Source organism: Girardinichthys multiradiatus, chromosome 14 (genome assembly GCF_021462225.1).
Source record: "Girardinichthys multiradiatus isolate DD_20200921_A chromosome 14, DD_fGirMul_XY1, whole genome shotgun sequence".
Classification (NCBI taxonomy): Eukaryota; Metazoa; Chordata; class Actinopteri; order Cyprinodontiformes; family Goodeidae; genus Girardinichthys; species Girardinichthys multiradiatus.
This window is the reverse complement of record NC_061807.1, coordinates 29,104,127-29,352,221: the sequence shown is the minus strand read 5'-3', so window position 1 is coordinate 29,352,221 and position 248,095 is coordinate 29,104,127. Positions and strand designations below refer to the sequence as shown.

Sequence of the window (248,095 nt, the reverse complement as noted above, 5' to 3'; positions counted from 1 at the left end):
TTTTGCTGACAAGCAGCAAATGGTGGTTTATTATAGCTTTGGATGCTAATGCCAAACTTCAGGCCCTAGGGGCTGTCCCTGTTCACAAAATCACAACCTGCCAGGGCATGTTGCATGACAGACCCAGTTCACACTCAAAAGTGCAAGAAATAACCACATAAATCACAAGACACTGTCTTTCTCGATCCTCCATGTCTCTTGATGTGCGTCTTGACTCCTTTCTAACACTCGCTGTTCCTAATTTTCCTCTCATCAGCTTTTTCTTCTCCCTCTCCTCCCACTCCCATTCTTTACTGTCTCCTGACAAACCCTTGCAGTGGTATTCTCTTGATTTCCTTTAATATCTTCCCATCATTGTTATATTTCTTTAAAAATGAGTACGGATATTACATAAAACTGTTTTTATTTCCAAAAGTGATGCTGCCAGTGAAATGTTCATCATGGTATGCACACCAACAGATGGCTGTCATAATTAAATAGGCTAACAACCCTTGAACATTCACCAAGTTGTGAGTCACAGAAACTAAAGCAAAGAATGTGTTCATGTCTGTCATGTATATTTTAGCCTATGTCATCATGCTTACATCCTTTAGATCTAATCATTTCTTCTCAAGTGGTCAAAAATATATTCAGTCTTGTAAATAATTATTAAAGATGGAATCCCCCCCAGTGACATTCGGAATGCCAAAAAAGACAAAGAAAAGATGAAGAATTTCATGCAGAATGGCAGACTTGTCTCTGTGTTCCCTCAGGCCTATAATGTGGGCACTGACTCTATTTGACATCGAGATTCTGAGTTGAGAGAGACAGAGTAAGGCAGAGACAAAGACACAGGGAGGGAGACATCACACTCTTATGCCTGCAGGGGTTGTGTAAATGTGAGTCATGCCAAGATGGGACGACTTTTTCGGGGTAGCATCATCCTTATAACTTTCATTTCATTTAGGGAGTTCACACAGCTTCCTTGCTCCCAGTCTTCTCTGAGTGGCAAAAAAAAACTGAGAAAAAAATACAGAACTAACAAACTGAGATTATATGTTAAAGGAACAAGGTGATGACTCACTGTTTCTGGCCGTAAATTGCATTTTAGAAAAGGCAGAACTTCTATGAGGAACACGTTCAACTCAGGCTCTCATCAGAATGTGGTTGTGCTATGTTGGTCTACTGTACCAATAAACATAATAAAGTATTTAGATTTCTTGCTTGTTTTGTTCTTTGTTTAATATGCAGGAAGCAAAAAAGTCTAATTTTGAAGGCAGACAATATAACACTTCAAAATACACTCACTTTAGTTCAGTTTTAGTTACTGTTTAGATTGTGTTAGCATCATGAGGGTAAGTAACATTTGCACAGCTAGTGCCTTCACCGTTCTCTTTGCAAATATCAGAGACTAGTTTTGATTTTAAAAAAAAAACTATTGAAGACCAGTTGTACACAACCTATTCAAGTTTAAATAGGAACAATCCAAATTTTAGTTAAACAGCCATTTGTCAGGATCTGTGCCATGTCTGTTTGTTTGGTGCTGTTTACTGTGTTCAGCCTCTAGATGGCGTTGGAACCTGGAGGAGAGGTGACAGGTGTTCTCTATTCTCCCTGATCATCACCACAGGAGCATTTAAGAAGGAGGCTGCCAGCAACTCATTGCCAGAGTGTTGCCCTTAGTGGTATAGCTCAAGCCACATTACCTTTGCCTTGACCTTGCTTTGTTACTTTTGTAATTCTGGATTTGCTACCTTGCAGGTTTACCTGAACCTGACTTCGTCCTCAGCATCAAACTCTGCTTGGATTACCGTCATCTGGAAAGAAGCTATCCTGCTCCATGAATAAAGACTCAAGCCTCCTGTTACTTCGTTGGATTAAATCCGCTGGCAGCCTCCTCGTTCCTTCGTTCCTTGGACCTCCTTCTGCGAACCCTGTCCACCCTCCTTCATCCACTGCACCAACATCAGATACTCTTGGACCTATTAACATCCTGGCACTCCAGTATTCAAAGTCTCCAGTCTCACAGGTAAACAATCCTCTGGTCTCTCAACACCCCCTCTGGCGGATCTCCCCATCTATCCAGTAAGACTGAATTATTATTTAAAAATATAGGTCCTGAGTTTTCCCTTGCTTACCGTTCTGTTTATTTTACAGTTTGTGTCCCAGTTCCAGTTTTCTGCACCTTCCAGTACACTGTAAATAAACTCCTTACCGTTAAACTCAGTCTCCTGAATTGCTTTCTGCATGTGGGTCAAATCTGTTAAAAACAATATGACACCATTATCCTGACATGCTTAACAAACAATGCCAAAAAGCTGTACCAAGAACAACAAACTCAAACAACGACTTTATGAAGCTAATACTGAAAGGTCCTTATCTACAAGTGTTCCTATTGTTGGTAGGTTCTTGGAAATTTAGTTTATAGATTCAGAATAGCTCAAACTAAGGTGTCTCCAGTACTAGCTATTTACAACCAAAGTAGCCAATGTCGGTAAGTTTTCTTAGTGTTGTCAGTTTATTGTTTTATGATATTGTGCAGCACTTCAGTGAATGTGCCATTTTTCTAATTTGCTTTGTAAATCCTGACCTGAACCATGATTCTGTGAATTATATATTCAAAGCATTGCAGTTGGTTTTAACACATTAAAAGACACCCAAGTAACCTAGTTACAGTTCTGTATCAAATGTCAACAAATATAGCCATTATCTGTAAGGCGACATTCACACTGGAGGTCTAAATGCTCAAATCCAATTTTTTCTTTTTCAGAAATTAGATTTTTTTTTGTGTGTGGTCGTTCACATTACTTTGAAGATGATGCAGCTCCAAACTGACCCGCATGCTAATAACTATACATCGTCAAGCGCAGCACAACAGTAAACAGAAAAATAGGTGTTATGCCATTTATTGTGTCAGTGGGTGCTGTGTGGGAAACACGTGAATAAATGGAGAGTGAAACTATTTATTCCATTTTTGGAAAATCTAATTGCCAATTCAGCACAACAAACTGTTTGGATGCGGAGACACAGCCAGCAATGGTGGGACAGGGATGTTAACAACTTTACAGAGTTTGAAAGCTGTTTGAAGGGTTGTATATGAATTTTACAATTTAAAGACTACATCCCACATCCAAACGAGCCTTTCAATTAGGCTTGAATGTAGTTTTATCTCTATTAACAAGCTCTAACGTCTCGCTGTCTCTCCACTGGGCAGCACTATTCTAGCCCCCCGTCTGTTTTACTAACTGCTACCGCTTCCTGCTGGGCGGCACAAAGCTGTGACGAATGCGGTGGAAAGTGACGTCAAAGTCACATCTAATCTGCCTTGGTCGTTCCCACTGGAGTCACATTCCAAAAGATCAGATACGAGTCAGATTCAGGACGGAATATGAATGTGGCTCAAATGTGACTTGTGAAAAAGTCAGATATGGGCTAATTGTACCTAAATCTGACATGCTCTAAAAGTCGGACCTGGTCACTTGACCCCCAAAAAAATCAGATTTGGGTCACATTTGCCTGCCGTATTAACGGGACCTAAGTTACTGCAGACAGCAGTATAAAACAAATCCATAAACGCCATTAATGGTCTTTCATGGAATACAAATGTTTTAAATGCATTACAACACAGCCAAATAAGCAAGAACTACAAACTGTATGTTGACTGCTAAATATTTGAACTATTTGCCCAAAAACTGCTTTTATTTTGTTCAGAGATGCATAAAATACCATAAAATACCATTCCATTCATTACTGCACTTTGTGAGGGCATACAATCTATATTAACTTTCACCCCACTGTGTTAACCATCTACGTAATTATTGAAAAATACACAACAGTTAATTCAGTGCTGATTTACAAGACATTTGGATGTCCTATTTTTTCCATGGCGAACATTTATCAATTGCTGAAAGCTCTGAGTCAATTTGCCCTTTTGCCAATTTGTACTTCCCAACCTACCTTCATTTTCTACCATTCCATAGCCATTATTTATCTTAGTAGTTAACTATTTTGATAGGTTATAAAGATCAATAGTTATGTAAATGTTTTGTGCAATTTAGTATGCTAGCCTAGGGCATTGTTTTTTGAGGTTTTTATAAAGCATTGATTTTGATTGTGATCTCCGGCTTGCTCACAAAATATGACAAATGATGATCCATGATCAAGACAAATTAACTGTGAGCGACCTTTAGCCGGTAGAGTTATTTCATGTGGTCAGACTATCATTAAATTAAAAAACATTACTTCAAACCATTGGTTATTGGTATAAAAGGTGGGTCCCTTTCATTCCCTATAATGTCGTGGGAAAGAACCAAAACTGTATAAAATAAAAGGGTTAAATAGGCAGAATCCATTACTGCTACTAACAAATGAGGGGTAGAACAAAGCAACATGGTGTTAAAATCGAGTATTTCTGATTAGCACCATCACAGCGCAATCATTACATCATTATAATCAAATAGAAAATCAAACTGATAACCAGAATGTGATAAAGGTCATCAAAACTGAATGTGATTTAAAAAAAAAAGAAAACTGACAAAAAATGTAATAATGCCCTTAAGCACACATGTACTATTGACAGTAGCAGGGTACAAATTACCATGTGAAGAAAATATCTACATAATTATATTTATACTGTACTGAAACTAATTAACACTAACAGTTGCCTGGAGGGTATAAAACAGTGTAAAAGAGAGGTGTGCCTTGAAAAATGGACAAACAATGTGTGGTGCGCATAGTAGCCTGTTAGTGAGCTTAACATGCAAAAGCTTGAAGGTTGCCCGTTAATTAGGTTTAGACCACATTTTTTTTCATGTTTGCACTGTTAGTCAAGTTACATTGAAAAGTGAGAACTTTCTAAATGCCTTGTTCTAAAAATGTTTTCACCACACCGAGGCTTAGCTCAGCCTTGACCCCATGTTGCTTTTGACTTCAGTGGTAGAAAGTGATGCCCATGCAAAACTAGCCACATACCACTAGAGATGGGAGTAAAACCTTTGGGTAATGCACTCTTCACAATTGCTCTATTTACCGAGGCACCTGAATGAGAGCTTCATGGTGCAAAACAGCACATTACCGTGTAGGAGGACTGCGTGGGATTTCAAACCAATCATTCGGAATCCTTCATGCAGTCGACAATAAACGTGAAGGGAGTGGATAGTGCCAAGTCTACAATGTGTGTGTGTAGGTGTATTGATGAAAGGAAACTTTTTTTCATGTAGACAAAACATTGTTTGTGTAGAGGTGCATTTGCAGATGTTAAGGTGCAAACTCGTGTGTGATTATGTATTTCTGCATAGCTGCTGCATTGTTTCCGTGTAAATAAAAAACAATTTTTAGTGGGTTTTATACTGGTGCCCCAGTTTCTCCCATACCTCCAAAACCTGCATATGCTGTTAAGTTGCTAGTCCAAAACCTTTCTTTAGGTGCAAGGGTTTATGGCAATGATTACAGAGCTTTGCCAAAGAATTTAGACCCCTTGAACTTTTTCAAATTTTGTCATGCTAAAACCACAAACCATAGAATTAATGTTATGTTTTAACAAATGTAAGGTAAATAATTTGATTCAGCCCTGATCTGTTGGTAGATGTACAGTTGTGCAAAAGTCCATTTTTAGATAATCGACTAAATGCTGCTCTGTGAGATGTCCAAAGCTGAGGATATGGTTTTATAAGCTAACCTTGCATACTCCAAAAATTAGGGTGACTTATAAAGGAAGGTGGTGGCACAGGATTTTATTTTGGGCAACCAAAGTTTAGTGGGGTAAAAATAAATACACGTCACACTTTTCAGATTTTTATTAGCACAATTTTAAAAAACCTACATAATTTTCTATCTTCTCCATAATTATTTTGTACTTTGCATTTATTACTTACATGAAATCATAAAAACATAAAGGGTTGTGATATTATTAGTTTTGCAAGGCACAGTATATATATTTTGTGTGTACCTGTGTTGGCCCTGTAGTTTTCTGTGGCTCACTATATATAATATATAGACTTTATTAATCTCACAATGGAGAAATTGTCCCCTGCATTTAGCCCATCCCTTAGGGAGCAGTGGGCTGCCATTGTGCAGTGCCCGATGAGCATTGAGGGGGCTAAGGGTCTTGCTCAAAGACCCAGAGTACCAGGCTGTGGGTTTCGAACCAGGGTACTTGTGGCCTTTCCAGGACGAAAATGCCCCCCTCTCTAACCACTAGGCCAGACTCCTAAAAATGGATAAAGATATGAGTGGTGAGCCAATTAAGATAGCTTTCAGTTTAAAATAACATGTTTAGAATATTAAAACAAGATTTTGTATTTTGAAAGAAAGTACTTGATTTTCTTATCTACACTCTTTTTAATGTAAATAAAATGTCCATTAAATGAAATTGTGGAATACACTTTAAGTAATCTACTGAACTCGGTTTGCATTTATTTCCCTGCATACATGCAAGCCTTTTTGGTGTATACAGTTTGGCCCCACACAGTAGGAAAAAGAGTGGTGGTGTTACAAATCCCCAGTAAATTCCTCAGTGAAAGAGATAAAGTGCCTACCTTCTGACCATGCATTCCAAAAAACAGCAGGATGCCCTTTTTCATATCTGCCCAAAGAACAAAACAGTGCTCCCTTGCCTATAAGGTGGCATTTTCTATCAAAGGGCCATAATCCAGACTTATACACTAAACCCTGTGTATACTGACATAATACTCCCTAAGCTGTCTAATTCCTTCTAGAGCCCTCAATGTTTTCTCCTCTGTCTCTTATTGCAGTCTGTTTTGCTCTTTTCCTCTCTCTGACTCGCAGTGAACCCCTTCTCCATAGTTCTCTTTCTCTTTTCCCTTTCACATGGCAGTTAGTTCACCCACTTCATAGTATTCTTTGCTTTCTGCCTTCGCTTTGTTTGCAAATGTCTGAGGCCTTCTTTCTGTCTCTTCGGCACATGCTGTGAGCACTCCCCCACAATCTATCTATTTATCCCTTTTTTTGCCTGTCCATACTTCCATCACAATAACAAACAACAGCAACAATAATAATCCGTGCAATGCCCGAACAAGCATCCGAGAGCTGCAGGTTGCTAGGATACCCCACGGTCATAATATCATCTCGTTTTAACTGGGATTTGCCGTTTAATCGAGGCTATGTAATTGGCCTACTCTCTTGTGTTTAGGCAGGCTTAACTCCTCAGACAAACATACATTTAGCAATGCTGCAGAGCTATCATGCATCAGCAAATAAAGCCACCTGATGCAGCACAGCAACACACTCAACTGTCTATTTCATTACCCTCTCTTTCTGCACGCTTTGAGCAAAAGGAGCAGGGATGAAACAACTCGTCCTTTGTTTACCGCCCAGCATAACAGCAGCTGCAGTTAACGCATGTCACGTGAAACGGAAAACAGTTCAGTTCCTCGTGACGTGGTTAAATTGCTCTTGTGTGTCACTTTATGCATGTGGGCAGCATGAGTGGTAACTCATACTGACACCATGTAGACGTGTTGGGTTTTTTTAAGGCAGCACTGTTGTCTCAGCAGTCTCTGACGAAGGATTTATCACACGTACATGAATACGTTGCACACACAAGCTGAATTCTACAGATGCAAACTGGTGATGAGGCTTTAAAAAGTTGGCATGACTAATTTGGAGCAATGACACACAGAGAAAGAAAGGCAGCAGAGATAAAGATACGTGCCATTGCATAGATGATTAGTTCATGGTTGTACACAGTACCTCCACATTTATGGACACTAGAGGTAAAGATGTGCACGACACTTAAAATACCTCTTAAATACCTCTTATATACCTTTTCACATTGAAAATGTCAGAAAAACCAAATTAAAGTAATATGGCACATAGCGGGGGAAAAATCTGACAATACATTTTATTTCGTTTTTTTTTTTATCATTCCTGCTTGTAAATTTGTACAACTATTGTTTGCCAGTTTAGTCTTCTATTATAAAATTTCACAAGGTTGGACCAAGCACAGAGAAAATATTTGACAATTCCTCTCCACACAATCTGTTACAATCAGTGGTTTTCATACTGTATTACAAGTACAACTGGTGGTGCTTAGACTGCATTTAGTGGATCAGAAGATTTTGGTATTAATATTGGAAAATAAATATTGGAAATCGGAACATGGATTTTGAAGTGACTTCAAACCCAACTTAACCATAGTTCCAACTTCAAGAACCTTTCCTAATTTTTTCACAGACTAGAAAAACTGAAAAAGTAATTATAATACATCCTTTAAACAATAAAGCAGGGCCAAAGGATGAGAATTTTTGCAAATTTTCCACAAAAAGCAATAAAAGTATATATTTTGTTGTTCTTCTTTCAAGATGGGGCTACTTTAAAAACATTGTCTTTACTGAGGTTGCTTGTTATTAAACGTGTAATGACAGCAGGTTTAGATCATCCTCTTGTCCTTTTTATGTAACTTGTCGCCTTAGCACACATCACTGATTTTCTTTAGGAATCTTGGCTTAGGAACTGAGATGGCATGAAAGAAAATTGATTTTCTATCTGATGGTCAATTTCAGTGTTGTTTTGGTCATGTTTTGAATTATTGTCCTGATGAATGACCCATTTTTACTTTTCTGGCAGTGGCCATATTTGTTTAAATGTCCTAAGATTCACAGAGTTTGTAATACTATGCTCTCTAATAAGATTCCCATGTCTTTTTTTTTTAATGAGCCAGGCCCACAGCATCACATGTCCTCCACCATACTTCATAACTGGCATTCTTAACCATATATTCATCCATCCTTTGTTTTACACCCAACTTAGTCTCATTTGACAAATCACATGGTTCCAATTCAGGTCCTAGCTACATTTAGTGGTAGTTGGCTTTCTGACATGCAAAACTGAAGAATAAAAAAAAGCTGTTAGGGTACATTATGTTTAATGTTAAATACAATTAAATGAATGTACTTTAATCAAAGGTTATGTTTTTCTAAATTTGTCAGTTTGAGACATTTTCAAGGTATTTGCACATGTGCAAAAATAAATAAATAAATAAATAAAACAACTTTACCAGGTACATAGCATGCATATATAGCAAGTTTCCTTACTGTATAGCCCAGGGTGTATTGATTCCAAATCAATTATTTAGAAACAAGAAGACAGCTATATGAATATATACAGTTGTATGCTGTTTCTTAAACCAAACAAACAGCAACATACCTCCTCACTTTTAACAGTTTGATTTCCTGGCTTCATGTGCTTACTGTTTCAAAAGTCTCTGCTCAGCTGACACCGGACAAGTGACACTTTCATTTGGGCTCCCTAAAGTGTTGGAAATTGAATCCAGGAAGCTCACAGTCAGTCATTCTCACTTCAGTACAAGTTGTCTAGATTATCCTGAGTGGACTAAGTCTTTTTGTTTGCCATTTTTGATTCGTTAAAGCGCCTTAGAGGAGCTTCTATTCACCTCTCTTTTGCTGGGCAGAAGATTACATGTGGATGGGACACATTTTCATCAGCACAGCAAAACACAAATCTGTTTAATTTAGAAAAAATCTGCCCTTTTTTAGTTTAGGTAACACGATAAACATGGCATGGCTTATTTTGCTAAAATATTCACTGATTTTGGCAAAGATTAACTTCTTGTTCTAATAGGGACCTAACTACCATTGTAAGAGCTCTAGTTTTTAAAAAGACATACAGCTTTTGTGTGTATGAGACATTCTGTTTGTGCTTATTTTGTGCTGTGGGCTGTGTCCCACCCAAGTAAGCCTAGCAGACTGTTTAAATGCTAATGGAGTTATGTTCCCCATATGGCATCAGGGTGTTGGATTGTACAGAAATCCATACAAACTCACAAAGAGATGCACAAAATGCTCAAACACACTGGCAGCTACTACATATAAGTCTAATGTGCAAGACGTTTTGAGGAAATTCTTTGACTAAAATATGTTTGCATTCAAAGACAGAAATATTACAAATTAAGTAACATGCTGTATTTAGCACATAATGGGTATAAATATACACGCTAGACAGATTCAGGTTTTCTTGCTGTTGTGCTGTTTTTTTTAACCTATTCTTGATAGATTAGGCTGACTGGGTTGTAACGGTAAGTGTATTTGCACTGATAAATTCAGTTTGACCCTTTCAGGTCAAAACATTAAGGTATGTAGCATGCAAGTGGGGCAAATGGTGAAAGCTGCTCACATATTTTTAAAAGTTAGGCGGCAAGGTCGGATACACCTTTTCAGCTCTGCTAACAAATTTTCTATGGGACTGAGATCAGGACATTGTGATGGCCTCTTTAAAACATTGATATCTTTTTATGTAGTGAATATGAACATTTAGTTTCAACTGTATGTCATATCAGTTCACAACACAGTATGTCCAGGGACATCAGGGCCATAGTAAAGCTCCTTGTTGAAAAAACTCCCCTAAAAAAAAAAAAACATGAAAAGGATATATGATTTAAAGAATTTTCACATTTTTTGGTGAGATAATGACAACTTTGTACACTCTGTGCCAGTGAGTACAAAAGAGGAATGTAAAGCACTATGAAGTAATTTTAACTTGCTTGTTTCGTATTTTTCAGTTTGTACACTATTTTCCAAAAGTATTTGTGTGTCTACGTTTAAATGTATATTCACTTTGGTGACATTGTATTCCTAATCTATAAGGTCCAATTTGTTGATGGGCCCACCGTGGCCAGCAATAGAAACTTTACCTATTCTGTAAACATCTTCCACAAGGTTTAGAAGTGTGTTCATAGTTAGATGAGAAACCCAGAATTTCAACCTCTGATCTAATTCATCCCAAAGGTGTTCAAGACAGTTCACGTCAGGACTCTGTGCAGGCCAGTTAAGCTTCAACACACCAAACATTATGTATCTGCAGCCATGAGTAACACTGGAATTCATGGGCCAATACCTTTGGCAATACAGTGTACAGTACAGACCAAAGGTTTGGACACACCTTCTCATTCAAAGAGTTTTCTTTATTTTTATGACTATGAATATTGTAGCTTCACACTGAAGGCATCAAAACTATGAATTAACACGTGGAATTATATTCTGAACAAAAAAGTGTGAAACAACTGAAAATTTGTCTTATATTCTAGGTTCTTCAAAGTAGCCACCTTTTGCTTTGATTACTGCTCCACACACTCTTGGCATTCTGATGATGAGCTTCAAGAGGTAGTCACCCGAAATGGATTTCCAACAGTCTTGAAGGAGTTCCCAGAGATGCTTAGCACTTGTTGGCCCTTTTGCCTTCACTCTGCGGTCCAGCTCACCCCAAACCATCTCGATTGGGTTCAGGTCTGGTGATTGGAGGCCAGGTCATCTGGCGCAGCAACCCATCACTCTCCTTGGTCAAATAGCCCTTACACAGCCTGGAGGTGTGTTTGGGGTCATTGTCCTGTTAAAAAATAAATGATGGTCCAACTAAACGCAAACCAGATCGAATAGCATGCCGCTACAAGATGCTGTGGTGGCCAAGCTGGTTCAGTATGCCTTCAATTTTGAATAAAACCCCAACAGTTTCACCAGCAAAGTACCCCCACACCATCACACCTCCTCCTCCATGCTTCACGGTGGGAACCAGGCATGTAGAGTCCACCCTTTCACCTCTTCTGCGCCGCACAAAGAGACGGTGGTTGGAACCAAAGATCTCAAACTTGGACTCATCAGACCAAAGCACAGATTTCCACTGGTCTAATGTCCATTCCTTGTGTTCTTTAGCCTAAACAAGTCTCTTCTGCTTGTTGCCTGTCCTCAGCAGTGGTTTCCTAGCAGCTATTTTACCATGAAGGCCTGATTCACACTGTCTCCTCTTAACAGTTGTTCTAGAGATGTGTCTGCTGCTAGAACTCTGTGTGGCATTGACTTGTTCTCTAATCTGAGATGCTGTTAAGCTGCGATTTCTGAGGTTGGTGACTTGGATGAACTTATCGTCCGCAGCAGAGGTGACTCTTGGTCTTCCTTTCCTGGGGCAGTCCTCATGTGAGCCAGTTTCTTTGTAGCGCTTGATGGTTTTTGCGACTGCACTTGGGGACACTTTCAAAGTTTTCCCAATTGTTCGGACTGACTGACCTTAATTTCTTAAAGTAATGATGGTCACTCGTTTTTCTTTACTTAGCTGCTTTTTTCTTGCCATAATACAAATTTTAACAGTCTATTCAGTGGGTCTTTCAGCTGTGTACTGTACCCACTTCTTGCACAACACAACTGATGGTCCCAACCCCATTTATAAGGCTTGAAATCCCACTTATTAAACCTGACAGGGCACACCTGTGAAGTGAAAACCATTTCAGGTGACTACCTCTTGAAGCTCATCAACAGAATGCCAAGAGTGTGTGGAGCAGTAATCAAAGCAAAAGGTGCTACTTTGAAGAACCTAGAATATAAGACATATTTTCAGTTGTTTCACACTTTTTTGTTCAGTATATAATTCCACATGTGTTAATTCATAGTTTTGATGCCTTCAGTGTGAAGCTACAATATTCATAGTCATGAAAATAAAGAAAACTCTTTGAATGAGAAGGTGTGCCCAAACGTTTGGTCTGTACTGTATGTATTTTGCCAAAAAATAGGAGATGTAAAGAAATAGATGCTTTTTTTGAGCATCATGTTTTGCATCTTGGCATCAGTTTTTTTTTTTCTCTTGAGGACACCTAAAAGGGAGTGTTTGTGACCTCAAGAAAAACAAGAGCAGCTGAGTTGTAGAGGGCAACTCACAGGTCCAAAAGAATGAAGTGGCACAAGTGTAAAGCAGGAGCTCACATGCTCAGCAAACCTTCCCAGAATGTGTGAAGGTTAGATTAACCATCACTGCCGTCCATCCAACTCCCCCGCAGCAGTCTCTTTTCAGCATCGCCCAGTCAACTTGCCCCGTTTTCATGTGTCTGACTTGTGTTGTTGTTGTTTTCTCCTGTGGGCTGAGTTTTACACAGTCTGTCAATCTCCTGAGCGTCACACATTAGAAGGACCAGTGGAGTGAGACACCAAGAGTGATCCCTCTGGGGAACAACTCTTCTATACCCACTCCCACCCCCCCTTTTTGTTTGTTTCTCTTTATCTTCCAGCCATATTCTTCCTCACAGGGTCTTGGTCTCTTACTTTTTCCATCCTCATATTTTCCTCCAACTCCATCAACAGCTCCCCAGACTCTTGGCCAAGTTTGAGCATGTCAGATCCCCTCTGTTTGGAGAGGCTAGTCTACATCTGTTGACGCACTCAGTGCTTGAGTGGCTGGCCAAACCAAGCCAACAGCCCCCAGCATGCATCACAGTGAGTGTGCGCCTAATGAACATGACTAAAGGAATGCGCCCACGTCCATCCCCTGCGTTTTTGTTTGATAAGTGTCCCCCCTCACAACAGGAGAACTGTTTATAATGATCCCGACCGGAACACAAAGAGAAAGTATGGAGTCAGATGACCGTGAAACGTCTGTGGAAACCTTTCAAATGAAACATGGATCACAACAACAACTCTCTTATGACTTCTCTGGAAGAAAGTCAGCCAGTCACATGAAGAACCCGAGTGAAAAACTTTCTCAAAAATGCAGGCATTGGCAAAACTTTAAAATGGTGAGAACAGGGTGACCTAGTTAAACACCTGACAGACAGGAATTCAGAGAGGTCAAAAACAAAAACAGCAAGAGTCATATGTTAAAAATCATCTCTTTTTGCTCTTGCAAATTGCTTTGTTCAGGCTATTGTGTCCTGGCATGAGTATGAAGAAGAAAAAATGCATTGAGTCGGCTTTGAGAGTTAAGGAAATATATTAAAAAAGATGCTTTTAACTTAAGCTTCTGTGAGAATAGCCTCGGCATTCTTTAGGATTTAATGAAAGCTCCAAAGTGAGAGAAAGCCTGAAATAGCATTAACCGGCACACAATAGTAGCCCTAACTGTAGGTATTAAACCTTGACAGCCAAGACCTAATTGCCTTGCTATTGAATAGGCCAATGGGTGGCCTGCTCTTAGGCCATAATGCCTGACATGCCTGACCTGCCCTTGTCTCCCCCATTCTTCAGCAAATGGAAAAAAGTCGGACGTTGCTCTTGATTGAACATCCACTTCACCTTCAAGTCTCGCTTCATGCCTTTTGTTTAGAGGACTTTCTTTACTGAAATTTATCATTGAACTTGAAAGGCTTGGCTTCATTTTTTGTTCAATGGGAGATGACTGTATCATTTTTCAGCTGTATGTGCATCTACTGTTAGAGGTTAGATAGTGTAGAATTCTTTCCCACTGAGCTATCTTCATTACAAATGAAACAAGAAGAATAGTTCTGTATATTCCTCAACATTATTATCTATTTAGAATGACCAAATAGTATACAATTCAATTAAAGAGTATAACTAGTAATTACTGGAATTAATTACTTCAATGTATGCAATAGAACAAATCATTAGCAATGTTACCTGGGGTGTCACGGGGTGTTTAGGGTCTTTCAACATCAGACACCATCACCTAGGTGACCCAGCAGAGGCTTCACCTCGTGTTAGCCACTTCTGTTAGGCCCAGTTGACTGAAGACATTGCATAGTGAATGTGCTGCAAAACCTCTTCAACCCACCTCTTAAGGCTTATAGTGAGTCATCCAGCCTCCTTTCCGGCACCCTTCAACCAGCTCCTAGCATTTTCTTTCATTACACAATCTGCTGTTTTGTTGCTTTAGAGATAATGATGACAATATATATATGTAACTATATGTATATTTATAATATTATTACTTTTGAGTAAAATCAGTTTGCGATGACTGTCAAGAAGTCTTTAAATCACTGTGGAAAACATTTGGAGTTCACAGAATTTGTGGGGTTTGATCCCAAAAATAAAATGTCATGCGATGGCCTATGAATTTCAGTGCTGACTTTGGCTAGGCAACTAGTATCTTAAACATTTAAAGAAAGGCCCAATTTAGAGTTCTACTGCCTACTTTAAACTAGGAAGGAAAAATGAGAAAAAAAGAGAGTGAAACCAAGTATTAGTCACTTAGATTCTGACACCAGAAAACAGCGCTTAGTTTCAGTAAAATCAATAGGGATTGCTCTTAAAAAGTTTCTAAGTGCCACTGGACACACATCCAAAGCATGGAGGAAAGACATGCAAACATAGCATAGCGGATAATGCAAAGTTATTGCATTTATTGTAACTGACTCTGACAGGGTGATCAGACCTGTTACTCTGACCGGGTCAGATGAGGTCTCTTGATGGTTCTGGTTCTTTCTGTGTCCCTTATCAGAGGTCGGCTCCCAGGGGAAGGAGAACTAACTAACATTTTTACATTATAGATTTAACACATTAATAATCAGTCTTTAAACTTAACAGGTGCCATGATTCAGTAAAAAGCTTCTGACTTTCTAAATTAGCAAAATAAAATTATTTATAGAAGTTTAACAATATCTTCGCTTTGTCTCGTCTTTGGAGGAACTTTTCACATTTATCTGGCAAAGACATATTGAAGTGACCTGGTAAAAAGCAGCTATTGAAGAGGAACGTTCAGATCCGAGGAAGAGGCTGTGCTCTACAATTGACTCCTTAGCAACCAATTCTTGGTTGCACATTCATCTTATTTTCATCTGACAGGACCAACAAAAAAAAAAACTCAGTCAAACTGAGAAAATACCAGAGTCTAGGATCTATTCCCTGGGAGGGCGGGTGGGTGGTTCATGGTACATCCAATCAGACTCCCAATGAAGTGAAGTACTCCCAGGCCAATCGAGGAACAAGTCACTGCAATGGTGGGGTACAATCATGTAGTTGAGGCTCCTGTTATCCAGCGAAGTGTGCTAATCAAAACCTTGTGTGCTTGATCAATACCACTGGACAACAGATTGCACTCCCGGGGAACTGCTAGATGTTAGAGGGGTGTATCAAAGGCCAGGGAGCAGGGAACAGATAAAAGAGAGTGTGGAGGCCTAGGGATGATGCAGTAACCTCAGTCAAGTTTGAGTGGTTAAAAAGTGAAAAACTGTCATCCCCACAGAGAGAGAGAGAGAGTGATACTACACACAATGATACAAATCCACACACTGTTGTCTTTTTTTTAAAGGGGTTCTGTTTAGATGTTATAAATTGTCAATAATTTAGTGCATTAGATTATACTTTAGAGAACAGAGATCAGCTTTCCTGGTAATGGCTCATTAGAAAAAGGCAGAGACAAAAGCAAATTTGTATCATGTTCTGTTATCAACCCTTTTCAAACCTTTTCTCACAAATAGCATTGTGGTTTGTGCATACTTAGCAGAAGTCTACCTCCTTTAGACTCTTTTCTTCAACCTCAGATTTAGTTGTTAGATTCAGAATACAGTCTGGTAGAAAACTTGTTTAACAATATCTACTATTGATAAACAATACTAGGCAGAGACATAATTAGTGTTTTCTAAATCTGATTGAGGCTGCTCAGTGGAGTAGTTTGTAGCACAGTTGCCTTGCAGCAAGAAGGTGCTGGGTTTGAATCCCAGTCTGAATGTTAGGTTAATTGGTCTCTTGAAGTTGAGTGGTAATTGGTCTCTCTCTAAATATGACTCGGTGTGTTCATGGTTGTGTGTCTCTGTGTTGTCCTGTGATGGACTGGCGAACTGTCCGGGGTGTACCCCGCCTATTGCCCAATCACCACTGGAGAGAGGTAATCCCTGCATCTCTGCAAGGACAATGGATATATGGATAAATCTTATTGATTTTTAATGTATTAAAACTGGATTGATTTGCACTGGGTAAGACTGAACTACTTCTTGGACTGACAAAAAGACAGAATGAACTGGAGTGCATGTTAATGGATATGTACTGGACATGTTTGTTTTCATGCACAGTACTTTGAGACTCCTTTGATGTTGTAAATATATATTAGCAGGAGTTCGTTCTGCGTTATTTTTGATTAATCAGGAGTCAAACTCTCTTTATTAGGGTGTATTCACACTTGCCACGTTTGGTCCGCTTTAAACGGACCAGAGTTCGCATGTGTGAATACACTAAAGCGAACCCTGATCCGGACCAAACAACCAGACCGAGACCCACTTTTTGAGGTGGTCTCAGTCCGCTTCCAAACGGACTCTGGTGCGGTTCGCTTATGGTCTAAATACAAACCAGCCCCGATCTGAACCAACTACAAAAAGCGTACGTCTCTTTGGACATAAAAAGCTACCATGGCCGGTAGAAAAGGTGTGTGTTGTGAGGTTATCATACCTGATAAGCTCTGTGTTGCTTAGCAACGCTACTGGCTTGTTGTGGCACAAGGCACATAGAAAACGTCGGCGTTCAGCATGCATTCTCCGATGGGGTTCCATAATTATAAATCGAACATCTCAAAATCTGTGTTGAATGAGCTGCTCTTCACTCTCACAATAATATTGCAGCTTTAATAACGGCACAGATATGCAGAACAGAGGAGCTGCACGCAGCATGTCTACAGATGTTTTCCTACATTTCCGGGTCTGTGCTCTGTCCCGCCCCGTCATATCTGTCCAATGGGAACAATGATCGTCACCCACGTGGCTTTGTTTACAAGTTAATAGTTCACTTGCAAAAAGTACAATGTGAAAACAAACCGCACCAAATGAAAAAAATAAAGTTTGCTTTTGGTCCGGACCAAACAAGCGGACCAAAGGACTTTCCTGGTGTGAATACAACCTTAGAGTCAACTGAACCAAACAGGCATAAGAATCAAAGTCAATAGAAATAGGGTCTGATATGAAATCGCTAGTGAATAATACACAATTAAGCTACATTATACTCAATATTTTACTTATCAACTAAGAGAAATAAACACATTTAGAGTGGTGAAGTATGGATATGAAAGTTATAGGTAAGGTAAGGTAAGGTAAGGTAAGGTAAGGTAAGTTTATTTATATAGCGCTTTTCAGCAACGAGAGACTCAAAGGGCTGTACATACAATTACAATACAATCACAAAGCAAATAAACGCAGATACAGACACAGAAAAACAAATCAAATGATAAAATCAAACAACAGAGGTAATTTAAAAAAGTACAATAAAGAGAATAGAATGATGGACAAGAACATGAAAGGAAAACTGGACTGAAAACACAGCTTTTGCAGAAATGACTGCTTCAATGCGGCATGGCATGGAGGCAATCAGCCTGTGGCACTGCTGAGGTCTTATGGAGGCCCAGGATGCTTCGATAGCGGCCTTTAGCTCATCCAGAGTGTTGGGTCTTGAGTCTCTCAACGTTCTCTTCACAATATCCCACAGATTCTCTATGGGTTCAGGTCAGGAGAGTTGGCAGGCCAATTGAGCACAGTGATACCATGGTCAGTAAACCATTTACCAGTGGTTTTGGCACTGTGAGCAGGTGCCACGTCGTGCTGAAAAAAGAAATCTTCATCTCCATAAAGCTTTTCAGCAGATGGAAGCATGAAGTGCTCCAAAATCTCCTGATAGCTAGCTGCATTGACCCTGCCCTTGATAAAACACAGTGGACCAACACCAGCAGCTGACATGGCACCCCAGACCATCACTGACTGTGGGTACTTGACACTGGACTTCTGGCATTTTGGCATTTCCTTCTCCCCAGTCTTCCTCCAGACTCTGGCACCTTGATTTCCAAATGACATGCAGAATTTGCTTTCATCCGAAAAAAGTACTTTGGACCACTGAGCAACAGTCCAGTGCTGCTTCTCTGTAGCCCAGGTCAGGCGCTTCTGCCGCTGTTTCTGGTTCAAACATGGCTTGACCTGGGGAATGCGGCACCTGTAGCCCATTTCCTGCACACGCCTGTGCACGGTGGCTCTGGATGTTTCTACTCCAGACTCAGTCCACTGCTTCCGCAGGTCCCCCAAGGTCTGGAATCGGCCCTTCTCCACAATCTTCCTCAGTGTCCGGTCACCTCTTCTCGTTGTGCAGCGTTTTCTGCCACCCTTTTTCCTTCCCACAGACTTCCCACTGAGGTGCCTTGATACAGCACTCTGGGAACAGCCTATTCGTTCAGAAATGTCTTTCTGTGTCTTACCCTCTTGCTTGAGGGTGTCAATAGTGGCCTTCTGGACAGCAGTCAGGTCGGCAGTCTTACCCATGATTGGGGTTTTGAGTGATGAACCAGGCTGGGAGTTTTAAAGGCCCCAGGAATCTTTTGCAGATGTTTAGAGTTAACTCGTTGATTCAGATGATTAGGTTCATAGCTCGTTTAGAGACCCTTTTAATGATATGCTAATTTTGTGAGATAGGAATTTTGGGTTTTCATGAGCTGTATGCCTAAATCATCCGTATTAAGACAATAAAAGACCTGAAATATTTCAGTTAGTGTGCAATGTATCTAAAATATATGAATGTTAAATTTTCATCATGACATTATGGAAAATAATTAACTTTATCACAATATGCTAATATTTTGAGAAGGACCTGTATATAGCACTTTTCAGCAACAAGGCACTCAAGGCGCTGTACATAGGGAAAAGCATTACAATGATACAGAAAATCAAACAACAGAGATAATTAAAAAAAATTAATAAAATTAAAAAAAATAATAATAATAAACAAAAAATAAAAATAAAATAAAGAGAATAGAATAGAATGATGGATAAGAAAATGAAAGGAAAATTGGACTGAAAACGTAACTAATAAAGTAAAAGGCCAACCTAAACAAATACGTTTTTAATCTTGATTTAAAGCAACTTAGGGTTTTGGCACTTTTACAGTTTTCTGGGAGTTTATTCCAGATTAGTGGAGCATAAGAACTAAAAGTTGCTTCTCCATGTTTGGTTCTGGTTCTGGGTGTGCAGAGTAGATTTGAGCCAGAAGACCTGAGAGGTATGGCTGGTTGATACACTGACAACAAGTCTGTAATGTATTTTGGTGCTAAGCCATTCAGTGATTTATAGACTAACAGAAGTATTTTAAAGTCTATTCTCTGAGCTACAGGGAGCCAGTGTAGGGACTTAAAACCGGGGTGATGTGCTCCACTTTCTTAGTTCTAGTGAGGACGCGGGCAGCAGCGTTCTGGATCAACTGCAGCTGTCTGATCAACTTTTTAAGCAGACCTGTGAAGACACCATTGCAATAATCAATTCTATCAAAGATGAACACATAAATTAGTTTTTCAAGGTCCTGCTGAGACATTTGTCCTTTAATACTGGAGATGTTCTTTAGGTGATAGAAGGCCGACCTAGTTTCTACCTTTATGTGCCTCCTAAGGTTCAGGTCTGAGTCCATCACTACACCCAGGTTTCGAGCCTGACTGGTGGTTTCTAGCTGTATTAACTGAAGCTGTGTGCTAACTTTTAAACGCTCTTCCTTTGGTCCAAAGATTATTACTTCAGTTTTGTTTTGATTCAGCTGAAGAAAAGTTTGGCCCATCCATGCATTGATTTATTCTAAGCATTTACCCAGCACTTGAATGGGTTCATGGTCACCTAGTGACATCGTAACATATAGTTGTGTGTCGTCTGCATAGTTATGATAACTTACGTTGTTGTTTATTAAAATCTGAGTTAGGGGGAGCATGTAGATATTGAATAGGAGGGGCCCTAAGATGGACCCTTGGGGAACGCCACATGTGATTTTTGTGGTCTCTGATGTAAATTTACCTACTGACACAAAAACGTCCCTGTCCTTCAAGTAAGATTTAAACCAGTTGAGTGCTGTACCAGAAAGGCCGACCCAGTTTTGCAGGCACTCTCATAAAATGGAGTGATCAACAGTGTCGAATGCTGCAGTAAGGTCCAATAATACCAGCACCGTGGTTCTTTCACAGTCTGCATTTATATGGATGTCATTGAACACCTTGACAAGAGCAGTCTCTGTACTGTGGTGAGCAGGAAGCCTGACTGGAAGACATCGAAGCGGTTGGTCGTTGTTAGGAAGTTGTTTAACTGCTGAAACACAGCTTTTTCAATAATCTTACTGATGAAGGGGAGGTTTGATATAGGCCTGTAGTTCTGTAGTAGCAGCTTGTCCAAGTTGCTCTTTTTCAATAGAGGTTTGATTATTGCTGTTTTTAAGGCCTGGGGGAAAACACATGAAAAAAGGGACGTGTTTATTATTTGTGTTAAATCAGATGTTATTACAGGCAAAGCTTTCTTAAGGAAAGCTGTGGGTAAAAGATCGAGACAGCAGGAAGAAGAGCTTAGTTGCTGTACGATTTATTCTAAGTTTTTGTAGTTTATTTGCTGAAATTGGGAAATTTTGTCAAAATCAGTTCTAGTTGGAGACAACATTGGTACTGGAGTTGATGTGGATGTGATGATTGCCCCTCTGATCTTTTGGGTTTTTTCAGTAAAGAATTCAGCAGATTCATTGCAGGCCCTGGTAGAGTGGAGTTCAGATGCTACAGTTACAGGAGGGTTTGTTAACCTGTCGACCGTGGCAAATATTGCACGAGCATTCTTAATGTTTTTGCTGATGATCTCAGAAAAGAAAGATTCCCTTACATTTTTCAGTTGTAGGTTATATCTGTATAGTCTCTCTTTATAGATAATATAGTGAACCTGGAGTTCAGTCTTTCGCCACCTGCGTTCAGCTTTTCGACACTCTTTTTTTCACTTCTGACTGGTGGAGCACTTCTCCATGGAGACGTTTTCTTCTGTGGAGATATATTATGTGTGTGCATTATTATTATTATGTTCATAACCAGTGTGGGAAATAAAATGTATAACCTGTGTTAGTATAAGACATTGTGGCCTGCAGAATTGTTATTGCACAAACTTGGCCTTGAGTGTGATGAAGCAGAAAAATACTGAGAGCTGAAGGAGTGTGTGAAAAGTAGAGACTGACTTACTCCCTGCTTATATCAGTAGATACGGGGGTGCAGGTGCAAGACAATGACTGTCTAAATATGGTAAGCCGGAAAAAGTGTGTACGTGACTACATGTGAGAAAAAACTGTAAACAGGGCACTGCCCATTTTAATGTGTGTTTTAATAAAAGCAATGTGCCCAGTGAGAAGCTCTGAAGTCGTCTCGGTGTGTGTCCTGATCACATGAGAGCTTCCCTGGTCCAGGTACTTTGAATAACGTACAGCTGTCTCCATGTGATTTATTCTAATGTGTTGTGAATTCCTCCAGGTTATGGTGAATAAACGAACGCACAGAAGGCCTCTTTAAAGGGGTACTTCAACAATTTGGTGACCCCCGACGTGGACAAAAAGAGAGTGTGACAGATGGGATCTTCTGACACCGGGCGCCCAATATCTTCTTAAAGGTAGGCAGAGCCTATTGTATTAAATTCTGCCGATTGAATTTATGTATAGGCTAAATTAACCAGGTGTCAGTTGATTCTGAATGTCATTTTACTCTGCAAAACTATAAAAGAGTGTGTGTTAACTGGACGTGTTAAAATGGAGTCAGATAACATTTGCTGACAGGGTCGGCAAAATAAGGCAGCTTTAAAGTTTATTTAAAGCTGATAAAAGGTTACAGTCCTTCAAGGTTAAAGTCCTTATTTGCTGATAGTGGCGTCTCAACTTATTAATTGACGAATTAATAAGAAAAGCTAGGTTCAAGTCCTATAGCCTGGCAAGCTATAAAGTTTATAAAAACTGAGAGGTTAAACGTCCTCACAGAAAAGAGTTAGAGGCTCTTCCATAGGGTTAGAGTCCCATCTAGTGGTCACACAGAGGAATTACACAAGCGACTGGGAGTGCAGTTGAATTTAAATCTTTGAACACACATTCTGACTTCAAAATGCGGTTGGATTTTTGATTATTTGAGGGAAAATTAAATGCATTTATTGAATATAGGGTGAAGTGGCTTGTAGTGGAATTTTTCTGCATATTTGTGCATATTTCCTGTGTGCGACTGTCTGTCACAGACTGTTGTGTTGTATTGAGAAAATACAAGACTTTGAACCACAGCTATTTGGTGTCAGCGGACACCCCTGTCAACTTATTGGGCATAGACATGTTGATTAAAATGGGTGCCACCATTTTATGTGGACCTGATAGAGTGTCTGTGCATCTGCCCAATGGAACTCAATTAGCCTGTGGCAACAATTCCCACCTCTCTCACGGACAGTATCTCATACAACCCCTGGCTGACCCTATGGCTGACATATATTGGGTCCTCCTGCATCCAGAAACCACAGCGGGCGGAGGCATCCTCTCGTCCTTCCTTCGGTGGAAATCCTGGATCTCGACCCTGGCGCCCTACGTCTCTCCCCCTGACCCGCCACATGTCATCCTCTTCTATGACAGGAATAACTGTGAGTGTTATCAGGAAAGCTTTGCTGAGGAGCTGGAGGGGACTTCCTGGGAGATCGCCACCGCAGACATTTATGTAGCCCCTGAAGGTGTCGTAGCCTCCGTGCAGCTGTCTACAGAACAGGAGAACTGGTTTAAAATGTGGTCTGATGGTGTACCCCATGTTTCACTGGCGCTCCACCCTGCTCACGAAGCCCGCGAGCTGGGAGGAGTGTTAAAACGCTCCCTAGCTCTCACTGACTGGCATTCTTTATCCAAACCCAATCTATCTTATTCCCCCTCATGTAACACCTACCGCATTACTAACATGTCCACAGACTTTGGCACCTTGGAACATGTGCAACTTGAAAGACATCATGGGAGAGAAAAAACAGATCATCCAATGGCTGCAGCTGTAGTTCAGAGCATGCCATCTTCACTTTGGGCAGAGGGTCCCACGGACGTGGGACTCATTCAGTGTTCTCCCATCACTTTCCAGCTTAACACTGACCGACCCATTTGGAAATCCCAGTACCCTCACAAACCAGCAGCCGAAAGTGGAATTTCTAACACCATAGAAGGGCTGTGGAACACTGGGGTGCTGGAACCAGCTGACGGCTCTTCTTGGAACACACCCATCTTACCAGTAGAAAAGAAGGGCACTGGGAAATGGAGAATGGCCCACGACTTGAGAGCTGTAAATGCAGCACTTTTCACTCCTACAGTTCCAGTGCCCAATCCTTATGTTGCTCTTACCAATCTAAACCCCGAACATGCATGGTTCACCTGCATCGATCTGGCCAACGCTTTCTTCTGCCTGCCTCTAGCTGAGGAGTGCAGAGATATTTTTGCATTCACATATAAGTCAAACAGGTACCGCTACACTCGTTTGCCGCAGGGTTTTGCTCTGTCACCAGAAATATTTAATCAGGTCCTTAAGGTATCCCTCCAAGACTGTCCCCTCCCACCGAACACCACATTCAATATGTGGATGACATTCTTTTGGCGACACCAATCTCTCACACCTAGCAAAAGCTGGGTACAAGGTCAGCAAAGCCAAACTACAAATTTGCCGGAAACAGGTGGATTTCTTAGGCAGGGTAATCTCTCAGCCCGGGACAGGAATGTCCTCTTCACATCAATCTGCTGTCCTTTCTCATCCAAAACCGGTGCGTGTGAAGGACATGCTTTCCTTCTTGGGACTCACCGGATACAGCAAGTCATTTATTCCAGGATACACTGACCTGACTGCCCCACTCTGCGACTTAGTGAAGAAACAGGGCATGCGCCATTTGACAGCGCCTCTAGAATGGACAACAGAAGCAGAGGAAGCATGTATTGCTCTTAAAACCAGCCTTTCCCAAGCTGCTCACTTGGCACATCCAGACTACACATTGCCCTTTCACCTGGATGTTTCTGTAACAGCACACACCGCAAACGGAGTGCTGTTCCAGAAAAAAGGGGGAGTAAGAACAGTGCTAATGTATATTAGTGTGATGCTTGACAACATGGAACAAAGACACCATGAATGTACCAGACATGCAGCAGGGTTGGCAAAAATAATTCAAAAAACAGCCCATGTGGTGATGGGACATCCACTACACATTTTAACATCACATGGAGTAGTGGCATTTGTCAATTCCAAAACTTTCACACTCTCACCATTGAGATAACAGAGATTGAGTAAGGTGCTGGAGGCGCCAAATATCATCTACAGCCATGAAGGGATCAACATGGCAGACAGAATGACAGAAGGAGAGCCCCATGTATGCGCCGAAAAAGTTGAGGTAAGTGAGAAAATCAGACCAGACCTACAAGGAGAACCACTGACAGAGGCAAGAAAACTGTACACAGATGGCTGTTGTTTTAGACATGACTTAGAGGGTCTGAAAGCAGCCTATGCGGTGGTGGAAGACACAGGAACGAACTTTGTGACTCTTAAGGCAGAAGGACTGACAGACACTCAATTAACACAGAGAGCAGAGGTGCTAGCAGTAATAGCAGCCCTAGACCTAGGGGAAGGACAAAATGTGAACATCTACACAGACTCAGCTTATGTCACGGGAGCAGCGTACGTGGAACTGAAGCAGTGGATGAGAACAGGGTTTAGAACAGCAAGACAGAAACCCATTAAACATCAGCCAGAAATGAGAAGATTAGCTGAGGCCCTACTACTTCCCCAAGAAGTAGCGGTCATAAAATGCAAAGGACATGATAACAGCTACACTAGGGTGGCTCACACATCTCTGAAGTTGAATGGACACCAGAACTGACTCTGGAGGAGGTGAGTAGACTGCAAAAGGGGGCCTCACTGGAAGAGAAATCAGTCTGGAAGGCAAGAGGGGGGAAGAAAAGACCAGGATGAACTATGGAGAAGTCCAGACGGACGTCCCATCCTACCCCCAGGGTTGACCACAACAGCGCTGGAAGAAGCACATGGACAGTAGGGGGGTGGAGAAATACTATATATTACAGCAGACCATGGAATACCAATATTTTTAACCCTGACCCGACACCTAAACTTGAAGCGCTAAACATATCCCTGATACGCGGTAGTTTACCGAATACCGCCTCAAACGGGAAACAGCCATTTCTTTTAACCCTTAAAGCCTTGACACACAACCCCCTAGGAACACACAACACCCATTTCATGTTTGGTCTTCGACGAGGATGGAACACACAGAAGGCATAATCAAGATAAATTTTGGAAATCACTCCAATCAGGCAGAGTCAGACAAGGGGAGGATAAAGATAGACCACAACACCTTAAAACCCATAGAAATTATCCAGATGGCCACGGGATATACTGAACATAACCTCTGGCTCCAATGGATAGCTCAGACTGCCAAAGAACAAAGTAAATCAGATTGTGTGGCCCGCGCGGCTGCAAGACCACATTTAACTACTGATCCTGCTCCTCTGTATCCAGAGGACCAGTCAGCTGTATGCTACAGCTGACTAGAGTGGCTACTCCCACAAACTGTACCACTTTGGCCAGTCTGTTCCCACCCATTGCCAATTACACCAGAGCAGGCCCTTTCACCCCTCAACGAAGAAATGGCACATACACTTGCTTTACCTTCACTTCCACAACCCCAAAGGCAAATGTAGGACAAATTCCTCGCGATTGGTGTAACATCATGGTGCCAGGCTCAGTGATAGGTCCCTGGGCAAGATCAGGACTCTACTATTATTGTGGAGGACATCGGCTATTAACTAGGATTCAAAATAATACTATTGGAATGTGTGCCATGGTTAGGTTGCAGGTACCTCTCCTTTTGTTAGGTAAAGACTTTAAGTATCTTCCCTCGAAACATGCACAAAGCACGGCTCTCAGTAGGCGACGGCGTAGACATGTCATGAAGCGGAGCACAAACGCATTTGACCTGACCGAAGGCTCGCCCACCTACATTGACGCAATTGGAGTCCCCCGAGGCGTACCCAATGAGTATAAATTGGTGGACCAAGTCTCAGCAGGCTTCGGAAACCTTCCCATTATTGCAGCCTTTTTTCCGGTAACTCCCAAAAAAAATGTGGACCGCATTAATTACATACATTACAATGTTCTTCGAATGGCCAACCTCACTAGAGATGCTGTGGAGGGCCTTGCTGAACAAACTGGCCCCACATCCTGTATGGCAGTACAAAATAGGATGGCCCTGGACATGGTGTTAGCTGAAAAAGGGGGCGTATGCAGAAGGCCTCTTTAAAGAGGTACTTCAACACTTCCCAGAAACGACTTTCACTTTAATTGGAGCAATTGAATCCATTATGTTCAAGATTTTGGAATGAAAGTTTTCTGCCAACTCATCTACAGTGTTACAGGGCAAAGTGGAGGTAGAAGAGAAAATCTGGTTAAAGGTTTCAGCAGCACCGTCCTTTTGGACCACTTGTTTGCTGAATATTGGACCATTTGCATGTTACTGGACGCCACTATGCCTTTCCAACATCATCGGCCATTTTGTACCGCAAGATAGTCTGTCCTACAAAACCCAACGGCTGATATGACGGGGCCGTCCAGGTAATATAGGAAGGCGAACGTTTGAAAGAAGCGATTTCACGTTGAATACCGGACCAACATCTGAAGCATCTCTCTCTGAAGAAGAGGTCCCACGTGGATTCTTCATTTATTCTCCTTCGTTGGCCAACGAAAAATTCATGAAAGAGGTCTCTGGAATAAGAAGCCCAGAAATTTCATTTTGCCGATCGAAGACATGAGTTTAACACGTAACCAAAAAACCACGGAGTTTCAAGGGGACGAAGCTTTCCCTCCTTGTTTTGTACCAGTCGACTAGTGACGGTCCATCATAATCTTTGTACCTTTCTGCCACGGAGGCCACCAACGAAGAAAACGGACTGTTTCACTGAGTATCTGCGGTCGCGTGGAACTGTTCACCCCCCCCACCCTCCCTCTGTTCAGAGGAGACAACAAGTAAAATCCACCTTTTATTTTTATTTCTTTATTATGAATAGCTTGGGCAGGATAGAGGAGGTTTTAGTGCGATGTAGAATCGCCACTTAGAGTCTAATGTGGTCTGAATTATATGTGCATGCCATTGTCTTTTGAAACGTGATTACTGTTGTTGTCTGAGGCCACCGAGACTCGCAAGATTGTGCTTTTACTGTGCGAACACCTGTAAAACACCAGGTGCAGCAGGTGCACCGTGTGTCTGGACTGCTATAATAACCTTATGGTGAAAATAAACCATTTTCTTTGTCTTCAACTTCATGTTTTATGAGTTGCCGCCAAAAGTTTTATAACCCTTTGTGCTCTCGAACATCCCCAGCGGCTGGGGGATGTTTTATGGCTCACCGTAACTAAGCTACACTTTCTGGCGGGCTGCGCTCCCAAAGCCTTGTTCAACCATATTCCCTTTTTATTTTGTCATAACTGCCATAACTGCTGGTTTGATCTCACACTGCTGTTTTGTTTATTTTGTTTAGTTAGATATTTTACCCTTTTGTGTAGAACTTTGCATGTTTGATTAGGTGAAGATTATTGAATCGGATAGCGGATCAGGCTGTTGATTTAATAAATATTCACATAGATAAAGAGAAGTTGTTTGTGTTTATTTTGTGCAAGAGTGATTTGTCAATCAAAATAAGGTTAAAGTTCCACACGTTTCGGCAGTTGATTAAACAGTGACATCTCTGGTAATAGTTATGAATTATTACTGGGTATTTAACGGTTGTAATTATCAAAGGCGTTGAGCCACAATTACAACACCAGAAGACATCTCTGGTTTTGATTCATAAATGAGGATTTTTGGTTAAGAAATACATTTTCTCAAATTATGATTTTTTATTATAATTATTAATAAATATTAATTAATCAAAAATCATAATCCTTACAGTAATTAAAGATGCGTTTTCTTATCATGTCTCTTTGGCAAACACTGTCATTGCAAATGATGCTATCAAAAATAACAGAAAAGTGGTCAGATAGAGCAATATCAGTTACTAACTCCTTGGAAATGTTTAGACCCTTAGCGATGATCAAGTCCAAAATATGTCCTTGTTTGTACATTTGCTGTTTAACATGTTAAGTCAAACCAAAATTTCTAAGAGTGTCACATAGATCTATTGAACTTCTGTCTTCAGGATTGTCCATGTGAATGTTGAAGTCTCCCACAATAATTAAACAGTCATAATCAACACAAATCACAGATAAAAGCTAATAAAAATCACTGAAAAAATTTGTTTTGGACTTAGGAGGCCTGTACATATTCAAGAACTTGGTTCGGACCGGGCTCTTTACCTGGAGAGCCAAATATTCAAAAGAGTCAAATTTTCCCAGAAATACATTTTTACACTCTAATAAATATTTAAACAAATTGGCCACCCCTCCACCTTTTCTTTGCTGTCTGCTCTCACAAAGAAATTGTTGTTCGGAGGCGTCGACTCTATCAGAATGGGAGCTTCATTAAATTCATGTAACCATGTTTCTGTTAAAAACATAACATCAAGATCGTGTTCAGTAATGAAGTCATTGATTAAAAAGGATTTTCCTGACAGAGATCTAATGTTCAATAACAGCAGTTTATATGACTTAGTTGCTGATATTAACTCTGTGTGTGGTTGTAATTGACAGTTTATGGCTTTTAAGTTTGATTGTTTATTACTGTCTCTTATCCTTTTGGCTTTGTTCTTTCTGTCACGTATAAGTACAGAGATTTTACAACTATCTCCTATTAGGGGCCCAAGTTTTTCCTGGACATTCTCATTTCTGATAGTGACTACTGGGGCCCAGACTGTATCACAGAGAAGTGATTTGAAGGTCCTGATTAGGAGGAGATAGATTAGGAGGTGGTGGAGGTCTGCGGCATTTGGAAGATGTTGGTTTAGTAGCAGGGCCTCGGCCACGGGGGGTGTTGAATGGAGAAGATGTCAGAGTCATTTGGGTCCCGATTTTAAGAGCTCCTTTAATGTTATCAGAATCCAGCAAAGCAAAAAGCGGGCTCAGTGGGGAGACGGGAGAGTTCTGTGCGGTCTGGGTTGGGGTCTGGGGTGAGGGGGGTTTATCGGGGGTGTCGGTCTGGGTCGGGGTTTTGGGAGAGGGGGGTATAATGGGGGGGTCCACCTCTCCTGTGAATTTCAATGGGGAGACCTTTTGTGATGACCTCTCTTTCTCAGCCAACTGGCCGATTGTTTCTGCTGGAGCTGTTGGAGGCAGCGTTATCATTGTTGTTGATACTCCATGTTCTCTGCTGAAGGTTGAAGCTGCTGGCGGATTATTTACTGAATAGAAGAGATTAGATGTGAGACGTCTGGCCCCTGGCTTGTTCAAACAGAAACCATCTTGCTTGAAGAGTTGTCTTTTTTCCCAAAAAATATTAAAGTTGTCGATAGAGATCACGGGTGTGGTAGCAGATGTTTTTTCAACCATTTATTAATCATCATAAGTCTCGAAAAAATCTCATCTCCACAGAAAATCGGTGCAAAGGGTCCGCTGAGAAACACCTTGATATTGAGACCTCCAACAATATTCAGAAGACGAGTGAAATCCTTGTTCAGTCCTTCTGATTTTTTCTTAGCCACGTCATCCATGGCTCCACAGTGTATAATAAGGTTTTCTAGAAACGGGCGATTTTCTGTGATTGCAAGAATATTCTCTGAGATATTGGCACCACGTTACTGGTACCAATTATAACTTCTGTGTTTTTCTTGTTGCAGAAGTTTTTAATCCCATTTTTAAGCCTACTATTAGGGTTCTTGGTCTGGTGGGGCGGTTTTTCTATGGCAGCGTAGGAGAAGACTGGTTAGAATGAAGGTTGATCTCAAACCTTTTATTATTCTCAGGAGATGGATCATTTTCCTGGTTTTCATTCTGTAGTGGAGCAAATCTGTTTTGGAGGGGAATTCCATTATTTCCAGCTGTCTCACTCCTATCAGTTGTTGTGACAGCAGCTCGCTGTCGAACTCTCCTTTTCCCAGGGGAAATGGGGGCATTTCTCTGTAATTCTGGCCATTCTAATTTATTTAATTGCTGAGATCTTTCAGTGAGTCGTCCACCTTGATTTTTTTGGCATGCGCCTAAAACCTGCCAGGGGGGTCTGCCGGTAGGTTTATTCTCAGTGTTCTGATTGCCGGCTGAGTTGTGGAGCTGGCTGTCACTGTTTGGGATCACAGGCAGAGTTGAATCATCACTGTACCCCATATTCACCTCCACATTTACTTCTAGTTGATGGATTTTAATCTCCAAAACAGCCAATTTCCGTAAAATTTTGTTCAAGTCCTCTGTGGTGAAGGGAGGCATTTTGTGCTGATTAGCTGGCGTCAATTTGTCCTGCTTTTGAGTTCGATTATAAAAACATCAAAATCCTTTAGAAAAAAATAAAATAAAATAAAAATAATAATAATCCTTGGGAGTCGCTGGTAAGAAGTAGTTTTAGTCCAATATTTTAGTAATTTTGGCTAAGAGATAAAAAGTTAGGAGTAAAAGAATGCAAGCAAGCAGGGAGCTCAGGAGAAAAGTGTCTCAGCAGGCAGAGAGGCGGAAGCATATTAAAATTAAAGAGATTGCAATGACAATATTTTGTGCAAAACATAAAGCAAAGCATAGTGCTGTAAAAAAAATAATTGTCCCCTTACAGATTTCTTCTGTTTTTGCTTTACTGTCACAATTGAATGTTTATGATCATCAAACAAAATTTAATATCAAAGACAACCTGAAGAAATAATAAAAAATTTCAAATAATTGTATGTATTAGGGGAAAAAATCAACACCAGATCTTCAACAGACTATGCCAAAAACATGCTTTTGTTTTCTTTAGACATCCAGAGGTGGTTTGGCGGGTGAGCATATTATTATCCTATTGCAAGACCCACGCGTGCTTGAATTTAGGGTCAGAAACTGATGGCAGGACATTCTCCTTCATGGTTTTCTGGTAAAGAGCAGCATGCATAGTCCTGAAGCGGCAAACCAGCCCTTGACCATCACATTACTGCCACCATGTTTGACTGTAGGTAATTAGTTCTTGTCCTGAAATGCTGTAAACATTTTATGCTAAATTAAATACACACCTTCCAAAACATTCCACTTTTGTTTCAACAAAAAGCTTGTGAGAAGTGCCTTTGTGTTCTTTTTAGTCAACAGTAGTTTCAACCTTGGTACTCCCCCATTTATGCCATTTTTGTGAACACTGACCTTAACTGGGGTAAGTGAGGCCTTAGATGTTGTTCTGGGTTCTTTTGTGACCTGTTTGATAAGTTGTTGATGTGCTCTTGGAGTAATTCTTCTGGGACAGTTCAGCACTGTTACATGGTTTCTTTGTTTATGGATAATAACTCTCACTTTGGTTCTCTGGAGTCCTAAAGTCTCAGTAACCCTTTGTAACTCTTTTCTGACTGATAGGTATCAGTGAATAAGTTTCTTATCTGTTTATGAATTTTTAGAATGGGGCATGATGTTTTGTTTTTTAATATCTTCTAGCCAAATTTATGTTCTCAGACAGTTTTCATTTAAGGGATTTCTTGATTCTAGAGATCCAGCAGTAATCAGGTCTTGTTGTGGTTAGTGTAATTTAACAAAATAATTTGGTTAATCAAAGTTTATTTCTGAATTTTCAAGCGAGGTAATTACTTTGTAGGGGTTCAGGTTGGTTTAGACATGTTTTTTGGGAATAAATGAAAGAATGATTTGAAAACTGCAATTTGCATTTACTCACTTGTTAATGGCTAACAAAAAAAGCAGGAAAAAGTTACCTTCAAGAAGACAAATATTTTTTACATCACTGTATCGTCACATCATTTAATGCAAATTACAGCTGAACGAATGGGTGGCTGAAGAGTTTCTACTTGGTAGCTACTGTGCTGCAGTGCATCTGTGCATCTGTGCAGACAGCAGTCTACCAAAACCTCTGAATTACAAGAAACTGGTAATTGGCCACGACAGGAAATAAATCACCACACATATTAAGCTGGAGGAATTGGATTTTTTAAATATTTTTTAAGCCTTAAGGAAACAAAAAGATAGTTATTTAGTATTGAGATAAAAAGAATTTTGACATGACCACCAAAAACAAGAATACCAATCCTCTCTGGGAGTTACATTTTGAAGCTGATCCAGCCACTTTCTTGTTGACAGCTGAGTCTGCAGAGAATCACGCCTCCATACAAACAGTAATAACTGGCAATGTGAATGATGCAGAAAACATAATCCTTCAATTTTAGCCTCACGAACAAACACAGAGAGAACCTACCTCCTTATTAGTTGTGATGACTGGAGTTGCACTGTCTATTAACTCGCATCTATCTGTTTTGCCACACCTGGAGCAGAGACACAGTGTGCTTTGGGGTCAGGCTACACATTTTTTTTTACTTCAGCTGCAATGTTAGGGCAAGTTGGTATGACGGTTTGGGGTGTTAGTCAGAGAAAATCAATATTTTCCATTTGTAAGGATGCAGAATGAATTTTAATTGAGATGAGCATTGTGGAGAGTTTAAAGGCTTAGTGTGAGGGTTCGCATAGCTGAAGACTTTCACAAGGACATTTGCTTCTTTTATATCTCTGTTAACTGAGTTAACTCGGCAAACATGGATCTCCTTTTTTTCTCACCAGTGTCAGGCCAAACATCACCAGCTGTCTTTTAGGTTGTATCTAACAGCAGCATCAGCAAGATAAGAAACACAGGTCTTTGAGATTTTATTTTATTTTTTTTACAAATGGGCACATCTCACAATCTTTAGATGTCAGTTTGTTTTCCGTGGTAAGCCTTGTTAGCTCAGTGAGGAGAAACTGCCATTTCTAATGAACATGTCCAGAAAGAATGCCAAATGGGTAATTTGCCAATGACCTGAAATTCTTCCTGGGGATGACGGGCTCAGCACAGGCTCACTCTAATTAAAGAGCCACTCACAATAGATACGCACAAATTATGGAGCCGGTTTGAAATGTCAAGATAACCAATTATCTAATAAGAATCGCCAGTAGGCCAGTTCCTTTTGGCCACAGGTGATGGAGCCACCCGAAATAATGGGACAAGCACAAGCAGGATGACTCTGCAGAAGGTATCGCAAGAGAATTATAATACAAGCCTTAAATGTGAGATGCTGTGGGGAGAAAATTTCATCAGATAGATTTAATGTCCATCTTATAAAATGAATGATCATTATTTTCAACTGAAGGATGTGCTGCAATTGAAGGTAAATACTACACGGTTCATATTTGTAGTGCCATTAGACTAACACTACCACCACCAATTTTGCTTGAATGTCTGGCGTATTGATATTGCTGCAAACAAGAATGATAAAGCAAAGCACATTACTCAAAAAATGGCCTTTCATGATATTTTCTATAAACAAAAAAAAAAACATATACTCAGTTCTCCACTTTAATTGGCATGTTTAGTTATTTTCTTGCATTCATTTCCTGAGTATTGAAGGTCAACTCATATCGCCTTTCATGAATGAGCGTGCTCCCTTATTTATCCCATTTTGAAGAGTGGTTAAGAGAAATGGACTTCTGTCATGTTATATGTATAAGAAGAAAACATCATTAATTAAAAGACACTATGATCAACTTAGAAAAGGATGTTATACAAGCAAGAGGTGCATTTGTTTCTTTTGAAAATGTTAGGCTTGTGACTTATTGTAATACTTTTAAAAGCAAATTAAAAACGTGTTGTTTTAGTCTCTCTACATAAACAACATAAATGTTTGTTCAAAGTTGTTCACTTTCAGTCTTGTGGTAAAACTGTATTTTTAGAGATTTACAATTTTGATGTTACATTTGACTATACAAAGATGCTCTATAAATAAAATCTGATTTATTAAATGGCTGGGGATTTTGTAAAAATATATAATTCCTTAATATAGGATGTTCTACCTTACTATATGAATGTGCTTAAATAAAATTTTTTATTTCTCTACAAAATTCACTTTGAGATTAACCTCCTGCAATAAAAGAAAAACTTATTTTAGCACCTAATAAACATGTCTACCAGTGGTCCCCAAGAAATGTGGATAATGCTGTAATAAGTTGCAGGATGATAACCAGTCTGGTCTCAGTGAACAGCAAAACTATAGCCGTTCGGTACTTTGATTTCTTTTTGTTTTTTGTCCTTGTTTTATTTAAGACACAAATAAAACAATCCTCGTATTTACAATTAAATGACTCAATGTAATTGATGTGAATGTCAAGAAAAACTCAGTCTTACAGCCAGTTTCATGATTTGCCTGTGTTTTGTGTTTTGAGTTGAAGTTTCTTTATTTATTCCTGGTACATCTCTGTTTATATTGGCTACGTGTTAGCATTTTAGTTCATTGCTTTGTCCACTTGTTTGTTTACTTTTCCACTTTATATTATATTATTATTATATTATTATTTATATTATATTAATATTTAGATATTTCTGATATAATTCTTAGATTCTCCTCATTTATCTCCCTCAGCTCCCTGCCTTAATTTTCCTCAGCTGTCACTCATTTTCAGCTAATTCACTCTGCCATTCTCTCTCCCTGTGTATATATACTTGTTGGTTTTCATTGTTTATTTGCTGAGATCTCCTTTTATTCTACACCATGCCTCATGATTTATTGGCCTCTGAATATTTTATCTACTAGCTCTACACTCCCAAGTTATTCCTGTAAGTTTTAATTATAATTGTTATTAAACCTTTAACTCACAATGTGGCTCCTGAGTTCCTATCTGCATCTTGGTCCTTCTACTCTACGCACCATGACAGTCAGTTTATGGAATCCATTCTCAGCCCACTTGTAAACAATTGACTTGCTGTGCAGGCTGATGGCCAGTGACTTCAACTGCAATTGGATCATCAACTTAAATTGTGCCACAATCTTGGCCGGATTCACGCAGTGTAAACTATGCTAATTTTTATGACACAAATATAGTGTGGTTGAAGTCCACTCCTGAGTAGGCCATCTTGTGAATCATAGCTTGACTCCACACTGAGATTGTTGACACATGTCATTGTCTACCCAGAGCTAGCACAAACGATACGTGTTCAAAAAAAAAATTTCAGAATTATTCCTTTTATGCATATTATTGTAACACCTATCAAGAAGTAGGACAACATTTATGGTATACTTCGCCACTAATTTTTGTACCTCAACCAAGCTGCACTATCTTTCTTCATTTAGAGGTGACTCTACACATGGGTCTAGCTATATGAGATTTTCATGGTTTGATAACCTCTAGCATAATTATCACTGTATCACAGCATTCACACAAACATTAAAAACAAATATACAAGCAAATCAACAATAATTTCTACTGCTGCTAAAAACAAAACATTTTGCTCCTTGAAGACATAAAACCATTATCTAAACCAAATACATTTTCAAATTTCAATACATAATCTTAAGCAAAACAAAAGAATAAATATTGACTGAGCCCCACTTTTTTTCAAGCAGAAACCATAAGTGACTCCAGCATTTTCTCTAGCATCTCATTGGTAGGATGGAAATATTTTGCAGTTTTGAAACTGTAACTTTTATAACCTCTGAATACTGTGATCCCTCTAACAGGCCATAGCTAGTTGACCGTGGCAAAAATGGAAGCTTAATGTTAGCTCTACAACTTGCACAATTATTTGATGAAATATTTAGCCATATTTAACCAGTGCTTTGCTGACCATTGATTGCAGCTGTAACTATAATGCCCCCTGTTTAATTAACTTAATTGATTAGCTTAATTCCCTTTGTGTTCCTCTGCACAGATCATAATCGATTCTGACAAAGGTACCAACACTGGCATTGTTCGACAGACAGGACCCGAGAGGTAGACATTATGTTTTAGTGAAGAATAGACTTCTGAGTGATTGGCAGATATCTTACTGAGACAAAGAGCTCTGGCAGAGCTCCAGTCAGAGAGTGAGAGGAAGAGAGAGTTTTTCTCACAGTAAAGACAGCATTCGTTGAGAGCCGGTGAGAATGAGATGCCCTTTCAGGGAGCGTTGAGGGATGGATGGAAAGGAAGGGAGGGGAAGCTGAGTAAGAGCGAAGGAGGGGGAGAAAAAACAATGGGGAAGAGAGAGTAGGGAGGAAACTTTTCAGTCTGTGTTTTCCATTCAAAGACAGTTTGACAGGACAGAGCCCACTCTGTGGCAAGGAGAGGAGCCATTTTAAAGTCTCCTACCAGCAGCTTGAGGGAAGCAGGGAGCCAGAATAGATACATCTCAGGGCTGCCGTGGTGTTTTTTTTTTCTTCTTCTCCCTCTCACCACCAGTTTCATTCCTGTTTTTGACAGCCAACTCGAAATCGGCAAGCAGGTGTCTTATCATTTTTCTGCCGAAACAGTGGGACGGTGCACACAGGCACTCAGATGCTGTTCATAAACAGATAAACACACAGGCAGACCAGACAGACAGGAAACAGCCGCACTCTCACTCACACATACATAAAAACTATAGCCAGTGGCACTCAAGAAGTAACCATGCCTTGGAAATGACTGGCCCTCGAGTCATTTTTTCCACACGGCTGCTGAGGCTGAGGGAGGGTGTGAGAGTGTGGTTGTGGAGGACACAATTTGTGACTATCCAGTCTGACACAGAACGAGTGTCACTAAACAAAGCCTCTATTTTCACTTTAATGCATGCAAATAGCAGCCTGCCACTGACACAGAGGCAAGATTCACTGTACCAGAATGGTCAGTGAATTTTTTGGAGCTTATAAGATGTTGTCTCCATTCATCCCCTCATCAACTGACCAACTCTCACTCTCCCTGCTGAAGAATGCATCCCCATAGCATGATGCTACCACCACCACATTTCATTTTAGGGACGTTGTGTTTAGGATGGTATTTTTTGCAGAGTGAGGGGATGATAACTGAGGAGACACAATCTGTGACTATCCAGTATAACAAAAATGATTGTAGGGTTTCCACGAAAGCCTTTTTATTATAAACACTTATAAACATATGCAGGTTTAGGCAGGCGGCTAATGCTCATCCCTGACACTTGCAGAGCTGTGTTTATGAGGCTTTCCGACCACTTTTTTTCGGTGACTAACTTAAGGTGGTTTCTATGCTTAGGATGAATTCAACTTTTGAAACTTTGTAAAACTATAACATGGCTTATTAGGGAGTGTTCAGATGCTATATCTGCCGTATTTGTTGTGATACAGTTGTGCAGATATCTTTTGTCAAGAATTGTAAGAAAATAAAAGAAGATAAAATAAAATAGAATAGAATAGTCCTTATTGTCATTGCACTTGGGGGTACAATGAAATTGATGTCTAAAAATTATAAGTGTTAATAGATTTTTATATTGTAGGTCATTGATTACCCAATGAATCACGACGGCCCTACTTCAATGTATAATAATAACAGGCAGCAGGACATGACAAGATTTACTTTGCAGGATGTTGGATCAAGTCTTTTGCATCATCTGACATTTTTTGTTCTCCACAATTGCCTTGTTTTGAGATCCATGCAACTAACAAACTTTGAGTCTAACTTCTACAGCATAATGCTACCACCACCATATTTCAGTTTAGGAAGGGTGTGTACAGAATGATATGAAGTATCAGTTTTTGCTAAGGGAGGGTGGAAGGGTTGGCGGGGAGACAGTCTGTGACTATCCAGTTTGACACAGAATGAGTGTCACTAAACAGGACCTCTATTTCACTTTAATGCATGCAAATCAAATGCTGCTACTGACACAGGGGCAAGATTTAGTATGCTGAGCAATTTTGGGTCACGGGAAAGGGAGGAGTAATTCATCCCTATTATTTCCTTGCCTCATCGTAATAGTGTGGCTACTGTTACATGCTCTAGCTATTTTTTTCCTTTAGTTATGAAGGGTGAGTTTGAGTGGATGAGAATTAGAAGGGCTATTGTGCTCAAGTTTTCGTCTTAGTGTCAGATTTACAAGGCTTCTTCTCCTTTGACAAGTCAGAGTCCTTTGAAATAAGGAATATAGAGTGCAGACACTGGAATTATGACAATATGAGCCTCAAAACAAATTTGCTTCTAATCAATCCATTCACAGCAGCCACAGGGACCTTCATGTTGTTGAAAGAAGGCCTGTGAATGGCTGCTTTTAGAAAATCCCCTTTTGAAGTTTGAGGGGCTTTGGTACAGCAATGTGTCCCTTGTGTTAATGGTGTCTGTAATTAAGTTGTGACTGGGTGACTGACTGTCTGGGTGGGGGTGAATAATGTCTACACAATGTATCTGCCCCTTGTACTGACTTTAGTGAAGTGGTGCCAGGGCTCATCATAGTTCAGACCTTAGAAGAGCTATGAAACAAAAAGTAACACTTCAGCAAAAATAAAATAATGAACAAGAAGTAACCAAATCACAAATATAGGAAAGTAAAGATAGAAATATTTTTTTTATTTTTCATTTAACTTTTTGTGAATAATGCAACAATTTTCTGGAAACATTTTTTGTTAAGTTGATTTGTGCAGCTTCAGGTCTTTTGCAGCCTCCAACAGCTTTTCTTTCATGATTTTTCATGATTCCATCCATCTTCCCATCCACTATGAAAAGCTTACCTGTCTCTGCTAATGAAAAGCATCCCCGCAGCTTGATGCTGCCACCACCATGTTTCAATACAGGGATAGGGTGTTCAGGGTGATGTGCAGTGTTAAACTGTCACCATACATAGCATTTTGCAATTGGACCAAAACGTTAAATTTTGATCTTGCCAACATCCACAAAAAGAAGATCTGTGAGGCTCAGTTGTTTTGTAAGATAGCAATACTTTTGTTTACTAGTTGACAGGCTGGCAAATAATGGTAACAATTCATGTATAGAAACATAAAAAACTGTTTTAGTTATGAATGCAGAGGGAAATGAAACCATGTATGTAGCAGCCAGTGAAGAAGGACTACTTAACACATAGTTATGTGCCAGCCCTTGGCTAAGTATGTTTTTAGTTTGTCGTAAGCATCTTTTCTTTTTTTTCTTTTTCTCTCTTTTAACTTTCTTCAGTGTCTGTTTGTGCCAAACTCTGAATTTCTCTAGTTTTCCAATGTTTGTTTGGTTCTCACTCACAAATAACAAGCACGGTATGGGGTACATACAGCAACCTCCAAAATTATTAGTACAGTAAACCCCGGTAAAGATGTGTAAATAGCCTTAAAATAAATTATTTTACAGCACGAGCACACACCAACTTAAAAACTCCAACCTATACTTTTAACTCTTTGCAACCCAAAACTTTTTTTTTTCTGAGGTGTAAATATAATGTGACGCACAGGCTCATTTCTCTCAGTCACCCTTCAATATGTGTTTACAAGTAAACATACCATTGGAGTGTGTCCAAAGTGTATTATCTTCATAAGTCAGGATATGGCTATAAGGAAACAATTACTCATCTGAACTTCCCCATATCTAAAGTCAGAGCCATGGTTAAAATGTTTAGAATAACTGAAAATGTGACAAGCAAAACTGACACAGGATCCACATTATCTTGTCACCACAAACAAGGATGGTAAGGGAGGTAAAAACTAAAATCTTTTCCATAGTTTCCATGGTTCATCAGAACTGCAGTAAAAAAAAGTTATTTTGGGGTCACCAAGTATCCGTGCCAACAATAACTTTAAGTTTTATTACAAATTTTGTCCCACAAGGCTAACAACAGTGGCCTTTTAGCATGCTAATGTTAGCTAACACTAAGTTGGTTGTGTGAAAACAATAAAAAATGAAAGTCTGTTGGTTCATTAAATAACAGCTAATTGTTTTCTCTACATTAACTTTTAAAGAAGTAATTCAATTACTTAAAATTAGCATTTCACTGGCTTTGTCTTTCATTTGTGTCTGCAAGTGCATTGATCTGTAAGTTGAATATTCATCTAGCTGAAGTGTTAAGTGAAGTTGCAATTCTAACTGTATGATTAAACTAATAGTTTTTAACCATTGGAAAAAGGATAGGTCTTCAGTCTGCAATTCAGTGGAGGTAGATTTGTATCTGGGGTCAAAGGTATATGTGGTGTTTGGTGTTTTCTGCATGCCTAACTGTTGCTTTCACTGTTATGTCAGATCACTGGCTTATGCCCCCTAGGTAGGGTCAGTGTCCCAAGAACCTTCTTTATATTTTAATTTGTACATGTTTCATTGGTGATGGAAATGTTGGTGGTTGGTCTTCCAATGTTTTACCTGAACTTGTGCCTACATTGAACAATAAGCAAATTAGCCCATACATATATATATATATATATATATATATATATATATATACTGCTCAAAAAAATAAAGGGAACACTTAAACAACACAATATAACTCCAAGTTAATCAAACTTCTGTGAAATCAAACTGTCCACTTAGGAAGCAACACTGACTGACAATCAATTTCACATGCTGTTGTGCAAATGGAATAGACAACAGGGGGAAATCTTTGGCAATTAGCAAGACACACTCAATAAAGGAGTGGTTCTACAGGTGGGGACCACAGATAACTTCTCAGTACCTATACTTTCTGGCTGATGTTTCGGTCACTTTTGAATGTTGGTGGTGCTTTCACTCTCGTGGTAGCATGAGACGGACTCTACAACCCACACAAGTGGCTCAGGTAGTGCAGCTCATCCAGGATGGCACATCAATGCGAGCTGTGGCAAGAAGGTTTGCTGTGTCTGTCAGCGTAGTGTCCAGAGCCTGGAGGCACTACCAGGAGACAGGCCAGTACACCAGGAGATGTGGAGGAGGCCGTAGGAGGGCAACAACCCAGCAGCAGGACCAATACCTCCGCCTTTGTGCAAGGAGGAACAGGAGGAGCACTGCCAGAGCCCTGCAAAATGACCTCCAGCAGGCCACAAATGTGCATGTGTCTGCACAAACGGTTAGAAACTGACTCCATGAGGATGGTATGAGGGCCCGACATCCACAAATAGGGGTTGTGCTCACAGCCCAACACCGTACAGGACGCTTGGCGTTTGCCAGAGAACACCAGGATTGGCAAATTCGCCACTGGCGCCCTGTGCTCTTCACAGATGAAAGCAGGTTCACACTGAGCACATGTGATAGATGCTGGAGAGTCTGGAGACACCGTGGAGAGTGATCTGCTGCCTGCAACATCCTTCAGCATGACCGGTTTGGCAGTGGGTCAGCAATGGTGTGGGGTCGCATTTATTGGAGGGCCGCACAGCCCTCCATGTGCTCGCCAGGGGTAGCCTGACTGCCATTAGGTATCGAGATGAGATTCTCAGACCCCTTGTGAGACCATATGCTGGTGCGGTTGGCCCTGGGTTCCTCCTAATGCAGGACAATGCTAGACCTCATGTGGGTGGAGTGTGTCAGCAGTTCCTGCAAGATGAAGACAACAACGCTGTGGACCAGCCTGCCTGTTCCCCAGATCTGAATCCGACTGAGCACATCTGGGACATAATGTCTCGCTCCATCCACCAACGTCACATTGCACCACAGACTGTCCAGGAGTTGGTGGATGCTTTAGTCCGGGTCAGGGAGGAGATCCTTCAGGAGACCATCCGCAGTCTCCTCAGGAGCATGCCCAGGCATTGTAGGGAGGTAATACAGGCACGTGGAGGCCACACACAATACTGAGCCTCATTTTGACTTGTTTTAAGGTCATTACATCAAAGTTGGATCAGCCTGTAGTGTGTTTTTCCACTTTAATTTTGTGTGTGACTCCAAATCCAGGCCTCCATTGGTTAATAAATTTGATTTCCATTGATGATTTTTGTGTGATTTTGTTGTCAGCACATTCAACTTTGTACAGAACAAAGTATTCAAAGAGAATATTTCATTCATTCAGATCTAGGATATGTTATTTGAGTGTCCCCTTTATTTTTTTGAGCAGTCTATATAGTTGGAGAACCTTACAAGCTCCTTGCAATATACAAGTTCTGAAGGAAATCAGCCTATTTCGAACTTCAAATAAATGTCTTTCAGTCCCTTGAGGTGTGCTGATTGAAACCGCTGCCTTGTTTCCTCACCATGCTTTTACATGAGCAGGGATAAACACAATCTGCTGACAGTTACAGACAAATTGTAACATATTAACCATGGAACATTTAGTCTGAACTTTACCAGTTTCAGTCCCCAGTTAGTCTTAGAGAACATGCCAAGATTAGTTTATCCTTCAAGTGTTGAATCTGATTTATTTACCTTGGCTGTATGTTTTTTTAAGTATGCCGCTGTCTTCCTTCTGTGTTCTAATGTAGTGTGATTTTTGACACTTTTTTTTGGAAAAGATGCATTTAAATTTAGAGTTTACCTACAGATATGCTGATGCAAACCAACAAGCTACAGCAGTCATTGTGTGAAAATGTGCAGCAATATAACTTGTGAATGTTAAATGTTCTCACTAGACTTTATTTTGACATTTTTGAAAAGAACAACGTGACAAGCTGTTACTTCCTTGCAAAAAAACTATCCTGTTTACCCCCAATGCCAATATGAATGATCTGTACTGAAATATTCTGAATCGAGCCTATTGTGTTGTGATCGCTTCAGCATTTCTCACAAAGCCCAGGGAGATGGCAGAACAAGGCATTTGGATTCTCAAAATAGTAAATTTGCCAGAGGGAGTTGGAGTGAAAAAGGCTCGCTGAGCTACACCACCATTGAGCTGGACTCTGCTTTGCTGTGATGTTGAGTCACACCTTGCTGATGTTTCACTTCAGCGTTCAGCGGAGAGGATGCGGTAACGTGTTACCGCTTGGGCAGCACAACAAAGAGTCGCCCGAGAGTTGTCTGACTTACAGCCTGACAACTTTTTACACATTCTTGACGGATGCGTCTATATTCCTACTTTACTACTTTAGGACATATAGACGGCGTATATGTGTACATTCAGCATGTGACAATGCCACATCTTCATCAACAAGGAAAACCTACACATATAAAAATGGTGTGAAAAATATGTGCTTACACCCACACGAAAAGAGACAAATATGGGAATGAAAATGAAGGCATGATAGAGGATAGTGACAAAAGGCAAACTCTTGCAAGGCTACATTGTTGTCTCTTTTTCTGCAGTAGCATCAGCTATACAAAAGAAATGTTGCAATTCTCTAACAGGGAGCTTTGGAATTATCTATACATTATTTTAATGTAAGGATTATGATTATTGATTAATGAATATTTAGCAAAAATTATAATTAAAAATCATAATTCAGAAAAAAAAAAATCGTACTCGTCGTCTTCTGTTTTATCCAGGACCAGGTCGCAGGGGCAGCAGACTCAGCAGAGAGACCCAGACGTCCCTCTCCCAAGACATCTTCTCCAACTCCAGCCCAAGGCGTTCCCAGGCCAGCCGAGAGACATAGTCCCTCCACCGTGTCCTGGGCCGTCCCCTGGGCCTCCTCCCGGTGGGACGTGCCTGGAACACCTCCCTAGGAAGGCATCCAGGAGGCATCCCGTATAGATGCCCGAGCCACCTCAACTGGCTCCTCTTTTTGTGGAGGAGCAGCGGCTCTACTCCCAGCCCCTCCCGGATGGCCGAGCTACTCACCTTATCTCTAAGGGAGTGCCTGGCTACCCTACGGGGAAAGCTCATTTCAGCCGCTTGTACCCGGGATCTCGTTCTTGTGGTCATGACCCAAAGTTCATAGCCATACGTGAGGGTAGGAAAGTAGACCGACCGGTAAATCGAGAGCTTCGCTTTTCGGCTCAGCTCTCTCTTCACCACAATGGACCGGCACAGTGCCCCCATTACTGCGGCAGTCGCACCGATCTGTCTGTTGATCTCCATTTCCATTTTTCCCCCACTCGTGAACAAGACCCCAAGATACTTAAACTTCTCCACTTGAGGCAGGAACTCCCCTCCAACCTGAAGAGGACAAGCCACCCTTTTCTGGTCGAGAAACATGGCCTCGGACTTGGAGGAGCTGATCCTCATCCCAGCCGCTTCACACTCGGCTGCGAACCGCCCCATCGCATGCTGTAGGTCTTGGCTAGACGGGGCCAGCAGGACCACATCATCTGCAAAAAGAAGAGACGAAATCCACTGGTCCCCAAACCAGACCCCCTCCGGCCCTTAGCTGCGCCTAGAAATCCTGTCCTGAAAGTTATGAACTTGACAAAGGGCAGCCCTGCCAGAGTCCAACATGCACCGGGAACAGGTCCGACTTAGTGCCGGTAAAGGGCCCTCGATTCCATACTCCTGGAGCACCCAACACAGGGCATCACGAGGGACACAGTCAAATGCTTTCTCCAGGTCCACAAAACACATGTAGACCGATTGGGCAAACTCCCATGAACCCTCAAGTACCCTGTAGAGGGTATAGAGCTGGTCCAGTGTTCCACGGCCAGGACAAAAACCACACTGCTCCTCCTGAAGCCGAGGTTCAACTATCGGCCTGACTCTCCTCTCCAATACCCTGGCGTAGGCCTTACCAGGGAGGCTGAGGAGTGTGATACCCCTATAGTTGGAACACACCCTCCGGTCACCCTTCTTATGAAGGGGGACCACCACCCCAGTCTGCCAGTCTAGAGGCACTGTCCCCTACCGCCAAGCAATGTTGAAGAGGCGTGTCAAACTTGACAGCCCCACAATATCCAGAGACTTGAGGCACTCAGGTCTCTGGATGGCACCGCAGACCTTACGGCCACAGCTATGGGCGGCAGCATTGACAATAGATGCGGAGAACATGGTCCACTCGGACTCTATGTCTCCAACAGCCCCCGGAATCTGGTCAAAGTTCTCCCCGGAGGTGAGAGTTCAATACATCCCTGGCCATGGGCTCCGCCAGATGTTCCCACCAGACCCTCACTATGCGCTTGGACCTGCCAAGTCTGTCCGACTTTCTCCTCCTCCAGCGGATCCAACTCACTACCAGGTGGTTATCAGTGGACAGCTCAGCCCCTCTCTTCACCCGAGTGTCCAAAACATGCGGCTGAAGGTCTGATGATACGACCACAAAGTCGATCATTGACCTCCTGCCTAGGGTGTCCTGTTGCCAAGTACACTGATGGACACCCTTATGTTTGAACATGGTGTTCATTATGGACAATCCGTGACTAGCACAGAAGTCCAATAACAAAACACCACTCAGATTCAGATAGGGAAGGCCATTCCTCCCGATCACGCCTCTCCAGGTGTCACTGTCGTTTCCCACGTGGGCGTTGAAGTCCCCTAGCAGAATAATAGAGTCCCCGGGAGGGGCACTATCCAGCACCCTCGACAGGGACACCAGGAAGGCCTGTAGGCCGAAATGACAGTCAGAGACCTGTCCCCAACTCGAAGGAGCAGGGATGCGACCCTCTCATCCACTGGGGTAAACCCCAACACGGGACGGCTAAGCTGGGGGGCAACAAGCAAACCTACCCCACCCCGCCGCCTCTCCCCGTAGGCCACTCCAGAATCGAAAAGAGTCCGGTCCTTCTCAAGTATATGGGTTCCAGAGCCCATGCTGTGCGTGGAGACAAGCCCGACTATTTCCAGGAAATATCTCTCGACCTCCCGCACTGGATCAGGCTCATTCCCCCACAACGAGTTGACATTCCACGTCACTAGAGCCAGCCTAAGCATCCGGGGATCGGGCCACAAAGGTCTCCACCTTTGTCCGCCGCCAAATCCTCTTTGCACCGGTCCCCCACAGTTCGCCCTGCAGATGGTGGGCCCACTGGGGGATGGCCTCGCATCTCTCGTTCGGGCTCAAGGAGCAATCCAGCCACCAGGCGCTCTCCAATGAGTCCCGACCCCAGGCCTGGCTCCAGGGTGTGATCCCGGCTCCACCGTAACGGGCAACATCGATTTAGTAGTCGTCATGAGGGGTTCTTCAAGAAAAATAATTTTCTTAACCACAAATCATTGCTTACGAATAGAAATCAGAAATGTCCTCTGGTGTTGTGATTATGGGCTCGAAGCACTTAACAATTACAATTAGTTAATTATTATTAATATTTGATAATTATTAACCAAAACCATGCTAAATGTCATTGTTTAATCAGCCCCTCCACCAAACGGTGGGGGAACTTTGACCTATTTTTGGCAGATAAATCACCCTTGCACGAAATAAACACGAATGTTTCTCTTTATAAATGTGAACATTTATTGAAACCATATAGCCCTTATATGATTACTATTCTGGTCCAAAAACCTTCACCTCACTAAACATGCACTATTCTACAATAAGAGTAAAATGATTACGTAACCAATAATTAGACCACAGCTGCTTATAATGGAAAACTTTTAAAAGTCCAACGTAACACCTTGCTGATTTGGGATCAGCCGGACAAAAACATACATACATTGCTGATTTCATCCGTGCTCCGAGATCAGGCAACACTTTCACAGCAAATCAAAACACCTCAGCATAAAACACTTCGATCAATATTGCAAGCAACAAGTTAACAACTTGGAATAACTAATGGTGATTCAAAATCACCTTAACTATGCCTCACCCTGTCCAGACCTCTAAATACACCTATTCGATTTAATTAGGAAAAAGAACAAAATTACTTTGGTTGATTTCTCCTCTTCTCTGTCTTGAGGATGGATTGTAGGTCTGAAGAAAATAGAGATGGGGGGCTGGAGCGCCACGCGTCTGTGATCACTCAAAACGGTCAGCTTCTCCTCCGTCCAGAAGAGGGAAAATATGAGGAACCATTAAAGTCGACTAAATCAACAAGGAGGAAAATTCTCCTTGGCAACACCTCTTTGGATTTTTACCTGTGCTAGAGTGTCAAATCGTCTGACCTTCTTGTATCAGACAAAATTCCAGCTTTCAAGCTCTTCCGGGAATGGCCGCGTGGAGGAAAAGTTACTCGCCCGCGAGTTTCTGTCGCTACAGATATGCGCCTCCGTTGCATTGTCCAGTGAGACACTTTGAAAATGGCGGTGAAAACTTTGTTTCCTCAGCTTTATATAGCTCTGATGACGTCAGCTTCAATGTCCATCGCTGCGACGAATGCTGAGCTGCGCATGTTGTACTGCGTGGCCCAGTTGGTCTATCCGACCAAAATGGATGAGCCCGACAAATGGTTTCTCTTAATATAGACATGGGCAATTTCAGATGAGCGAGTATGTTCATGTTGCAATTCATCCATCCACCCATCCATTGTGTTCCAATAATCCGGGGTCGGGTCGCAGGGGCAGCAGCCTAAGCAGAGAGACCCAGACTTTCCTCTCCCCAGCCACTTGGGCCAGCTCATCCGAGGGAATCCCGAGGTGTTCTCAGGCCAGCGACAAACATGGTCCCTCCAGCGTGTCCTGGGTCTTCCTCTGGGCCTCTTGCCAGAGGGACGTGCCCAGAACACCTCACCAGGGAGGCATCCAGGAGGCATCCTAACCAGATGCCCGAGCCACCTCAACTGTTGCAATTCCTTTACTTAAAAAAAAAAAACTATACATATCTCCCTCACTTAAATTGTATGTTCTTTTCTTTTTCCCATTGTGAAGAATTCCTGAAAAAAATGGGTCTCTGTCACATACCAGTTAACTAATTAATAGCCCAGATAAATAGGAAGTCATGGGATGCTAGATTAATTCCTAAACACTCTTATTAATGTAAAAAGCCTAGAGTGAGTATATGCACACATATCTTCAAATACACTATATCGTCAACATTATAGGGTCACTTGCCTTTTACACTTTCTGCCCTAATTCTTTACCGAGGGTTCCTGTCGGGATGAGGTCAGGACCTTAATCAGTCACATTCCTCCACACCAACCTCGATCTTATTATGTGCTTCAGTGTGCAGTCATATGACACTTCATGGCCAAGTTGCTGTTGTTCCAAATCATATAAAATCACTAACAGTTTATTGTGGAATAGTTAGCAGTGAGAACATTTCACAACTGGTCTTGGAGAACAAGGTGGGACCTCATCACAGTGCACTGAGTGAACTCCCTGAGCTCCTGAGAGTGATCCATTCTTTCACAAACGTTTGTAGAAACTCACTGAATGCCTAGGTGTGACATTTTATACACCTATGATCAACATGTTTAGCAATATAGTGTGTTTTTAAAGTTGTAAATGTACTGCAAGTTAAATCAAGAAAATAAGTGCTCAATTTTATCAAATGCAAGGACAAAATGTTAAAAAGTCTTGGAGAACAAGGTGGGACCTCATCACAGTGCACTGAGTGAACTCACTGAGCTCCTGAGAGTGATCCATTCTTTCACAAACGTTTGTAGAAACTCACTGAATGCCTAGGTGTGACATTTTATACACCTATGATCAACATGTTTAGCAATATAGTGTGTTTTTAAAGTTGTAAATGTACTGCAAGTTAAATCAAGAAAATAAGTGCTCAATTTTATCAAATGCAAGGACAAAATGTTAAAAAGTCAAAACACAAACCTTTATTAAGAGTAACTTTATAGAGAAAAGAAGAAGAGAAAAAAACACATAAACTCCAAGGAAAATTAGCAATAACACAAACTCCTGGTTACCAGTGTATATTTTATTTTCCTTATGAAAAGCTAAAAATCCGTGGTGTCTGGATCAGGATTTGTTTTTTACTAATTTCAATCATTTAAGAACTGAGATTTGCAGATATGCTTCAAAGCTCACTAAATGTGCACTACAGATGATTAGGATGCTGCCGTCTCTGATTTTGTTTTTGGTGGCAACACGTACTTTATCCCAGCGGGAGGTTCTACAGGACAGCTGTATTTTTCAAAATATGTCTCCCACTTGACACCTACTCTAGAGCCTCAGTCTTTACTTTTGACTTTTTTTTTCTATACCACAAAGTTCCACAAACAGTGTTGCCAAAGGTATCCTGTTGTAAATATAGTTTTTTAACAGATAAATAGCTCATCTCATACATTGCACTTCTTACTTTGCTGCTTCTTAGTCCAAACCTTATCCTGGTTTAATATCTATCAGAAGACAATTAGGAAAGCATTTTTTTCCTTTGAATAAGCTACTTTCCAACTCAATTTAAGGTAATACAGCCACCAATATATGTAGGAACAGCACATAGAAGCTCATTTGCTGCATGTAAAGACTAAAACTACATGGTTAGCCTTTGAATGGCTCTTAAATTGTGTCAAATCAATGGGTTAAATGTATAATAACAATAGGGTGGATGTTTTTGTGGTTCAGCAATGCAGCCAATCATTTGAATCCCCACCATCCTCACTTTCACTGGACAACAAAGGTGTAATTTCATGTTGACAGCCAACATAATTGCAAATCTATTGCGCGCAGTGTCACAGCAGTACAATAAGCATTAACCAGTGTAAAATGTAAATAAGGACAGGCAGACATCCCCCTGCTTGTGTTGTGTTTATGAAATAGAAAGCATTAATTCAGCAGACCGTGCAATCATCTCAGTTTTTCATTCCTCTTCCCACATTTCATTAATGCTTCCAGACTGTCCACAAGGGAAACAAGCAAAATAAGCAAAAGAAAAAGCTTTTTAAACCTTTTAAGATGAGTTTACTGAGGCTGGAGCCATATTGGAAGTCAGCCATGACCTGACATTTGCATTGAATGTTAGGCATTTAGTCAGAAAATTACCTTCTTAGGAAGCAAAACTAAAGAAAATGTGAAATAGAAAAAAGTATCCTCTGCTCAGAACTCGTTTTAATTAGTATCAGTCACAGCGTAGGAGTATGACTCAGGTTTTTCTTCTTTTTTTTTACAATTATTTTGGACTTCTCATTTTCAAAAACCTCGTTCTCAGGGATGGAATCTGTGTAAAATCAGCAACGAGTGCTTTCCCTCCCATCATTTTTGACCACTCACCCATTTGATAGACTATGATAATGACTTTCAGTGCGGATTTTAAACCTTGATCTTCATTGTTCTGACTGTTAATGCAGCCTTAGAGTTACCTACACACTTATTTCCACTTTGTTTCAGTACATTCCAACAGCCTTGGGGTATGCTGCTATTATTTCTTGTGTGTCGCTGGTTGATGCAATGGGCTTCTACTGGTTGTATAAATTAGATTTCCAAAAGCAGATAGTTAACAATTTGATAAGGTTACATTTGTTTTAGCACCAAAATATTTACAGTCACTAAGTCACACAATGGGTTAAAACTCAGTCTAGCGTGTCCTTGTGTAATATCACATAATGGACTTGAGCTCACAGAAACTGAGAGGTGATTTCAAAGTATTCAAATTGAAATAGGAGAAAGGGTAATCTCTTTAATATGCAGAACCTTACTTTTTTGGGGTCAAATACAATTCATCAAATTACCATAAATACATTTTTCTCTGTGAATCCTTTGCAGACAATGACAGCCCACAGGCTCACATCCATGAACATGACTAATGACTGCATTTCATCCTTTATGAGGCTTTGCTGTCTCCCTTTGCTGTTGTGTGTGAATCTTTCTGCAATTATTTTTGTCTTCAGTGAGTGGAATGCAGTGTTCCACTAATCTACTGTCAAAGCCTCCTTGGGAGCTTTCACTGTACAGCGCTATGCCTTCTCACAGATTTCTTTAGTTATCTGTCGTGCTTACATTTTTCAGATCTTCAATTAAATTTTTATCACAGAAAGATAATCAAAGAGTATTTCAAAGAATGATGTCATTTATTAAGGGAAAACTATTTTCCGAACCATTCTGACCTCATGCAAAGTGATTAACTATAATTAACCAGTTCAATCACTGTTGACTTCTTTAGATCTATTGAACAAAACGTTAACCTTAAAGAAACCTGTTTGACAACATGAAGTAGGTCGAAAGATCAAAATTACATCAACAGTGTATATCGGAATAAAACATGCGCTAAAACTAACTCTTTGGAAGATTTGCCTCCCACTACATCTGGTGTAAAACATATAGTCATGGTCTGCTCCAGGACATGGTTGACCGGTTGTAATTAATAGAGCCATGACTTCTGCTTACTTCCAGAAAATCTTGAAGGAGAATTTCCATCAGTCCATAACATAAGCAAATGCTTGATGGTAGCTGTTGCCTCCAACGGTAACACAACTAGGCATTACGTTCAGGGGGCAATTACTTGTTCACATAGAGCCAAGAAAAAAAGATGAATCAGGTTACTTTGTCTGAAGTTAACTTTGTCACAGCACTGTATATTTTTGTTTTTTCTCCATCTTCCTTATAAACCACCCTGGCTTTCCATCAATGTTACATTTGTCACTCCAACTCATAACATCGTGCTCCCTCAGATCAAAAGATTTAACTATGCATTTTTCTTTCTGACATTCAAGTTAAAAATTACCTATGTTTGTGTGTCAAAGAAAGCCTCTTAAACACTAAATGGTCTATGATCTACCAAGATACTCTTGGTAGATCATAGATTATTTAGTAGATGTGACCAAAAGATCTTGTATTCTCTTTATGGTACTTAATATCACATTATGCTTTTTTGAAGTTGGACGAATGTGCAGAGCATAGCAAGGGAGCCGCATGGTGAGTTGAAGAGTTATTTTAATAATGACAATAAACAAGGAACTTACAAGATGGCAAGACACTGAACATGGGCGAGGTGGAATCCAGGGTAGCAAACAGGGTTGCGAACAGTTTCAGAGTAGAAATCACGAGGAACCAGTGGCAAACAATAAAAACCAGAGTGTTTAAATACTGAGGGAAATGGGGTATGGACCAATAAACTGAGGAGGCTAATCAGGCAGGAAAATCAGTAGTAGCTGGTTGAAGGGAGTCTAAAGATTACTTAGAGAGAGTGACTAATAAACACCAATGAGCAGGGGGTACAGGGAGGTAACAGAACATCTGAATGAACTAGAGCAAGTAAACAATAAGACTAACTAAAGAACATTAACAACGGGGAATCAGATCTATAAGGAAAATATAAACTAACTCAAGACAACACAGGAATCCAGAAAGTAGTCTAAAGAATAAATCATGAACCTAATCCAATATGAACAATAACTTGAAGAACACAGACAGGGAAGTGCAGAGAAACCAATAAAGAACCAAAACTCAAAACCTAACAGACAGACTTATCTTTATAATTAAGTGTCAGGATCTGTTTCCCAATGTTCTTTAGCTGGCTGGATGTTATGACCATTCTTTCCTTTATCAGTTTTGTTGTTCTCTTATGCAAAAACAACATAGGCTTTACATCATGGGACATTTTGTACCAACCCCAGGTTAGTTTGTACCCACCTTAGGGACATTATATTCAGACCACACGTCAGCTTGTACTTGCCTAGGGACTTTTTGTGCCAGCCATGCACCAATTTGTACCCAACTTGAGTATGTTACACACTGACCATGCATGAACCCTCCTATTGGTCAATTTATCCTTAACATGCATACTTTTTTAGCTCACGGTACCAGCCATGTGGCAATTTATTCTTCCCTATGTGGACGATTTGCACCGACCATCGGTCAATTGATATCCACCGTGGGGATATCTTGAAAAACCATGCGTGGGCCCATTACCACCTTGGTAGTATTTTGTGCTGACCATGATCATTTCCCTCATTAGAGACATTTCTCACCTACCATGTGTCATTTTAACATGTCTTGAGAATGTTTTGCAGTGACAATGCATCTATTCATACCCAGCTTTGGGGTGTTTCGTAAAGACCATGCGTCGGCCAATACCCAGCCTAAGGTGCTGTTAAGTGTAAGCCATGAGTCAATTTGTTCCCAACCTGACTTTGTAATCCTCGTTTGTGAATTCCACCTGTCTTGGAAACATTAAGTATGTATGTAGCTCATAATCTAATGTGAGAAAATGTGATATGTGACTAATAAATATGTCTACCAACAAAAGGTCACTAAGTTTCTGTGGTTTGATCAAGCATTATAATCTGTCATATTTTCTGTTGTCCGATTGCAGATCTCATTCACAATCAATGGAGACAGGGCATAATATAAACTCTCCAGAAAATAATGTGTGGTGGAATTAAATTGTAATGAAATTATAAGATATAAGAAAATTTACCAGTATTTATCTCCTTTACTCATGAGACTACTTAACCACTATAAGAAAAATAAATGCATGGTTAAGTACATGAGTATTAAGTGGTTTATTTACATGTGTGAAATTAAAGTAGGTTGAGGTAAAATAGCAACATATAGGTACAAAATAAGGAAGAAGACCCAGAGCCCTTTCTTGTTTGATTTGTTGTTTTTCATTTTTGTGATGAATAGGCCTCTTATTCCACCACAACTTTCTTCTCTAGACATGCAATGTTTTCCTCTCCTGTTTAAATGATTAGTACATTCTTTTCTTAAACTCCACCACATCGTTGAGTAGCCCCACATCGTTCTTGCTTTCCTGGTGAAGTAGTTGTTTATTTGTTTCCTAATGCTTGCTGTCGCAGCGTTAGGAAGACCTGTTTCAGTTTTCTTGAGAGCATTTTGACAGCATAGCAACTGTTTCGAAATGCAGAGAAAATACCTGTGGGCCTTTTACCTGGTAAACTATGACTAACAAAAATAAACAAAATATCCATCTCAACAGTAAAAAGGTACAGTAACTCATAATAGCAGCATCTGGATAGAATTGCTGTACTTTTTATTACTTTTACATTACCCATGCATCTCACTCTGGGTCTGCACTTTCTGGATTACTTACTAGTATCTTCATCATTAAATAAAATCATAAATTACTGCTTGCAGAAGTTTGGGATTTTAAGTCAGTTGTTGGATAAAAAAAAGGAGGAAAAAAATCAACAATAAATGCAGATATCACACAATTTTTCATTAACAGCTGAACATTGTGGCTTCCTAAAACATATTGAAAATGTAATTAATAACTTTTTTTAGATAAAGTATAGGATAAGTAGCCTGCGCAACCATCCATCCATCCATTCTCACATTTTACAGGTTCCATACATAAAACCTGATAGCTGTAGAAATGTCTGGCACATATCAGGAAGTGAAAATCTTTTTAATTTATGCGTTACAAATGTGCAAAGCCCCCCCATAATTAAGATGTGTCAGGATATGTGTGGAATTTTGACATTAGAAAATGCAAAGGATTCTGTGTGTTTTTTGTTTTTGTTCTTTCAGTTTTTACTTTCACAAAACACAATTTCTTCATCTTGAAGGAAGGAACAGGTGCAAGTGCAAGCAGATGGAGTTCACACAGTGCTCCCAAAACAAAATTTAGTTTTTTTGAATGCAATTTCTTCGATAGAGGGCGCCCGTAAGCAAGGATAAAGCTACTGCTGGAATTCAGGCTTTTAGCCGTCAGTTGAAAGGTGTAGCTGCTGAGGTTGATGCAGAGACGTACTCCCTCCTTTCTCTCTCCCTATCTTACTATCCCTCATTCACTCTCTCATTACGCTCGCTCACTGTATAATTTCACACACAAATACGCACCGTCCCTACAGCTGTTAAAAGAAAGGAAAGCCTCTTTTTGTCCAAATGAAAAGTTGGGGAAATCCTCACGCACAGTAAAACTCAAAACCATTTGGCATTTTTTTTAGCAATCGCTCACTTAAAACAGCAAGGAAAACCCGCATGATTGCTGTTAACAGGAATGACTCCACCTGAACGATTTCATATTAAATGAAAGTGCGCAAATTTGTGTGATTTGTGGAATCTGAATGTGCAGTTGTGCAGGACACGCATATAACTCATCTCCCACGGGAAGGTGGGTTTGCGCTGCAGCCACTGAGACGGTCTTGAACGTCATTTTATATTGTATGTAAATTAATTCATATTGCCACGGTGTCAGATTCCTGGATGCTGAATGGACTGGGCAGCGCGCATGCAGGGAGGAGAGCTCACATGCAGCCGCTGGCGACCACACGCATTTCTGGGCTTATATTAGTAGTAACCACCGGGGGAAACCGCACCGCAGCGCTCTGTCCTATTGCTGCGGATGGCTTTTCTGTTGCAAAAAAACTACAATTTAGGTCCTCAGAGTGGGTAAAAGTCATCCCTAAACCTTGCACTGCTATTAATATGGAACATTAACAATAATATACAAGTGCACTATGCATAATATGATCATTTTTTGTGTTTAAGTCATGTTGCGTCATATCGCTCACTGGAAAAGGAAGTAAACGCATCTTCAGAAAACACAGGTGGGAAAAAAAAAGAACCGATTATTATACACATTTTTTTGTCAAATAAAGTCTGACCCGACGATTAAGACCAAGTTCGACCCTGTTTACGTGCGCTGCCAGCAAAGAGAGAGATAGGAAAAGAAGGAAGAAGCAGAAGAGGGGGGGGGGGGGGGAGAGAAAGACACTGCAATATCATTTGTGAATCCCTCTCACAGTGCTGCAGATAGGGGCTGCCAACACATGCGGCGCGTCTGCAGGTGAGAGAGAGAGCGGCCGTGAGAATCCACGCTGAACACGCTGAGGAGTTCAATCTAAAAGCTGCGTCGGATATACACTTTTTTTTTCACTTTCTCTGTTGTTGTTTTTTCCTTTGAACTCAGCCCTAATTTTTTTTTTTTATATGTCTTTTATTTATTTTCGGGGTATATGCTGGAGTTGGTTCGTTAAAGAAGACGAGGAGGAGGAGTGAGAGAGGGGTAGTATTCTGCTTGTCGCGAGTGACTTGGAGGGAGGAAGAAGGCAGAATAAAGAAGCCAGACAGGTAGTCTGCTGCATACCCTTTAAGATAAAGGGGGGGTGATGAGCTATACGCGCTCAACCCTGTAGTGGGATGAGTTTGGAAGCTGCGCGGACATTTTATTTATACTCGTCTCTGATATATCTGGACTAAACATCAGGACTCACGGAGGAAGAGTTAAGCTCGCCCCCCTCCTCGTCACTAAAAAGAGAAGAGGAGATTCTACAAACTGTGAGTAAAAAAGCGTGAGCGACACGGACTGCGTTCACTTTCTGCTGATGCTCGGGACGATTGCACTTCGACTCAGTCCGGAGCACACGGAGGCTTCCCTGCAAAGACAGTGTGTCTGGTTTTGCTTTTTGTTTGTTTTTTTGAATAAATAAATTAAGGTAGAAGAAGAGCCCCCCGACCCCCACCTCCTCACTCCTTGCCTTCACTTGCTGCTTTCCACTGCAGCATAAACGAGAGGATGAAGTCTCACTCCTCCTAAGGAAAAAAGACTGCGCTTTTAATGAGAACGAGATTGCCTTTTTTTATATGCAGACTGCCAATTAACATATTTTGGGACTTTTAAAATTTTTGTGTGGACATCTCTGCAAGACTGAACCATGGGAACTACTGCAGCAGCGGACTGTTTGTACTATTGTATACTCATATTGCAGCTTGTGCATCAGCCTGCTGCGAGCAAGCAAGTGCTCCGGTACCGCTTGGCTGAGGAGGGACCCGCCGATGTCAGAGTTGGCAACGTAGCAGGCGACCTGGGCATCGTGGCCGGGTCCGGTGAGGTGACGTTCACCCTCGAGTCTGGCTCGGATTTTTTCAAAATAGACAACATAACAGGTGAGCTCACCACCAATGAGAGGCGGATAGACCGTGAGAAATTACAGCAGTGCCAAATGATATTCGATGAGAACGAGTGTTTTATAGATTTTGAGGTGTCAGTGATCGGACCGGCTCAGAGCTGGGTCGACCTATTTGAGGGGAAAGTCATCATATTAGACATAAATGACAACACCCCGTCTTTCCCTTCGCCTGTCCTGACACTATCTGTGGAGGAAAACCGGCCCATTGGAACTCTTTATCTGCTGCCCACAGCCACAGACAGAGATTTTGGCAGGAATGGAATAGAGAGATATGAGCTCATTCAGGACAATGGGGAAAACTCAAGGCGATTGGGGTCTTCAGGGGATGCTTACTCTGGGAAAAGAAGATTTGAGGAGGGTGCAAGCAGGAGCAGTGTTTTTGAACTGCAAGTTGCTGACACTACCGATGGAGAGAAGCAGCCCCAACTCATCATTAAAGGGGCCCTTGACAGAGAACAGAGAGACTCTTATGAGCTCACCTTGCGGGTTAGGGATGGAGGAGATCCCCCTCGCTCATCTCAGGCCATTCTGAGAGTGATGATCACTGATGTAAATGACAACAGCCCCCGGTTTGAGAAGAATGTTTATGAAGCTGATCTGCCAGAAAACAGCTCCCCTGGCGCCCCCATACTTCAGCTTAAAGCGGTCGATGCAGATGTAGGGGTTAACGGTCAAATTGAATATGTGTTTGGGGCAGCCACAGAGTCCGTGAGAAGGCTGCTTAGGTTGGATGAGAGCACTGGGTGGCTAAGTGTGTTGCACCGCATTGACCGTGAAGAAGTTACCCAACTGAGGTTCACGGTAATGGCCCGTGACCGAGGCCAGCCACCCAAAATGGATAAGGCCACAGTGGTGCTGAACATCAAGGACGAGAATGACAATGTTCCAGCAATTGAAATCAGAAAAATTGGGCGCATTTTTCTAAAAGACGGTGTGGCCAATGTAGCTGAGGATGTGGTGGTTGACACGCCCATTGCCTTAGTTCAGGTGTCAGACCGAGACCAGGGAGAGAATGGCATTGTAACCTGCACGGTAGTAGGGGATGTACCCTTTCAGCTCAAACCAGCCAGTGAGATGGAAGGTGAGCAGAATAAAAAGAAGTATTTCCTCCACACATCTGCAACACTGGACTATGAGGCCACACAGGAATATAATGTGGTCATAGTGGCTGTGGACTCTGGAAGCCCCAGTCTGGCAAGTAATAACTCTCTTATCGTCAAAGTAGGCGACACTAATGACAATCCTCCCATCTTCAGCCAGAATGTAGTTGAGGTATCTTTCCCTGAAAGCAATGCTCCCGGTGAGAGGGTGACAACAGTAAAAGCTGTTGATGCTGACAGTGGGAAAAATGCTGAAATTGCATATTTCCTCGATTCATCTGTAAATGGGATTTTCTCTATTGATGCAGACAGTGGAGACATCCGAGTAAACACCATATTGGATAGAGAGCAAAAAGAGCGCTATGAATTTAAAGTGATAGCTAAAGATAAGGGCATATACACTCTTCAGGGTTCTGCGACTGTGGTTGTGCTCGTGGGGGATAAGAATGACAATGATCCAAAGTTTATGCAGGATGTGTTCACCTTCTATGTCAAAGAAAATCTCGACCCAAACAGCCCAGTTGGTATGGTTACAGTAATTGATGCTGATAAAGGTCAAAATGCAGAGATGGGTCTTTTCATTGAGGAAGAGGAGGAAATCTTTTCAATTGAAAATGAAACTGGGACTATTTTTTCCACGCTCTCCTTTGACCGAGAGCAAAAAACTACATATACATTCCGTGTCAAAGCTGTGGATGGTGGCGATCCACCCAGATCAGCCACAGCCACTGTCTCACTCTTCGTCATGGATGAAAATGACAACGCACCGACAGTCACCTTCCCTATAAACAGCTCCTACACTCTTCTTCCTCCCTCCAGCAACATCAGGACAGTTGTCAGAACTGTCATAGCCACTGATACGGACACAGGCATCAATGCAGACCTGAACTACAGCATCATTGGGGGCAACCCCTTCAAGCTATTTGAGATTGATGGGGGCACAGGGGTCATCTCACTGATGGCAAAGTTGGAACCGAAACACTTTGGTCTTCACAGACTTGTAGTCCAGGTGAATGACAGTGGTCAGCCTTCACAGAGCACCACCACTCTAGTTCATGTGTATGTTAATGAGACACTTTCTAATTCCACAGTAGTGGAGGCACAGGTCGCTAAGAGCCTGAGTACATCGCTGAACACCAACATTGCAGGTGATCCCAACTATGATCTCAGCAAACAGCGCTTAAGCATTGTAATTGGAGTAGTTTCAGGCATCATGACCGTCATTCTCATCATTCTTGTTGTTGTCATGGCCCGTTATTGCCACCCTAAGAACAAGAATGGCTATGAGGCAGGCAAGAAGGATCACGAGGACTTTTTCACACCCCAGCAGCATGACAAATCCAAGAAGCCCAAGAAAGACAAGAAGAAACAAAAGTCCAAACAGCCTCTGTACAGTAGCATTGTCACTGTAGAGGCCTCCAAACCCAACGGGCAACGCTACGACGGCGTCAATGAGAAGCTTTCGGACAGCCCCGGCATGGGGTGCTATCGTTCGGTCAACGGTGGACCGGGGAGCCCAGATCTGGCTCGGCACTACAAGTCCAGTTCACCGCTCCCAACTGTCCAGCTACACCCTCAGTCACCAACAGCCGGAAAGAAGCACCAGGCAGTTCAGGAACTGCCCCCTGCCAACACCTTTGTTGGCACTGGAGATAACATTTCCCTTGGATCTGACCACTGCTCTGACTACAGCACTCAAACCATCAACAAGTACAACAAACAGGTAAGAAGACACATCTCAATGTTCTTTGTTTCCTTCCACCACTCCTAAATGTCTTGTGCTTCTTCCTCTTAGTGTTCTCTCTGCCATAATGCTTTCTGACAGTGCTAGTCTCAGTCGTCTTGTTGCCTTTATGCTGCTAATGTGTGTCAAGTTAGTGGTATTGATCTGTTTTGGTTTGGAGTGCCATTCACATGTAATTTTGAAAGGAGGAAGATCTAAGGAAGATTTAGATAAGATCACGTTAGGTATACTGTTACGTCTTGACCAAACATGTCCGACTTTTTTTGCTTTCATCACAGCATGTGTCCAAGCCGCCTTTACCGACAGGGGCGTCACAACCACTAACCTTGAGAAATATGTGTCTGGGTGTTGTGGACAGCTCACATAAGGACTTGGTTTGCAGTTATTCTATCCCAAAGAGGAGTGTGGCAGGGGGCAGCAACACCCCCTTCCTCCCTTAGCCGTGTCAAGCCCTGACCTGCCCTCTGTGTGTGTGACAGGGCTTCTTCTTACTTCTTGTGAGTATTGTAGAAAATATAAAGGTGGTAGATATAGTCTGTATGCATTGTCGAAGCATCGTTTTTTTTTTTGCATTGGTTTGAGTTAGGTTTGCTCTGTATAGGAACAACTAGCCAGGAGGTCACATTAAAATTATTTGCTGTGAGGTCTGCATCAATTCACTAACCCAGCAGTGGAAACAGATTTTATATCAGTATTGTACACCTCAGTGTCTTGCAGTCTTTTATCTTCTTTTTGCCTGTATACCTCCTGTTTCTTTTCCTGCCTTAGGTTTATTTTACCTCCTTTATTCAGTGTATTATGTTTCTCCCTTTTTTCCCACTCACGACTTTTAAAATTTATGTTTGCAGGGCATTTGGTTTGGTATTTAAAAACCAGGAAAAGTAAACCAGTGTGGACTCGGCCTTTTCTCAATCTTTAGGCAATTTTTTTGCTGTCAGATACAAAAACAAAGAGAAAGAAAGTTAAAACCAGATGAAACAAGTTGATTTTCATTTCTTGGGAAAAAGAACAATATCCTTGTACATTACGCTCTAATGAATTATTGATCTTTTTCTTGGTTTCACCGTTAGTCTTTAAGAATTCAGGAGTGTTGCTTGCTTGCCCTTGTCATTATCTCTTTTCCTCTTTCTGTTTGTCGGTTATGTTTAATTTTTTCTATGTATTGTAGACTTTCCACCTTAAACTCTCATCTGGATGTGCATAGAGCATCTCTGCCTATTTTTTCCACTCTTTTGCTGTTTCTCCGGATCACATCCATTACAATGGTACTCTCCCGCCTTGCCTTTTTTATCTGGCAGCAGTTTCTTTTTTAATCTTCAGTCTCACCTCTCTATAAGTCTTCTCCCCTCCCCTCTCTCTTACACTATTCCTCCTCTTGAATCATTTCAGTCCCCTTTTGTGCCTCTCCCTTCTCTTGCCTCTGTCTGTTACAGCCTCTAATATGGTGTATTCACTGAACTGCTTCCCAGAGTGTGAGGAGTGCTGTTTCTTTCGGATGTCTCCTGCATAATTAAAAGGGCACTCTATTTGCTGCTGCGGCAGCAGCATGTATTGTGTGTCACTATGCCCCGCGCACATATTTATATATTTGTTCTCAACATTAAAGCTGCGGGGAAACTTTATGGACTCAGGATTTGTTGGAATACAATGTCTGGAGTCAATTTGCAACACGCAAATATATAAAGCTTGTATTGATCTGCAAGAAAATATCATCCATCTTTACAATGTGGTGCTGCTGGTCTGGCATTCACTGGGCAATAGGAAGCAAGATTTTCAAACTGAATACTGACTGTTGATACGTTCTTCTAGGGTGAATGGGGCACAGTTTGATTGCGGCAAATGGGAGCTAAATGAAAGGAAGGTGTTTGCTCATGTGTTCCAATTACGGCATTTCACAGCTAGCTCTTTTATTAGTTCAAGAAGTGTAGTGGTCATGCTTTAGATTTTAGGGAGGCTGCTTCTAAACATGTTCTGTTGTCTGGCAAGGGCCTCTTAAACTTAAGACATAATAAAGCATTCAAGGACAGGTGTCTGTACAGTTTTTTAATTTTTTGTGTAAAATATGGATTAGTGACTAAAGAATAAAGATGGAATAGTTTTGTGTGTTCTGAATAGACATATGATGCTTTAAGACTAACACAGTATGATCCCTGGAGTAAAAACATAGTATTACAGAATTTGCATAAAATGTTAAAGAAAAACATGATCTAATTTCTTTATTTTAAACAGAAAGCAGCAAGTGTTCTGTTGCTGATTGAAGGGAAGTGCTGCCCTACTTTATAAGTATAAAACATATTTAATGATAAATGTTTTTTTTTATTAAAACTGCTTCTAAACTAGGTCACAGGTTGCCTGTTGTAGTTTAAACAGTGTTACTTTAATAAGAGCGATAGGTGGCACTCCTTTGGTTTCCATAACCTGACTGTCTTTTGTATTATTTATATTTACAAAGAGCCCATTTTGTCCTGTGAGAGAAAAATGTAGTAGCATTTTGTCAGTCAGCTGGCTAGCAGTGAGAAGCAACAGGTACGGTAGGGTCAGTGATAAAAATATGGAAAGATGCCTATTACCTCAGACTTTAAATGAAAAGGACTTTAAACCGTAGGAACTGTATGATTAAAAAAAAACATTGGGATTTTGTAGTAACTTGCCAAAGCCTAGTTCTGAATGAGTATAAAACTTTGCCTGTTTGAACGTTTGCCAATGAATGTGGTCCATATTCCAGTATTTAGATGTAGGAGAATTGATGATACTGAATATTCTTCAATGTGTGCGTAGGAAGAGAAAAAGGCAGGCGCAAGAAAGACAGCCCTGTTAGCGGTGTGGAGAATAGCCCCTACTGTTTCACCAGGGACTTGACGTTTGGGTGGAAAAGATGGAGAGGACAGGGAGGGAAGGGAAATAGAGAATAGGCCTGAAACACTGACTGTAACCTCAGCGGTATCAAGTTCCGTCTTTATTTTCCCTCTCTCGCCCACCTAATCTTACAATAACTACAGAGGCAACCTGCTCGGACAGGTAACCAGGCAACTAAGAAGGTTTATTAGCGATGCAAACCTTTTCTTTTAAGTCTGTCAGACATTTAAACAGTCATTAAGTTGAGCTAAATCTGAGGAGGATACCAGAGCCTCAACCTGCAGCTGGTGAGGGTTCCAATAGGCCCAACATCACATTCAACCTGTTTTGCTGAAACTCTGCTGATTGCACGCTGTGTTCCGATTATTATTTTTTGTAGCTTTTGTACCCAACATCACTCCTAATCTATGTCCTCCTTACTTGCCTGCATTTCAACTTGCTGCATCCAAAGGCTGATGAGTGGTGTTTTCTCTTAACAGAGCACTTAACTTTATTACTTTTGGCAGTAGCTTCTGTTCTGACTAGTGCCAGGAAATAATGCAGTTCAACAGTAATGCGGAGAGAAATGAAATCACTTAGCCATCGAATTAGCAAAGCCCATCAGTTTTTGTTTTATCATTGTGCCCAGGTGGATCACATTTAATCAGCAGTGAGCTTGTACTCTGTTTCCTGCAGCATAGCCCCTCAGGGCAGATGGAGGCCCCATCCACAGACTTAAACCTGTTTCTCCTTTATGCAGCAAGCACAACCGGACTTTGCTCACCCCGAAGAATCCCCCCAACCCCTTTATATCTTTCCCCTCTTACATCCTCCGCCAAGTTTCTACTCCTTTGCCACTTAGTCATTCTCCGGCTGAAAATCAACTCATTTGCAAAAGGGGCAAACCTTAACCCCCCTGACCACACTTGTACAGGACAAACAATATCACCATGCAAACGGAGGTCAGTGGGGTGGCGTTTTTAGCCAAACATAGGATGTGATTGCCCTTGAGGTTGCAGGCAGAGCAGGAAGCCAATATGGAAATGTGGTGATTTGCCTATGGCATCATTTGTTTCAACCTGAGAAATGTAGCTGCCTGTACACCTTAGAAAAAAAAAAAGCCACAAACAGATCCAACTATACATTTTTGCTAACACCTGATATACTGTACTGTGAACAGAAGTATAACAAACTGATATTAGTTGGTTAATTCACTGAGCTATCTGCTTTGGTAGCTTGCTTACTGATTCTGAAAACTAAATAAAAATTAGGAACTGTGCTCCTTTAGCTTCTACAGTATAACTATCTGTTGTGACTATGAATCTGTTAAGGGTTGTCCTCTGAATACCAGCCCAGTAAGGCGGTGGTATCAGGACAAGATCGAAAAGAGTGAGCCAAGCTCTGACATTATTGAACAGCAAAACTCTGCACACACATGGAATGAATTCACACAATTTATTAAAATACAAGAAGTTATTAACAAAAATAAGTCAACTCAAAGTCAAACATATTTCAATCAACAAACTCTTTACTAGGCTAAAACAATCCAACTAAACTACCAAGCAGAGTTAAAGAATAAGGAAGACTAATGGGCTATGTACAATATAAACAAGTTGATTAAAGATGATTGAAACCATGACCTAAAACGTGATGCAACATTACCATGCAATGTTTATGTTTGAGAACCAAGGATTATCTTGAAGAATCTGGAAATTAAGTTAAATTAGTCTTGGAACCAACTTAGGCAATAATCAGCAGACCTTTAGACAACCATTCACAAGATCAAGATCAGATAAGATATTATTTTAATAAAATAATGTTTTAAATAATGATCTGCTGAATAAAACCAACCTTCTGGATGACCAATTCTCAACTGTGTCTCATTAGCTGCCTTTACTTATTAAAATAATATTCAAAGAAATGTTATTTAAGGAAGTGGTAAAATATTCAAGGAAATATTTTGGAAAAGAGCCAAATCTTTCTGGAGAAATGGGGCTTCATGGTGTTTACTTAGTTATCAAGTTTAGTAAAATAATATTAGGGAAATATTATTTACTGGATTGAAAACTAACAACCTTTCTGGGTAAATATTGTTTAGCAGCAAGCATGTGTTCTTAGCTGATAGCAGTTAAAGCTAACAAAAGAAGCTGATAGCTTAGCACCAGAATCAAACACACACCTTTAAAAATACCATCAATAAAAGGGTTAAAATGCATAAGCGCGGACGGCGCGTTATGATCAATCTTCTGTGTTTAAAATCACCCTTCAAGTAAAGTTTGTCTTAACTTTAAAAACACATTAACACAGAACATAAAACTGAGCACGTGGTGAGCAGAGTTTCACACAAACAAAACCAAACTTCATAAAAACGTTCAGATCATTTCATCCTAAATCTTTCTATGCCCAAACCTAAACTCATGAACCGTGTTGAGGAGGAGTTGTCTGGGTGACGACGAAGTTTGAAGAAACATCCACAGTCAACAAACGGTTAGCTACAGCTCTGTCGGCCACCAAACTGCACGTTACCATAACCACGGTGATGCGACTCCTGTTGTCCTTTCAGACCGGGAAACTGCTCCACTCGGGTTCGTAGAGACAGCGTCTCTACCGGGAATTCTCTATAACACAGCTTGATTCTGTAGGCCTCAGAGAGAAAAGTCAAGCCAGGCTTGTACCTTAATTATTATCCCGTTATGAATGAATCTACCGGATACACATACAGTGATTCATTTGTACTTATCTCAGTGCATATGATCGATGATCGTATGACACTCTCGGATCCAGTTGAAGAGTTATGTCTGTTTGCCAGCAAAGAGACATTAGCACGATGTGCCTCTCCTGTCCCGGTCCCGCAGGGGAGCAGTGGAAGAGAAAGATTCCTTGGAAAGGGGGTGCTTTTATACAGCCAGTGGCATCATGGAAAGTCCGCTGCTACCCCCCCCTCCCCTTCCTCAGTTGCTGGAAGTCGGTTAAATGCAATTTATTTCGAAAGTTGCAGAAAAGTTTGTACCGCATCTTTCATGTTGTATACATGGCTGTGGGTCCCAACATATCCGTGTTTTCTTTTTGACTGTAATTATTTCCAAACATACAAATTTGTTTTCATTCCAAGCGAGGGAAACTTGTAGCAACTTTCTTTCAGCCAGCTGACTGTCAGCACCCAGGAATAGCTGGGTGAGAGGCAGCACTGTTATTCCATGCTTTCTTTTCATCTGGGATTGCGTCAAAGGGATTTTTAATGCCCTGAAGAGTACGATAGACTTTTTTTTTTTTTATATGAAACAGAAAACCAACAATTGTTCCTTCTGATTCTCAAACAATATTCTTATTTTTACACTTTCAATAACGTTAAATAGATATACCACTTATTTATTGTTATTTTGGTTTTTTATACATGGACCTAAGTAAAATCTAGAATAAACACTTACATATTTGTAGTAAACCTAAAGTCTATAGACTGATGCTACTATAACAAGCTGATATTAGCAGGGTAATTAGTCAGGCTACCTGCTCAGATAGCTAGCTTGGAGTCAGTTGCTTTATTGAGAGTTTTTGTGACTCTAAATATTTCCTAACATCCAAATAAATTTTTGTTTTATGTGAGGGTAATTGTGTAGCAAATCTAATTTTGGTTCCATACAACTGGAGAAAACTCATGTCTTTGAATCGGAACCTTTTAAAACCTTTATTTATACTTTAAAAAAGTGTTTCTTGATACCAGTAACCATCCCAAAGTTAGACCTGGCTGAACAAAATGTATGTCGGTATAAATTCATTAAACACAAGCGTTAAAGTGCAAAATTCTCAGGGCTCAATTAAGACTTTACTTGTGGTTTTGAAAGCTTTACACAGGGTTTGGTCACTGAAACATTGAACTTCCTTTGGCAACAGAATGATCATAAAAAGAAACACACTTTTCTTTTTCTATGAACGTAATTGAAATTCAGGACAGTGCCCTAAATGTGAAAAAAGACCATTCTGGAAATCTTGCATTTAGTAAAAGAAATAAGCAGTATGCGGTAAGCTGGTTTCTTTATTGCCACATTATTATTAGCGCTTGTCCTTGCTGCTACTGACTGTGGCTAACGTTATCAAAATTGTTTTGGATCTATTAGGGCCCTAATTCAATCTGTGGCTGCTCGGGCTTTTTTGTTGTTTATGTTCCGAATGGGAAAATGGAAGGAGTAAGAGAGCACAGTAATACTCATGAAATTGCAGCGGGCAGCGTTTTTCTCGTCCAATTCTGTTTGGTGATTTGAATGCATTTGCTCTGAGGCAATTACTAATCTACGGATTAGACATACCTTATACGCCGGCAGAAATGATGGAGACTGAGAGGTGAGAGAAAAAGACGCAGGGACATTGCTATAGCTGGTTGCTATAGTGTCTAGAATATTACCCTGCACAATATTTTAATACAGCGCTTTTTTTCTTCTTTCTTTACCTATAAGTGAAAGCATGAAAATTGTTGCTTCGCTCTCCCTTTTTTTATTTATTTAACTCTCCTCACCACATACGCAGGCCAGTGAGATAGGCTGTCATCACATGCAAATAAATACTCATGATTGAAGAACCTGAAGAAGCCTCTTCAAAAGGTGGTGAAAGGCAGAGTAAAGAGAAGAAGCAGGAAAAGGGGGTGCAAAAAAACTATAAAAGACAAATTTAAGCCGCGTGCCACCTTGATTGCTCTCCATGCCTCTGATTGCAAGTGGCAGTGTCGAGGATACCACCTTCTTCTCGCCGCTTCTTTCAATTTCATGTCATCCAGAGTAGAATTTCATTTCATACTCGGCCGAGATCATATTAGATAGGGCTCGCCAAGGATAAAGCCGATTCATATTTGCAGATTTGCCTTTCCTGAGGCACTATCAATCACCGCATGCTCGCCAGTATTGCGGGACTTGTTTGTCATGGCGGTTGTTCAGAGGAGTTTGTACAGTAAATTGACTTTTACAAGGCTCCCAAGGTTTATGATGTGCCATGCTAGCCTTGTTGTTTTCTCTGTTGCTGTCCTCTCATATCGACACCGGGATCCAGAATCAACTAAATGAGAACACTTAGCTCTGCTGCTGCACGACCCCTGGGACTAGTTCACCGTTGAGGAGCGGGATCACAACACGGATCAAACGTAAGGCTTGTTGTTTCGTGGGACTAATAGGCAAAATAATGGTGCTGTGTTCGCTGTGACACTGCAGGTCATCAAAATTGCAGGAGTCTCCAGAAAAGTCAGGCCAAACATCCTTTGCTTGTGTCATTTACTTTCCTGTTTTAATTCTGTCTTGCAGTAGAAGTACACGTGCAATTTTTAGATCTTATCAAGAGGAAAAGGGTATTTTTTAAAGGTTTTCTAAAAAAAAAGCTTTATATATATATATATATATATATATATATATATATATATATATTTGGTTTTTTTTTTTAACCAGTTTCGGAATTGTTATTTTTCTGTTGTCATGAGAAACTGTAGGCAGATTAATTCTAATTTGTTCTATCCACTTTCCGATTTATGGAGATTCACACATATCTGCCTTACCTGAATGCCATGTTTTCTTGTCTTTTCCATGTTTGAAGAGTGGGCCTGTACTTTGTGTCATATTTATGTGAAAGTAACCTTTCCTTCACATTTATTGGCACCTTACCTGCCAAAACTGCTAAAAACCTTTTAAAAAGCTTTTATTGCATAATCACTGTAAAAAAGCAGAGAACGTTCTAAACCTAATTTATGTATATCTAGGTTTAGATTTAGCATGAGTGACAGTCGTTCTCTTTCACTCGCAAGTGAAAAAGAGCACATAGTGATGAATCGGATATATCACTTTCTGTCAGCAAGGCTCACGCAGGTGTCATGGTGTCAAGGGAGCTGCCAGTAGGGGCTATGGCCCCCTGTTAAGAAGCGGTGATTTAAACCTTCCACTCCCTTTTCACTATCAGCTATATTGCCACATGTGGCCTTTGTTAGTGAGAAGAACACCTGCCATGAAAGCAAGATGCTCTGATCCATATTTTCCCTCTAAGCATAGGGTGACCAGATGTCCTGATTTGTGCGGGACTGCCGCGTTTTTTACTTTTGTCCCGGTGTCCCTCAAACAGAAAAAAATGTCCCGCATTTGACTGGGTCAGATTCTGATAAGTGAAAAAACTATTTGACTGTAGCTTTTCTGAAATGTAAAGAAAGCAGAGCTGCAGTCATCATCACAGAGCCACATCAGCTGTCAATCAAAATACGCAGCAGCATCCCACGTCATGATCAACCTGCGCGCCACGAAGCTAGTAAAATAAAACAGAACAAGAAAAGGATTTTCTTGAATGGCCTACATCAGTAGACTATACAGAATATAATGGAAAGTAAATCACGGAAAAGAAAATGTAGCTACAACAAAGACTGAACTATAACTAGCTGAGGTCAGTAAAAGGTGATCTCTGAGGGATTTTTATGAAGTTTGCCAAAGTTATTTTCAAATTTTACACGAAGGAAAGCACAATGTGAAGCGACAATGTAAAGAGAGTCGCACATGAAATTCACAGCTGAAAAAGGCGCCTCCTGATCTATGGACTCATTTTTGCTCAAACCCAGAGCTGACTGCCAGACAGACAAGGCAACAGTAGATAAGATTACCAGTGTTAAACTTTAAAAGCTTGTAAAGTTTTTTTCAAACTGCTAATTCATTGTTTTGCACTAACAGCCAAAGCAGAGATTGATAAGTGTAATGTGAGATCTTTGTTAAATTTAAATTTATGACGTCATCATAGTGTTGGAAACGTGTCCCACAATGTCCCACAATGTCCCTCATAAGCATCCTTTTTGCCCCTCATTTGAGGGTGATATGAGGTCACCCTGCCTAGGCCATAGTTCCAAAGTGCAATGTGCACTTTTTTTAAAGGTGTTCTGGCTAAAAACAAAACAGTTTTCTCATGGGAAAATAAGTGAAATACTCAAATTATATTGATTTGTGTGTACCATGTGTTGTGTTCTTTATTTAAGTGTGACAGCAAGAAGGCCCTGAAGGAAATGAGCAGTGGAGGATTTCCATTACTTGAGAAAACAGTCTGTGTCTCTAGGTACAATGCTAATATGACAGGAAGGTCAGAGATATGATTCAAGTCAGTAAACATGCAAATATTTGTATCAGTGAGGGGACAGTAAGACATGTAAACAGCATTACAGGAACTGGTATAGACGCAGAGGATAAGAGGGAATTTGTCTTTGGCTCTTGAACATGTAACTATGTTACAGGTTGGCTGTATTTGTATTTAATTTAGGTTTCTTAATTTTAATACCTGAACTAATATATTGAAGCATACCTTTAGACAACCATTCACAATGCAAGACCAGATAAAATATTATTTTAATAAAATAATGTTTTAAATAATGATCTGCTGAATAAAACCAACCTTCTGGATGACCAATTCTCAACTGTGTCTCATTATCTGCCTTTATTTATTAAAATAATATTTAAAGAAATATTATTAAGGAAATGGTAAAATATTTAAGGAAATATTTTGGAAAAGAGCCAAATCTTTCTGGAGAAATGTGGCTTAATGGTGTCTACTTAGTTATCAAGTTTAGTAAAATAATGTTAGGGAAATATTTACTGGATTGAAAACTAACAACCTTTCTGGGTAGATGATCTTTAGCAGGCAAGCACGTGTTCTTAGCTGTTAGCATTTAAAGCTAACAAAAGAAGCTGATAGCTTAGCACCAGAATCAAACACATGCTGAGGAAAAGCTATCCGGGCGACGACGAAGTTTGAAGAAACCTCTGTGAACAAAGGGTTAGCTTCCAGCTAACCTCCGTAGCTGTGGGGGGCTTGTTCTGTTGGCCGGCCAGCTGCACAGTTACTGCCGCAACCATGGTGATGCGGTCCCTGTTGTCCTCCTTTCAGACCAGGAATCTGCTTCACTCTGCGTCGTAGAGACAGCGTCTCTGCTGGGAACTCTCTATACACAAAGTTGGCCTCTGTAGAACTCAGAGAGCAAGTCAAGCAACGCTTGTACCTTAATTACCCCGTTCATGAATGAATATACCGGATACACGAACAGTAATTCATTCGTACTTAACTTAGTGCATATGATCGATGATCGTATGACAGCCTTAGATCCAGTTGGAGAGTTATGTCTGTTTGCCAGCAAAGAGACATTAGTGCGCGTGTCTCTCTGTCCAGACCCTTTGGGGGAACCCACGTAGAATAGATTGATTCCTTGGAAAGGGGGTGCTTTTATACAGACAGTGGCATCATAGGAAGTACCCCTTTCCCTGGCTGTGCTGGAAGTAGGTTAATGCAATCTATTTTGAAGGTTCCAGAAAAGTCTGTACTGGACTTCATGTTGTAACCATGTCTGTGGTCCCAACAACAGGTACAGTCTCCACCATCTGTTAAGGTTTTTTTAAGCTGCAGACATATTGCTCTCTGTTTCCCTTCACATTCTTCCCCTTTTCTGACTTTTTGCTCCTTTGTACCGAGAATCCGCTAAAATATTAAGACTGACCGAGCTCCCCTGGCTAAATTAGATAAAGTATGAATAGCCTGTGTTAAATAATGCATCCGAAGGTTTTCCTTTTTCACCCAAAGCATATGGATTTTTTTCAACAGGCTACGATCATACATATTTGCTAAGCAGCAGAGGATAATGGGAACGTCGTGACTCGGAAAATGGAAGGGGAAAAGGACAACTTGGCTGCTTCTATTAGCCCCGTTTTTGGTGTGCCCTGCCCAAAATGAGATTTAATGCCTAGGAAACAGGAGGCAGAGCACTTGCTGACTATCCATCAAAGCCTGGGGAATGTGTGTGAAAGTTTGTGCTTGTGTTTCTCGCGCTGTGCTCACTGTGTTGATAGGTAGGGGTGATGAAATGTGTAGGTGTGTACAGTTGTGCTTTTCTCTAAATTGGTAAGAGTTTCAGAAGATGGGGAGGGATGGGGAGTTGGGGTATCTACAGTTCAGCCTCTTCATCATGCAGCATACCGTGCACACGAGAGCAGCGACATGCCTGAGAGGGTTTCAATATCCTGTGTGTGTGTGTTTACCCAAGAATTTCAGTTCATTATATTTGTCTGTGTGTCTGGTTATTACATATCCTCTTCCACACACATGCGTACTGAGGCGGAGGGAGCCAGAGGGCAGTGAGGCACCACTTTGCTTTCACCTATTCAAGAATCTCTAAACAAACTCCAGAAGTCTTACACTTGATCTCAGAGTTTGAAAGTCTTTGCCATTGGAGGCTGCTGTATACCATCTGCATTAAGTGTGGATGTGTGCAGAAAAAAGCAGAGGTATTCATTAGCAGCAGGCAAAGGGGCAGCAGTAGGCCCTGTATCGATGAGGCCCTACCTGGCAGAGAGAAGGCTATTAGCCAGGCTCGATAAATCTTGTCAGAGCATGGAAGAATCTGCCTGCCAGCTGAAGAATGAAGGTCACAGGGCAGCTGGAGTTACGACGGACCTCGCAAGGTAGCTGCTATCAAACCATGTGAAATATGAAGTCCAGCTGGCTTTTTTTGAAAATATTAATTTTTCAATTTTCCCCTTTTATTTGCCTTTGCTACTGGCAAGACTGTGCAGAAAAGATTATTAATTCATATCTGTTCACAGATTTTTTTGCAACATTTGCAATATTAATTGAATTTTAAAAAAATTACTTTATTTTTGCCTTTTTAACAAAGTAATGCAAAAAAGTGAGAAAATTTCATACGTCCTCAAATTTTACTATTTTAAGAGCTTTCTTGCTTATTTGCAGAGTTTTTTGCTGTATTTTTAAACAAACAGATTATGGCTCAAAGCCAATAAATATTTGTACATAGGGTGATGTACTTTTATCATTTTGCACTATTACTGTTGCAAAATCAAACATAACATTTTCTTCGGCTACTCTTAAGCATGAAGTTCCACAGGGTTCTGTTCTTGGCATTATTTCCTTTGTGTTGTTTTGCTCTCTTATATCATATATATTTTATGCTTGTTCTGTGGTATATCCAATCACTAGAATATTGACAACATTCAGGTTATTTATTTTAAATCCTAATGTGCTGCTAAAGTTTAAGTCACATGTCATATGTCTTTTCTCATGTTTATAGAGTATTTTAATAACTGCACTACATTGTCACACACAGGCCTGACATACTTATTTCTTGATTTTTGTTTTTTGTATGATTGAAGACATTTTTTAGAAATGTTACAATGTACTTTGCAATGAATTTTTTAAGAAAGACAAAATGCTAATGTTTTCAGAAAATCTCTATTTTCAGCTTGAAAATACTTGGAAATGCGGAATTTGATATATGTACCTAGCTAACGGTCTAATGTAATTTGACCTTTGTGAGTAGAGCACCAAAGCTGGCTCTAGCCCTGGGGCCCACATCCTCCTTTACCTTTGGTGCGCCTATAGCCAAAAGGAATTTAAGACCAGTGCAAACATCACAGATCATTAGTCATGCATTGAGCAAATGTGATGATTTGAGGAAGGACAAGAGGAAAGACCCGGACTAATTTAACATTTTATATAGTTAAGAAAGAAGATATTTCACTTCAGTATGGGCTTTGGGCATTTATGTTCCAAAATCTTTTGTTTTCAGAAATATGTGGCAACCTTTTTCTTGAAGAGAGAAGATACATCGTCTCTGGTTTCTTGATTTATTGTTTGACATCTTTGATTAAATCTGTATGATTGTCTTATATACTGATGACTAAACATCAGTGCTGTTTAAAGTCTGCTGCCAGCATGAGGTGCATACTACCATTGACCAGCACACTTGAAACTGCAATAGAAAGTGGTCATGACTATAATTCTGACTTTAGTCAGACAGACTCTGCTGCAAAGTGAGGAGCTTCACACATTTAATATGGTTTCATGTATTGATCTGCAGAGCTTTGCCCTATGGCCTGTTTATTATCTAACTTAGGTTTCAGCTTTTACCCTTTTTTCTAAACCCTGGAGGTGAAGTCGTTCTGGTTATTCCTCCTTCTCACCCGAGAGCCGCCGTGTTCTTTGTAACAGCTACAAACAGTCAATCAAACTGGCCACTGGTGAAAAACCGATTCCCCTGATTTGATTTGGGAATAAGCAGGCGAGCTTGGGTGCATGAATAATAACATGTTCAGAAATGTGGATGTTGCCTGGTTTGCCCCAGTTATGGAGGAAGACGAACTTGAGTTTGTAATCAAGGCTAAAAAACAGGTATTTGACACAGTTCATTTACTCCGACTTGCTCCAGTGCAACACTTGGGACACAATAGCCAATTGTAAATTACGGAGTGCATTCAGTAGTGAGAAGTGCCTTTCGGGGGAAGGTGGGGTGGAAGCCGGGCCACAAAGACGAAGGGAGAAATAGGGAATGTTGTTACGTTTGCTGCCGCTTGGCTCCAGCTTGATGAGGTCTGGGATTGGGGGAGAGGCAATGGTATCAATCAAATTGACATGTCTGGGGGCAGTAAAAATGATTAGAATAATGGTAAACAAAGCTGCTTAAACATGGCTGGGGTTCTTTTTTTTTTTTTTACTTCAACTTTATTTCCAACCCAGGCTTTGCTGAACACCACTCAATTAGTTTCAAACTCATCACAACCCATCACCTTTAATCTGCCTGAAATGATACATTAATAACAGTCTTCATTGTACGGGGTGGAAACATAAGTGCATAAAAGAAGCCTGTAATGCAGTGAAGAGCTCTTATGAACTGGTGACGTGACCACGACAAGCGGCAATGTGCTTGATGGGTCGTCATTTATGAGTGCTTTCAGTGGGGCGGGAGGGGATCCCCCTAGCTGGCCAGCGAATGCAGACAGTTACTTTTCTGTTTAATCACGATCAGAATTCCGCGAGCTGCTGCGCTGAATGTTTGAGCAGCACAGATTACTTTCCCCCTGTGAAGCCAATTGCAGGCAATCGTTTGATGTCTAAGCAAATGTGTTTAACATGCATAACCGCTCTTGCCTTCTTTGCCTTCCTCTGCACGTTTGAAAGATTTACGTCTGAGGCAATGTGCGTGCGTGTGTGTGCCTTACTCTTTTGAATCGCTTTGAATGAGCTATTCTTTGCTGTGGCAGCTTCTTCTCCCAGGGAATCAGGGACATGACATGACAATTGGGGGACCTTGTAATTTATGTTTAAAATGCCACAATTTGCCATGCTAAGAGGAGTTGTGTTTAAAAGCAGAGACGTACCAGTTAAGGTCCTCAGTTGCTGTTTAGGACATGTTCTTTTTTCTCTCTCAGGAATTTATGTTAGTTATTCATTGACAAGATACTGCACCCTTCATATTTTTTTGGCTCTCCTGGTAAAGAATCCTAAAATAAATGAATCATCAATTGCAATAGCATAATCTCACAGACTTGTTTAACAATGATCTTTGTGGATGACTCTTTTCTTACGTTCTGTGCTTGGCTGAAAGAGGACTCCTTTGGTTTAATGAAACTAAACCTGAAGAGTCCCACCATATTGACCGTTGTTACAGTTGGAGGAAAAACTTGGAAAGTTTGCAAATTTAATATCATCCAATCTGTGAAGTATGGGGGTGGCTGCACCATGTGTGGGTATTATGCTGCAGGAGGGACAATTGCACTTTACAAAACTGTATCAAGACAAAAAAACATAATGTGGAAATATTAAAGCAAAATCTTATCAAATCAGACAAAAAGTTAAAGCTTGGGCATACGTGGACTTTCAAAGTAGCCCTCGGCATACTGACAGATTAGGTAGCAAGTGGGTTAAGGACGACACAGTCAATGTGTTGGAGATGCCATCGCAAAGCTTTGATCTCAATACCATTGAAAATTTGTGCATAGTAAGTGGTGTATACTATGAAAATGTATGTAAACTTCTGGTTTTAAAGAATAAAAATCTCTTAATGTCTTGTAATTTACAAACTTGAAATAACAGTAATCCTTACTGACCTAAAACAGGAAAGGATTCACTTGATTAATGTCAGACAATACACTGTAAATATATATCTGGTTTTCGTAAAGTAATGATTTTGTAGCCATTTCCTGATCTATGAAGATCAACACACCCTGCCTCACTAGAATGGCATTTTCTGTTGTCTTTCCTATTTTGTACAGTGGCCAAGATATTTAGGCCTCTTTTATACCCCAGGAAAACAGAAGGTCTGAGAAAAGTTTTTACACACTGACCAATAAAAAAACGTAATGTTTTCATACCATAGAGGTCCGGTTACATTTATTTTATGGAAGTTGTTTGGGGTGCTGATAAATCTGGCAAAGGCGATATAGGTACAAGCACATTTTTATTGACATGGATTTTAATGTTAATGGCTATTTTTCAGTGCGAAATACTTCTTCTATAAAGTCAGCATTTAATTTAGGGCTTTTTATATGGTATATCTTCTCTAGAAGTCCCAGTAACTGTGGAGGACGATTTACCTCCACTACACTTTCCCCCTATCACAACTTATTCGATGGCCATATTCCCAGATTTCTGTTTAAAAAGGGTTCGCTCTGCTCTCTTATCTTGCTTGTACCCAGTAATTTGAATACTTCAGTGCCAAACTCCAAGCTCAAGGGTGAGGTCCTCTCCAGAAAATAGTCACCATTGCTAACATTGCCTAGCACTGGCCCAGAGTTGAATGAGGTGCTTGAACGGCGTGTTTCGCTAAACTGTTTTGATAAAGCCATCTGGGCAAAGCAAGGAGCATTTCAAAGATGAAGGTCCCTGAACACTAAATTGGCAGCAGTTTGCTTTAACACTGCAGGCTTATCTCTTTGCTATGTCACAACTCCTCTGGGAGCTTTGGGGAGTCGCTGCCCCTTCTCACTTTGAGTTCCCGATTCATGAGATCAAATTAGAAAGTGAGAGGAGATCAGTGGATGCTCAATGCTGTGCTCTTTTTCTCGAAGCCAGGATTTTTGGAAATACCTCAAATGCAGCCAATGTGCCTGGTAGCCTTAAACTCACCTATTGGAGGTTGGCGAAGTGTGCAAAACTGAATCTCATCTATCTAAGAAACACCATAACTTCTGATCCAGTAAGGGAGAATGAGCATCAGGCTGCCAGTACTTACAAGATGTCCACCACATTTCAAATCCTTTTGAGAAAATACTTGCAGTCTTTTTTTATTCTTATTTTTTGCAAGGTCAAAACTGTCATTGATGTGCCACATTCAAATCAGGTGTTTTCAATCATCCCAAAGTATCAAACAGCTATGAATCTTAAAGACAGATGAGACAAGGCTTCTGTATTTTACTTAATATCTGAGGGAAATATGACAGCTGAATGGCAATGAATTCATTCAGTAGGATTAAAGGAAGCAGTGTCTGGGGACCAAAATGGAAGGATTGCTTAATACACATATTACATGTGTAAGGAGTGAACAGAATGCCCAAGTGTGGTGGGTTGGAAAATAGAAAGTGCTGCCTTCGTTTGGAGGTGCAGAGTAAACCCCGGAAAGTATTACTGTGCCTTTGTAATGTCTGATTGGAGGTTGGTGGAAAGTATCATAGACCTTGGCATGCAAATTTGCAAATAAGTTCATTTTAAATATCATTAATTTAAATAATAACTTCATCTTGCTGGACACACACTGTTACCTAAGGACTATTTAGAGTTTCCAATTGACATAAAAAAGTTTCTCTGCAAGTTTTTTTAAGTCAGATTTAGGAAGTAAAAAGTTACTTAAGTAATTAATTTACTAAGTTACTTAGTAAGTTATTCTGGTTCTGGTATGTTTCAAAATTCTTTACAGTTCCAGTTTATAGTTTTTTTGGGGAGGTTTTCAAATGTCTTTATCTGTTTAGTAATTCAAAAACTAAAATGATCAAGATGCTGGAAAAATATTCTAGTTATGATTTGACAAACCAAATTGAAAGGTCATCAGTTAAATACAAATCAGTCTTAATATTAATTTTATATTTTAGAAATTCAATTTTCTGTCTTTTAATTTTAACCCTCAAAAAAACTACAAGAAACCAGTTTTAGGAGCAGGATTCTTTTACAAGTTTGGACAAAAGACTCGATGTCCGGTAATAAAGCCCCTGCAACAGGGGTGTTTGGTGACCTGGATCTTACACTTTGTAGTATTTTCACACAATACCATGTTAATGCTGGAACTACAACACATGGAAGAAATTTAAGTCGAGGGGCAAAAAGAATTAATAAAAAGAATTCGCAGTTTTATATCATTCCTAAATGAAGTTTAAAACCAGAAAAAAATGTTTATTATTAAATTAAGGACATAAAACAAAGCTTTAAAACCCTGAAGATACCCTGTAATATGTGCTTTGTTGGAAGAAAATCGAAGGTACCTGGAGAAAACCCGAACAGCATGCATGGGGAGAACATAGAAACTTCCAGCAGAAAGGCCCTAGCTATTATTATAGGCAACCTTGCTCACTAGTGTGCCATCATGCAGTTTCGCAACTCTAGTTAAGGAGAGGAAATATATAGGACAAGGTTGGTTTATGAGACACTGCCAGGAATAGACGCAGAGTCTTATTTAAATACAATATTCATCCTTCCTTGGTTTAGAGAAAACTGCCTTTAGAAGAACTGCAGCTTCCGTTTGATTACTGGGCTCTGCATCTCTGCAGACTTTGTGTCAGACCTCGTAACAAGCACTATGGGCAGTGAATGACGAGGGACAAAGAGAAAAAAAACGGACTGGGTGTGCGTGTCAGCGTGTGTCTTCGCACTTGATTTTTACCTGCCTTGTCTGCAATGCTCTCGTCTGCTCTTCCGTGTATGTCACCGAGGTTGAGAACCTGTCAGAGGGCTGAGTTGTTTTTATCAGCCTGTGGAGGATATAAGAAATTTTGAGACTTAGAGAGAGACAGTTGGTGGGGGGAAAAGTGCTTACCAAGCAGCCCAACTCAACTTTACACTGTCACTGCAGGACTGGAAGAATACAGCGAGTACATTCTTTGCACCTATAGTTTACTGGATCTAGTGCTGCTCTTTTGGATGAGTCATATTTGCAGGTTCTTATGGGATTTTTCACTCAGAAATATTCTGCAGTTGTTGAGTCAAAACAAGCACCACAGTTATGTTTGTTTATGGAGATTCAGTGTTTGATGTAAAAATATGAGTAAAAATATAGAAGTTTTATTGTGTCACATTTTTGTTGTGATACATTCTATTTTACAGTTAGGTGTAAAACTTATTAAATTGTGTATTTTTCCCAATGATGCTGAAAAAAATATATAAATTATTATCACATAAACGTATCTGTTATTAGTTGATTTTTAAACATAATTTCATATACTCCGGGTACTCCGGCTTCCTCCCACAGTCCAAAGACATGCCTGTTAGGTTAATTGGTAACTCTAAATTGCCCTTAGGTGTATGAGTGTGTGCGTGGTTGTTTGTGTGTTGCCCTGCGATGGACTGGCAACCTGTCCAGGGTGTACCCCGCCTCTCGCCCATAGATTGCTGGAGATAGGCACCAGCTTCTCCACGACCCACTATGGAATAAGCGGTAGAAAATGACTGACTGACTGACTATATATATTTTATGTGATACATAAACATAAGTAAAAATATACATTAAACCTCCACTAAATTCCACAGTTGTTTATAGGTGGTTATTGCTCAACTCAAAAGGTTTTCAAACTGTGTTGCAGATGTCTTCTTTCAACCAGGTGACTGGCATTGTGCAACAAATGGTTGGGAGAGGGGGCTGCTGGTTTACTGTATGCTCCATGTTGATCAGCTTTCTATGCTTGTTGCTAACAGAATGTCAAACTGTAGAAATGATATGAAGGAACTGTTTTGAGGTTCTGTTTTAAAATAAATAAATAAATGCCTGCTGGCTGACACTGTACAGAAGCAACTCTGTAAGGGCCAGACTTTACTATTCAGTGTCATGTACAGCCAGAGAGAACTATGATCACTGCGATACTTTCTATGGCATCTCATAAAAATGACTTTAAAGCACAGGAACAGAATGGTAAAAACTTTTTTTTGCAGTTTTCAGATTGTAACTTTTTGAAACCTTATTATATTTTAGTACTGGTAACTGACACATTTTATGGCTTTATTAGTTATCTGAGAGATCATGTGTGATGGGAAAATGGATGACCCTGCCTCATCTGCTTACCTTACGTAGGCACAGTGACAACAACAGTTACCACACCAGCAGGAGGAGGCTCTTTGTGCAGCACAAGTTGATAGATCAGAAGGGAGTGACAGGCTTGAAAAATTGGCAAACAGTGTTTGCTGGAAGGGTTCCTCGGGGCTTTGGTACCTTTGAAATCATGTGTGAATGCAGAGGACTGTGAATAAAAAAATAGCTGTGTGATCCTGCCATGTTGCTTCTGTCAAGAATGCATGATTTTTTTTCTCCACTCTTCCTCCATTCTTCCTCCCTCCCACAGTTTGCTGTCATCCTCATCTGCCCCTCAAAGCTCACTTTTTTCTCTCCCAGCTTCTCATCATCTCAATTTTAGCACTCCATTCTCTCAGCAACATACCCTCCTCCACCTCTTTTCTGTGTTCCGCTCTCTCTCTCTGTCTCTCATTCTCACACTCCCCCTCCTCTGTTTCTCCAGCTTAGCGGATGTGGTTATTTAAGGCTTAAGATCCATAAAACCCGCCTTAGGTGTGTTTGCTTTTGTTACATTCCCAAAATGGTGCATTGACTGCCACATTGTTAGCTGTTGATCCCCGCTCAGCCACTGCCCTTCATAGTGGAGTTTCATGTGGTTTAGCAGCAACTTGAGACCATGAAGGAGCTCTGCGATCCAATCAGCAGGTTTTTAGCAGTGGAGCTGCCACTTACCTGCAAAGTTTGCAGGATACACCCCTGGCTTTCGCACTGCAGATCTGCAAACATCTTCTTTTTTTAAATTTCCAAGACACACATTTACAGTAATAAATGTAGCTCTGACACCAATATAAGCAATGTATTGCACTTCAGCTTTAAAACACATTTCTTAGGTTTTATGTGTTTGGTCCCCTAGTAAGACTGGATCAAACTACAAACTTTTGTTTATATTTTATTTCAACTTCTACAAAAACGTTTTTCATATTTATCACAAGAAATGGACCTATCAGACTTTCATCAACCAGTACCAATTTCCTTCTTTGTTTGAGGCCTGATCCGCCAACTTAGAATTTGGATTATTATGATTGTGTAAAATGGACAATCTAATGTCTCAAAACTTTGTTTTAATTCAATAAATTAATCTAACAAACCTTGACCTTAAAGAAAAAAAAATATGTAAGCTCCTAGATAGAGGTTCCATGTGAATTAAAGAAAAATTGAAAGGAATACAAACATTAAGGGATTTATACCTAACCAGAGAACATGCCGGTTGTTGATGCATTAAACAAGTGAAAATCTGCCATATATTCTCTGTCTCTGTTGGTCTGTTTCTCTGTTGGTCTGTTTTTTCTTCTTAGCTGTGTTTTTGGTTATATTTTAACAGAGGTTAGTAATATCGGCCACTTTGACAACATAAAAATGCTAACATTTCACTTGTTAAAGTTTGAAATACATATGTGTGGATATTTTGCAATGACATCAGTAGACCGATTGAAGAGTGAGCTCAATATTTAGATCGTATTTGACATTTTTTTAAACAGGATAAGCAATGCTTGCCCAATGGTAATGGAAAATGCCACACTAAAAGTTGGTCCAAAGTCTTTATCAAAATGTTACACTAATTTAAATAAAAACAAAGTATGTTGTTTTTCTATAAATAAGACTTAATGAGTAAGTATTAAAACCATTGATTTTCCTTTACTGGTGCATGTTTGGCTACACATTTTGACTGTAGTTGCTGGCACATAAAGTCGTTGTGGTCACAAAAGTCTTGGCTTTGGTGGTTGCTTGCAGACACTAGCAGACGGGTACAAGAAACAAAGTTTTTTTTGTCACCATGTGAAATCACCATGTTATTTTTATTTTTTCAAACTGTACCCAGTTGAATTTCTTGGTTTAAGCTGTGTTCATTTGTTGGACAATGACGAACAACAAATCAGCTTTATTAAGTACGCCACCTGCCGGACGCAATTTCTTCAATATTAGCATTGGCCATTGAATAAAACTTAATCATTTGGCTTTGGTTCATTAGGAATATCATAATATCATTTAACACACAGAAACACAGATCATTCATGTTTTTTCTATCATTTGTTTTGTGCTATTATTATTATTATAGCATGTTTATTTTGTAGATGTTCAGAGTGAAGATTTTACATACTAAGAAGTCTAAATAACATCTAATGAAAGAGAAAATTTCCAACATGACCATGCTCGTTGCCCAAGACACTCTCTCTCTCTCTGTGTGTGTGTGTTCACTCTGGAAGCTGTTTGAACCAATTAGTTATTTCTTTCTCTCTGGAGTAGCTGTTTCATTTCTTTTTCTGAGCCAGACTGCAACACAAACTAAAGACAGTCACAGCATGGTTCCTCCTTCTCAACATCTGTCCCAGATTGCTATAGCCTTCCTAATTAAACCCTGTTTACCTCAACAGTCTTAAAGCAGACTACCGAGAAGTTATTAGGCCCAAGCTCCTCAAAGCCCTGTTTAATTCTCGCATGCTTGATGAGCACGCTCATGTCGTGGCTGGTGAGCAAAAATTAAGGATTCCACAGGAAGCATACCAAGAGTCTTTCCCCCCTGTAGCATCCCCTTTTTGTGTCCTTGTCGTTCTTCGCTGATGCCAGGTTTTCACTGGGAAGTATTGGTCTTTCACGTCTTTAATTACAGCTCTGAACTGTGCTTAAACACTTTTTTTTCCCAGTAAGCTTAATGCAAAGAAGTACAGTATAAAGGGAAATTTAGAACCTACGGCAATTTCCAATAATACATTTTTAATGTTTATCGCACTGCTTCTTAATTAAATCCATGCATCAGAATATAGTGAAAAGTCTCAGATTAGAAGAGGATTTTAGAGAAATAACAGCCGACCAATTTAACATTCATATTTTTTTCGTACGATTACCCATGAGGAAGATGAATGGCTATTATTTTTTGGTACAGTCAAACTAAGCATTTGCTCTCTGGATTTTATACCGAAGGGGGAAAAGGTGCATAATAACCCCAATCTGTTTTACTCGTGAAAACATATTTGGGTTTGTGGAGCAATGGTCAGCTTTGAAAGACAAATTTTAATGAGGTGAAATCTCAACCATTTCTCTCTCTTACACACATACACACTCAACATGTGCCGTATTATCCTGGGCAGCAGCCTGATTCAATTAGGATGAGGTGAGGAGCAACGAGATGGGGGTCACACTTGCCATCGCAGACCAAATGGAGATGCATCCTGGGAGACGCAGCTAGTCTCTAAATTTGGCTGCTCCCAGGTCATTGTCTCATCATGGCCCAGAGTGGCTTCTGGGTTCACTGCGACTCTGCCTATCTATATATCTAAAATAATCGCTTTGGGTTTGAAAACTCCTGCTCCCTTGATATTGTTGTTTTCACCGTGTTGTTGTCTGCAATGATGTGTTCTCAACTCCGGGAGCCCCTGTTGATACAGTCAATAAATCAGTGTAGCACGTGCATTTTTTGGCACTGAAATCCTGACTGCATCCTTATTCTGGAAGGTCTGTTTTTCAAAAGAAGTGGGATCAAAGTAATATGAACGAGATCAGATAAGCAGTTCTATAGAACCTCTTCTTCTTTCCAGACCCTAAAGATTCTAATGAGCAGCCAACAAGAAATATATTAAGTATAGATTTCCCGTTATAGTGGCTGCTGACAACTGTTGGTTCTGTCGTTGATGGTGTAATGGACAGGGAGGGAATCAATGGAGGATAAACACCTAGCTTTTGAGCTAGAATGCTTTTCAAACAAGCACGGGCTCCATTCTCTAATGGCTTTGTGTATAAAGAGCACCTGCCCTTGCTCCATCACCTTGTCTAGACAGGATGTTCTGGAATCTCTCAGGCTTTGGATGTAAAAGGTAAAGAAACCGTCCACTTAAACTGGTCATTTCAACCATATGTCCATTTGATACTTTCACGGTTATGGTCTCTTCTTAGTTTTGGTCTCTTCTTATCTGACTTAAAACAAAATGTGTTGTACCAACTACGCAACAATCCATACTAGCCTTGGGGAGATTTACAGTAACCCCATATAATTCACTCACAGTCTACTGTGCCGTAATGTGGTTATGTGGTCATTTAGACCTCTTTTACAGCGCTGGTCTCTTTGCACAAATTTTCCTGATACAAAAAGGAACCATCTGCTGTTGGATGTTTTCTACCAAACTAGGTGTCAGGATAATAAGATGAACTTCATTAAAAGATTTCAGCATTTACAAGTATTTATTAGGGTGTATTCACACTAGCCACCTTTGGTCCACTTTAAATGGACCAGAGTTCATTTCCCCCCTTGGTCCGGACGTTTTGTGTAGGTGTGAATACACTAAAGCGAACCCTGGTCTGGACCAAACAACCGGACCGAGACCCACCTTTTGAGGTGGTCTCGGTCCGCTTCCACACGGACTATGGTGGGGTTCACTTATGGTCTGAATACAAACTGGCCCCGATCCGAACCAACTGCAGATAACGTACGTCTCTTTGGACTTAATAAGCCACCGTAGCCAATAGCAAAGGTGTACATTATACTCAAATCATACCTGGCCAGCTGATTGTTGCAACACTGGGCATATGGGACCGGGCACGCAGAGTACACCATTATCTTCGGCGTTCAGCACGCATTCTCCAACACGGTTCCAAACTTATAAATAGAACGTTGCAAAATCTGTGTTGAATGAGCTGCTCTTCACCCTCACAATAATATTGCAGCGGTAATAATGGCACAAATATGCAGAACAGAGGTGCTGCACGCAGCACGTCTACATTTGTTTTCCTAAATTTCCAGGTCTGTGCTCTGTCCCGACCCCGTCATTTCTGTCCAATGGGAGCAATGATCGTCACTCGCGTGGCTTTGTTTACAAGTAATAGTTCACTTGCAAAAAGTACAATGTAAAAGCAAACCGCACCAAACAAAAAAAAAAAATAAAGTCCGCTTTTGCTTCGGACCAAACAAGCAGACCAAAGGACTTTCCTGGTGTGAATACACCCTTAGAGATGCACTGATACCTACATCGGCATGTACATGTACTCATACACCTGTTAATTTAATACACTAATACGCCAATTCACATATGACTCAAAATGAAACATTTTTAAATTAATTACAAGAAGTGTAATGACAATAATGAATACTAATATCTGTACTGCTTCTAGGTAAAAAATTAAGCAGGTTTTGACAAAAAGAAAAAGAATGATCCATGAGATGACCAGTGGCCAAGTTGACTTGGAGCAGTTTTTTTTCTTGTTTTTTTGTTCTTGTAGGACTCAATTTTGATATTAGTAAAAAAGCTAAGTCTGCAACCTTTTTCAATTGTTATTGTTTTAAATCATGGTTATGTAGCAACATATTCATCCTAAAGTGGTAATTTGCAGGATTGGTAACATGACTTCGATGAATACCCATAAGAGGTCATTCAGAATTATTTTGGTTTAAACATGGATCACAATCTGTCATATATCATAAGAATAAATAAAAACAAAGGTTACATCACAGTTGTTACATAAAACTGTTTGTAAGATTTGACCATTTTTACAAATATGTATCTCCATGCATCATCCAAATATTTTTCTAGTTACAGAAATAAACTGATACTTAATGGTTGAGTACATGGATACAAAATTATTTGTGTATGAGATTGAAACTGAAGCATGTTGGGGTACATAATGAGATACATGGGTACATATTGATTGTACGACTTTGTGATGAACCGAATTTATATAATCCCAAGAAAGTTTATGTACCAACAGGAGGTCAAGAATCAGCTGGCCCAAATTGGAATTGAAACCACAATTGATGGAGAGAGAGTGCAATATAAAAATAGTGGGAGCATTATATACAATTGAAATCAATTAGATTTGAATATTTGAGATGTGAGATGTGATTATTTATTTTTATAATTTATTAAAATACTTAACTACCCAGAAGAATACTGGTATGCAGGGATTTAGTGCATGGGTACGAAATGGTTTGCTTACAGGTATTAAGTAGGTTTGGAGAACATGGGGGTATAGAGTTGTGAGGGAACCTAGAACCGGCATTAATATTGGATTTTAATTCAAATTCACAAAACATATCTGTAGCTTCTTTAGTTTTCAGTAGTTTAATTTAAACCCCATACTCCATTTTTATTCAGTTTCATTTGTTTCTCTGTGGAGAAGTGGTTGTTTTTCTCATCGAGTTTCAGAGAGATATGTGTATTTACTGCACAATCACTTGGTTCAGCAACATCTCCACCAGAATCGGTTGAGTTACGTTATTTAACTCTGCTGTTACAACACAAAGCTCTGGGAAACAAATTATTTAGAGACAGAATAAATAAACAGCACCACAATTGATTTTAAAACAGTTTTGAAGGTAGACTAAAATTTTAGTTTTGGAAATTTCTCTTTCTTTTTCAATATTTTATACAGCTAACATTAAAGAGAAAAAACATAGGGTGTACCCTGGAGTACATTTTTCCTGACCTCAAACAGGCTCACCTCTGATAAGAGTAATACGTTTCAAAGCGCACAGAGAGAGACAGAAGCCTTTGAACACCTGGGGAATCCTCCCGAGTCTTTTCTCTGTTCGGGAATGAACCAAACAAAATCTGAAGACATCCAAAAACCCCTGCAGGAATTTAGCTTCTCATCCTTTCAGCGGCCACATCTACGTTTATGAACAGGCAACCTCATAGTCTGTGATGGATGCGGGCACGAGTCTCAGAGAGTTAACACGCTGACTGAGGACAAGTTTGTTGAAGAAATGTAACCCCCCCCCCCCAGGGAAGGAAGGGAAGACGGCGAGAAGCAAGGAGCACAACAAAAACAAGTCTTTCTTGTTTTTTGATTCCACTCAGTGATCACTAATTACACACTGACAAGGCGCCTGTTAAAAAGAAGGACTACAAAAGAAAAAAAAAAAGGAAAACATAAAAAAACATTAAATACCCAGTGTAATTGCATTTATTGTGATGAGTTGGAACAAACACACTTCTCTCAACCTCCGGGGACTTTCTGTGGGTGTATGTGGATGGAAATGAATCCCTTTTAGTTTGCTAAACAAACTGTGATATCTGAGTAACAAGCTATAAGTCTTTGAAGTAATGAATTATCTTAAAGGAAGTTGTGAGTTTTGCAGTATTAGCATGCAGTTTGGGAATGACACAGTGAAAAGTTTTTTTAAGAAAATAGAGAGAGAGAATGCGAATGATCAAAGTAAACAAGTGCTTTCAGGTCAATGGAAAGTGCACTGATACCAGACTAGGCTGAGCAGGTTGCCGGGTTGGGAGAAACCACAAGAGAGCTTGGCTCCAGGGACGCACACCCCAGAATGCTCGGCTTAACGATGAGTAGTGAAAAACAAAAAAAAAAAGGAAAAGTGTCAGCCCTGCCTTTATATGCCTTTTCCTCGTGAGCCTTTGGGCAGATTTAATTGCAACAGTGGCGGTAAACATTTGGATTAGTGACACAACAATCAACTGGATTCTCAAGTGAGAACGTGCTGGTTGTTTTTAGAATCCAGAAGGTGGTGAGACCTGTTTTTTTTTTTTTTGGTGCGTGTTTCGACTGGGAGTGCCCATCCTGTTTTGTCAAAGGGGAATGTATCAACTGATCATGTTTATGTCAGAAGTCAGAAACGCACGCACATGGCCAGTACTAGTGGATGCCTTGGATATCAGAGTCGTGTGTCATGAATTAATGGTTGTTGTTAGAGATGGGTGCACCAAGGTCACAAGGCTTCAGTGTTATGGTATTTTCTAGTAAGGAGTGTTGAAAGCTGAAGAGGCTTGCTTATTGGAGTTTTTTGAAGTCAAACATTTACTTTAGTTCTTATTGATACTAAAACAAAAGAGGTTTTCAAGGTCTTCAAATGTTAAAACTTTGGATAAAGTCCTCAAAAGTGCTTGGGTTTGTAACTAATTTTGTTTTGAGCCACTGTTTACATCTGCTGACTTATGCACGTTTTGTGTAGCTGCTAACATATCGACCAGTTAAATTACTACCTAATGAAACTGGTATACAGAAGCAGGCAATTTTATGATGGGTAAGTTTAATTTTTAAGAGACGTATTTGTGCTTAGAGGGGTTTGACTGTTAAAGGAAAGCTATACCCAAGTACTACAATCTATTGCCAAAAAAGACATCTATAATTGTGACTTTTTTGTTAGCACAATACATATTACAATAGAAATATATTTGCCCACACTTTCATTAAAGTGGTGAAAGCATTTTTAAAATCATTGATCAACGTTTTGCATGTTTCCAATGGTATTTTTATGAATTATCTTTAGTGATGAGCCTCAAGTCTTCAAGGTTGGAAGTCTTACCTCCATCCTTAGAATCTCTAACAGCTTAAAACTGGAAATCTGGCTTTGCCACTACAAAAGCAATATAGCTTCCAGTCAGAAGAAAGATTTATATATATATATTTATTTTCCAGGACTATTGAGTATGTAGCTCCCAGCATGCCAATCAGTATAGTAGCAGGATTACAATTGATGGGAAGGCATTTTATTTTACCTTTCAATTGTTTTAAAACAGTTAAATAAAGCCTTACTCTAAACTCTATCACAATATCACATAATAATACCTCCAGCACCTGTCTCAAACATACAAAAAGCTTCTGTCAAACAGCAACTGGCTTCAATATGCACTTTTGCAACCGAGGACAGTTATGCAGGGAGCTTCATTTAGCACAACATGAAGATGTGGTCATGCAGCATTACTAAGGTTGCCACCTACCACACATTTCTACAGGAAATTGTATTGCTACCAGAATCCTGCAGCAAAATAGGAGGCTTAGGATGTGTTTGGAGGGTTTTTATGAGTGATATTTTTAAACCATCTTTTAGAACCTGGAAGTCAAAAATTTACTGTATTGTAAAAATATCCATACATATTGTTATCTTTTGATGCCTGTCTTTGCATGGCCTCTGCATATTTGAGTTATTAGAGATCTTAAAACTCTCCCAGGTAAAAACAAAGGAAAACCTTATTTAACCGAGTGGATAAGCATTAAAAGGTCAGGGATGAGGAAGAGAAATCAACATCGTGACTAAACATGTACTATTCAAGAATTTGTATATACAATTTATCCTGGTGTAAGGGGCTGAAAAATCTTTCTCACTATGGTTAAAGTGCTTAATTTTGACATTTTTAAATGTGTTTGTAAATGCCACGTTTAAAGTGTTCAATCAGAGATAAAGTCATGAGTCACCTGGAAATGTCCGTGCTGCATAATTTAGACTGAGACTTGCAGAGATCACTACAGATTATTAGGATTTTCTTGTATGTCATAAATAAAACTCTTATGAGAAACAACTCCTGTGTTCCACCCCATCTTTGGACTGCTCTTTTTCTCTACACATCCTTTTTTTTACTCGATTTATGCAGCGTTACAAAAAGAAGATGTTGGATTCTGTATACAGTAATAATTCCTCTCATATCTGGAGCTCGCAGGAGCGATGTTTGTAGCTAACCCCCTGTCATTTAACGCCTCTGGCAATGCACTCCTCATGAAAGCTGTTTCTTGTCTTCCACTTACACTCCAACATCTCATTTTGGCAGAGCATGGCTGGATAACCTCAGAAAAGTCCAAATTAGGTGTTTTCTACACAAACACCTTTTTTCCCGATAGCTCTCTTTCTCTCTTCGCTATCTTGATCTTTGTGTCATTCATTTTTCTAAATAAGCATGCTCCAATAAAACAAAGGGCCAAAAAAATATCTGTAAACAATGGGAATTCATTAGTCAATGTGTTGTAGCAAATTAGACTTTAACTTTTACCCTCTTTTATTGTTATTTTTGTATTCCTCGTTTCAGTGCCTTGAATGAGAGGCAGTTGCCTGGGTGCTGTTTCATTGGCCTGGGGAAATGAGAAAGCTCTCCATATCGATATTAGACAAAAAAGTCTCATATTCATTAGGTTGGGGAATTTTTATTTATTACATAGTGGCCTTGGTTCTGTTTTCTGCGAAAGCAGCCAGAAAGACTAAAAGTTAATAAAAATCAATGTATGTTTAAAAGAAGTTGTCGATGTTTGCATGGCAAATACTAAATCTGTTCGTTGGTTCTTTCAACAAATTATATCAGTACTTTTGATTGATTCAGGATGGAGAGAGGAAAATAGTGAGTGTAGATATACCACACAGTAAAAAAAGTGTTTCCACATCTTGATCAACCACTTTTGGGCTTATCGAACTGAAACGCAACGTGTTATCTACCTTTCTGCTCTTTTTTTTTTTCTTGGTTTAATTACTGACCTTGCAACATGATGAAACCCAAACGCAAGTCTAAACTTTAAGCTGGCTCAGGCCACAATGTTTTCTCTCCACACAAAAAAAGTAAATAATAAATGAGCGAGTGATGAAATAAACAAAATAATCTGGCAGAAATATGTAAAGGTTTCTCATTTGGATGCTTCAGGAGGCATTCAACACCAATTAGAAAGGTAAAATATGTTACACTTAGATGTTACTGACAATTCTTACCAACTTGGCTGAATTATTGCTGTGCTACCATCATGCCATAGTCTGCTTTGAAGTAGATTGCACTTTGACCAGTCTTCATATTGCACAGGATTAATGCGGATAAAGGGATAAACAAAGATAAGCTGTAAAATACAAATCCAAAGTGCTGCCACACATCAGTTGGGGGTATTTTGAATTGGACTCCTTTGAATTACATAGAGTAGAAGGAATGGCACAACATATTGGTCTGTTTAATGACATTAAGTTTAAAACTGTATTTACATAAGGATTTAATTAAAAGATTGTGCAATGATTAGTTCTAAAGCTGCACTTAGAACGTTCTGATCTGAATGATGCAGAGCCTTGCAAAAGTATTAACACACCTTAAACTTTTTCACATGTCACATAACCACCTCAGACCTCAGTGTTGTTTACAGGCATTCAAGTAGTGCATAACAGTGGAGGGAAAACGATACACAATGAACGGCAAACAACACACCAGAAGTAGCTGCAGAGGGTGGACAACGTGCAAAACACAAAGAAATCCCTTTTTGCGAGAAATTCATAAGCAGCCCAGTTTGACGTTTTCCACAGACCATCTATGGAACTTTAATTGCATGACATGCAAAACGTGGGGTGAAAAACTGTGCATATGACCCTAAAAACACCATCCCCACGATGGTACATAGTGGTGAGAACATCATGCTGTGAGGATGCCTTTCTTCAGCAGGGACAGGGATACTGGGCAGAGTTGATGGTGGAGATTGAGCTATTTTTCAAACATTTTAGAGTCAAGATGCGAAAAGCAGATTGAGACATATACTTGCATCCATAATTGCTGCCAAAGGTGCCTTTGCAAAATATTGACCCAGAGGTGCTAAATTAAAATGCACGACACACTTTATGGTATTTGAAAGAGTATTTACAATTGGACAGAAAGAAAAACACATAAAAGCAATTCTGCTGAGAGAACCTCAAAGGCCTCATAGGCCATTAAGTGGAAATGTGCCACAGGCTGGCCTTTCCTCGAAACCTGATAAATCCGAGCCCATTGGTCAAATCTCATTTTCACGTCATTACTGGAGATAACTGAATACATTAAGTTACCTCTGCATGCAGGAAATTTATGTGCCTCAGCATTTTAATCCAGAGAGGGCTCTTTTAATGAAGGGGAGTGTTAATCTATGCTACATTATTCAATTAAAAGGATGGGTAAAAGGAGAGTCCGCTATAAAGGTTCCCAGCGTCGGACTCTCACTGGCAGGCAGCATCACGGATGGTTTACAAGAAAGAGAGGGTGATAGAGGAAGAGACGGAGGAAGTGTGAGAGAGGGAACGAAACACAGAGGGAGACAAAGTAGCTAAGCCAATACAACACAAAATGTGGGTTGTGTGAATACATTCGGTCCCAGCCAGATTAATAACGTGAGAGAAACTGCACACCCGCAGCTACAGCCTTGCCAGTGGCAGAAGCGCCAACCAGAATATGAAAGCGGAATAATAATATATTATTTTGGCTAGATCGGGGCAGCATGCATAACTCTAATGACAGTTGTTGAATTGCAAATATCCTCAAAGACACATTCTCGCTTTGGTGGCTTATTAGCCAAGCTATTTAGCATTTTTCAGCTCTTTTTATTTTTTTATTTTTGCTTTTTGGTCTGAAAACAAGTGAAACACTGAACATGTTGCTGGTTTTTGTGAATTTATAACACAGAGCTTAAACCATTTTGGCTTGCTGTGTTTGAGCTTGAATTATGAGGTAAATTGAAATATGGAACACAGTGACTTTTCTTGTGTTGATTTTCATTTTCCGTGTTTGCCAAACCATATTTGTGTTCAATGCTGGCAGAGGCGCAATACACAACAGACAGGTACACAAACATACTCTTATTGCTTCTTTGCATGGCGCTGCTTCCCACTCTTGTCACTATTTAAAGCAATGAGCTCGGTTTCTCTTGGTCCCTGACCAAATGAGCCCTGATTGACTGTGCTGTTTGCAAAATGCTTTGCCACTTTATCTTCTCCTCATGCTTTGCATGTAAATCATTGATACGTCGAGCACAGCCAAGACCTGAAATGGTTGGAAATGGGTGAAGAAGCAGCCACTTGGTTACTGTTTGGGGAGATTTGGTGCAAGTCCCCCGTGCAAACAATAACCGGGAAGAGGCAAAAAGCTGGGACATGGTCTCGCTCGGTGGGCCAAAGCGGGATAAGAATACAAATGCCTGTTTTGTTATGTGGGAGAGAGGAAAGCGAGGCAGGCTGTGGGATTGCTCACAAAAAGTCCTTCAAATCCTCTGAGGCGCTAGGGGCCATCATGTGCCGGGCGGTAAATTGATCGTGACATAGCAGCACGGGGAAAAAGAAAAAGAACTCCAAATGTACAAGCGTGTCAGAGGCACCAAAAAAAAAACAAAAAAAAAAAAAAGATGGGGCAGTTGTTTGCAATGGGCTGGAGAGAAAAGGGAGAAAAGGGAATACACACAGACTGCATTGCTAGAAAGGCGAGCTTATGTGTCTCCGTCTTTACACGGACAAACATTCGTATTCGCGAGGATGTCAACTTACCCCTCACACACAAATCAAGAGTTTTGGACATTTTCTTAGGACTGAATACACCTATTTATCCACTCATACTTTCGTAAATTGGCACATTTTTTATGTTAAACACAATTTTTCTTTGAAGTGAATACCTCTCTCCCAGAGCATGCAAGTATTATGCTCAGTACCTTAAAATATTCAAAGCAGAGTGCTGGAAAGATATTTAAGGGCATCTTCTCTTTTTTTTTCTTTTTCTCTAAATTCAGAGTCTCTCTCTAAGACACATGCACGGTAGAGTGACCATCTGTGGGAGAACCTTGCAGGACGTAGCACTGCTTCCAAGTGGCCGAAGAGTCGAAATCTGTCAGACGAGCCTAAACAATCTGTCCTTTCTGAGAGCGAAGACGCTGTACACGCTGTCTGCATGTGACGCTGAAATATTAATCGCTTTATGTCCCAATCGCTTTGTTTTCTAATGAACAAACGTGCAAGTGAGCGTGGAGGCCTTGGCACGATGGCAGCAGGATTTGCACCAGCACCGCCTTATACATTGGTGTTAATAGTTAATGAAGGACCTTGTTCTGGTCAGAGGGGATTGCTTTGTTTGGACGGGGAATGTCAAAACGATCCTGTGAGGTTCTGTGATGAAGATGTGAGCTTTAAACAGAGAGAAGCTCTTCGTTTTTGTCTCTGTTCCTGTGCACATTTCACTGAAATATGTTTATTTTTCCATCTCTTCAAGTAAAGATTGATTGTGAATGCAGTGAAATTCTTTTCACTTTTTCAACCAAATAGACTGTGACAGAGCTTTTTGTTTAATCTATCAGTTCTTGTATAAGCCTATCTAAATATGTTAAGGCCTTCTTCCACCAACTTCCATACAACTTTTGAAGTGGCTCTCACCCTAAGTCGGCCCTTTGATTTGTTCGCTTCGGGATCCCTTAAACTCTCAAGGAAGTGAATTCCTACTCACATCATTGCAAATTAAAGTATGTATTGAATAAATCAGAATAAAAATAGGCAATCACCGTCTTTGTTACTCCAAGAATGCTGTGGAGGATTCTTGAATATTTGGGAGAAGTCCTGGAGTGGCTAATTTGTTTGTGCTGCACAAGATCCCATTGAGTTTTAAAAGGATTTACTGAAACAGGTACTCTTGCAAACAAATAAAAGCACCAAGAGAAGTATTTCAATAGAATTGCTTTCAATTTGGCCTCTGAAATGGTAGAAAAATCAAAATCACATTCTTCAAACATTGCAGCGTGAATGATAGAAGAGAAATTCAAAGAAAAACAGGTTGAGGTAATAAATGGCACAACATGGAACTCATGACTGAATTTACTTAAACTGTCAGAAGGTAACATAGCCATAATATTAGTTTTCAAAAGTAATAATGTTCATATTTATTTGAAGTTTCCTAGTTATCTTTTCACAATTTTGTATGGAGGCTAATTAGCACATTTGGGTGTTAATCATGATTAATCTTGTGTAATAAATGTGCAAAACACATTTAACGCAGTTTAAAGATAAGACAGCAGATCATACCAAATGTGTAATTTCTCAGCACTTTACAAAAGAAACAGGTCTATTTCATTTCCAATTACAGTACAGACCAAAAGTGGACACACCTTCTCATTGAAAGAGTTTTCTTTATTTTCATGACTATGAATATTGTAGCTTCACACTGAAGGCATCAAAACTATAAATTAACACATTTGGAATTATATACTGAACAAAAAAGTATGAAACAACTGAAAATATGTCTTATATTCTAGGTTCTTCAAAGTAGCCACCTTTTGCTTTGATTACTGCTCCGCACACTCTTGCATTCTGTTGATGAGCTTCAAGATGTAGTCACCTGAAATGGTTTTCCAACAGTCTTGAAGGAGTTCCCAGAGATGCTTAACACTTGTTGGCCCTTTTGCCTTCACTCTGTGGTCCAGCTCACCCCAAACCATCTCGATTGGGTTCAGGTCCGGTGACTGTGGAGGCCAGGTCATCTGGCGCAGCTCCCCATCACTCTCCTTTTTGGTTTAATAACCCTTACACAGCCTGGAGGTGTGTTTGGGGTCATTGTCCTGTTGAAAAATAAATGATGGTCCAACTAAATGCAAACCAGATGGAATAGCATGCCGCTGCAAGATGCTGTGGTAGCCATGCAGGTTCAGTATGCCTTCAATTTTGAATAAATCCCCAACAGTGTCACCAGCAAAGCACCCCCACACCATCACACCTCCTCCTCCATGCTTCATGGTGGGAACCAGGCATGTAGAGTTCATCCGTTCACCTCTTCTGCGCTGCACAAAGACACGGTGGTTGGAACCAAAGATCTCTATCTTGGACTCATCAGACCAAAGCCCAGATTTCCACTGGTCTAATGTCCATTCCTTGTGTTCTTTAGCCCAAACAAGTCTCTTCTGCTTGTTGCCTGTCCTCAGCAGTGGTTTCCTAGCAGCTATTTTACTATGAAGGCCTGATTCACACAGTCTCCTCTTAACAGTTGTTCTAGAGATGTGTCTGCTGCTAGAACTCTGTGCAGCATTGACCTGTTCTCTGATCTGAGCACTGTTACCCTGAGGCTGAGGCTGGTGACTCGGATGAACTCATCGTCTGCAGCAGAGGTGATTCTTGGTCTTCCTTTCCTGGGGCGGTCCTCATGTGAGCCAGTTTCTTAGTAGCGCTTGATGGTTTTTGTGACTGCACTTGGGAACACTTTCAAAGTTTTCCCAATTGTTAGGACTAACTGACCTTCATTTCTTAAAGTAATGATGGCCACTCGTTTTTCTTTACTTAGCTGCTTTTTTTCTGGCCATAATACAAATTCTAACAGTCTATTGAGTAGGACTATCAGCTGTGTACTGTATCCACCTCCTGCACAACACAACTGATGGTCCCAACCCCATTTATAAGGCTTGAAATTCCACTTATTAAACCTGACAGGGTACACCTGTGAAGTGAAAACCATTTCAGGTGACTACCTCTTGAAGCTCATCAGCAGAATGCCAAGAGTGTGCGGAGCAGTAATCAAAGCAAAAGGTGGCTACTTTGAAGAACCTAGAATATAAGACATATTTTCAGTTGTTTCACACTTTTCTGTTCAGTATATAATTCCACATGTGTTAATTCATAGTTTTGATGCCTTCAGTATGAAGCTACAATATTCATAGTCATGAAAATAAAAACAACTCTTTGAATGAGAAGGTGTGTCCAAGCTTTTGGTCTGTACTGGATGTCAAATTCTATACATTCCAATATAGTTCCCCTACATGCAGTAGTCATTCTGATCCACCTGCATCCAGCCCAATTCAACCACAATTGTAATACAATACAATCAGATGTATTTTATCATTTACTGTCAAGTGGTAAAAAGGTTTATACCTAGGGAAGCCCAGTTGATTTCATCAAGTTAGTTGTTAGCAATGTCAGTGATGTTGCAACAATTTGCCATCTTGTGCAAGCATGTCGCGAGAATCACTGCCTTTTAACCTGAATGTGCCTCCTGCACAAACACAAAAACACAGAAGTACTAAGCCAGGAGTACCCTGTATGTGAAAGAAAATAAAGAAAACATAGTTAAAGTCACCAGTAGCTCTGTCAGTGGTTCTCTCCAGGAAAGAGACACAGCTAGGAGCACTTTGTATGAGTCTTAGGTGAGTGCACAACATTAATGGGTAGCTATAACTCTGTCAGTGTCTCAGCCCAGATAACAGTCATTGGTAAACATTGAATCACTGAACAAAGATTACTTTCTATGGGACAGAAAGCCAAAGAGTAAATATAGTTAATGGCTGCAATGGCTCAGTTTAGGAGCTCAACCAGAAGCACCGAGCCAGGCGTACTTTCAATGAAAACCGAGTGAATTGTAATATGTGTAGATAAATGTGTTTTTCTGGGTATTTCAATTCAGTTCAACTTTCATAATAACGTACAGATTAGGTCTTCCTTTCTCTTGGTAACACACAATTATGTCAGAATAGTTCTGCCTCTGTTTATAGTACATTATATTGTGCTGGTTTGCGTGACCACTGGTGATGATTCTTCATGACTCATGGTAACATATTTTTCAGATGAGGTGTGTAGTATACAGCCACCAAAAACACTGTTGGTCAGATGGTCAGATAACGAACCTTAGCCTGGGTCTCTTCTTGCTCCTGATCCTCTTCTCACTTACCCACCCGGCCAATTACCAATTCCATTTTGAGATACATTGACACTTTTTTTTTTTGACAGCTGAGAATTTTTTTTTTTGTTGTCATTGAAGTTATCTTTTTCCTCCCCTTTCTTTTTCCCTTTCTCCGTTTGTCTGTTTTTGAAGGTCTTTAATCTTGGCTCAAAGACAGGTGGGTATGTTTTAGCCGAGCACTAAATGAAAGCCTGCAGAATAGTAGTCGCCTCTGCGACCTCGGGTTCTGCTTTCCTCAAGAGCAGGCCTCGTTACTGGCAGGGGGATGTCACCTCAGCGTGAGCCAGATCAAACGGCGTGTGAAGTGTGTGTGAAGTGTGTGCCTATGCATGCGCATCAGCCAGGATCCCATTAGAACCCCCAGATAATGTCAAAAACTGATGGGGAGAGATGTAAGAAGAGAAAAAAATTCAACAAGGGCACATTTTAACTAACTTTTAAGGATTCGAACTTCTCTGACACACGCAAAGTTTCAGTCAGGTGGCTCATATTCCTTGTTCTATTTCAGTTTGTCTTCTGATAACTATCTGCAATTTACACGTAAAAGGTAAAGCCTGTATCAGGAAAACAGATGCTGATTCATCTGCCTAGAATAACTCTATAGAACCGTTGAGAGAAGGCAGGATGGATCTATGCTTCCTTGTTTATTGATAATGTTGCAACATTCTAAACCGACCATCTGTATATCAAAGCTGAAATGAAGATTTATCAGAATAGGCAACATTTATCTAATCTGTTATTATCTAATTCAACAAGATATTTTCATCCATCCAACTAATGCTTAGTGAATATTTTCTCTATTTTGGACCATGGACCATTTGGTTGAGTGTGAAAATCACAGTAGATCAGGAGTTTCTAAAATACTCAGACATCCCGTCTGGTAAAAACAAAAATCCCACATTCAAGGTCACTTAAATTCAATATATTCCTCATTCTGATGCTTAGTTTGAACATTCAGCTAGCAATCTTCTAAATGCGTAAAGGCATTTAGTGGCTGCCATGTGATTTTCTGTTTGTGTTAACAAATAGCTGATGAATGTTCTTATTATGCTAGAATCACAATCTCTCTGGCTTTTTACTACATTTTTTCATGTTGTTTATTTAGTTTTTTTTCTAGTCCCTCTTTCAATCTTCTCTCAGTCTGATGTTTTTGTCGCTGGACCGGGTACAGGTCAAGGGCAGGAAAATGATAACAGTCACTCATTCTCTGCTCAAATTAGGAGTGCACACACAAACACAGAGGGATGATGAATGAAAGGTGCAAAAATGATTCATGGCTCTTTTGTGGTTATTAGTCCTTCCTACATATGTGTGAGTACTTGTACATTATTTCAGAAATGCATCTCTTTTGTCACTGTGTGTCTATACAATGCAAGATAGATCCCACCTCTAGCACTTCACTGGCAACAAAACCTACTCCAGTGTTTGAATGTCAACAACAAGAAAGACGCAGAGAGCATTCAACACACTGCCTCCAGTCAGTCGCGGCAGGTGGAGGAAGGTTCAAGGAGGTGTCTTTATACCCAGACACATGCTCGTGCAAACACCTAGACACAAACGCAAAATGCCTCTGATAGTATTAGCTTTATTTATGCATGCGGCGTGACATCAAATGAAGTAACGAGGCAACTCTTTGTTCACTTGTGTGTGTTTAAACTGGCATACTTCGGTCTTCAGAGATCTACAAAAGCTGAGTGGGAAGAGAAGAGGCAGCTGGAGATGGTAAAGGAAATGTAGGGAGGAAATGAGGAAGATAAAAGGAGAACCAAAAGATTTTGAATAGCCTGAAAAGGGCAAACAATAAAACAAAAGGAACAAATCTGAGGCCTAGTCTGAAGCATTATGGTAAACACCTTTTTAAAACCATTTATAGTATAAACAGGACCCCCTGATGCCCTGTCCAGAATATTGTCCTATACACTGAAAGCCAGATAAACTTTAAAACATTAGTCTTTAAATAGGTTCTGTTTGAGAATTCAACAACTTTGACCATTGATGGATGCATACTTGTTCCAGCTCATAGTCTAGGGAACTGGTATCTATAAATAAAAATATGGGAATTAACATGCATAAAAGACTTGGGCAAAAATATGAATTAGTAAAAACCTGACTTAGATTAGACTGATGTATGTGAAGTTGGGTACTTCTAATCAAGTAACAGCCTGACTCACTGGGCTGCCAAATAAGCCAATGTTTTTAATTGACTGTACAAAACTTAAACCACTGCAGGGCACAAAATCCAAAATATAAAACAGAAAGGTATTCAGCTTGATAAAACAAGTACAGCGGAAACTAGGTGTAATATACCCTGAGGAAACTGACAAGGAATGATGAGCAAATGAGTGGCAATTAGCCAACAGAAGAAAAATGTAAAAGGGTAGAAGTGAGCAAATCAACAGACTCTGCAAGATTAGCAGAGTGCACAACATAGAAAGTGTAAAAACAAAAAAGTACAGAACTGGAGTAAACATAAACACCTGCATAAACTCATACTAAAACTAAACATGCAGCACCCACTGGCCGGGTACTGGTTATTTCGCACCTTTGTCATTTCATACTTTAGCAGAATGCAAATGTCTAACACGATACGCTTTGTACCAGCCACACATTACCTCGAACTTGCAAGGAAGATGTTTTGTACTCATTTTGATAACCAACAATTCAAAAGGCATTTTCTATATTCCACTCATAGCTTTTTGTGAGTCAGTGTTCCAATATGAATACAGTAAAAAATGTTTATCAGCTGGTGTTATTTTGTTTTTTATTAGGGGTTATAATATGTCATATCTTATAGGGGTCAGTTGGCCTATATGATGTTCAGTTGGCCTAAAGGAAGTTAAATGAAGTTTTAGTTAATGAAATACAACTGAATTTATTTACAAGTGAGATTTAAGCATTTTTTGATAATTTAGCTTTTTAATTCATGAAAGTACTCAACTACAATGAGAAAATAATTACTATGCTCTAGTTTAAGTACATGCGTATAAAACGCTTTTTTTAAATAAGAAATGGAAATAGGAATGGAAAACCACGCACAGGTACAAAGTGGCTTTTGGTGAAGAGGGGAATTGATCCATTACCCATGACCTTAACAGTGTATTCATGTACCATTTATTTTGATGTTGAAAATATGTCAGCATAAACAATCAGCACAATATGGTGGAAAAAGACAAATTTGGTGAAGAGTTTTTGAAAATCTACTGTGCTATCTTATGTTTTATTCAGGAAAAGACCTGATTGACTTTTGTGCAAAACTACATTTGCACTTGGATTCGGTAAAGCACCAAATGTGCTTGTTGTTGGGGAAATATCTTGGCTGATTTTAACAAAAGAGCAATGACCAAGCTTCAATTTGCAACTAGTTGCCACCTTCACGCTAAAATTAATTAAAAAGTTTGGTGACTGACAACTCCCCCACGACTCTCATAAATCACAGATAAGTCTCTAAACAATAACGCTTCTTTGTTCTCCTCGTCTTTTAAAACCCCCCACTTCTTTTTATTCATCTGCTGTCATCCTGTTCTATCTTATTAATTTCACCTACATTTATGTGCTCACTGTATCACTATTTTAACTCTAGGCTGCACTCCTCCACTCAAACAGACACAGCAATTTATTTTTCTTCTCTGATCATTCTTCTCTGTTTTCTGGGTAGCTTTTTATTCTCACAACAAAGAAGATGTCTGTTTTGTCTCTTTACTGGATGCTAAAATCTGACCTATTTTTCCCAAAAGACTTGCAGTTGGATTTTTTTCCTTCTTTTTCTGTCTCTGGCTAGTCTAGCAAAGCTAATTGTATAAAATTCTCACTGCATCATCTTTTGCAAATCCCTCTGAGGGAATTATTCAAGATCCCCTGACCAGGTTGATGTGGATAAATGTCCCCATCTCCACTAAGCGTAACCCACTGCTTACTTTTATTTTAGATTGCACCAGTGACAAAAATGGCCATTACCCAAATAGTATTAAATTTACTTCTCATGTACTTGTAGTTTTTCATCATTTCTCATTACAGAAGGTGAACTCTCCACACTCTTCTTTCCTCTGAAGCCTATTTCTTCCGAGTCACTGTCCTATGTGACCATGGGGAAGGCTCATAGCTCACCCATTGGGTGCCATCCAACCGATTTGATCTCCTGCTCTGGCCTCGGCCATCTGTGTCTGTTGGCGTCGTAATGAGAGAAAACCGCCCGCTGGCCTTTCTCTCCAATCCTCAGCCCCGGTTCTTGTGCTGGTGCATGAACATTGGACAGCAGTAATTTGACAAGAGCCTTTCAGTACAGAGCCCTGCCTCAGTTCATGCTTGCATAACCTTGATGAAAATCTCGATTAAAAACCTTAAAAAATAATAAATACCTATAATGGAGAATGAGCCAGACACAAACAAGTATTGTTTTGCTGTCTCTCTGCTCAGTTGGGATAAAGAAACATTCTACTTATCTGCACTGCTAATCTCTTTAGACAAATCTCCAATCCCCAAAAAGATAGTACTCATTGCAAGTCCAACCAGTGCACTTTATTATCAAATGTCATTGTTTACATACCCATATTAAGATTTTCTTCATTTTGATTAATCCATTTGTTGTACAATTATTAGTTTCTCATGGCTGGATATTGACTTTGAACTTCTTTTCAGAAAAAGGAAATGTCAGATATTAGATTTGATTGATACAAAAGGTCAACGGGTGTTGAGAGGAGAAGCATTTTATGATACAGTGTAAATCCTGAAGTCTCCTAAACACTGAAAATAATATTTCCACAGACAGGTTAATTTTGCAACATTGTTAGGACCATTTGTTTTTGTTTTTTTTGCTACTTCTAGTCATTAGAAAAATGTTTCACTATATTTGAAAACATCCACATTCTGTTTTACATGCCTGTCAATGGTTTGTGACGAAAATCACTATTAAGGCCATGATGGTCTGCATGTTAAGACTGTACCAAGCAGATGGTTAGCTAATCTTAGCCTGACCTAAAGATTAGAAATGCCAAGCTGCCCCAAACGTATAAATCGATGATGTTTTTGATTTCTACAAGGTCTAATGTTATAAAACAAAAGTCATTTTATTGATAAGTAGAGCAGGTATGTATTTAAAATTGTGTTGCCACTGTGGGTGTCTTTATGCTAAGCTAATTATTGCTGGTTGCCTAGAAACATAGGCCTACCCCCCATTGTTTTCCAAATTCTAAAAAAGTAAGTAAAAAACACATTTTTGTCTTTCTTTAAGGACATAGTGACATAATTTGATACATAGGTATCAAGAGTTTGTGAAAAAAATCAATGTCATGTAGCCATGATAGCCTGCACACACCAAGCAGATGGTTAGCTAATCTTATCTTAACCTACCAATATGAAAAAAATTTGCTTAGCTGTCCCATACATTAACATCACTTCCATTATCTTTCCCATATGCCATTGAAGCAATTATAATATCTACAAAAATCCATCTTAGTTGCTCAATTACTGAAAATGCATTGAAGTAGATGTACTTATTTACTTTGCATCATTGGCAAACAAGGGGTGTTGCAAGACTGGGTAAAATATTGCTATTATTGTGAAGAGAAGCAGTCTTTAAACTGGTTTACCATAGTGAAAGTGTGTGTGTGTTTGTGCGTGTGTGCGTGTGTGTGTGTGTGTGGGTGGGTGTGTGTGTGTGTGTGTGTGTGCGTGCAGTTTTGCTCTAAATCCCACAGTGGGCGCCTTCCCATAATAATGATGCTATTAAACCCTGCGCTTAAGCTGAGTTTGCTTTTCTTTTTGCTTGTTCTTTACATCCCCTCCACCTCCTACTTTCTATCTTTGTCTTACTGTTTATGGCCCACAATTTCTTAACACTCAGTTAACCCCCCCACACCAGCAACACGTCCCCATATTCACCAACATTGCACCTCTCATCTTTCTACCCCCCGTTGCATTATTAGTGCATATGGCTCTCTCTTGGCTCTGCAGAAGCCATTAGCTGAGATTAGCAGCAGAGGAGCCAGGCTTCTCCCTCTGTCCTTCCTCTCTCATTCTCTCACTATTTTTTTTTTTTTTCTTTTAGGCTAGCAATAACCGCCACGCTTGCTGAATGATTACCATCCATTATAAAGCTTCATTGTGCTGACAGAGGCAACTTCAGATCATAGCCATGGTCATAAAGAAAAAGGTGGGGAGAGAGTGAGACAATCATAATCTTTAAACACACTTCCTGTAAGTGTAATGTGTGTGCGTGCCCAAGGGGTGCGGGGTGTGGAGTGTTGGATATAGATGACTGGCCTTTAGAGCATAGAGGTAGTCAGAAAGGGAAGGGAAGTGATATAGCAGAGCAGCCTTGGATGCTAAACAAAAGCTGGAATTTGACACTGATTGGTTATTGCTAACTGCTGTTTCCCCCGAGGTTTGATCGAAGCTGCAGCGATGCAAGCATCCTTGCACACCATAGGGAGCGTTGTTAACCTTTTCAGTGTGGTACAGGACCCCCAACCCCCCTCCCCCCCTCCCCCCCTCCCACACGCACCCACACACACTCCCCTGCTGCGATCTCTCAGCTGAGACGCATCCCCACTCCCACAGGTTGCACTTTTAGCCGCAGGGGCCACACACAATGCTGCACATGCAGTGAAAACTACAGCGTGTTAGATTCTTTCTTATTCATGTATTCATGGAGTAAACGTACAATATTAATTGATAATTTAATTCAATAAAAAGTTCATTGTAGCAGAAAAAAAGAAATACTGATGCTGACTTGGGTTGTTGGAGAGACTGAAAACAAATTCTTGTGTTACTTGGCCATGGATAGAATATTAATCATCTCCCCTTATTTTGCACCACTATTATCCTCTTTGTGACAACTTCCCCTCATTTATAAAAGCAGGGGATGTCGCCTGTTGACAGCACTTTTTTGCCCCATCAGGCTTGCTGGGAATAATATGCAGATTGATTCCCTGTGATATTTAGAAGTTATATAGTGCTGGTAAAAATAGTTTGCACTGTTTTTTGTCTCTTGTGTTAGACTTTAATATTTTAAATCATTAAAGAAAAAGCATATTACGGATTCTTGCCTGACTGATAGAATTAAAAAAAACTCATAAATAGAACCCATCTTTCTGTCTGTCTGTCTACCTCTGTCTAAGCTTCTTCTTCATCTGCAGTTAGCTTAGCTGCATTTCAATGAGTGTGTGTAATTATGCAATTCAACTTTTATCATTGACATAACAGTAAAAGTGACATTAAGATGTATTTAAAAGGTCAGCAATCTTTTTGGCAAAAGCTGTCACTACCCACAGTCAGAGCCCCACAAACAAAAACTGCTTTAAACTTAAAAATTCATTTTAATTAACTCTAAAAAACACAGAAAATATTTTAAAATACATGCAGCTGTACATAAATACAAATATTTATTAATAATCTCATGGAACCAGCAGTATAAAAACATAGGGTAAACAGCAAAAGTGATAACCTTAACCACATTGTGAGACTGTTTGGGTTTTGCACCCAAGAAACACAAAACATGACACCCCACCAAACGCAAGAGCAGTGAATCCAACCAATTCTGACTGTGTGTGCTGTTGGTTTTGTGTGTTTAAGTATCTCTACCCGTGTGATCATATAAAAGGTGACAGGTTATTTCTACCTTTTACACAACCCTCCACATTGGCAAACATGAACTTCCTATATTCTCACCCATACATTAGCACTTCTGTGATTGCATCCGCTTCAGCCGCACTCTCCATCTCTTATACCACCGCCCCTCCCTGCAGGGGCATCACTCTCAATCACATCTATCTCTTAGATCTCTCTCCTTCCCCAAATCTACCCCTTACTTCAGGTCCGTTCTTTACTTGTAATCTATTTTCTCTCTTTTTCACTCTCTTTCTGTTGCCAATACCCAGCTATCTCTTCCACTTCTCCCTTTTTCAATACATTTAATCTCTCCTCGCACCACCATGCTATTTTCTTTTTGTTTTCCATCTCTCTTAGTCCCCTCCTTTCTCTCTCTCTTTCTATCTCTCTGTCTCCTCGCCTGTGTTTCTCACCAGTCAATAATGAAAATTGCTTGCTACCTTGAATGGATTATGGGTGTACGTAGGGGCCCTAGGTAGTTTGTTTGAAGGCGCAGCAGTGTCAAATGAAAAGGCCTGGGTCATTTTCTACCTGCCACAGGCCTTCTGCTCCCTATCACACACTCATACACACTCGGGGGTGGGGGTGGGGGGGAGACATGCACGGAGATACACGGTGGAAATAAACATTCACGATCGCAAACACACAGCTGATCAATGACAATGAATCAAGCATTACCACTCCTGCCTCCACACTCAGATGCACCTTTCCTCCTTTTCACCGTCTCTCTCCGCCTCATGTATTATGAATACTGCCTAATTGCGTGGCCCAGAATTCCTCATGCGGGCTGGCACATTTACTTGTTTGCTTTGTATCTCTTTGCCTTCCTCTTGTTTGCTAAATCCTTCTGTGATAAGCTTGTTTACTCCCTGGTTCTGGCTTGTCAAGATCAAACAAAGAGCAGACTGAATGGGAAGTGTAAGCGCCTGATGGTCAGTTCTTGGGTTTATGCACTCTAAGGGAGAAGCATGAAGAAGTAAGATATGCCACTTAGGGTGCAGGCAATCCAAAGCATGTCTGAATATTTGTACTTTCCTCCCATCTATGTTTTCTCTTGTTTTTACCTTCCTCTTTCTGTTTTAAAGTCACATGCATTTAAACGCCATGTCCATCCGCCACTCAGGGCTCTCGATGTGACCATGTTTCCTTTTTTTGTTTCTGTGCAGAGCAATGTGGGTTACTGTATGTGTGGGCTCGTCCAAGATCTGAGTTCCTCACTTGTTTGGGTTGTCACTGCACCCTGTTTAATCGACCGCATTGAAATGCTTGTTTACTCAACCCTTAAATGGGGTATTGAATCTCTTCCTTTCTTTTTTTGTGGGTTGCAAGCTAAAAAGTTTGGCAAACACTGCCCAATGTTGCTTATGGCACACTGCAAAATAGATTTTTAATGGTTATCTTGCAACAATAGCTTTCTTCCTACCACTCTTCCATAAAGACCAGATGGTTTGGAGTCACATAACTAATAGTTGTGGACAGATTCTCCTTTCCTGTACTGTGGATCCTTGCAGCTCCTGCAGAGCCTCTTGGATGTTTATCTAATTAATCGCTAATTAGGGGTTTCCTGAAGGCATTTCAGTTTGCTGGATTGTATTTAGGGGTATCAGAGAAGAGGATGTTGAATACATATACATGCCACTCTTAAGATTCTATTTAAAAATATATACATATCATATAATCTTATTGAAAATCCAAATAACATACTCTAGTTTTTGGTACTAATTTGATAAAATTCCAATATACACGAATACTTACAGTACTTATCAGTACTTTCTTCTTCCTCATCCATAAATGCAGCTGCTCCTGCCTCTGCAAAGCAGATGTGCCAAAAGAAATACTCTTTCTGACGAGACGAGCTTTGGGGCTAAGATTTCACAGCTACTAATAAGCATTCAACCTCATCTCCTCCTCTGCCTCATGGTGACTTGGCTACTAATTTGTGACTGACAAGCATTGGCCTCCGTGTTGATCGGGCCACTTTTGCAGGTTGGCTAAGCATGTGGATGATAGACAGATCTGGGCTGCATGCACACACAAAAGTTGAGACAAAGTTCTCATCTCGTGTTGGCCACGCCTCATAATTTGACACCACCTTGCCTGGTCTGCATTACAGCCCTTTCTAACAGAGATAGAGTGGAATTTTCCCTTTTCCCATAGCAACAGCAAGGGAGATAAGGTTTTTATTTTTGCCACGTTGCTGGAATCGCTCTCTTAAATTAGCCCAGCTGGGACCATTGGTTGCCAGATTGATTTTCTTCCTAGGTCAAATTTTAACCTTAATTTGAAACTATGCCTCCCTATCACTCCCTCTTCATATCTCTTCCCCAACAATTGATCATAACACATTAACTCCAAGCAGGCAGGTAAATAGGGTTCACCTCAAAATCAGAGATATTGATGTGTGGCAAAGGTTAGTGTTGGGCCCAGCAATGGGATGGAACCACTGAACTACACCCAGAGAACAACAGATTTTGAATCTGAAAATGCACAGCATTACCTAATTTTCAAAGAAAGCTAGGCAATAGAAGTCATAGCTGGAATACTGGTAGCTTTACTAAACTCTAGTGCGCAGTCCTGTTTGCTCTCTTTTACCAGTGGAGATCCAACTGACCACATCAGGGAGAAATGCGCGTGGATGTCTGACTTTGCTGGCCAAGTTAGACTACTTCTTCAAAGAACCTTGGACCCCAAAATTTAAGTACGGTCTGTCGTTCGTACATCCAACGACCGTAAATCGTTCGTTCGTTCGTCGTCTTCCGCTTATCCAGGACCGGGTCGCGGGGGCAGCAGACTCAGCAGAGACGCCCAGACGTCCCTCTCTCCAGACACCTCCTCCAGTTCCTCCAGGGGGAGCCCAAGGCGTTCCCAGGCCAGCCGAGAGACATAGTCCCTCCAGCGTGTCCTGGGCCGTCCCCTGGGCCTCCTCCCGGTGGGACGTGCCTGGAACACCTCCCGAGGAAGGCGTCCAGGAGGCATCCGGTATAGATGCCCGAGCCACCTCAACTGGCTCCTCTCGATGTGGAGGAGCAGCGGCTCTACTCCGAGCCCCTCCCGGATGGCCGAGCTCCTCACCCTATCTCTAAGGGAGTGCCCGGCCACCCTACGGAGGAAGCTCATTTCAGCCGCTTGTATCCGTGATCTCGTTCTTTCGGTCAGGACCCAAAGTTCATGGCCATAGGTGAGGGTAGGAACGTAGACCGACCAGTAAATTGAGAGCTTTGCTTTTCGGCTCAGCTCTCTCTTCACCACAATGGACCGGCACAGCGCCCCCATTACTGTGGCAGCTGCACCGATCCGTCTGTCGATCTCCCGCTCCATTCTTCCCTCACTCGTGAACAAGACCCCGAGATACTTAAACTCCTCCACTTGAGGCAGGAACTCCCCTCCAACCTGAAGAGGACAAGCCACCCTTTTCCGGTCAAGTACCATGGCCTCAGACTTGGAGGAGCTGATCCTCATCCCAGCCGCTTCACACTCGGCTGCGAACCGCCACAGCGCATGCTGTAGGTCTTGGCTAGAGGGGGCCAGCAGGACCACGTCATCCGCAAAAAGAAGAGACGAAATCCACTGGTCCCCAAACCAGACCCCCTCCGGCCCTTGGCTGCGTCTAGAAATCCTGTCCATAAAAATTATGAACAGGACCGGCGACAAAGGGCAGCCCTGCCGGAGTCCAACATGCACTGGGAACAGGTCCGACTTAGTGCCGGCAATGCGGACCAAACTCCTGCTCCGCTCGTACAGGGACCGGATGGCCCCTAATAAAGGGCCCCCGATTCCATACTCCTGGAGCACCCCCCACAGGGCATCACGAGGGACACAGTCGAATGCCTTCTCCAGGTCCACAAAACACATGTGAACCGGTTGGGCAAACTCCCATGAACCCTCGAGCACCCTGTAGAGGGTATAGAGCTGGTCCAGTGTTCCACGGCTGGGACGAAAACCACACTGTTCCTCCTGAAGCCGAGGTTCGACTATCGGTCGGACTCTCCTCTCCAATACCCTGGCGTAGGCCTTACCAGGGAGGCTGAGGAGTGTGATCCCCCTGTAGTTGGAACACACCCTCCGGTCCCCCTTCTTATAAAGGGGGACCACCACCCCAGTCTGCCAGTCCAGAGGCACTGTCCCCGACCGCCACGCAATGTTGAAGAGGCGTGTCAACCATGACAGCCCTACAACATCCAGAGACTTGAGGTACTCAGGGCGGATCTCATCCACCCCCGAAGCCTTGCCACCGCGGAGCTTTTTAACCACCTCGGTGACTTCAGCCTGGGTGATGAAAGAGTCCAACCCCGAGTCCCCGGCCTCTGTTTCCACCACGGAATGCGTGATGGCAGGATTGAGGAGATCCTCGAAGTACTCCTTCCACCGCCCGATAATGTCCTCAGTCGAGGTCAGCAGTCTCCCGCCCCCACTATAAACAGTGTTGGCAGAGCACTGCTTCCCCCTCCTGAGGCGTCGGACGGTTTGCCAGAATCGCTTCGAGGCCAACTGGTAGTCCTTCTCCATGGCCTCACCGAACTCTTCCCAGGCCCGAGTTTTTGCCTCTGCCACAGCCCGGGCCGCAGCACGCTTGGCCTCACGGTACCCGTCAGCCGCCTCAGGAGTCCCACAAGCCAACCACAGCCGATAGGACTCCTTCTTCAGCTTAACAGCATCCCTTACTGCCGGTGTCCACCACCGGGTTCTGGGATTGCCGCCACGACAGGCACCGCAGACCTTACGGCCGCAGCTATGGGCAGCAGCATCGACAATAGATGCAGAGAACATGGTCCACTCTGAGTCTATGTCTCCAACATCCCCCGGGATCTGGTCGAAGCTCTCCCGGAGGTGGGAGTTGAATACATCCCTGGCCGAGGGCTCCGCCAGGCGTTCCCAGCAGACCCTCACTATGCGCTTGGGCCTGCCGAGTCTGTCCGGCTTTCTCCTCCTCCAGCGGATCCAACTCACCACCAGGTGATGATCAGTGGACAGCTCAGCCCCTCTCTTCACCCGAGTGTCCAAAACATGCGGCCGAAGGTCTGATGATATGACAACAAAGTCGATCATCGACCTCCTGCCTAGGGTGTCCTGGTGCCAAGTGCACTGATGGACACCCTTATGTTTGAACATGGTGTTCGTTATGGACAATCCGTGACTAGCGCAGAAGTCCAATAACAAAACACCACTCGGATTCAGATCGGGGAGGCCATTCCTCCCGATCACGCCTCTCCAGGTGTCACTGTCGTTCCCCACGTGGGCGTTGAAGTCCCCCAGCAGAATAATGGAGTCCCCGGGAGGGGCACTATCCAGCACCCCCGACAGGGACGCCAAGAAGGCAGGGTACTCTGCACTACCACTCGGCCCGTAGGCTGAAATGATAGTCAGAGACCTCTCCCCAACCCGAAGGCGCAGGGATACAACCCTCTCATCCACTGGGGTAAACCCCAACACGAGACGGCTGAGCTGGGGGGCAACAAGCAAACCCACACCAGCCCGCCGCCTCTCCCCGTGGGCCACTCCAGAGTAGAAGAGAGTCCAACCCCTCTCAAGGAGATGGGTTCCAGAGCCCACGCTGTGCGTGGAGGCGAGCCCGACTATTTCTAGTCGATATCTCTCGACCTCCCGCACAAGCTCAGACTCCTTCCCCCCCAGCGAGGTGACATTCCACGTCCCTAGAGCCAGCCTAAGCATCCGGGGATCGGGCCGTTGAGGTCTCCACCTTCGTCCGCCACCCAATCCTCTTTGCACCGGTCCCTCACGGTTCCCCCTGCAGGTGGTGGGCCCACTGGAGGATGGCCTCGCGTCTCTCGTTCGGGCTTGGCCCGGCCGGGTCCCGCGAGGAGCAACCCGGCCACCAGGCGCTCTCCGACGAGTCCCGACCCCAGGCCTGGCTCCAGGGTGGGACCCCGGCTCCGCCGTACCGGGCGACGTCACGTGCCTCGATATTGTGTTCTTCATGAGGGGTTCTTGAACCATTCTTTGTCTGACCCATCCCCTAGAACCTGTTTGCCATGGGAGACCCTACCAGGGGCATTTAGGCCCCAGACAACATAGCCTCTAGGATCATTTGAGCACTCAAACCCCTCCACCACGTTAAGGTGACGGTTCGTCTGAAACTAAACCTTTCTTTCTGAGCATCTGCAGGAAAAGAATGTGAGCCAGATATGCCCCCAGAAAAGACTGAGTCTCTAATCATGTCGCTGTTTAAAGAACAGCATTAAAACCGCAGCTCTGCCCACCTGAAGCATGTACTCCGAGCAGAGGTTTTCTCTCCCAGCTGCTACTGAGTGCCATCGCCACAGCTTCTTTGCTCATTGTACCTACTGAACACACTGCCCCATTGGACAGCTCCCTATTCACCAGAACGGTTCAGTCTGGTGAATAGTCTATGACCCTACATAGACATCACTGTGTTGGATGAGAAGGCCTGGCTCTTAGTCTCTGCTCTAATTCATCCCAAAGGTGTTCTAGCTGGTTGAGGTCAAGACTCTGCAGGCCAGTCAATCTCATCCACACAAAACTCTATCATCCATGTCTTTGAGCAAGATGGCGCCGACGATGGCCGCCTCATAGCTTCGCTCTCTCTTTGTTTTTGTATGTTTTTATGTCTTTCGAGCCACAGTACTGTGGTCTCGGGCCACAATCCTGTGGTCTCATTCAGTAGAGAGGAACTTCTCAACATTAGAGAGTCCTCTCTTGGGATTTTTTCACCATCTTTCATCGATCCGAGGTTCACTGAGCTCCTGGCAAGCGGAGCTGCGGCTCTATACGGAATACTGCGCCAAAAGCGTCGAAGGGGAAAGCGTGCTGGCGCGCTGGTAAAGCTCCGCAAAAGAGGACTTCGCACACCACTGCCTTCAATCCACCTGGCAAATGTCCGCTCTCTAAACAACAAGATGGACGAGCTGCTTCTCCTCACTGGTAAAAACTCAGACTTCTGCGGATCAGCGGTTCTCTGCTTCACCGAGACATGGCTGAGTGAAAACATCCCGGAACGCGCACTGCTGATGCCGGGCTTTCAGCTGCTCAGAGCGGATCGCAGCGCGGAGCTATCGGGGGAGAACCGAGGAGGCGGAATCCGCTTTTATGTAAATGACGGTTGGTGCAGAGATGTAAAAGTGCTGGGAAAAACATGTTGTCCGGATCTGGAGTCATTTTCCATAAACTGTAAACCGTTTTATTCACCGAGAGAGTTTTCCTCGTTTATAATAATCGGCTCATATTTTCCACCGCATGGCTGCACTTCTGCTGCTGAAAAAACATCTTGCTGAGCTGATTACAGACATGGATAAAAAATACACGGACTCTTTCATCATAATACTGGGAGATTTTAACAGAGCAAACCTCTCCCATGAACTCTCCAAATACAGACAGCATATTAAGTGTCCCACCAGAGACAAAAACACACTGGACCATTATTACACAGCTTTAAAGGACTCATATCATGCTGTTACCAGGGCTGCTCTGGGTTTTTTGGATCATTATCTAATCCACCTCATCCCAACCTACAGACAGAAACTAAGAGCTTCCAAACCCAAGGTTCACACTGTTAAGAAGTGGACTGAGGAATCAAAGCAGATGCTACAGGCCTTTGCTTTGAATGCACAGACTGGACTGTTTTTGAAACTTCAGCCACTGACCTAAACCAACTAACTGATGTGGTGACATCATACATCAGTTTCTGTGAGGACATGTGTGTGCAGACCAAGACCTTCTGCACCTTTGGGAATAACAAGCCATGGTTTACTCCACACCTCAGGAATCTGCGCAGGGAAAAGGAAGAAGCTCACAGCAGTGGAGATTGGGCGTGGTACAGGCAGGCCAGGAACAAACTAACAAAGGAGATCAAAGCAACCAAGAGAAGCTACAGTGAAAAGCTTAAGAACAACCTTTCTACTGGTGACACTTCAGCTGTATGGACCGGTCTGAGAAACCTGACTGCCTATAGGAGCCCCCCCCACCCTTCCTGAACAGAGTGGTCTCCTGGCCAACCGTCTGAATGGCTACTACCATGAATTCTACTACAGACATGACAAGAAGCCATTCACACCTCAAACTATCCCCTCCACATCCCATTCAGCAACAAGTTCTTCCCACAAAGCTACCAACCCCCTACCTTCAGATCCTCTGCCTGCACTAAAGATCTCCGAGGAAGATGTAAACAGGCTCTTTCAGCACATGAAAACAAAGAAAGCTGGAGGACCTGATAACGTCTCCCCATCATGCCTGAAAGCCTGTGCAAATCAACTCGCTCCGATCTTCACAAGGATCTTCAACAAATCACTGGAGAAATGTGAGGTTCCCTCCTGCCTCAAACGATCCACCATCATCCCGGTTCCCAAGAAACCCACCATCCTAGGATTAAATGACTACAGGCCTGTAGCCCTGACGTCTGTGGTCATTAAATTCTTTGAGCGGCTGGTGTTGAAACATCTGAAAGACATCACAGGCCCCCTGCTGGACCCCCTGCAGTTTGCTTACCGAGCAAACAGGTCGGCAGATGATGCTGTTAACTTAGGTCTACACTACATCCTGCAACACCTCGACCGTCCAGGGACGTACGCCAGGATCCTGTTTGTAGACTTCAGCTCGGCCTTCAACACCATCATACCAGACATCCTCCACCAGAAGCTCACCCAGCTCAACGTCCCAGGCTCTACCTGTCAGTGGATCAACAGCTTCCTGACAGACCGACAGCAGCAGGTGAGACTGGGGAGCATCTTCTCCCGATCCAGATCAATACTTACTGGTGTCCCCCAGGGGTGTGTTCTATCCCCACTCCTCTTCTCCTTGTACACAAATGACTGCACCTCATCGGACTCGTCCGTGAAACTCCTTAAGTTGCAGATGACACCACTGTCATTGGACTGATACAGGACGGTGATGAGTCTGCATACAGACAGCAGGTGGATCGGCTGGTACACTGGTGTGGTCAGAACTACCTTGAACTGAACCCACTCAAGACTGTGGAAATGGTGGTGGACTTTCGGAGAAAACCACCCCCATACACCCCCCTCACCATCCTCAACAACACTATCGGCCGTGGACCACTTCAGGTTCTTAGGAACCACCATCTCTGAGGACCTGAGATGGTCTTCACACATAGACACTGTTCGAAAGAAGGCCCAGCAGAGACTGTACTTCCTGAGGCAACTCAAGAAGTTCAACCTTCCACAGGAGCTGCTGGTCATCTTCTACACTGCCATCATTCAGTCTGTCCTGTGGTCGTCCATCTCAGTGTGGTTTGGTTCATCCACAAAACAGGACAGGTCCAGACTGCAACAAATAATCAGGACTGCAGAGAGAATAATCAGGGCTGACCTTCCCTCCATCCAGGACTTATACAGTTCTAGAGTCAGGAAAAGAGCTGCTAAAATCTCTGCAGACCCCACACACCCTGCACATAAACTGTTCAGAGCTTTACCTTCAGGCCGGCCGCTACAGAGCACTGTTCACTAAAACCAGCCACCACAGAAACAGTTTCTTCCCCCAGGCTGTTTCTCTGTTGAACATTCAATAGAGTACAAAACAACAGCATACAGATATTGCAAATGAACCTTTTTATTATATATGTGTATATTGTACATTGTAAATATGTATATTCTGTAATACAAAAACAAAACCAAAGAGCAAAGTGTACCGGAGTCAAATTCCTTGTTTGTATGTACGAACTTGGCAATAAAGCTGATTCTGATTCTGATTCTGATTTATGAACATTGCTTTGTGTGCTGGTGCAGAGTCATTTTGGAAGACGAAGCGGCCATCTCGAAACAGTTCCTACAAAGTTAAGAGTGAAAAATCTCTTGGTATGCATAATCTTCCCTTCACCAAACCTTTCACTTGGCACAGCACAGTCAGACATGTACCGTTCTCCAGGCAAGTGCCAAACCCAGACTCAGATTGCTAGAGGGAGAAGCACAATTTTTCACTCCAAAGAACACACCTCCATTGCTCTGATACATTGCATTGCACTTGGTGATAAATAGCTTTGATGAAGCTGCTCAGCCATGGAAACCAATTCCATGAAGCTCTCTATGCACTGTTCTTGAGCTAATCTGAAGGCCTCATGAATTTTAGAGGTCTGTAGCGATTGACTCAGCAGAAATTTGGCGACCTCTGCGAACTATGTGCTTCTGCATCCACTGTCCCCTATGGCCAAGTTGCTGTCATTCCCAATTGCTTTCACTTTCTTATAACAACACTAACAGTTGAAGGTGGAATATTTAGAAGTGAGGAAATTTCATGACTGGACTTGTTGCACAGGTGGCATCCTATTACAGTACCACGCTGGAATTCACTGCTCTGCTATTGCTAAAACGGAAGCCAGCGTACCTGTGTTTACAGCAAAGCTAATTTACTCCACACAACAATCGCCTATAACATGCTGCCACATTAATATTTATATTAATGGTCGTCGTCATCTTCCGCTTTATCCAGAACTGGATTGCGGGGCCAGCAGACTCAGTAGAGACACCCAGACTCCCCTCTCCCCAGACACCTCCTCCAGGGGGAGCCCAAGGCATTCCTTGGCCCGGAATGCCTTGGGAGACCTAGTCCCTCCAGCATGTCCTGGGCAGTTCCCTGGGCCTCCTCCCGGTGGGGCGGGCCTGGAACACGTCCCGAGGGAGCGGCAGCCGCACCGATCTGTCTGTCGATCTCCTGCTCTATTCTATGCTTGAACTCCTCCACTTGAGGCAGGAATTCCCCTCCAACCTGAAGAGGACAAGTCACCCTTTTCCGGTCGAGAACCATGGCCTCGGACTTAGAGGGACTGATCCTAAACCCAGCCGCTTCACACTTGTCTGCGAACTGCCCCAGTGCATGCTGTAGGTCCCAGCTAAAGGGGGCCAGCAGGACCACGTCATCTGCAAAAAGAAGAGATGAAATCCACTGGTCCCCCTCCGACCCTGGATGCACCTAGAAATCCTGTCCATAAAAGTTATGAAAAGGACCGGTGACAATAGGCAGCCCTGCAGGAGTCCAACATGCGCCGGGAACATGTCCGACTTGCTGGCAATGCAGACCAAACTCCTGCTCCACTTGCACAGAGACCGGATGGCCCCTAATAAAGGGCCCCCGACTCTGTACTTCTGAAGCACCCCCCACAGGGCATCATGAGAGACACAGTCAAATGCCTTATCCAGGTCTACAAAACACATGTGGACTGGTTGGGCAAACTCCCATGAACCCCTGAGTATCCTGTAGAGGGTGTAGAGCTGATCCAGTGTTCCATGGCCGGGACGAAAACCACACTGCTCTGCCTGAATCCGAGGTTCGACTATTGGCCGGACTCTCCTCTCCAATAACCTAGCATAGGCTTTACCAGGGATGCTGGTAGTTAATGATAGAGGGGTTGCTTAATAAAGACCGTTATTTATACTTTGTGTAGCAGAACCGTTAACCCGGTTGTGACATTATCATGATGGCTGTTTAACATCATTAAAAATCAATTGTCTAAAAGGGAATTGATTTCTAATCTGGCAAATATTATTTAAAAATACCTTTTTGTTAAATTAATATTTTGTTTACCCATATGATTTGTATTGTGGACCGGTTGTTGGAACACATACAAATTGTTGTTCTTAATTACTTTTAAAGCTAATTTGACGTCATCCTAAATTCCCTAAGAAGAACCTTGCTTTTTAAATGAACACACTGAATTGTGATATCACTAAATTTTATTGATTATTGTTTATTTCTTTGTTCCATTTTTGTAGTTTATTAGTTTTCCTCATTCTTTTAATTTCAACTTAGTAGTTTAGTTGAATGTTAGTAATCTAATATAATAGTTTTTCAATTGAAGTATTTTAACCTGAAGTTTATTTATTTTTGGTAATAAATTCTTATATTTTGGAAAGAAGTTATGTGGTGTTGTTTTTTTTTTTTTTTTTGTATTTGTGTAGAGCTTGCTTTTGCAGAACACCAGTGCTAATCTTTTCCTATTTGTTTAAAAATTCATCTGGGGCTGATATTCACAGGTCGAAAGTTGTTTGGCTCCTGATCAGGTGGAGCATTGACTTGGTGTCTGACAAATAAATAGTATACCACATTAGTGGTAAATATTTTTTAATTATTAATTATAGTTAATAATAGTTGCTTATAGCAAAACCACACCTGTTGTTGTACAACATTAGATTCTAGCAATATTCTCAATCAGAAGTTCTCTTGGCTTACATTGAATGCCATCGGAAATGAGGACAGCGTTTTTTGTGGGTGGGACTTGAAAGCACAATAATGCCTTTTCTGTATTCATATGAACTCATCTTGAGTAGCTTTAAGCAGATAAAGGCCTGGTGATCTTTGCAAATCCATTCTGAAGCCACTGTCGTTGCTCTCATAAAATAACAAACAAACAGCTCATTGATCCCATCTCTTATCAGGCCCTACACTTGAACAACACAACACTCAGAAGAGGTAGGGGTGTCTTCTACACCATCTTGCAGTTTAGACCATCTTCTTCTTGTCTTTAAGTCAGCAGCCTTTCATTAAGCCTCCCTTGTCCTGTATAGATAGGGAGTCAATCAGAGCTCTTGCCTTGGTTAATCCAGTTCTGATACCGTATCCAGGATTAACCCACAGAATCCAGAATAACCATAAGACTCGCATGGCACACACTTAATAAGATTGTACAGATCTCTTTAAATCAGTGATGGGTGAACCAAAAAAAAAAAAAGGCATGCACACGCAAACTTAAAATACTCATGACATGAGAAAATATTCAGGTGGACCAGTTTAACTTCACTCTGAAACACATGCTTACCATTATGTTTTGTCTATAAAATACATAATAGTACAGTGAAAGTGAATCTTTAAAGGTGAAGGAATGAATGCATTGTATAAAAAATTTCTGCAAAGATGTTGCAAATAGACTGGAATATTTGCCCATTTTCTGTTTTTGCAAAACTCAAGTTCAAAACTACAAGTTCTGAATTACATTAAGGTCTGAACTTTGACTGGGCCATTGTAATATATGAATGTTCTTCGATCTAAACAATTTCACTGCAGGGAAGTCTGTATGTTTATGGTTTTTGTCTCTCTAGAACATGAACGTCTGTCCCATTCTTAGGTGTTTTGTGGCCTCTAACATGTTTTCTTCCATGATGTCCTGTTTTTAGCTTCATCAATCTTTTTTTATCAACTCTGACCAGCTTCCCTGTCACCGCTAAAGAAACACATTCTGTCACCACCATGTTTCATTCTAGGAATGGTGTGTTCGTGTTGATGTGACCACCTTGCCACCCATCTTCCTCACCCTCTGGCTGCCTTCTTTGCAGTTTTATGAATTCTACTAAATAGACTCTAGATATGTCATCAAATTACATTTAGCTTGTTCATTTAATTTAAAATTCTGGAGCAAAGACGAAATACGATATGACGATGAAGAATAAAGCCACATTGCTGTTTGACTTTCTAACTGACATGCCCAGAATATTTCTGGCACATGTAAAATTCCTCACTAGATTAAATATCTAGATTCTACAACTCAATAGAGATTATGTTCGCTGGAAGGAACTGTTGCAGAAAGATGGAGACACTGAGAGGCTTTGCAACTCAGTGCACCTTCAGGTTGACAAGGTCATGGAAAGGAATGTGGAAATGAAACCAAACTCATTAGTGGAGAGCAGGAGCCATAACAGGGACCTTTATTTATGAGCGTGCGCTTTCACATGTCAGTAAAAAGTAACGGAAAAGTTCCTCCAAGGTCTCCGAAGAAAAGAAAACTGTAACACTAAACGCACCACCCAGCCTTTCTGTAGATTTACGAGCCGACAAGCCATTCGTCTTTCTCTACCTTGTTAGTATTACGCTTCAGCTCGCAAGCATTGAGATAAGCAGAGCAACGACGTGAGAATTAGGGAGTGGATTGAGTGTGATGGATGACTTGGTGGGTAATATTCCTGACAGATGGATGAGAAATGAAAAGTTGTTGGTGCTGAAAAAACAAAAGCACGATTGGTGATGATCACATCTGGATGGGCTGATACCTGGCTGCAGCAGTAGAGGGAAAAAAAAAGAAAGTGACAACTCCTTGACAACAGCTTGACAGGTTTTGCAAAAGATATTACCTGCATTGTTATGAAGGACCAAGACCATTCGATTTGTATGTGTTCATCTTACAGTGTATGACAAGCATCATTAGCTGTTATACCATGAGTGTGACACCATTGAGGTGCCAAGAACAGTCAGCAAGAGTATCTCTGGAAAAGACGCAGTCCCCACACACACACCAGATGTCATTAAAAACACCCTTTCACAGTGCATGTCAGTGGGTAAAACAACGGCAGAGGCTGTACACATGTAGGGCCGATCAAGGTTTTGCCCAATAGCAATAATTTCAGCAGACTGTGATTAGAGCTGTCGGAATCATTACCAATCATTTTAATGTGAAACAGCTGGGTGAAACAGAAATGTCAAAATTCCATTAGGATTTTTCACAATTTTCATTTTCCGTCCTTTGAGATTTAACTGCATGTTTTAAACCTTGTTTTCCCCTTTCAGTCTGTTGTGGAGAAGTGTTTATATCAAGATGTCTTACTTCTAGAATTCAGCCAGCATATCTAAAAGCTCTTTTCTACAACTATAACTGACTTGATTTGATCTATGGATATGACTGCAGAGTACATACAGTCTTTAAAACTCTGGAATTTTATTTTAGTATTTCTCAGGTCTGGATCAGTTTTTATAGGAGCATTTTATTGGTAATGCATGAGCTTCTGTTTTTCTGTGGTATAAATATGATTGGACAAGGAGGTTCATTGCTTTTAGGTGCTCTTCAGAATGGGGAAGATAAGCGAACATAGGCAAGGCAGATGTATGTTGATTATAATAGGTCTAGAAAATTGCCACAAGACGTATTTACAGTTGAGCAATGATTAAGTCTCAAACACCTGTGTCAAACATGGCTGATGAGCACCCATATTCATCTTGCCACTTTGCACAATAAAACAAATCTCCAAAGCTTACTTTTAGAGTTGCAGAAATTATAAAAATGGATTAAAAATATAAATTCAATCAGTCATTTTCTACCGCTTATTCCATAGTGGGTCATGGGGGAGCTGGTGCCTATCTCCAGCAGTCTATGGGTGAGAGGCGGGGTACACCCTGGACAGGTCGCCAGTCCATCGCAGGGCAACACACAAACAACCATGCACACACTCATTCATACACCTAAGGGCAATTTAGAGAGACCAATTAACCTAACAGGCATGTCTTTGGACTGTGGGAGGAAGCCGGAGTACCCGGTGAGAATCCACGCATGCACGGGGAGAACATGCAAACTCCATGCAGAAAGACCCCTGGCTGGGAATCGAACCCAGGACCTTCTTGCTGCAAGGCAACAGTGCTACCAACCATGCAGCCCTATAAATTCATTTAATCGTTTTTTTTTTTTTTTCCCACACCTCCACTGTGGGGGCAAATAATTTGTGGGCACTGGAACACTTTGCTTACTGAGTTGTAATTTACACCCAAACGTTTAGTTTTGGCCAAATAAGAGGGCTAGATCACAGGGAAGTGACGAAAGGAAGGGATGCGGATGGCAAAGTAAACACAAAGGCAATAACAGACTCTGTAGACTTCTAAATAACTACCTATCCAGTGCCTCAAATTCATAATAACACAGTCTGCAGAGAAAATGAATAAAATACACCAAATTTCCCCGTTAGCATAGTAATTCAGGCCAGACAGCTGTCTATAGAGAAGTGATAATTGTTTTAACTTTGAGCTGAATACCAGCTTCCCCCTTTCCCTCCACACCCTCCATGACCTCTACCTCTTAATTAACACCAGGGGTTAAATTAGCCAGCCTGATGAGGGCCATCATTATTTCAGTGTGGTGCTGCGCTTGCTAGGCAGCTACCAGTTGGCTTCTGCTTTGTACGGCAGTGAATGGGGGGGGGAACCTGTTTTGCAGAAACTGGATACATAGAAAGAGCGGATGGGTTTGGAAGCAGCCCAGTTGGAGGCAAATCCCAGGCATTGTTCTTAGATCAAACAGAGAGAGAGAAAATGGCAATGTAACACAAGCTCAAATTAAATGGATGTTTTGTCTCTTTGTGTGACAGCCTCAGCTCTGGCCTTGAGTTCTGATGTCAGGTTTTTCAAATGGTTGTGGCTGAATGACTTAGAATGGAGGGCACTAAAAAGAGAGAGAGAGAGAGAAACAGAAGCAGAAATGCATATCTGTTCTGTTCTAGAAAATCAACAAGTATGCAAAGCAAAAGCAATCACAAACGGAAGTATCGCTAACCTGACCTCATGCTGGTCAGTTGGGCCGACATCGCAAATCCACTGAAGGGTGGAGCACGTGATTTGCAGCGACCATTCTTAGCTCCTGTCACTATTATCTGTCATGGCCGTGTCACTTTGAATCAATAGCTGTCTCTGAGTCACTGCCCCCCACCCCACACACAAACTCACCACTGCCACCCACACCAGCCCCATTGTGGTTTTCATGAGCAAAAAGCTTGAGCAGTGTGTACGTCTGTATGTGCTCACTCTTGCATATCTACAAGGCAGCTAGCATTCCCATCGTTAGTTTAGAGTACCTCAATAGCAGCCATTCATTCTCTGTTCCACCTCAAAGCTCACCGTCCACTCATTCCTGCCTCTTGATTAGAGGTAGAGGAAGGATGAGGAGGGGGGCCAGGGGTCGTGCATACAGTTAGATGCTTTCACCTGCAGCATGAAAAGGTGGAGGGAGAGAGGGGGCTGAGTAATTTGAACTGAACCCAGGATCTCTTCCATCTGCTCACCTCTCCCCCATGCAACGCTGCGACTTTCCCACCCACCACACTCCTTTATTCCCTGCCTTTGCCGGCTATCTCACTGACGATTCTTTTATTCCTTGGATACCAGCTGCCGGTAAGGTGATAGGTGAGACACACACATGCACATACACACTTAGGTATGTGGGGATTGATTGCAAAAGGTGGGCCATCAGTACATCAGTACCGAGCTTGCTGGAGAGTAGGCATAGGAGTTCAGTAGTCATGCCTGTTTAACCCTCTGTTCCCATTGGATGGTAAAAAACAGATATTTTCTGTATTCTCTCCGTTTACCTGATGCCTTAACAAAGAACTTCATTGTTGGCTGCCTACTGTAACTTGACTGCATTTTTACTCTGTTTTACTTGATAAAGACAATCAGCTTGCAGCGTGGCGAGGGCAAAGATGAGCTTAGTTTATTTCATGTTTGTTTTAACCTGTAAAGGTTTTCTGCATGTTGTGAACACTAAAATTAATTACATTAAAACACCACAATATTTTTCACATACCACAATCCAGTTGCTGTGTCAGAATGTGACTTTGTCAGGTGAAGTAACTGTAGATATAACCATTACCTCCAGTATTGTAAGCCCTATGGCTAGTTATCAGCTGCAAACAATGCTAAAGTTTTCATCTGCTTTGCAACTTCTTATCTGCTACTGATTGTTAGCTACTGATGAAGCTGAAGTAAGTATCTTCTTGGGAACCTACTTTCTCAGATAACTGTTAGCTGCTAATAATGCCAAAGTTGTCATCAGTTTTAGAGTTTCCTTTCTGCTGCCAAACATTAGATGCTAAAGTTAATGTCTGTTCTGCTGCTGTTTCATCGTCAACACAGGCGACTGCAGGAGATCGTTCTTGGCCACAGCCATCACCCGCTACAATGACACAATGTTCGACTTTGGGATTAATGATGTTGTTTAAAAATGAACTGAGTTGAATTGAATTAATTTATTAGCTTTGGTCTGAATTTGATTTCCTCCAATATCAAATTTTAAAGTTAAACTAACATGAACGAGATTATGTTATACTGAACAGAGATCCACAAGCAACAGATAAAACTATACAACTTTCAGTTAGCACCCCCCACTTGCAGCTAACAGAGAGACTGTTTAACATACTTTGTGCGGGATAACACAGCATTTTATGAACTTAGATAATTTCCTCTATTTTGCTTGGTTGGCGGAGGCAGAAGGAGGGGCTTGCCCAGGGCCCCATTCATGTCACAACCACCACTGTGTAGTACTACACCCCTGAGCATCATTAGTGCTAGCATTCCATAACTAACATCCAATTTGGGGTTTTTCCCCGAAAAAACAACTGCCCAGATTACAACCGAGTAATAAGATCTACTAGGGCTGTGGACAAAATCACTTAATTTTTCACTTCTTTCACTGAGAATAGTGGCATGGAAGACAAAAATCTAGAAAGAGCAGCCAGACTCTTAACTAAGTGCACTTAAAGAAGCGCCTCGGAGGAGAGGGCTATTTTACATGTGGATTAGTGTGCATATCACATTCATCAGACGGTTGATACGAGGCCTTGATAGACTGATAGTCTGTCTTTTATGCCTATTGAGGCACAGGGAGCCTTATCCTTTTCTCCTATCTTCCATACGCACTCCTCAAACATGCAGACGCTGATCCAGTCTCCTTCAAAACTGCTGAGGTGAGGAGGATCGGATTGTAAAATGTATGTACTTGCCTGTGTCACTTTTTGTAGAGTAGATCATATGTCTTTCAAAGCATATGCAAATACCGGAGAAGGCATATGTTGATATGTAAAGCGCACTACACCTAAGGAAGCCCGTTCACCCATCTACCTTTATAGACTGCATGCAGCCCCTTCAGTTTCCAATACAAAATCTGACAACATTAACATTGCCAGCTGAAAAAAAGAGGTGCTGCCTTTTTCCACTTTCCCCATAACATTTTTTTTTTTTTGTGTTTTCCACTTTGGCCCCCCTGGTGGGAAGAAAAACACCTGGGGATTGTCTGGGCACGAGCCGAACACAGAAATTTCAATATTAATTTGGCTGGCACCTCGGCAGCCTCCCAGAGCCTCCTAATCTCCCACCGCATATCTTCATTATCTGAAAGTGTGCTTTCATCTTAATTCCATTTTCATCCATCAAACGTCGGGGAGGTTTGACCTTGCGTGATCCCGACAGAGATAGAGAGTTAGCAAGAGAGTAGGAGAGAGCGGTGGAGACAAAGATAGGGTGGCAAAGTGGAGGAGAGGTGGGGGAGAGGAAAGAGAGAAGATAACGGGGCAGGGTTGAGATGATGAACGAGGATGGAGGAAAAAGGGAACATGACAGGAAGGGTATGTGTGTGAGCGTGAAGCTATTTCAGTTTTTGATAATCTGTATGTTGCAGCAGCAGAGTTTACTGTAGCGACTCCACATATCTGCTTCAATTTATTTTCCCATCCGGCCTCTTGTTATTCATTCCTCCCCTTTACTTGCCTTGGGCTCTTCCCATCCTCCTTCAACCTCTTCCTTTGCACATCAGTTTATTTATCCCGACATTAGAGTTTAATTACTCATTTGTAGTAATTGTTTCCGTAATTGTTGGAATCGTAATTGTTCAATGGTGCTATTGTCGTGAACAGGTGGTGGATGGGACCTGTAAGGCAATGAAAGCATGTGTTTGTGCGTGCGTGATATGATCGGAATCAGCTCTTTGCTCATTTGATCCAGACAAAGACACGCCACCTGGCGGGACCGTCCTTAAGAAATGAGGTGAGTGTTTCTGAGAGAATACCTGAGGACACACAGACACAGATGTGGGAGCTCAAAATGCAGGCCTCTTATCCGACATGAAGGATACATGCCTGCATGATCATACTCAAATAGAACACCTCATTAGCAGATAAGCTAGATATGCTCTCTAACCTCTACCAATTTATCTCTTTCTGCTCTCTTTTTACCTGTTTGGATGCAGCCCTGATCTTCTAAATGCAGGTTATCTGTCATCATTGACTCGGGATCGTAAATAAAGAATCATTTATCAGCCCTATTAAAACCTCTACAGTGTTTCAGCTTCTCTTCTTTATCTTCAGATTTCCTTCCTTATCCCTCTCTCCGCAGTCTGTGGCTTGCCTTTTGATCATATCATCACAGATTTTTCCCCTTCTCTCTGCGTTAACATTCATTTAATAAGATATAGCATTCAGATGCTTGTAAAAGTCTTCCATCTGTGCTTGTGTGGGACAGGTAGCAAGGAACAGTGAGCTGCAGCTGATGCTGCGGTCCACTGCTTATGTGTTGTGTGACAACTAATGCTCAGCTCTGGCATTTGGCCGCTTTGTTGATGCAATTTCATGTTTTGTGCTGACACCCAGACCTGTGTCACAACAAGCTAACATTAGCAGCAGCCCCCAGGCTGGACTGAAAACTGAGAGTAGTAGGCCGTTGGTCTTGAACAGCACTTTCAATGCAGTGTTAGATCCAAGTATGCAACTTGATAACTACCTCGCCTGCCTGAACTGGAAACCAAACTTAGTGCCACTGATAGCGTATGACTACAATTTCTAAAAACAAGAATCGCATGCACAAGTTTAAACGTATTGTGTGTGTATATACAGTCTGAAATATACATATACACTCCACATACATTTTGATCATTTTAGCAGCTTTTTGTTGCCATCAACAAGCCTCTGTAATTCTTATGGTGGGATATTTAATCTGCACTTTATTGCAAATGTATTTGCTTGTCTGTCTTCAGAGGAAATTGATTGACATCCCATACTCAATACATAGGGTTTAATCTGTTGTTGGCCCATTTGCAGCTTAACACGGGATGTTTTTGACCATTCTTCCAGCAGCGCTCATGTGAGGTTAGACACTGGTGTTGGATGAGAAAGGATGGTTCTTAAGGACCTGACGCTCTTTACATGTAGCTTACTACACTATTCTTGAGCAATTCTGAAGGCCACATTAAGTTTAATGGGTTGTTACTATTGACTGTGTGGAGTTGCTCTCATGCATAATCACTTGTCCTTTTTCATAAGGCCACTAACATTTGAGTCTGGAATACTTAGTTGTGAGGAAATTTAATGACTGGATTTACTTCACAGATTGAAACTTGTCATGATAACATCCTGAAATTCACTGAGTTCACTGATAGCAACCAATCTTTCCACAAATGATTGTAGAAAATGTTCAAAAAGGTAAATTAGGCTTCTTAAAAGGCCTTACAACCCAGAGACTTTATGGACTGGGCTTAAGAGCTTGTTCCCTGAAAAGAAACCAACTAATTTAAATGAACTGTACTGGATTTGTCAAGTACAGAGGTTAAATATCAAGCCAGAATAATGTCAGAAGCTTGTTGGCTACAAAAAGCATGCACTTTCTCTGCAACAAGATAAAGGACCTTTAACCAAATAATTTTTGTATGTGTATTTATATTGATGGTCTACCCTTAGTGAATTAGATTAAATCCACCATAAATGTAAACCTGTTAACCCAATTCTTGTTTTTACAAGTCATTTAAGTTGTCTGCTATTTAAATATTCCATCATTGAAAAAAAGAAAAACTCTTCAAATCAGTCATTATAAGCTCAGAATAAATTATATTAATGTCCATGATGAGTGTTTGTCTGACCAAAAGTGGACACAGGTTTCACAGCTCATACTCCAAGGTCGAAGTGAAGCACTAACAGGCTCAGGCCAGGAACTGAAGAAGAGCAAAGACAGGAAAAAAAAAGAGAAGAAAAAGGATATTCAATCACAGGATTTGCAGACAGGCTCTATGTAAGCAACGCTAGGGTCAAGATTTGGTTGACTCTCATTCCCCAGTGCATGTCAGCGTTTGTGTCAGCAGGAGGGGCTCTAACATGGAGAAACAGGAGAAGCTCCTATCTATTCCCAATCAGAGAATGTAACTTAAGTCATGATTAAATAGCAGGGTGGGGGGGGGTGTTGCTGTGGATGTCCACGAAAACTTACCACAGCATAAATGACTGTGTGCTACACATTTGGTTGACGATGACAAGACTGCCTTCATGAAACATGAAGCATTCTTTTTAGCCTATTTTATCTCCTTGCTAGTCTGCTTTCAGTTCCAAGACACTCAGTTTACAATGATTGTGTTCCTGACGAACTACAAAGGGGGTTACTTGTCAGTTTGAAGCTAATCCACTGCCACTCTTAACTAATGTCCCCCTCTACATATTCTTGGTCCCCACTTCATAAATATAAGAAAAAAAACAACAAAAGCTCTTCTTCTGAATTCAGAATGGGTCAGAGACTGGGTTAAGCTTTTGTCGATGTTCAAACGCATCCCAGCAGAGTAATATCCCTGTTACACCAGTGGCCTAATCTGCCACTTGAAGAGCAATTAAAAGTTTAGCCCTGACTTTAAAAAAGTAACCATGTGTGATTTTGTTTTTCTGTGGGCCTGTCTTTGGGTTGTATGCAATGGGTTGAATGCTAATAGGAAATTGCTAGCAGTGGCTCTCTTCCAAAGACATTCCTGAAAAAGTGGAGAAACAAAAAACAACAGAGAAGTTGATGAAGGTTGGAAATGTACCTTGGAATAGAAGAAGTGAATTGTTTTATGTAGTTTTTAGCTGGTTTCCTTCATGCCTTTATTGCCTTCTTTCTTTTTGTGCTCACTTTCCAATTTCAGCTTCTTGTTTTGAGTTCAAAGTGGTTCACAAAGCAAGATCTGTAACAAAACCAATCCGACAGAGTCCCTAAGGATAACTTTTTGTGCCTAGCTAGAATTCTTCAAAAAACTCACACAACAGTCAAAGAATCAGAAAGTTTGTGTTTAGGATTTTCTTCTGGTCAGCCTAGAAACAAATGCATGTATGCAACTGTTCCTCCTGCCAAGCATGCCGATAAATGGTCAATAAGACTGAAGAAAAGCAGTGGAGAAGCAATGAAGGACATTCAATTGATCTGTGTTCGGTCAGTCCATGAAACAACCACATGGTAAAATGGAAGAGTAAGATCGACAAGGGAGCACTACTAGCATCATCAACTTTGACAGATGGTGTGTTACCCATCATGATTCTCATAAAAGTATTTTTAAAGGAGTTTATAAATTATATTATCTGGCTTTGTGCCAGTGTTTATTGCATGACCTCACCCCTAGCTGACATAATTTTAAACGAGAGAGAATAGCATTCAGATTTATAATGCTTTTGTTTCCACTTCTGTTATTGAATAAAGTGTTGATGTCATGGAGTGACATTTTGGACTTTGTGGGTTCTTGATGGTTTATTTTGTAATTTAGATTCTCCTTATGGCTCTTTGTTTATTTCTTAGGTTGTTGTTTCTATGTTTCCCCTCTAGTTTCTCTGTTTACTTTAGTTTATAGTTATTCTAGTTCTTTATTTCCTCCTCTGATTTATTCTCTTGCTTAGTTTGTGTTTTCTGTTATTCTGTTATTCTGTTACTACCCCATTCCCTACCACGTCTATGCTTTGTTTATGCTTCGCTTATGCTACGTTTTTGCCATAGTACCTGCAGTGTTTTGTAAGTTTTTGATTTTGACTTTGATTGTTTTTGTTACGTTTTTGACCCCTTTGAGAATAAACTATGATGCAGCTACCGAGCTCTTGTCTGCACTTTGGTCCGACGCAAGATCCTTCTTCGACAGTTGAGTTGATAATCAGGCTGCCTGCAAGGCTAAAAGGAGTTTCATTTCAAACTAAGCAGATAACGACAACACAAAATACCATAATTTTGTCTTTTTTCCTCTTTCCGTTGTATTTCTTTCACTTCTCCTGGAGTCTCTGGGTATGCTGCTCCAGTTTCTCTTCCTTATGGTGTTGTTTTTCAGTTTAGGGAGGAACGACCTATGTGGAATGCGCACAGATGAGTTTCAAGTTGAAGAAAAACAAGGAACATGAAGAGTTGCACCAGAGCTTGACAGGGCCAAAGCTATCAGTCAGGCTAGAACGATACCTGAGACTTAGCATGCGATTCCCCTAACAAAGCTAAAGGAAACTCCTCCACCAACACTTCCACCTAAAACCTTTTGAAATATCTGTGGTCATTCAAAGTGTCTCCAGTGCACCTGAAAAAACATTTATAGTGCCTTGCAAATGTGTTTATATCTGTTGAACTTTTTAACATTTCTTAAGGTTTTAACCCTAAATAAAGTATTTTAATAGAATTTTATGTGATAAGCCAAGCCAACACAACATTTTAATGTAAAAATGCATGGCAGAATCATGCTGTGGGAATGCCTTTCTTTGACGGGGACAGGGAAGCCAGTCAGAGATGATAGTAAGATGGGTGGAGCTACAGTAAATACAGGGCAAATGTAAAAGAAGTCCTTTTAGAGGCTGGAAAGACTTGATTTCGGGATGGAGGTTCACCTTCCAGCAACACCTTAAACAATGGAAGATCTTAGATCAAAGCATTCTTGTGTTTGAATGTCTGACTGTGACTGACCATTATTTCCCCTAAAAATTGTGCGCACCATTATGCAATGTTTTGTGTTTGTCTTTCACTTAAAATCCCAAATCATGTACATGGAATTTTCTCCTGGTTGAATTACAAAATGTGAAAAACATCAAACGGTAAAGGTACCTTTGCCAATACCCAGAACATCCAGCCTTCAGTCTTGTTTTTGGTCGCTAAGGGACCACAAGCATCAGCATCCTTTTCTGTAACACCCTAATTACTACAACTGGACAGAACCCAAATCGAACTTGAATCCACCTTGATCAGATTTTAATTGATTAGCCGTCAGTTCAGCCTAAGGGCATTTGTCTCATTTATCACTTCAGTAACGATGTATCTCACAATCTTTTGCAACTCCCACTCCTGGAATTGCACCAAGTTTCTGTTGCATTTAAGCAGGCAGAAGCAATTAGATTGAGCCAATTTAAGATCCCTGCAAGTATGTTGTTTTTGTATGCTGTGGCTATTTGGCTCTCTCTTAGTGTGTCTCAGGTGGTGTATCAGGTCACCGCCTGGTTGCCCATTAAAAATGAAACAAGGGTTCTTAATTACCGACTGGCACTTTTGGCAATCGTGGCAGCACTCATGTGTCGCTGCCCTCCGTCACTCTCCCCATCTCTCCATCTCTTGGCTCCCCTCCTTTTCAATTGGCCTCTTTATCTCCCTGTCTATCGCGCTTGCTCAAACTCCCCTCCTCCGCATCCCTTCATTTCTCAGGGTTGACTGCAATAACACACCGGACCTGGGTTTATGTTTGCTCCCCTTGCCCCAAGTCCAACCCAGCCACAATTACTTCCTGTGGTTCACCGTAGAGGGTCACTGCCATCTGCCAAAGGTATTTACAGCTGAAATTACACACACCGAGTTTTCAAACCAGTTCCATTAGCCATCATTTCATCCGGAGGCTTTGTTGAAGGTGGGCCTAATTATAAACCCATGTATCAAGTGAAAATGGATGAGGAGCCACCTAGTGCATAAACACAGCTACTAAAGTCCACAAATGTTTATGTGTTTTATTAGAATGTTGTTAAACATAAACAATGTAGTGCATATTTGTGAAGTGGAAGGAAGAGACACGTGATTTGTTAGCATTTTTAGAATTGAAAATCTGAAAAGCTCAATTAATAATTTGTTAAAACCACCTTTCACTGCAGTTTGAGGTGCAAATCTTTTAGGACATGTACCTACCAGTAATTCACATCTAGACACTGCAATTTTCCCATTTTTCCGAAATAGCTCTGCCTCAGTTTGATTAGGTGGAAAGCACCAATTTCCAATACTTACCACAGATTCTCAGTTTAGATGTCCATTAAAGCAGTTACGATTGCTTTGTGCTATACAGATAAACTTCCCTTGCCTTGGCTTTGACTGGGCCAATGACTGGGTAATGTGCAGTGTTAGTTTTCCATGCAATACTTTCTTCCAGCTGTTTGCTATAATCCCTACATGCCTTGTGACAAACAGGACATCTTAGAAATTCTTTTCAACAACAGCTTTTTTCTTGCTGTGAATATTTTTCAAAGCACTGTACAGCAATCATACGTAATAACTGACATGCTACTTGACAAGTGTCTGAGAATTACATTTTTTATAGAATACTTGACCTTAAACATGCTGTATAGACTAAATAATCACCATAACGAGCGTCAAGAAGAGACAGAGTACTCCATGCGTGAGGAGTGCGTTAGCCTTTCAAGGTTCTCCAGTAGATAAAAGAAGAAGCAGTGAATAAACCAGATATCTGCTGAAAGAGGAGGAAAATGTTTTTGGGGTAGGAGATAAATTCATATCAAATCCAAGAGGTCATTCACTGTTGACACAACTGGTGCAATGCTGTTTTTATTGGCTTCAGATCTTTGAGATAGGCAGCACATGTGTTTTGCCTCTAGCATCCAGGAAATAGGCTGGTCCGATAATCGGGTACAGCTCCCAGTAAAACTGTGGCCAGTTTTTATTGTTTAGTTTTGATGGACTTGCCCAATCTTTCCTGGCTGTCACAGCTGGATGTAAATCTGAGGGAACTGTTGTGACCCTTAAGAAGTGCTCACGCATTTGGTAAATATAAAGCGATGTGGTGCTTACTAGTAATAAAAGCCATACATAAAATTTTTTGATTGTCTGTAAAAAGGCACGGCACGGGCATCAGGTAAAAAATGCAAGTGAAAGTTCCCACACCTATGAGTAATTGTTTTCAGCAAAAATGTAATCGGATAGTGTCAAAACATTTCCGCTTGTTCAGATGTGCTTGTTATTCTGTCTGTATCACTGCTTAAATGACTGGTGGGTGAGCAGTGCAGGATGTTTGGGTGGGAAGTAGGAAAAGAAACTCTAACAGCTAACTCATGAAGTGTGAAAAAGACTATTATATAGTGATATGTCAGCACCTATGTGCAAAATGACAAAATAATTGCTCATCAATTGGCCATCTTTTGTCCTAACACTTCCAGTCTGCTAATCTTTTTTGTTTGTTTGTTTTAAGATATTTTTAGGCATTAGAGGCCTTTATTTTTGGACAGTAGACAGATTGGAAAAAGGGGCAGAGAGAGAGGGGGAGACATTAGGCAAAGGTCATAGGGTCCGGGACTCTGACCCGGGACGGCCGCATTGAGGACTATAGCCTCTATATATGGTCACGCGCTTAAGCCCTACACCACCAGTGCTGCCAGCCTGTTAATCTTCAAACTCTCAATGTATTTCAGCAACCTTAAGGCAGCCTGTTGCTAGGTCTCATTCTTCATGGCAGAATCGGTTTGTTTTGTGATTTTAGCATGGCACACTGTAAAATTTATTAACAATGAATATTCAAAATAAAATGTGAAAAAATAAGATTAGTCATGCCAACCTGATAGTGGTATGTGAAATTAGAGGGCATGTCAAGTAACATAATTTACCTGATTCCTTTATTTGTAATGCACATCCTCAGACATCCACAAAAATAGACAGAAAATGTTATTTTATTTTATTCTTTTATTTAAATAAGCAAGAATAGAGGGAGCAAAGGTTATTTTGCAGATGATCAGGGGTGCAGATTCTAATACAACGCCTTTGGCAATCCCTGCATGAACCCTATTTCTGGTCTGCAAACAAATTAGCTTTTTTTCCGCCTTTCTTCTCCTCTCTCCTGCTCTCCCTCCAGAGAAAACAAGTGAGGAAATTCAGGTGAATAAAATCTATTTGTTCATTTCTTTTTCCCCCGTTCCCATCAGGTACTTTTCCCTCTCTCCCAAACTCGATTTTGCTTCAATGTGCTCTACCTCAAGTGCTTTTCATTCTTTGCAGCTTGCTGGCAATTCATTAGGTGACATTTTTAAATGTGTTTCATTAGAAAATTGTGTTTCCTACAAGGCAAAGGGATTCCGCTGAACCCGATCTATAGAAAATAGCCACATTTTTTATGCCTCACACAAGCTGGAAGTCTTGTTAGCACACACCTCACACTTAAGTGTTTTGGAGAAACATAGCACAACCAACCAAACAAAATGTTTTCTTCTCATCATAACTCTTTTTTTTCAGTGTTATTACACCTATAGAGATCAGATTTTCTTCCTGGCCTCAGTTTCTATCATACAACACATGTTTGACTAGCCAAGAGAAATCTGCATGAATATTTATACCAATTAATTTGTCAAGTGTTGATTGTAATTACATGGAAACATGATTTATTGCCAAGATAGCTGTGTTAGCCAGCCAGCCAGCCAGAAAAATAGAACTGGGGAGAAATAGATAAATTAAAAATTTACACATGCATAGAGCAAAAAGAAACCCATTTTCCCATAGGACTTAGAAAAAAAAAACATTATCTAAAAAGAATGTTACACAGCATTAGCTTAGCTGAGTACTTTTATGGTACATGTGTCTCAAGGTAGTAAAATAACAAAAACACAATACCTTAGTGACATATCAACAATTTATGTTTCTACATCTGTTTATTATAATTAAATTAACACATGATCACCTCAACATAAAGAGGAAGACCAGGATATAATCAGTTCATACCTGGCTTTATGTCAGTGTGCAGGAAGTGGGGTTGCCATAGCTACACCCAACATGTGCTTGCTGAGGATAGCATCTTAATCTACCAGGCACATTAAACTTGAAAATAATAATAAAAAAGCACAGATTAAAAATACTGTTGGCTATAACTGTTATAGAGGAAGAAAAAAAGACAACTGTAACTGAAAGTCTACTTGTTGTTCCTGTTTATACTGAAGCAATTGTTCACACTGCAGTGCAGCTAGCTGCTACAGGAACTTAGAAAAATAGCAAAGAACTTCCATGAGCCATGCCTTCCAAACACTGGATGTCCATCTGTTTTTTGTTTGGTTAAGGTTAGCTGCAACCAAATGTTTATGTTGACATAGAGTTGGCACTGCAGGACAGCTAGCTGCCATAGGAAGTTAGAAAAGCAGCAAAAAACCTGCATTAGCCATACATTTGGATCTTCTGTTTTTGTGGATATTTCATATCGGTCAGTCTTTTTATTTATTCAGCCAACAAAAAAGCACATACAGCTTTACTTTTTTAGCCCCTATGTCCCCCAAGTTCTGCCTAAACAAGACATTGAAAGTTAGGCTTGATCGAGTGTGATCAGGTCTTAACTATAATATAATACCAACGTTTAAACATCAATAGATGTCTTTATTTACACCTCTTTTTACCTTTTGACCCATGTTTTCAGGTCATGTAGACAAGAGTTAACAAGAGTTCTCTCTAGATGACTGGATCATGACCAATGGGATTGATCATAAACTAATTGATTTTGCTGTACAGCAACCAGTGTCATCGTTGGTGTTGCTAGGAATGAGTCATGCTACCAGTGTTTTACTTGTCCTGACAACAACAATACATACGTCTTTTTGTCAATTACATCATAGGTGTTTGGGTCAAACTTTATGCTCCAGGCTGCCTTTATAAGAGTCACTTCTTACATACCTGTGCCTCTAAAATCTAGTGAACGGTAAGCTACGGAAAGCTATCTATCATGTACCTATTTAAATTGTAATCACTTGAGGCTAACCATTTCATCTCCCTCAGGTGAGAGAATTAAGGGAACAAATGTGTGATGAGGCTGGGGAGAGCATTTTTGAGTAATGAGCCTCTGCCCCATGTAATACTCTCCTGATTGAACAAGGAAACAGAAATGACAGTGGGAGGAGAAGGATTGTGAGTAGAAGGAGCTTCAGTCCAGCAAGGTGCATGAATATTTGCTGTTGCAGAGGGGAGCTCTGACAGTGTTTGTATCTAATTAATGAATGGCAGTAACAATTTGTTATGCCATTTAGTGTTATAATGACCAAGCCAGTTCTTTCATTCCTTACTTCACGCTCATTGTCCCGCTATCATTCCTCTCTGCCATTACCTTTGTGCTGTTTCTGACAGAGACTGAGAGACATTGGAAGAAAATTAAACAGGCGAAGACAGTGAGAAACAGGCCCTGCTCTTGATAATATGCTGTTAGTACCTAACACAGGATGTTGTTTAGTAATGTGCTCAAACAGACTTCATGTTATGACAGCTTGAACCTACCTTTCACCTAGCCGAACCTTTTGTGTGGTAACATGGCAACAAGTGGCTATGCCTGTTTGTATGCGTCCGGCATTTGCTTTGTAGCTCCGCTTTCTGGTTTCAAATCAGGTCTTTCTTCTTACTTTCAGTGGGCAAATTAGACTTAAAACACAGAGATGACTAGCCTCCATGTCTACTAAGTTGCTTAGGTTTTACATAACTTAGGCAAAAGTTTCTTGCTAGGGTTTTTGTTAAAACTTAACTGTGTTAGTCTATTTCTATGGAAATTAGGGCATTTCTTATTATTTTTGGTTCAGATTACATGTTATCACTATTAATGGCTCCCCTGATATGTAGCCTATACACTTCTGCGCCTCTTTTGACCCATTTTTTCCAATATTCCTGACATCCTTTCCTGAAAGTCCATGTCTGATTTTCAGCGGACCCAACTCCCAAAATCATATCTTACAGTAAAAGTAGAAAAAAGCTAAAATAGTCCCTTTTATAGTGACCCCCGGACGTTTGGTTTCTCTTGTAGCCGTTTCGTCGAGTGACCTTCTCGGTGGTGAGCCAGCCCCAGGACCCTCACCAGCAGGGATCGCTGCAGAGCTGCTACGACAGCGGCCTGGATGAATCGGAGACGCCCAGCAGCAAGAGTTCTTCGGGCCCCCGGCTGGGCGCCCTCCCCCTGCCCGAGGACAGCTACGAGAGGACAACGCCGGATGGCAGTGTCGGTGAGGCAGAGCACATGGAAAATGGTAGGGGCAAACACTGAAAGGAGATTAAGAATCCGCTAAGACATAGGAGGCACACACGCACATACTGGGATAAGGGCATTCGCTGGTAGTCAGCCTCACAAACTGACAGAAATGTCCCTAATTCACGTTTGTCATCAGTTGAACTATGCCTTCGCCATTGTGATGCAGCAGCTGAGGATGTAGCAGATTTGTTATTACGAAACATCAGACTTGTCTGATCAAATGAGCAACATTAACCGTCCTCAATTAAATAAACCTCTTTCTCGTCATTTTGATCCTTTTATCCTATTGTAAATGATCCAGATCTGCATCTAGGATAATTTACAATTCCCATTTAAGTTTCTTTCTCATGTAGATCAGCTTTTCTATAAGATGTCTCTATCTCACCCTGCATTCTTTAAGGGAGGCGGAAAAGGGGCACAGCAGCGAGCCAGTACTCACTAGGAATTGTTTAGAAGCTATACAGACAACTGCCGCAAAGATCTGCAATGCATGTTTGGCTTGCAGCTCTTCTAAAAGCATTCAGTTTGTTCCAGTTGAGAGAAAGATATCCATAGATGCGTTTGTGTGTTCATATGTGTGTGTATATGTGAGTGGTTGTGCAGTAAGCGATGAGGGTAATGGTCCCATTCATAGGAGAAGTCTGAGGCGACTCTTAACAAGGAGTAGCTGTCTTGAGAGTGCTAAGCCTAAGTGCAGAGGCTTTTCCACCAGAGCTTAGTGAGTGATATTCAAATAGCTTAAAGATTCACATTCTCCCTTGCAAAAGATGGATATGTCACACTTGTAATGGCAGATCTTTGTGGCTATCACAAGTCAAAAATATTCTCCAGATCAAAAAAAGATTGCTTTACTTGTAGGGCCTATGTGAGTGACTGGTTGGCTAGGGACTGGTTGACACTGAACCTAAACTCAAAATTTGCCTTTGATGTGACCTTGTGGATGCTATTTATTTATTTATTTATTTTTCACATAATACGCACAACTTACAGTCTACGGCAGTTTAGTCACTCAGCTGAGACAGTCACTAGCAAGACTGTCACATCCTAACCATGATTACCTTGTCAGTCAAATCCACTCCTAGAATAAAAATAGCATAAACTGGTGTACAAACGGATCCAAAAATAGATTACAGTATACAAAGTAGGTTAATAAATTATATATGCAGCCTTGAGTACAACCCAAAATGCATTTATAAATGTATCCTTAAGTGCAAGCTACAGTGCATTGCTAAAGTATTCACCCCCATGAACTTTTTCACATTTTGTCATACAGCAAACACAAACCTCACAGTATTTTATCAGAATTTTAGATGATAGAGCAACATAAAATACCAGGCAATTGTAAAATCTTACCCCAACCCTTTCCAGATATGGGTATCCACCTAAAGTCTCAATTCTTGCAAGGGAAAAAAAAATATCAGAGAAGGAGTCTATGAGTCCTATGACAATGTAGACATCCAGAGCTCAGGTGGGACTTCTGCTGACAGGACATTTGTTAGTCCCTACACAAATCATAGTTAAAAGAAAAAAGCTATAGCAAGCAAAACTAATATTTTACATTACCTTAAACCCAGCATCCCCATGTGGCACATGGTGGTGGCAGCATCATGCTGTGGGAATGCCTTTCTTCATCGGGGACATAAAAGCTGGTCAGAGTTCATGCAAATATAGATGGTGCTAAATATGGGGAAATCCTGGAAGAAAATCTGTCAGAGGCAGCAAGAGGCTTGAGAGTGAGTCAGAGATTCACCTTTTAGTAATGACAGCAAACCTAAACATACAGCTGTTAAAATGGCCCAGTCAAAGTCCAGACCTAAATCCAAGGTCTGGAGAATCTGTTGCATAATTTCACTTTAAAGTTATGGACTACTTTTTGTTGGCTTGTCACACAAAAATACATTGAAGTTCAGGGGTAGGAGTATTTTTGCAAGTATCTGTAAATGTTGAAAGATTTCCCACTATTTTGCTTTACCTCACCAGACATATGGCATAAAGTCAATTTCAAAACATTTTGAGGGTAACTATGAAAAATACTGGAGCAGTAGACAGAATTTGTTTGAGAATATAAACAAGGTCAATTTGAGAATCAGTTTCCCATCTAAGAGAAACAACATGCAGCTTGGTATCTGCAAAGAGATCAGCCCAAACTGCTCCCTCCATGTAGGTCCTTGTGGCTGCAGATGGAAATGGTAGAAGTTTGACTGGAAGTCATGCAGGGTATGCACCTTTTGTACACTATATAATTTTCAATTTTCATGCTTTATACTCTGTAGCCAGAAAGCAATGTTATCTGGGATTTGTTAGCCAGCAGGGTGGCTTTTTAGCCTGGCTATAAATTGTCAAAGTCATGTGATGAAATCTCTATGTTCACAAAGAAGACTATTCTAAGTCTCTGGGAAGAAAAGCATAACTAGCTAAATACCTACAGAGAATGCAATCGTTGAAAATTAGGGCAAATATTGGCAAATTCCTACAGCCTCACGTACAAAACTAACTGTAGTCATTAGCACTCCCCTACATGTAGCCAGAGTTCACACAGCGCTGCATTTGCTCTGTGTGAGGTCCCCTTTATAAAATTAGGAAACTATGGGGGAATGAAGTAGAACAAAGTTATCAAATAGCTTGCTGTGGTGCTTATTGCTAACATGGGCATCATTAGTGACACAGAAGTGTAAGAGCAAGTTCAAGCTATATGTTTTAGAAGATGGTGAAATGCATCTGTGTTGGTTTGATCTGTGGTATTTATTTTTTTCTTTGGACCATTTGAAACCTTTAAAACTTTTAACCTTGTCAAAAGAAACGGAAGCAAATCAGTTGCTTTAAGTTATTTTTCTGTTTCAATATATTAGACTGCAGTTGCTTTGCGTCAAGGTTAGACTCAAACAAAGGCAAATGTCCACATCTCTTTTTTGATTTCCTCATTTTTCCACCTCTCACTCGCTTCCAGTCTACTAATGTTCACAGAGCGTCCTCAAACAGTCGCCCTCCAGTGCAGCTGCTCGCACATAAATGCTCACTCGCGAGTACCCACCTTTGCCTTTTCCTCCCCTGGGGGACGAACACACACAAAGGCAAAAAAGGCAGACTGTTTGCCTCCTGCTCCTGATCCCTCCATTTTTTTCAACCCTTTTACAAATGCACCAGGGTCTGTTTTTTTCTTACCACATTCATCAAGGTCAGGCTGAAAACTTATGTCTGTTAATAAAATACAAAACTAATCAAGCTCAGATTTTAGGGCCTACTAGGCTGACTTTAGAAACACTGCAGAAATAAGTTATATATTTTATTTCAGTAGATATACAAACCAGTGAAACGCTGCAAGTTAGAAGCATATCTTTTGAACACATGTTTTTTTGTTTTGTAATACAAAATACATACCCATTGATGTCAATAAAATACAATATAATTGAAAATTTTATTAGTTTAAGTATTTCAAATCAAAATGTGAATGTCCTGAATGCGTTTGTGCGCTGTCTTTCGGAGCACTAACTCAAGCCACAAATCCTACCTTGCAAATCTCCCCCAAATTCGTATTGGCCATTAGATTCAAAAACGTATAGCAGTTAGCATACTAGTGAACTTGGATCAAGTTGGAATGTATGTTATTTAATTTGAATTTGTCTATGTAATCGGATATATTTGATAGTATATGTTGATTTATTAATTGGATCTGTTTTGTGAAGTTTCTTGAGGTGACATTTGTTTGGAATCGATGATATATAAATAAACTGAATTGGTTAAAAATTCCACTCAAGGCTCCGGTTGTGTGTGCAGCTTTTGCCACAGTTTTTCCTTGCACACAATATGCTTTAAAGCAGGAGTTTGTGAAAAGCCAGCCTCTCTAATGACTTTTTGTTAACCTCCTTGTGGCATCAATGTCTGCTGGTAAAATGTCATGGCATCATACCCCTATGGTCAGAATAAATAAATCCCTAGAAAATTTATTTCTATGTCTGAATAATCTTTGTAGGATATGAGTTGAAGTTTTTTAATTGAATAACTGAAATAAATAAACTTTTCAAATTTAAATTTATTGAGCTGCACCTGTATGTTTGTGTTGCTTCTTACTCCATATGCTCATCGAAAGTATCTATATTGAAGTCTTGATATTTAAAAACAAATTTTTTGTCTTTTATGTTGCACAGCTGGTCCCCCTCACTTATTCATAAGCTCACCCCAGCGTTCATCAGATATTCATAAATGCTGAGCTTTTGGAGTCAAACACCCCGATTAGGCCATTCTGGAAGTCAAAGAGCCCTTCCAGATGCACACCGTTATCGGCAGGTCAAAGGCTCCTGCTCTGTTATTGATCTTTGCATCGCCGCAGGAATGGGGTGGGGGGTTGGGCAAGGGATTTTTCAATTTTTACCGTGTTAGTTCAAGCACACCTCCAAATCACACAACACCACATCGCTTTTTCATGATGAGTGAGGCGTGTGAAGCGCTTCCATGCGAGAAGCGTGTGTGAAAACTAAGCTGCTCCCAGCACTGAAGATGTAATATAATTTCTCAGCACATCAGTGCAGATATGTGGTGTTTGCTATGACAGTTGCTGTAGGTCACTCTGCCAAGGATCCTTTGCATTTGATCCACACCATGCATCATTACATTGTGAGTTGGTTCTCTTGCTGCATAGAAAAATGGAAATACATATCACTGTAACCTTCCACTTTGGCTTCAAATGCTTGTGCTCAAACCTCAGTTAATATCGTAGTGTATGCTGAGCTGCCACTGGCTATACCAAGATGTATAATGGTAATGCATCCCATGTGGACATGTGCAAATCAGTTTCTTATTAAACTTCAGCTTAAGACGAAAAACATTCTTGAAAAAGCAATGCCTAGGTTATTTGTGACTCCTTCTGATGACCGTGTAATAAGCAAAGTTTATTGTGAGATTCTCATAGTATTCTAACCTTGAGTTCCACAGTTTCACAGTATTTATGCAGAGATTTAAAACAAAAATTCCTAAAATGATCTAATTGCTTTCATTCAAAACAGAAAAGCAACAATTATAAGTGTTGCTGCTAAAATAAAAATCCATATTAATGATTGCCCATATTAATGATAAATATTATCTATACTTTTTTGTAATTGGAAATTACATATTTCTAATGTTTGTGAAAAAGAGTAGTGGTCTTCTTTCAGCCAGCTGACCAGTAGTGCGCGGTACGATGTACGCGAGGGGCAATACCGCATTACTCTTCACTTCCTAGAGTAAGTTCTTTGGCATCTCATCAAAATGACTACCAACCGTAGGAACCCCGTGATGGAACATCTTTGCAAATTTTGAAGCTACCTTTTAAAACCATAGTCTATCTTAAAGAATTAGATTAGATTTATTGAAATGAGCTAATAGGTAAGGTAATTGTTCCCTTACCCGTGGTAGAAAGATGCTTTATCAGTCAGATGGCATATATTGCACTAGCTAGGTAGCTTTTACCACTCCAAGGATTTATTTTTATTTTCAAAAAGATCATGGTGATATAACATTTTTCCACTACAGGTAAGATAAGTATAACATATGAATACTTTAAAGATGCTCACATTGAAATCTGAACTAACTCTTTAATATTGGAAACCACCCCATAACTACTGTATCAATGAGTTTACTTAACTTGCAAATTACCTAACTGAGGTTGATCCCAGACCGACTCGTTTAGACCGGCTTCTAAGACATATTAGTCCAAATATATTGTAGCTTCCAAAAGACTGATAGCATGCCCTGCTGGTTGCTAATGTTAGCATGCTTCCCACACCTCTCCTTCAGCTGCCACAAAGTTACCCTTCTGCACACACGCACAAAACTACACTCTATCTCCTTCCCGACTCTCTTCCCGCTGAGACAACTTGGGGTACCACAGGTGGATTACCAACAACATAATTTAGTGCTGCTGGCTAGTCAGTTCAGTGGAGTAGGACAGAAAAGTGGCACATCACAGCAGTTATCAGCCAGGTAGTCAAGGACTGAACCTTTTTCTGACACACTTGCAACAAACTGAGATTGAAATTAACTCCCAAAAAAACATACATGTGAGGCAAGAACACACATGCTCAGTCACATGGAAACAAATGAGCCCTTGCGGTCATCCGCACCCTTCATTTGGCACAGCCAGGCACTCAATCATTTTGCAACTCCTTCAAGCACCTCGCTAGATTAGGACGTTGTTGTTTCTCTGTTTCCAAAGCCTTGGCTGCTGGAAGGCTGCTTAGCCTGGTTAATAATGCACGCGCTTGTGCTGCATGTTTGTGTGCAAGTCTGTTCATTAGGCGGGCCCAATTGTAGGGCCAGATGGCAAAGCGAGTCTGTTTAATTAAAACCATTCATATTTCAAGAGCGGAGCGGCAGCGAGCATAGGTCTTAGGTCTGATTTCCCTCAAGTTTGGTGGAGGGATGAGTAGCTCTGTTGGTATGTCCGTTGCCACTCAATGAAGGAAGCGGTGTAGTGAGAAATCACCCGGCGGAAGGCACCAGCTCCATCAATCAGCATGTTACACACGACTCCGCTCGCCTATCGCCTTTCCCAAGGTTACAGCCCGTGCTCACAGTTAGAAGTAAAAGCACTACATTGTTAATCGGGAAAATTAAAAGCAGAGCAGAAATGAAAGGGCTGATAATCACCTCCGTGCACTGTGAAAGGTTCGGAGGCTTGTGCATTTTGCAGCAGGGTTTGCTTCCTGTTTGTGCCTGCAGTCATGGTTTGTGTCTCTCATTCATTTCCATCTGTCCCCTTAGCCCTCACCCTTTATTTCTCTTTGTGATATCCTTAGGCAAGGCAACAGTGAGGGAGATAGAAATAACAAGAAAACCTGGAGAGATGATGTGAGAGAACGCACTAGGGAGAACGTAAAAAGAAGGAAGCTAAGAGAAAAAAAAAGAGTGAAAGAGGAACACACTGCAGAGGAGTGTGTTTTGGGAAGAGACCAGGAGATAGAGAGGACATTAATAGAAAAAGGAGTGAAATAGAGAATGGGAAGCAGAAAGAAAATGGAGGGATAGAGGTTACATGCGCGGAGAAGTTGCCAGCAGGGAGTGGTGGTTGACACAGGAGTGATTGATCACTGCTCAGCTGGAGCAGGCAGGTATTCAAATTATCCCCCAGTGTCACATCCACGGTTTCATCTTCCTCTCAGTCTTCCCACATGGGCACTGTGAAGTCCCATCATTGCAATCTTAACCCCGGCACATTTGCAGAATGAAGCCGGAGAAAGGCACTGCACCATTATTTATGCTTCCATTAAAGTGTAACACAAGCTACCTTCTCATTTACCTCACCCTGGTACGGTGTTGTATTTGGGGGTCCAAAGAGGCTTCTCCAATGACTTCAACACAATATACAGGAGAAATGGAATGAATTTTGGTTCAATTTACCAGATGAAAAGGCATGTAGAGAACACTCTGAATGGTTTGCATTGTCTACTTTTGAAATAATGCCGTTATTAACCTTTAACCAACCTTGAAACTTGGGAACACTACAGAGGCATTAATATGAATATTTTAGAATAGTTTTCTGTGTACCTTTTTTAACCTATCAGCTAAAACCGACTTTCAAAACAAAAAAGGCTGTAGGTTTGGATAATGGAAAAGAATACATGATGTTTGTTGTATAATAATACAAATCTCTTGCAGTTGCAGTCTGACTAGGCCATTGTAACAAATGAATATGGATAAACCATGTTATTGTAGCTCCACGTGTTTAGATTTTTTTTCCAGCTTTAAGGGGAACCTTCGCTCCAGTTTCATGTCTTTGGTACCTTTTACAGTTTACATCCAGGATGCTTGTGTCTAGTTCCATCTATATTCCCATAAGGTCTGACCACCTTCCATGTCCCAGTTGAGGAAAAGCACCCCAAAAACATGATTGCACCATCACCACGTTTCACCATGGGAACGTTGTGTTGAAGTTGGTGTGCTGTCTTGGTTTTAAACCAAACATTGCTCTTTTGAAAACCATGTTATTCTACTTCAGAAAAGTACACTACTTTGTGTTGATCTATTATGTGAAATATTACTGAAATATACACTTTTGGAATAACTAAATTCCATATAGAAAAATGTAGTCAAATCCACACAGGAAAAAGTTGGACATTTTTTTAATTTCTTCATTTAAACCCTATCTTATACTCATTTACAGGTTCGTATTAATCTTTTGGAAGTCTTTTCAAGAGGTCTATATGCTTTAATGTTTAAAAGGAGTTTATTTTTAGCCTGCTGCATAGCGACTCCCCCTCTTGCCACCTGCTGTCTGAAACGCTCCATTTAAGCTTCTGTCTCTTTAAGGACACCTGACAGAGATAATAAAAGCCATCAAGCTGCTTTACAAACACCGACTGAGAAAAGCATCACATCAACGCAATCTCTTTTATGGTGCAAACAGTAAATGTTGATTCTGCCACAACAAAGCGGCCATATTGTTTCAGAGCAAAGAGTTTTTTTTTTTTTTTTTTTTCAGTTTCATGGAAGGTTGATAGTTCCATTTCTGTGTGGATGCTCAAACAACCATTTGTTCCAGAGTGAATTTCCAGGACACTGCAGAAACATGACTGTGTTTTCAATGAGGGCCTGCAGTCACACACACAGGCATGTGCATTTTTTGTGCCTTTTTGGGTGCAACGATGCGGTGACTTGCAATTTGGCTCGCTTCCAAATGGCACGGGCATTGGTTGAAAAAAGCAAATAAAATCACTGCCTTTCAGCTGGGGCTAAAACGCAATGCACCAGAGCTTGTTCGTCTTACCACTCTTTTGCAGAGGTATGCTTATCAGGTGTAGTGTTAGAGGATGAACAGGTGGGGCGGTTTTCAATGAAGCCAATTAAACACCTCCAAGGCACTCAGCCACAGCCTCCCACTGTCCCAACCCCGCTTCTTCCTTGTCCCTCTCTCAGCTTTACCTCTCCAAAGCTGTCCCTCTTCAGCTTATTTCATCTCCTGACTCTCCCCAGTCATTATTAACGTTCTTCTCTTTGGCTACAAAATTCAGTTAGGATTCCGTGCATGACTAGGACACAGAATGGTGGGGAGGGGGATCACATTTGCTGGAGCATGTTGGAACATCAGGTGTGCAGCACTGGGACGCAGCGGGTGCCCATGTCTCTCCCTGTGTGTGGTCTATTGCATGGGAAAGGAATGCCAATAATCCTTTTTACTCGCAGGGCACAAGGGCTTATTTATTTATCGGAACGTGGTCTGAGCATGTGTACGTTTGTGTATATATATCCTGTGTGGCAATTTCCCAACAGGCGTATCTGCACAATAAAGGCTTTCTTCTTGTTATAATTTTTTTTCTACTGTTGTTTTTCTCACCTCAGGGATTTTGAAATCACAAACTGAATTCAGGAAAAAAAACACATTGTCGACATGCTCTACAGGCCAATGCCAAGCCGGGTACGCTCATACATTCATTCATAAATTTGCCAACGATACTATACTTAATGTCCCAACATTGTCTCATGCTGCCCTTTCTTCATATCTCTCTTTCTTGCATTGCACATACACATACACAATTTTGGGCAAAATATCCCTGCTAGAACAAATTCTCCTTTCACTTTAAAAAAAATTGGTAATGAGGAATTCTGCTCCAATCATAAAACACGGAATATGTACATGATTACACCACTTTCCGTGTGCTAAAATGTAAACAGAACTGAGCCGGCTGGCGCCAAATCTGACCGATATGGGTGAACCCGACTTTATGTTAGTGTGTGTTTGCCAGATTTAGTAAGAACACCCTTGTAACTCTGGATGTGAGAATGTGTTTCAATGTCCTTATGACCTTTAAAGTTTAGGTTGCAAATTGTGTACACATTTCTGTCCACGAGTGTGCATGAGCTGACTTGTGAATGTAATATCTTGTTCTGCTCTTCTCTGGTACATCATGTTTACCTGGATTTCAGCAGGTCCACCTGTGACCTTTTCAGCCACTTAAACTCAACTTGAGCCTTTTAAGTTTTAACATTTTTGTCTATAACAATTGAAAAAAAGCCTGACACACACACACTTACACACACACACAAATGAATGTCTAACATTATTACATCTTTTTTTATGGTGGATTATTCTACATGTCCCTGTTTACAGAACAGCTTGCACACCCAATCTCCATCAGACTGTAGACTGGCATTCCTTCTGGGATACTGGATATTTTTTTCAGGAAACCCTTTACTTTGGCAACAGCGTCGGCTGCTACCACAAATAGACAGCAATTAAATGGCATTATTGGCGAATTTGACATGATGTTTTTTTCTTATTTGAAAACTAGTGTGTGTGTGTGTGTGTGTGTGTGTGTGTGTGTGTGTGTGTGTGTTAAAAAATATCCTTGGTGTGTGTCATCTGAAATGACCAAAGTTGGACTCAACATTCCTCTGCTACAGCAGAGTACACTTCTAGTTTTAGCCTGAAAATGGACTAAACCAATAAAAATATCAGGAAAAGAGCTCCAAGACTAACAATTTAAATATGTTAAACAGCTATAAAATCTAATATAAACTTGAAACTGTGCGTAACCTAAAAATGCAGAATTTAAAGGATTTCATTAAAAAAAAGAGATGTCTGAACAAGCCTGGCCCTATTTGGTGGCAAAACCTGCTATCAGTTATTCAAATAACTGGGAATGAGACTTTTACATCACTGTTGAGGACTTTTTGCCCAATCTTCTTTGCAAAATTATTTTAACTCAGCCACACTGAAGGATCTTTGGGCACGAACAGTTTGTTTAAGGTCTTGCCACAGCATCTCAATCAGAGGTGGACTTGATGGTGTGCAAAAGATTTTTGTCCTGACACATATCCATAGTGTGCCTGAGGTCAGGATACTCAACTAATGGCAGACATTCTACCTTCAGGATTTTCTGAAAGAGAGCAAAAATCATGGGTCCATCAGTTATGGCAAGTCATTCAGATCTTGAAGCAGCACGAGGCACAGATTATCACACTCCTACCTCCATATACAATGGGGAGAACAAGTATTTGATACACTGCAGATCTTGCAGGTTTTCCAACTTGCAAAGCAAGTAGAAGTCTTTAATTCTTATCATAGATACTCCTCAACTGTGAGTGATGGAATCTAAAATAAAAATCCAGAAAATCACATTGTGGGATTTGTAAGTAATTATTTGCATTTTATTGCATGACATAAGCATTTGATCATTTAACAACCAGTAATAATCCTCTCACAGGCCTGTTATTTCCTCTTTAAGAAGCCCTCCAATCATTACCTGTATTAACTGCACCTTTTTGAACTCGTTATTTGTATAAAATACACACTCCAACCTCTCCACAATAGCCAAGACCAGAGAGCTGTGTAGGGACATCAGGGATAAAATAGCAGACCTGCACAAGGCTGGTATTAGCTTCAGGAAAATAGCCAAGCAGCTTGGTGAGAAGTCAATAACTGTTGACGCAATTAGAAGAAAATAGAATAAGTTCCAGATGACGGTCAATCTCCCTCGGTGCCAGATCTCACCTTGTGGGGCATCAATGATTATGAGGAAGGTGAGAGATCAGCCCAGAACTACATGGCAGGACCTTGTCAATGACCTGAAGAAAGCTGGGACCACAGTCTCAAAGAAGACCATTAGTAGCACACTACGTAGCCATGGATTCAAATCCTGCTGCACACACAGCGTCCCCCTGCTCAAGGCAGAGCAGGTCCAGGCCCGTCTTAAGTTTGCCAACGACCATCTGGATGATCCAGAGGAGAAATGAGAGAGGGTCATGTGGTCTAATGAGACAAAAATAGAGCTTTTTGGTCTAAACTCTACTCACTGTGTTTGGAGAAAGAAGGATGAGTACAACCCCAAGAACACTACCCCTACCGTGAAGCATGGAGGAGGAAACATCATTCTTTAGGGATGCTTTTCTGCAAAGGGGACAGGACGACTGCACCGTATTGAGGGGAGGATGGTCGGGGCCATGTATCGGGAGATCTTAGCCAACAGCCTCAGTGAGGTCATTGAAGATGGGTCGTGGCTGGGTCTTCCAGCATGACAACGGACCAAAAGCGCGCAGCCAGGGCCACTAAGGAGCGGCTCCGTAAGAAGCATCTCAAGGTCCTGGAGTGGCCTAGCCAGTCTCCAGACCTGAACCCAATCAAAAATCTTTGGAGGGAGCTGAGAGTTCGTATTGCCCAGTGACAGCCCCGAAACCCGAAGGATCTGGAGCTTTATTATTTGTCAATAACAACTCTGTGGTTCACTAGAGTCACAGTGCCTTAGAAAGGGTTTTGTGGTTAATGATTTAACAACTGGGGCAATTACTGTTTTACGAAGAGCCAGACTGATTTGGATAGCTTGTTTCCCTTATTAAATATAAACATTTAAAAATATTTAGTTTTTTTATCTCAGTTTATCTCTGACAATAGAATTAGAAAATCCAAATCATTTAGCAAAATAAACAATCTGTTGTGGTATAGCATTTTCACAGCTCTGTATACAACATATTTTTGGCCTTCAGCACTGTAGACATCTTAAATGACAGCTGACTGTGCTTCATATGGTGCAATACTGGGATTACTGATATGGGACTGAAGCAGAGTTCATAAAATCCTAACTGAGCGTGCGTCATGCACATAAGGAGAAACTTACCAATGATATTCTCTTTAATCCTCACCATGCACTCACTTAAAACTTTGAATTTAATGGCAGCAAGCGCATGGGATTAGAGTCAGAAGGGAGCAATGGGCCCAAAACTACATTTTATGATTTTATCATAAGAGTTTAAAGCATACATATTTACCATGGGATAGGATTGAGAAAATTTAAAATAAGAATACAGATTAAATATAAACCACAATACTGTTTTTCCCAGAGCCAAAAACATTAAAAATCTTTTGAGTCAGCTTGTTTTGTGGTTTCTTTACTGCTACAAGGGTAAGTGGATAGGATGTGTCAAGTTTTTTCCTTTAGTTTTGAAATAAGGTTTTTATGACTAGTCATCTGCATTTCAACTTCTAGCACATTGCTCTCAGAAAAATCAGTATTTTGTTGTTTTAGCCTGCAGTTAAGATAATTTGTAAAATAATATTGGTTTTAAGGCTTTTTAAAACCAAGTTGTTCATTTTTAAGTCTTTTGCTATGATTAATTTACCTTAAGATAATAATGATCCTCTTACTAATGACATTTGTGGTTAGCTCGCCCCATTGTCAATTCACACAGGTCCAAGTGTTCTATTAAGAGGTGAACAAAAAAAAGAGTTTGGTAGCTTGTCGAAAAATTAACTGTGGCTGTTTATTTGTCACAGATATGGAGGACAGCTTCTGGTTCTGCTATATAAAAATAAAGACTGTTGAAGCCATTTTAAAATTAATTTGCAGATTATAAGGCTATATTTTCATTTGCATTTATTTGAAACTTTTTTTTACCATAAATGTTACTTTTTTTTAATTTATTGTATGAGAACATAATTTTATTCAACTAATTTCCACATTGTACAATTTTATAAGTTTTATGTGCATTATTAAGTTATGTTGGTACTCATAAGCTAGCCTTTATTTTTATTCTTCTTACAGTTTGATTTGCTTCAGGAACTGCTGGCCTGTTCAGAATCTTGTTATTTGTGCAGGTTTACATTCACATGATAAATACATTTTTTGTGATTATTACATTATCATACCATTTTATTTGATACACTTTTGGCTTGTTAAACTGTATATTGATTTGATTTAGATACTGACTATAAATCAAACCAAAACTGTTTGGTAAACCATTAGATTGTTTATATCTAAACAGGAACTGGGCCACATTGGACTGGAAAAATTGGGCCCCAAGGTCAAAAAGGCTAAGAACCCCTTCTCTAAAGGAATTGTAGAAAGCAGTTGACTTTGTCCTTTTAAAGTTCCTTGTTCATTTCAAGCATTCTGAAAGCTGGTGAATGAAAGTTGGAAGCCGCCCTTTAATGTAGCAGTCAACAGATATATTATGGTATTAATCCTTAATTAGGTGCTTATAGACTGAATATTGGATGGTTAAGAGGTTTGCACAAAGTGAGATATGCGTGTTTGCTCATGCATGAAGGTACAGTGAAATTGCGTAAATTTGAATCCAGACACGGATGCACCTATTCTCGGTGGCCCAACAAGACAACGATAGCCCCACCAGAACTTATTTCTACTCCCCGTCTCGTCTTGCCCCTCATCTCCTCCCTGCTCTTCTCCTTATAAAAATAGATGAAAGCATGTAACAATGGATGAAGGGGGGATTATCCTCATGTGCTCTCCCTCTCTCGCCTGCTGTCTTTGAGGACACTGTTAAATGTGTCTCATATGTTTTGGAGGGGTGGGGAGGGAAGAACCGGAATTGGAGGGTGGGTTGAAGGGAAGGAAGTGGTGAAGGATTAAACTAAAGAGCAAACACAGAGACGAGACTCTCTGGCTTGCCCGTGGCAGGTGCTTTTATGGTTTCCCTGGGACACACACCACAACTTTTGATAACACCAGAGCTTGAGGGCTTTATAACAACCTGTGCACGCATCTTTTCATACAAAGAGATACGCAGAAAGCTTAAAAACACAAAGAGCTTACTAATACCTTGGCATTCAGATTTGCAAGTGCACCCAGCTGGATGGACAATATCTCCCTGAAAAATCTGCTTGCGAAGGAATTTCATATTGACTTCCCTTAAGCTGGAATTTTTCACGCGATTATGCTCAAGGATACAATGAGTCACAGTGTGCATGTAACAGAAAACAAATCTACCCCCTTTCCAAATCCAATACAGCACCTTTTTCAAATTTAAAGGGAGAAGCCTGCTCTGTATTATTTTCATTACCCTGAACAAACCTTCTCAGTCACAGAGTGACTTAATGTGCTTTTTGAGAGACCTCTGACTAAGGCCTTTCCATTTGTTCAGTCCATTGAAACAGTTTCCCTGGTGACTGTGAAGCATGAAATCCTCATAACGGTTGGCATTAGCACTATGGATGTTTTACAGGGACGCTCACCCTGGTTTGGTTTGCTTTTTGCATTTAGTGGCTGAAAAAGAAATGAGATGTATTGTCATGCATTGTTAACCTATTAAAATCATTTTGTATGGATGAACCACCTGCAAAAGGAAAAAGTCATTGAGCATTTTACTGACTGACACAATAACACAATAACTTCTTTGCTGTCAGATGTCCTAGATAAATTATCAATAGCTTGATAAAAAATATTCTAAAAGTTTTACATCTTCAAAAAAAACTCAGAAGTCAAATGTTAAGGTCAAACCAGAGCAATGCAAAAAAAGTAAAGCATATCAGAAAAAAGAGACAGTACAGGACACAACCTTTATGCAGTAAGAGGCTTTTCTGCCACATTTGAAAGTCAAAACCCAATGAGCTCCCCCCAAAATGCTGCTATTGTAATGCTGAGGTCATCTCTCATAGGATTTTCCATAATTCTTAGCAATAAGCTAACACACAGCACTAACCTTTTGTTGCATTCATTTAAACATGTTGGCTACATGGTTTATCTGTCAACCAAAAGTTTTGAATTTTAAAGCAGCATATAAAATTGTCCTTTAGTCTGTGACTATAGGATCTAGAGATTACCTTTCAGCATTTTCTTTAGCAACTATCCTTCTGGGAGATATTCATTACTCCTTCGCATTAATAGTTTATTTTTCTTCCTCCTTGGGGGGTTTTCCCTCTCATTTATTTTTGGAAAGCAAGAGCCTAAAATGAAATGTCACCAACTGAACCCTATAGTGGAGAGGAAAAAATGGGCTCTGCTGACAGCTCCGGAATTATTTTTGGGGGAACCACGCACCATTCCTGCTGGGATGAAAATGCATTTACATCCAGTTATAGAAGTCCAGAGTCAGCTTTGAGCATCAGAACTTGACAATTTTCTTTCCCTCACGAATGAAAGTTAACTCTGCCGAAAGCCGCCTTGTAATCCCTCCTCACCTGCCTGTTCAGGAAAAAGAAGCGTGAGTTGAGATCCCCCACCCTTCCTTCAGGTGTGACTTTTTCCTCCCTTTCTTTTCACCACAAAATCACAGAAAAGGAAACAAACAAAAAAAGATTAATTCCTCCAGTCTTTCAGAGTCACTCACCATGGCAGCTGGCCTTTATTTTTTGCAATCACCTTACAAAGCAGAGGCTCATACTGACTGCATCGCTGTCGCACAACTTCCTGTGACAGATGAGGAAGAGCCAAGGTGGCAGCCAAAAGCCTACATTTGAAACACAAAAGAAAAAAGCGCCTGAGAGCCAAAACACATCAGTGGACACAATCAAGGAGAAGTAACATGATACTGGGAGCAAACACTGGAGATAAATGCAGTGCGGATTTGATGAGGGAAGGCCAGGTGAGTTGGTTTTTCCCTAACAACCCCCCAACCCGGGGGGCTTACAAAGATTAACCCTTGGAACAAAAAGCAGTCAGGGCACAGCTGTTTTTGTGCACTTGTAGCAAAGGGTGTGATTCTTTGTCTGTTTCCTCCCCTTTTTGTTTGTAGTCTTGCCAGCAGACTAATGGCTACCTCGAAGGCTAAAACCACAGCATTTATCTTGTCTATAGCCCAAACTAACCCTGAGGCAATCGCCTTAGCAAGGATTGTTGGACTAGTCACAAAGTCTCCACAAGGCACAGGAGTGAATATGTAGCGACATGATATGAAAAAAAAGTGCTAGACATAAAGAACTGATAAGAGGAATAGCTTCAAAAGTCATGCACCCACCTTACATTTTCTGTCATTATATTTCTTTGATTTCTTATGGAAATTTATTTTTACTTCTTCAATTTAAAAAAAAAAAACCCTTCAACTTTTATCAAGTGTGAGGAGAGACTGACACAGTGACAAAATAACTGATGTGCCCCCGCTGCCGATCAATTGACTAAACAGAGCATCCTAATCCACTGATGATGTTCCAGAAAATCCTTTCACAATGCCCGCAAACATGGCACGCACAAAACACACGCGGGTATTCATAAGCGCAAACATCAATACATATGTGCTGGACCAGATTTAAACACAGAAGGAAAAAAAAATATTTATCCGTCTCCCTTTAAGTGAATGCCCTGAGATCAGCTCTTGGCAGCCTTTGCAAACGCTGCATTTGGAAATCTATGTGAGAGGTGTGCGCTGTTGTTTGGAGGGATGCTGCTGGGAAGAAGCTTTCCTTGGGCATAACAGGAGGGGAAACAGGAAGCATCCTGGATGTGCAGGTATACACATTGTATAAAAAACTAGTAAAGATAGATAAAATGGACAATTGTGTTCAATTTGAACGTTTTCATGTTTTCTGGTTGCAGTGGGGTCGCTGTATCCCCCTCTGTGCATGTGAACAGGGGCTGCAGTATCCAGAGGAGAGTTGTTTAGCCTGCCGCCCACGCGCAATGTAATGCTTGGATTTGAAATTCTTCTAGAAGTGACAGATTGGGTTCACACACTGTGCTGGGAAACAAGTTACAGTCATTATCTAGTTATACAGAAGCTGTGGTGATAAACTCAAACTGCTCTTTGAGTAGTTCCTCTCGTTTCAAGACTGCAACACACACAAAAGCACACACCCAAGTCTGTTTGCATTTCTTGGCATTTTCGTTAACACATTGCTGAAATTTATCAACAAATATTTAAAGACAAAAACCACAATGAAGTACCCTTATTTCTTTTCAGGACAGCATGCGTGTAAGGGAAAGAAAAAATATTTAGAGTGTTTTCTGACTCAAAGGTTGCTGAATGTAATCTGATATATTGCCTTAAGTAATGAGGTCTCAGAGGTTGAACGCTGAGCTTTTAAAAAGAGAAAACAATCTGAGCATCTTGGTGTCCAGACCTCTCCTTTAGGTTTTAGCAGCTTTTTTGACCTGTTGTCAAGTTCCAGTGTTGGGGATGTGGATGCAAGGTTTTGAAATAAAAAACAGACACATAGTCCTTCATTGTCTGTAGAAAGTATAGACAACAGTATTGTATGACTGTATGAACAGTTGGGCTATAAAAGTTTTATTTCCAGTATTTTTGCTGTGTCTTTTATGTACATTTTTAAATGTTTTATGGTGCTATGAAAAAGTATTTGCCCCCATTCAGATTTATTTTCCATCTATCTATCCATCCATCCATTGTCTGCCAGCCTATCCTTGCAGGGTCATAGGAGGGGCTTGTGCCCATCTCCTGTGGCCTTTGGGCGAAAGGGTGGGTGCATGATTTTTTTTGTCAAACTTGCATGTTAACCTTATTAGATACAAAATGAAGTTTTCAAACATTTGTTTTGTTTATTAAGTGAACTGGCTTTAGGTGAACATAAATCTGTGAAATCATGAATTAAGTAAGACCCAGGTAAAAATTTAGAAAGACCCAATCTTGCAAAACAATCACCTAAGCAGAACCTTTCTTACAATCAGTAGGCTAAAATATATCATAAAGCAATATATCATCCTCCAATCTAAAACACCATCTGTCAGCATGGAATGAGTTAAAAAGCCATTTGTAAGGCTTTGGGACTCCAGTGAAGAACAGTGAGAGCCATTATCCATAAATGGAGAAAACATGGAACAGTGATGTACCTTCCAAAGCACAGCCGGCCTACCCAAATTACTAAAAATCTCCTTGATGATTCATCGAGGAGGTCACATAAGAAGCCAGAAGCACTGCAAGCCTCATCTTCCTCAGTTAATCTCAGGGTTCCTGATTTTACAATGGGATAGACTGGACAAAAAGGCAATTGATTGGAGAGTTTCAAAGCAAAGTAAAGAAAACTTTACTGACAGTCAAACATGATGGTTGCATTCTGATGATCCGGAGCTGCTTTGCTGCTTCCCGACTTGGATAACTTGCTATAATTGACGAAACCTTTGATTATTGTGGACTAATATTAATATTTGTTCGATGATCTGAAACATTTATGTATGGCAAAAGCTAAAGAAAGGAATCCATAAAAGGCCAAATACATTTTCACAACACTGTCATTTATAAATATGCTTCTTTCTTACCAGAAAAGTTGAAAAGAAAATTGAATTGTGGAGTCGAAAGTAAACAACATTAATGGCTTTAGGGGTCCATTTTGTTTACACCGAAAGCAGAGACCTGAAAAACACATTTGGTAGAATTTCTATAAAATCCTAAAGTTAATCCAAAGAGAATATGTCTATTAATTTGCTTTTCCCAGCAAGAAGGGAGAGATCGAGAGATGAACAAGGACTCCATCACCTCGCAAGTTGTGAATCTAAAGTCATGCCACGGCAGCATAAATCATCTTAATCCCTGAGTGATTGCAGACAGAGCAAGGACACGCACACACGCATTCATCTCACCTTGTTCCCCACTCCACCAACCACTGCCGAAATCACTCATCTTTATATGAAAAAAATAATAATAATAAAGAAGCTGCCCTGCTTTAGCTACCCACAGGGATTTGAGTTTAGTTTAATCTTAATCAAAAGCAGCTGCAGATTATACGCATTAACAACAGATGGTTTTTGCACTGAAAATTGTGTTTTACAGACATTTCTTGATTGTTTGCACTTTTCCTCCCTCCCACTTCCAGTGATTTTCTGATTATTACTACCTTGGCTCCTAGTGATTTCATTTTGGTCTTACATGCATTATCTAGGCTTAAGACTCGCTGACCAGTTTGGAAAAGAAAAAAACAAAACTCCTGTCAACCTTTCATTAGCATCAAAGTCCTAATCCACTTTAATACAAACATGCGGTAATCCCCCCCTCCTCTTGAAAAGACTATAGCTGTCGACGCTCATGTTCTCTGGCTGAACTCTGTGTGTGGACAAAGCAATTTGTTTTTAGAGCATCAAGGGAGAGTTGGCATAGGAGGGTGCTTAGAGGATGCAGAAGGGTAAAAGACTAAGCAGCAGATAAACTGACTTTTGCAAAGGACTGCAAGAATGAAGACAGCAAGCTTTTTTTGGCAGTTTGGGGCTTTGATAGAAATTCTCTGAATTCGAGTATTTATTCTCTGCCAAAGGTGATAATAGGAAAGCAGGAGACATAGAGCACACGTGTGGGAGTGCACAGACACCATTGTATCCTTCGCTGGATGTTACGCAACCCCAGAAACAGACTCTTCCCTTTTTACTGAGATGCATGTGTGTTCATCTACCTTGGTCCAAGTATGCAGGAGATCATTTAAATTTAATCTAAGGTACCGATTGTGTGAATGAGGCAAAAAAGAGAATAATGAGACAGGGAGAGAGGAAAAGAAACGTAGTTACCATTTAAACAGCAGTTTTCCTAATGAAATGCAATGCTTACACATTTTCATCTGAACATTCAGACACAACACGGATGGGGGCTGTTGCAAGAAAGATAGGCTACTAAAGGAATCTGTTGCTGCTGATGAATTGTGTTTCATTTAAATTACATCGGCAAAACTAATACTTAGAGGAACAGCAGAACCACAAGAGCAATAGGAACTTTCCCACCAGACTAATGTCCTCCCTGGGAGAAAATAAAAAATGCAGTAACTGACAACAAGTTGCTTCGAATCAGGCAAAAAGGCAACCAACTCAATGACACTACAACGTGATACTCGTGTGGACTGCAAAGGTCTGCTGGACAGGGCTCTCTTTACTGACCCTGACAGGGACAGAGCTGTAAAAAATTGCAAAAGTTTTGTCTGTTACTGGGAAGCAATGTTTTTACAGCTGCATTCCCCCTACTCTGTGGCTATATATATATATATATATATATATATACACATCTATATTTATGCAGCGTGAGTCCTTGTAGTGGGTGTTCACATACTATTTTTCTTCCCCTCGTGAGCAACAACAGCAAAATCAAAACAGTTTGATGTGAAGAGACGGGGAAGACAGGTGCCCCTAATAACACCCTCTTTTTGTTACAGACCAGTCCACACCCCATTCCATACTCTCTCCACCCTTGCTTCTCCTCAGTCATCTTGTTGTAATCAGTTTATGCAAAAATCCCCTCCGATGTGATTTGCAGAGTAATCAGCTTGCCGTCTCTCTGAGAAATGTTAGTTCTGGCATTTTGGGGCTTGTTTAATTGAAAATTTGATTCCCCAGCACTCGATGGTCATTCTCAGCATGTGGAGTGGAGATGTGGCCTCCACTGTATCCAATTAGAAGCCAGTCATCTATGATGACAGTCGTGTGTCGCTTGGGTGGGACGGGGTGAGCATAGAGAGGAGAAGCTGCAGCCACCTCAGCAGCTAATAATAGACTAATAACTCTGACGGTGGCTGTGAGTGGTGTTATGTTCCCATGAGATTTGGTGGGAAAGTTTCAGCCTCTTATTGAAAGGATAACTTTGTGTCCAAGTTACAATGAGACTATTTTCCAGGTTGCCTAATCTAATAGGAATTTTTCCACCAGAGCACTCGTGGTGCTGGAGCCTGTTTTTATTGGTTATATACAGAGACAGCAAGGAACAGGTTTAAATTTTCTATAGCTGAATAACCATCTTAGAACCAAATCCTTTTTGCACTCTTCCAGTAACTGTTTAATCCTCCCTCTGTTGTATTTTTAATTTCTTCAGAGAATGCATTATATTTGCAAACACAAAGTTTTAATATTACCATTCCAATTATTATTAATTATTAGAGACGATATTTGAATGAATGTTTTTAAATTCTCTCTATTCCTACCTTGGAGTGTTATTTACAGAACATATTGCAAACAAGCGTTACATAAGTGTTTCCCTGCACCATTTACAAATACTAGCTAATGCTGTAATAAAACAGTTTATAAACGCTGTGATGTTTATAAATTCAATTGAAAGCTGTTCTTTTAGGGATGCTTTCTACAGGGCTTACCATAATTTTCAACCTGAGATTGTTAGAGACAATCTCAGGTTGTCTCTAACAACCTGAGATTGTTAGAGACAATCTCAGGTTAGAGACAAACAATGCTGCCAACAGCAACTACACAAGCTGTTTCATGCATAGCTGTTGATATTTTAAAACTGTTTATAAATACAGATGCAATTTCCCTTCTCTTACTTAACATCGGTCAAATAACAGGAGTGTTGATGTTTGGGAATTTTCTTCTTTGGATTCTTTCCAGATTATTCCGCATTGGCTGTTTCATGCAGGCAGGGGTGAAAGTAGTTTTAAATTCTTGGCGGTACTTAGGGGCAGAGCTAGAGGGGGGGCTGGGGAGGCACTGGAGGCATATATGCATGCACATATATACAGGGGTTGGACAATGAAACTGAAACACCTGGTTTTAGACCACAATAATTTATTAGTATGGTGTAGTGCCTCCTTTTGCGGCCAATACAGCATCAGCTCGTCTTGGGAATGACATATACAAGTCCTGCACAGTGGTCAGAGGGATTTTAAGCCATTCTTCTTGCAGGATAGTGGCCAGGTCACTACGTGATACTGGTGGAGGAAAACGTTTCCTGACTCGCTCCTCCAAAATACCCCAAAGTGGCTCAATAATATTTAGATCTGGTGACTGTGCAGGCCATGGGAGATGTTCAACTTCACTTTCATGTTCATCAAACCAATCTTTCACCAGTCTTGCTGTGTGTATTGGTGCATTGTCATTCTGATACATGGCACCGCCTTCAGGATACAATGTTTGAACCATTGGATGCACATGGTCCTCAAGAATGGTTTGGTAGTCCTTGGCAGTGACGCACCCATCTAGCACACGTATTGGGCCAAGGGAATGCCATGATATGGCAGCACAAACCATCACTGATCCACCCTCATGCTTCACTCCGGGCATGCAACAGTCTGGGTGGTACGCTTCTTTGGGGCTTCTCCACACCGTAACTCTCCTGGATGTGGGGAAAACAGTAAAGGTGGAGTCACCAGAGAACAATACATGTTTCACATTGTCCACAGCCCAAGATTTGCACTCCTTGCACCATTGAAACCGACGTTTGGCATTGGCATGAGTGACCAAAGGTTTGGCTATAGCAGCCCGGCCGTGTATATTGACCCTGTGGAGCTCCGGACGGACAGTTCTGGTGGAAACAGGAGAGTTGAGGTGCACATTTAATTCTGCCGTGATTTGGGCAGCCGTGGTTTTATATTTTTTGGATACAATCCAGGTTAGCACCCGAACATCCCTTTCACACAGCTTCCTCTTGCGTCCACAGTTAATCCTGTTGGATGTGGTTCGCCCTTCTTGGTGGTATGCTGACATTACCCTGGATACCGTGGCTCTTGATACATCACAAAGACTTGCTGTCTTGGTCACAGATGCGCCAGCAAAACGTGCACCAACAATTTGTCCTCTTTTGAATTCTGGTATGTCACCCATAATGTTGTGTACATTTCAATATTTTGAGCAAAACTGTGTTCTTACCCTGCTAATTGAACCTTCACACTCTGCTCTTACTGGTGCAATGTGCAATCAATGAAGACTGGCTACCAGGCTGGTCCAATTTAGCCATGAAACCTCCCACACTAAAATGACAGGTGTTTCAGTTTCAAAAGCACACAACAGTGTATATAAATTAACAGTGTTTTTAAATTAAATAAAAAATTCCGTTGAAAACTAAGATTTGTAAATGCTTTATACAGTGCCAAACAAAATTCCCGACCTCAGATTGCTTCTTATGAGTAATGCTGCAGATTTATAAACGCATACTGGTTGTATTCCCACTGATTCGGGTTCATGCATATCCTAGTATTTAGTATTTGCATACTAAATACTAGGATATTCATTCATTTTTTGTGCTATATTAAAATAAAAATTTTCTACTTAATTTCCTTGACAGCAAAAACACAACTTATACCTTTTAACCTAATAAATTCAGGCAGCATAGGGATAAATGTTTTCAAATTTAATTGAAAACAATGATGCTGACCTACATTAGTTACACATTAAAACAGAAAATGAAAAACAATGAACTCAAGGAACTTCTTTAATTTAACGTTACTAATCTTCTTGTAACTGTATAGTGTGTTTTACACCCAGCACTATAGGAGCAAAGTCAGTCTGGACTTTGCAGACAACCTTGGATGTCTAAGGGCAGATATTTGCATGGAACATAGCTTAATCTAAAGCTGTCTCCCCCGTCTGGCACGAAGTGACAAAAAGAAACAGCTCTTAATGATGTACTTTTCTCCGGCTGGAGCAAACAGAACTCAACAGGTCTAGAAGTCTGAGAGCCGGCTAATTGTGTCCCTGTGAGAGAGAGGCTGGCGGATTCTACAGGCAAGGCCATCACACCTGCTCACAGGAGCAGCCACCAGTGACGATCAAAAGGAGCCGCTGCTGGAGAGCCCCTGTCTAATAATGACAGTTAACGTCTGGGAGCATGGGGATTGCACAAAAGGAGATGTTAGCATAATGGAAAACGGACTGCGTGTCAAAGTGTGCTACTGTGTGGAGATTTTTTTTTTGTTCATTTTTGTTTTTGTTTTTTATTGATATATTCTCAGCCAAATACTGTACATCACCACGTCTTGAATGACCCCCATATGCCATGGTACGAGTAGCAAGGCTCAAGGTGGCAGAGTGACTGCTGTGAGGCCAAATAGCTTAGTGTACTCTGGGTAAATGTCAGTCTTTCTTAAAAAAGTCTCAATCCTCTGCCTGCAGTTCAGGCCAACTGTGACTTTATTCACGTAGCACAAGGCCAGTGGAATAAAGCTGAACTGTGAGATGAGTGGGCATGTTTGAAAAGGACTGAGTCTCTTGGGGCTGTTTGTGTCCATCATACTGTTATTTAAGTATTCTCCAAGGTAAATCAGCTTTGTAAATGTCTTGGTTAAATTGGAAACTTAGCTTTTAGAATTACATGTTAAAATATTCACACTTTGTGCCTATTTTTGTATTTATTTTATGACTAATTAAGAGACACCTAGCCATATGCTGGAGTAAAAGAAAAATCTGTTTAAAATAGATGTCGCAGATCTAGAGAATAGCAGTGCTGCCTATTAGATATTACCATAATAACCTACATGGTGGCAATTATTTCTTTTATTTAATCTTTTATGGCAAGTAAGGTTTAAATATGCAAATTGGATGCTATTTCTAAAAAGAAAATACTGATTTGCATTCATTTAAAGCACATAAATCTGAGGGCTTAATGATGATGCTACAATTTAAATTGTTGTCAGAATTCGCTGGCAGATTAGAGTAAAAGGTTTTCATGGTTGGGGTATTACGCCTCTCTTTCCATCACTCCATAAATAAAAGAAATACTCTTAAGACAACAACTGGTTCCACATTGCCTTTAAAAGTTCAATATTGTACAAATTATGAATGAGATATGATCATACTTTAGTAGAGGAAAAACATAAAAAATATAGATGGAAATAAAACTTGAACTCTTACGTAAGTGGTATTATATGGCTGTGTTTGGCATATAGAGATCTGACATAATACTGGGGATATATTATACAGCAAGTCAAAAATGACTCTTCAAAGTTGATGTGTTAGAAGCTGAAAAATTGCCAAATATAAGAATTTACTTAAGTTTAACAAGGAGATGAATTATAATAGGTCAGAGCATCTCTAAAACTACGGTCTTGTTTCTGGTCCACAGAGGCTTTAGTGGACAAGCCTCATTGATGCATTAAGGGAGTGAAAGCTGGCCTGTGAGGTCCATTCCAACAGCTGAGTTGCTGTAGCAAAAACTGCTGAAGAAGTTAATGGTGGTTTTGACAGAAAGATAACAGAATATACGGTGCATCATAATGTATTTGGACCGACCAGGTTGGTGATCTTGTCTACAACTGAAAGTGCCAACAATGGGGATGTAAGCACCAGAACTGGACCAAGGAAGGTGGGCTGCTTTAATTAATCATGCTTCCTTACACACAGTGTTGTTTTTGGCAGCCATCCTAGTTTTAGCCTTTTGGACCAAAATACTAAATGATAGTTTTAATCACATTTAGTCACTATGTAATCGCTTTAGTCCAGTTTTAGTCGACAAAAACAAAAAAAAAAGTTTTAGTCTAGATTTAGTTTTGGTCTCATCCTTGAGATTTGTTGGACAAACTAAGTCCCCAACTCAAAACTTCCAGGTCTGAATGAATCTGCTGCTAACACCTTGACACATTATATAGGAGTGCACCTTTGGAGATCAAGTGGGGTCCATGACTTGACAGGTCTGCATTGTTTTGGCAGCAATGGGGGACAACATACTATTAAGGAGATAGTCATACTGTTAGGTCTGATTGGTGTGGGTATAAAAAACAAAAACACTTATAATGAAGTCAGTCCCTAAAGATATGGAGTTTTTTTTTTCATAGATAATCGCCATTTAGTTGATCAATTTTGATTTGTATTGTTGTGATTTTCTTTCTTATGCAAATTAGATGATTTGCATGAGGAAGTAAAAACAAATGGGTAATGGGTTGAAAAGATTTTATCTTACAAAAACTGGGTATTCCGTTTTTAAACACAGGAAAACATTAAACCATGTTCATCGGTAACGACAGACATTTAATAAAGTTTGATGAAAAGTCCAACTTTTGAAAGTTGTTCTTAACTGCACCCTGTAGCTGGAACCTTTTCAGGCAGGGAATGCGTGCACTGCTGACAGGGGAGATGATATAGCATCTGTGGCAAGTGTTGCCTGACAGTAAATGTCTTCCCCCTCCTCCAGGTTTACAATCATAAATGGATTATGGACCACGGGCTGCTCCTCAGCAGCCTACACACACACGTCTGCTCCCAGGTTCACATGTGTCGCTGTGGAGTGAAGAAGAGCCCATAACCAGCATCCTCAGGAGAGCCACTGAAGCGTCTGGTTGAATGCTAGCACGTCACTAATCACGTTAGCATCGATCATGTTACTGCCCCTGCTCTGACCTTGCTGCTCTCCTTTTCCTCTTAGATCAGAGGTGCACCTGGTGTTCACATTAAAGGCACAAAGCTGATGGTGTCAGTGCATTAAAGAGGCGCTAATATGTGGAAGCTGTGTTGAAGCTATCACTCAGCAGAATCCTCAGTGCATCTGTAACCGTGGGGTTGTTGAAGCTTACATGTTTTATCCCACGAGTCAGCTTGATGTGTGTGGGCCTCCACTGCGTATACCCGCCCTCCCTTGTAATACGCTAATATGCATCAGAATTAAGCCCGTGCCTCTGAAATGAAAACACCAGAATTAGCCATCAAAATGAGAGCCTCAGTGAAGGGAGCTGCAGGGAATGGCTGGAGGTGGAGGCGCCGGGATGAATGGGGTGGGGGGTGGGGTTTGCTGATATTATGAATGTAATGTTTCTTTTCATAAAGTCAGGGATGAGGCCGCCACAAATGATTCCCGTTGACATAAGTCCGGGAAATGAAGCTTGCTCTTTTCAGAGCAGATAATTAGCTAGGCTCACAGTCGATCCTCATTTGTGACACAGATTTTTCTTTCCCCTTTCTCTCTCTCTTTCTCACTCTTGTGTTGAACTGTAATCCCTCCTTTGAGGACATTCGAGTGACTGAAGTATTTTTGTCCTTCCAGAATATTCCAGCAATAATACAGATCAGCCCCCTTGTAATTAACAAGCTTCAATGATGAAACTGAGAGCCCCTTTGACCTCGACTGGGATTCTTTACGTGCCTTGACTCCTCGCGTTTGCCTCGGCGTACACAAGGGAGTCAAGTTAGGATGAGTAAGCAGTGCGGTTTCATCATAGCACAGAACATACCCTCATCACCCTTCACCAAAAGGTGCCAATTCAGCGTTAACACTGCCACAACCTCCATTTGATGCTCAAATCCGGCTACCTTTGAAAAGTTCTCCTCATGTCTGTTCCTTTTTATTTATTTTTTTTAAACTGCCAACTTGTTGTTGACTGTCTGTGTCCAGCGATGGTTATCACAGCTGATGATGCCCTTCCCTGTCAGGCCCTGACCCCTTCTACTCCCACTGAATTATCATCTGTCAGGGGCAGCGTGACGAAGAGGGTAGATGGAAGAGGGAGGGCAGAGTACACAGAAGCAAGGGACAGAGAGAAGACTTGGCTGAGTGCCTCTGAGATGTTTAATTGTCTTCATTGATGACTACCCCACCTGCTTGCTTGACACAATTTTCCCAGCTGAGGCATTTCATGCATACACAAAAACTCATACACCCAAGTACGTGAGGGACATTTTTAAGGACCTGATGAGCTACACACATAAAGTCATAATACATATAGAATAAAGCCTTATTTTTACTCTGACAAGAGCAATAAAAATTGCATTGCAGCTCATTTTAGTTTCATAAAAATTTGATAAACATTCAATAGAAATGCAAACCAACAAACTACAAAAAAATCATCTATTCTGGGAATTGAGGTGGGTCCCGGTAGTGTTTTCCTGAATGTAGGGAAGAAACGTGAGTGTCCAGAGGAGGAGGGGTCTTGAATGATACTATTGGCATTCTGCTGGGGTCTGCAACTGTAAATGCCACTAAGGGGAGGTAGTGTGATCCCATTTGCTTGTTCTGCTGCCCTCACCCCTCACTGCAGGTTCCATCTGGCCTTAGCAGAAAAGCAACTGAACCACACTATACAGCATTAGTTCAGTAGGCCCTTGATAGTGGAACGGTATAAGTTGATCAGCAGTGTTGAGTAAGGTGGGCCTGGCAGAGATACCTGACAATGCGCTTTCCTCTACTCATGAGAGATATTTGTGAATTGCGTGAGGTCGGCTGAGATGTGGACCTCAACAAACTTAAAAGTCTTCACCCTCTCTGCCTCTTTTCCATCAGTGTATAAGTTGAAGCCTAGAGCATGTTTTCCTAAGGTCCATTACCATCTCTTATGGTTAGGTCCACTTCATTACTGTCACACATCTGCCTAAAATGCTTGACCTTCTTCATGTAGTCTGATTCACTGTTTTTGTTCATTCATCATTCATATGATGCTGGTGTCTTCTGCAAATTTAACAATGTTGTTGCCTGTTGGGACCCTAGCCATGGTTACAAAATGAAAGGCCAGTACAAACTTTTCATTAAATCGTGTAACATGAGAAGTAATATGACATCTTATGGCTTTGACCTAGGCCTTTTGCTAGTCTGTTTAGCCAGAAAAAAAAATACTTCAAACGATTCGGACAGCCGCTTATGTCATTAAATTTAATTGCATGTGGTAGAAGAAGCCCTCTTCTGAAGTCCAAATACCACCTATCTATAACAGTCCTGCTCCTGTTGCAACCTAGACATAAAGATGGGGGAAAAAAACCACACATCAACTAAGATCCTTCCTAATTTTTTTTCTTTCTCTCCTGGAGGTTTTGAAATGTTTCAATCAGGTGTTTAATCCATTCAGGTCTGGCACTAAATCTCTTCCCCCTTTACCCTCTTTGCTGCAGACAGTATGGTTTGAAAAGGTCAGCACTGTCTGTCGGCTTTATTTGAGGGTGTCTAAAGACCCATTTAGGAATGCTTTTAACTTCAAATGTGCTGACCTAGACGCCTCTGGTCTGCTTGAGTCCAGGATAGCAAGCTGTGATTTCCCTGCTCACTCAGAACATCTCTCTGCATTAGGCTTTCACCCGGCTACATTCATTTGGATCACTTTCACAGAGAACTCTGAAAGCTCCAGTAAAATGCTTAAGCAGGCTAAACACCACATATAAAATTTAAATAGGCCTTTAGCTCTCATGTGGCCACTCTTTTGTGTATTTTATTGATGCAAACTCAGTATCATTACATTCTTTTAGTATTAAAGTTTAACTGGAAATATATAGCAAGTGTTTACAAAGGTGGTTGAGCAACTGAAAGTTTGACGGAAATAAGTTTTTGGCAACTGATTTAAGTCTTTTTCTCCTAAACTTACTTCTTATTCTCAAATTTTACATTTATTCCAATTAAGAAATATATTCGCATTCATTTTTTAGATTTACAGAAATAGAAACTAACAAGATTTCTTCTATAAAGTTGGTTCTCAATCCAACAGAGACAAGAATTTGGAGTTTTCGACTTGTTGTTTACCAGGAATTGCAGATTAAGATGGAAATCCTATACTGGTCAACAGATCAGTTGTTGGAGCATCTCTACTGAAATCGAAACTATCCAAAAACGTGTAATGAGCATGTTGTACTGTCATGATACAATATTCATTGCCATCACTGAGTAGGCATTACACATCCTTTACAACCACTTTCAGAAAGTACATTACAAAAACCACGAGCTAAAGTGAATATTGTTTTTTTTTTGTCCATCTTCAAAGAGAAAGGGCTAGCAAGCTCATCCCTAGTTGCAGAAGTACATACTAGTATACCTCCTCTACCATGCTGGAACATGTCAAGTAGCGCTGCAACTAAAGGATAAGATGCTCTGAACTCCTTAAATGTTTTCTTCTGACTCATCGACTTATGGATATTTTTAAAGTTTAGTCATATTTTGGCTTTCCTTAGCTTGATCATAAGCTCTTTAACCTCTTGACAGTCCAAATGTTTCTAAAGATCTCTACCCTTCCTGAATGGGTCTCAGTCAATTAAGCTCAGTTAACGTACAAGTATATTTTATTTTAAGTTTTGCAAAATATGCCCAGAACTGTTGATGAGGTTTGAATACTGAATAATCGAGCACACAGAGCACTGTTAAAAATGTATTCCATCAAAGTTTAAAACATTAGGGAAGGGGAGGAGGGTTGCTTTTCGTAATAGAAGAAAAAAGTCAAAGGAGGAAAGTCATAAAATGGTTAGAGGTGAACCCATTGGCCAAAGTGGGCCATTTGTGTGCTCATGTGTGTTTGTGTGGTGGTGGTAAATAGATGTCAAGCCCTATCACTTTTGCCAGCTTAACGAACCAAGGCACCCTTGCTAGGCGAGGCTTTGAGGGCACACAGGTTAGAGCTTGTTACAGGAGCCCTGCAAACACTCAGATTCACATGTAGACGCTTCTCTCTTATGCCGACATGCTTTTAATATCATGAAAAAAATATTTATCTGTTGTCTACAGTGGATGCTAGGCTTGCCTGATCCAACATTCTTGTTAAAAGCCCTTTCCAATATCAGCGACAGGAAGTGCAGAACTCCCACACTCGTTTTGGCTCATTACCTCAAGCCCACAGGGTATGATTAAGCAGAGGTAAGAACATGTCCAGTCGGTTCTCTATAAATGCAAAGTGCCCTTAGAAAAAAAAAAAAACACGCAAATGAGAGTTTTGGATAAAGCTTGAGTACATTTGGCTGGAGCATAAGTGTTTGTGTTTGTGTGTGAGTGTGTGTGTGTGCGTTTGCATGGAGGACGCAGGAAGTGTCCTGCCCCACTTCTCTCGCCTAGTCTCTTAGTGGGAGTAGAGAGGGGGTCACTTGTCCGTCCCTGGCTTTAAATAGATGCTCCCACCTTATGGGGGGCCCACTACTGTGCACAAGCAAAGTCAAGTCAAACTATGTGAAACAGCCCACATTCTTCAGCTTGTTTACTCTTCAAAAGACTGAAAGGGGGGGTATTATTCCTGTGAAACATCATGAGTTCAAGTCTCCGAAATGGTCATATCAATACCAAATCAGCACCTACACTGGTCCCTCCCTTGTGAAACCTCTCACTCATCCTCCCACTGTACAATTTCTCGATCAAATCCTTCCACTACTCCCTTAGTGAATGCATTTAACGTTTTCTTTTTTTTTTCCTATTGTTGCGCTCTCACTCTACTCTCTTTAGAGCACAACCAATTTGCAGGGAGTAAGTTAGAGAAGGCGATATGAATCTTATCTTCCTGCTGCTTTAATTATTTCATCTTCAAGGTGTGTTCCTTTTTTTTTTAATGGGAGCCAGGGTTATTAAATAGTGTCCATTTTAATCAAGGCATGCATTAGCTCCATAAATTAGGCAAGTAATTAAAGGTGGAATAATGAAATTGAATCAGAAATGTGAACTATGTTTTTTTGTTTTATTTTTTTCTGAGCGGGGTTTTGGTTAATTTTGTAGTCATTGATTGCTCTTCACCGACAGGCAGTATGGTCCAGCATGGCTAAGGCTGGATTCATGTCTGAGGGGCTTCATATCCTAAACCTTTTCCCCCTCAAACTCTCATCCCTGCCTTTATTTTTATTTTTTTTGTGGGAAATGAACCCTAAATGATACGCCTTCGTTGCTCTTTTTCTCTTGAGTCTTTTCCTCTGTGTCTTCAGTTTTCTCTGCACTTCGTAACATAGCATTAATGTCTTTGTCTCACAGGCAGAGCCTGATAATTACCAGTAAAGCAAAGTAGACCACTGTAAAGCAAAGTAGACCACTGCAGTGGCTTCATATACCACAAAGGCACCTTTTTACAGTATTAGTGTCCATTTTTACTGTGGAGAACCAGTGTGTGTTTGTGGATGAGTTTCCTAAGCAACGGGGTACATCCGTTTTTGTGCTGTTTGTCATCACTCTAAGTGTTTGAGTGTTACTTTTAGCAAAAATAAAACCTTTTGGGATAGACCCGTCTATTGTTCAAATAATGTTTTTTTATATATAGCCTAAGAGACTAAAACAGGAATGCCATTTTGAAGCAAATGGCAATTGGAACACTTAGGAAGCCATTGCTGGTGAAGTTTTAAAATAAAAAAATTAATTGTTTGGTAAAACTTGTGTAAAGGTGAGAACACTTTGGTTTGTCTGGTTATTCTGAAAAAAAAAATGTTTGTGAATCACTTTGAACTGCTTGATTATATGCTTGTTTATTGTTGGAACACTCTTTTCTTAACTAAACCTTACTTGTGAAATTATGCTGTATATTAATGGTCTTCAGACTGTCTATAATAGGTGCAGCCTCAGTAAATACTATATATATAAAATAAAATTTAAGTTTATGTGAAATTTAAATTAAAAGTGGGAAAGACTGAGGTTGCTCACCAGCCCGAGCCTCAAAATCCAATATGGCAGACTTGCACATAAAAGTTAAAAAAGTTTATCTGCACCAACTAGAATTTTATCAGCAGTTTCCCAATCACCAGTTTTTGTAAAGCCTTAAACTAACTATAGTGAATTGAATGACTGTCTTCTCTGTAGAAGAAAAGAATTGTTTCAGAATATTTATTCTAGCTTCAATAATTGTTTATATTAAAAGTTGAGGTAAAGTCATGCCATGTGTGTGAGAGCAGTCCCTGTAAAACAAGGTTTTAGCATTAGTTGAAATCAAAGACATATTATTGCATAGCTTTTTACAGATTGAGCAACAATATTTGCTTTTGCTTCTTAGTTGCTTCTTAGTTCCTCATCAGTTAATTCACTTCTATTTGCTTCACAAATAATTGGTATTGAAATGTATGAGTATCACTGGCAGCCCAGGTACTACGAGTGGCATTTGTACCACAGTACAGAACTATTTATGTAGGTTATCTTTTTTCACTTTGCATGGAAGTCATTGGGATTGGGGGTTGTAGTGCGCAAAGTTTACTAAAGGTGAGTGCATGACTTTCTCTCCAAATTTCTCCACACATCATCTTAATTATCATCCTCTTCTCCTTGCTTCCTTTTACCGCACATATCTCTTCCCTTGTGCCTCAAGGTACCCCTGCTCCACTCCAAACAAACAGCCTGTGGATCACTTAGGTTCTCTGGGATATGCCTTAGGGATACAGCAGAAAAAGCAGAATTAGGGAGGAGGAGAAGGAGAGAGACTAACATTATGAAAAATGATGAAAGATGTGTTAGAGATGGATGGGGAGTTAGTCCAACCTTGGTGTGCTGTATACTTCTCTTCTCTGTATTAAAATTAATGACGTCAGAGTGTTTTTGCACAACTCTAGCTCTCGCTGTTTTATATTCAGATTAACAGCTGAATACATGTGTTTTTGTGTGTTAGCAGCAGCTTTTGTGTGCTTGTCTGGAGCAAACATCAAGGAGGGTGTTTGTTTGTTTGTTTGTTTGTGTGTTTATATGTGTCATGCTCTGTAAGACATTCCTCACCAAAGCTAAAACAACACAGAGATTATCTAGCATTGCTCTATTTCTGCTGTGTCCTGGCAGGCCTAATGCATAGCCTCTGCAAGCAGGTAATTAATGGCAGCACACTCTGCAGCTAAGGATGGAGAGCACAGAAAGGAGGGCTTAGTTTAGAAGAAAGCCGAGGGGGAGAAAAAAAGAGCATTGGAGAGATTTTCTCTCTTTTGAGGGGAAAATAATGCCAGCCTCAACTTGTGCTTGGGAAATCAAAATGGCTGCCGTGGAGAAACGCTTTTATCCTGGGTGAATGTGTGGTGAGTCACAGCTTATCTCTTTAGCGACGCTTTATTACTCATTTGAGTTTTCCATATGTCAAAGGCAGCGAGGAGAAGAATCAGGTCCGTAGGGGGGAAAGATAACCAGGCGAAGTTGATCGACGTTTAGAAGTGCTGAGCAATCCCTCCCTTAAAAATCGCAGACCCTCTTTCTTTTTAACGCTGTCTGCAGCGCAATTGATCCCAACAAAAGGACCATACGCCAAAGCAAGGCGAGACTTATGTGTCACCAATAGCCATTTAAATGTAATGAAGCAGCTTACAGCTACACAGGCCAGATCGAATCCAACTAAGAAAACCGGACCAGACTCCGGTTCCCACACATTGGCATCATCAGCCGGCTTCTGTCCGCTTCCTGTGTCAAAGATCGCAATGACAATTCGCCAGTACCATATTTAGGAACATTACCACCATCACTTATGACAGTAATGAGGGAGCAGCAGATGGATTCCATTCTTGAAACCGCTTTTAATGACTGAACAGGGGACTGGGCTCCTGCCCCCTCCTCAATTGGACCTTGCAGATTCTCATACTTAATGGGCAACTCCCAGATTTTAAAGCCAAATGGAGGCACTAGGACTCATTTCTAAAACATTTTCCCCTCCCGTTTCAGCTCTACTGATTAATCCCCCCCTTGCCATTGTAACGATTTGAAACATTAGATGACAGGAAGAGCATTATCCTTTGGTTATTCTGTTTTCATTCTAAGCAAGCTGAGCAAAATGGGCTTTGGTTTTACCCAGCATTTTTTTTAGCCATTTGGGATCTCCTTGTCTCACTTTGTCAATCCTCTACACCCCAACACCTCCTTTTTTGTAAACAGCTGCTTTTGATGGACGATCAGTTCTAGCAGATTAAGAATGAGAATCAGCATTACAAAGGTGGTCCCACAACATTGTAATCTCCCACCCCGATTCTTTTCTCCCTCCTGCTTTTTGTTAGGAAACAGACAAATACTATACATAAACCACCTTTTGGACAAGCTTAAGGGCTGTTGTTTATTTCTGTTTTTTCAGTATGGCATTCAGATCATTGAAGTCACAAATTTTCAGACTAATACTTCAAGTTTTAATTGCTCCTTAAGAAGCTGGGAGTTGTTTTCTTCCTTTTTGTGCACCTCTGTGTGTTCTCAGCTAGAGAACAACAAAAAAAAATCACTGTTTAGAAACTTGCTGGAAACCGCAAGGGAGGAAGAGGCTGAGGTTACACCAGGGAGGGTGCACATCCCGACCCCATAAGACTGTCTTGCTATTACCTCATTTCCCCCATATGTAATTATCACCGCGTATTAGCCCGTTAGCCAGCTCAGATAAAGGCCTTTTAGAACGCCAAGGAGGCCACAGGGGGCTCATGCAACAGGATATCGGGGCCATCTTCCCTCCAGTCCCAGAGGGTAAACTAGGAAAAACAACTTAAGCAAACAGCCTCCCAGGTAGTGTCCTCATTAGCGCTATCCTCGCTATTAACAGCATTAGTGCCAATGTTTTGATTGCTGTCATTATCATTAGCAGCTTGCGCTACCAGAGAGGGTTTGGCAGTGGGGTATGACAGGTGTTTTGTACTTGTTGACAGCCCCAGACAAGCAGGTTGTTGTCTGGTAGCAAGTCAGGGAAGTATTTTTGTTCCAGACGGATATTTTCAGTGAACAGCGATCATTTTTCAGATGTACTACAGCTTTGTTTGTGGGGCTTTTTTTGTTTATGTTTGAGAACCGAGGATTATCTTGAAGAATCTGGAAATGAAGTTAAGTTAGTCTTGGAACTAACTTAGGCAATAATTGGTACACCTTTAGACAACCATTCACAATGCAAGATCCAATAAAATATTATTTTAATAAAATAATATTTTAAAGAATGATCTGCTGAATAAAACCAACCTTCTGGATGACTAATTCTCAACGGTGTTTAATTAGCTGCCTTTATTTATTAAAATAATATTTTAAGAAATATTATTAAGGAAATACTCAAATCTTTAAGGAAATATTTTGTAAAAGAACCAAATCTTTCTGGAGAAATGGGGCTTAATGGTGTTTACTTAGTTATCAAGTTTAGTAAAATAATGTTTAGGAAATATTATTTTACTGGGTTGAAAACTAACAACCTTTTTGGGTAAATGATCTTAGTAGGCGAGCACATGTTCTTAACTGTTTGCGGTTGAATCTAACAAAAGAAGCTTATAGCTTAGCATCCGAATCAAACACATACCTTGAAAATACCATTAATAAAAGGGGTTAAAATGCATAAGTATGGACGGCACGTTATGGCCGATCTTCTGTGTTTAAAATCACACTTTATATAAAGTTTGTCTTAGCTTTAAAAAAAAACACAAACACAGAACACACAAACTGAGCACGTGTGCTGCAGATAATCTGCTAGCACTAAGATAGCTGAGTTTCATCACAAACAAAACCAAACTTCATAAAACGAAAAAAATTTTATTTCATTCTAAATTACTTGCCCAACACTACCTCTCAGGTGAACCGTGCTGAGGAAAAGTTGTCCGGGACGACAAAGTTGAAGAAACATCCACAGTGAACAAAGGGTTAGCTTCCAGCTAACCTCCATAGCTGTGGGGAGGGGGGGCTCGTTCTGTCGGCCGGCCAAACTGCACGTTACACCTGTAACCACGGCGAGCGGTCCTGTTGTCCTTCCTTCAGACCGGGAAAACTGCTCCACTCGGCGTCATAGAAACAGGGTCTCTGCTGGGAACTCTCTATAACACAGTTTGATTCTGTAGACCTCAGAGAGAAAGTCAAGCAACACTTGTACCTTAATTACCCCCGTTCATGAATGAATACCAGATACACAAACAGCAATTCATTCATACTTAACTTAGTGCATATGATCGCGTGATCGTATGACACTCTTGGATCCAGTTTGAAGAGTTATGTCTGTTTGCCAGCAAAGAGACATGAGCGTGCTGTCTCTCCTATCCAGATCCTCTTGAGATTAGTGTGGAAGAGGTCAGTTTGTTGGAAAGGGGGGGTTTGTATATGGACAGTGACATCACGGGAAGTCCGATGTCTGGCTGGAAGTAGGTTAATGCGATTTATTTTGAAAGTTCCAGAAAAGTTCTTACCGGACTTTCATGTTGTAGTCCATGGCTGTGGGTCCCAACAACTTAATAAAGTAGCTGATGAGTGTATATGTTTAGTTACCAACAGAAAGACTATTAAGTGAATCTCCAGGCAGCTTTAACTAGTCTCCCCACTGCACTTGACTTGTTTATATGGGCTTGATTCATGAGGTCATTGAGATTTACTGCAGCAAATTGCTCTTTCTCCCATAATGCTCTGCCCGTAACATCATGACATTACAGTCAGTAAAAATTCATGCAGCACTGATCTTCGAAAACGTCTTAGGAGGCTGAGACTGTGCACGTCACTGGTTTGCCTCTCAACCTCCTTTATACAAGTTTTAAATCAACAATACTTCTTTCAGATAAATATCCACTGCCAGCCAGAAATTTAGCTTCAAAGAAGCAATGGGTTATGCAATGTTTCGAAGAAGTTGGAAAGACAGAGCGGAATCAAAGGAGAGGAAAAGGAAACAGGAAATAGACATTTCTCAGACCAGATCCCTGATTGACAGCCCGGGTTTCGGCAAGGGAATGCATTCACGGGAGAGCGGTTGTGTGTTCACACAAGTGTGCATTCTGTGTTAACGTCATCCATGATGTTTTTGCTGACCCTACTATACTGTGTGCATGCTTGGATGGAGACAGACACCTGGGAAGTTGAGGAAAATAAGGAGAGGAAAGGGAGAAGAAAAACCAAGTTGAGTGGGACTGAGGGCTGCCTTGAAATGAACAATGTAGTGACACTTTATAGGTATCATCTTATGTTGGTGTTTCTTGCTTATCTTCCATCAATGAATGGTGTCATAGTTAGAAGTAAAAGTTAGAAGAGTGAATCCAAGCTGGGGACTTTGTCATCTACAGTCTCTTACAAAAGTATTGAAGCACTGTAACCTTGACTCATTTTATCACTTTAAAAGGATAAACCTCAGTGTATTTCAGGGGATTTTATTTAACACTAGAACTCCCAGAATTCTAACTCTACTAGAACTCCCAAACTCGTCAATTTGACGGTGAGCATTCTGGATGTGAGGGCGGTAATGGCATCATCGCATTACAATGGTCAGAATGCTAAAGGTTTCCTTGCACGCTATAAAATTATGGTTTTGACAAGAATTAATAATAGTATTTGATCAAAACCTATTATGTTTTATTATTATTTATAAATATTAGTGAAAAATAATACAGAGTAGTGGGTACATTTTAAAAAAAAGCTTTACCAATCTGACCCAAAGCTGGACAGCTCCATGTTACGCCCCCCTTTCACTTCGCGGACATAAACTAGTGCTAAAAATGCCTTCAGCTCATCCACACTCATGTCCGAGGAAGAATCATCTCCTAAAACTCTGCGGGCCTCAGCCACGACACAACCCTGAACGTGGATGAGCATTTCGGCATCCACCAATTAGAGGAACGAACGCGGTCTGGGCATCTTGGATCTGGCACTGTGTCAACGCATTCTAGTTCTGATGCCTCCCTCTACTTTCTTCCTCCCCTACTACTGTCCACACAGTGCCATCCTTTCCTATCTCCTCCTCTTTCCCAGGTGTGCGCTCGTCTTGCGATGAAAACGCTGTAAAGTGCAGGATAGATTGTTGCTACTGGGCTACTATATCTATGACCTAACTTATTGTTTCTTTCTTTTTCCATTATTAGTACCTTGATTTTTAGTTTCTCTCCTGCCAGTGAGGTGGATTGCTAGGCTTATAGCTGGGCGTGGGCACCAGGCTCGTCTCCGTATCTCTGAACCTGCACTGTTGTTATAGTTTATAGATTATTAGTTTACTAATCTGTAAAATATAGCCTAAAATGATAAAATCGTTACATAGGCTAGTCTTTTACTTCCTTGAAATAATGTGCCAAAACCTCCTGCTAATGGGACGACTCGTGTTTTTTAGCCGGGGGAGGCTCACTCTCTGACCCACTGTCACCGGAACTGAATTCTGACCAAGAGCCGTCAGAATCCCTTTTGACCCAGAATCACAATCATGTAAATTTTGAAGCCTTCCAATGCCTCTTGAGCAGAAAATATCCTTCTGGAAGCCATTTGTAGGTTGCCAACAATCTCATTCTCAGACTGCGTTCTAGAGTGGCGGTTGCTAGGCAACGCTCGTGCGTATACTCAGCCACGAGAAAAAAATATCAATGTAAATAATAGGGCCGTCAAAATAGCGGCTGTTGTAGTTAGAGGTAAAAATACTCAGATCTTTTATTTACTTTGTTATTTTTAAAAATAGAGACATAGGGATACACAAGGCACAGGTTTAGAAAAAGTCAGGATGCCAGGAAGATAACAGTTATGGCATGTCAAACTTTCAAAACTGTCAAATTGACGGCCCTGGAGAGTTCTAGTGTTAACAGACCAACACAAGTTGTGAAGTTGTAAGACAATGACGGGACTTTTCTCTGATACCCCTAAATAAAATGCTTTCTCTTAATATGTTAAACCCATCAAGACATGGCCAGAAGAGCATTAATCAGAGAAGCAGATAAGAGACGCATGGTAACTCTGGATAAGCTGGAGAGGTCCAAAATTCAGGTGGGGAATCTGTGGCAAGAAGAAAGCCACTGTTGAAAGAATGCACCAGTGTTCACAGTGAAACATTTTGGTGGCAGTATCATGCTGTGGGGGTGCTTTTCATCAGCAGGGACTGTGAAACTCATCAGAGTTAATAGGAGGGTGGATGGAGCGGAATAAGACTCAAACTTTAAAAAAAATCTGAACACTGTCAGAATTATGCAATAGTTTGTGTTGGTCTGTCACATAAAATCCCAATAAAAATACTCTGTAAGTATCAGCGTGACAAAATTATTAAAAGTTTGAAAAAGTATTCAAACCCTTCAAAAAACTGTATTCTGCTCATCTTTCTAAAAATCACCTTTTTTTGGCATCTCCCATTCCAGGCTTGTGATCCTGCATTACGGTTGGTAATCATTTGACAGGTAGGAGATTAAACGTTCAACTGCCAGGGGCCTTTAAATTACAGCTGCTGACATTAAGAAACCTGGCAGTGAAAGACACAAAAGGAGAATAGCATGTAAAAGCTAGGGGAGGGAGATCAACACTGGATGTCATGTCAGAGAAAATTAGAGCCTTTCAGCTACTTATTGACTATTATTCGAAATATAAAGAGGGAAACAGGAGAGTCAGTGTGGTAATTTAATGTTAAGTAATTTTAAGAAGATAGTCATTGCCAGTCTTTTTACATTGGTGTGCCTTCAACTGTGATACAATGAGGAAAAGCTTGTCATATTGTTGCATGGTAGGGACATTCATCAGATGCTGCAGCTTAACCATTTAATATTATCTAATTGGAGCAGCACAGCCTTTGTAGGGTTTAATACCACCCGCTGCCTGATTGTTTCCATCTTTTCATGGGAGCAGGTGTTGACATTTGGACATCATGCATTCTGGGAGTGGGTATGAACATAACTATTGGCATTAACCCAGGATGCCAACATCTTTACAGTCTAATCCTTCATTAAACCCATTGTCAAAGCCATGGGGGGGAGGATATTGATTGGAATCTAAAAAGAGAAATCCATGCTTTTCACACATTGAACAACCGCTTCCCTGTCACTGCACTGTGGAGATGAATCACGCTCCTCTTAAGGCCCATTATTCACCCATTATTGGCAAGTTCTTGTGCTCACTTAATTGGACAAGTTGTCTGCAGCTGCCAGCCCCCTGGGCTGGCCAAGACGGAGCCTCAGCCAATCAGCCTAATTTATCTCAGCAAATGGTATTACTTTTCACTTGCAGTTTGTTATGGTGGAGGAGATTTTGGGGAGGTAATAAGGTTTAATTTCCCACATAAATTGAATTTTGTGGAAAGAATGCTATATTTTTCCACATAAAAGTCAACTGTTTGTTTAATTATTCATTTGGCAGCCATTTTTTAGTCTACACTGACAGTTCTTGGCATATTTTGTGGCAAGATCTTCTCATTTTCTGTACTTTAACACACAGAAAAGCAAGAACATTACTGTTGAGAAATCATCTGGCATCCTTTGTCTTGAAAGTCCATGTAGGGCCACCCAAGAAACAACATCCTGTTCCTGTCAGGACAGAAGAAAAAGGAGAGCTCCTCCTAAGTGATTTATTGTGGTTTCTGTCAGCAAGCATCATTCCACGTCAGTAGCCTTCAAAGGAAACATGTCTCAGGCGTTTTGATTCTCTGCCAGAAACATTTCCAACTTATTTTATATCTATGGTAGAACAAGAAACAAGACAAAAAGAAGCATAGAGTTAGTACTACATGGGTGAAGGGTGGGGAAAACACAAAGAGACCTGCCCTGGAGTAAACACATTCAAAACGCTCACAGCCATGATTGATTAACTACTGGTATTCAAGTGTCCTGAAGGAGAATAAGGGCTATGGCCCAAATAAAGAAACTGAACAGAACAAGGAATAAATGCATTAGGATCGGTGCATTCAGATCAAATAGGCTCGTCTTCTTTGCTAAGATGAAAGAGAAGTGTAAGAGACCTGTTGTGTAATAACTTATTATTATTCAACGGGTCTAGGAATAGAGCCTGCATCAAACGATTTCAATCAGCCAGAAACGCTGCCGTAAATGTCGGGTCTTCTGCATATACATCTGCAACGGCGGGGAGAAAAGGAGGAGGAGAAGCCAGGGGAGGGTGAACACACACAGGAACACTCAGCGGGCATTTTATACACTCCGCTGTTAGGCAGACACATACTAATTCTCTCCGGCGGAATACCGGAAAGACTCAGTTACATTTGGCGGCTTTTCAAAAACATAAAAAGAGTAACGCTGGGAAAATCAAACAATATTTTTTTTTTCTAAGTGCACCTCTTCTGTGTAATAAAAGGTGTATCTTTGAACTAAACGTCCATTTGATCTCACTGGAAACTTCTAAATATATGACAAATAAATAAACCATGAAAAAATAAATAGGGGAGACAAAATAGGGGTGACGGGGTAGTCACGGTTGTGTGTGGACGCCTGCTGTCAGGTCCTTCTGTCGTTGTGAATTATTGCTGATCCCGCCACACTTCCAGTGGGGAGGTGCTTGTAATGATTCAGTCTTTGCAGGAGTTCAGAATGTCATCTGTCTCACCCTCCTCTGAGTGTCCTCTGCACCGTCGTCTGCAAAGAAAGGACATTAGCAGCACTGCTCAGTCACTGCAATGCTGTGATAATAAATGGCAAATGGACTAAATTTGTATAGCACTTCTCTGTCATTTTGACCACCCAAAGCACTTTACACTAGAGCCACATTCACTCAGTCACACATACATTCGTACACTTAGACATGTGACAGGAGGTACCTGTAATTGAACATACAACTTTTGGATGACTAGACAACAAGACGACTACTCTTCCAACTGAACCGCAGTCACGCCATTAAAGGCTACACACACTGTAACGTTGGCTCTGCTCCTTATATAAATTAGTATTGATCAGTCGCAGTGGAAAAAATTATATTGAACACTTTTCATTAGCCCTCCAGTGGGCCCACCACCTGCAGGGGGAACCGTGAGGGACCGGTGCAAAGAGGATTGGGTGGCGGACGAAGGAGGAGACCTCAACGGCCCGATCCCCGGATGCTTAGGCTGGCTCTAGGGACGTGGAATGTCACCTCGCTGGGGGGGAAGGAGCCTGAGCTTGTGCGGGAGGTCGAGAGATATCGACTAGAATTAGTCGGGCTCGCCTCCACGCACAGCGTGGGCTCTGGAACCCATCTCCTTGAGAGGGGTTGGACTCTCTTCTACTCTGGAGTGGCCCACGGGGAGAGGCGGCGGGCTGGTGTGGGTTTGCTTGTTGCTCCCCAGCTCAGCCGTCTCGTGTTGGGGTTTACCCCAGTGGATGAGAGGGTTGTATCCCTGCGCCTTCGGGTTGGGGAGAGGTCTCTGACTATCATTTCAGCCTACGGGCCGAGTGGTAGTGCGGAGTACCCTGCCTTCTTGGCGTCCCTGTCGGGGGTGCTGGATAGTGCCCCTCCCGGGGACTCCATTATTCTGCTGGGGGACTTCAACGCCCACGTGGGGAACGACAGTGACACCTGGAGAGGCGTGATCGGGAGGAATGGCCTCCCCGATCTGAATCCGAGTGGTGTTTTGTTATTGGACTTCTGCGCTAGTCACGGATTGTCCATAACGAACACCATGTTCAAACATAAGGGTGTCCATCAGTGCACTTGGCACCAGGACACCCTAGGCAGGAGGTCGATGATCGACTTTGTTGTCGTATCATCAGACCTTCGGCCGCATGTTTTGGACACTCGGGTGAAGAGAGGGGCTGAGCTGTCCACTGATCATCACCTGGTGGCGAGTTGGATCCGCTGGAGGAGGGGAAAGCCGGACAGACTCGGCAGGCCCAAGCGCATAGTGAGGGTCTGCTGGGAACGCCTGGCGGAGCCCTCGGCCAGGGATGTATTCAACTCCCACCTCCGGGAGAGCTTCGACCAGATCCCGGGGGATGTTGGAGACATAGACTCAGAGTGGACCATGTTCTCTGCATCTATTGTCGATGCTGCTGCCCATAGCTGCGGCCGTAAGGTCTGCAGTGCCTGTCGTGGCGGCAATCCCAGAACCCGGTGGTGGACACCGGCAGTAAGGGATGCTGTTAAGCTGAAGAAGGAGTCCTATCGGCTGTGGTTGGCTTGTGGGACTCCTGAGGTGGCTGACGGGTACCGTGAGGCCAAGCGTGCTGCGGCCCGGGCTGTGGCAGAGGCAAAAACTCGGGCCTGGGAAGAGTTCGGTGAGGCCATGGAGAAGGACTACCGGTTGGCCTCGAAGCGATTCTGGCAAACCGTCCGACGCCTCAGGAGGGGGAAGCAGTGCTCTGCCAACACTGTTTATAGTGGGGGGCGGGAGACTGCTGACCTCGACTGAGGACATTATCGGGCGGTGGAAGGAGTACTTCGAGGATCTCCTCAATCCTGCCATCACGCATTCCGTGGTGGAAACAGAGGCTGGGGACTCGGGGTTGGACTCTTTCATCACCCAGGTTGAAGTCACCGAGGTGGTTAAAAAGCTCCGCGGTGGCAAGGCTTCGGGGGTGGATGAGATCCGCCCTGAGTACCTCAAGTCTCTGGATGTTGTAGGGCTGTCATGGTTGACACGCCTCTTCAACATTGCGTGGCGGTCGGGGACAGTGCCTCTGGACTGGCAGACTGGGGTGGTGGTCCCCCTTTATAAGAAGGGGGACCGGAGGGTGTGTTCCAACTACAGGGGGATCACACTCCTCAGCCTCCCTGGTAAGGCCTACGCCAGGGTATTGGAGAGGAGAGTCCGACCGATAGTCGAACCTCGGCTTCAGGAGGAACAGTGTGGTTTTCGTCCCAGCCGTGGAACACTGGACCAGCTCTATACCCTCTACAGGGTGCTCGAGGTTTCATGGGAGTTTGCCCAACCGGTTCACATGTGTTTTGTGGACCTGGAGAAGGCATTCGACTGTGTCCCTCGTGATGCCCTGTGGGGGGTGCTCCAGGAGTATGGAATCGGGGGCCCTTTATTAGGGGCCATCCGGTCCCTGTACGAGCGGAGCAGGAGTTTGGTCCGCATTGCCGGCACTAAGTCGGACCTGTTCCCAGTGCATGTTGGACTCCGGCAGGGCTGCCCTTTGTCGCCGGTCCTGTTCATAACTTTTATGGACAGGATTTCTAGACGCAGCCAAGGGCCGGAGGGGGTCTGGTTTGGGGACCAGTGGATTTCGTCTCTTCTTTTTGCGGATGACGTGGTCCTGCTGGCCCCCTCTAGCCAAGACCTACAGCATGCGCTGTGGCGGTTCGCAGCCGAGTGTGAAGCGGCTGGGATGAGGATCAGCTCCTCCAAGTCCGAGGCCATGGTACTCGACCGGAAAAGGGTGGCTTGTCCTCTTCAGGTTGGAGGGGAGTTCCTGCCTCAAGTGGAGGAGTTTAAGTATCTCGGGGTCTTGTTCACGAGTGAGGGAAGAATGGAGCGGGAGATCGACAGACGGATCGGTGCAGCTGCCACAGTAATGGGGGCGCTGTGCCGGTCCATTGTGGTGAAGAGAGAGCTGAGCCGAAAAGCAAAGCTCTCAATTTACTGGTCGGTCTACGTTCCTACCCTCACCTATGGCCATGAACTTTGGGTCATGACCGAAAGAATGAGATCACGGATACAAGCGGCTGAAATGAGCTTCCTCCGTAGGGTGGCCGGGCACTCCCTTAGAGATAGGGTGAGGAGCTCGGCCATCCGGGAGGGGCTCGGAGTAGAGCCGCTGCTCCTCCACATCGAGAGGAGCCAGTTGAGGTGGCTCGGGCATCTATACCGGATGCCTATTGGACGCCTTCCTCGGGAGGTGTTCCAGGCACGTCCCACCGGGAGGAGGCCCAGGGGACGGCCCAGGACACGCTGGAGGGACTATGTCTCTCGGCTGGCCTGGGAACGCCTTGGGCTCCCCCTGGAGGAACTGGAGGAGGTGTCTGGAGAGAGGGACGTCTGGGCGTCTCTGCTGAGTCTGCTGCCCCCGCGACCCGGTCCTGGATAAGCGGAAGACGACGAACGAACGAACTTTTCATTAGCATTCTTATGAAGAAATTGGAATCAGCTAAAATTGATATCAGTAGGTGAAAGCTTTAAAAAAATGGACTGCAGAACTCTACCCCTCTAATTTTTAAATTTTACTTATTGTTTGGCAATCGGCCATAAGTTTCGCATTGCACTTCTCTTTGAAATACACCTCAGGACTAGAGATCATCTTCACAACAATTAGTTTCCATCTCAAGGGAAATTGACTGCATTTTACACATTCATTATCAGTGTCAGTGTGTGTGGCTACACTCTTGCCTTTCCAATCGCCAGTATTCCAACTCTTCTGGCTTACACACTTGACCCCTTTTGCTCCCTCATGCTGCTCCTCCCTAGCTGATCGATAACCTGCCCTGATGAGTGGAGAGTCCCTGTCACCATCTCCTAAGCCAAAGGTAATCAATAAAAAACAATACCCAGCTACTTCCCATTTGTTTTTGCTGTTTATCAGTGACACATGTTTTTTCTATCAAAATGCCTACTGACAGCAATGCAGAAGCATGTAATCAACAAAAAAAATAATTGTCATTAGGTCAGCATCTGTTTGAGTGCACTGCACAGATACTAAAGCTTCACTTTTGTATTGCTCTTGCATCCTATACTGCTCTACATTTACTCTCACTCACTTAAAACTGTGCACATATATTTATATTATATTGTAGATATGTTTATACTGTTTAATTTGTATTGTATTGCACCGACTACGCCAAAACAAATTCCTTGTATGTCCAAAAACGTACTTGGCAATAAAGCTTTTCTGATTCTGATTCTGATGTCTGTTAATATTAAACTCTGCATTTTATAAACGTCAAAAAGTATAAACAGTGTGTTAGAATTTTAGAAAAATATTTACTCATTTTGAATATCTTACATTCAAGCAAACAACATCTGAGCATTATCCACCATCTGCAATACATTTTTATATCCTGAATTACCAAGATTCACAAATACAGCTATAGCAGTCATATTGATGACAACTCTAAAATCCAAATATCTTTAACTTGAATTTTACATTATTCCATTCTGTAACAAACACAGGCCTCCTGTATATTCATTTAGCCTCATTTATACACTGGCATGCACCAATGCAAATCTCAGTAATATTCTCCCTCGCTTGTTTGTGTAATTAAATAAGTGCTCACTTTCAGGAAGATGGCCTAATCCATGCTGAGCTGTTAGCAGCTGATATGTTTGTTTTGTATTTAATATTTGCCCGGTTTCCCTGCCTTGTTGTGATATCCACAGCTCAGATCGATTGCTTGGAGATTTACTGAATGCATTCAAATTCTAAAGTCTCCTCACAGTGTTGCAGATGAATTCCCTCATTTTAGCTGTGGCACAAATCCAAACCTGCGAGCAGGGACTCAAAAAAATGCTTTATTTTAGGGAATGTGAAAAAACTGCACAATGTGCTGTTTATAAAGATATTAAAGATGCAGGTAATGAGCTACTCTACCAATTACATATGTATTTATGCTATATGGCAAAACCAAACAAATGTTTTTCTTTCCTACTTTTTCCCTTTCTAATTTTATTTCACAAGTTCGCTTACTGGACAAGGTGCCACCGTGGTTTGGTCATCTCTGAGCAATGTATGAGGGGTGAAAATCAACTTGCATTAGATATTTAGTGATAAGGGAGGAAAAATGGTTTTGACATATCAATAGCTACACCTCCTGAGAAATAGCCAGGCCGACCCACACAAAATAAGCCTTGCAGTTATCTCCGGAGACTAGAGTCTGCTCTTTTCCCTCCTTGGACTGTGTCGGATTCACATCAATTTAATACACCACCGCAGGTGCTCGTGTGGTATCCCGGTTTCCTCTGGACACATCTCAAGACTGATCTCATACTTTAAGGCCTAATACAATTGGCCTGTATTGAGCTAATGTGATGTTTCATACATAGGTTCCCATCCAGTAAGTGATGAAGGCTGCTGGTCGCCACAAGCCTAAGAGAGACAGATGAGCTTGGGTGAAAAGGTTATGGTTGTGGCTCGAGGTAAGGCCAAGAAATGAAATCTTCAGTGTTGGAATTTAAGACACCCAGGACTCTGGGAGATAATTAAAGAATGCCATGGAGTGGTACCAATTTTCATTTAACATTTTGTAAATATGGGAATAATGTCATAGATTTTTTAAAACTGTATAAAACATCTAAAAAGAGTAAAAAAAAAAGAAAAAATAGGTAGGCTCATTCATTTGAACTAATGTACTTGGGTTTAAAATTCTAGGACCATAGCAAGTTTTCAACCTCAATAATGAAGCACACCCAGATTATGGGGCAAACAAATGATCATAACAAAATTGTATCTTAAAACAAGCTGTATTCATGATGTATTTTTCTACACAATAACAGCTGAAAAATATAAAACAATATGAATTATGTAATTGTAAAGTAATATATGAATGTTTCTGCTCTCTACCATTGTTTTTTTAATCTTAATCTAATACACTAGCATGAACCAAATTGTACACAATGATTAACTGCAAAAGACAATAGTTTCATTTAGTCAGGAGATCAAAAATGCATCACAGGATTAGCCATGCATCATTTTTCTGCATCCACGTTATCCTAATCTTAGTCACGGGATGGAATGAAGGATACACAAGGAGTCAGTCAGCTGTTAACCACTGACACTGTCAGATGATTTCAAACGTGCAATCAGCTTTAAAAAAAATGTTTAACAGTTCATCCATACATTTTAAAAGAAGACTCAGTTTAGTGATGCTGATTTTTTTGAAAGTGTTGAACCAATGACTACCCATGCTAGAGCATTTTTGTGTTTTTAGAAATTTGCACATAAACTTCATAAGGGTTTCCTGTTTGCATTTGCGCTCTGGCCAGGTGATTTTCGTCTATTGACAGTGCCAGGCACTATTCCTCCATAATTTCTTGCTTGCTGTCATTGAGAGGCAGCATGCTTTTCCTTGATGAGACAAAGAACATTCATAAAAGTCCTTACCAACCTTGACAGAAAACCGTATATATATGCATGTGTTTCTCCAGACCAGGAAAATAACCCCCTCACCACGAGGGAGGGAAGGAGGAGTCAGGGGAGATGTGAAGTTCAGATGTAGCTTAAGAGCACCTGCCACATTCACGGCGCAAAGATGTCAATAAATCTGGCCGCTAATGTACCACAGAATCTTCTTTCCTTCTTTCTCTTCTTGCGCTTCTAATATTAATGAATGCTGCCGTGGTCAAAGATAGAAACATGCTCTTTCCACAGAGCTAACAAGAACAAGCTTATACAGTGTCAGGTAAAAGTACTTACAACTATTGAACTTTTCCACATTTTGTTAGTTTAACAACCACAAATTGCAATGTGCATTATTGAGATCTGATGTGATATACCCATACAAAGCACCGCATTATTGTGAAGTAAAAGCAAAATTATACATTGATTTTTAACATTTCAAAAAATTTTAATCCGAAATGTCTGGTGTACATCTGTATTCAGCCTCTATTACTTTTATACCCCAAGAAAAATTCAGTGCAAAGTGCAGCTGCTCTGTGAAGGCTTCAGGGCTTTGTTAGAGAACAAAGCAGGATTAGGCTGTAAAACAATAACCCGAGCTTTGAACATCCCACAGAGCCCTGTTCAGTTCATCACCTGAAAATGGAAAGAGTATGGCACAACTGCAGACCTGCAGAGACATGGCTGTCCACCTAAACTGAGGCCAGGAAAGGAGAGGGAAGCAGCATAGAGGCCCATCGTAACTGGAAGAGCTGGAGAGATAATTTTCTGACACAAACGCCATTACGTACCCACTCCCAAAATCTGCCCTTATGGACAAGTGACAGGAAGTAGTTAATATTGAAGGGATGCTAAACAAGCTTTGCTTGCTGGTAAATGAGACCAGACTTGATCTTTAATTGATCTTTACCTGCAAAATTCAATTTTGTCAAAAAACGAATACATACTCTCAACACAATAACTCCATGGTGATGCATGATGGTAGCAGCTTCATGCTGTGGGATGGTTTTCTTCAGCAGGGACAAGGAAACTGGTCAAAGATGATGGGAGGCTACATGAGACTAAAAACACGACAATCTTGAAAGAAAACCGTCTGAGGGTGCTTCAGACTGGAGTGGGGGTCCCCCTTCCACCTGGGCAACAACCTTAAACAGCTAGAGCAGCAATGGAATGGTTTAGACCAAAGCATATCCATGTGTTACAATAGCTGAAACCAAAAAGCTAAGTCCAACTGTGAAGCTGTGGCACGGCATGAAAATTTATTTTCACAGATGGCGCTCCATCCAGTCTGACTTAGTTTGAGCTATTTTGATAAAAATAATAGGCAAGAATTTAGCTGTTACAGACATACCCCAAAAAGACTTGCCGTAAAAGGAGTGAAAGGTTTGTTTTTACAAGGTATTGACTCGGGGGGACTTAATAGAAATGGACAGCATGTTTATCAGATTTACAGTTTTTAAAATTGTTGAAGACCAAATATCCTTTTCTTTCCACTAGACAATTATGCAGTACTCTGTGTTGGTTTATCACACAAAATCCCAATAGAATGCAGCAGAGTTTGTAGTTATAACCTAAAAAAATGTAATAAATGTTCAAGGCTTATGAAGACTTTTGCATTCTATTGTAGCTAGAAGTTAAATGGAAGCGGGGTACAATTGGCCAGCAAGCTATTATTGCACACCCGTGCTTCTGTATTAGCAAAGGGATTGGCAGGTAGGAATTAACAACTTAATTAATTCAGAATAGTTATTATTGGAAGGCTGGACAATGAATAATCAGGCGGCAGGCAAACAATTTACAGTTGGAGAAATAGACCATATTGGATAAATAATGTGCACCCGGGATGAAAATATGCATTCCCACTCTTCCTACCTGAAATTAATGAGAGGAAAGGGGGCTTGCAGTGCATGAAGCACCGAGGCTATTTTTAGAGGCCCGCCTTTGCCTGAAAGTCAGCAGTTGTGGGAATGAAAAGAAACTCTCTATTCTGTATTCTTCTCCTAAAGGAAATTGTGATAATGAGGCTTCACCAGCGACCACGTGCACATTAAGATTTGATGCATCTGCATGCACTTATGTCACACCCCAGCTTCCCTAAAAATACTCCGCAGAAAAAATGTATAATCAGGGAGAAGATTCATGAAAAAAAATCACCAGATGTAAGATGCAGTAGTGCTTAGTCTTCTCAGCTTCCTTGCTTTTATTGTTTCCCGCCAGTCCACCTCTTCATTAGGAGGAATGTCAATTTATTCAAGTGTTGATACACTTGGCCTATATCCTGTTATGATAGTCACATGGCTTCTCTCAGACAACAGCCATTTGTTACTGTCTTTTTAATCATGCTAATGCAGTCCCTCGCTCTCTTTCCTATTACCAAAGCAGACTACCACACACATGTAGGCATACGTGTTCATGGTCGCGCCTCGTGCACATGGATGCTGAAGAAAAATGAGCAAGAACAGAGTGCCCAAAAATCCCCCAGAGGCATATGAATCTGTCAGTGGGGAGTTCTGTGCCTCAGTATCTTCGCACGCCTGTGGGCATACATACATGTCTATATACCTGGATATTCCAATAAATTGACCCATGCAGTCACACATGCAAACAGAAGAAGGCCAGGAATCAAAGATGAATCAAATTAAGTTGTAAATTTTGTCACAGCTGCTTGTCTTTACCCATTTTTTTCTGCAAGTGCTCAACGTTATTAGTATTCTGCTCAGCGCTCCAACTTCTTTTTCTGCTCTCCCATAGCCTCCCTCTACCCCTCCTGGGGGTTGAGCCCAGTGCATGTTAAGTGATATGGCTGTGGAGTTTTACCGGCAGGGTTGTGGGTGCCACGTAAAGAGGTGTGGAAGAGGGATGCTCTTAGTAAATCCACCCACCCATGTAAAAATGGTCAATCTCATGAAGCTGCCAATAGGGAGTTGTATAGCATAGATGTAAGATAAATAATAGGAAGGAGGGCCTATGGGATGGTGGAAGGCGTCTGCAGAGACGACAACCTTATTGGATGTAAAATAACTAAGAAGCCACTGTGATAGGTCCGATTAGTAAAGACAAAAGTGTAAGTTACCCCAGATAGCCGAAGCTGGCTGAAGAGCGAATATGAACATCAGCTGCTCAGATGATGGTTTAATTGCCGGTGAAAAATGGGCCACATTTTTTTCACTCTTTTGCTCTCTCTTTTTTCCTCTTTTATACTTTCACGCTTCTTCCATCTGAAAGCCAGCAGGCCGATTTGGTTGCAGCCGAGAAAAGATTTGGTTTGGTGTTTCTTTTAGTCACGCGTGAGCTGGTATCACCAAGGTAGTGACAAGGGAATGGATTGGGTAGGAGACTGGAAAAAGCGCCTGTCCTAAACTCAAGGCCTGATCTAGCCCATGGGTGATTCCAGCACTACCAGGCAGTGTGGTATGTAAATGTCATGGGACTCGACAGAGCGCGAGGCTGTCTCTCTCTCTGTTCATTTGACAGGACATGACAGGTCGGGAAGGTGCATTTCTCGGTTGTGTTGGTGTCAACAGGAGCACATCGAGTTTGACATACCTGAGGAAGGGTTTGACTCTGGGAATGTCACGAGAAATAATGCAGGGCTGAAATATCACTCACAAATAAATGTAGGAGTTATTTTACCAGTTTCTGTGTGGATGCTTTCTAGATAAAATCTAAAGGGAATTCTCTGTTTTATGAAATTCTGTAGTATGCACCAGCAGTAAAGAAGAGCTTTAGTCCTTTCAATGAATGGTTTTCCTATTCTGCTTATAATTCACCCTTACCCTTATGCGTTATTGCTGACCTGGGCATTTTACAGCTCATTGATCTCATTCGGCCCTTTAATCGTCCTCCACTGGCCTACATAAAAACTGGAAATCAATTTGATGGGCAAACTTGAATATTGTGCTTTTATCTTAAAGGCAGTGTCTCTCATTTCCAAAGCAGTACATCATTGTAAATAGACTTTGAACCAATAAACAGAGACAGATGCAAGTTACTCTTATTTCAGTTCATGCTAAAAAGAGGAAAAAAATGATGCAGACTGTAGTTACAGTGGTGTATAGACAACAATGGGATATACAATGCTTTTTTGAGATTAAATCCACCCAAGAATTGGACAAGCATAAATATCATTCGGGCATAAATATTCTACACTGATTAGATTCTTTAAAAACACTGTTTGGGATCTGTAAAATATTTCTTGTAATTTTGAAAACAAACAAATAAGATCTTGGTTTTCCCGAAAATATTGAGTAAATCTTGTCATGTTTAGTGTGGTGTACTAGTTCGCGAGCTGGTTGTATCATTACATCCTTATCATATAGACCACGGTATAGTGAGGCAGCCATTTTGTAATGATGTTTGAAATGACAGCTATTTTTCCTCTGCTTTAAATTGCACTAAAATCAATATATGCAAAATACACATAAATCAATAGAATATTCTAACATTATTTGCTGAATCTCCCTTCCTTAACCCAAATGGGCCTCTCAATAATTCTGCTACTTTTGTTTTTTGACATTAACCACCTTTTCTTATCTTTTCACACTTAATTCCCTATAGATTAATCTATATATTTAGGATATATAAAAACAAATGAGTCAAACAACAACAAAAATAGAGGAACAAAAATAGACGAATGGTACTAGTGGCTGTTTAGAATTAATAAGTCAAAATCCATATTAAAAAAAAAAAAAAACTTGAACGACCCTATAATTCGCGTTCAGTTAAAACCAAGCCTTGCTACTGGTGAGGAATCATACATACGTTTCTGTATATCAAGCTAAGCACACAGAGTATTCTTCTAAATCCACATAGTTGTGAGTAATCCAGCAGTGTGTGTGACCTTTAAGAGGGGGACGAGTGGAGAATATTGCAGCATAAGTAGAAGAAAAGGCTGAAAAAACTTAAAAGTATGGCCACCGGCACAAGAATGTGCACTCGCTATGGCAGCGACATGTGAATGTTTTCAACTTTTTAAATGTATTTTTTGTTTCTAGGGGCGCTCATACCCTGTTTGTCAGAGGAAGGCATCATCCTTAATCGCCACATTTCATGTTTCCCAGAGGACTCGGGGGGAGGAGGGCATATTCTTTTCTGTTCTGTCGTATTCTTGGTCATTTCTTTCATCAGAGGCCAGAGACAATGCTAATCCTTTTACCGGTGAGCTGGATAGATGGAACAATCGGTCAGCATCTCTAGCTGGCAGTAATCAAAAATGATTTTTTGCCGTCTATCTAGCTCTGCAGATAGAGAGTAATAATTCTAAAGTACTAGTAGTCTGATATCACTTTACATGGCCCTTTACTGTCGTACGGCAAAGCTTTTCTCGGTGATAACTATTTTAATGGGGCTCAAAATGCAGACCCGCTTTGGGTTTCTGCACATTCCAAGAGAGCACAAGAGGGATGTACCATGAGCACAACAACGAGGCCAAAGTGAGAATGAATCTTCAGCAGCCAAGCATGCAGCTGAAACTTTCAGAGCTCTCTGTTTGCCACATGATGCATGTGTCTGTACAGCAGGGATATTTATTTCCAGTTTTTTTTTTCAGTCGTAGCATTCCCTTTCACAAAGGAAGTGTATTTACATAAGACCTTGTGCGCAGTAATCTGTTGAAATAGGGACGTTTTATTTAGTTGGAATGATGTACTTTTCACAGGGATGTGAATGTGGAAAAAGGAAAAAAAAAAGCATTTGAGTCAGCAAAGGTTGGGAAAGGCATGAGGATTAGCATTAATGTCTTAGCTGCTGACTGTACAGTATATTATGTCAGAGGACGGTTCAGCATGTGTGGGTTGTTGATTTTCTGAATGCACATGCATGTTGCTCAACTTGCATTAAATATTGTCTGAATAAATCAGCTTCACTGCAGACCATTTCTTCAATTTCTTCATCTGGGTGGTTCTGTAGGTGCAGTGCATTGCCAAAGTTTTCATACCCCTTGATATGCTCAACATGAAGCAGTACATAACTGTGAAATAGAAGGGAAGAAATACATGGTTTTAAGATTAAAAAAAAAAAAAAAGTGTCCTCCTAAGGCAATACTTTCTAGAACCAGTCTTTTATGGTATGTCACTCCCAGCTTTGCACATCTGGAGGGTGACATTTTTGCAAATGTTTCTGGCAAAATAGTTCCAGCTCAGTCAGATTAGATAGAGAGGGATTCATTTTCAAGTCTTGCCAACTGTCATAAGGGAAGGTTTTGGAGCAGGACCAGTGCGCAGAGAAAGGTGAGGAGATGGCATTGTGAGTTGATTGGAGTTTTAATGGAGTTGACACAAACTTCCAGGCTGTTAGGCTGAACAGGATGAAGATCAGGTGTCCTAGGTGTACAAGTCCGAAGTAACGAAAGACTAGAAATGGGTAGACTCTTGGGGATTGTTGATGAGACAAACCAATGGGAACAAACCAACTTAAATACAAAGGGAAATGAGTGTAGAACAAAGGAACTGTGAAGCAGATAATCAGCGGGATGTATAACAGGTGTGGACCGTGCTTGCAGGGAGGCTGAAGGACAGGTGAAACTAATTAGCAGGGAAGACAGGAACATGAGGAACTGGGTAACAACTAAACTACATAAACAAACCAAGACAAAACAGATCTGAGCAAACGTAAACAAACACTAACAGAAGTAAACAGAGAAACTAGAGAGAACAGAAAAACACCTGATTGACAAAAGTAAACAAACACAAAACACCAAAATGGCAGTTCCCGACACCAACGTGTCTCAATTAGATTTAGGTTTAAGTTTTAATTGGGCCATAAACTAGGGATGCACAATATTAGGAAAGCATACCATTTTATTTTTAAACATTGCAATAAACATATCAAAACATCCCTTACTTATCTCTTTGTTTTCTGTTTTTGTCTTGTCCTTGCTACTCTCTATGAGCTTTAAGATCTTGGATACAAAAATCTGTATCAACTGCGAGCAACAAGGGCAGTAAAAGAAAGTTCAAATGGTTATGTTATCAGCATGCAGTGTCTAAATGTGGTCCCTGATATGCATTACGCCACCCTGCTGAAGAGAAGCATCTCTAAGCATGATGTTGCCATCATGCATTATTGGATGGATGGTTTGTTCAAATTGTTTTTTTTTTCAAGCAAAAAAAGTGTTTTTGCATGTAGGCCTAACAGTTTAATTTTGGCTTTCGTACAGCAATGGTTTTCTTCCTGCAACTCTTCCATACAGGTCAGATTAGTGGTGTCCACTACTATTACCAATCACCTAAACTGCAGATCTATGAATTTCCTCTGAAATCACCACAAACCTCTTCGCTGCTCCTCCTGTTGTCCTTGTCCAGACTGTCAGTTTAGGTGTCTTGGTACCTACCATGTCTTGGTATTGCACCATACTTATTCCATTTTCAGATGACAGATTAAGAGGTGCTCTACCTTCACAGAACAGATATAAGTATGCTGAGATCAAATTTCACGTAGGTGAATTACATCCTTACTATATAAATTTATTTAAGTGTGTAACAGTAAAGGGAGGCTGAAAATAAATGCACATAACTGTTGAAAATGTTGAAACCATCTATTATTTTAAAAGGTAAAATTTGTATGAGTCATTTTGCAAGGGCCTGTATGTTTATACAGGGGGATTGAAGCTGGAGTTGGCTTGACTGTGTCTCTCCCCTCCATGGCGGGCAGCCACTGCTGCATCATCTTTCGTTTGCTCCACTTTGGCTTTGAAGACATCATCAGGACATCAGACCCGATGGTGTTTAAACAGAATCTAGTTTTTATTGAAAAACAAACATCGTGATAGGTTAACACCCTTATGGTCAACATTATATAAAGACAACCTGAATTTATTTTTAATTTGTGGTTGTAGAATAACCACAAGATGTCAACCTTTAGTACTTGGTAGTTATTCAGTATTACTGTGGGTTTTTGACTGTGCAGTAACAGTTTAAAGGGAGAAAAAAAAAACAAAAAAACAACTGGCAAATCCCGTCTGCGCTGTTTTTTATGGGTTAAAAGTGACAAAAGTTACAAACTTAGTCTACATTGAGTGGTCTTTGGTTAAACTTTTTTTCTTTGCCTTCCAGTTAATGAAAGTATTAAAATATTTGAAAGAGAGCAACTGTTTGGGATATTAAGTCATTATAAAATACGGTTTAGATTTTTAAGCAAAGACGGCAGGAGACAATAAAACAGATGCTAGACAAGGGCATAATCCATAGGCTGATTTGTCAATGACGTCATGACCTACATACTTTTTCAAACCTTATTTCAGACAAATTGTGATAAATAAATGAGAACTAGTTCAAGCTGGAGCTTTTTAAAAAAAAATTTAAGTGGTGACCTATGAACATGAATCAATTTATTTTAATCTGGCTGAACTAAGTTAAGAACTAGTTCTTGTTAAAGATTACCTGGCACAACACTCAAAAGTCATCATTTATCTAGAGAGCAAATGCTTGCTTTAGGAACTTTGTCATTGTTATGTGAGTCTCTCTCCCTGTGTGTGTGTGTGTGTGTGTGTGTGTGTGTGTGTGTGTGTGTGTGTGTGTGTGTGTGTGTGTGTGTGTGTGTGTGTGTTCCTGTCTTGGCATCACAGTGAGAACCATTTTCCCGATTTCACCATCAAAATGAGGACCGTTTGTACCAAAGTGAGGACATTTTGCTGGTCCTCACGACCTATTTTGCTAACGGTTAGGTTTAGGACTAAGGTGTGAATTGACTTTAGGTTAAGGTTAGGGTTAGGCATGCACTGGTAATGGTTAGGTTTACGGTTATTGTCAGGGTTAGGGCATAGAAAGGGTTGAAAATGACTGAAAGTCAATGGGAGTCAACACATGGTCCTCACTACATATAGCAAAACAAGAGTGTGTGTGTGTGTGTGTGTGTGTGTGTGTTAGATGAAGCTGTCGAGACTGCTTGATGCTATAAAAGTTTGATGCAGAAAATATCCTGTCGGTGCTGCATTTTTAATGGTAACCATGCAGATTCAGGAATTATCATCAGAATGCTCCCTCCGGGTCCTCGTCTGCACATTGTGCGAGGAATCCAATCGATGCTGCAGCTCTGGGACAGACACATCTCCATCTGCTTTGGGTGCTTAAATAATTTGTCGTGAATTTTGTCTCTTTAAACATTGTTTTGACCACTGACAGTATACAGGATTTGAAGCACAACCTGCAAACTCCCCTCAGATTGTTGCAGTCAGTCTGGTGTTTCTTTTTTTCCTCCTTTTTATGGAGTCTGTTGTAGGAAAATGAGTTTGGCCTTTGGGGCTTGATTGCCCTAATCTGCAGTCCAACGAGCACTACTCCCACTGGTGATTGATATTGGGAGACATTGGTGGGACAAAAACAGTTTGAGTTCGTGAAAGACACATCAGCTCCATTGTCGATCAATGTGAATAAATATTTCCCACAACCCAGAAGCATTAGAATCAAGGGCGAAGGGGGAAAAAAATGAAAGAGGAGAGAAGGGAAAAAAAATCAATCGGTTGAGAGCTTTGCTAAAACAGGGATGGGGTGGTGATGGTTGTGGGGTTGAGGGGAAGAAGAAGCAGAGGTGGGGGAAAATAGGCCTGTCAAACTGGGTGAGTAATGAAGCGTGTTTTTTGCTCTTCAAAGGATGGGCTAGAAGATTCAGTGATGCTGTGTTACATGCAATGTGCCATCTAACGTCATGTGATTTTAAGCTTTATATGAAAAAAGAAAAATGAGCCAAAGAATGTATACCTAGGTGAACATGCAGCTTTTGAGCTCCTCCTGTATCGATTTACTAGTCTCATGTGTCTCTTTCGGGTTGAATCAGTGTTTGGACAAAGTATCGGCAGAGGTTCTTAGAATCACACATCAATGTCATGTTAGCACTTTTAAAAGAAAAACCATGGGTGTGAGAAAATTAAACATTTCAAATCAGACACACATAATCTGCTCTGTTTATACACAGGTGGTGCTTTCCACACTTAGACTGTGACTGAACACCCTATGAACCATCTACTCATCTATGTGATAGTTAGAAGTGGTGCTTTTGACCCTATCTGTGGACTTTTACTTACATACTTCTAAAAGCCACTTTAAGCCTCATAGGCTATGCTGACTGTAAAGCTAAAAGCTAATGTTGGTTGTTGATGGAATATAGCAAATCTAATGTAACATCTGTATTTGCAGTTCAACCATTTAGAGGACATCGAGTGGTAAACTGAATAGGCACTCTGTTTTTGCCAGCTGTTTATTTACAAAAAGGAAAATTTAATTTACTACACTAAATATCTAAAATGATTTTATCCCAAACTGTTATAATTTTCTAGAGCTCTGACTAAATCTTACTAAACACAATGATTTTTACTTTCATATATTGCTAAAGTATTATCTCCTTGACCTTTTTACATTATGTCACATTACAACCACAAAATTAAATGTGTTTTATCTGGATTTTATGCGATGGACCAACACAATGTAATGTATTTTTGTATTATTGGAAAATATGTGGTTTTCAATTTTTTCTTTAAATAAAAGTCTGAAAAATATTGTGTGCCTTAGACTCCACTCGCCTTTGCTCTGATTACCGTAAATACAAGTGTTCTGTGAGGCATCAGTTTGTTAGAGAAGATTAGAGAATAAACAGTATCATTGCAAACCCACCAAGACATGGCCGTCCTAAAGACGGTGATGGTAGGTCTGGTCCGGTTACAGGACAGATGAGACTTACATGCTAAGTGGAAAACTACCATCAGGTAAACACAATGCCCACAGAGAAATATGATGTTGCCTGTGTAATTCTGTGGGGATGCTTTTCTCAGCTAAAACAGGGAAGCTGATCAGAGTTGCTGGGAAGAGAGATGGAGCTAAATACAAAGCTATCCCAGAAGAATAGTTAGAAGCTGCAAAAGAATGGAGACTAGGGTAGAGGTTAACCTTCCTGCAAGCCAACTCTAAACATACAGCAAGAGATACAATCAAATGGTTTAGATAAAAGCATATGCATTTGTTACAGTAGTCCAGTCAAATTCCAGACCTATATTGAATTGTTCACAAATATCCCACATCCAATCTGACTGAGCCAAGCTATTTTGCAGAGAAGAAAGGGCAAAACCTTTAGTCCCTAGATTTGCTAAGAAGGTACATTCATACCCCAAAAGACAACCATGCACTACTATATGTTAGTCACATAAAATCCCAATAAAGCACATTGCAGTTTGTGGTTGTAACTTGACTAAATGTGGAAACATTGAATGAGAGTGAATACTCTTGTAAGGATCAGTAAAATAATTTTTGAAAGGAAAAATGTTTCATCAAAACCGAGGTGGATATGCTTTGTCTGGTTTTACCCACATAATGTGACAATCTGTTAGATGTACCAGAATGGCTTAACTCTAATAATGGCTTTTCCATCTTTTCTCCTGTAGTTTCTTTGGTGTACATGTTGAGTGGCCATGTTCCCTCATTACTGCCCACCTCCCCAAACTTCAACCACTCACAATATGAATCTATTTCCCCCGCCTCCCTCTCTCTCTCTCCCCACTCGCCGCTCTTCTTTTTTGATAGGGGATCCATTTGGTTTAAATTGACTCATTTTGTCAGTGGGAATCGGAGCAGAGACCGAGGAGGGAGAAACGGGCAAGCTGGAGCTAAAACTCTGATCCTTCCGACAGGCAGCGTGAAAAGTGCATTTCATAAAGGATGTTCATCTGTGATGAGCCCGCTAGAGTGACAAATTGGGCCCCTGGTGCTTTAAATAATACATTGTGTATGGCTCCAGCTGGGGCGCTGTATTTTTCTTTTTCTCACTGCTAAACTCGACTGTTAAAGAAAAGGCATGCATTTCAGCTTCAAAGACTTTGCTGTGACTTCAATCCAGAGCAGGTTTCACTTCAAATCATCTCCTTTCTCTTGTTCATCCTGTGTGATACATGTAATTGTTAATAGAGGGCTTTGCTTTCAACTACCCACTTTTATTCAAATCTAAATGTGGCCCCTCAAGGATGGTGGAGAGGCTTTGGAGTGATGACAGAAGCAGGCCTTGTTGTCTCCCTGTGGCATTTGTTACTCTCAGGAATCATGCTATGATGAAAGTTTAAGATGTGATCTACACTGTTGCTGTAGAGAATCGCTTTGCTACTGAAGCAAAAGCAGTGGGGTAAGATGATGAAAAGGGCTAATTTGTTCTTTTTGCCTCTTTGTTCTGAATGATTTGACCCAACATGCAGAAACTCAGGGATGGTACTTGCACCATCTTGAGTTGACGCAAGAAGCAACCAAATATTATAGCGCTTGACACTACAACCAGTCCTCCACCCATTCATACACGTTTATGCACTGACAGTAGTAGGATACTTTGTAGCCACAGCTGCCCTGGGGCAGACTGACAGTGGGGATGGCTGCTATTCAATTGGCGCCACTGGGCCCTCTGACCACCATCACCACGCTAGGTAGGTTTAGTATAGTATCATATTGTCTATTTTAAAAGGTACACGGACACTTACCCATCACTGTACACAATCATGAGAAAAAAACGTTTCCATGACTCTCCGTACAGTTATGGGAAAAAAACTAACCCCTTGATTTAATAACTTGTTGAAGCACCTTTTGTGGCAATAACTTGAAGTAGGTATATCCTGTAGGATTTAATCAGTCTCATATTAATATGATTACTATTATTTCCGAGAATGGTTCAGTTGATTGAGATTTATTGGCTTTTTTTTTTGTTGCAGTTCAAGTCTAGACTTTTTATGGCCCATTACAACACCAGTATTCTTTTTTTCAATCAATTGTAGACTTGCTGCTATGTTTCACTGATAAAGTTTCAGTCAAGCATAGTTGTCAAATAAATCCTCTTAAATTTGACTCAAGGATATTGGTATATACAGGTCCTTCTCAAAATATTAGCATATTGTGATAAAGTTCATTATTTTCCATAATGTAATGATGAAAATTTAACATTCATATATTTTAGATTCATTGCACACTAACTGAAATATTTCAGGTCTTTTATTGTCTTAATAGGGATGATATTGGCATACAACCCATGAAAACCCAAAATTCCTATCTCACAAAATTAGCATATCATTAAAAGGGTCTCTAAACGAGCTATGAACCTAATCATCTGAATCAACGAGTTAACTCTAAACACCTGCAAAAGATTCCCGAGGCCTTTAAAACTCCCAGCCTGGTTCATCACTCAAAACCCCAATCATGGGTAAGACTGCCGACCTGACTGCTGTCCAGAAGGCCACTATTGACACCCTCAAGCAAGAGGGTAAGACACAGAAAGAAATTTCTGAACGAATAGGCTGTTCCCAGAGTGCTGTATCAAGGCACCTCAGTGGGAAGTCTGTGGGAAGGAAAAAGTGTGGCAGAAAACGCTGCACAACGAGAAGAGGTGACCGGACCCTGAAGAAGATTGTGGAGAAGGGCCGATTCCAGACCTTGGGGGACCTGCGGAAGCAGTGGACTGAGTCTGGAGTAGAAACATCCAGAGCCACCGTGCACAGGCGTGTGCAGGAAATGGGCTACGGGTGCCGCATTCCCCAGGTCAAGCCACTTTTGAACCAGAAACAGCGGCAGAAGCGCCGGACCTGGGCTACAGAGAAGCAGCACTGGGCTGTTGCTCAGTGGTCCAAAGTACTTTTTTCGGATGAAAGCAAATTCTGCATGTCATTCGGAAATCAAGGTGCCAGAGTCTGGAGGAAGACTGGGGAGAAGGAAATGCCAAAATGCCAGAAGTCCAGTGTCAAGTACCCACAGTCAGTGATGGTCTGGGGTGTCGTGTCAGCTGCTGGTGTTGGTCCACTGTGTTTTATCAAGGGCAGGGTCAATGCAGCTAGCTATCAGGAGATTTTGGAGCACTTCATGCTTCCATCTGCTGAAAATCTTTATGTAGATGAAGATTTCATTTTTCAGCACGACCTGGCACCTGCTCACAGTGCCAAAACCACTGGTAAATGGTTTACTGACCATGGTATCACTGTGCTCAATTGGCCTGCCAACTCTCCTGACCTGAACCCCATAGAGAATTTGTGGGATATTGTGAAGAGAACATTGAGAGACTCAAGACCCAACACTCTGGATGAGCTAAAGGCCGCTATCGAAGCATCCTGGGCCTCCATAAGACCTCAGCAGTGCCACAGGCTGATTGCCTCCATGCTACGCCACAATGAAGCAGTCATTTCTGCAAAAGGATTCCCGACCAAGTATTGAATGCATAACTGTACATGATTATTTGAAGGTTGACGTTTTTTGTATTAAAAACACTTTTCTTTTATTGGTCGGATGAAATATGCTAATTTTGTGAGATAGGAATTTTGGGTTTTCATGAGCTGTATGCCACAATCATCCGTATTAAGACAATAAAAGACCTGAAATATTTCAGTTAGTGTACAATGAATCTAAAATATATTAATGTTACATTTTCATCATTACATTAAGGAAAATAATGAACTTTATCACACTATGCTAATATTTTGAGAAGGACCTGTAGAGTTCATGGATGATTCAGTAACTCCAAAGTGCCCAGATGCTGTGGCTGCAAAACAAGCCCCTAATCATCAACCTTCCGCCACCATGCAAAGTATTTGTGCTTGTTTTATTTACAAAAATGGCGCTGTGTGTCATGACCAAAAAGATCTCCATATTGGTATCATCTGTCCAAAGGACATTGTTTAAGAAGTATTATGGTTCATTTAGTAAAAATGTGGTGACCCAAGATGTGCTGTCATACTGTGGAGACTCTCCAAACAAGCCGTTTTGTTCAAAGGGGGGCTGGTGCATATCTCCAGCATTGAATAGGCTAGAGTAGACGGGTTGCCAGTCCTTCACAGGACAACAACAGCAAACTGATACAACCTCTGCTTTTGTAGATGATAAAGCAATGATGTTTATATGATGTTACAGCTGATCGCTACTTTTCCTTCTAAGAACTAATGTAAGCATCAAAGAAAGGACATGACAGTAATGAAGACTTTATTTGTCCTGTGACTGTCTAATGAGCTGGCTTCAACCAATAAGTAAAGAATATTTGAAGACTACAAGGAGTTCAATACATATTTCTTGAAAATAAAATTTAAATATATTTGTGTAAAATTTTGATATCTTGTAAAATGGACTTTTGACGAAAATTCAACTTGGAAGACTCACCTCCACTTCCAGCTCCGTCTAATTACTCCACCACGTTCTCCGCTCCAACCAATGAGCTCCTGATCTACATTCCTCTTCAGGTCTGATGTCTTGCTTTAAAAGACCTTCTTACGCAGAATCTCTTGATCTTCAGCTGAGCTTCGACCCTCCTCCACCCGATCTCCACCATCAGGCTTCAAGCTCCTTCCGACTCCCTTATCTTCTCAGGTGTCCACTCCACCACCAGTATCAGGATCCCTGGGGGAAGACTTCTCTAATTCTAACCCTAAGATGTTTATTCAAGCTCATGTCATTATCAGCATCCATGTCTTCCACCAGGGTCCGAGCACCAAAAGAAATCAAACATCAGCTAATAAACTCCTCTAATTGCCATCTCTGTGTTTCTCTCATTTGTGAGTCTTTCCAGGTTAAAATAACACTATTGAGTGAATGCAACACACAGGATGCAAGTCTTTTGTAGAACTGATCCATCTTCATGGTTCCTTTTGTCATATCTCAGATCACCAAGGCTGGATGAAGGGTTCAGCTAGTTACATACATCTGATCCATCAGAGAAGGTAGTCATGAAGTTGACAAGGATGTGTGCCACAATGTTTGGACCCGGCTCCTCTGATCCCACAATTCCAGCTTGTCGTGTGTTAGCGGACACCAACACAGTGTTGAGCCACTTCTGATCGAACACGTGAATAACCGAAAGGGAAAAGAGTTGTCTTGATGAGGACTTCTTTATTTGCTGACAGGGAACACATGGAAAAGGGGTCGTGTGTGAGATCTAACAAGAAAAGCACTGACAACCAGATGAAAGGTAAAACTTTGTCTTATCCATTGGAAATTCCCCTTGTAATGTTTTACCTTCTAAACACTCGTTTGCAGATGGTCCCCTTGGCACCAGACTCATACACTTCCTCCTCAACTGTAAGGCTTTCCATATTGGTGGAATTGTCAGCACCAGTCTGCTGGTGGGGTGAACGACAGCTGAGTTTGAGTCAGCCACAGATTAAATAAAAAGGATGACGGCTAAATGTCTCTCTGCAACTGCAAACCCTATATGTCACCCCAGAAGGGAACAAACTGTGGCATATCAGTGAGAGAGTTTATAATCCGGGACACCTTGGTGTTATCAGGCTATATCTTACTGAGCTTTGGTCTGTGCAAGAGTGGCTGAAGAGTGTTTAAGGCAATTGACTTTTACTGAGATCCGAAAGTTCTGTGCAAACATGACGAGAGTTTCTTCCAATTAAACATATATTAAAAAATTATGCCTGTACATGGTTTACACCTTGGACTAAAATGCAAATTAGCCTGTCTGAGAACCCCTCTCCAGGGGATGACCATAGCGTAGCTGCCATTGAAGCCCCTTGCTTTCATTCTTGAACACTCAAACACTGCGGGAGGTTTCACACAGCCGAGGCTCCCCGGCCAGACTCAAGGATACATTAAAGAAGGGCTGGAGAACCTATTTACTGACTGGCACATCCTTTTAGCACTTTCATCAGGGGTTGTACTCTGCGCAGCCATTTAAAGCAGTTTATTTTTAACATTCCCAGTAGGTGTTCAAACTGTCCTGTAGAAAATCACTAAAATCCCTCTGATCGCCTCTTTGGTTTCCGAACACATTACACTCTAACATTGCAACTTGTTGGAATTCATTTTATATATTTATCATTTAATCTATTTTTCAAAATTAATATTTAAATATGCTTTTTCAGGAGGATAATAGAAGTGTAATTTCACACATAATTATGATACGTTTGAGTCAGTAAAGAGGCTTTTAAACCAGCCATTAGATCAATATGCACTATGTTCAGAGGGATGAAAATTATAACTTAAAAAAATTACTCCTCAAAAAACAGGGCTTGTTCAGCTCTTTCCCCTGCTGTTCTGAGAACACAATAGCCCATCACGTTTTCAGGAACCTGCCGAGACACAGCAAAACTAATCCCTAGGGGAAACACAGGCTCCTGATAATTTGCCTTCTCTTCTTCAGAGTAGTGCTTACTTTGCTTGTTTATGAGCATACATGCTGAAAAAAAAACAACTAAAAGCCAGCCGCTTCAGGTCAATATAATTACCCCCAACACATTTGGACCACTAGCTTTCAATTAAGGTCATGACTCACCATGCTTTACTCACTCTGACCTAGAATGTGTTTTGACTCTAAGGATGAAAACAATATTACGTCCTTGGTGGAATGCTGAACTCTTACCCAGAAAAATATAAAACACTTATTACAATTACTATTTCCTCTTTCTGACATTCTGCTTTAGATTTGCTGCAGTGTTTGGGATCTTTGTCTTCTTGTTGACTATGTTTTGGAGAGCTTATGTTGAGTTTACATTTGACTCCACAGTAGTTAGACATTCATGGTAACTCATTGACTCCAAAGTGCCTTGGTCATGTGGCTGTAAAACAAGCCCAAATAATAACCCCTCCACCAGTGTGCTGTTTGAATGAAAGGTTTGTGCTGATATGATGTTTGGTTTTAACCAAACATGGAACTGGGTATTAGGGTCAAACATCTCTGCGTAGGTCTTATCTGTCCAAAGAACATTGCTCCAGAAGTGTCGTTCCATGTGCTTCATGCAACTTTACATATCTAAGTTGTGCTGCTATTTATGTGAGAAAAAAGAGGCTTTCTTCTATCAGCCCTTCCAAACAGCCTATACTTATTTAGTGTTTTTACAGGTGTGATGTCATGGACTTTAAAATTAAACATGTTAGCTGAGGCCTCTGGAATCTGAGATGTAGCTCTTTGTTTCTTTGCAGTTATCAGAGCATTGTACGCTCTTATCTGGGGGTAAATTTGCTGGGACATCCACTCCTGGACAGATTGTGTTACACAAGCGAATAACAGTTTTCACTGTAGATTAATGTTTTCAGATTGTTTGAAATTTACGATAGATTGATGGGCAGCAACAATTGCCTATATTAGGTCATTGCTGATGTCTTTCCATCTTCAAGTAGTTAGTACACCTCTGGCTTTCAGTTAAGGCTCCTAAATGTGTTTCCACAGTGAGGATAAAACAATACAGACAAACTAAGTATTACTGACACAAATATGTAGAATTGGTTGTACAACAGCGCAATTAGTCATTTAAGTTGTTCTAAGTTGTCTTAGCAGACAATACACAAATCCTACTGCCTCCTTGCTGTTCCAGTTTTAGCCAAGCAGGGTAATGCTGTACTTGTGCTGGTTTGAATGTACTAGCATGATGTTCTGTGGAGCTACCATGTGTTGAACCAAATAAAATAATGACAACCTGACAAGGCATAGATGTTTCTACATTTCATGCAATAACCCCATTTTCAGACATGCACTTATCATCCCTTTGTCCACGCAGAGACCTATAGTATACCGGCAATTTAGATGTTTTTTCTTACTCATACGTCAATGAAAGCACAAATCACTGACTTTCCCTTTTTTTTTTTTTCTGGGAAGATTTAATTGAAATTTTATTTTGACAAATAACCATTTAATAGTGTAAAACAGGCCATTGTGTGACTGTGCCTGGGAGTGTGCGATAAGAGTAACAGTGGAGGAGAAGCAATGACACTTCTTTTCTGAAGACTGTCTGGAGAAATGAGAGGGAGATGGTGAGCATGTGTCAGAGAAAGAGAGAAGGGAAAAGATTTTAGGGAAAAAAATAAATGATAATAATAATAATTAAAAGAACATTTTTAAAAACTGATTTAACCCCTCACAGTACCACTGTAAGCCCTGCTGTAGTCCACCCCTTTGTATACCCTGTCTGCCTTATCAGTTAACACTGTGGGCTTGACTTCTTGTCTGTGGCAGAAAATGGCAAGCTCAGATGCACTCCTTGAAAGCTTCTTCACGCAGGCTGCGTATGCAATGTAAGGTTTGCTGCAGTGCAAAAACAGGCAGTTGGTGTATGTATGTATGTTTGTGTTTTGGGATGGGTGTCTGAAAACGAGCCGAGACTGCCATATTGTTTATCGGTAGCTAGCAGCAGCATTGCATGTGTGCACCATGGCAGAGCTGCTAATTCTAATCCTCGTGGCTCTTCCAGAGTAAAGGCTCAGCCCTGCTGTAGAAAACACACATAAGCATGTGAGTGAGAGGTGACACAATACCATGTTTAGGAGTTCTTTTCTTAAACATAAATTAATTACGTATGCAGTCATGTAAGCAGCAGTTGATAAAGAAAATAATGTAAAGGAAATATTGTAAAAGCTTAAAAGGAAAATCAATTTGTCTCATGATTTTGTTGCTTGCACTGCATAATGCAAGAAATATTTTTGAATAAGGTTTTTGCTTCAGTAGCCTTGTGAATGTGTGGCAGGTTGCCAGCACTGTCCCATCAATCTATTGAGGAGGGCTGGATGAGTCACTGTGCTGTCCTGCTCTTCAAATCGTCTTGCTGTTCCTTCCTTTTATATATGATGGTGGTTTGCAAGAGCTCTAGGGATTCATTCTTTTGTGTCTATGTTCATATATCTTTATATAAACATGTGCACGACAGAGATAATAAAAACATTCTTGGCAAACAAGACAATCTCCTATGTTTTTATAACCCCTTGATTTTGTTACTCATGAATGTCATACAAATGTAACAATCAAAACTACAAATGTTTTTTTGTGATAGATCAACACAAAGTAGTGCATTATTGTAAAGTAGAAGGAGTTTTTTTTTTTTTTTTTTTTTACATTTATTTCATGAATAAACATTTGGAAGGTATGGTGTAACCATCATCATTTTCTGTGATACCTGTAAATAAAATCTAGTGGTACCCACGGTCTTTAAAAATACCTAATTACTGGATAAATTCCATCTGAATAGAATTTAGAATTTAATCCAATCAGGACATGGCCACCCCCCTAAACTGACAGGCCAGGCAAAGAGAGCAAAGAAACATCCAAGAGGCTAATAGTAACTAAGAAGGAACCGTAGAAAGAAGAATCTGTTGATAGATCAAGTATTAGTCATCCACATTAGTTCACAAACCTGGCCTCTATAGTAGAGTCAAAAGATTGTTACAATTTTGAAAGAAAACCAAAATAAATCCCTCAGCAGTTTGCAACTAGCCTTGTAAAGGGGGCACAGCAAACTTGAGGTAGAAGGTGCTCTGGTCAGAGGAGTCCAACATAGAATGTTTTGGCCTATATACAAAGCAATCTGTGTGGCAGGAAGCTACCAGCCTCAACACAACATGTCCGCCATAAAATATTATGGTGGTAGCGTCATGTTGTGAGGACGTTGTTCCTCGACATGAACAAGGAAGGTGGTCAGAGTTGATTAAAAGACGGATGGAGCTAAATATATTAGTCTGCAAAAGGCTTGAGACCATAGCCGAGGTTTACCTTCCAGCGGTATAACCCTAAACATATACCCAGAGCTTTGCAGAAATGGTTTAGATCACAGCATAATTATGTGTTAAAATGGCCCAAGCCTAAATTTAATTAAGAATTTTTGACAAGACTTGAAAATGAATGTTCACAGATGCTCTCTGTCAAATCTTACATGTGAATAGCAGGTAGAGACATACCCCAAATGACTTGCAATTTAAAATGCAGCTGAAGGTACTTTTACAAACATAAGAAACTGGAGCTGAGTAGAAATGCACCTATATATTCTTTTCTTCGTATACATCACTTTGTGTTGGTCTATCACATAAAACACTCTGAAGGTTGTGGTTATAACATAATGTGAAAAAGTTCAAGAGGTATGGATGCTTTTGCAAAACTCTATAGGAGAGGCATCTTTTGCACATGTATGTGTGCACCCAAGATGAATGAACACAGAGCATGACATGAAGGGCCACTCTATTTATGAGGTCTTCTGCTTTGGCGGCTCATTGATCAAATGGAGTAAGGAGAGGTAGAGACCTCCAGAGTCTGAGGACATGTGCAGAGGGTACAGAGAGTGCAAGCTCGATTTGATAATTGGCTGAGAGATTGTCACCAGAATGAAATTATGCTAGTTAATTCCTCCTCAATTAATTACCTCAGGAGCAGGCCGCAGTACATTCATTATACCAGGAAGAGTATTGACCCTGCTGAAAGGGAAAAGCAGGCATATCATACCCATAATTTCTGCTTGCAGTGTTATTGCAGTGCTTGTTAGCGTATGGCCTGCAGGCTAAGGGAAAAAATGGCTAAAATGCAAATGATGTCATAACCTAGCCTGTCTGAATATAGCCCAAAACACTGTACAGCCTCACGTGTATAACGTTTTGTTCCACGCACAACATCCGTGAAAGTGAGGCAAAAGGAGGTGACAGGTCATTACAAAACTTGATCAGGGCTCTGTATCTTTGTCCTGTCTCCTGCTCCTCTGTTTTTCTAGCGCACCCGTCTTGTGTCTCTCTAGGCGTGGTGGGGGGTTCGAGATAACTCCCTAAGTTGCCCTTGCCAGGTAGTAAATACTTCAAGTAGCTCAAGAGGCAGGGAATAGATCAACTGCTGCCACACTAAACAGCATTCTGCCAGCTGGCCCATAAGATGCATTGCTGAAGCAAAAAAAAAAAAGAAAAAAGGTGATTGCAGCATGGGAAGATGTTTGTTGAAGAGCAGCAAATGTGGGCCAAGTTGGCACATGAAGAGAGTATGATTTGTATGAAAGATAAATTATTATTTTAAGATCTGCAATTAGGAGAAACAGAAAATTGGCAATTTATTGCTTATATAATCTAAATGCCCTTCTACTTGCAACATTTAAACTGGGAGAAATAGGGCTTAGAATTTGGCTTCTGTGCTACTGATAAAATCTCCAGCTGCTCATTTTAATGCTATCAATAAATGCTTTTCCTAGCAGGCCGCTATGTTTTCAAAGGTCACTGCTCACGCTCTCCTTTTGGTCTAAACCCCCACCCACCTAGCCACACTATCACTACTGCATCTTTTCCATCCTTCCTTAATTGTCTGGCAAACATCTCAGCTAGAGAAAGACAAATATCGCCTTTTCCTGTGGATATTGTTCTGTCTGAACCCTCCGTCACTGCGTTAATAATTTAGCACCTATTCTGTTTCTTGCTGCTCTTTTCTCCCAGGAACACTTCCTCCCTTGCCTTTATTTTCTCTGCTGTGCATGTTTTTCTTCTATTTCTATCCTTTCCCTTCCTTTAAATTTCACCACAACCAACCTATGGTCATATTCACCAATGCAAAGCATTAGCCTGCCTGCCAGTTCTCAGATCCTCTGGACCTTTTAGCTATGGGGCATTGCCACATGGGTTCTTCCAATCACCATAAGATTTTATCAAAGTAAATACAGTACAGTTTGTGTCCACAGAAAACAACCACCAAGGAGTTATACAACAAAATGAGACTGAATTTACCACCAAAATGAACATAAGCTAGCTTTGCTAAAGAATGCTATCCTCTTTTTGAAACTTGCTCCTGGTTTTTAGGCCCGAGCAGGAAGCCTGCAAGGGCCTAATATTGTAATTGCAAGAATTCTTATTCTTTCTTTTTGCTTGTTTTTTCCGTTGCGTCTTTGCAGCGCAATTTGAGGACTTTGCCTTGCACCAAAACGCGTAAGATTTTACCCAAAATTGTCGCCCGCGTGAAATTCTTCTTCCATAATATCATTGTCAATGGGCATGACCAAACCACGTAGCCACGCCCCCAAACGTGAGATAGGCCGAACCGTAAGGCATAGAGATCTGAAATTTGGCACACTGCTAGAGCTCCTCAAACCAAGAAAAAAAGTTGCTTCCTCCCGGGGATTTTGAGCTATCGGCTTCATATTTGGTCAATACGCAGTTAAGGCATGGGGGAATAAAAGTTATCAAAATCGTGAGTTTTCAACCATGTTTAGGGGACGTGGCCAGGGCACGAACATGACGTTCGCGCTGAAAGTGAAAAATTGCAATAATTTTCCCATAGAAATGGCAAATAACACCAAGGTTGGCATGAAGGACGACCTTCGGGCTTCCAACGATCCTATGGGGTCATATGCTGACATCATCAAAGTCACGCCCCCTGAGAACAGGAAGTCACTTTTTTCACTTGCGTAGGTGCCTCTCTGATCCTCTTGACCCAATCAACTTGAAAGTGTGTCAGAAGACAGATAAGTAGTGGGTCTAACTTCATTTGAAGCAGAGTAACTTTTCATAAAAAAGTTGGATGTCACGCCATGGCCATACGTTTGGCTTTAATTTCCACATACATCATCTGATCTGCACCAAGTTCCATGTGATTGAACCTTGCCCAGTCCCCAACAGAGATCTGATGACATATTTGGTGGGCATGGCCTAATTCGTCCACAGCGCCCCCTAGAAAAATTTTAAAAATCAGCCCCAAGCCATGATTTGACAGAGGAATCTGAAATTTGGTACACATATGTAACTTCTCAGAACCTACAAAAAAGTCACTTGGAGCATTGGTCAAAACCCCACAGGGAGTCGGCCATTTTGGATTGAAGTTGCCATTTTGACCCCATTTTTGCTGTTTCTAGCCCACGTATCTGAGTGAACTCCTCCTACAGCTTTTCACTGACAGACTTCAAAATCAATCAGTATACTCTTAAGGCATTGGGAATCAAAAGTTATCAAAAGCTTTTTGATACATGAAAGTGTGTGGGCGTGGCCAAGCCTCAAAATATGACTTCTTGCCATAAAACACGAAATTGATATAGCTCCTACAAGGAAAGTCACAGACACATGAAACCTTCTGGGATTGATCTGCCTCTAGGCCTGAACAATATTCACTGGTCAGATGCTGAAATCATTGAAGCCCCGCCCCTTGAAAATAGGAAGTGTCCTGTTTTCCTTTAGAGAGTCGATGTTTGATGTTCTTCAACTAATCAATGTGAAACTGTCCCAAGTAACAGATAACATGATGGTCTTATGGGGCATTCACACCGAACGCGGATTCTGCGATAGGAGCGGCCGATTTACATATTATCCCTATGTAGATGCGCGTTCAGGAGTGGAGCGGCGCGAGGCAGTGCGAAGGAGACGAAGGATGCGGTGCGGAAGGCGTGCCGAGCGAAGTGGGAGCGGTGCGGAAGGCGCACCGAGCGAAGCGGGAGTGGAGCAAGAGCGATGAACGAGTTGAAAAATCGGAACTTTTTCCTAAATTTGCATCACGTCAACCAATCAGGGACTGGATGTGGCTGTGACGTAGGATGAAAGACCGCAGCGGAGAAGAAGCAGTTGTCAATGAAGATGGAGGACCAGCTCATAGTGGTGGTATGCGGCAAGCCAGAGTTGTATGACTCAACTAATTACTTTTACCGAGACAAGTACAGAAAGGACCTGGCCTGGTTATGTTTAGGCACAAATATCTTATATTTAGGAGATATGGACATTAAAAATTGGCTGTTTTTTTTTATTGTGCTAAGATTTATTTACTCACCGAAGACAGATTGACAGGCGTTCAGCAGTGGGGATACAGCGCCGGTAGTTTGTGTCCCGGAGGCCAATTGTCTCTCAACGCGGGACAGCAAATCTTCGAACTGGGTCCTGGATAGACGGAAGTACCGCTGAAATCGACCGTCATCCAGACGCAGCTCCTGGAGTAGGTGGTTGTAATCTCCGAACTGTTCCCATCCCTGAAGAATCTGGTGAACCCGGGGACGTTGACGTCGGCTGCATTTTTTGGCTCTCCACAGGTAAAACTCCAAAATTAGGTCCGTGAAATCCATGTCCGCCATGTTCAGTTGAAACCAGCAAGCAGCAGATGGAAGCTCCTCCTATTTGTTGACACGGCGAAGCGATGCCGCTTGTTGCCAAATGGCAACGCGGAGTTCATGCGGAATGTCAAGCGGGCAAAAGCACACAAATGACGCAAAATATTCGCAGAATCCGTGTTCGGTGTGAATGCACCATTAGATGATGGTGTGGCAAATTCTGATATTACGCCACGGCCATACGTTTGGCTCTAAAATACACATGCATGGTCCGATTCACTCCAAACTGAATATGGTTCATGTTGGTCAACCCCCAAACAGCTCTATTAGGTTACATTGAAATTTGGATCAACAGCGCCCTCTACAATATTTCAAGTGCTCTATCTCCCTCATACATCATTGGATCCACTTCAAATGTAGTATACATCATCAGGGATCAATGCTGAACATGCTGCCATAGTCAGTTTATGACATCATTTCAGCCCCACCCACTAATAAACAAGTGAGTGCAGCTTCCATCTGAAAGGTCGGATTTCTCCCAAATTTTGAATACTTCTCGCCAGACCACAATTCTGCATGAGTGAAGATAATGACATTACGCTCACAGCGCCACCTAGAGGCAACATATGGAATTGAACGGCGGCCTCGGTGGTGGCATGCAGCCGGCGATGCCAGGCTCCCGCGGTTGCTGCACAGGCCGAGTTGCGCTGAGTTGCGAGGGCCTTCAATGCTGCTTGCAGCTTTAATCTTCATTTTGTTTTCAGGTCTGAAGATTTTTTTTAAGTGAGGTTCTATGAAGGTATTATAAATAATTTACCTGGCAATGGACATATTGCCATAAGATTGCAGAGCGGAGAATACTTTATTTTGGTGACAAAAACAAAAGACTAAGGAATACAGAAAATACAGACTGAAATGCTCACTAAAAGTTAAACAAAAAGGTTAGCTAAAAAGTGCTATTTTTAAAACACTATCCTGATTAGAATTTGTTTCCTTTCATCATGTTCTCTCATTCATACCCTTAAAGAGATAGCTCAGGGTTTTTTTTGAGTAAGGTTCTGGAAAGTTATTATCAGTAATTGTCTTCCCTGCAGTAGCAGGATGTCATATGGATGTGAGTTTGTCAAAAGGGTAAAAATCTTCACAGGGGTTAAGGGCTAACTGCTAGCCAAATGGACCCCACATTTCGGTTGATTTTAGCAATTAAAAAACAATTCAAACTGGATCGTTTAGACACAGCTCTCTATTACTGGATATTAAATGTGTGCTAATTTGAAAGAGGCTGCTTAATGGTTTGTAACTGTTTTTGTCAGACGCCCAACTTCTATTTGTAGTGTTTACCATTTTTGGAGGGAATTTCAGTTTTATTTTGTAGTATCATTCTTTCTTAGTTTATTTTTTTCACAAAACTTGATTTCTTTTTGTAAAAAGTGGGAAAATATACTTTCAATCTTATTTTTTTTCAGCCTCATTTATTTTGAACAGAAATGTATCTCCTCACAGTATCTGGTAAATTGGCTACTCTCACAAAGAATACTCTCATGTGTCTTCTTCCAGGTCTACTTGACTACTTTTTTCAAGAATGTGCTCCATTATAGCTTCAAATTGAAATCATGCGGATGGGTGTAAATGGAATTTGGAGGTTAAAGTGTTTTCTTTAGCCATCTTAATATAGCTAATATGATAGAAGCTTATTAGATTGAGTTGGTAGAGAGGTGAGCGGCGCCTCGTATCTGGCTGCACACAGGAACTCTCTGTTTGAGAGATAATTTAGAGCTTTAAACAAGCTAAATCAAGGTCTCCAGACCTATGATGTAAATTTGCACGTCTAGGAGCGCATGCTATCAAGATTTTATTAAAACACAGAGCGTTCTTTATTATTAGAGTTAATCACTATCCTCTTTGTGTTTTCTACTCCTAGTTTTCTTCTGTTTGTTACTGTCCCCATTTCATCTTCTCCTCTACTTTTCACTGATCTCTTTGGCACTGTGTTTGGCCTATGACAGCCCACAGGCGGCCATGCTGTCTTCTTCACTCAGTCTGCTGTTTCTGCCCTGACCCTGCTCTACCCAGCACACACACGCTCTGTTCTCTATCTCTTGTCTCTTTTATTCTCTCCCTTTGCAACTCTCGTTTTCCACATCATTCCTCTCCTCAACCTTCTTGCTTTTTATTTTTGCTCTGACCCCTATCTGCTGCCCAGTCGAGAGCAATGTCTATCAAAGAAACACGATAGAGACAAGTACATAAAGACGCATGCTGGCACGTCATCTCTGTTCTGTTATGTCTTTGCTCTACTTTTTCTTTTTGGGTTGAATCTACTGGCAGGAAAATGAGAACAGTCACGGATCGAAAATCAGCGGTTTAGAAATTAGGCTGCTGGTGATGGAGATTAAATGCAGACAGGCAGATGAACTTGCTGACATGCGGCAGTGAAAAAACACGCCGCTCACTTCTGTGCCACAAACAGACACAATGAACTGTAACTGCTCGGAAATGTTCAAACAAAAACAGACATCAGCATCTATACGCCTCGGAGCAATGACAGTCTCTCTCCTCTTTTTTTGTTGTTTTCAGACCACTGCAAAATCTTTGCAAATATTGTAGACATGACTTTAAGTTGCTGTTCTACCCAAGATGAGGTTGATTTGTTTTGTTTTTATTTTTTTAATATTGCCCAAGCTGCTGTTGGTAATCTAGTCAGCTGATTGACTGGCTGAAAAGCCAAGGCTTAGGCAATGCAATGACTGGCCGTCTTTTCTCTGCCTTTTTTACACACTTCAAAGAATTATTTTGTATAGATGTCCTAAGATCTTTATATGGGGGCAATGTACCACAAAACCAGTTCTATGTCTTTAAAAGAGCTCTCCTTCCACAAATGCATAGGATAATCCTGTGGTAGCAACTCTGTTTTGAATGTCGAGTCTTCCAAAAAACAAGTCCAGAGCACTGGGAATGTAACATGGGACAGAGAAGCATCTTTATTGTTTTGCTTTGAGCATTATTGTTAGGCTTTTTAAACATGTCGGAGTGACCCACTTGTATTGTAGTGAGCTATGGTTGGTATTGTGGACTTGTTAAGACCTTTATGAATATCCAACAAAAGCCAGATACTGTGCTGTGAGTGCTCTGGGGGTTTTTCTTTGAAGACATTTATTGTGTTCATCTACTGTCCTTGATATCAGAATTGGGTGCTGTAAGGGCCTGTGAATATGCATGGAAACCAACTTACACATCCTGCTTTAAAGAAATCAGGTAGCTTCCTTTAGTTGATCACATTTTAAACTTCCTTATATCCTTAAATTTAAAGGTATAACATTGTTATGGAATCTAGAGAGAGATAGTTCTGGATTTTTCAAGTGAGGTTATCATAAAGGACTATATAAAGTTAATATCTTACCTGCAGTAGATAAACTGTATCCAGATTAGCTGGTCCTAACAGCTAGTTTGAAAGGGCCAAGACCAAAGTTAACTTCTACCATCTCAAAACAATTCCAGTCCCAAAATTGTTTATACAATTCCTCTCTAATGCACCTTTAAACTGTTTTTATCATGTTTAACACATTTACATCAGGCAGTTAATCACAGACAAGTTATTGATTATTTACATGGGAATCTTAGATAGGATGTGGCGCACCACCAGTGATTTTCCTCTTGAAACTTGTAAAGAGAGCAGAACATGTGAACAGTTTATGGTCAGAATAATTGCCTAGTAGAAATGTAGCTTTTATACACAGCTTCAACTTTATATCAAATTGGATCTCTGATTGAAAATGCTTCTCATATTCCGTTCCCAGTTTTGTGTTTCACAGTCACTGGTGGCACATAGACACTACCTTTATTTTCTGTGTAAATGATTGTAGGTTTCTCTGTTAATACAATGCTTCTCTGTTAATTTAATGCTACATAAAATAGCATTGACAAAGACCACCATGATATTATTTAGATTGGAGCTGTTCCAAGGCAGAAAGTGTTTAGGTCCTGGCCAATTTCAGACTAGAATTAGCTTTACTTTCTGGGCTCCGTCTATATTTTGGTATTTGTATTTTGCCATCAGTGAACAGGTAAGGAACAACAAATGTGTGAAAAAAAGTGTTATGTTAAATTACAAATCTATCTAATATACAGACTCTTTTACATGTTTTTAGTCAAAATCACATGAATAGAAACTTAAACTGATTTAATTTTCTTTTCATATTTAGAATAGAAACTAAGAAGAGAAACAAAAAAGCTGGCCTATTTTTTTCATATTTTTTGCGACTATTGTGAACTGCAGGAGGCGCTGTTTCTTCTCTACACCTCAAAGTTGTCTCATGGCAAGCTTTTGTAAGCTTTTTTTCACCTGAAAACAAACATAGAAGAACAAAATTAACTCACTAAATCATATCAAATATTTTGATGAGGTTAGATGAAGATAAGTTTTTTAAAATGTTTTTGTTTGTTATTGTTTTTTATCACATTGTGAGCCCAATGTTTGAAACACTCATCCTTAACATAAATTGGTGGCAATATCATGGGGTGAAACATACTTTGCTTGTGCAATTATATATTTTTATTTTAATATTTGTTTCTTATTTTTTTCTTAAAAGAGAACCATATTTAAATATCTGTTCATTCTTTTTGACCAAAGAAAGAGAAAACATGTCTTACGGATTTTTTGTTTTTTTCTATTTTCTATTTGGAAACAAAAAATAATAATAGTTTTTGTTGCTGTTATTACTTTTGTTGGGAACATTTAATTACCAAAACATGCAAGTAACCTACTGAACCAACTAAACTGAATTTGCAATAAATAAAAATTAATGAAGAGGATTATCTACTGCATGTATGATAATAATCATTTAAACAAAATCTGGGATATTTGATTACAGCAACATTACTTCATACATTAGGTCAACAAATGTGTGTATGCTAAACCAGGCTCTAGCAGAGTCAAAGTATCCATAATAATGACCCATTCTCAGATGTAAGGAACAATATTAAACATAACGAGAAAGAAAAAACAAGACATTTTTCCTTTGTAATAGCCCAATTCATTTACCTAGTGGGGGATGTCCTCAATTTTAGCAGGCCTGCTGACTCAGTGGAGCGTGGCTTGGAAATCACTTTTCTATCAGAGTGCACAACACGCAGAGCACTAGCTACCTTACCACTGTGCATAACTGTTGAAGCAAGCAGAGATGGGGTGCTAAAGGTTGCTTGCCTAGGCGTGCTACGTTCTTTCTTTGAATACGATTAGAGGTGTGCAGCAAAATCATGAGAGCGTTTCAGGAGCAGGGCACAGATGCCCCCCAAGAGAGATGCTGCGCATTGTGGGTAGCCTGATGGCTCAATCGTGGGAGTAAAAAGACGGTCGAGGCAGTCCGTACCTGCTATCCGCTTGTCAAGCTGAAGCAGAGAGAAGGAGGGAGAGACATGCTGTGATCCAAAGCCACACTTGTCATTCTCATCACATCAGCTGCCATGCTAATTGTGATTGCAGTCACATCTCTGTTGTTTTTTATTTGTTTCATTTCCCTTCCTGTTCATAGATTTGTATGTTTGAGGTTTTGGGTTAGCTAATCAGCCAAAAATAAAGAGATGCAGTAATTAGTGGTCATTGTATTCCAATAGAAAGCAAAGATTCCTACTAGCAGAAGGAAGGAATGGCACTCTTGACGTAACATTGACATTATAGTGAAAAAAAATATGAATTCAGTATTAAATCTATAGAACCCTAGCTGAATTTCCTTTTTCCTGTCTCCGTCTACTTTACTGTCCTTGTCTCAGCTGCATTGTGTCCTCAGTCATGTGCTTGTTCTGCAAAACCTTTTTCTTTTGGTGTGGTGATCAACATATCTTTCTTGCACATTTAATACTGCAGAAATAAAGATCTTAAAAGTGATTTCTGTTCTATTTTTTGTTTCTTTTGCAGGAGATAAAGAGCATTAAAAGTAAGCTGCGGTCCAAACTCTATGGGTTTTTTTGGTTTCTGAGCAAAGGCATGCCTGTTTTGATTTGCACTCACCCTCGCTTTTGCTTGATTTCAGTTTTCCATAGTTTGCATCATAAGGTCATAAGCACACAGCATCTAACACAGCACTCCCCGTAACAATGACTCCTCCAGCTCTGTCTCATTTCAAAGCATTAACGCTGCGGTAAAGACCCCTTTGTTTTTTCCCTCTTTTTTTAAACCTATGATCTAATGCTAAGCCAACTCATCAGCTTGAGATATCTACCACATATTCCACTGGCTGACAGTGAGACTAGCATGTTGTCCTGGCGTGGCATTGTAAGCACATAATTTGCTTTCTACAGTAATGCAGAAGACGTCGCTAATCTGAGACTAGCGCTCAGATAGGTAATTGGTTAAGAACACTTAATAGTGGATTCAAGGGGATATCTGAGTGCTTGAGTCCCTTAAAGCTATTAAGCTACTTAGATGAGTGTGATTGTCATCTGTCAATGAGCTAAAAATAAATAAAATTAAAAAAAGAGGAAAACTGGGTGTAGGTTGTGCTCTGCTCCCATCTTGCACAGAGAGAGGAACCCTGGTGCATCTTAAATCTTAGATGAGGAGAAGCTGAAAACACAAACTGACCTCTTCTCCTTCTTTCCACCACTGTGTCCCAATCCCTTCCCTTTTCAGCACAAATGTGTTTTGAAGCATGACATTATTTCAATTCTAAATCACGCCACTGTTTTTTTTTTTGTTGTTTATTTATTTTTAGTTTCAGGCTGTTGTCGTAGCCAGTAGTGTCTTCTTTTGACTGTGGGTCTTTTTGTCACACTTGCTGTCATGGGGAATGGGTTCTGCATGTAAATAAATAAACTTTTCTTAGTGAGAGCTATGTTGTACTCACTAGTACAAAGAGAGCAGTGAACATGCATTTTTTTACCTGCTTCATTAACACTTAGATGTCTTAATGACCTTAGGGGACAAAAGTAAACAGACTAATGTATTTATAATAGCTAAGTCATGAAACAAGCCACAACAGTAGTGTTAGCTGTAATTTTATGTAATACATTTTCCCATTTTGTTTAAATAAATTAAGCTTATTGACACATATTGTCTCTCTTTTGCCTTCTCCAGACTCCCGGCCCTTGCCTGACGTAGCCATGACTGGCAAGTGCACCCGGGAGTGCAACGAGTATGGCCACTCGGACTCCTGCTGGATGCCTGTGCGCACATCGCCCGAGCGACGGCCTTCCAAGTCAACCACCAACCCTCAACAACAACCAAAGCTTTCCACTTTTATGACCGGCACTGGCAGCAGCGGGAGCAGCAGCAGTAGTGGCAGCGTGGAGCAGCCAGGTAGCCAAGAGACCCTTGCCATGGCTGCCATGGCCAACGGAGACCCCACCACCACGCACATGATGGGAGACCGCAACCGCAACCTGCTCAACAAGAAGATGGCCTCCTCCTCTTCTTCCTATGAGGCCTTTGGCTCGCCTTCCTATGGCTCGCCAGGAGGTGGCGAGGAGACGCTGGGCCACCCTACTGAGGAAATCCCCCTCGCGCCAACTGGAGAGTACAAGCCCACGTCCTGTGGCACTCTGACGCGACGGGAGGTATACCTGTAAGCTTAGAGGTATACACAACACCGGTGGCATTAAAACCCATTGTAAGGTTAGTTGTTCAGCTGTTGTCAAAGCGTTTTGGCCACCTGACTAAACTTCTCCAAAGACATAATGGCTACTCCTTAACGAAATATCCGAGTGGACATGTAAACACAGAACAATTTTTTAAAGTGCTAATTCTGGCCATGACCCAGCAGAGAAGAGGAGGAGGAACTAATGGCGAGTCTTGCTGTTGGGAGACAGTCTGCTGCCTGATAGTCAATCTGTAAAATTAATCAACTCATTTTAGACATATAGCACTGCATGACTACTCCAATGTTCCCCACAGAAAGAACTGCTGTTTTTAAAGATCAACCTGTACAAATAAGCCCATTTTTTTTCCTTCCCCTTCTCTTTTGTTTCCTGGAATCAAAACTGTACTTGCAGACTGTTTTGACTTTGGAGTCTGTCTTAATTTGCCTTTTTTATAATTCAGAACAGTCTGGCCAAGATGTCCTTTGGCTAAACAACTGAACTCTTCCACCATACTGACTGTGGAATCATCCATCTTTAGAGTTTGTAAATGAACTTGCAAACCAAGAACTGGTTGAATTTGATTATTATAAGGAACTGGAAAGGCTAAGCTTTAAAAACTCCGTCCTCTTCACAATATGGAAACTTTTTGGTTAGAAGCCAATGGACTTTCCAAGCTGGACTACAGCTCCACTTAGATACAAATGATGAACTTGTGACGAATGACCGACAGCGTGAGGACCTTACGCAAGTGTCGCTCATTGTAAATAAGTATTGGAAGCTAACAACAGACCTAGTGGCTCTGGCCCTACCTTTACACAGTCTCTTGCTGTTTTGTCTTTTAATTGTCAAGATTGAGACAAAAACACACCCTGAGAAATGCAAGATACTTTACGTCTACAATCACATTCCCTGGAAAAGCATGGTTTATTATCAGGTCACCTTAGTAAGAAGAATATACAAACTGGTGAGTTTACCTGTGGTTTTTGCTGGCAAGTTGGGTGAAGCACAGTGTTTTGGAAGGATATAAAAATTCTTGAGGTGCATTTAAATCTAGATGTGGGGAAGGATGAAAAGTATACCTATGGTTGAGTTGGTACTGGAACAGTTGCATAAACAGGCATGTCTCACTTTCATTTGTGTGCGTGTATATGTGTGTGTGTTAGGACTGAGCAATAAATACTATGAAGTAAATGTGGCCGATACCTTGTTTTTCACTCTTCGCTCGAAAGCCTTCGAGGTGACATCGACACTCATGCACTGGAATCCTTTAAGCGCTCGTAGCTGTTGCTTTCTTTTTACCTTGAATGTAAGAATCGGCTCAATCAAACAAAAAAAGCAACAGTTTGGAATACATGCGGAGACATTTTGTTGTCGAAGTAAAAAAAACGCTTCGCGAACAGGATGAAACATTACCCATAGACGAAAAAACTTTCTCTATGAACATTGCTTTAAGTACGCATTACTTGTTTTGTGAAGGAATGAGCGAAAATAATCTGATGTCTCAACTGAACAGCCCATATATTCATTACACCGAGTCTTTCTACACAAAAATATTATTGTTGAGATTTTGTGCCTCCCTGTGTACATTGTTTGTTTTATTTTATATTTTTGTTGCAGCTGCAGAGGCACAAATCTTACTGTAATTAAAAAGAGATGCAATGAAACAGTTTTTTGTTTTTTTGTATTTTAGCAAAACCCCCCTTTGGCTCAACCGGAGGTGCTTTCTCAGTTTTTCTAAAATCCCCCTGGCAATCTATAGTCTGTAAGTACTACTCGTCGTTTGAAAGAAAGTGCTTCTAATACTTATCAACTGTATACATGAATATTTACTTTTTACTGCACGTTTAATGGCAACTTACTTCACTTACAGAGAAGGAAAGATGATGAAAAAAAATAAAAACTGTAAACTGTACAAAAAAAAAAGTTTCTCTTGTAAACAGAAGCCCATCTTGTTGCTTGCATTTTACCCATGTAATGCGACTTTGTACACCAATCAAGACTAAGCTGTTGATTTTTTTTACCCATTAGCAAATTTTATAATTGCTTCATGTCACAAACACTTTAAATGTTATTTTTCTTTTATATTGGCTGTATAACATTAGAATAGACAATTTTTCATGTATTTTATTGTTTTAATCCCTTACACTGAGTCACACAGTTGCAGATAAAATAGTGGAAATGATCAAGACAATGTACTGTGTGTTTCACTGTTTGTTTTCCTCCTTTATCTGATGCCACTTTGTATATTTAGAGTGCTTCGGAAAAAAACAACAAAAAAATTGAGTGAATGCAAATATGCAATTGTGCCTTTTTATACCAGTTGGTATGATTAAATGTTGTTCTGGAATGGTGCATAAATGATCACAATGATAAGTAGATGGGGTTGGCATTTAAGCACCGAAAGTCATCTGCATATCTTAGATAAAATCCCATCATGTTGACTGTTTTGTTTTTCTTTTTTGGTTGCTTTTCAAAGGACGACTAGTCAAATGTCAGTGAGCCTGTAAGGTCTAACAATTTAAATGGCTGTTCTTCAAAGGGGATCAGTTATCTTGTTGAAATACTCATTTCCTAGTGCATCCTTAGTGCATTACTGAATGAATACAGGAACAGGTGAAAAGTTGCTTGTTGGTGGAAATGATCTATTATATATATATATATATTTTATTTTATTTTTGTGTTCTGCCCATGTACATGTGTGACAACAGAGGTCAAGTAACCTTCTTTGTGCATGAAACAAAAGCTCTAGAACTGAATCTAAAAAGCTCTGAAAGGTAGAGAGAGCGAGGGAGGGAAAATAAAAAAAAAGGCTCGAAGACATTTAACTGCTCGGATTGGAGGGGAGCCGAGAGATAAAAATGCTTATGTGACAATTTACTAGGAGGGAGAGGGGGGAAAGAGTGCCCTTTTGGAATGCACACCTCAGGACGTGCTGGGTCAAAAACAAAAAACAAACACAGATACAGATTTATAGAGTTTGCATATCTAGATACAGTATGATGGTGATGAAACCCTGGTCTACAAATGAGTGTGCTGCAGGGTTTGCTATGATGTTGCAAGGTGATGCCTTTTTTGTTTCAACATCAGATAAAGTGAAAACAGAGACTCTTACAGGTTGTATAACAAAAGATTGCCATACATGAGCAACTACATCGAACACAATCTACTCTACATCTTTTCTGAGAAATAATAGGCTGGGCGGGTTGTTTTTTTACTGATACACTGAGGCAACGGACACCGAACCCCGGATGAGAGCAGGTGGATTCTTTAACGATTGACAGAAAGCATGAAGCTCGCCTGACTGAGTTGTGTTTTCAGTGGGTGCTCTTTTCTCTTCTTTAAAAAAAAGCATTCACAGCGTGTAATGAGATTTGTAATATTACCCATTACTATTTGTCCTGCGACATGGATGTTGATATAGAAATTTGAGGAACAAATTTATCATCATTTAATATGAGTCACTATGCACGCAGCTTAGCTGAACATGGCAAAGTGTATTGAACGCAAGTCCACTTCTATTTATGAGATATTTTACATAATTTAATTTGCTTTTGTACAGGTTTGTGTAAATAAATTGCTTGTCATTTTTGTCTCTGCAGAAATAAATAAAAAATAACATGTTAAAACAGTTGTTGTGTGTTTCTTCCATTGCTTTGGCATCTTGCTGTATTTTTTAGAAATGCAAATTCTGAGAATTTGTTATTTTTTGTAAGCATCTCATTAAGATCATTGTAGATTAATGTCCAACATATATTCCAACATAAAGTAGGCTAATAAGATATCAAAGAAAGAAACTTATCAACTCCCAATCAAAAGAACTAAAAAAAGAGAGTTGTTGACATCTATTACGCAGGAAAGGTTTACAAACCCGTTTCTAAGGGACCACGGTGAGAGCCTTTCAAACTTACTCCAACAGCATATTAACGACTTACCCAGGATGTCGTAAAGAACCCAGAAGAACATGACTGCAGGTTTCACTCGCCTCAATTAAGGTCAGTGTTTATGATTCAACAATGAGGAAGAGACTTGGCAAAAATGGCATTCATGTGACAGTTCCAAGGCAAAACCACTGCTGACTAAAAAAAATGTAAAAGCCATTTCAGATTTTTATAAAACATATTGAAGATCCCTAGGACTTTTGGGAAAACATTCTGTGGATTGACCGAGTCAAAATCCTAAATCTAAATGTGATGCTGTTGCATGACCTTGAAGAGGCAATTCATAATGAAAACTATCCAGTGTTGCTCAGCTAAAACAGTTCTGCAAAGAGGAGTGGGCTAGGGTTTTTTGCAGCGTTCATCCTAAGCATGGGTCTGATGTAACACAAACAATAAATTTTTTTGAGGAAAGTAGGCTCATCTCTGTTGTTAGATATGGTGGAGGATCTGTGGTGCTGTGGGCTTGTTGTATGTGTGTTGTATCATAAACTCTTTGAAATGCCAGATTTTAAATAGAAATCTGCTGGCCTTTGTCAGAAAACTAGTCATTACTGGGTCTTTAAACAGCATAATGATCCAAATCATATGTTCAATTTAACACAAATATCGCTGAAAAGGCATTAAAAAAATCAAATCCATTCTATTTTCTTGCAGTTTTTTCTCCTCAACTAAATAAATCCATTCAGTAATTAGTATTTGGGGTTATTTTTTATGCTTTTTACACATCTTTATCAGGTGTGCCAATAAGTATGGATGGAGCCATATGATTTCTTGCCGCTTATTATTGGATTCTGACTTATTGAAAAGGGGAAGGAGGGTGAGGAAAAAGAAATAGCTAAGAAGATGTTAATGGTGTGGGAAAAAATCTCATTGTTAAGATGTTGGCTTCACTCACTTGCTGTAGTAAGGGTACTTCTGTTTAATTGCTTGATGTGGCTGATGTTGCCTGGCAGGCTGGTCTTAGTATTTTAAAAACTTTTGACCAAGGTAAAAGTCTAACAAAGCATAACATATCTAGTGAGTTGCAACTATCCAGCAGCTATCTGCACAATTGTCACTGCAGAAACTGAAAGATATATGCTGAAGACAAAATGTATCTAAATAACATGGTAAAAATGAAGTTGCATCTGACATTGACGTACAATAAGCTTAGGAACATAATTGTAACAGTGTAATGACACATCACTATAACTTACTTGTAAACCGGGTCCCAAAGAAAACATTCAATACTTTTGATGACAAAAAAAAAAGCTATAACTAGGATTTTCAAACACATTTAGCATTGCCCCTTCTCTGCAGTGATGAACACCTATTTCTGAGACAAAGACAACGCTGTCAATTTAAAAACTAAAAATATTTGTTTTTTTTTCTAGAATAAGTATTTCAGGTATTGATGGGGTTTCTGAGCTTTTTTTCTGGACAGAGATATAAAAAAAAAACAACAGGATAGTAACAGATCGTATCAGTTGGGGGGTTTTAGTGCACTTGCTTGAACTTAATGGGCTGTAAACAGGCTACTCCAGAACTTTAATGACAATGACTGATGTTGTTCAGTTCACAATCGCTTTACTTTTTATCTGGTTTTGATCATCTCCAGTACTCCAAACAATGTTCTCCAGCAAGAGACGTGGGTTTAGCAGATTTCTTCAGAATTTATTTCTTACTGGCAGTTATGTCCGAACATAATAGTGATCTAAATTTACCTAGAAGCTGTCAAGTAAAGAAAAATATATATGAATGAAATATATATAATGTAATTGCATGTGTAGTACTTTAAGTATTGGTTAAAGGGAAAATGTGCTATAGTGCAGTGTTTTAAGGCTTTTGATATTTGTTTTTTTATATATATATTTTGTTTTGTGGCACCAGTGGCCTTTATTATTTGGGGTTTTCTGAAAGTAGGCAGACAGGAAAAGGGTGGAGAAAAGGGAAAGACATGCAGCAAACATCCCTGAGCAGGGACTCGAACCCACGACAGCCACATAGAGAACTGAGGCTTCTTTACGTTGGTTTCGTGTTCTAGTGCTATGTCACTAACCATGCCCAAGAGTGTTGATAATACACATTTTGTGATGATTGACAAAAATAGTTCTCATAAACCAAAAAAAGATGGATTTGAATGCTACAAAATAAATCTGAGTTTTTCTCTGTTATTTACAGAACCCCGTTGGAACGTAATTCCCAAACTCATCTTCCTCTGTGTGATATAAATGTTTATGTGCTCATACTGTGTGAGTTTGTGTGTTTTCGTTGGGGTGGATGCCTACATGTACCCTCATCTATATTTTAGTATCGATTTCCAATTTTCCATGTGGGCTTAGGTTGATGTATGAGGCGATTACCAGCTAGGTAATTACAGATTCATTCTAATGTATTCCCCATGCTGCGGTTCAGAGAAGGCTGCAGTGTCTCTCACAACTTAAGACCAATAATGGCATCTTTATATACATAAGATCCGCAATGTAATTAAAAATGTAAGATTACATCCTCTAATTTCTCATCAAATTGGAGAAACTTGTAAAATCAACTGTCACATAAGGACATACAATGGATAAAGAAACTGCAGAACTGATTTGTAACATTATCGACAAAACTTGGAAGTTTTGTTTACCTACAGATTCAATAGAAAATGTAAAAGTGTGACAACTGATTTCTCCTTATGTTTGATCTGGAATAGATGTCACTTCTCAGCAAGATTGATCTTATAATGTAAGTTATTTTGCTCATTTTCAACTTGCTTGACATGGAATAATCAACGGGTAGTATTCATTTTTTTCTTTGGAGACTGGGGAATTAGGACAAATCTGAATGAATTTGAATGATTTGAATTGGAGTAATGGAAATATCTAGAGTCTGCACTTTTGCTGCAAATATAATCTATGCAGGAAACATGAATGAGCTCAATAGAAGGACAGCAAATCCACCAAAAACATTGACTCTGTTGGGAAACATTTTGTCCCAGGATTACAGAACAATTACATTTTGGGGTTTAGTGGAAGGAACAACCCAAACATGAGGGAAGAAGACAAAACACAGTACAAACCAGTGATGGGAGAGATAGTTCGAGCAGGGAGTCAGCAGGCAGACCACCAAGGTGTCTTGTTTGTGAGCATACCGTCTACCAGGTAAGTAAATGTATTTTGTTTGTTTTTTTTGCTTTTAATGTGTCTTCCTTCAGAACAAAACATCTGCTGATGTCAGCAGATTGTGTTAAATCAATAACATCTCTCCAAATGTTCCTCCAGCATATTTGCCTCTGGTAGTTAGCTTCATTGGTTACTTACCCTTCTTTTGGTGTCTGAACCAAATAAAAGATCCTTTAACAACAGCTGCCATCTTTTTGCATGTCCTTCTTTTAACTTCCCTTACATTCCCACATCTGCATCATTTATGGGCATTTACATTTTAGGGGAACAACACGTTTTCAGTGGCATGAGAAATGGTGTGTGCACAATTTTGTTTTGACAGTTAAATTACTGTAGTGTAGCTAAATCCTTATGAGTACAGCACTGACATATGGACAAAAGTGAGACTTGCAAAACCTCCGCAAGATTTTGTGGTATAAAGTAGGATTGTCCAAATCATTCATATGTCAACATAATCGATCATGAAAAAAAAAGAATTAATCAGTCAGTCATTTTCTACCGCTTATTCCATAGTGGGTCGCGGGGGAGCTGGTGCCTATCTCCAGCAGTCTATGGGCGAGAGGCAGGGTACACCCTGGACACGCCAGACCATCGCAGGGCAACACACAAACAACCATGCACACACTCATTCATACACACACAAAAAAATAATTATTCTAAGATAATTATTTGCATCAATATCAATACAAACTGAACCATTCTTATTTGCTCCGATTGTGGCACTTCTTCCAGCAGCACTACAGTAACAGAGACACTGAGCCTCTTCCCTTCCTGCAGCTGACAAGGCAAATACAAAGTGATGTTCTAAGGTACATTGCCTATTGTCATATAAGAACCCTCTGCCTTCAAAAAATGTTGCCACAGTGTCGAACGCCATATCGAGTATCAAGTGCTTTTCTTAGTATCAGTATCGAGTAAAATGTTTTGGTAAAATTTCTGGCTTCCTCCTACTTAATGTATAAATGGCCAAATCTTCATTTTATGATTTTAAATTTAAGCTGATATTACTACTTCTGCCTTCAGGTGGCCACATTTATATCACTTATTTCATATGCATTGAAATACCTGTTTCAAGAATTATATAATTGGACAGCCAAGAAAAATGCCTGAAGAGTTCAGCTTGTCTGCTTTAGTTTTTTGTTGCGTGGGGCACATAATGGATGTGAAGCAAAATGAGTTGCTCAGTTTTGCATCAGTTCTGTTAGATGTTAGGTATATGTACCTACAACATTTAAGTGTTTAGGCTAATATTTAACTGAGTCTAGAACCTTGGATTTACACTGTCAGGCAATGAATGGTCCTGTACTTCAAGCTGAGTCGGTGATAGTTGTGATTAATATTACTGACAACAGTCAAAGCAGAAACAAAATGTTTTTTTTTTGTTTTGTTTTGTTTTTTGTTTTTTTAACACGCTTCTGAACAATAAAGTAAACACATCAAATGAAATTTACAAAAAAATCAAACTGAAAATTAAAAACAGAAAAAAATCTCATTAAAGCTTGTATAATTTCAAATTAATTGAAGTTTTCTTTTTTTCTCTGCTTCTTTTTTGTAATCCTTCATTATCCGTACTTTCATCTTCTTGTTACACTGTTTCTTTCTTTGGTTGCTGCTAAGTAATTCTTTTATTTTCTTTAGATGTGTGTGGAAGAATGGAATAAAGCAAAACACAATGAAAGAAAACATCCTGAGGAGATGGTTTTTAAAGTTCTGTCTGATCTGAATCTCATGTGTTAGTCATAAACAACTATTGACTAGAAATACTTGGGACTTACTGTAAAAACATTTTAAATATTGTTGACACAGTACCTGAACTATATCTATCATAAGTCCAGAGACTTCAGATGATTGTCCTTCCTGTTCAACAATTGAGAGCATTCCAGTGTTGTTTAATTTTCTGTTATTCTTTTGAGTACTTGGTAGCAAGACAGAGTTTTAGACATATATTCCTATATTTTGTGCATAATTTAAGCAACAATCAATAAGGACAACTGCAATAACAATCAATAAGGGCAACTGCAACCATTAAAATGTTCAAAATCTAGTTAAACAGGAATGGATAAATAGAGAACAGCATTTTTAAAGACCATGTTGAAAGCAAATGGATAATAGAATATATGTCTTATTCAACAGAAAGACTTGGATGTTTTTCAAATGTCCTGTGAAGATGGATTCATGAATCAAGGTCCTGCACAGTGAAGACTATGAGGCCTAACCAGATCATAAAAGTGCTAACTTTCTTTTGCATATGTTTAAATGTTGTCTCTGCAGGGCTGTTTTAGTTCCAGTAAGAATTTTCTATGCATTCATCATGTGGATGATAGCAGTCATTTGGAAGCAGTCAATTTGCGGCTTTCAAAACTAAAATCACTGTACCACCTTTAAAGCATGGTAGTGGTAGTATCATGCTGAGGAGCTGTTGATATATTTTACAAGGGTGGAATAAAAAAGATGGAGTATCACCAACATGTTCTTTAACTTCATCTCAAATCAACAGCTAAAAGTTTAAAGTTATCTAAGATGGTGCAGCTGATGGCAGCGTCAGAGCTTTGCTCTCTCGTTTTCCACTATTATACATTTGAAAAAATTTTAAAATCCTTACTGAGAGGAAAGTGTACCGGAGTCAAATTCCTTGTTTGTCTGCACAAACTTGGGAATAAAGCTGATATTGATTCTAATATAGCAGACTAACATAAAGGTTCATAAATGGCCTTGACCTCAACCCAACTGAAAGTGTATGACAATGCTTTACAGTCAAGTCTGTGAAACTAACAAATTATGCTAAGAGGAGTGCTCCAATATCTAACCAGAATTATGTCATGTAAGGTTCTTCATGGCTCAAAAGTGATATGGTTTCTCTGCAACTTGCAAGAAATATCTAACAAAAATTAGTGACAGTGCCCATCTATCTCTATTTGTAATTGAGCCAGTATGAATTAGTGACAGGGGCCATCTATCTCTATATATAAATGAGTATGAATAGTTTTGACCCCTAGGTGTACTGGCTGAAATCCACCCTAAGTTTGTGCCCCTAGTTGTTGTTTTTGATTTAAGTTGTCTTGTAGCATCATCCACACTGACCCAAATGATCCAAATTAATATGACATTCATGCTAAGGATGAGTGTATGTAAACCTGCGACTGGAAATGTATTTGATAGCTTGGTACCAACGAGCATATAGGACTGCAGGGCTGGAAAGATAAGAAGGGAGCAGCTTTGATATAGCACAGAGCACATGGAAGATAGACGATATAAAAAATACTGTTCCCAAAGCTCAAATATGTGGAGCTAATTAATGAAATCATTGATCACCTCTATAGTATCAAACACAAAGCATGCCACAGTAATATAAATTCTAATTCCTTTTCATGCTCACTGGTGTGAAATAACGATTTAAAATCACATCAGCGAGGGGAATTCAACCATAAACCTGGAGGAAAGTGTTTGATATCCACAATTTATGACGTTTTTATTGTCTTTAAATTTTATTTTCCCGCACAACCGTGGGAAATGGCATCCAAGGAATAGCAGTTAGGGCTTTGTTAAATTGATTTCTATTTCATGTTTATTTTATGAATGCGCAAAGGGAGTGAGGGCTACGTTTTTTATGTGTTAGGGTTGGAACAAATAAACAAGTTCATGAGGAAACTCCTGCAATAACTTTGATTTAATTGTGATCACATAAATTCTCTCTGCGATTTATTTTATCTGCCATTGCACCCTCGGAGGCGGTGTCGTTTCAAGTAATTTTATTGCCTTCATGGTAGAGATGGACACACATACAGTAAAGATTCTACCTGTGATCATGTTTCATAAGCTGATATTAACATTTCCAGGTAAAATGTCATAATGTATTTTAAATGGGTGATAGTGTTTGTATTTGTAAATTTTAAGGATCTTATCTAATTAAGTAATTGTTAGATTACAATTCTAGCTGCAGATCAATTTTTTTTAAGGCCGTGTCCCTAGTGGCCTCAGTTTTTATTATTTGAAACTAGGCATGCAGAAAGTGGGGTGAAGGGAAGGAGAAGGCTCCACAGGTCGCTGGGGTCAGGACTCGAACCAGCAATAGCTACGTTGAGGACAAAAGCCTCCATGTATGGGTCACAAGCTCTACCACTACGCCACTAGCTGCACCTCTGCAGATAAATTTTGAACCATCTGCCAAGTGGCAATAGAAATTATTCAAAACCATAATCATTTACATTTAGATAGGATTTTTTACGGTTTGGACACGAAAGTAACAGTTCATATGTTTAAGTTCCATATTTTTGTCACCTTTTCAACCTTTTTTCTAAATCCTAAAGTTTACACTTTCTCCAAATATGTTGTTTTTTAAACCCAAAGCACCACACTACCACTGCCGTGTTATAGCATTTTTAAGATGTTGCTGTGTCTGCCTTCCTCTGTTTTCTTTTACTAAACTATGGTATGTATTTGTTTTGAAATAACACATTTTTCATCATATGCAAACAACACAATTGATAATTAAAAGAGAAACAAGGGCTGTTAATGGAAGACTTCATCTTGATTATCATCCATGGAAACAGAACTAAGAGACTCCTTGAGGGTCCTCCTTAACGTTAGTATGCCAGGTGTGTTGAGAGTCTTCAGGATCACTTCTCTTCACAGCTATAGGCACTAGCATTCTGCTTATAGAGTGTTTGTTTTTTGCCTTCATGTTTTAGCTTTCATTGTGTGGAACTCATTTTATTCCTACAATTTGAAACCCTTTTGTATGGATTTATGGCTTTTGCTCTGCAATGATAAGCCCACATTGCACAATTAGAAAACACCTAAATCACCTTAGGTGTTTGTCTTGACTTGCACTTAAACAGTCTATTGGATTAGAAAGTGACTACATTATTTGTTTTCAATTTAGGATTGAATGTACCGAAACTGTAACATTTTATTTTTCTCAGAACCATTCAATAAAAGATATAGTATCCAAACATGTATTCAGATTGACAAATGTGTTTTGGAAACCTCTTATACTGGTATTTGTTAGGCTAAAATGATACCAAAGAATATTAGTTTGACAACATTAAGCAACATATCTTACCGAGTAATTCCAGCAGAGTATTTTGACATTTTTAAATATAACAGTACTATAATGCTGAGAAATATAAAAAAATATTTCTATATGTATTCATGGTTGGCCAGTAATCTAACTAGCAAGTTATATTCACTTGTACGTACTTAAGTATGTAGGTGCATGCAAATTTCCCTTACTAACTTATTTACTTTCTTTCTAACTAACCTATTTCATTAATTACTTATTTCCTTACTGTCATGTATCTACATGCTTACACAGTTGCTTACCTAACATATTGACTTACTAATGTACTTACTTCACTTATACATGATGTACCTACTAATTTCTTAACTTAATAAATGAAGTAACTTATTTAATTACTTTCTTACATAAGTATTTACTTATTTATTTACTTACCTAATTACTTATAGACCTATTTACTTACTAATTAACTAGCTTTGTTATGTACATGCATACTTACTATTTACTATATTATATAGGTATTTTTACTAACTAATTTACTTATTTTCTGTGTTCCACATTAACATATTTACTTACTTGTGTTAACACTTACTAATCTAATTATGTGTTTATCTACATAGCTATATACAGTACAGACCAAAAGTTTGGACACACCTCATTCAAATAGTTTTCTTTATTTTCATGACCACAAATATTGTAGCTTCACACTGAAGGCATCAAAACTATGAATTAATACATGTGGAATTATATACTGAACAAAAAAATGTGAAACAACTGAAAATATGTTTTATATTCTAGTTTCTTCAAAGTAGCCACGTTTTGCTTTGATTACTGCTCCGCACACTCTTGGCATTGTGTTGATAAGCTTCAAGAGGTAGTCACCTGAAATGGTTTTCACTTCACAGGTGTGCCCTGTCAGGTTAAATAAGTGGGATTTCAAGCCTTATAAATGGGGTTGGGACCATCAGTTGTGTTGTGCAGGAGGTGGCTACAGTACACAGCTGATAGTCCTACTGAATAAACTGTTAGAATTTGTATTATGGCAAGGAAAAAGCAGCTAATTAACAAAAAACGAGTGGCCTTCATTACTTTAACAAATGAAAGTCAGTCAGTCCGAACAATTGGGAAAACTTTGAAAGTGTCCCCAAGTGCAGTCGCAAAAACCATCAAGCGCTACAAAGAAACTGGCTCACATGAGGACTGCCCCAGGAAAGGAAGACCATAAGTCACATCTGCTGCAGACGATAAGTTCATCCGAGTCACCAGCCTCAGAAATCGCAGGTTAACAGCAGCTCAGATTAGAGAACAGGTCAATGCCACACAGAGTTCTAGCAGCAGACACATCTCTAGAACAACTGTTAAGAGGAGACTGTATGAATCAGGCCTTCATGGTAAAATAGCTGCTAGGAAACCACTGCTGAGGACAGGAAACAAGCAGAAGAGACTTGTTTGGGCTAAAGAACACAAGAAACCAGCATGGCTACCACAGCATCTTGCAGCGGCATACTATTCCATCCGGTTTGCATTTAGTTAGACCATCATTTATTTTTCAACAGGACAATGACCCCAAACACACCTTCAGGCTGTGTAAGGGCTATTTGACCAAGAAGGAGAGTGATGGGTTGCTGCGCCACATGACCAGGCCTCCACAATCACCGGACCTGAACCAATCGAGATGGTTTGGGGTGAGCTGGACCGCAGAGTGAAGGCAAAAGGTCCAACAAGTGCTAAGCATCTCTGGGAACTCCTTCAAGACTGTTGAAAAACCATTTCAGGTGACTACATCTTGAAGCTCATCAACAGAATGCCAAGAGTGTGCGAAGCAGTAATCAAAGCAAAAGGTGGCTACTTTGAAGAACCTAGAATATAAGACATATTTTCAGTTGTTTCACATTTTTTTGTTTAGTATATAATTCCACATGTGTTAATTTATAGTTTTGATGCCTTCAGTGTGAAGCTACAATATTCATAGTTATGAAAATAAAGAAAACTCTTTGATTGAGAAGGTGTGTCCAAACATTTGGTCTGTACTGTATTTACTTACATACTTTCTAACTTAGTAACTTTCTTTCCACTAATACAATTATGGGTTGGACTAAAGTGGAAATGTTTGACTGCTCCATCCACAACCCAAGCTCCTTGAAAAACTCGAACAATCTATGTGGTATAGATTTACCGCTCTTCAATTATTGTAAACATGCTGGCCATTAACTTAGCACAATTTAAATACATACGTGCACAAGTGACCTATGAATTCATGTCATTTTCTTTTCCAAAGTTAGACAAAGATGAACAGAAAATCAATAAGTGGACGCACAAAACGGAGGTTTGAGTGATATCTTTTCAGTGCACCCAGGTCTGTTATTACCCACCAGACTCCCCGTGACTCCTGCTGTCGTATGATAGATTTCCCACAATGACTTGCAGCAACAAATAAGCCAATGATGTGATCCCTCGCCAAGCATGAGGTATAAATGCTCACTAGTTGTGAGGCCAAACAAACTACACTGGAACGGACAAATGTACTCGCAGCCATTAATCACACATCAGTTGAGAGTTGAATGCACACAAATTTATATGTACTAGATTTATGTGGCAGAAGCAATTTGACAAAAATCCATACAGGTCTTAGTAGTTGGAGCCGGGCTGTGATTAATGAGAAGTACTTACATAAGAGAAAGTGAGCAGGCAAGAAGAAAATGGGGGGACAGAGCTGGAGGAGGCAGAAAAATGACAAATGCATGGCAGCAGACTGCAAGGGAAGGGGATTGAGAAAAAGGTGACTAGTTGATTGACTATCAAACACCCAACGCCCCTCTAACACCTAACATCCAGACATTATGCTCTAAAAAAACAAATCCTGACAAATGATGTATGGTTACTCAATGCAGCAAAGATTCACAAGGGTTTTGCAAAATAAACCTAAAAAAAAATAAATAAATACTTGCTGAAGTCTTAAATGCTTAAGTGTTTCTCAAAAAGGACACATTTTTTACAGAAAAAAAAAACTATTCGTGATACAGGATATTTCTATTTTAGGAGGTCATACAACTGAATGTTCTCCAAATGAGTGTTACATATGCTCAAAAGGAAAATGGGCTGATAGATTTAGGCCTTTTGAGGCTGCTGGTCCTTTTGAAAAGCTTTGATATTCAAAAAAGAATAATTTGTGCTATCCAAATGAAGTGGAGAGTGCAGTCTGGAGGTCTCTTTTTTAATCCCCTGGAGGTGGGTCTTTTGTTCAGATGGATAGAAACCGTTTGGTGCCGTCACCTTCCACGGCACTGCTTACACAGGTCATTCATAGCATCCATTACTGCAGGTAAAAGATCAATAACCACTTACATGAATGAATAAAGCAGTTAATAACTAAATAAAATCTAACTTGTTGGACACTTACTTCCATACTTAACACAGAATATCTTAAAGGATGTTTTGGTCTGGTCTAGGTCAGCAAAAACGGATAAAGTTGACCATGTACGTTATGCAGAGCCAACAGTATAATTACCATTGTGTATTTATAGGCATGGTAAAGATTTAAATGTCACAAAATTGTTGGAAGAAGATGAACTAACTGGTCTTAAAGTCTTTGTATTCTGCTTTTCAATTCAATGATTAACAAAAAAGTTTATATTTGACATTTATGGTAATATAAATATCAAAAAAATATCTCTCACCTCTTTACAGTCCATATCTTCAGGATTACGCTGCTCAACATATTAATACCTTATTGTACTTACTAAGACAGTTAATTGAACACAAAGAAAATAATATCACTGTAAAAAAAGCCCTGAGTCTGAAAAGAAATGCACTTTTAATTTACCAAAATCCAATTGAATCAGTATTAATATGTATCAGGGCACTCTGATGCATGTTTTGTTTGCTTTACTCTTAACTGTATATCAATTTACATTTAGTAATTCATGAATTCCCTGGTGTATACATATGATGTGACAAAAATACCCATTTTCCTTAGCCACTCCTCAAAATTGAATTGCAAGGGAACATGTTGTTTAAGTAAAGCTGGAGTGCACTGATCTTTATATATCAGGAAATGGCTACCCACTTTAGCTTGCCCACATCTACAACACGGGCAATAATTAAAACGTGTAAAACAACTGGAACTGGGACAAAAAAGATGAGGACTTCTATTTGTCTTCCCATCACATATAGTGAGAAGGATGGTAAGGTAGTGAAAACAAAATGAAAAAAAAAAACAAACAAAAAAACTCAGTTACAGTTGGAAGGCTGCAATATAGAGTGGCATCTACAACCATGAGATGCTATTTACATGTCAGTCTGTTGTTTGGGAGCCTTTTCTGGTTTAGCATCACAAACATAAATATGTGGAGTTTGCTAAACTATATTAACTGGAACCATGTGCTTTGATCAAATGAAGTTTGAAAGATTTAGCTTTTCAGAAACAAACTGACAGTGCCACTCACGTAACCTTTGTTACTGAGTGAAGAAGACTTCAAGTTTATTTGTTTTCATCAGTAAGTCAGAGGAAACAGTGAAATGAATTGAATAAAATGCAAACTATTTTATATGATGTCTAGAATTTATTCAGGCTGCGAGAGAGCAAAATTTCAGCAGATAACAGGAAGGCTAAACAGAGCACAGCAGTTGCTGTATTGTACTCTTTGGAAATTTCAACCTCTGTTATGGAACATGTTGAATTGGGAAGTGTTGTCAAGTTTAGAAAATCTTAACGTTCAGGTGAGATCTACATTCTGTAGGAAATACAAACAGATCCTGATGTTTTTGTAATGTCAGTTGTGCTAAGTGCTAATATAGGATGCTAAAAACAGTTTAAAATGTCAAATTTTATAAATTGGATTTGGATGTGGCTGTATGGTGTTCAAAATTCTCATCAGTAACAAACTCTCCAGGCAAGTCTAGCATAACACAAAGTATATGAAGAAAAAAGCATCTCATAACCACTGTTAAGTATAGTCAAGGAGCTGTGATGATGTAGGCCTATTTCTATCCCAAGGTCATGGAACCTTGTTATTGTCCATGGGATTATCATGGAGTTTATTTAAACACCAGAACATTTTAAATAAAAGATGGTTGCATCTTCCAATAAACTAAAAGTGTGTTATTGGGGCTCTTATTGTGACACTTATTATAATAGAAAACAACACTGAAACGGTTTGCCAGAGACACAATCAACCTCCTTTCAAAGCCTTTTCAGTTTCCAGACATATTTCCTATAGCACACCTGTGGGGTGAGATGGAATACATTTTGTTTAAAGTCAGTTATCTGGAACTATCTGGAACTGTATTGCTAAATTCTTGATATCCAGATGGAAATGATAAGTGTGGCTCTGTAAAACATGTGTTTTCTTATCACCCTTTGATTCCAGTTTCTTTTCTATGTGTCATCAGGCAAAGAATCACATTATCTTTCTATTCATTACACATACCCTCGGACCCTTTGCGACTAGATATGTATCAGTAAGTTTACTTATTGTAAACATTTTGATGAGGATCATGGGTGGCAAATGAGTCATAGAATGATAAACACAAAATCAGGCTGGGCGGTAAAGTTTCACCTCTAACACATTGGCAATGGAAGTCTTATCTCTTTGTCCTATTTCACATGCACAAGGCTACATTTCAAATTACCTTTATTCACTCACGTGCTTTTTCTCCCATGAAATATTTACCAGCAGAATAAAAACGTGCATGACCTCAGTTTGGCTAGTCCTTAAAGGTACCGCAAGTGCCCCAGACTACATGACTAAACACAAACCCTGCTGTAATACCAACCTTACATCTGGTCTTCCTTCCATCCTGGTTTGTCCTTCTATTTGCTGTCCTAGGGTTTCTTGCCCAACTAACTGTTTGTATTGAGAAAAAGAAGTGAGCAGAAGAGGCATTTGGAAAGAGAGTTGGTTCTGCTCCATGCCTCATGTGTTAACATTGCACAGGATTACAGCCATAAAAGAGCAATAGTTTTTTTCTTTGAGAATAATCATTGTTAACTAATTATTTTCCATATGGTGAAATGTACAATATGTAGAGCAGTTGGCTGTCATGGGTGACAACTAAATTGCAGTTGCTACCTCCTTTTGTATATTAAAAAGCCTTGCAAAACAAAATTTACAAACGGTGAATTAATGCTTCTTTTTTTGGTTTACTTATCGTCTTTTCTCATCTCACTTGGTCTCACTTCAATGGTGGATCACGAATGTAGGCATTGACTAAACTGTGATTGCATTGTATTGACGTTACACTACAGTGTAGGTGTATTTGTGTGTATGTCCATCTCCTGTCTCACCCTGTGGCTCAAGGCCAAAGTGCATCACAGTTATATTCCATTCTGACACATTGATGGACACCAAGCCATTTCCAACCCACAGTGCACAGCAAGTTCTACCATTAAACCAAAGGCAATTGCCAAGCAGTCAAAATGAATTGTGGTAATTTGGAACATTTTAGTAAGTTTTGATCATAGGCAGTACAGGCTAATGTAAGGCTTTTGAGCACACAGAAGAACATACATATACATACATATATATATATATATATATATATACATATATATATATATATATGTACATACATACAAGCAGCAAATGACAGATCTGAACTATAAACAAGGAGCTGTCTTGTCCAAACAAGGAGAAATAAATCTATTCAAATCTCAAAAAAAAGAGATAAGATTTTGCAACTGTGTTGATTGATTGCATAAATAAAACACAAATACATCTCTTGTTTGTCTCACGGAAGTCACAGATTCTAGTGTAATATGTCAAGAGTCTGGGTGATTTTAGTATACTCATACCCAGGATGGAACCTTAAGGATCTCCACCTGTAAGTGGAGCAGCATTCATCTGAATAGAGAAACTTCCCTCTGTTAAATGCAACCTGGACCACTGAAGAGCAGACCCTTTAAAGAGTATAACACTTAAAAATACGATTTTCAAATGTTTGTGATAACTGTTTCTATACTATGGTATGGTTTAAACCCAAACTGATATTTGCCAAATATACCCTTTTTTTTCATTTGAAAATCTATAAAGGAGCAATTTTCACTGAACCATTTGACAGAAACAGTGCTTTAGTAGTTTTTAGTTTTTAGTAGAAACTTACATTGGATTTTTTTGTTTTTTAAATTTTTAGAGAAAATCTGCAGACGGTGTTGTCTTTTGCTGCTTTCTATCCATCCTCACAAGTTAATTCATGTTCACATTTAAAGTGATCCAAACAAGTTGACACACATTAACAAATGCATTGAACCCAATCCATTTATGTATTGATCCTTACAGTGATCTCTTAGGTGTGCCGCTGGTCCAACCTGCTGCTCTCTGTTTACATATCAGTTTAGCATACCAAAGTAACAAAGCTCACAATGCTTCCTCATTAATATTTATTATTATATTATCTATTTTATCTATTTCAAAAAGGCTCACAACCCATTCCTCAATTTGTCAGCCAGAGATGAAGTGATTTTTAGATGAGTCTTTGCTTTGTCTTTGTCTGGTCACCCATCCCCACTCCAAGCTAAATAATTAGCTCATTTCAGCTTCTGCTAAGATCAATAGATTCGACTATCCATGTAGTCGAATGCAATTAACAGAATGAAGAAATAAAAATCTGAAAGCATTTCTTGTTAGAAAGAAGGCTCCTTCTTGTGGTTTATTTCCTTCAGTTATTTGTTTTTAATGTATCACGTTTATATAGTTTCCACCAGCAAAGAAAATTTTATAAAATAAAATTTTTGCATTCATTATGACAAAGCTTGCACTTTAATGTTTTATGGTACATTAGCTTCTTTGTATGTACATTCGACATGCATGTATTTACACAAAGCCCACATCTGATACCACATACTGCAAAAGAAAATGTAATAGGTTGTTGTAAAGGTTGTTGGATCTGATATGATTAAATTTTTTCTGCAGCACATTCATATCAGCCTACTGCCAATCAACCTATCATTGCACAAATCCTCACAAAGTCGGTATACACCAAGAGTGTCACCAGAATTTTACACACTATGGGCTTGCTCTTCAAAAGGTTTGCATGTAGAAAACCCACACGCAAATCTGTTTGTGTCCGCAAAGCTGATCTACGACGTGCTAATCGAATTGCATGAATATGCAAAACATATGATAATGACCCAAACTTGCAATTTATATTTCTATTATATTTCTATTTAGGATGTGGCAAACATGTTTGTCATTTTTTTGTTAATATTGATTGGCCTATTTGTAGGCTGCAACTGTTGTGAGTTATGTCGCGTGAAACTGTTAAACTGTGTCCACTCCAGTGGTATTGTCAGCCCAGAACAACTGCCCCGTGTGCGCAATGATGGCCGACGGTGGGCACCTCTGCCCTCCTAAGCAATGCCCTGTAATTGAATATTTTAATTAATGGCAAAGCAGAATGTAGTCTTTGCTTCACTGGGTCTGTCCGAACCACAAACATAAAGCATCTGCTTGCAGAACTTCAAACTCAGCCTTCTGCATACGCAATTACACACTCAGAGGTGCCCTGTGCAAATGAACAAAAAGGGGAAGCATCTCATCAGGGCAGAGGCTGCGATGACAAACCTGCTGCTGTGAATAGTGACGAGAAAGGTTACAAACTGACAGTCCAGAAAAGCAGGAGCATAACAAGGCGGAAGGATAAAAATCAGATTCAGCGCAACAGCCCCTGCATGTTTCAAGTGGCACAGCAGAGGATCTATTTGCTTTCCTTCTTGTTCCGGTGGGGGCAGTGGCAACAAGCCAGTAGCATTTACAATTTCTGGCTCCATTTCATTGTTGCACGAAATTTATCTCTTGTATTATCAAGTTAACTATATGCTATGTAAAAACCTTTTCCTGGAAGGATAAATGATTATAGTTAAAAAGTAGTTATTACTGTCCAGAGTATGCATGGACCAGCATAAAAGGTACACATTCAAACGTTCTAGTTACAAAACTGCTACGATTCTCCACCACATCATTTCCACAGTTTAAAGTTGTTTTGAGATGCAACCAAAAGTGCTAAAGTGTCTGCAGTTTTCCCCTGCTATATGTATTATAGCATAGTGAGGTGCCCCCTATGCTATGTGATATTGGTCATCTGGCTGAAAGGAGGCTTGCAAGAATAAAAAAAAAACTTTAAAGGAAAACATCCGGCTCTGGCTAAAATCTCACACAACCTTGTGGAACATTATGTTATGTTCCCATAAAAGAAATTTGAACTCTTTCACAATTCCAAAAGGTGAGTTTGGCACAAAGACAACACAGGACACTACCAAGAGCACCACACTCATGGTGAAATATGGTATTGGCAGCATGCTCTGGGTTTTTATTTTCTTCAAATGGAATTAAACTATTTGACAGGGTGAATAAAATTCTGCACAGTTCCTCACAGATCCCCAAATCTTCAGCTTTACATTTTAATTTATCAGCACTACTTTGAGTCCAAACATGCATCCAAATCAACAAGTCATGACTCTTGGGAACTTCCTGACCCACATGCACCAATCACACGGAATTGGGTAAAATTCAAGTAAAATATTTAGTTACAGAAAAAGGAAAAGTATTGAGAAGGGAACTGGAGGGTAACGCATACAGCTTCTGTGGTGTCTGGAGGAAGAAGACAATGACAGATCTGAGAGGGAAGTGATATGTGTAAGGCAGAAAGATCTCTGAGGCTAGAGGTGTTTAGTTGGTAAGTGGGTGGTTGCTGAGAGTGGGTTGGCTACAGAAAACGATCTTGGAAAGATTGTCAGGTGGGTCTGATGCTGAGACCTTGTTTGATTGAAGCTGGCTTGGTTGTGGGAGAAGACCAAAGGTTTTTAACCTGGACGCAGAGGGACAAAAATGACCATCTTCAGGAGGAAGCAACAAACACATAGAAACAACAAGGACTTTAAGTCTAACAAGAAGGCTGAACATCAGGCTAAGGGTGGATGTTCTGCAGCACCTTAAATCACCAGCAGCCAGGTAGAGAATTGCCAACAGGTGGGAGTCCTGCCGGCCACGCTCCTCAGCAGAGATCCAGAGAGACAACACTCCCATTCACACACAAATAAGAGTACTTGCCCTGATTCCTGCATAAAATCTCAACATGAATTTGTTTCTAGCACGATTGTCCTGAACTTTGATGAAGATAAAGCCCATTAGTTTTGGTGGCTTAAGTTATCCAGTGCTATACTTGTAGTTATGCTTTTTAGTTCTGCAAGAGGTACTCTTGCCACATGGTTGCAGCAGATGAGGGATTGTCATAATGTGAAGGGCTAGACTGACTTTTCCACTAACTTCAAACAAACTGGTTATAGGCTAAAGGATTAGCAAAACTTGACTATTGGTGTATAATTTGGATTAAATTAACTTTATGTAATGGAATCTGATCATATGATTGTACTGTTATGAATGAAATGGATTAAATATACTTTTTATTCAGCTGGATTTTAGGTATCTGTGTATTTTTATCTGTCATGTAAAGCCTTGATAGAAATGTATTGTCAATTTATTAAAAAATGCATTAAAATGAATTGACTTTAGTTTTGTATTGTTGGAAATTTTAAATAAAGGTTTCTGCAGTAAAATGAGCATTTTTGCCTATCATCTAGAGAAAATAAACTATCTCAAGATAATATAAAAAAAATTAATTGTTCAATATGATCTCTCAGCTTTTGTACTTGTGAACCTGTTTTATTGTGCGGTTTTATCTGTCATTTGATGGGTGTTTTTTATCATTAGTTTTATAACCTTTATATTTACTTACTATTTTCCATAAGGATTAAACAAATCATGTGTATATGAATAGAACAAAATGTCACCATAGGTTTGATTTTGAGTTTTGGGAGTGCCTGTCACCATATGAGTATTCTAGAATAGGAAGTGGCCATAATTGGAGAGGTTCAGCTTGACAGAAACAGGACTTGGTGCTCTGATGTGATCAATAGTCCCCCCATCAGTTCACAAAAGAACACGTGGGTATGTCTATCATTATTCTAAATGTATATATTTTTATCGGTGGCTCATTAAAGCTATTGCCTATTTTTATAAGCTTCACACAGGCTAACTGTAAGCTACATAGGCCACCTTGTTTGCTTCTGGCTGTGCCTGTCTTACTGGACCCTGTGGAGTGAAGAGAAGTTGGCTTTGGGGTTATGTGGTACAGGATATAATCTCATGGGAGATTTTGACCCTTTTTGATAAAACCCTCTACTGGCTGCCTCTCTCAAGATGAGAATGTGTGGTGCGGTGGAGTTAAAGGCTCAGCCTATCTTACATGAACACACAACTACTACACAAGAACCCCTATTTTCCAAATGCATTTATTCTTGTATGTATGGTAATGCAACAAACATAAAAAGCAAACACACACAGTGATAATCCCACATGGATTTCGTGATGCTGAGCAGTGGAACCCCCCTAGAGAGACCTGCCTCTGCAAAACAAAACAGATGTTGATTTGCACAGTGTCACCTAAATGTCAGTAGTACTACTTCTATCCTCTTTATAAATCACACCGTTCTACTGTGCGTGCTTTAGTTTCTGCTTTTATTCAATACCCGCGTCTCTCTTTTTCTCTCTCTGTTGAATAATATGTGACAAAACCACCTGTGTCACCAAATAAAAGATATTTAGGATTCACGTTTTCAGCTTTCATCATCTACGTCAAATGCTTGTTCATATTGCAGGGGGATCCACCCCAGCAAGTGAGAGGGTGCCTTTGAGCCAGACCTTTAACCTCTTTTACCGCCTGATTGCTGTGAGAATAAAATGACTCAGAATAATGTTGATTGTTAGGGTGAATGTCACTTATATGAATGATAGTAGTGGTAACACTGTAAACAGTTGAGGGAAATTAAATACAATGTTTTGTTTTACAGAAGCAAATAGACTGCTAAAACAAAATCTGCAGGCTCATATTTAAAATGTCATATTTTACATCTGATCCTTTCCAGGTCTTAAAGATATTAAATGACCAGATGACCAACAACACAGATATTAAACATAGATTGTCTGTCCGAATCTGTGGTGAAGGACCAAAATGGCAGGAGGACTTTGTCAGGCACATGGTGGATGGATATAATTATTTCACAAAGATGAACTAACAGGAAATGAAGGAAACACAAGAATCAGGAATGTCAACAAAGTATATGCTCATTTTTTGAAATTTTACGAATACAAGAAAGGTTTCCAAAATCTTAACTTGTGTTAAAAAGAATCTCTGTTCAGTGCAGAACAATCTAGGTGATGTCTATCCTTGATTTTATTCAAGGTTTAAGAGATGGTCAAATCTAGACCAGAATTCTTAACCCCTTTATTTGGTACCAATTCCTAAGGTGTGAACCAGATACCAACTTTAGCATCATTAGCCATATACAGCATTGCTTTCTTACAATGCCTTTTCCCCCACCTATTCCCATTGATTAGACATGTAAATAACATACAAAAAAGTGGTTTTATGCTTTTCTATTTTTATTTTGTTTTTTTGACTTGTGGCGCCCTTTTATATAGTGTTGCCCTGGGCAAATAGCTGTGCTACCCATTAAAAAAAACAAAAGCAAACAAAAAACAAATTCCTCCCTTAAATCTGTATACCTACCCTTACCACATTCTACATCTTTACTTTGACTAACCCCATTAAAATTGGAACTTAGTTGACCACAAATATGGCCCTTACCCCCTAACTGTATGCCTTCTTTACCTGGAATCACATTTTCCCTTGAACCTGCTGAACCTTTTTTATAAAAATGGTGGAATCAGTTCTTGATAGTCTGAGGTCAACTAGTCTGATGATTTCAAAACTGGGTTTCTGAATCTCAGACAGACTTGTACCTGTACAATCATCATTTGCCTCTCTTTGGCTCATGCCCCAATAATTATTATCATCATGATAGTATCTTTTTATATCTCTTTTAAGTGATTCTAATTGTGGGGCCTTTCTGAATATGCTCCAATTAGGATCGCAAAATAAACATTTGTGCTGACTGAATCCAGTGGGTTAGCAATTTTTACTAGAGTGTGGACATCTCTTCAACTGGATGTCCAGACTTATTTTTTATGCTATACTTCTGGTAAACCTTTTCTTTATTTAGACAAGAAAAATTGTTGAGTATTGCATTTTTAGCCCATCCATTATGTTCAAATTTTGTCTAAACAAAGTCAGACTTGGTCTGAGCCTTTGATCAACTGTAATACATTTTCAAACACATTTTGAGATCAACGGACATCTTTCTGCAGAAATTTTTTTTCATATTTCACTCTTCATGAATGCTATCTGTTTTATGTCTTTTCAAAGACATTTTATGAAGGAATTGGAAAGAGTTTACATGATTGCACTGTCCAGTAACCATGGTTTTCGAAAGTGCATGGAAGCTGCAAGGATAGATAGTTACTAGCTAAATGATGGTTATTACAAAGCTTGCACAGGACCTCGCAGGTGTTAGCACTCGCCAGAGGAGCTGTGAATTCTTACAGGTGGTACAAGGGATGGCATTTCCTAAACACATGTTGCAACAGTTGTGAAGAGTGAGGTGTCACAATATCACCGTTGCTGCACTATTCCCTAATGACATGAACAGACTCCCACCACTTCAGGTGTTACAGGGGCACTCAGCTTCTCTGTCGATATGAAAAGATCCAAAGCCTGCCATTTATTTTGTCAGAGAAGTTGCTGTGGAGCAGTTTAAACTCACTTTGTGCTTTTTCTCCACAGATATTTTCCAACAAAAGAATAATGAAAAAAAGACATTATGGTTGGTCTATGCATCATAATATCCAGGATTCCCATAACTTTTCTGTGTCAAAATTCTACACTTTTCCATACCTAAATATTTGATTATCAGAATCAGTTTACAGAACATTGTGAAGAGAGCTATGGATTAGGGTTTTGATTGATCTGATGCCGATAAAGATTTTCCCATTGATCCCTGAGAAGGGTATAAATAAATTTCAACTTGCCATTTTTTGAAATAAAATGTAAATAAAAAAATTGTCTCTATATCTTACATTTTTAGCTTTTTTTATTGTGTTATAACATTTCAAAATTATAAATTCAAGCGTGTTTTGTCACTTGCTCACTTTGGCTTATCTCAATTTATCAATGCAGCAAATTTATTCCATCATTATCTTGAAAATAGTTTAGCTTGAAAGCTCATTTGTTAGTTCTAGTTCTCTTGACATAATACGATTTAATATCTCAAGCTCTATTTCTAGGGATAACAGTTTCATTATCTCAATATCTTGAGAAAAGACATCTAACTGTTAATTAACTGTTTAATTGTTTCATTACCAGAAGATGCCATGGTAGTAAGATCTGAACATGTGAAAACTTTTTCTAGTTTCTCAATACCTTGGAGATGAGAAACCTAATGGGCCATTAGTTTGGACTAAAAAAGCCAATATTAACTTCTTCTGAAAGGGGACAGAATTGCATTTAAAAATACTGACAGGTTAAGAAGTTTTTTTTGCTTTCCCTGACTTTTTGCAGATTATTTTACTTATGTGTTCAGTATATACATTCCTTCTCATTCCATTTTATAACACATTATTTAAATTACAGACAGATTTGTGTTGATCTGCCTAATGAATAGATTTTCCAGGTTGTTATCAACATTTGATGCAAATTTCATGTCAATAGGACCATTAGAAATGTATTAACTAAGAAAAAATAGGTTCTACACATGTAGATCAATGTATACATTTACATTGATCCCTATGTGTCATAAAACTCGTGTAACATGTGTACTCTTGTACCATAATAAACAAAAACAGCCAGGTTTAAAACTAACTTTTAACTAAACTTTAGAAACTATGACTTTTTATTTTATTTAACATATTTATGGTTTTAATGTATTCTAAGTAAGTTTATATTTGGTTTGTTCAATTCATTTTAATTTTACCTTAATGCTTTACTGCCATTTTTCACTTGTTTTTAGCAATATTTTAGATTTCATAATAAATAAAATATAAATGTGATTTTTCTTTATTTTTAAAAGTCTTATTATTAACTTTTTAAAAGCTAAAATTCAAGAGTTTATTATTGAAATCAATCAGAATTTCTTAACCATTGTCCTGCATGTTTTACGTGTCTCCCTGCTGTCACATACCTGACTGAAATGAGTGGGTGATTAACAGACTGCTGCAACACTTGAGGGCAGCTGAGGAAGTAATGGAATAATTATAATCAGGTGAGCTGGAGCAGAGACACATCTAAAACCTGAAGGACTGTGGGCCCAGAGGAACAGGGTTAAGAAACACGGGACTAATTGTTATTTTTACAATTTCTTACTTTAGCATTTTCTTCCGTGTGAAGTGTTAAAAATATATTGTCTTACAAACTAACTTAAAGATTAGGATGAAATATGCAAGAAAAGTACATCAAAATTAATCACAGCAGATAGAGCTGCTTTGAACTGAGTAATCAGTCAAAACATTCTTCCAGGAACAGGGTTTTAGAAAAAAAAGAACATTTTAATTCCAGTCTGAGATTTCTCATGCTCATGATGTCAAATCCATAACTCACTCTGATCAAACACCTGCTTTGGGTTTTAAAATCTTCAGTATGCACATACCTTGGTCGTTTAGCAAGCCTACTGACTTAATGTGGCAACATTGCTTCTCTAAGAGTAACTTATTTGTGGAAGTGATGGCAACCCATGCATTACTTTCCACCTGGCACATTAGATTAGTGTCTGCCCTCCCTGATGCCATGCCAGTCAATTCAACAGAAACAGAGGGATGGCAGCCCACCCACAAACACACATGTAAACACCACGAGCGACAGACAGTCACTCTCTTAAGAGACCCAGATGATGACACAGGACGAGAGCGCTGGTGACAGTTTTTTAGCAACTCAACATGAGCAATACAATAGAGTGTGTTCAGCCAGAGGGCTAAGAGGACAGATGCAAGAGGATGAGATGTAGTATACGCAAAGTGCCCATTGCAGATTTAAGCTTTATCTGCTGTTATATAAAAGAGGCAGAACCCTTTTCTGCATTGTTGGTCAGTGTGTGAGGAGATGCATTGGATGACTGATTCAGAACAGTGTTAGGGTAGAAGGTAGCAACAGCGTGTACAACAGCTATTTTCAGGCTTAATGCCATGAAACAGATCTAGTACAATATCTGCCTCATGGATGAAATAGGGCATTGCCACTTCAAAACTAATGTATCCTGTCTCAACATAAATTAATTCTACACCCCTCATTCCAACACACACACACACTATACAAAATAATTATGAAATGTGACACACAAACCTCATACAAGTGATAGGGCATGATTTTAAACAAAATGTGCTTAACTACCTCAGATTTAGACCACTGTAGCACACAATTTTTGTTACACCAGCATGCATGGCAATATAAGAAACAGAGTTACAGCAGCCTAAGGAAATATTAAGAGGTTATGATTTCACTGAATGATGTTATTTATTTCTTGTGATTTTCAAAAGTGTTCATTCAGTCATTCAGGTGTTTTTAAAACCTGCCATTGTTCTTATTTAGTGTTACGGCCTGAGGCCACTTGATTTGGATAAGAGTGTACGGTTGCAGGTTGATTTGCTAGCCCAGCTTTGCAGTTACACATCTGGGATTGGCTGGCTTCTCCTCAATAATTCCAATGGACATCCCTCTGAAATGTGATTGGACTGTTCATCTCAGGTTCCTCCAATCACAGAAGAGACCCTTCTATCTAAACTCAGCTCATCTGTCAATGTGGGCGGCTGTTATTTAATCTGAGCAGCTTGCCTCTTTGTTTGTGTCTTGTAAAAAACATTTGACTTTAGCTTGTTTGTTGAAATGTTTGTTAGCTAAACTAGTTGGTATTGCCAGGTCTAGGTTGCAACCAAGAGTTTGATTAGAGGCCTATCTTGTGTGACTCTAAAAGCATTTGTGAGCTTCTGAAGACAGGCTCATAAGCCTCATTTCAGGAAGTTAGTACTGGCATGTTTTACAACTGGCATTTTTCACAAATGTGTCCAGTCTTAATTCACTATAATCCCCTCTTAGAAATTCCACTGGGCAACTCTCTGTTTACATTAGGTAAAACACAATGATAACTTACTGACCTGTGCATCGGAAAACCTGAAGGTTTGCACCCTTTCCCATATTTCTACATGTGGGTCCATAACTACAAAACTCTCTGTTTCCACTGTTTCACATTTATCCGACAGGCCAAAAAAGTTATGGAAAATTCCCATAGTGATTGTTTGCATTCAAAGGGGGCGTTTCATGCTTTGAAATCTTTCTTTTTCAGATTTAAATCATTCAGTTCTGGTACATATAAAGTGGAACTGCAATGCTTTGGCCTGAACTCCTTAGCTGTAGCTCCACAGACTCCTCTTTTACCCCTGTTTGGAGGTGCATTTTAGGGCAACTCGTTTTGGTGCGGTGTCTTTAAATGCTGTTGAGGCTCTTCACACCCCATCCCCTTTGAGGTCAAAGAGCGCTGCACTGTAACCCGTTTGGCCATTTTTGCAATTTGATAACAATTATCTAGCACCACAGAGACTAGACAAAAATGGTAAAAACTGTAATATACTATTCAAAACACGCAGTATGGTTCTGTCCTCAAGGAGCTAAAAGCAGCGACATAAGCAGAAGGCACGATGCTACTGCTATCAAAACAATGGCCAGGACGTCATATCAACAAACAATAAATTCACACCCTAAAATAAAGTTTGCTGTCATTTTATCGTTATTTGTAGCTTACCACTTTGCTGTGTCCATCATTTCCATAGACAGAAGAAATTGACCCCTTAATCAGATGACGTTTTTGCTGAAGGCACTGATCTTTGAAGTGGGGGAAACTGGAATTTCCCCACAGATGTGGGAACATTTCCATGAAAAATAAAATTTAACCAGGCACTTCGAAGAGGTTCTCATGCTGGGGGATGGTGTAATGAATTGTGTGGGTTAATACACCCAACAGCCGAAGCAAACCTATCCTCTTGCAGCGTTGGCATACTTGAGCTTGGACTACAAAATGGCAGTGAGAGATAAATATAGTGGTGTTGGGTTTATGAATCTGAGAATATTATTTTATATTTTATCAAATAATATTTCAGTCTGTTAAGGTTTGTCCTGTGAATACCAGCCCAGTAAGGTGATGGTATTAGTACAAAATAGAAAGGTGTGAGACGAGCTCTGACATTATTGAACAGCATAAACTCTGCACACACATGGAATGAATTCACACAATTTCTTAAAATACAAGAATTTATTAACAAAAATAAGTCAACTCAAAGTCAAACATATTCCAATCAACAAACTCTTTACTATGCTAAAACAATCCAACTAAACTACCAAGCAGAATTAAAGAATAGGGAAGATTAATGGGCTGTGTACAATATAAACAAGTTGATTAAAGATGATTGAGAACCATGACCAAAAGAGTGATGCAACATTACCATGCAATGTTATTTATGTTTGAGAACCTAGGATTATCTTGAAGAATCTGGAGATGAAGTTAAGTTAGTCTTGGAACCAACTTAGGCAATAATCAGCAAACGTTTAGACAACCCTTCACAATGTAAGATCAGATAAAATATTATTTTAATAAAATAATGTTTTAAATAATGATCTGCTGAATAAAACCAACCTTCTGGATGACCATTTCTCAACAGTATCTAATTAGCTGCCTTTCATTAGTGGAATAATATTTAAAGAAATATTAATAAGAGAATGGTAAAACATTTAAGGACGTATTTTGGAAAAGAGCCAAATCTTTCTGGAGAAATGGGACTTAATGGTGTTTACTTAGTTATCAAATTTAGTAAAATGATGTTAGGGACACATTATTTACTGGATTAAAAACTAAACCTTTCTGGGTAAATATTATTTGGCAGCAAGCACTGTCCTTACCTGTAGCAGTTGAAGCTAACAAAGAAGCTGATAGCTTAGCACCAGAATCAAACACACACCTTTAAAAATACTGTCAATAAAAGGGTTAAAATGCATAAGCGCGGACGTCGCGTTATGGCCGATCTTCTGTATTTTAAATCACCCTTTAAATAAAGTTTGTCTTGACTTTAAAAACACACAGACAAAGAACACAAAACTGAACATGTGTGCTGCAGAGTTTCTGCTAGCACCAAGATAGCTGAGTTCAACACAAACAAAACCAAACTTCACAAAATGAAAAATGTTTAGATCATTTCAATCTAAATCTTTCTATTTCTCTGCTCTGCCCAAACCTAACCTCATGAACGGTGGTGAGGAACGTTGTCCAAGCGACGATGAAGTTTGAAGAGAGCTCTGTGAACAAAGGGTTAGCTTCCAGCTAACCACTGGAGCAGTGGCTGGAAGACGGCTCGTTCTGTCCGCTGACCACACTGCATGTTAACTGCCGTAATGCAGGTATCTTTTGTCCTCTCAGGCAAGGAAAACAGCGTCTCTACAGGGACTTCTCTGGAACACCGTTTGCTTCTGCAGACCTCAGAGAGAAAGTCAAGCCAGGCGTGTACCTTAATTCCCGTTTTTATGAATGAATACTGGGTACACAAACAGTTATTCACTCATACTTAACTTGTGCATATAATCGTGTGATCTTATGACACTCTTGGATCCAGTTGAAGAGTTATGTCTTTTTTTGCCAGCAAAGAGACATTAGCGCGCTGCCTCTCCGATCCTGGTCCCGCATAGAGGAACAGTGGAAGAGGTCGGCTTGTTGGAGAGGGGGTGCTCTTATTCAGACAGTGGCATCATGGTAAGTCTGCTGCTACCCCCCTTTCCTCAGTTGCTGGAAGTCAGTTAAATGCAATTTATTTTGAAAGTTCCAGAAAAGTGTGTACCGGAGTTTCAATGTTGTTTCCATGGCTGGGTCCCAACAGTGGATTCAGGAATTGGTCAGCCAGAAGTCCATGACCTTATTTAGCTGTTCCGCAGCAAATACTGTAACATAACAGTTGAAAAAACATAACAGATGATAGAGAAAACTGAACGGACTGAAAAATATGGCCCAAACTGAATATAACGATATCTACACAGCACCTGCAGAGAGTAAATTAAACTTTTCTGCACTCCTACAGACTCCAAGGCTAAAAAAGTGGATTTTGATTTTTTTTTTCTGTTTTCCTGGGTATGTAAAACACAAAAGGAAACAGTAATTGACCAAAGAAACAAAAACAATTGCACTTACAAAATACACTGCTCAAAAAAATAAAGGGAACACTCAAATAACACATCCTAGATCTGAATGATTGAAATATTCTCATTGAATACTTTGTTCTGTACAAAGTTGAATGTGCTGACAACAAAATCACACAAAAATCATCAATGGAAATCAAATTTATTAACCAATGGATACCTGTATTTGGAGTCATACACAAAATTAAAGTGGAAAAACACACTACAGGCTGATCCAACTTTGATATAAAGTCCTTAAAACAAGTCAAAATGAGGCTCAGTATTGTGTGTGGCCTCCACGTGCCTGTATGACCTCCCTACAACGCCTGGGCATGCTCCTGATGAGACGGCGGATTGTCTCCTGAGGGATCTCCTCCCAGACCTGGATTAAAGCATCCGCCAACTGCTGGACAGTCTGTGGACAGTCAGTGGTGAATGGAGCGAGACA

General features: G+C 40.4%; 1 protein-coding gene across 6 annotated transcripts; it reads left to right on the top strand.

Moving 5' to 3' along the window:
* The first annotated feature begins 55,594 nt into the window (after positions 1-55,594).
* On the top strand, positions 55,595-219,083 carry pcdh7b (protocadherin 7b). Of its 6 annotated transcripts, none has more exons than XR_007041373.1 (4): positions 55,595-59,544; positions 59,844-60,062; positions 213,795-213,813; positions 214,953-215,022. XR_007041373.1 is itself a non-coding variant. In XM_047385692.1 (4 exons), exons 1-3 carry the CDS (start codon positions 56,467-56,469, stop codon positions 213,809-213,811), a joined length of 3,315 nt encoding a protein of 1,104 aa, XP_047241648.1. In that variant the 5' UTR covers positions 55,597-56,466; the 3' UTR covers positions 213,812-213,813; positions 214,953-215,091. The 6 variants fall into 6 exon arrangements, 5 of the variants coding, with proteins under 5 accessions (XP_047241649.1, XP_047241648.1, XP_047241647.1 ...); XM_047385692.1 differs by lacking the exon at positions 59,844-60,062 and adding an exon at positions 134,390-134,609 and having other exon boundaries at positions 55,597-59,544; positions 214,953-215,091; XM_047385691.1 differs by lacking the exon at positions 59,844-60,062 and having other exon boundaries at positions 55,598-59,544; positions 214,953-219,083.
* The last annotated feature ends 29,012 nt before the right edge of the window (positions 219,084-248,095 follow it).

Bases quoted from the DNA above. Each gene is read 5' to 3' on its own strand.
- pcdh7b (XM_047385689.1), top strand. From the start codon at position 56,467: ATGGGAACTACTGCAGCAGCGGACTGTTTGTACTATTGTATACTCATA. The intron at 59,545-134,389 runs GTAAGAAGACAC...TTTCTCTTGTAG, and splicing joins TCAACAAGTACAACAAACAG to CCGTTTCGTCGAGTGACCTT. The intron at 134,610-214,952 runs GTAGGGGCAAAC...TGCCTTCTCCAG, and splicing joins GGCAGAGCACATGGAAAATG to ACTCCCGGCCCTTGCCTGAC.